The following is a 287109-nucleotide window of genomic DNA, read 5'->3' on the forward strand; positions in this document are numbered from 1 at the left end:
AAGCTCTTAATTTCTTGATTGATCTCATTGGTAACCCACTCATTGTTTAATAACATGCTATTTAGCCTCCATGTATTTGAGTGTTTTTGAGGGTTTTTTTCTGTCGTTGATTTCTAACTTCATGCCATTGTGATCCGAGAAGATGCTTAATATATCAATCTTATTGAATTTGTATAGACTTGTTTTGTGCCCTAATATGTGGTCTATCTTTTGGAATGTTCCATGTGCACTTGAGAAGAATGTATATTCTGTTGTTTGGGGTGAAATGTTCTGTAAATATCAGTTAGATCCATCTGATCTAGGGTGTAATTTTAAGGCCTCTGTTTCCTTAATTTTTTATCTATCCAGTGATGTCAGTGGAGTGTTAAAGTCCCCCACTATGACTGTATTGCTGTCAATCTCCCCCTTAAAGTCTATCAAGAGTTTTTTAATGTACTTGGGTGCTCCTATATTGGGTGCATATATGTTTACAAGTGTTATATTTTCTTGTTGAATGATTCCCTTTAGTATTATGAAGTGGCCTTCTTTGTTATGGCCTTTTTTTGAAGTCTATTTTGTTTGATATGAATATTGCTACTTCATTTTTTTCCCCTTTTCATTTCCATGTATTATATTTTTCCATTTCTTCACTCTCAGTCTATGTATATCTTTTGTTCTGAGGAATGTCTCATATATATATGTTTTCTTATCCATTCAGTCACCCTATGTCTCTGGAGCATTTAATCCATTTATGTTTAAGGTTATTATTGATAAGTATTTATTTATTGCCGTTTTTATTTTCTTTATGCCTATGATCCTTTCTCTCATTTTCTTCTTCTGAAAGCAGTCCCCTTAACATTTCTTGCATTGCTGGTTTGGTGGTAATGTACTTCTTTAACCTTTTATCTGGAAAGCTTTTTATTTCCCCTTCAATTTTAAATGATAGCTTCGCTGAATACAGTAGTCTTGGATTTAGGCTCTTGCTTTTCATTACTTTGAGTATTTCATGACACTTCCTTCTGGCCTGAAGTGTTTCTGTTTCTCTTGAGAAGTCAGTTGACATTCTAATGGGAACTCCTTTGTAGCTAATTTTCTGTCTCTGTCTTGCTGCCTTTAAAATTATTTCTTTGTCTTTAACATTTGCCATTTTAATTGTAATGTGTCTAGATGTGAGTCTCTTTGGGGTCCTCTTGATTTGGATTCTCTGTGCTTCCTGAACTTGTGTGACATTTTCCTTCACCAGGTTGGAGAAGTTTTGTGTCATTATTTCTTTTAACAGGTCCTCTGTTCCTTGTTCATCTGTTCCTTCCCCTTCTGGTATCCCTATAATGCAGATGTTGCTATGTTTCATGTTGTCCCAGAGCTCCCTTAAGCTATCTTCCTGCTTTTTAATTCTTTTTTCTATTTGTTGCTCTAATTTGGTATTTATTTCTATCTTGTCTTCCAAATCACTTGCTGGAAGCTGATTCCAGCAGGTCATAAATACAAAAAGTTCATCGAAAGGTTGATGAACCTTAAGGCTTCAACAGGGCTGAATCATATTACCTGCTGCTGAAATAGCTGAAAGCATTTCCCCAAACCTAAAAATCTGCATATATTATTGCTTGCTGCCAGACAGCTGAGGGCAGTTCCCCCAACCTGACCAAACCTTACCTTTGATATGTATATCTGCTTTGCTATAGGGAAAAATCTATACTAATAAAAGGGTAATATGCTAATTAGACCGGGAGACCAGACATCTTCCTACAGTCTGACTTCCTTCCAAACAAAGCCACAGTGTGGGGGCTGAAGCAGAGTTGGTTAGGGGTGATCAGGTCAGCAAGGGAGGGCAGTTGGGGGCCATGAGGCCAGCCAGGGAGGGCAGTTGGGGGCCACCAGGCTGGCCAGGGAGCGGTTAGGTGGCAATCAAGCCAGTAGGCAGGCAAGTGGTTAGGAGCCACTTGGGATGGGGCCTAAACCGGCAGTCAGACACCCGCCGAGGGGTCCCGGATTGAAGAGGGTGCAGGCCGGGCTGAGGGACCCCCTCCCATGCACGGATTTTGTGCACCAGGCCTCTAGTGTGTGAATAAAACGCCCTGGGTTCGGAGACTCAGAGAACTCAGCTACTAAAGCTAAGCCTTCCCTGGTCCCCCTGAAAAATGCCTTCCAAATTCATATTTCATGTCTAGTCTCTTTATTAATTTACTCGCAGCCCCTTCTCTAGATTCCTGAACCCTTCTAGATGCGGATAACACCCCGGCAATCACTGATTCAGTCCTTTGCTTCATCTAATCTACTTTTAATATCTTCCAGTTGTTCTTCATGTCAGATATATCATTCTTTATTTCTGTCTGGTTTTTCTTAATGGCCTCTACTTCCTTTTTCATGCTCTTGTAATTTGCACTAAGTTCCTTATGCATCTTTATAATCATTGCTTTGAACTCTATGTCTGATAGGTTGCTTGCCTCCATTTCATTTAGTTCTTTTTCTGGAGATTCCTTCTTTTCTCTCGTTTGTGAGTTCTTTGTCTCCCCATGTTGGCTGCCTCTTTGTGTTTGTTTCTATGTATTGGGTCAATCTGCTATGGCTCACACACTGCCTGTGGCTTGCCCTGGTCAACCTGTTTGGAGCTACCAGCGATTCAGTTTGTGGCTGCCTCTGCTGGGCCTGGATGCACTCAGGAAGGAGTAAGCTGCTCACCAAGGCCAGCTTTCAACAGCACAGGGCGCAGGAGCAGGTCAGCAATAGCACCAAAGCACCCCGAGATCTGCCTCTACCCGAGTCCGTCTGCCAGTTGCTTGTTAGGCTCAGTCACTGGAAGACCCTCTGGCTGTACTCCTCAGCTGGGCATAAGCTCCACAGGGTGAGGTGAAAAGGAGTCTAGAGGGTGGAGTTACTGCTTTCCCCAGGGTAATGCCACACAGAGGGGAGTGCTCCACCTAAGAAAGATGATGACTGCGGTTTTGGAGAATGACTCAGCAGAGGGATCCTGATGGGTGGCCCTCAAGCTCTCTCTCTTAAGAGCCACAAACCCCAGACTCTCCTCATGGGATTCTAGTCTGCTCTCCCTCCCTCCACTGGAGCCCAGGGTGAGTGACTATGATCAAAATTTTGTGCTTTGGCCTTTTAAGAGGGTGCCTGTGTCTCTAGCCATCCTTCTCTGGAGGTCAGAACCCCGCTGCTTTTCAAAGCCAGATGTTATGTGGGCAACTCTTCCCAGCTTTGGTACTCTGGACAGGGGAGCCTATCTTGGGGTTTATTTTTATTTTATTGTTTTTTTAAATAATTGCTTCAGCTTTTCTCTCTTTTTTAAAAAAATATGTTTTATTGATTTTTAGAGAGAAAGGAAAGGAGAGGGCAAGAGAGATAGAAATATCGATGAGAGAGAAACATCAAAATTGATCAGCTGCCTCCTGCAAGCCCCCTGCTGGGGATCAATCCTGCAGCCCAGGCATATGCCCTGACTGGGGATGGAACAGGTGACCTCTTGGTACATGGGTCGACGCTCAACCACTGAGCCAGGCCAACCAGGCTGCCTTGGGATTTAGACCCCACACTTCTCAGGGGGAACCTTAGCAGATATCCCTCCAGAACCTTAGCCACAGCCTTTGGGAGCAGGCTCTGCCCTTTTCAAATCTTTGCCCTTCCTACCAGTCTCAATATGGCTCGTTCAGTAAGTCCTTGGTTATAAGACTTCTCTTCAGCTAGTCTTCAGGTGGTTATTCAGGGTGGTTGTTCTATAATTCAGGTGTAATTCCAGTTTGGCTCTAGAACAGGATGAGTGTAGCTTCCACCTATCCCGTTGCCATCTTGGATCTTAGCCCATTATTCATTTGCTTTAGAAATTAACAGGATCTCCTTCTATTCTTTACAAATGCCATCTTTCCTTGAAAAATTAGTCCAAACTGTATGAATATTAAAAGTTACATACATAGAATCATCTGATCATTAATTTAAAACAATGGGAAGTAATTTGAAAAACTATTTGATAAGATTACAGCAAAAACAAAATATTTCTAATTCTACTCTATTACAAATAGTAATCATAGGATTCTGCCCAAACCCCAATACTACTGGATTTTCTTTTTCTTTTGCCCTAACTTATTCCTAGTTATAAAACTACCTCATTCTTTTAAATAGCTGCACCATTTTCCACAGCATGAAGTTTCATAACCTTTTACATGTTGAGGGACATTTAAGTTACTTACTTTTGTCTTTTTATATTATAAACAATACAACAAACATAAGGGGGTGGGATGGAATGAGGTGGAAAATGAAGTGATAACAGAAACTTGGAGAAAGTTAGGGTTAGAGAAAAAAATACAACATGATTGTAAAAATAATTCCTAATATATCAATTATAACAAATATAGACAATAAAAAATTTCCTAAAAAGAAAAGAACTTTCTGAGCACTTACTATGTGCTAGGTTTTCAGGGCACAGAAAAATAAACAAGACAAAGTCTTCTAGAGCTACATTCTTGGGGGAATATTGATAAATATTTCTGTTAATAAATTACATGATTCAGTGAAAAAAGGAGAAATATCTTACATTTTCCCCTCTTTATTTTTTAAATATAATTTTTAATTGATTTCAGAGAGGACAGTAGAGGGAGAGAGATGTAGAAACATCAATGATGAGAGAGAATCATTGCTTGGCTGCCTCCTGCACATCTCCTACTGGGGATCGAGCCTGCAACCCGAGCATGTGCCCTGACCAGGAATCGAATCATGACCTCCTGATTCATGGGTCAATGCTGAACCAATGAGCCACACCAGCTCGGCCCTCCTTCTTTAAAAGTAAGTTTATCTTCATTAGTACCTCCATAAGCAAATAATGTTCTACAATATTCCATAGCTAAAAAATGTATAAATAATGTAATTTATATAAATTAATTCTTTCAATAAATACTTATTATGAGGTCTTATTTTGTGCAAAGAAATGTACAGTAGGAGCTATTAAAATGAATTTAACAATTTCTGACAATACTATATGTTGAATTAAATAACAATTTCATTAATCATTTATTTAAATAGTTATTAAGTGCCTACTATGTTCTAGGCTCAGTTCTAACTGTGGGGGAGGGAGGGTTGGGAAATCGATGAACAAAGCATATTAAAATCCTTAACCTCGTGGTGCTTATATCTGGCAGGATTTAATACTCTGATCAAGTAGTACAGTGTTCAAAAATGTCTTAAACAAATCAGAGTAGCATGTTTCATTCCTACTCTGAAAATTTTATTCAAAAACTTACCTTTTGCGTTCTGGGTCCTCGTGGCTGTGCGCTCAGGGCTGTGACAGAGAAGGATGGCACCACTCTTTTAGGTTGGAATAGAGACAATAGTGTTGGACAGACGGCATTTGCAGTTCCGCAGCTTTCCCTGTGGCACTCAGAGCCAGGCTGGCAATGCCACTGAAAACTCTGCCTGAGAAAGATCTAAATCTCAGAAGGGACTTAAATGATAGCTCGGAACTTCTAACTTTTAAGACTCCCTAGTTTAAGGATAATAAGTACTTTGATACCCATAATACAGTACTCTAATTTTAGAACCTCTACAATAAATAATAATAGCATTTAAAAACTTACTATGGACTAATCCTGAGTAAGCACTCCACATAGATTGTAACTTCATCTGCAGAACACTGTGAAGCAGGCACTATCATTTACTCCTTTATAGATTAGGAATCAGTCACATAACCTGCCCACATAACCACAAATTAGTAGCAAAACCCAGATTTAAACCTAGAAACTATGACTCCAAAAGTGGGCTCTTAATCAACATCACTCAAGTTCCTTACAAGACAGAAGAAAAGAGAGTCTTAATACTGCATTGCTGCTATAGATGAAAACATTTAGGTAATGTTATAACCCCTATTCTAACTATAGTCTAGTAGACAATTTCCACTGTAATTTACTATAATTAAGTCCTTCATCATCTTATACTAGTATTTCCTTGAATCCTCTCCCCAGAAATAACACTATATTTGACATTAGAATTCCTTAGTTAAAAATCTGAACATACCACTAACTTGCTTATCATGGTGTGTTCTGTTTAACTTTGATGATAGTCACTCTAATTTCTCCCAGTTCTAACCACCCTATTTTCCAAACTGGTGTCACCTATAAACATAGCAAATGTACTCCCTACTTTCTCTCTCTTTTTTTAAATATATTTTTATTGATTTCTGAGAAGAAGGGAGAGGGAGAGAGAGAGAAACATCAATCATGAGAGAGAATCATTGATTGGCTGCCTCCTGCACACCCCCACTGGGGATCGAGCCCACAACCCTGCAACCCGGACATGTGCCCTGACCGGGAATCAAACTGTGAACTCCTGGTTCATTGGTGGACGCTCAATGCCTGAGCCGCACTGGCCTACTTTCTCAATTCCTAAGTCAGTGGTGAAAGCAAGCCTCCCCAAGCCGTCATGTAGGGTGACCCTGAGACTGCTCTCACTCCTAACAGCTCTGGAGCAGTGGGCATTATAAATGGCGACTGAAAGTGACTAGCGCAGGCGCTAATGCGCAGCACAGACATCTGTCTAAAGGCACCCATGTGTGCTCTTAAGGTGGATGTGTGTCACTGTGTGCATTTGACCTCAAATGTAAAAAAAAATGGTGGCGTGGAAATCACAAGTTACAGGACAACACGGACTGTGTGACAAGAAAGTCAAAAGCAATGTGTATTTTCTGTGAGGGACAGTCACTGAGACAGAGGGACAGAGAAGCCCCGCAGGGCCCTGTCACTGAAGAAGGCTCCCTTGTCAGGCCGAGGTCAGGCCTCCCTGCGTTCCCAGGTGCCCCCATGTGGATGCCACTCCCATTCCATGTTGCCCAGAGTGGGCCATTGTGACTCTTAACCTTGCCCACGCAGCGACCCCAGACCCTTGGCACGGTTGTCCCACAGCGCTGTGTGCTTTTGGTGGAGCGGACCAGGTTGGTCTGATGACCTCCTGGTTTGGTGGCTTTTGCTCTGGCTTAGGCCATTCCTTGGGGCAAGCGGGTGGCAATGTGGCTTCTTTCACAGGCCACATCTCTACCTTCACAGAAGGTGTGCCCATGAAGGGACCCAAAAGCAGGAAGAGTCACCTGATTCTACGAGAATGGAGGTTGGAGCCACTAAGACACCTTAAGGTCAGAGAATGAAAGACTTAAATTCTTTGTAGTGACCTAGAACAGAAGTAGGAAACATCAGAGCTTCAAATAAAGCAGCAAACTGCTGCTTACTGACATCAACTACAACAGAAAGACTGAGAAGTCTAGGTTCTGAAAGAGAGATGGCGCTAAAGAACAAGTTGCCGAAGCTGCACCTGGCCACTCAGTCAGGAACTCTGGGCTGGCCTTGTCCCATCACCCCCTGTATCACCTTCACTGGGTTACACTTCAACCATCAGCGTCAGCCTGCAACGGAGATGACATGAACAGGAAATAAACAGACTGTTGAATAAGTTCTAAGACTTGAGGCTGAAGTGAGCCTTTGGAGGCGTTTTGCTCAGACTCCCACAGCAAATGGCTTTGATCACAATGAAATCCACAAATTGCAGAATACCATCAAGAAACTTAGAAGTGAAACAAGGAAATTGATGGCCATCAACTTGTAAGGCAGTATTGCAGAGTGCTCATCAATAGAAACTGGCAGAAGTAACTCATAGGCATGAAGATAAAATAAATGAATATGAAGAAAGAAGTGAAGAAAAGGAAAAGCTGTTATAGCAGGGTGGCTTGGGAATTCCGAGTCACTGATGGCTCTAACATTTGTGATATGCAAAAAAAAAATCTTTTAATTTCTACAAACTGAAAAAGAAGAGTTTACCAAGAAGGTCGAAGAACTTGAGGTTACAATTAAAATGTCAACAAAAAAAAGTATCTTCTGGCCGTGGCCTGGTGGCTCAGTTGGTTGGAGTATCGTCCGGTGCATCAAAAGGCTGTGGGTTCGATTCTCAATCGGGCACATTCCTAGGTTGCTGGTTCTGTCCCCAATCAGGGCACATATGGGAGGCAAGCAGTCGATGTTTCTCTCTCACATCAATGTTTCTCCTTTTCCCTCTTTCTAAAATCAATAAAAAATGTCCTCGGGTGAGGATTAAAAAAAAATTATCTTCTGCAAAAAATGAAAGAGATGTTTCCAGGAGAGAACAAGACCAGATAAATGAGGAAAGAAAAGAAACAATTGAAGAAAGTTAATTGAAGTCTTATATTAACCCTTTGCACTCGCTGGCTTTTTTCTCGATTCCTTTATTCTACTCGGGATTTAATTTTTTAAATACCCCAGATTTTACAAAGCGCGGCAGTAGAATAAAAAACTGGAGTTTCTTTTCATACAAACTTATTTATTTGGATTTTTTAATATTTCAAATTATTGATACATTCAATAACCGTCACACTCGACATCCGAGTGCAAAAGGTTAAGAAGCAAAGGGATACTGTGACAGAAAAGGATAGTTCTTCACAGAGGACGTTGTGGGAGAGCTCAGAGTCAGCAGCGCTGTCTGATGCTGACAATGAAATGAGACGAGGAGCTTAAACAGGTGACAATCTCATTGACGACAGCCTGACACTTAAAGAAGGAGTTCAAGTTTTAGAAAACGAAAATTCATGATTAAGTCCAGAAAAGGAAGATCTTCAACTACCACTTTTAAACTGAACGACTGTGAAGGAATTTAAAAGTACAGCTACAAGAGACATGAATTCGGATTCATTTAAGATGTGACTTGAAGGCCAAAGATCAAAAACTCAACCAGGTAATAGCTGAGTTAGGAGAGCTGGCCCAACAGAAACAAGAACCTGCAAAGCACACAGTTTTCATGAAAGATCAGCTGTCAAAACACCAAAACGAAGGCGAGAGCATTATCAGAAAAGTAAAACAAGCTCTGGATGATGAAAAAAAAGCTCATCAACTTGAAGATGATAAAGTGAACATCACTGAAAAGTCAGGCCTGCAGAAAGAACAGTTAATTCAAAGTGAATTGGCTATTAGTGATTTGTATGTAACCAAGGAGAGGCTTGAGGATAAAATAGAAGATTTAGTAATCAGCTAAATCAGTCATCAAAATATAATTTAAACATCCAGAAGAACTTTAAGTAACATATGAAACAAAATGAAAAGCTTTCTAGAGTCCAAAATTTGGAGAAGAGATTAGCACAAATTCAGCTCAGCATACAGCAGCTTTGCAATGCTAAGGCTGCTCCTTTAGGTAAATTTGAGCTATTTCACCACAGCTCTCCACAGGATCAATTACTTCAGAATCCATAGACTCTCTTAAGGCAATTAAATCTGATGAACTCACCCTAGCTGGTTTGGCTCAGTGGATACAGTGTTGGCCTGTGGACTGAAAGGTCCTGGGTTTGATTCTGGTCAAGGGCACATGCCCGGGTTGTGGGCTCAATCCCCAGTAGGGGGCATGCAGGAGGCAGCCTATCAATGATTCTCTCTCATCATTGATATTTCTCTCTCTCTCTCTCTCTCTCTCTCTCTCTCTCTCTCTCTTTCTCTCTCTCTCTCTCTTTCTCTCCCTACCTCTCTGAAATCAATAAAAATACATTAAAAAAATAAATCTGATGAACTCAGTGAGTTTTCTAAGTGGCTCCAAGAAGAGGTACAAGAGCTGAGAAAAACCACACAGGAGAAAAGAAAGAATGAGAACACTTGAGAAAAATAATCAGAGATTGTCTGATTCAATTGCTGCCACCTCTAAACTAGAAAGAAAATAACATGAATAAACTTATTCAGAAATTAAGCAGCTAAAGGAGAAATAAGATGTTTTACAAAACTTAAGAACTCTTAATCAAAGCAAAAAGTGATGACTTTTCTTTAAATGAAAATTTCACTAATGAAGTGAGCAAAAATAAACTTTTGAGGCAGGAGTACCCAACCTGAAGGAGAGACTTACTGAATTTTGAAGTGCACAGGTAGAAACTTAAACAGGAAAGTGAAAAAATAGTAGAAACATCTAGGGAAAAGAAAACAGAAAAGCAAACACTATAAGAGGCAAATATGCAACTTTCTCTGCTGAGGAAAGAGAAAGAATTGGAATACGCTGCAATGAAGAAGGCTCTTGCTGTAGAGCAACTATTGAAAGAAAAAGAATAGGGCAAGATGTGGGAATTAAATCCATCAACCTCTAAATGCAGTTACATTAATGCAGGAAAAGATAGCTATGTCACAACAGGAGAGAAATGAAGTCATGTCGACACTGAAACAGAAACAATTGGAAAACTGTACCTTAGAGAAGGAGGTTCAACATTTACATGACAAAGAATCACGCTTAACCCAGGAGCTGGTGAGCTGGCTTAACCATGCTTTAGAATCAGAAGATCCTCCTTTGCCAGAGGTTGGTCTGCAGAAGATAGAGTGGCCGAACTAAGAAGGGAAGCCACAGTACTGGAGGAAAAGCTATGTTCCTCCTCTAATGCAATGGAAAAGGTAAGCCATCGAGCCAGTCATTGCAGAAACCACTGAATTTTGTCACCAAGGAGAGATGAAAGTGCACTACAGCTTTCTGTCTCTCGGGAACAAGAAAAGCAGTCTGCTCGAGCACTAGCTAACCTGGAGTTGGTACTAGCTGAATGGATGGAGAAGACAGAGGTCTAGCAGGAAAACTGGTGGTGTTACAGGGACACCTGCAGCAAGCAAATGCTGGCTTAGCTCTGAAGGAAGAACTGAAGAATTTAAAAAACATAATGAGGCCCAACAGGATGTACAAAAGAAACTGATGAACTTACTAAGTAGCACGGAAGGAAAAGTCGACAGAGAACTTATGAGAAACCGCTTTATGGGATACTTTTAAACACCAAAACGTGAGTGTCACGAAGCGTTACGATAAATGGAAAGTACTTTAGGTATCACGAGTGAAGAAACGGAGCAGCTCTTCAATGACGATCCAGATGGTGTTACCAGATGGACAGCTGGCGGCCTGGATCCGTGTTCCTCACACACTTCTGAGACCAAGGCAGTGGCCCATGCGTAAGGGTTCCTTTTCAGAATTTTATGTTAAAAATCTAGGAGCAGAATCTCATTCAGCTTCCCACCCACAAAGCACTCTGCTTGTGAAACCCTGTTCCACAGCTGTGTCTCTTATTAACCTACTCAGACCTGGTACTGGTGGGTCTGGGCATCTTCTTTTATTATTATTTTTTAGAATATATTTTTAATGATTTTTTACAGAGAGGAAGGGAGAGGGATAGAGAGTTAGAAACATCGATGAGAGAGAAACATCGACCAGCTGCCTCCTGCACACCTCCCACTGGGGATGTGCCCACAACCAAGGTACATGCCCTTGACCGGAATCGAACCTGGGACCCTTCAGTGCACAGGTCGATGCTCTATCCACTGAGCCAAACCAGTTAGAGCTGGGCATCTTCTTTTAAATGCTATTATTAATGATTTGCTCACATACACACCTTTGCCACAGTCACCTGACCAGAGAGCTCATTTCACTGAGAGACCTTCCCGAGCAAGTAGATGATTCTCAAGAGAGAAGAGCACTTGAAAGCAGTGAACTTTTGGAAAAGTCACATATTTGTTTGCAGTTTTACTTTATTTAATAAAAATATTATTAATACTTTAAAAAAGTTTTATAGTTTCTTTTCTTTTTCCTTCAACTTAAACACCAATGGACCAACACTTTCTAGAAGGAAAAGGAAAGGTAACTAAAATTAATTTTGTTGACTCTATGCAAACTGTTTCCCATATATTCTTAGTTAACTTTCATATCTGTCTCATTAGAGTGATATTATGTATCCCTATTTTAGAGATGAAGAAACTGGGACTCAGATATGTTGACAAACTCTACCCGAGATAAAAAAAATTAGGAAGTGCAGACAGAATTCTGACTCAAGTTGGTGTTCTTCCCACCACCTTGTGTTGTTTCAGAAGTCTCTCTCTATGGTGGTGCGGTGCCAGTCAAGAAAACAGAAGATGGGCTTCACCTTTCAAGGACGAAAGAAGAGGAAAACAGCTTTCTATGAGCTCTTTGGCCGCCTCCTTTCGTCCTAGAAAGTCTGGAAAGGGACTTCCAGGACACTCCTCTGCTGGCCCTGCGGCACCCTGCCTCACCACGCCAGGTCTGCTGAACCTGGACTTGGAGTAAGGGTTCATGGGACACCCTTTGGGAGTGTCCACTGTGGTCTGCTTTATACAGTTCATAATTTGCTATAAACAGCTTGTTGTTCCTAATTAAACCTGTATCATCATGCCTGAGCTTTTAGGAAAAGAGGACTTCTTTTTATGGTTCTCCCCTCAGAGGTAAACTAGAGCCCTCTTCATCTCCATGAACCTCGGTAACCTATTGGGCCTTGATTCCCAGACTCTGGACCATCGTCTAGAAACGTGTGGATCCTGGCAAAATGCCCAACAGGTGCCTGGTGAGAGGACTGCTGGCACTCATGAAGGTGTTCTGTGATTCTGTTTAGTGGGGCTCTAGGGCACCCAAACGCAGGCTCTTTGATGCTTTCATGCTAGATAGAAGGGAATACAGATGTCTCAATTAAATGATGTTGGCTAAGAGTAATTTTTAAAGAAACAGTTGCTCAAAATGACTACTGCCTCCCTTAAGGACAGGGGCTATTTAAAACCACCTTAGTTTGGCCCTAGCTAGTTTGACTCAGTGGATAGAGCGTCAGCCTTGGGACTGAAGGGTCCCGGGTTTGATTCCGGTCAAGGGCACATGCCCGGGTTGCAGGCTTGATCACCTGTAGGGGGTGTGCAGGAGGCAGCCGATCAATGATTCCCTCTCATCATTGATGTTTCTATCTCTCTCTCCCTCTCCCTTCTTCTCTGAAATCAATAAAAATATATAAAAATAAATAAAACCACCTTAGTTTGAAATTGGTGATAAAAAAGAATGGGTTTAAAGATTTTAAATTTTATTAATTAAGAAAGGAATATGTGCTTATTGAATAAAATCTGAAAAACACATGTAAATGGAAGAAGAAAAAAGTAATCATAGTTCTACCACCTGGACACAATCACTATTAGACTTTTGGCCAATTTTCTACCACTTAACAATTTTATTGTATGTCGTAAGAACACTTACATGACTGTAACTTGATATTTGTTGAACAGCAATCCCCCATTTCTGAGACTCTACAGAACCTTTTTTCTGGCAAGGGCCATTTGGATATTTATAAAATCATTCATGGGCCACACAATATTATCAACTTAAAAATTAGCCTACTATATTTGGTCAAACATTTAATTAACTCACCCCTAATGCTTTGGCAGGGCCAGACCAAATGATCCCGTGAGCCTTATACGGTCCCCACCCCTGCTCAACATGCTTAGACAGACTACTCTAGTAACAAACGCTAGAAATGATCCCAGAGAGTCCTAGTCTTCCCACCGTTTGTTTTAAATAGTGAGAACAGAAACACCAATTTAGGAGAAAGACTCAACTACTGTTTATAGGCCCAACTTGAGCAGGTCCCAATCTATACCAACACTGTCCAACAGAAATGTCTGTGACAGTGGAAATGTTCCATTTCTTCACTCTTCCAATATGGTAGCCACTAACCTCTTGTGGCTATGGAACACTTAACAGGCTGAGACTGAGAAATTTAATTTTAATTTTATTTACTTTTAACTGATTTAAAATTTATATAAGCACACATAGCAAGTAGCTAGTATATTGGACAATGAAGGTCTATACAGAGGATTTATAAGAGTCCCCTGATGGTCTCAAGGTGTATAGTGGACAGGGATTGAAAGTTGGCATTGGAAATGCCACATCTGTCATTTCAAATTATGACAGTATTCAGACTATTTCTCAACAATGAGAAGGGCCACTCCAAGAAAAAGTATAGAGATGAGTTCACAGTCTTTGAAGAGGAAGTCAGTCATTAGCTGCCTTCTGACATCCTAGCAATTAACCAGTCCTGGGAGAAGAGCAGGTAAGTCCAGAGAGGTCCAACTACAGAGGAGATAAGAGACTATAAAAGTGAAAAGCCTCTCAGGCTTTCATCACAGGATAATCCAAGGCCTGTGAATTAATGGCAAAAGACTCAATAATAGCCTTTGTGAGGAAATAGGAGTGTAGCAGGATATCCTTTTTCCGCACTAAAGCACCCAATTCTTTCAATATTATATACAGCGGAAGCAATTAATTGTACCAGAAAGAAATCCACAGCTGGCTTTTCCTGATGGCCCCATAAGCAACAAGCACTATTGTTCAGCTTCCGGGACAGATGCAAAGTCATCCCACTGCACTGCTGAGATTTTTCTGATTGTTTAGTTTCACTCTTCCAAAGATAAAAGCATGTGCAACATCTAAAATTCAGTTCTTCTTGTCATCACACATTTTCAGTATAAGCAGCTGTCAGAAAGTTAATTTTTGTTTGTAATATAATCCAAGCACAGGACTTGGTGCTAGTATTTCTTCTAAACTTTATATGACTGAATCACAAGTTATTCACTTTTGTTTGTTTTATGTGTTTATATGCTCTTAAACTGTCCTGTCTCTGCTTTTGTGGTTAACATTCATAGTATGGCTATTCAAGGATTGTGAATAACTAACAAATAAGATTATAGGTAAAAAACCTAGAAACTCAGCATTTCAAGCTATTGGCCTGTATGGCGTTGTTTTGCCTTTTAGATGCATTAAAACACACTGTATTTCATTATTTCCTAGATACACATTTTTTGACATTCTGTCATCCTGAAATTAGGATGTCTTACAACTGGTGATGTGCCCTAGTTTCATTGGCAGTGTTTTTTCTTCCTAGTTTTACATAACATAATGATGCTTCTTATAATCAATCATATCTTAGTTTTGATGAAATATAGTTATATAGCATCAAAATTGATTAGTAAAATGTATAACATGTATAACTGCAAGTATAACAACAGAATAACTTCTATTAAAAATGGCCACATATGGCATTCTAACGGACTTAATTTTGATAAATATGCATCTAGCCACTTTTATTTCCCCCAAATGACCTGAAAAGTATATGGCATTTGTAATGTAATGCAATGTAGTGTAATTTACAACTATATACATATATATATATAAAAACATGTGTGTGTGTGTATGTATGTGTGTGTGTGTGTGTGTGTGCATATATATATATATAAAATATCTAATGTGAAGCAATAAAAGCTGGTCCTTTCAGCGAGCCAGGGACTCGGCCCCGGCCTGTCTTGGGCTGGCACTTCTGTGGCACTCAGGAGGGCAGGTGCAGGTTGGTACAGCACAGCCCCAGGGAGTGCCTTTCACACAGGGCTGGACATAAATGGTGCCCCCTGGAGTCGGCCAAGGGAGCCACCCCAGTGCTCAGTGTAGTGGCTACAGCAACTGTAGTAACTCTGGGGCAGGGAGGGTAGAAAGGAGGAAAGAACAAGAGTGCCTTCTTTGTCCCTGAGGGAGAGAATAGCACAACAGATACATGGAGTTTGGACCACCCCCCACCTGCAGTTGGACTCTGAAAACAAATGGATTAGCAAGGGCAAGGATTTCTATAATTACAATGGCAGCCCCTCCTGAGGCTGCTATTTTGATAGCTTATGTATTGTGATTTCCCCTAAACTGTCCTTTCTCAGACTGGGAGGCTGGAAAAATCCTATTCACATGTAAGTGAATAAAGATTTGAAATGTTATTTGGAATCCTATATAATAAAAGGCTAATATGCAAATTGTCCCCTTGACTGGGAGTTCAACCGGGGAGTGGGGCCGGCCAACCACCTGCGGCCCCTCCACCCAGCGGCCTGGCCCAATTGGCCCTGATCGTGGTGGGCCGGCCGGACCCCACCGTGCACAAATCCGTGCACCGGGCCTCTAGTAATGATATAACAGCTGAACCACACACACACACACACACACAAAGTCAATGGTATAGACTATGGAGAGAGAAGCCTGAGTTCAGGATGGAGCTGTCTAAGACAACTTCCTGCAAGAGATGGTACTTGGGCCCTGCAAGCAGGAGAGGGGCATGAAAAGGAGAATGAATTGCTCGATTTTGCAGGAAGTGTGGAGACCAGTCTAACAGAATGCTGCCAGACACCGGCAGTTTCCAGAGTTTGAAAAGAGCAGTGTTTCATTAAGAGAAAGCTGGGAAAATTGAGTAAGATCACTTGAGAGAAGAAATGGCCAATTAGGAGGATAGCTAGTATGATGTAGGTCTACAGTGAGGAAGACAGATTTTAAGGTGAGTAGCAAACTAAATGTAAAATAATCTACATTTTAAAGAAACACTAACAGGTTTTGGTTAACTGGTTAAATATACAATTATATGTCCCTATGAAAAAATTGAGGAAGTGGTTTTAAAGAGCAAACGGAACTCCAGAACTCAAGCATTATTTGTTGAAAACGAGTTATTAGAACTTAAAATCCAGATGGTTCTGTGTTATGTATAGCATGTAAGACTCTCATTCCATCAACATTAATCTTCAAGAATACTAAAAAAAACAAAAGTAAAACAAGCAAAAACCAATTCTGCCTTGGTTGACAAAAATAAAAGAAATCAGTGAGGGCAAATTATCAGTAAAGAACAAAATGAAGCATCAACTATCCTAAGGGCAATAAATCCTGCCTCAGAAACAAACATCAAATGAAGAAGTTATGTACATCTTATTTTTACTAGATTTATAAGTTTTCAGAGGACAGGAGTCCATTATACCGCCTTGTACACTCATTCATTCATTCAATGAATTATTTACTGACTACCAGGCAGCACCCCACATCCTGAGAATCCAATGAAGTGAGAACAAGACCGTTCCTGTGCCCTGGAACTTCACATCCAGCACAGGGACCTGCAACATATGTGATGGATAAACGAGTACGCCTGGTCACACTGCTGGTACCCACCATCCCTTGGGACACATCTGACAACCATCCAGTGATGGCGAACCTATGACACGCGTGTCAGCACTGACACGCGTAGCCATTTCTGATGACACGTGGCCGCTGAGGCGGCTGCATGCTGAGGATGAAACATTTGCTGCTCCTGAGGATGAAACATTTGCTGCTCCTTGAGGATGAAATAATGTTTTTTCCTCAAAGTGACACACTACCCGAGTTATGCTCAGTTTTTTGGCGAAGTTTGGCACACCAAGCTCAAAAGGTTGCCCATCACTGAATTGTAGACCATGCACAGTAGGTATGCTCACAACTCAGTATTCCTGATCCAGGATTGCATCTTCCAGTTTTCTCAGCTTGAATCTTTATCAGGACTCCTTGTCTTCCTTTGACTAGGCAATCATACTCAGCTCCAGATGCTGGGATTTCTGGACTACTAGGCACAAAGGAATTAATGAGTTGAGTTAGTGTTTTGAAGTAGAAAGCAGAATCACGTATGAGTTGCTTACACATATACATGTGTATAAATATAATGTATGTGAATAAAAATCATATACAGGGTGTCCCCAAAACATATATACACACTTTAACAGCTGATAACTCAATTTTCATTTCTTTTCAGGTTTAACTGATTTGAAATAATGGGTGGAGCCAGACCAAACTTTGAAGAAAGAAAATTTGTCCACTAAACATTTTTATGGGGATACATAAAAGATCAAGTTTACGGTACAAAACCTGCAACAGTTGAAAATTGAGGGCGCACAAATATTGTTCGAAATGGTTCTTGGTTTCTTTTTCTTTTGATTCTTGATGTTTCTGATTCCATTGTTTCGAGTTATCAACAGTGCCTGGATCAGAATGGTCATAAGTTTGAAAACAGGCATGGACAAAAAAAATTATTCATTTCTGTATTCTTTTAAATTTTGAAAATGAACTCTATGTTAATAAATACTGACTTTATAATCATTCAAAATGTGTATACATTTTTTGGGACACCCTATATATACACACATAAATACACCTATTATACTTGGAAATTTAATTTGGTTAAGAAATAACCAAAGTGTAATAGGTCATAAAGCCTCTGCTGCCAGGACAGAGAAAGGCAGGGATGAGGGTGGTAACTGCTGCAGGATGGAGACTCACCTGAGCCGGGTGGGAAGCCTCGCTCCAGCTGCTCTGTGGGCGGAACCCCAGCCCTCCAGGCAGCGCCTGAGCCAGAGAACAGTGAGAACACAAGAGGCGGGAGTCCCCGAGCGCAGCAGGCGTCAGGTAATAGGGGAAAGGAGGCCCTGTAGATGGATAGGATTTGGATGCAGAGAAATTAGGAACCAAGAGCTGAAGGCCAGGAGGGCTGCCAGCAGCGGTTATCTAACAGCACAGCTAAGTCTGTGCTGCAAGGACGGAGCAGACTCCAGAGAGCAGAGTCAGGACGACAGGCAGCGAAAACCAAGCTCCATGCAAGTTAACGCACTGGCACGAGTCAAGGGCTGTGCGTCATCATCTTCAGCAGCAGCAAGTTTTACTTTTTCTGTGGAACCTTGCTACCACCTCCAGGGGCCGACCGCTTTCCAGACATGCTGAGGAGTGTCACCTCCTCCTCCTCCTCCTCCTCTTCCGACTCTGCATCTTCCTCCACAGCTACTGAGTGCTGTCCACTCATGTGCACAGGCCCCGAACCACACTCCAGCCTCAGACCACAGGTGGTGTTATTGCAAAGCCACCAAGGGACACCGTTGGCTGTACAGACATTTTCAAAGTTGCCAGTGTTACTTTAGTTGGACTGCCTTCGTAATTCATTGCCTCTGCTTCGACAATGCGCAGTTCATCCTTTGCTCCAGCCCCTCTAGACTGACCATTCGTAAAGATAATCGGTGCTCATTTTCTTCATTATCCACCTTAAAGTGATAATCTTTGTCGGCCTTTAGTTCACAACTGAAAAGGTAGTTCTGGGGCCTCAGAGGGCTCATGTCCACAGAATCTTCCATGGGGTGGTAGCATGCACTGAGGTGAGAGAGAAGGCAGACGGAGATGACCGGCTTCTGTGCTGCAGAACAGACGCGCAGGACGGAACTACACCAGGGCAAGGGGTTGGGTTTTATGGTACAGGGTTTATGGATAGTAGGGAGAGGAGGACTGGAGACCATGGACTAGGTAGGATCAAGTGATGGCTACTTTGCAGCGAGGGCCTCAGTAAAATGTCTTTTAACCAAAGTAAACAAGTGCTTTGAAGCAAAGAGAAATGAAAATGGAAATGGGAAAAGAAGCAAGTTATTTAGAAGTAAAAATAAAAGGGAAAGTAAAATATACAATTATAAAGAACAAATTTAGATTTTTAAAAAAATATATTTTATTGATTTTTTACAGAGAGGAAGAGAGAGGGATAGAGAGTTAGAAACATCAATGAGAAACATTGATCAGCTGCCTCTTGCACACCCCCTACTGGGGATGTGCCCGCAACCAAGGTACATGCCCTTGACCGGAATCGAACCTGGGACCCTTGAGTCCGCAGGCCGACGCTCTATCCATTGAGCCAAACCGGTTTCGGCCAAATTTAGATTTTTAAACTTTTTTCTATGTTGTGCACTGAGTTATATTTATATGCAATCTTTTTTTAAACATAATTTGTTTTGGTTTGGTCCTTCTAAACCATGACCATATTGTTAACCAATAATGTAGTTGTGTCCATGCTGAAAAATGTCCGTTTCCTCTACTCTTCATTATGCTTTTGTCCACTTAGTACTAGGCGTGGAACCAACCTCAAGTATCCCTGCCGAGAGCATCCCTCCCCTGGGCTCTAACTTTTCTCCATACCCACAAAGACTTAGCACTGCCTTTGCCTCATAAAGTCTCTACAACAGGAAAATGACTTTGGATGGATTAACTTGATTTAATCTATTGAACTACTGACTTCCCTGAAAGTAGAAGTTTCCATTTCACTGAAGAATGTATAATCCATAGCTTCCCTGACCTATCCTCACCCTTTTAAAAAATATATTTTTATTGATTTCAGAGAGGAAGAAAGAGGGTGAGAGAGATAGAAACATCAATGATGAGAGAGAATCATTGATCGACTACCTCCTGCACACCCCATACTGGGGATCGAGCCAGCAACTTGGGCATGTGGCCTGACCAGGAATCAAACTGTGACCTCCTGGTTCATAGACTCACACTCAACTACTGAGCTATGCCAGCTGGGACATCCTCATCCTTTTCAACATAGATCATGCCACCCTCTAAAACTGGGTCTCGATGACAAGGTTCAGAAATGCTTAGAGGAAACTCTATTCTTATCTCTAGAATTGTACAAGTGTGAGTATTTGTACAAGTGTGAGTATTTGTTACGTGCCAGGAACTAGGCTTTAAGGAACCAGTTGAGAACAAGTTTGACACGGTCTTTACTCTCATGGAGTTTACATTCTGGTGGGGCAGAGCAGCTCAGATCAGACCATAAATAAATAACTAAATGAGCAAGGTAATTGCACAGAATAAAAAGTGGTATAAAGAAAACAAGCCCTAGCCAGTTTGGCTCAGTGGTTTTAATTCCCAGTCAAGGGCATGTATATTGGATGGAGGCTTGATTCCTGGCTCATCAGGGCGTGTGTGGGAGGCAACCAATCAATGTGTTTCTCTCACATGGACGTTTCTCTCTCTCTCTTCCTTTCCTCTCCTTTCCATTCTCTTTCTTGAAAAAAGAAAGAAAGAAAGAAAGAAAATGAAATTGGCTGTGTTGGGGTGCTAATTTAAGACAGGTGAGCCCTGGCCAGTGTTGCTCAGTGGTAGAGCGCCAGCCCTGGAACCAAAGGGTCTCGTCAAGAGCGCATACCTGGGTTGCAGGTTCACTCCCTGGCTCATCGGGCCGATGCAGGGGACAACCAATCAATCTCTCTCTCTCCCTCTCTCTCTTCCACCACCTCCTTCCCTTCTACTCTCTCTAAAAGTCAATGGAAAAATATCGAGTGAGAATTGAAAGAAAAAGACAGGTGATCAGGGAAGGTGTCCTTGAAGATCTCAGAACTGTATGAGAAGGGTAATTTTCAATTCCAAATTAATGCTCTATGATTTGGGCATGCAACTACCACACTTGGCAACTGTACCTCAAACTAAGTGAGCACAGAAGAAAGGTCATTTCAGCCCACTGTTAATCTACTTAAAAACACACACAAAACGGCCAACCCCTTCACATTAGAGGACGCTAAATTTGGACCTTGAGATGTTTGTTGTCTTTGAGTTTGGGGGCCAGATCATTTGTCTCCTTGGTCTTCCTGGCTGCTCTCTTCATTTAGCGGGCAGGCAAACCGGAAGGACAGGCTAGCATGCAAACACATGCCAGGAACCAGAGAGAACCCCAAGCCCTGCTCAGTCCTCAGTAGGTAGGATGCCCAGTGAAATAATGACGTGAAGGATTTACGTTTGGGCACTAGGTAGGCCTTATCTAAGGAGAGCAAAAGGGTGTCAAGTAAAATTCCCAAAGATTTTAAAAGAAGATCCTTTTGTAGAGAAGAAAGACATCACTTAAAATTTGATGCCTCAGTTTTGCTCTCATTTTCAGTGGCATATAACCACCCAGGCAATACTGACTTGTACATTTCAGAAACTTGATGTACTAACGTTCCAACCTGGGACTCTTGTCTATTGTATAGACTGATTCTTGGAGTTAGGCTTTAGAGGGTATGGAACACACCTGTCATGGTTTCACCTGTCACAGCCATCACTCATCATAACCAGTGAGTTCTTTGGTCAATCAGGCTAAGTCTCCTTGAGCAAAAGGTTCAGCTTTTCCCTAAAATTAAAGTGATGTGGATGCGGAAAACCTGGAAAAGTGACACATTCTAGTTGATGGAAGGAAACTCGCGTATCATACATTCCTCCTGCAGGCAAGATACTGTAACCCTGGACTCTAGAGCCCACGACAGCTGGAGTTCAGAAAAACACACACAGAACATTAGTAGTAAATAGAATTGAAAAAGAAATTGGAATTACAGAGAGTATCTAAGGTATTAAGGACAAAGATAGGTACTAGTAAAAGGAGAAAAGAAGGGCAGATACAAGATGGACAAAAAGTCTTTAAGCAAGAATATAAGGGACTATTCTGGAATCTAAACATCTTTTTAGAAAGAATGTGGATAAAAATAAATATTAGTGCCTGGCACATTCTTTTCCTACCCCCTTTCTTTTACTCACAGTTTAAAAAGTGATTTTATAAAGGGAACTTTTTAAAAAAGTATCTTTTGTGAGGAGACCTAACAGGACACGTTCTTTGCAGTGTTTTCCGGGCAGTAAAAAGGGCCTCTCTCTGTCCTCACGCACAGGAGGGCGCGGAACACTTTCCCCGAAGATCGGGGCTGTGGAGGGAAAGACAACCATTTCCCTTTTCAAACGGGCGAGCCCGGCGGCGGGTCTGGGACGCGAGAGAGCGCCGAGGTGGCGGGAGCGGCGTCGCCGCGCCTTCAGTTCTGCGGGGCCGAGCCGCCCGCCGCGGCCGGAGCCAGGGCGCGGCCCCGCAGCCCGCGGTTCGCAGGTGCGGGCGGCGGCCGCCAGCTCCCGCCCAGCGCCCTCGGGCGGGTGCCCTCCACCCCGCCCCTACCAGCGCCTCGGCCGTCGGCCCCGGGAGGGGAGCGGGGACGCGGCGAGGGAACCATGAACAGTGCGCCCACATTTCTCCTTTCTTGGCGGCCACGCCGTGGGGTGCGGATTCGGGGCGGTCGGGCTCACGGCACCCGCCGACCGAACAGCGCTCGCGTGCGGTCTGCGGTGTCGGAGGGTCCGCGCGAAGGGCCCGTCGGAAAGGCTTCCAGAGACCAGCCGTCCCCACGGCCGCGGTGGGGCCGCCGGGGAGGAGAGGCCCCCCTCCCAACACTCCAGACGGCAGACCGGCGCCCCCTTGCCGGCCAAGGGCTCTCCTCCCCGGCAACGGGGCGCCAGGCCCCGCGGGTCCTTCGGGCACTTCCGCCGCGCGCTCGGCTCCTTTCGCGTCCGGGGCGTGGCGTGGCGGGCGGGGTGCGCCCAGTGCGCGCGCGCAGCCGGGTCCCGCGGAGGCGCCCCCGCCCCTCCCCCCGCCCCTCCCCCGCCCTGTGTCTGTGGCGGCCGCGGCCGAGATTGGAATCCGCCTGCTGGCGCTCGGCGCGGGCGCCGGAGGAGGACGAAGAGGAGGAGGAGGAGGAGGACGACGACGACGAGGGGGCAAGAAGGCAGGCCCGGCTCCGGGGCGTCCGTCCGCGCGAGACGAGGAGCGCACGCCGCGCGAGGGCCACCGGGCCGGGGCCGCCGCACGCCGAGGGGGAGGCCGAGCCGGGCCCCGCCGCGTCCCGACGGCTCGCCGCGCGCACCCCGCTTCGCGCCCGGGCTGGAGGATGAGTTCCGCGGGGTCCGGGTGAGTTGGCCTCTTGGGAGGGTGCTGCGCGCCGGTGCGACCGGCCGGGAGGCCGCCGCGGACTCCGAGAAGTTTCGGAGGGAGCCGGGCGCCCCGTGGAGTCCCCGCCGCCCGGCGTCTCAGGCCGCGGCCCGCTGGGCCCGCCGTCCCGCACCCCCACCCGGGCCCGCAGGCCGGGGGGCCGCCCGCCCCTCCTGGCCCCCTTTTGTTCCCACACCCGGGCTCCGGGCCGAGCTCGGGGAGGCGGTGGACCAAAGCCGCCTCCGCGGACGCTCCCTGAATCCTTAAATGGGAAGCGCTCCCCTCCCTCCCTCGCCCCGGAGCTGCGAGGCTGATCCTCGCGATCTGTCTGCGCTTCTGCCAAAAAGGGAGAAGCGCGTCCGCTCCGGGGGGGGGGGCGCCCGGAGCAGAGCCTCCCGACTCGCCCGCGGGAGGTGCCGGCCCCTCGGGTTCACCTGTTGTCCTCGCGGCCTCGCTGCCATGTCTGAGCGACGCTGCTCTCCGTGTCTGAAAACTTCCTGCTGGATCGAGCGAGACCGTGTTCTCTTTCCAGACTCTAGTGGAAGGGTTGGCAGGGAAAAAGTAGCTTGCGTCAGGGAAGAAAAGGAACGTGCTGTGTGTGAGGGTCTGGCGTTCTGTGACTTTATTCTCTTCTGCTCTTGGATGTTTTGATTTGGTCACGGATGGAAGGTTCTCACTTTTAAACGGTTAGCAGACTGTTGTGAGCACAGAGTGCGAACTCGGCACATGCACCTGTGCTGTGTCAGTGAAGCCTCGGGATACCTGGCGATTGCACTCCTCATGTTTTGGACGAGGAAACCGAGACGAAAAGAAGTAGAAGAGCTCGCCCAGGGGCGCTGGGACCCGGATCCAGGCCTGCTGTCGAGGAGCTGAGAAAGCGGGGCGCGGGGCGAGGCACCAGCAACCCTTCTTCTGCAACACATTTAGGAGCACTTTTCAGTTACTGATACTTGAAATGGTCGCTGTTTTGTTGCTTGAGTTGAAAACAACTCTTTTATTGTGTTCACTTGTAAGAGAAGAACGTAAGGCTGAAATACGGCGGATCTGAGCTAGAAATAGTTGTGTCTGAAAGGCTGGTGAAAATGAGAAACTCCTTTAATAGAACAGATCCGCTCCTGATCGGCGCGCCCCTCCCCCGCACTCTCCGGGAGCTCATTTCTAACGTGTTCTTCTTTCTTCACTTCTCCGACTCTTGGAGGAAAAGTTGGAGGCATCCAGTGAGCAGCTCCTCCCAGAAGTCACGAGAGCCCTTCTCTCATCGGCTTCTTTCCTTCCAGCTCAGTTGGAAAAAAATTTTTTTTTAAGTTCTTTCTATTAACATCTTTTTCATTTTTCTCTTCTTTCCTATTTCATGGAGTATGAGTTGTCCCCTCTTTTGTCTTAGGGTTCTTAAAAGTACGAATGTGCTTAAGATTCCAATAATTCACAAGTAAGAAGTACAAATTGGCAATTACAAAATAGTCACAGGCATGTAAAGTACAGCATAGGAAATATAGTCAATAACGTAATAACTGGTTGGGTACTAGAATTATCAGAAGAATCACTTTGTAAGTTATATAAATGTCTATAACTACTATGATGTACACCTGGAACTAATATAATATTGAATGTCAGTTGTAATTGAAAACTTGAAAAAAATTATTCCCTCAATTTACAAACACCTTCCCTTGAGTCTACTACTTGTTATTGCTTTTCCTTTTCAAATCATATAAAAATTAAAAAATTTGTCCTTATAAAAGTAATACATGTTCATTAAAGAGTAATTGTAACATAGAGCAAAATTGAAATAAAATTAAAATTCAGTCCTTCATAATCCCATCTTCAGAGATTGCCAAGAATAGTCCACTTTTTCTACTGTTACTTCCTGGCCATCTAATTCACTTCTTAACCCCTTGTTATCTGGATTTCACCGACAGCTTTCTGTAGCATTTTGAAAGGCCTTTTCTTGGCTTTCATTCATCTATTAATTTATTCACCAAATACTATCTTCTAGCACACCATGCAAAGTAATAGGCTGCAACAACAGGTATGGCCCTTGCCTGGCCTAATGGAGCTTAAAGTCTAGTGGGGGAGACATACATTGCAGAATGACTTCTGTAATTAAATATGATAAAGTATTAGAGTATTATAAGAGCTTAAAATGGGAAGCTGATCTGGTGCTGGTGGTGCTGGCAGAATCTGAGAAGGCCTTGAAAATGTGACCTTGGGACCCTGGACAGTTCTGAAGGGATGAGTAAGAATTAACTAGATGAGAGGAGGGCTTCTTTGACTTACTACTAACTTTGTTTCTCATTGCCATTTTTCTGCTTTCTGTTTTTCCTTCCACCTGATTAATATGGGTTCTCCAAGTTTCACCTTTCAGATCACTTTCCTAGATCTCTAGTCCTTTGATATTATTGTTTAGACCCTTCTGTCTGAATAATTCTCAAATCTCTGTTCTTTCTCTTCTGCATTTGAATCCCTGGGTAACCAACTGCCTATGCATATCTCTGTCTGGTTATTCTGGTTTAAACTGAACTCTTCTTCCTTACCAAACTCGTTTCCCAGGTGTTTCTTATTTCTGTTGATGTCATACCAAACCCATTCCATCACATCTTGTCCGTAGCCAACATCTGTGGGTTCTTCTCGTGTCCTAACTCTGGTACAGTTCTTAATACATGTTAGTCTCAAGGTTACAATAGACTTGTAAAACGAGTTGGATTCTCTTCAGGAGAGTTTAGACTGTGGTTATCTTTTACTTGAGAGTTTGGTGGACCTCACCTATAAGACATTCAGGTTTCAGTTTTTGTGTGTGTTTTTTATTTATTTTATTTTTCCTGAAGAGGACTTTGAGTCTCATTTTAATTTGTTCGTAGTTGTTCCGTGTAGGTTTTCTATTTCTTGTGTGAATTTTAGTATTTAATCCACAAATTTATTTTCCACAAATTTATTAAGTTTCTAAATCTGGTGTTATTTGGTTTTCACAGTTCTTTTTTTCTTTAAATTTGATGTATATTTGCATACCATATTATATATTGTGTATATATTTGTATATTTGATACTTTTCCCTTCTCTATTTACATGTATCTGTTTATTTCTAGCTGAATCAGGTTCTCATCCCACCTGGACAGATGTGATCTTCTTGCCTTCATTTCCACCTTTATGCAGGTTATCTTACACATTTCTGCCTAAATTAATCTTGAAGCTCAGTTCTTGTCACTTCTTTACTCAGAAGTTTCCAGGGTCTTCTATTAACTGAAGACTTCCCATGGGATTTGCCTCCTATTTACCTTATTCTTATTCCACTATATTTGCTTCCTGTACATGTCCCCTCCCCCCCTTGCTATACTGTTCCCTCTCCTTGGATTGCATATGTTTCAAGTCCTACCCATATGTCCAAGTTCCATTTCAAATTCTGTCTTTCTATGATAAAAGTGTGTTAAATCCTTATCTATCAAACCAAGAAATCAGCCCTAGTCAGTTTGGATCGGTTAGAACTTTGGACTGAAGGGTCTCAGGTTCCATTCCAGTCAAGGGCAGGCTTAATCCCTGGCCCCTGTCTGGGCATGTGTGGGAGGCAACAAATTGTTTTGTCTCTCTCACATCGATATGTCTCTCTCTCTCTCCCTCTCCCTTTCACTCTCTAAAAATCAATGGGGAAAAAAAAAAAATCCTCCCATGAGGATCAACAAACAAATAAAAATCCAAGAAGTCAATAGTTGATATCTAAATTATGTGATTCTTGAAATAGAAGTTTAGTAAACTTATTTGTAGATAATCACTAGAGGCATTAAAATAATATTGTTTAAAATTGCTATCACGATTTAGTGACACTACAGTGGAGATGGACAGGGCATGAGTTGGTCAATTTTCTTATAGGCCTTCAGAATGCTGATATTTAACCCTGTGCGTATATTACTCTGAAAAAAAATCTGCAATTCATAATATTGTAATAACTGTATACTGACAAATGGAATTAGATTTATTGTGAGGGTTATTTTATAATGTATATAAATTCTGTATCACTATGATATACACCTGAAACTAATAGGATATGTTATACTTCAAAAATGTAATAAGGTAAAAAAAATCTGCAACTCAAAGACTATGTAAGATAAAATTAGAGTGAGAAAAATAAATAAATATTTATAAGTAAACAAGTGAATAAAGTCCATCTCTCTCTGACATGGTCCCCAGTTTCTTCTGAATGGAATCCCTTTGGAAGGAAGAGAGATTTTTAAGGGATGAAGTTTTTTATCTAATATTTTTTTACTGCACTTACTCATTGGTCTTTAAAAAAAAATCAACTTTATTGAAGTATAATTTATGTACAATAATATGCACACATGTTAAGTGTGCAGCTCTGTGAGTCATTTAGTCTTTTATAACAATTTTATACAAATACTAGTTCTGCTACTAGACCACAGATAGGGTCTGTAACTGACTTTGTTGCATATTAAAACGAATAAATGGAGAGAGACCCCTGTCTAGCCTAGCAGTGGACATTAGTTACAGTAGTACTGACCTGACTTTTGCATCTTGGGAGCAGGGAATCGGAGAGAGAGGAAAATGGGTTTCCTCTCAGGCTTAATTTGGACTAGAAAATCTTTCCTTTTCTTCTTCCTTCTTCCACCTTTTATTAGTGTTTATGCTTTTAGAATGCCTTCTTAATACCTCAAGATTCATAGTGAACAAGTCAGTTCAACTCTTTTATACTTAAAATATTAACTGTTGACTTGTATTGAATTACATCAATTTAAGATGCACCATAATTTTATAGACCACTTATAAAGAAAATATGCTTCCAGTTAACTTGAAGAAGTCATTGATTGTAGATACACCCTAACTTCAGAGATGCTAAAATATAACAAATTCATGCACCTTAGGATTGATGAAAAGAGGTTCTCGCTTATTAAAACTACTAGAGGCCCGGTGTATGAAATTCGTGCACTCCGGGGGGGAGGATGTCTCTCAGCCCGGCCTGCACCCTCTCGCAGTTCAGGAGCCCTTGGGGGATGTCTGGCTGACGGCTTAGGCTGGCTCTCCGTGGGGAGTGGGCCTAAGCCAGCAGTCGGACATCCTTAGGGCTGCCGTGGAGGCAGGAGAGGCTCCCGCCACCGCCACTACGCTTGCTAGCCAGCTGTGAGCCCGGCTCAGGGCTTTGGCTGAGCAGCGCTCCCCCTGTGGGAGTGCACTGACCACCAGGGGGCAGCTCCTGCATTGAGCGTCTGTCCCCTGGTGGTCAGTGCGCATCGTAGCGATTGGTGGTTCCATCGTTTGCTCGATTTGCATATTAGCCTTTTATTATATAGGATCATTCCTTTAGGGTAGATGTTGGGAAGGAGAATTTAAATCACACATATGTGGGAGTGACATAGCTTTACTATTATAATGAGAAGTTATTTTTTAAAAGAGGATGTTTATTAAACCTCTTCAAGTAAAATGTTACAAGCAGTATAGAGAAATATTTAATTTATTTTTGGATGGGGAGCTCCCACAACAGCTTTCAGTATTTTTCTCCTTAATTTTTTGAACTCACAGATTCTTAAAGAGCTAATAGTTTTCACAAAATGGCACAAATTATGTAAAGGGGGAATTGTGGGAGAGTGGTGATAGCCAATTTTATGAGTTATTTTAAAGACAGTATTCAGTATTTATCATCATTAACAATCATATACTTTTTAAAAAAGTAAATACAAAAATAATGGTAAATGTTTGGATATTTTACTAACTCATAGTTATGTGTATCAATTTTTGTAGCCAATATTTTAAAGGCTATCAAGTCTTTAAAAATAGAAACAAAATGATGTGCTTGGAGATCCCCAGTGGTGCTTTTTGAAGAAAACATTAGGTAGTGTTTAGGGAGATCAGATGATCAGTGAGTGGAATACGACTCATGGTGGGCCCAGTGGACCCCTAAACCAAGTTCATACAGAGAACTAATAAAGACGTTGGATAAGGAAATGATTCTTGAATATCTTTTTTTAAGAACCAGTGAATCTGAGCTACTCTGATATGGTGGATGTTGTTACTCTTTTATAATTTTGTTTATACCACTAAACATCAAACATTGGAGCTATTGCTCTAGCTGTATATAATTTCGATTGACTTAAGCAGTAGGCTAGTGGTATGTCAAATGTAGGGATAAAATAATCAGATTTGCAGTTTATGGAGATTAGTTATATAGTGGAGAATCAACTTGAAGAAAGGAAGACTGGCCTGCACTAGACTGGTGGCAGATAAGTACCACCCAGAATGGATGAGACTTGGTCATTCTCGAGCTACTATTCTTTTATTAGCCTACATCACCTACATATCCTATTCTGGGTTTGGGTTCAGAATCTTTAAACCTGTTACTGTCTTCTATAGTAACCAATACCACATGTGGCTGTTGAACTTTTGAAGTGTGGCTAGTTGGCATTACCCATCAGATTTTGAAGTACAGAAAAAAAAAAAAGAATATAAAATATCTCTGTGCTTTAAAAATATTGATTACATATTGAAATGACACTGTTTTGAATGTTAGGTTAAATATATTATTAAAATTAATTTCACCTGATTGTTTTTTTAATGTAGCTGCTAAAATGTTTTAAATTAAGCGCTATATTGTTATTGGATAGTGCTGCCTCTGGACTTCCTCCCCCTATTCTTTGCTTATCAAACTGCTTCAAAATCTAGTGCAAATCCTATTTTTTCTGGAAAGCCTCCCATAATGGTCCCAGCCTAAAAGTTAGCTCTTTTGCATCTTTACTTTAGGCAATATTTTGGTGTTTCTTGTACTATATAATATATTGGATTTCTTTAGTACAAGCCTTCTCAGGATTAACTTAGTGAAACTCCAGATAGTTTCCTAACTGTATATTACTATAGAACCCGACTCTGTTTCTTCTGTTTACATAAGTTACACATATTTGTGGTTGAAATGTCAAACAATACGACATGGAGTAGAAAGTGAAAGGCTTCTGCAATCCTACCCCACCCCATAGATTACAACTGTTAAAAGTACAGAGATAAGTAGAACCTTTCTTTTCTATTATCTTAAGTTATTTCTTTCTCTTAACCTCTTCTCCTTTCCAAAAATGGGGCCGTACTATGCATCCTTTTCTTAAACAAGATTATTAAAGCATATATATATATATATATAAAACCTAAACAAGCATGCCCTTAACCCAGGCCTGTGATGACCAGGCATCGAACCAGCAACCTTCAGTACATAGGATGACACCCAACCAACTGAGCCACCTGAGCCACACTGACCAGGGCCAAGGAAATATTTTTATTGGTTTGAGAGAAAGAGAGAAAAACATTGATGTGAGAGAAACCTATCGGTTGCCTCCCTTATGTGCTCTGACCGGGATTGAACCTGAAACTTAGGTATGTGCCCTGACCAGGAATCGAAGCCCCAACCTTTTGGTGTAAGGGACAATGCTCCACCAACCCAGCCACCCCGCCAGGGCTATGCATCTTTCTCTTTAAGTTTGTTTTCACTGAATATATAGGCGAACTCTTGATGTCAGTAAGTGTTGCTTTCCTCATTTTTTGGGGGGTATTTATATATTTATTTGTTTAGTTTAGAGTTTTACATAGGTCTCCTTTTTTTACCGACTGACCCCCCTCCACTTCCACCCCCAAGGGCAAGCCCCCACTGCCCCAGTGTCTGTGTCCATTGGTTATGCTAATATGCATGCATACAAGTCCTTTGGTTGTTCTCTAACTGCCCCCCCCCCCCATTTGTCTCTGGATCTATTTTTGTTCATCAGTTTATGTTGATCATTATATCCCACATATGAGATCATGTAATATTTATCTTTCTCTGACTGGCTTATTTCGCTTAGCATAATGCTCTCCAGTTCCATCCATGCTCTTGCAAATGGTAATTGTTCCTTCTTTTTATTCCATTGTGTAGATGTACCACAGTTTTTTAATTCACTCATCTGCTGATGGGCACTTAGGCTGTTTCCAAATCTTAGCTATTGTAAATTGTGCTGCTATGAACATAGGGGTGCATATATCCTTTCTGATTGGTGTTTTTGGTTTCTTGGAATATAGTCCTAGAAGTGGGATTACTGGGTCCTTTCCTCATTTTTTTTAGTCAAGTAATATTCCGTTTTATTTACCAGTCCCCCATTGATTAATACTAAGATTGTTTCTTTCTCTTTTTTTTGTGGGGGGGGGGGGGATTACTGTGTTGCATGCACGTATCTTGTGAGAGCATTTTTATTTTATAGGGTGAATTCTTAGACATGCATTTCCTGTAAGAGGAGCCATGCAGATCTGAAGCAGTGCCAGACTGCTCTGGAGAGTCTGCAGCCGTTCACATTCCAAGCAGCAGTGCTTGCATGAATTCTCCCCCCAGCTCACTAACACAGTAACTCTTTGCCAGTCTGCCAGCTGAAAAAACAGTGCTACAGTTTTAATCTGTGTTTCTTTGATTATGAGTTGAGCAGGGTTTTATATGTTTGTTGGCTCTTTGCATTCCTCTGTCCTTTGTTCATTTTTCTAATTTAGATTTTTCTTATTTGTAGGAACTTTGTTTTGAGGTATGGATATTAACTCTTTTCTTTGGCATGTTGTGTTTCTTAAATTAGTCATTTGTTTTTTATTTTTTTTCATGGTATATAAAAATTTCCTTGCTGCTGTAAGAATATTGAAAAACAAAAAATAAAAAAGCTAAGTTATCTTATACTCTCAACTTATTTTTTTTTAAATATATTTTATTGATTTTTTACAGAGAGGAAGAGAGAGGGACAGAGAGTTAGAAACATTGATGATAGAGAAACATCGACCAGCTGCCTCCTGCACACTCCCTACTGGGGATGTGCCCGCAACCAAGGTACATGCCCTTGACCGGAATCGAACCTGGACCCTTGAGTCCGCAGGCCGACGCTCTATCCACTGAGCCAAACCGGTTTCGGCTACTCTCAACTTATTTTATAAGCTCTTTGGTGGCTGAATTTGCCCTAAAATATTTTGTTTCGTCAGCTAGTTAAGTGCTGTAAGAGTAAGTAGCTGTATGTTTTGGTGGTGAACGGGTATAGAAGATGCCACTGTAGCATAAAAATTATTTTCAACTGCAGGCATTTGAGAATAGACTTTTTCTTTCCTTTTCTTTTTCCCTTTCTTCTCTTATCTTTTCTGAACTCCCCTATCTGCCTTAAAGCAGAGCCTCTCAGAAGAAATCATTTGTCATAAATTTGTTCCCTGGAGTTTTGAGACCAGGAAATATCAACCCTCATAAATAGAGAGGAGAAAAGATGAGAAGTGGGTCGCACACCTACACTGACATTGTCATAAAGGGACCATATTTCCCATCTGTTCATCTAGGGGTCCATTTATCTTTCCTAAAAGTATAAGTCCCAAGTTCTAACTGCCTTCTTGAGTCACATTTTTCAGTTAACTCTGATAAATGAATAAAAATCAGTTTTTTCTCTTGCTAATCTGTTTTTTTTGTTAGTTTAATTTGCAGGGCCCCAGATTCAGAACCTAAGAGGGTAGAGAAGTTTTTCCTTTTTGACAATGGCCAGATTGATTGTTTCTGGCTGTTAGGGCAAGGGATAAATAAGCAAGTGGAGTTTCTCTGTCTAAAACAAAGTTAAATATATATATATATATATATATATATATACACACACACACACACACACACACACACACACACACACACACACATACACACACACATATAAAAGCCTAAGTGACCATTCGACCAGTAGCTATGATGCGTAATGACCACCAGGGGGAGACACTCCGACTGGTAGCTATGACACTCACTGACCACCAGGGGGCAGATGCTCAATGCAGGAGCTGCTGAGCTTCAGTGACTTGGCAGCTGCAGTTCTTGGGTGACGCACCCGGAACCAGAGAGGAGGGAGCCTGATTCCGGGGTGCGTCACCTGAGAACCACCCTCTTACAATCTGGGACCCCTTGGGGGATGTCTGAGAGCCGGTTTCGGCCCGATCCCTGCAGGCCAGGCCGAGGGACCCCACCAGTGCATGAATCTGCACTGGACCTCTAGTTTTAAATATAAAGGGCATAAATCAAATTTCTTTAAGCTACATTTTTTCAAAACGTGTTCTTCAAAATTAAAAATTTGTTAGTTGAAGTAGAATATACTCTTAGCGAGGCATCACTCCCCTTCCTGAATATATTCCTACAATAATAATTGCTAGTTGTTAAGTGGCATAATTACTCTAATTGTATTGACTAAGCTTTATTCTTCCTCAAGTTCTTCATTGTTTCCCTGTTTTTTCTTACTATCTTAGCAATTTGCATAGAAGATGATCTGTGACAGGTTCCAATGGTCATGTCACAGAAGGTTAAGTAAGTGAAATCTTTATACAAAGAAGGTGCTAATTTCTTAAAAGAATAAAAGAATCTTGATATGATTACAGTGGCTTTTCCTTATCTGGATTCCAAATAACTAAAAAGGTCCATTAAATGTTGAATTATTTATATTTTTAGTTATCCATTTATATATTTATTGTATTTTGAACTTTGCTGGTTCCTGTTTACTAGGTTTGTGACCTTTCACCAAAGTAATTAGTCTTTCTAAACCTTTTTCCTCATACGCTAAATGAGGATAGTAGTAGTGCTCTCTCCAGGGTTACTGTGGAAACTGAATGAATGGGTGCAGTTAAGCACTGAACACTGCTCTTGCCACATAGTAATGCTTATTAGTAAACTAGAGGCCCGGTGCATGAAATTCGTGCACTGGTGGGCAGGTCCATCAGCCCAGCCTGCACCCTCTCCAATCCAGGACCCCTCGGGGGATGTCCGACTGCCGGTTCAGGCCTGGGGATCGGGCCTAAACCGGCAGTCGGACATCCCTCTCACAATCTGGGACCGCTGGCTCCTCACTGCTCACCTGCCTGCCTTATTGCCCCTAACTGCACCCCTGCCAGCCTGATCACCCCTAACCGCCTCTGCCTGCTGGCCTGGTCACCCCTAACTGCTCCCCCTGCCGCTGGCCTGGTCGCCCCCAACTGTCCCCTCCTCCCCCCGCCAGTCTGGTCACCCCCAACTGCCCCCCCTGCCAACCTGGTCACCCCTCACTGCCCCCCTGCTGGCCTGGTTGCCCCCAACAGCTTCCCCCACCGGCCTCACAGCCCCCTCTTCTGGCCTGTTCTCCCCTCACTGCTCCCCCCTGCTGACCTGGTCACCCCATGCAGCCTGCTGTTCGGTCGTTTGGTCGCCCCTCACCACCCCCCTGCCAGCCTGGTCGCCCCACGCAGCCTGCTGTTCGGTCATTTGGTTGTCCCTCACTGCCCCCCCTGCCGGCCAGGTCGCCCGACGCAGCCTGCTGTTTGGTCGTTTGGTCATCCCTCACTAACCCCCCTGCCGGCCTGGCTGCCCCATGCACCTGCTGTGCAGTCGTCCGTCTGGTTGTTTTGGTTGTTAGGGCCCCTGGCTTTTTATATCTATGGATGTTCATAAAGGTGAATCTTTGTGTAAGAGAAGTTGAGGTCAGTGGTATCTTCAAAAGCATATTTGAATGGCTGTGGCTGCATATATAGGGTCCTTCAAATTTATATCTAATCCTGATTTTCTAATCCCTTTTGAAAGTATGTGTTATTTTTGTTTATATTGACATTTGAATTTGCAAAATACTTCTATATATCAGTAGTGCTGGCAACTTGATAGAGGAGGTTTTGCACCTTCTTTTGTATCTTAAGAATCCAAGGCTAATGAAGGTGAATTGTTCCACCAAGGTCAAACAAGTAAGAGCAGAAAGGAAGTAGAGTCAGACTCTTCTAGTTATCTAAGAATGGGGACTAGGACCTTAGAGTTAAGTATAAAGGGAAGTCAAGACCCCATATTCTAAAGAAAGCCCAAGCGCCTGGCTAGTGTTGCTCAGTGGTTGAGTATCAACCTAAGAACCAGGAGGTCAGGGTTCGATTCCCAGTCAGGGCACATGCCTGGGTTGCAGGCTCAATTCCCAGTGTGGGCGTGCAGGGGGCAGCTGATTAATGATTCTCTCTCATCATTGATGCTTTTATCTTTCTCTACCTCTCCCTTCTCTGAAATCAATAAAAAAAAAATTAAAAAAAGAAAGAAAGCCCAAGCACTTGAGTCCTCTCCAGGGCTTATTAACATGGGACAAACCCACCGGAAGGTGGAGGGGAGGGAAATGGGGTACAGTGTAACAGCAGCAGCTGGCTTGCTTTTGGGGAACACTGTGATTTTTGCCCCCTTCTTCCTCGTTTGGGGTAGCTTTCCCTTAGAAGCTTAGTGTGGGGAGGTCTAAGAAAACCAATCCTAAAGGTTAGGACTACTAGCAAAAAAGGAAGTGGAACATTTCATTACCTAGAATGATAGTCATTATGCAATTGATTGGTTTATCTGTGCATATTTGAGCAAGGGATGAAGAAAATTGGAGGGAAATCTCAATGTGAACAGAGGGGGTGGCAGTGGAACAGCCTGTATTTGTTTTGAAAATCTGTTAGTTCAGATGGGTAATACAGAAGATTTCAGCCATCTTGACAGGGCTGGCTCTGCTGGAGAAGGGAACAGAAGTAGAAGCCATTGAGCTGAAGCAGATCTTTAAGTAGGGAAATGTGCAATAAATAGGTTAGAGCCCTTCAGTCACCAAAGAGCTCCAGCTTGTCTCCAGGAAAAAAAGCCGTCATCTGGCTGCCTGTGATACAGACAGTAAAGCCAGTCGGTATTAAGGGAAGTGGTGTCAGAAGATTACACAGTGCTTAGATGTTGAGATAGTTTATTCTGTTCTCCCTCACGCTCCCTCCCCTCCCCAGATTAGACCACACCCCTTTCTTAGACCAGGCCAGCTAGAGTTTGCAGAGGAAGGAAATGATTGTGAGATTAAAGGTTAAATTTTTATACAGTAGAAAATTGGACTGTAATTTTTGATAACTGAAAACTACTGGACAGCTGTAGGAATTGTTCTAGATGTCATTCAGGGGTAGGAAAGGGAAATTGGACCAACTGTAGTGGGGAAATTAGAGAAAAATAACCTTTCTTACATTTGTATCAATTTTAGACTTTTTTAAAAAAATATATTTTATTGATTTTTTACAGAGAGGAAGGGAGAGGGATAGAGAGTTAGAAACATCGATGAGAGGAAACATCGATCAGCTGCCTCCTGCACACCCCCTACTGAGGATGTGCCCGCAACCAAGGTACATGCCCTGGACCGGAATTGAACCTGGGACCCTTCAGTCCACAGGCTGATGCTCTATCCACTGAGCTAAACCGGTTAGGGCCAATTTTAGACTTTTTATTAAAGTTACATAGAGCATAAATTCCTGCTAAAGCCTCTCTGACCCAGACGTCTCTGTATAAGGCTGTTAGCATAGTGTCAAGTTTTTACTGCATGCCACCGATAATTTTTGCAGCTTTAAACCAAACAATGTATAACAATTTTGCCAGAGGCTTAATGATACAAACAGTTTAGCTCCTATGGCATCTCATCAATGTTACAGTGACAGGACCGTGGATGAAATGACTTTATTTGAGGACCTGCTACTGTACATGGTCATTTGATTTTAATAGTTCTATTTCCAAATGTGTTATGATTCTGCTCAATATAATTTTAGCATTAAGCATATTTTATATAATTCTAACTTCAAGTTTATAAACTACGATAACCTTTTAATTGGACATTATGGAAAATATCTTATTCCTTAGTTTTTATGGAGTTGTTGGGGTTTATCAAATCTTGGAAACTTTAAAATAAAAAGCACTCAATAAAAGGTACTAGTTTAATATATTTTATTAATATAGAAGATTTTGAATTTATGAAGTTTTAATATTCAGCCATTATTCACATAAAGAACAAAATGGATGAGCAAAATAGGTCCAGAGATATAGATGCATTGAACAGAATGACCTCAGAGGGGTGGGGGAGGTAAGTTGGTTTTATTTTAAGTAATCTAGAGCAATAAAATACAAGACAGGTGGAGTGATTAGATTTTGCCTGACATATTTTCCTTAGTATGTGCCTGGCTCTATTTTAAGCACTTTATACATATTAAACCACTAGAGGCCTGATGCATGAAGATTCGTGCAAGAATGGACCTACCTTCCTCTGGCTGCCGGCACCGTCTTCGCTCCGGCTGGAGTCGCCTTTTCACTTCCGCCCGGAGCCGTCTTTCTGCCTTTTGTTTTTTAGAGAGAGTTGAAGGGAGGGAGAGAGATGCTGCCTAGAGGCCTAGAGCGGCTGGGGCGGTGCGGAACGCCTCTGGGCAGCTTGGCCCCTGTGTATGCAAATTAACCTGCCATCTTTGTTGGGTTAATTGGCAGACTCCTGATTGGCTGGTGGGCATCGTGAAGGTACGGTCAGTTTGAATCTAACTCTTTTATTAGTGTAGATTTACTCCTCATAAATATTCTGTGAGGTATTCAATAGGTATTATTATCAGTTCCCTTTTACAAACGAGGAAATGGAGGTTGCAGAGGTTGAATCACTGGTCAACACAGAGAGTCTGACTTTAGAGTCCATGGTTTTTTTTAAAATCTTTATTGTTGAGAGTATTACAGATGTTCCCCCCTGTTTCCCCCTCCACCCAGTTCCTGCCCTGCCCCAGGCCTTCACCACCCTATTGTCTGTGTCCATAGGTAATGCATATAGGCATATAAATGCTTTGATTAACCTCTTCCCACTCCCTCTCCCCACTTCCTTCTGAGATTTGTCAGTCTGTTCCATGTTTCCATGCTGCTGGTTCTATTTTATTCAACAGTTTATTTTGCTTATTAGATTCCTTGTTCATTTATTTTTATTTTTAGATTCAATTGTTGATAGATATGTATTTATTGTTCATATTTTTTATCCTTCTTCTTCCTCCTTCTTCTTAAAGAATACTCTTCAACATCTAATAATAGAGGAATATGCAAATTGTCCAGGATGTCATCACAGTAACAATAACGACCAGCAGGCTGCATGGGGCGACCAGGCTGGTAGGGGGGTTAGTGAGGGACGACCAAACGACTGAACAGCAGGCTGCGTGGGGTGACCAGGCTAATGGGGGGGCAGTTGGAAGCGACCAGGTCGGCAGGGGGCGCAGTTAGGGCTGATCAGGCTGGCAGGCAGAGGCGGTTAGGGGTGATCAGGCAGTCAGGCAGGTGAGCAGTTAGGAGCCAGCAGTCCTGGATTGTGAGAGGTATGTCCTACTGCCAGGATCGGGCCTAAACTGGCAGTCGGCCATCCCCCAAGGAGTCCCGGATTGGGGAGGGCGCAGGCTGGGCTGAGGGGCACCCCACCCCCCGCACAAATTTCTTGCACTGGACTTTGATACAATACTGGTTTAGTGGTGGTGAACTCCTTTAGCATTTTCTTGTCTCTGATGCTCATTATCTGACCTTCAATTCTAAATGATAGCTTTGCTAGGTAGAGTAATCTTGGTTGTAGGTCCTTGCTATTCATCACTTTGAATATTTCTTGCTGCTCCTGTTTGGCCTGCAAAGTTTCTGTTGAGAAATTGGCTAACAGTCATATGGGCATTCGTTCCCTTGTAGGTAACTAACTGCTTTTCTCTTGCCTTTTTTATTGTTGTTGTTAATCCTCATTGAAGAATATTTTTTCCATTTATTTTTGTTTTTGTTTTTGTTTTTTAGAGAGAGTTGAAGGGAGGGAGAGAGACGCACAGAGAGAAATATTGATGTGAGAGAGACACATTGATGGGTTGCCTTCCACACGTGCCCCGATTGAAGGCCAGGGATCAAGCCTGCAACCAGGGTATATGCCCTTGAGTGGAATTGAACCTGAGACCCTTCAGTCTGTGGACTGATGCTCTATCCAGTGAATCAAACTGGTCAGGGCTCTTGCTGCTTTTAAGATTTTTTTCTTTGTCTTTAACATTAGGCATTTTAATTGTGATGGGTCTTGGTGCGGGCCTCTTTGGGTTCCTCTTGTTTGGGAATCTCTGAGCTTCCTGGACTTACAAGTCTACTAGAGGCCCGATGCTCAAAATTTGTGCAAGGGACTCAGTCCTCGAAGCTACGGCTGCCTTGGCCCTCTCGGCCCAGGCTGCCTCGCGGCCCCGCCCACTGGTCGTTCCGGAAGGTCATTTTGCTATCTGGTCTTATTACCATAATAGAGGCCCAGTGCATGAAATTCGTGCACGGGGGTGGGGTGTCCTTCAGCCCAGCCTGCACCCTTTCATCTGGGACCCCTTGAGGGATGTCCGACTGCCCGTTTAGGCCCAATCCCGGTAGGATCGGACCTAAACGGGCAGTCAGACATCCCTCTCACAATCCAGGACTGCTGGCTCCCAACTGCTTGCCTGCCTGCCTTCCTGATTGCCCCTAACCGCTTCTGCCTGCCAGCCTGATCACCCCCTAACCACTCCCCTGTCAGCCTGATTGCTCCCTTGCCAGCCTGATTGCCCCTAACTGCCCTCCCCTGCAGGCCTGGTCACCCATAACTGCCCTCCCCTGTCAGCCTGGTCTCCCCTACTTGCCCTCCCCTGCTGGTCTGGTACCCCCAGCAACTGCCCTCCCCAACAGGCCTGGGTCCCCCCAAACTGCCTTCCCCGTCAGGCCTGGTCGCCCCCAACTGCCTTCCGCTGCAGGCCTTGTCACCCCTAACTGCCCACCCCTGCAGGCCTGGTCCCCCCCAATAGCCCTCCCCTGCAGGCCTGGTCCCCCCCAACTGCTGTCCCCTGCAGGCCTGTGTTCCCCGCCCCCAACTGCTCTCCCCTGCAGGCCTGAGTCCCCTCCAACTGCCCTTCCCTGCAGGCCCGGGCACCCCCAACTTCCCTCCTCTGCCGGCCTGGTCACCCATAACTGCCCTCCTCTGCAGGCTTGATTGCCCCCAACTGCCCTCCCTTGCAGGCCTAGTCCCTCCCAACTGCCCTCCCCTGCTGGCCATCTTGTGGCAGCCATCTTGTGTCCACATGGGGGCAGCCATCTTTGACCACATGGGGCAACCATCTTGTGTGTTGGAGTGATGGTCAATTTGCATATTAGATATGCAAAGGATTTGCATAATCCTTTCATTAGATAGGATTAGCTCTTTATTATATAGGATTTCTTTCACCAGGTATGGGAGGTTTTCTGTTACTATTTCTTCAAATAGGTTTTCAATATTTTGCTCTCTTCCCTTCTCCTTCTGGCATTCCCATGATATAAATGTTGGTACTCTTGAAATTGTCCCAGAGGCTTCTTACATTATCTTCATATTTTTGGATTCTTTTTTCTTTTTGCTCTTCTGATTGGATATTTTTTGCTTTCTCATATTCCAAATTGTTGATTTGATTCTCAGCGTCCTTTGCTCTATTGTTTCCCTGTAAATTATTCTTCATTTCAGTTAGTTTATCCTTCATTTCTGACTGGTCCTTTTTCATGTCTTTAGTCTATATCATAAAAGGCCTGTGGTTGTGATGCCGTAACAGCGGAACAACCAAACAACCGGTCACCAGGAGGTGCATGGAGCACCACTCGCGGCTCGTGCGGGACTGGCGGGGCTCGCGCGGGACTGGCGTGGTGGAGGTGAGGCACATGGCTCGCGCAGTGCGGGTCTGGGGTTGCGCCGGCCCAGCTGGTCTGTCTCATATGATTTCGCGCGCTGGGCCTCTAGTGTTCCCACTAAGATCTTTGCAATTCTCATTAAGTCCTTTGAAACTCTCATTAAAAACATTGAGCATTCTTATAACCATTGTTTTGAACTCTGTATCTAGTGGTTTGCTTGCTTCCATTTTACTTAGTTCTTTTTCTGGAGATTTCTTCTGTTCTTTCATTTTTGACATGTTTCCTTGTCTCTGCATTTTGGCCGCTTCCCTGTGTTTTTTCTATATATTAGGTAGAGCTGCTATGTCTTTTGGGATTGGTAGAGTGGCTTTGTGTAGTATGTGTCCTGTATGGTCCAGTGAGCTGGACATATTCTAGGTGCACCCTGTGTGCACTCTCTTGTAGTTGAACTTTTGGCATCACTGGGTGGGAATTGATCTCCAGGCCAATGGTCTATGAGGACCAGCTGCGACTGCAGTGGAAGAGCTGCTGTGCAAGAGAGACCCCTATGAAATAGGACTTGCTTCAGTGGGGCTTTGGTTCTCACCGAGTCTGCTCCTTGAATGTGTCGCTCATGGATGTGTAGAGTTATAATCTGGTGTGGCCTGAAGCTGTCCACAAGGTGAGCTGGCTGTGGGGCCTCCTGGGAGGTGCAAAGTCAGCCACTGCCTGAGGCCACCCGGCATAAGCTACAGAGTGATCTGCAGGTGGCTGCTACTGGTGTTGGCCTTGGAGGTTCACAGAAGAGGCCATACTGGGAACCATGGCAGGTTGTTGCTAGTGCTGGGCCTGGGGACACTTATCCAGAGGTATGTGGCATGCTGAGTCCAGCTGCTATTTGTTTGAGAGATTTTAGGAAAGTCTGAAGCCTGAGCCAGACAGGCCATATGGGAAAGCTGTTGCAAACAGCTTAGGTAGGGCTGCAAATTTGGTGGGGTGCTAGCTCAGGGAATCACCAGGGTAGGGCAAACAGTATGAGTCTGATTTGATGGAGATGCGGATATAGTGCTTGCCAGTCAGCTCTGTGGTTGGGGAGGTCTCAGCATAGGAACAGTGACCTCTGCAAGCACTTTTGTCTTGGAGAAAGCTGGCCCTGAGTTCTTGCCCTGATGTCAGACAATTTAGTTCCTCCCTGTATATCTCTATATCCTTTCAAGCTGCTACCCCAGAGCTGGAGCTCAGAGGGTGTGAGTCCAAGTAAGTCTGCAGGCCCTTTAAGAGAAACTGCCTGGGTCTCCAACTGCCTTTGTGTCACTCAGCCATAATCCCCGCTGGTTTTTACAGCCCTAAGTTGCAGGGTCTTCTCTTCCCAGCTCTGAAACTCTGGGCTTGGGGTCTGGTGTGGGGCTGGGACCCCTTGCTACTCATGGGAAGCCTCCAGATTAAAAACATGCCACACATGGGTGTCAGACCAGCCCATTCTATGCCTCCTCCCCTCCTACCAGTCTCAATGTGAGTTCTTTACTTCTCTAGTTGTAGGACTTGCATTCAGCCAGATTTCAGGTGATTCTGAATGATGGATGTTCTGTATTTTGGTTGTAATTTTGACGTGGTTGTGGGAGGCAGCAAGTACCAGCATTTACCTACACTGCCATCTTGATTCTAGGGTCCATGTTTTTAACCACAGAATTATATTCATTCTCAAATGGAATAGGGTGATTTTAAGACGAGGTTGTGTATCACACACACACGTTTTTTTATTTTTTTTCTACGTTTATTCCATGTTCTCCACATAGAGTAGATGAGTTTGCCTGTGTTTGTTATAGTGTTACCTAAGGCACCTGGAAAAAGTTATCTCCATACAAGGTCTAAGTATATATATTTGATGGGTTACATTTGATTGACTTTTCTTTTTCATTTAATATTTAAAATTTGTTAAGAAACTTTTCATGGGGAACTTTTTGATTGATACTTTATAACTTGCCTAATGTTTCCTTTGCATTGTAGAGAAAAGAATATTAAAAGGTCAGTGGCATACAGTGGCTTTTTAACTATTTATCCTGAACTCTTTCTATAAATATTTTTTAAATTAGTGTTTGAATACATATCTTATTTTTGATCTATCTATCTATCTATATAATAAAGAGGTAATATGCAAATTGGTCCTAATGGTGTCACAGTAATGATCAATTTGCATATTGACAGACCAGCGGGTGTGCGCGCAGCAGGGGGACTTGTGTGAGGCTCGCTTCCCTGCTCTCGGCGCTGGAGTCCTCTTTTTCTCCCGGGTGCACGTGCCTGACAAACACCCCCACAATACAACACCCCATCCGAGAGTACTCTGCCTGGGGACACCACCAACCCCCCCCCCCCAAGGTGGGGAGCCGAGGGGGCGACACCCGCACGGCAGAAAGCCAGTTCTTGGGGCACGGTCGGCAGATGCCAACCAGGGGGGTGAACGCGTTGGCGGTGACCCCTGGGAGGGGTCGCGCACGCAAATGGAGAGGGTGTGGACCCAACACGAAGGAAGGACCCGGGTGTGACGACAGAGAGTGGACGTCGAGGTAAGGCACTGGACCTGGACGGGCCACCGGGTAAACAACGTGGGGATCCCACCACCACAGACACACAGGGCGGCCCCAGGATGCCCGGGACTCTGGTTGATCCAAGTACACAACCCTGAAGCCTCCTCCCGCAACGTGGACCTGGCCCCACCACCGTGGAGACCAGGCGACCCTCACACCACAGGGAAGCCGCCTGGCTTTCTCCAGCCGTCCAGCCATTCATCTGCCTGGTCCGACCCGGACGGGGGCTTGCATCCTGGGCGGAATGCCCCCCGAGAACAAGCTGGGCCCCGATTGTGCCTGAGCAAGCACACCCGTCGTCTGCGAATTCTGGATGGGAGCAGACAGCTGCTCGAGGCGTGGGAGCGGGCATGCCAGGGGGCGGGAAAGGCCTCCGAGTCCCTCCCCTTTGGCACTCAGCGGGAGAAAAGCCTTGCGCGCGTACGAATGCACACGCCTGCGCACGTAATGCAGCGGTCCCCGCAATGGATGCCGGCCCTGGTGGGACCCTCCCCCGACTTGGAGGGTGGAGGCCCAGGCCACGGTAAGCAAGACACAGCTGTGTTGTCGCTCGGCCCCTCAAAGCCGGTGAGAGAGGGGCCCCAGTGCCCAAACAGAGGCAGCTACAGGTCCCAGAGAGGAAAGAAGTCAGTACTAAGGACGAGAAGCACAGAATTTTTAGCCTGTAAAAAAGAGTAAACGACTGAGGGAGGATCAGGGAGGGTGAGGAGGGAGGGAAGGAGGGAGGGAAGAACTTTATAAAGGAGTCAGTAGAGAGCAGAGTTAAAGAAGGAAAGAGGATGTATGAGTGAACTGTAGGAGTTATAATGAAAATCAAGTATAGTTGTGTACTGGGGACAGATTTTAAAAGTAGGAGTCAGAAAAGAAAAGATAAAGGATCCTATCTAATAAAAGAGTAATATGCAAATTGACTGTCACTCCAACACAAGATGGCTGCCCCATGTGGACACAAGATGGCCGCCATAAGATGGCCAGCAGGGGAGGGCAGTTGTGGCAATCAGGCCAGCAGTGGAGGGCAGTTGGGAGGGACCAGGCCTGCAAGGAAGGGCAGTTGGGGGTGATCAAGCCTGCAGGGGAGGGCAGTTAGGGGTGACCAGGCCGGCAGAGGAGGGAAGTTGGGGGTGCCCAGGCCTGCAGGGAAGGGCAGTTGGGGGGGATCCAGGCCTGCAGGGGAGAGCAGTTGGGGGGACCAGACCTGCAGGGGAGGGCAGTTGGGGGGGGGACCAGGACTGCAGGAGAGGGTAGTTAGGGGTGACCAGGCCTGCAGGGGAGAGCAGTTGGGGGGACCAGACCTGTAGGGGAGGGCAGTTGGGGGGGACCAGGACTGCAGGAGAGGGTAGTTAGGGGTGACCAGGCCTGCAGGGGAGGGCAGTTGGGGGCAATCAGGCTGGCAGGGGAGTAGTTAGGGGGTGATCAGGCTGGCAGGCAGAAGCGGTTAGGGGCAATCAGGAAGGCAGGCAGGCAAGCAGTTGGGAGCCAGCAGTCCTGGATTGTGAGAGGGATGTCTGACTGCCCATTTAGGTCCGATCCTACCGGGATTGGGCCTAAACGTGCAGTCGGACATCCCTCTAGGGTTCCCAGATGAGAGGGTGCAGGCTGGGCTGAGGGACAACCCCCACCTGCGTGCACGAATTTCATGCACCGGGCCTCTAGTAGTGAATAATTAGGCAGGTAGATAGATAGATATTAAAACAGTGGAAGTAAGTAGAGAAGAATGTATGGGAAAGGTAGGATGAGAGAGAAAGAGGGATGGAAGAAAAGTTTTAAAGGGGAGCCGGTGGAGCTTAAAAGGAGAATGGGAAAAGGAAGAAATGGGGGAGGGAGCAAAGCAGGTCCGAGGGAGGAAGTGAAGAAAAAATTAAGGTGGGAAGGAAGGAAAAGGAGAGGGAGAGTAGGAATAAAAATAAAGAAAGAAGGAATGTGGCGAGGGAGGGAAGGTAGGAGAAAGATGATGATGGGAAGAAGGATGATGAAACAGAAGTAGGAAATAAGGAGGAAAGAAAAGTTTATAAATGATGATTCAGAAGGAAAAAGTGTTACATAAAGTAGAGAAAAACTGTGTGAGAGGGAGAAGCCAATAAGGAAGTCAAATATAATTGTATGTGAAGGGGATAAGATTTTAAAAAAAGTTAATAGGGGCGACCAGGCCGGTAGGGGAGGGCATTTAGGGGTGACCAGGATGGCAGGGGAGGGCATTTAGGGGTCACCAGGCCAGCAGGGGAGGGCACTTAGGGGGATCAGGCTGGCAGGGGAGGACAGGTGGATCAGGCTGGCAGGCAGGCAGGTGAGCAGTTAGGAGCTAGAGGTCCTGGATTGCGAGAGGGATGTCCAACTGCCAGTTGGACATCCTCCGAGGGCTCCCGGAGTGGAGAGGGTGCAGGTCAGGCTGAGGGACTCCTCCCCCCCTTCCCATTGCACAAATTTCGTGCACCAGGCCTCTAGTATGTGTATAATTGTTGATGGTGATCACACACACAAGCCTTATTTTATAGCTTTACCATGGCTGTTACTCTTTCTTTTTTTTTTTTTAATTGATTTCAGAGAGGAAGGGAGAGGGAGAGAGAGGTAGAAACATCAATGATGAGAGAGAATCATTGATTGGCTGCCTCCTGCATGACCCTACTGGGGATGGAGCCCGCAACCTGGGCATGTGCCCTTGACCAGAATCAAACCCGGGACCCTTCAGTCCACAGGCTGATGCTCTATCCACTGAGCCAAACTGGCTAGGGCAATGGCTATTACTCTTAAAGTTGTTGAACTTGGGTAGATATTTGCATAACTTAGTTACATTATTTGTATTGTTTCTTAGAGTACTTTTTTTTTTTTTAAATCATCATCTGAGGATATATTTCCTTACTGATTTTTAGGGAGAGAGGGAGGGATAGAGGGAAACATTGATCAGTTACTTCCTGTATGTGCCCCAGCCAGGATTGAACTCGAAACCTAGATATGTGCCCTGACTGGGAATCAAACTTGAAACCTTTTTGTTGTATGGGAGGAAACCAACTGAGCCACCCAGCCAAAACTATTAGAATACATTTAAAATTACCCTGTGAGCCCTAACTGGTTTGGCTCAGTGGATAGAGCGTTGGCCTGCGGACTCTAGGGTCCCAGGTTCGATTCTGGTCAAGGGCATGTGCCTTGGTTGCAGGCACATACCCAGTAGGCGGTGTGCAGGAGGCAGCTGATTGATGTTTCTCTCTCATCAATGTTTCTAACTCTCTATCCCTCTCCCTTCCTCTCTGTAAAAAATCAATAAAATATATTTAAAAATAAATAAATAAAATTACCCTGTGAAAGAATAGGAAGAAAAAAGATTATAAAAATGCTAGTGGCCCTGTGCACGAAATTCATGCATGGGCGGAGGCAGTGTCCCTCAGCCTGCCCTGCACCCTCTCTAATCTGGGACATCCCTCTTGCATTCCGGGACTGCTGGATCCTAACCGCTCACCTACCTGCCTGCCTGTGCCCCTAACCACTCCGCCTGCCGTCCTGCTCTTCCCCAACTGCCCCTCTCCTGTCCGCCTGATCACCCCCAACTACCCCTCCCCCGCCAGCCTGCTCGCCCCTAACTGCCCCCCCTGCAGGCCTGCTTTCCCCCTACTGCCCCCCCGCCAGCCTGCTCGCCCCCAACTGGCTCCCCTCCCCCCGCTGACCTGATCACTCCAAACTGACCCCCACTAATGGCCTGCTCACCCCCAACTGGCCCCCCCTGCTGGCCTGATCACCCACAACTGCCCTCCCCTCTTGGCCCCTAACCGCTTCTACCTTGGCCCCACCACCATGGCTTTGTCCAGAAGAACATCCAGAAGGTCTCCTGGACGGTCTCCCAGTCTAATTAGCATATTACCCTTTCATTAGTATAGATGGAGGCCTGGTGCATGGGTAGGGGCTGGCTGGCTTGCCCTGAAGGGTGTTCCGGATCAGGGTGGGGGTTCCCTTGGGGGGCGGGGCAGCCTGGGTGAGGGGCCTGTGGTGGTTTGCAGGCTGGCCATGCCCCTATTGGTGTGGGGGTCCCCACTGGGGACGGTGCTGGCCTGGGCGAGGGGCTGGGGTAGTTTGCAGGCCAGCCACGCCCCAATGAGGTGGGGGCATGGGCAGCCTGGGTGAGGGGCTGAGGGCTGTTTTCAGGCTGGCCACTCCCCCTTCATGGTGGGGGTCCCTTCTGGGTTGCCTGGCTAGCCTGGGTAAGGGGCTGAGGGTCGTTTTCAGGTTGGCCACACCCCCTTCAGGGTGGGGGTCCCCACTGGGGTGCCTGGCCAGCCTGGGTAAGGGGCTGAGGGCTGTTTTCAGGCTGGCCACTTCCCCTTCATGGTGGGGGTCCCTGCTGGGTTGCCTGGCCAGCCTGGGTAAGGAGCTGAGGGTCATTTTCAGGCTGGCCACACCCGCTTCAGGGTGGGGGTCCCCACTGGGGTGCCTGGGTGAGGGGCTAATGGCTGTTTGCAGGCTGGTCACGACCCCCAGCAGGGACCCTCACCCCGATGGTGGTGTGGCCAGCCTGGGTGAGGGGCTGAGCGCCATTTGCAGGCCCTTCCTTGGCAGCTGGCCTGGATGCTAGCGACCCAAGCCTCCCGCGTGCTCAGGCCGGCTCCGTGGCTGCTGCCTACATGCCCCTCCTTTGGTGGCCAGCCCAGGTGGGTGGGAAGCTTGGCTTCCTCTGTTGCCAGAGGCGACCCAAGCCTCCCGCTCGCTCTGGCTGGCTCTGTTGCTGCCACCATCTTTGTCCCGCTAATTTGCATACTCCTGATTGGCTGGTGGGCGTTGTGAAGTGATGGTCAATTTACATATTTCTCTTTTATTAGTGTAGATTGCTGTATCAATTGAAAATGAAAGGAAATAAACCCATCTATGGGACAGTTTTTGGAGCCAAACATGTTAAGAAATAAAACCAATTTTACTTGTCAGTGATGCTGAGATTGTCTTTTAGAATATTATTAAATTGCTTATGTTGTCCCATAAAGTCATTCAAACATAATTCATTATGTCATGTAGATATTAAAAATAATCTCCTTATAGGTTTAGATTTCTCTTCAAAACAAAAGCCTTTTTTGCCTCCTGGTTATAAAAGTTATGCTCACTGAACAAATTTAAAACAGAAAAGCCCCAAGAAAAAATGAAAAATCCCTCATATTTGTAGTACTCAAAGATAACATATGTAAACATTTTGGTATACACAATGTAAGTTAAAAATATCTTAGTACTTAATGTTTCTACCATAACTTAAGAATTTGAGGAAATTAGGCGAGTAAAGCTGACATTCTGTTTGTACATTAAACACGGATGTGTGAACCTAAAATACCAGAAACTTGGAATTAAGGAGGCAGGAGGGGAGTTCCTTAAATGGAACTCACCGTGTAGGCAATGTGCTACATGAGGAGCAAGTTTTTTGCCAACACCACAAGGGTCTGTGGCCAAATGAGTGGAGTTTGTTAGTAATTCTTGTTATAAATGAAAAAATAAAAATAGGTGAATAGAAATTGAAAGTTGTTGGAATTTGGCTGTCTTGTTTTAATTATGTGGTCATCTTTTTTTCCTGTATAGCCTCCCTCCCATTTTCATCTTTGCATTTTTTAGGCTTTAAATAAAGCTAAGATGTATAATGGACAGAAATAGAATAAGATGTGGGGAGGGAGAACCTAAACTGAGGGAGGTCAGAAACCGAATGGAAACAGAAAAGCCAAATCCTCTAGCACCGTGGTCGGCAAACTGTGGCTCGCGAGCCACATGCCGCTCTTTGGCCCCTTGAGTGTGGCTCTTCCACAAAATACCACGGCTTGGGCGAGTCTATTTTGAAGAAGTGGGGTTAGAAGAAGTTTAAGTTTAAAAAATTTGGCTCTCAAAAGAAATTTCAATCATTGTACTGTTGATATTTGGCTCTGTTGACTAATGAGTTTGCCGACCACTGCTCTAGCAGAATGAAGCTAGAAAGAATGGAATCTAAACACTGAAACTATCCATCTGCTAGGCAGCTGTGCATCTGTCTTCACAGGGTCTGTCACAGAAATGGCAGGGGAAACTGAAAGGAAGAGAAACCCTAAGTAGACTGAGCATAAATTCTTACCACTACGATGTGTTCATTTTCAGTAATACAGTATGTGCAATTCATCTTTAAATAAGTTATTCCTTTTCTTAGGAGTTATAAAATTGTTTACTGAAAAGAACATCACTTTTGGAGGTTAAATTTAGATTTTCTATTTTTATCACTGAATCAACATTTTACTAAATTACAGATTCGGGATTTTCAGTGATACTGAAAGAGTGTGATGTTACCATTTGTTGTTGCTTTTCTTTTTGTCAGTATTCAGGGGTCTGTGGCACTTTAATCTTTGCCCTTCAAATATCAAGTCTTCTGAATTTGTTTAAACAAAATATTTAAGTTTTAAAATGACCAGGCATTTTAAAGCATTTGAAATTTAAAAGGGAAAGAGCTTAAAAGCGTTTTTATTTTATTTAGTCCTAGAATGCTTTGTAATTACTAACATTTGTACTGTACAACTCTGCTTTACAAAGCACTTTTATGTCCATTTTCCCCTGTGATTCTCATTGTCTTGCTAGCATTTTTTATCTCAAGTTGAAAATTAAGACAGAGCACTGTTCATTCAGTCAGTGATTATAGAACACTCTTTTGTTTTTCCTTACGAAAAAGGTGCTATCTAGTCGTCATTTAGAAAACGTGGGAAAGTAGAACAGCAGGAAAGACATCTCCAAATCTCATAATAACCAGTGTTAATGTTAGTATGATTCTTTCTCATCTTCTTTTTTCTTTTATTTGTGGTTTTTTCTCTTTTAGTCTTCTTTTTTATTTATATTTTTTTGCACAGTTTTCCCTAAGGATGCAATATTTGTGTTCTTTGAAAATTCACATCTTAAGCATTTCTGATAAAAAATTGCTCTTAAGCTTTTTTAAGGGGGGGCACTGTTTTAATAAAACGTTTATCTACTTGAGGTAAAATATTTTATTCTAGGATCTATATGTATATATCTATATGTATATATATCTATCCTACCTAATAAAAGAGTAATATGCAAATTGACCCTAACTCCACTACACCCACAAGCCACGCCCACAAGCCAATCAGGAGCAAATATACAAATCCAACCAAGATGGCTACAGCCACAGAGAGCGGGAGGCTTGGGTTTCCCAGGCAACAGAGGAAGCCAAGCTTGGAAGGTAAACAAATCCAAACAGAAATGGCGGCAGCTACGGAGCTGGAAAGAGCAGGAGGCAAGGGTTTCCCTGGGCAATGGAAGAAGCAAAGCTTTCCGCACACCCTGGCTGGCCCAGGCCTCTCCTTAAGGCTACAAAGTTTCAATTATAGAAGGTGAATTAACCCCAAAAGAAATGGCTGCTGGCCACGGAGCGAGCAGGAGGCTTGGCTCTGCTCCAGGCTACAAAGTTTCAATTGTAGAAGGTAAATAATTCCAGATACCAGGGCCTCCTCTTGGGTCACCAGGGGGCATGGCTGGCCTGCAAACACCACAGGCCCCTCGCTCAGGCCACCCCACACCCCAAGGGAACCCCCACCCTGATCCGGGACACCCTTCAGGGCAAACCAGCTGGCCCCCACCCATGCACCAGGCCTCTATTCTATCTTAATAAAAGAGTAATATGCAAATTGACCATCACTCCAACACACAAGATGGCTGCCCCCAAGTGGTCAAAGATCCTGCCCCCATGTGGACACAAGGTGGCCACCACAAGATGGCCAGCAGGGGAGGGCAGTTGGGAGGCACTAGGCCTGCAAGGGAGGGCAGCTGAGAGGGACCAGGCCTGCAAGGGAGAGCAGTTAGAGGCGATCAACCCAGCAGGGGAGGGAAGTTAGGGGTGACCAGGCCAGCAGAGGAGGGAAGTTGGGGGCAAACAGGCTGGCAGGGGAGCAGTTAGGCATCAATCAGGCTGGCAGCGGAGTGGTTAGGGGGTGATCAGCCTGGCAGGTGGAAGCGGTTAGGGGCAATCAGGAAGGCAGGAAGGCAATCAGGAAGGTAGGCAATCCAGCAGTCCTGGATTGTGAGAGGGATCCCAGATTGGAGAGGGTGCAGGCTGGGCTGAGGGACCCCCACACCCCATGCACGAATTTCTTGCACTGGGCCTCTAGTATATCTATATAGCTCTATCTCTATCTATATCTATCTCTATATATCTAATACATATATATATATATGTAGTGGGTAAAAGCATGGACTCTGCTTGGGTTTAAATCTCATTTCTGTTTATAATCATATCTGTTGCATAGTAAGCACTGTGTAAGTTAGTTAAAATTTTTAATCAGGGACTATAATTACACTGCAGACAAAAAATGAGTAAGGATATAGAAAATGAAACCAACAATGAAAAACTTAACCTAAAAAACCCCAACAAAAAAAATTATCCTATACAATAAAAGGGTAATATGCAAATAGACCGAATGGCAGAACAACTGAACCAATCAAAGCGTAATATGCTAATGATATGCTAAGGCTGCTCAATCACTTGCTGTGATGTGCACTGACCACCAGGGGGCAGATGCTCCAACCGGTAGGTTAGCTTGCTGCTGGGGTTGGGCCAATCGGGACTGAGTGAGATGGGCCAGACATGCCCTGGAGCCCTCCTGCAGTCTCTCCCCGGCCTGATTGTGCACTGGTGGGGTCCCTCATCCTGGCCTGCGCCCTCTTGCAATCTGGGACCCTTTGGGGGATGTCAGAGAGCCAGTTTCAGCCCGATCCTGCAGGCCACTCCCCTTGGGAGGGTGCCAGACATAGGGCTCGTGGTTGGTGAGGGCTGCTGCGGCAGCGTGAGTCTCCCTCGATCGATCGGGACTGATTGGGCACAAGCCTGTGGCAGACACAGTGGGGCCAGGATGAGAGAGAGCCGTAGGTAGGAGCTGCAGGCAGCGTTGGACTGTGGGTTTGGCCTGATCCCTGCAGGCCACCCAGAGGGACCCCACCCGTGCATGAATTGTGCACTGGGCCTCTAGTATAGAATAACATACCCAGTAAGGACAGAATATGATCCATTTGCTGGGTCATAAAGTAAGCCTCAACAAATACCAAAGGATTGAAGTCATTCACAGTATTCTCTGATCATAATGGAATTAAGTTAGAAATCAATAACAGAAGGTGAGAAAATCTTTTAAATTAACAGTGCACTCCTAAATAATCCATGGATCAAATAAGTTACAAAGCAATTAGAAATTATTTTGATTCAATAATAATGGAAATATGTCATGTTAAAATTTGAGATACAGTTCATTCTATACCTAGAGGAAATGTTACAACTTTAAGTACAGGCAGTCCTTGGGTTACGTCATTTCGTGGTTACGTTGCCATCTCCCATCCTATCTAATAATAGACAAATATGCAAATTGACCATACACCTGACACACCCACAAGCCACACCCACCATCCAATCAGAGCGAGTATGCAAATTAACCCAAACCAAGATGGCTACAGCCACAGAGAGCAAGGTTTCCTAGGTAACAGAGGAAGCCAAGCTTTCTGCCTGCCCTTGCCAGGCCTAAGCCTCCACTCAAGCTACAAAGTTTCAATTGTAGAAGGTAAACAAATTCAAACAAATGGCGGCAGAATGGAGCTTGAGAGAGCAGGCCAGGGTTGCCGGCGGCAACAGGGGAAGCAAAGCTTTCCGCACACGCTGGCCGGGCCCACCCGCTTAAGGCAACAAAGTTTCAATTATAACCCCAACAGAAATGGCTGCCGGCCTCGGAGGGAGCCCCAGGCTTGGCTCCGCTCCAGGCTACAAAGTTTCAATTGTAGAAGGAAAATAAATTCCAGATACCAGGGCCTCCCCTTGGGTTGCCAGGGGGCGTGGTCGGCCTGCAAACCACCACAGGCCCCTCGCTCAGGCCGCCCCACACCCCAAGGGAACCCCCACCCTTATCTGTGACACCCTTCAGGGCAAACCAGCTGGCCCCCACCCGTGCACCAGGCCTCTATCCTATCTAATAAAAAGAGTAATATACAGATTGATCATCACTGCAACACACAATATAGCTGCCCCCATGTGGTCAAAGATCCTGCCCCCATGTGGATACAAGATGGCCACTACAAGATGGCCAGCAGGAGAGGGCAGTTGGGAGGCACCCGGCCTGCAAGGGAGGGCAGTTGTGAGGGACCAGGCCTGCAAGGGAGGGCAGTTGAGAGGGACCAGGCTTGCAAGGGAGGGCAGTTGGAGGTGATCAACCCTGCAGGAGAGGGCAGTTAGGGGTGACCAGGCTGGCAGAGGAGGGAAGTTGGGGGCAAACAGGCTGGCAGGGGAGCAGTTAAGCATCAACCAGGCTGGCAGCAGAGTGGTTAGGGGGTGATCAGGCTGGCAAGGAGAAGCGGTTAGGGGCAATCAGGAAGGCAGGCAGGCAAGCAGTTGGGAGCCAGCAGTCCTGGATTGTGAGAGGGATGTCCGACGGCCCGTTTAGGCCCGATCCCACAAGGATCGGGCCTAAACGGGCCGTCGGACATCCTTCCAGGAGTCCCAGATTGGAGAGGGTACAGGCTGGGCTGAGGGACAACCCCCCGCTGTGCACGAATTTCGTGCACCGGGCTTGTAGTTTATCTATAAAAGGCTAAATAAACGGCTGGCCGACTGGTTGGTAGGTATGACTCGCACTGACCACCAGGGGGCAGACACTCAGCACAGGAATTGCTGAGAGACAGCAACTATGCAGAGTGCCCTCTTTCACTCCAGGACCCCTCAGGGGATGTCAGGACTGCTGGTTCGGCCCCAATCCCCACAGGCCAGGCTGAGAGACCCCACCTGCTGGAGGGACCCCGCTCACTCTGCAGATGGCCTTTGAGCCCTGGCTCTACCCCAAGTGCGGCTGGCCAGGGAGGGACCGCAGGATGTTGGCTCCAGGGTGTGTCTGGCCCGTCGCGCCCAGTCCTGCCCTGCCGGCCACCCTCTAATTAATTTACTTTCAATGTGCACGAATCCATGCACCAGGCCTCTAGTATTATATATTTTCAGGTGTACAGCGTAATTATTAGTCATTTATGTAGATTGTGAAGTGACTCCCCAATAAGTGTAGTACTAACCTGACACCATACATAGTTATTATTTTATTGACTAGAGGCCCGGTGCACGAAATTCGTGCATGGAGGGGGGGTTGTCCCTCGGCCCAGCCTGTACCCTCTCCAATGTGGAACCCCTCAAGGGATGTCCGACTGCCCCTTTAGGCCCGATCCCGGTGGGCAGTATGACATCCCTCGAGGGGTCCCAGATTGGAGAGGGTACAGGCTGGGCTGAGGGACAACCCCCCTCCGTGCACGAATTTCGTGCACTGGGCCTCTAGTTTCTTATAAATACTAGTTTGGTGGTGATGAACTCCTTTGGCTTTTTTTTTTTTTTTTTTGTCTGGCAAGCACTTTATCTGTCCTTTGATTCTAAATAACAGCTTTGCTGGGTAGAGTAATCTTGGCTGTAGGTCCTTACTTTTCATCACTTTGAATATTTCTTGCCAGTCCCTTCTGGCCTGAAAAGTTTCTGTTGAGAAACAACTGAAAGTCTTACGAGAGCTCCCTTGTTAGGCAACTAACTGCTTTTCTCCTACTGCTTTTAAGATTTTGTCTTTGTCTTTAACCTTTCGCCTTTTAATTATGATGGGTCTTGGTGTTTTTAGGTTCACCTTGTTTGGAGCTCTCTGTGCTTTTAGGACTGTATGTATGTCTATTTCCTTTACCAGGTTAGGGAAGTTTTCTATTATTATTTCGTCACATATGTTTCCAGTTCCTTAGTCTCTGGCTTCTCCTTCTGGTACCCCAATAGTGCAAATGTTGCTATGCTTGATATTGTCTCAGAGGCCCCTTAACTATTGTAATTTTTTGGATTTTTCTTTTCTTTTCGTTGTTCCAATTGGGTGTTTTCTGCTACCTGTCTTCCAAATTGCTGACTCAGTCCTCGGCTTCGTCTAATCTGCTATTGATTACTTCTAATGTATTCTTCATTTTGGTTATTGTATTATTCATTTCTGAATGGTTCTTTTATGGTTTCTATCTCTTTGTATAAGTTCTCACACCTGTTCTTCTCCCAAGTCATTAAGCATCCTTATAAACATCTGGTAAATTGCATGCCTTCATTTTATTTAGATCTTTTCTGGAGTTTTGCTTTGTTCTTTCATTTGGGGTATGTTTCTTTGTTTCCTATTTTTGGCTGCCTCTCTGTGTTTGTTTCTGTGTATTAGGTAGAGGTGCTACAGTCCTGGTAGACTGGCATAATGCAGTAGGTATCCAGTGGGACCTAGTGGTGCAGACTCCTTGGTTACCTGAGCCAGATGCTTCAGGGGTGTCCCTTGTGTGGGCTGTGTGGGCCCTTCTGGTGTAGTTAAGCTTTGATTATTGTTGGCACATCAGTAGGTGGAACTGGCCCTTAGGCTGGCTGACTGCGAATTGACGGTGACTGGAGTGGACCACCAATTGTGTTGAGGAAGATCCCATGGAGTGGGATTCACTTCAGTGGGGCTTTGGTGCCTGGTGGGTCTACCCTTTGGAGGTGTGGTTTTTGGAGCTAATTGGGTGATGCTCTGTTATGGTTTGAAGCTTGCTGTCATGGTTCTGGGGCCTCTTGGAATGGTCTCCAATGTAGGCCCATGTCAGTGCTGCCTGTGCCATCCCAGCCACCTCATTAGAGCTAAAAGTGATCTGCTGTTGGTAGCTGTCTGCACTGGATTTGGAGACGCCTGGGAGAAGCTACTGCTGCCAAAGAGGGCAGCTGCCTCTTGTGCCAGGGGTGCTTAGCAAGAGATACAGGGTACACTGAGGCCAGCTGCTGCTTATTTGGGTGTGTGGACCTTGGAGAGATTTTAGGAAAGTCCACAGTATGGGCCAAGGCTGTCAACTTGTAAGAAACAACTACTGAATGATGTTTGGGCTGGTGTGGGGGGGTGTGGTTTGGGGTCCCAAGGCATCACCAGAATAGGCTGAGCAGTGTTAGCCAAGTTGATTTTGACTCAGATATGGCACCTATCTATGCCTGCCAGCTGGGATGGTGGGGGTGGGACTCAACAAAGGAATAATGCACCTGCCTACTTTTCTGCTGTGGCCAAAGCTACCTCTCCAGCCCACACCCTGAAGCTGCTGCCCCAGTGCTGGAGCTCAGAGCTAGTGAGTCTGTCAGTAAGTCTGTGGGCAGGCCTTGTAAGAGGATGCCTAAGTCTATAGCAGTCCTCCCTCATGGGATCCCTGCTGATATTCACAGCCAGATGACGTGGGGACTCTTCTTCCCAGCACTGGTGCTCTGGGTTAAGGAGCCTGGTGTGGGACTGGGACCCCTGCTTTTCAGGGTGCCTCTCTGCTCCTCCTACCAGTCTTGACATGGCTGCTTCTTTGTATTCTTATTCATAGGAGTTTTGTTCAGCTAGTCTTCAGGTGATTCTGAAGGGTGGTTGTTGTATAAGTTAGTTGTAATAAAGTTGTGGGAAGAGCAAAGCACGATGTTCACCTATTCCGCCATCTTGACCAGAAGTCCAGTGTTGTATTCTTTTTGATACTATTGTAAATGGGCTTATTTTTCATATCCTTTTCAGACTAGTGGCCCGGTGCATGAAATGCATGCACGGGGTGGTGGGTCCCTCAGCCTGGCCTACACCCTCTCCAATCTGAGATCCCTCTCGCAATCCAGAACCACTGGCTCCTAAGTTCTCACCTGCCTGCCTGCCTGATGCCCCTAGCTGCTCCCCTGCCGGCCTGATGGCCCTAACTGCTCTCCCCTCCTGGCCTAAACTCCCTAACGGACTATGTGCTCTTCTTTCCTCTCCGCGCCTTCAGAGCCTGGCGCAGGAGTGCCGAGAGCTCTCCGCCAAGGCCCTGCCCCCGACCTAACACCCCACTCTGGGCCTGGCAGCAGCCTCATGTCCTGGTGGCGCAAGTCCCCGCCCCTGTCCCCACCCAGGAGCTCCTGCTTGTGCGTGCCTCCGTCGGGAGCGGCCTCCACCTCGAGTTAGCGCTGGCCAGGCCTGTGGGCGCCTGCGCTGGGGGTGGAAGTCCCCGCCCCTGTCTCCACCCACCAGCTCCTGCCTGTTGACCGGTCGTGACTGGGACACCATTAGGACCAATTAGCATATTACCTCTTTATATATATATATATATATAGATTGTTCATTGTTACTATATAGAAACACAACAAATTTTTACATGTAGATTTTCTATCTTGTGACTTTGCTGAATTTGTTTATAAGTCCTAACAGGTGTTTTTTATGGATTGTTTAGGATTTCCCACATATAATATCATGTCATTATGAACAGAGATAATTTTACTGATTTGAATGACTTTTCTTTTTCTTGCCTAATTGTTCTGTCTAGGGCTTCCAGTGCTGTGTTGAATAGAAGTGGTGAGAGCAGTCATCTTTGTCTTGTTCCTGATCTTAGAGTTTTCAACATTGAGTATGATGTTATGTTTTCATATATGACCTTTATTATGCTGAAGTACATTTCCTTCTGCTAGTAGTTTGTTGAGTGTTTTTACATGAAAGGTTGTTGAAATTTGTCAGAAGCTTTTTCTACACCAATTGAGATGACCATATGTTTTTGTTCTTCATTGTGTTAATGTGCTGTATTATATTTACTGATTTTCTTATGTTGAACTTCACTTGCATCCCAGGGATAAACCTAGTTGGGTCATGGTGTGTAATACCTTAAATGTGCTGTTTAATTCAGTTTGATAGTATTTTGAATATTTTTGCATCTATATTTATCAGGGATATTGGTCTATAATTTTCTTTTCCAATGATATCTTTGTCTGGCTTTGTTATCAGAGTAATGCTGAATTCATAAAATGAGTTGAGAAGTACTCTCTCCTCTTCAGTTTTTTTTTTGAAGACTTTCAGAAGGATTCACATTAATTCTTCTTTAAATGTTTAGTAAAATTCTCCACTTAAAACCATCTGGTTCTGGCCTTTTTATTGTTGGGAGATTTTTGGTTAAGTCTCCTAACTAGTTATAAGTTTTTCAGGTTTTTTTTTTTTTTTTCTTAACCATTTTTTTCCAATTTTATTTTATTTTTTTATTTTATTTTTTTAATTTTTTATTGAGGTATTATATGTGTACATATCTTACCATTACCCCCCCACCCCACACCCACACTTGCCCTCACCCCCCAGAAGTTTTGCGTCCATTGTTTATGCTTATATGCATGCATACAAGTCCTTCGTTTGATTTCTTATCTTCCCCCACCTCTCCCTAACTTTCCCCCTGTAATTTGAAAGTCTGTTTGTTGCTTTACTGTCTCTGTATCTATCTTTTTGTTCATCAGTTTATAATGTTCTTTATTATCCATAAATGAGTGAGATCATGTGGTATTTTTCTATCATTGACTGGCTTATTTCACTTAGTATAATATTCTCCAATTCCATCCAGGTTGCTGCAAATGATGAGAATTCCTTCTTTTTTATGGCAGCATAGTATTCCATTGTGTAGATGTACCACAGTTTTCTGATCCAGTCATCTGCTGACGGGCACCTAGGCTGTTTCCAAATCTTAGCTATTGTAAATTGTGCTGCTATGAACATAGGGGTGCATATATCCTTTCTGATTGGTGTTTCTAGTTTCTTCGGATATATTCCCAGGAGTGGGATTACTGGGTCAAATGGGAGTTCCATTTTCAGTTTTTTGAGGAAACTCCATACTGTTCTCCACAGTGGCTGCACCAGTCTGCATTCCCACCAGCAGTGCACGAGGGTTCCTTTTTCTCCACATCCTCGCCAACACTTGTCGTTTGTTGATTTGTTGATGATAGCCATTCTGACAGGTGTGAGATGGTACCTCATTGTTGTTTTGATTTGCATCTCTCGGATAATAAGTGACTTTGAGCATGTTTTATTATTTAATCTTGGTAGGTTTATGTTTCTAAATGGTTGACATATATATATATATACACACATACATACATACATACATGCACTAGAGGCCCAGTGCATGATTTAATCATGCACCTGGTGCACCAGCGGGCTGGCTGTCCGCCGGTGCACCAGGCCTTCCGAAAGCCTCCTGCGCGGAGGAGGCTTTCGAAAGGCCTTGTGCCGGAGCAGACAGCCAGCCAGCTCCCCCGCTTTGGCTTTTTATCGCGGGGGAGCTGGCCGGCTGTCCGCCGGTGCACCAGGCCTTCCGAAAGCCTCCGGCGCAGCCATGGCACAGACGCTGAGCTCCCGGCGCCAGTGGCACCGCGAGCTCAGCGTCCTGCTGGCCCAATCAGCTACCCTGGCCACCCTGAGTCCCGCCCCCTGCGCCTTCTGCTGGCCTAATTGTGGGCGTAGCGGAGTGATGGTAATTTACGTATTACCATTTTATTATGTAGGAGATATATATATATATATATCATATATATTCTCTTAAGTCATTTTCATTTCTGTGACATCAGTTGTAGTATCTCCTCTTTCATTTCAGATTTTAGTTCTTTGAGTGTTCTCTTAGTCTAGCTAATGGTTTGTCAGTTTTGTTGGTCTTTTCAAATAACAAATCTTAGTTTTATTCACTTTTTTCCTATTCTACTAGTGGCCCAGTGCACGGATTTGTGCACATAGACAGGAAATTAATTAGAAGTTGGCTGATGGGGCAGGACTCGACGAGATGGGCTGGACACGCCCTGGAGCCAACCTCCCGCAGTCCCTCCCTGTCCAGCTGCCCCTAGGGTGGCGCTGCAGCTGGAAGGGCATCTTCCCAGGGAGCGGGGTCCCTCCAGCAGGCAGGTGGGTTCTCTTGGCCTGGCCTGTGGGGATCAGGCCAAAACCAGCAGTCCGACATCTCCCGAAGGGTCCCGGAGTGCGAGAGGTAACTCTGCAAAGTTGCTGTTGTACAGGGTGTGGAACCCCACGGCCGAAGGTGGAATCGCACGGCCCCGTGAGGAATCTGGCACCTTCCTCTCTGGTTCTGGGGTGCGTCACCCAAGAACTGCCACTGCCATTTCACCACAGCTCGGCAGCTCCTGCATTGAGTGTCTGCCCCCTGGTGGTCATTGCGTGTCATACCTACCAAACAGTCGGACAGTCAGATGGTCGCTTAGTCTTTTATATATATAGACTAGGGGCCCGGTGTATGAAATTCGTGCACTGGGGAGGGGTCCCTCAGCCCAGCCTGCCCCCTGTCACATACTGGAAGCCATCAGGGGATGTCCTATGGATGGCTTAAGCCCACTCCCCATTGGGAGCGGACCTAAACCGCAGTCGGGCTTCCCTTTGCTTGAGGCAACTGGGCTGATCAGGGGAAGGAGCCCGCCCCATCACCCCTCTGCTGCAGCCACTGCCAGTCACCGCAGCCGCCCAGGTATTTTCATCAACACAGACCCCAGTCCCTTCACCATGAAAAAAATGACAACTTTCTTTAAGCATTTTCAAGATGTGTCTTTCATAGGATATGACATTTCTTTATTTTTCTTTTTATCCTGACCTGAGGATATGTTTCCATTGATTTTTTTCCCCCTTCCCTCTGATTCCAAGCTCAGCCCCTTCCCAAGCCAAAAGCCTCCTCCCCAGGTTTAGGCTTGGGAAGGGGTCCCCCCCCACCTCTGATCTCAGGCTCTGCCCCTTCTTAAACCTAAAGCCTCCACCCCAGGCTTTAGGCTTGGGAAGGGGTTTCCCCCCAGCACCTCCCCAAGCCTAAAGCCTCTGCCCCAGGGTTTATGCTTGGGAAGGGGTCCCCCCCCCCCTCCTCCGGCACCTCTGATCATAGGCTTGGCCCCTTCCTTAGCCTAAGCCTCCACCCCAGGTTTAGGCTTGGGAAGGGGACCCCCGCCCCTCTGATGGCAGGCTCGGCTCTTTCCCAAGCCTAAAGCCTCTGCCTGATGGCCAGCTGGGAGTGACCTGGGTGCCAAGGAGGTTCCCTGGACCCAGGTATGTATGCAAATAACTGCCATCTTGGTTGGGTTAATTTGCATAGTCACCCTGATTGGCTGGTGGGCGTGGCTTGGACGTAGCGAAGGTGCGGTCAATTTGCATTTTACTCTTTTATTAGGTAGGATTCTCTATTTTTTTTTTTTTTGCTGTCATCTCTATTAGTTTCTTCCTTATTACTTTGAATTTAGTTTAAAATTTACTTTTATTTATTGCAGAGAGGAAGGGAGGGAGAGAGAGATATAAACATCCTGCATACCCCATGCTGAGGATTGAGCCTGCAACACGGGCATGTGCCCTGACTGAGAATCGAACTGTGACCTCCTGATTCATATGTTGCTGCTCAACCACTGAGCCACTGGGCTTTCTAGTTCTTTGAATTGTAAAAGTAGATTGTTGATTTGGGGTCTCTCTCTCTCTCATCCCTCTTAAAACTGCTTTTGCCATACCCCATACATTTTGGTATATTGTGTATTTGCCTTCATTTGTCTCAAGATATTTTCTAATTTCCCTGGTGATTTTTTTCCCCTTGAACTTTAAGTTGTTCCAGAGTGTGTTATTTAATTTCCACATATTTGTGAATTTTTCAGTTTTTCTAATATTGACTTCTAGAGTCATTCTATTGTGATTAGAAAAGATACTTGGAATGATTTCTGTATTCTTAGCTTTGTCAAAACTTGTTTTGTGTGGTCTAACACATGACCTGTCCTAGAGAATGTTCCCTGTATGCTTGAGAGAATGTGTATTCTGCTGCTAGTGGGTGGAGTTTCCTGTATATGTCTGTTAGGTCCACTTGGTCCATATGTTGCTCATATCCTCTGTTGTCTTATCAGTTTCCTGTATGGTTGTTTATCCATTATTGAAAGTGGGATATTGAAATCTCCTCTGATTATTGTCTTACCGTCTATTTCTCCTTTCACTTCTGTCTATGTTTGCTTCTTGTTTGGGTTCTTTGATAATACACTTGCACCTTTGCTGGTGACAGTAGCTGGAAATTAATTTTGTTCATTGGTCTGTCTTCTAGTTAGTGACCACTAAGGTCAGATGAGCTTCTTAGTGTTGCTTAGCAATAGTTCCTAGTCCATTTAGTTTCCCAGTCTGACCTAGGTGGTGATCGTTTAGACCAAGGGGTGGGGAACGTCCAGCCTACGGGCCATATAAGGCCTGAGAAATCATTTGGTCTGGCCCTGCCAAAGCATTAGGGTGAGTTGATAAAATGTTTGAAGTAAAAGGCAATGAACAGTTAGTTTACATGGGTAGAAATATTTAATCATTGCAAGTAAAAATACTGTCTATGTTTAATCCCAATTAAAGGCATGGGGAAGTGAAATAATCCCAAGGTTACACTACACATCTCTTAAACTGGCAGAGTTATGTGACAAAGTAAATAGCACAGTATCGTAAATGGATCAATCTCAGGGGAAAAGGATTTGACTACAGATGCATTTTAGGGGAAAGGGAAGTGGTATACCATGGGCCTGAGGGTTTGATCTTGTTTTCCGTTTAGTGATGGTATACTATATCCCTAGTCTACCTAGGGTTTGTTTAAAGGATCCTAGGCATGAGTAAACTAGTGGAATCACAGCAAAATTTCCTAGTGCTTTTTTTGGTTGTTACTTTTGCACTAATGAAATAAAATTTTTCAAATTTTTCATTCCATTAATGCATACATTGAGTCAAATGTGTTTCATATAAAATGGGGAATGGAAATGAACTTTTCTATTTGGTTGAGTGGTGTGGGGTGAAAAACCTGTAGGCTTCCTCTTATCACGAGCTTCATCCTAAGCCCATCTCATTTTATTATTCAGACAATCTACCTAACAAAAGAGTAACATGCTAATTGACTGTACCTTCGTGACGCCCACCAGCCAATCAGGAGTGAGTATGCAAATTAACCCAACAAAGATGGTGGGTTAATTTGCATACACAGGCGCCGAACGGCCAGGGGTGGGGCGGGATGCTTGTGTTGTCGCCATCGCGACGACGCAGGCATTCTGTACCATCCCTGGCTGCTCGGGGCCTCTGGGCCAGAGGGGAAAGGCTGCTCCGGCCAGAGCACAGGCAGTGCCAGCAGCCAGGGGGATGAAGGCCCATTCTTGCACGAATCTTCATTCATGCATCGGGCCATTAGTTGAAATATAAAAAAGTTGTTTACAAGTGATACTCCCTCCCCCCAGAGTTTAGGTGGCAGTAGTCTAGAGCAGTGGTCACCAATCGGTGTTCCGTGAGGTCTGAAAGGTTGGCGACCGCTGGTCTAGAGCAGTATTCAAACATTATTAGTCTTGGGCCTAGAGTGGAGAGACAGACTCCTAGAGGTACACAGGTACATGGATAGTTTTAAATGAATCAATTTCTAGACCTTAAACTTCCATATGTGCTCTTTCCTAAAATTGATTTTCCTGTGAACCAGTCTTTCAAGTAGTTCTTCTTTCCCACATTCCTTTCCACTATTGTCCTTTTCCATTTTACAAAAGAATGGATGGTATAATTCTTCCCCCGTCCCTGTTCTTTCCATGATGTATTTGCCCTGTGAAAAAAGGATAAAAAAGGATAGTAAGACAATTCCAAGACACCAAGACAGTGATGCTGGGACAATTAGATATCAATTACAAAAGAATGAAGTAGGACCCTACCTCATATCATCCTATCTAATAAAAGAGTAATATGCAAATTAACCATCACTCTGCTACACCCACAAGCCACGCCCACCAGCCAATCAGGGGTGATTATGCAAATTAATCCAACCAAGATGGTTGTGGCCATGGAGAGAGCAGGAGGGAGGCTTGGGTTTCCCCGGTGATAGAGGAAGCCAAGCTTTCCGCACACCTTGGCCGGCCAGGCCTCCACTTAAGGCTACAAAGTTTCAATTATAGAAGATAAATCCTAACAAAAATGGTGGCAGCCATGGAGCTGGAGAGAGCAGGCTTGGGTTGCCCCCCCGGCGAAGGAGGAAGCCAAGCTTTCCACCTGCCCTGGCCAGCCTAGGCCTCTACTCCGGGCTACAAAGTTTCAATTATAGAACGTGAATAAACCCCAACAGAAATGGCTGCCGCCACAGAGCGAGCAGAAGGTTTGGCTCCGCTCTAGGCTACAAAGTTTAAATTGTAGAGGATAAATATATCCCAGATACCAGGGCCTCCGCTTGGGTCACAGGGGGGCATGGCTGGCCTGCAAACCACCACAGGCCCCTTGCCCAGGCCGCCCCACGCCCCAAGGGATCCCCCACCCTGATCCTGGACACCCTTCAGGGCAAACCAGCTGGTCCCCACCCATGCACCAGGCCTCTATCCTATCTAATAAAAGAGTAATATGCAGATTGACCATCACTCCAACACACAAGATGGCTGCCCCCATGTGGTCAAAGATCCTGCCCTCATGTGGACACAAGATGGCCACCACAAGATGGCCAGCAGGGGAGGGCAGTTGGGAGGGACCATACCTGCAAGGGAGGGCAGTTGGGGGCGATCAAGCCTGAAGGGGAGGGCAATTAGGGGTGACCAGGCTGGCAGAGGAGGGAAGTTGGGGGTAAACAGGCTGGCAGGGGAGCAGTTAGACATCAATCAGGCTGGCAGGGGAGTGATCAGGCTGGCAGGCAGAAGTGGTTAGGGGCAATCAGGAAGGCAGGCAGGTGAGCAGTTGGGAGCCAGCAGTCCTGGATTGTCAGAGGGATGTCCGACTGCCTAAATGGGCAGTCGGACATCCCTCGAGGGGTCCCAGATTGGATAGGGTGCAGGCTGGGCTTATGGACACCACCACCCCCCCCCCCCCGTGCATGAATTTCGTGCACCGGGCCTCTAGTATACTGTATAAAGGTTAACTCAAAACATATCAAAGAGCTAAATGTAGGAGCTAAAACTATGAAACTCTTAGAAGAAAACAGATGTAAGTTCTTGGGTTTCTTAGATATGACATCAGAAGTACAAGTAATCAAAGGAAAAAATAGATAAGCTTGACTTCATGATTAAAAACTTATGTACATCAAAAAACGCTATCAGAGAGTGAAATGATAAGCCACAAAATGAGTGAAAACATTTGCAAATCATATGCCTGGTAAGCAAAGGGAGAGTCCTTTGCTCAATAATATGATAACCAGAATACATAAAGAACACTAGCTATATAAAGAAATATGTATCCTATCTAATCCTATCTAAAATCCTATCTAATAAAAGAGTAATATGCAAATTGACTGTCACTCCAACACACAAGATGGCTGCCCTCATGTGGACACAAGATGGCTGCCACAAGATGGCCTTCAGAGGAGGGCATTTAGGGGTGACCAGGCCAGCAGAGGAGAGCAGTTGGGGGTGACCAGGCTGGCAGAGGAGGGCAGTTGGGGGATACCAGGCCAGCAAGGAAGGGCAGTTGTGGGGGACCCAGACCTGCAGGGGAGGACAGTTGTGGGCGATCAGGCAAGCAGGGAGGGCAGTTAGGGGTGACTGGGCCGGCAGAGGATATTTTTTCTGTTGATTTTTAGAGAGAGTGGAAGGGAGAAGGAGAGACACAGAAAGAGAAACATTGATGTGAGAGAGACATATTGATTGTTTCCCTCTTGCATGCACCCCGACCAGGGCTGGGAGTTAAGCCTGCAACTGAGGTACTTGCCCTCTACCAGAATTGAACCCCAGACCCTTTGGTCTGTGGGCTTATGCTCTAGCCACTGCGCCACACCAGCTAGAGCAAGGATTTCTGATTATACATTTGCTCACTGACAGGTTGTTGTTTGTTTTGTAAGACAGTTTTCAATTAATTTAAAATATAGAATAGTCAATTCTCTTAGTTCATTCAGGCTTCTATTACAAAATACCATAAACTAGGTGGCTTATAAATAACAGAAGTTTACTTCTCACAGCCTGGAATCTGAAAAGCCCACGATCAGGATGCTGACAGATAGGTGTGTGGTGAGTGCCTGCTTCCTGGTTCACAGATGGTGTCTGTTCACTGTGTTCTCACAGGGCAGAAGGAGCAAGGGCGTTCTCCTGCCTCTTTAATAAAGGCTCCAGTCCCATTCATACGGGCTCCTCCCAGAAGCTCCACCTCCAAATCATCATCTTGGGTGTCAGGATTTAACATGACTTTTGGAGAGACACAAACATTCAGTCTAGAGTAGTCAATTATATGTATGGTTGGTGTAGTAGTTTCCTATTGATGCTAAGTTTGTGGTTTGAACAGCACAAACTTTATTACCTTACACATCAGTAGGTGAGAAGTCCAACACAGGTATCATCAGGTATCAACGGAACTGCATTCCTATTCTGGAGGCTCTAGAGGAGAATTTGATTCTTTGCTTTTTCTGGATTCTAGAGGCCAACCAGAATCCTTGGCTCATCGCCTCCCTCCTCCTTATCTTCAGAGCCAACAAGGTCTCATCTTTCTGACCCTTTGTCATTTTTTTCTCTTTCTAACCACAGCTAGGAGCGGTTCTCTGCTTTTAATATGTCATGTGATTAGATTCAGCCCAACAGGATAGTCTTCCCATTGAAAGACTTGTAACCTTAATTACATCTGCAAAGTCTCTTTTTGAACTGCGTCCAGCAGGGCCAATGTTGAACCTGAGGAAGGGTGGTGAAAGATTAAAGAAAACAGACAATAGAAAATAGTTGGGGCCAGGTGGATCACTGTGCCTGGATGAGGACACAGTGACACACATCCTGTAAGCCAAAGCTTTATTTTGTAGTCAGATCACACAAAGCAAAACAAGGGAATGGTCAAGATGTTTACAATGTTCTTTCGAGTTTCAAATCTACTTCTTTCCTGTTGTTGCAATTCTCTGAACTCTAGCAAGCTTTGTTTTGGCAGCACTTGCTGTACCTCCCGCAGCCCACATCCCTCAGCTACCTATAGGACTACAAGGTCAGACTATAAGGTCAAGCTTACATACAACCATACCCTTTGGCTATAATTATGCTAGGAGGGCTTTGCCCCCGAAGCTGGAACTTGTATGTGGCTTTGCCACAAGAGGACCGTGTCCTCTCATCGATCCGAGGCTTGATCCTGTCCAAATGCTGTAGCCGCTCTCCACACCTTTTGCCAGGCAAGGTAACATAGTCCCCTGTTCCAGGGGTTAGAGCATGGGTGCCTTTGAGGTGAGCATTATTCTGCTAACCACGGTTGGCTTCAGTCTGTTACATAAACATTAAACTGTTCATTTTGTTTTGATAAAATTTTGGTAAATGTATGGACTGTTGTAGTGGTCAAGTGGCAAGACTTGGAGTTGGGCCTGTTGTGGATTAGCATAGTGACTTTAGGCAGTACGAAAATGCCATTTTGAGAGGTTAAATTGCTTTCTTACTGTTGGCATGGAGGAGAGAGAAGGAAAGTGATCAGGTTACACATTCTTTGTTGCAGAGCCTACCCTGCCCTTCAGGCTTGGAGCCTAGCTGGAGAGGCCAGAGTCTGCATTCTCCAGTGTCTTCATGCTGCCCTGCTTACGGAGCAAGAAACAGGCATTTTCCCCGAGAGGGCCCAAAGAGAACTATTTTAACTTAAGTATTTATAAAAAGTTACATTTTAATATTGCACTTAAACATAAATTTAACTCAAATTAATACCATGAATCAAATTTAGAAAGCTTTTTAAATTTTATTTTGAGAAAAAATAACTTTCTTGGCATAAAATGACATGAGTTGGACTGTTTGTATGTTTCAGAAACTTGATGATGAAAAGTCTCCATAGCAGTAAGAATATTTCTTTTGTTCTGTTTCCTTGCTGTTCTTAGATAAAAGAGGATCTTAAAAAGGTTTTTCACATAAACACTCATAAAAATCCCAGTGCCACATTCTTAGTGTTAATTTGATCATTTTATGTTATTTTTTCCCCAGTTCAGATGTAGTTCGAATATAAGCCTTTAAAAATTTTTGGTTATTAAAATTTGAATGAGGGTTTAAGAAGCTTAAGCATTATTTGTAAATTTATACCTCTTTTAAACATTATCAGTCCATTAAAAAGTATTAATGATTTCCTCATTTGTATTACTGTTCATCAATTTGTATAATATTTTCTGGAGAAAGCCACTATAATTAGTAATCAGATTATATCATAGAAATAGGGTCACATTTGTATCAATCTTTTTAGTATTTTGGGAGAAGGTGTCATATTTTCTAAACAGACTATTTGTTCCAACATACTTTTTCCAAAAAGAAAAGCTACAGCTTATAAAAATTTGTGGTTGGACATTGGGACTTGATGTTCTGTTTTGTCCTGTTCATACAGGTTTTATTCTCTTTAGCTCATGATTACATATTTTTGCTCAATAATAGAATAGTGGATTTTGGCTCAATAATATGATAGTGTTGTGGTCCTAATTCTCTAGGCTTGTCTGTGCTTCTGTTAATCCCTGCCTCCCCCCTTCTTGTCTAGATCTTCTTGGTAGGTACAATCTAAGGCTTACTTTCTCCAGGAAGCCTCTTTACTTTCATCTGGGCTCTTGGTTATTTCTTCCTTTTCTGTGCTTCTGTAGGGCTTATAATGCCACTTTGTACTATTATTTTTCTTCCCAAGTATTCTCTATTTCTGATTGGATTTAAAATATTTACATTAGCTACCGTTCGTTTATCTCTGATATGCTAAGTACTGTGCCAATATCGTGTATCTTTAAAATAACCTGGCAGGTAGGTTTTAGCCTATAACTGGGGAGAGTGGAGGTCAGTTATACTGTGCTGGAGTGCCAGTCACATCCTTTCCTCTTAGGCTGCTATCACACATGCTGCGTGCCTCAAACACAATTAGATTCTGAATAAATATGGGGTGATTAGATGACTCATACCTTGTTTGGTTTATTCTTTCTCTTAAAGGTGGTTTTGGGAAGGGGCAAGAGAAGCGGAGCCTGGGATTTGTGAATTTTTCATTTTTTAAAATAACATGTCATTGTCAGGTACCATCATAGGCTTTAGTTCTTTTAAACTTCCATGTGTCTAAATATGGACCTTGTTCCAAAAAAATTGAGGTGTGGTTCTCTATATTGTTAAAAAATCTGTGACTGCATGAAGCAGGGAAAGTTGTTTGAAAGTGACTGGGGGGAATAGAGCATGTTATTCTCCCTAGTAGGATGCTGTTATTTAAATCATTAAGTGAATAGATTTATATATTCAAAAATTACATATAGATAAACCTCAAAGAAATGGGAAAATGGAGATAAGTCTCAAGATATGTTTTTTACTGAACCTTTTGTTGATTTGAACACTATGTTTGCTATTTATTATTTTCACATGAAAATCATTAATTGCTTAGTGAGATTTGAGATACATTTTTGACACATTTTCTTAAGCATATTTTGACAATTTTGGTGTCTGTTCCTTATGGTGCCAACTTTTTACTAGAAAACTATGACCTGTTTTACTGCTTTGCTTTTGTAGTTTCCTAACCTATGTTATTTTTATGTCTTTGCAAAAACCAAGTAATTTACACATTTATCAGAGTTTCCATACTTGAAAAATCAATATATCTTTTGCATGTTATCAATAAAAGTATCATTTTAACCATTTTCTACATTATTTGATGTTATTGGCCTTGTCTGCTTTTTAAAATAAATATATAATGTGCTTTAATTATTTTAAGTGTTCATTGAGCCTTAGACTTAAGTCCTGTTAAGGGTTTTACTTTTTAAAATACTTTACTTTTTATTATTTACTAGAGTCCTGGTGCATGAAATTTGTACACGGGAGGGGGGCGTTCCCTCAGCCCAGCCTGCACCCTCTCCTATCGGGACCCCTTGGGGGATGTCTGACTGCCGGTTTAGGCCCGATCCTGGCAATCAGGCCTAAACCGGCAGTTGGACATCCCTCTCACAATCTGGTACTGCTAGCTCCTAACTGCTCGCCTGTCTGTCTGATTGCCCCTAACTGCTCCCCCCACCCCCCCCCCGCCGTCGGCCTGGTCGTCCCCAACTGCTCCTCCCCCTCCCCCCGCTGGCCTGGTAGCCCCGAACTGCCCCCCTGTCAGCCTGGTCGCCCCCAACTGCCCCCCCTACTGGCCTGGTCGCCCCACTGTTCAGCCTGCTGTTCAGTCCTTTGGTCGTCCCTCACTAACCCTCCTCCTGGCCTTGTCACCCCATGCAGCCTGCTCTTCGGTCGTTACTGTTACTGTGATGGTGTCCCGGACAATTTGCCTCTGTGGGAGGCAACCGGGCTGATCAGGGGAAGGTGCCGCCCCCATCACCCTGTTGCTGCTGCCACTGCTGGCCGCCACAGCCGCCAAGGTGTTTTCATCAACACAGAGTCTAGTCCCTTCACCACGAAAAAATGACAAGCTTTCTTTAGGCATTTTCAAGATGTCTCTTTCATAGGATATGACATTTCTTTCTTTCTTTTTTTATCCTCACCTGAGGATATTTTTCCATTCATTTTGAGAGAGCGTGGAAGAGAGAGGGAAAGACAGAGAGAAACATAAATGTGAGAGGGACACTTTGATTGGTTGCCTCTTGCATGAGCCCTGACCTGAGCCCCGGCCAGGGAGGAGCCTGCAACCTAGGTACATGCCCTTGATCAGAATCTAACTCGGACCCTGCGGTCGGCAGGCCGAAGCTCTATCCACTGAGCCAAACCCGGCTAGAGCAGGATACGACATTTCTTAGCCCCTCCAGCAGCGGACCTTAGTTTTTTCCCCCAGGTGGAAAATCCCTAGATCACCTTCTTGGATTCCTGTTACCCAAGTTACCAAGAACACTGCGAGTGGCGTGCTGAGAACTTAGCCGACGAGCGGTTAGAGAAGGTGTTTCCTCTGCAGCTCACGTGCAGAGGCGGGGCTGCTGGTGCGCCGCTGGCAGGCCCTCTTCTCTCCAGGCCTTCCTGCAGCTGCAGCGGCTGGCAGGCCCTGTTCTCTCTGGGCCTCCCCACAGCCTCGGTGGCTGCCAGGCCCTCTTCTCTCCGGGCCTGCACCATCCGTGGCTTGCCTCACCGCACATGCAGTCCCCTCCCACCCACTTGGCATGTGCAGCCTCCTCCTGAGAGGTTGTGATGTTACAGCATCCTGGACAATTTGCATATTACCTCTTTATATACATATATATGTGTGTATATAGATAGGTATATAGATACCTATATAGGTATATAGGTATAGATAGGTATATAGATATATAGATATAGATTAGAGGCCTGGTGCACGACATTTGTGCACTGGGGAGGGGGTCCCTCAGCCCGACTTGTGCCTTTGTGCAGTCCAGGAGCTCTCAGGGGATGTCCACATCCCTCTCACAGTCCGGGACCCCTTGCTCCTTACTGCTCGCTGCTCCTTATTGCTTGGCTCGCTGCTCTTTAGTGCTGCCGTGGAGGCGGGAGAGGCTCCTGCCACCTCCGCTGTGCTTGCCAGCCGTGAGCCCAGCTTTTGGCTGAGCAGTGCTCCACCTGTGGGAGTGCATTGACCACCAGGGTATACAGCTCCTGTGTTGAGTGTCTGCCCCTGGTCGTCAGCATGCGTTATCGCGACCGGTCGTCCTGCTGTTAGGTCGATTTGCATTTTAGGCTTTTATTATATAGGACAGTAATGGGCAACCTTTTGAGCTTGGTGTGTCAAACTTCGCCAAAAAACTGAGCATAACTCAGGTAGTGTGTCACTTTGAGGTAAAAACATTATTTCGCAAATGTTTCATCCTCAGGAGCAGCAAATGTTTCATCCTCGGCATGCGGCCACCTCAGCGGCCGCGTGTCATCATAAATGGCTACGCGTGTCAGTGCTGACACACGTGTCATAGGTTCGCCATCACTGATATAGGATGTGTGTGTCTTATAGGGAAATGAATAATTTTTAAAATATCAAAATTGCCCTGGCCAGTGTTGCTAAGTGGTTATAGCGTCGTCCCTTGCACCGAAGAGTCAGGTTTGATTTCCAGTCAAGGGTGCTTGTGGGAGTCAACCACTTGATGTGTCTCTCTCACTTCCATGTGCCCCCCGGCCCCGCCTCCCCCTGCTTCCCTCCCTTCCACTCTGAAAAGCAGTGGAAAAATACTCTCATGTGAGGGGGAAAAACCAACACATCAAAATTGACTTAAACAGAAACTTATGCTAGAATATATAAACTACAAATAGGATTAGGTATTTATAAGGGTTACTGTAAGCCTTCAGACTGAATATTTTTAGGGAGCCTCTTCACTGGAACACAGTTTGTTTTTCTGTCTTAGAGTATATTGAGATTTTGCACAATAATGTCTTTTTACTTAAACTTACACACCTCCATGGAGGCATTATCTATACCTCATTTAAATTTCCTTTGTAATACTTATCATGATTGTAATTAAATTACAATTTATATGAACATTTCTCTAAGATCTGCTTCCATTCTTAGAAACTGTCAGCCCTTTGTGAGGAGGGAATCTAAGTGGGCTCATTGTGTTGTTGGCTTACCCCAGCGCCTTGCATGCTAAGTAACGTGTGTGGCAGCAGCCGTGATCTATTTTTTTTTTAGTCCGCTTTATAAAAAAGGTTTGGTTTTTGTAAAACTTTTTAGAGGAAAAAACATATTAACCCAAAAGCAGAGCTGACTTCAATATTAGTTGTCTTACAAACAACTATGACTATTCCAATGTTTGGAAGATCTATGAAACTAATGAATTTAAGAGTTGAAATTAAGGTTGTAGCTATTTTTTCAACACCTTTACTTTGCATTTTTGTTACTGTGACTTAAGATGGTTATAATTATTCTTTTTTTTTTTTTTAAAGGTCTGTCATCTTTATTTTACAGACGTGGGTACAGGAGTTTAGAGAACTGAGGGTACTTGCTCAGTTGCTAAATTCATGGTGGAGCAGTGTTTGGATCCAGATCTGCAAACTTCAGATCAGGGCTCTTCCCTGTGGATCTGCAGGGTGAGGATTACCCAGTTGTACTTATTCTTGATTGATGGTACCTGTTAAAAGAAGAGGCTAGTGCCGTCTTTGTTAGCTTCCACCATGGCGTACCGTGGCCAGGGCCAGAAGGTGCAGAAGGTGATGGTGCAGCCCATCAACCTCATCTTCAGATACTTGCAAAATAGATCTCAGATTCAGGTGTGGCTTTATGAGCAAGTGAATATGCGGATAGAAGGCTGTATCATTGGTTTTGATGAGTATATGAACCTCGTATTAGATGATGCAGAAGAGATTCATTCTAAAACAAAGTCAAGAAAACAACTAGGTCGGATCATGCTGAAAGGAGATAATATTACTCTGCTCCAAAGTGTCTCCACCTAGAAATGACTTAAATGTTAAGTGAGGAATTACTGAGAAGCAATACAGTTAATGTTTTATGGTGTCCTTTGTTGGGAGAATATGTCCTACCCATTTATTCATATTGGCTTATTACAGTACCCTTAAGTTACTACCAGATGACAATAAATGATGTTGAATTGTTTTTGTTTAAAAAAAAAAGAAGAAGAGGCTAACCATTTCTGTTTGATTCCAAATGCTGAGAAACAAACACCGAGAACTTTATTAACTCTATCGCAGGTTGTCTGTGAAAGGAGTTTGTTAAACACTAGAGGCTCAGTGCATGAATTTGTGCATGGGTGTGGTCCCTCGGCCTGGCCAGCAATCAGGACTGATGGGGGCTGGCTGGCTGTGGGGAGGCACTGGGGTCGGGTGGCTGTGGGAGCACACTGACCACCAGGGGACAGCTCCTGTGTTGAGCGTCTGCTCGACAGGGGACCTCAGGCGGTGCCCCCCCGCCCCCTGTGCGGGGTCCCCTTGACGGTGGACCTCAAGGTGTGCCCCCCTGCCCCAGTGCTGGGCCGGGGGACCTCAGGCTGCTCCCCTCGCCCTGGGCCGGCGGTGCGGCCTCATGTCCCCTGGCTTGGTGTCGAGGCGGGGGGTGCGGCCTGAGGTCCCCTGTCAAGTCCCAGGGGGGCAGGGGGTGCGGCCTGAGGTCCCCTGTCAAGTCCCAGGGGGGCGGGGGGGGGCGGCGCAGCCTCAGGTCCCTGCTGATTGCTCGTTAAGACTTCTTACGGGAATTTGGCCTCCGCTGTGGGTGCTGCCCTCTTTGTGGTGGAGTGATGATCAATTTGCATATTCCCTCTTTATTATATAGTATACTTTAGGGTAAGTGAGCTTTAATGAAATACCAAAGTGTGGAAATGCTTAATGTGCCTGACACACCATGGGTGCTCTATAAATATTAATATCATACTTTTGTAGATATAAGAAAACTTCTCAAGAGCAATTCTAAATTTAAAGATGAATTTATTTTTCATCTCAAACTAGTAATCAATATGTCAACATGGTAGAAACATTTAAAAAGAGAGCTGTTTAGTGGCATTTGGTGACGGACGGTGGGAGGTCATTAACCTCCCTCTGAATCTGTGAGTTGGATATATCATAGAAGGACTTGTGATATCCCCTGCTTGGAGGGAAGAACTACCTAAAAACACAGGGAGAGAGAGAGAAGTCAGCCAGACCTGCTATGATTCTTTAACCTGGAGGTTGTTAACTGGTGGCCCCACCTATGAGCTGGATTTGGCCTGCAGGCATATTATGTTTGACTTACACTGTGTTTTTAAAAATTAGTTGCAAATAATTAAAAATTGGGGAGATTTCACAAAAAGAAAATCCAAATTTCTGGTTTGTCTTGAAAAAGTGGAAGTTAGGCAGAATAGAACATTATTTTGTTCCCAATATTCAATAATCTAACCATTACAGGAAAAGCCCATTGCCAAATCAAAAAGGAAACTTGTACTCTTTAAAATGAAGTCAGATGGGTAGACTACGATATTCTGATCTTACTGCCCTAGCCACAAATCTGAAAGTACAACATATCTGTAATGTTACAGATTGCTACATAAAACAGAAAAATTATCTTTGTTTAATAATAATTTACATTAGCCTTTTTCTTTATGATTTCTTCTACTTGTGATGTTAAACTTAGAAATTCCTTACCATTGCAGTATTATTTGAAAGCTCTTTTGTGGTTTCACGTTTTGCATCTTAACCTTTTATTTATCTGGGATTAATTTGGTTCCATGAGGTAAGAATCTAACTTAGTTTTTTATCAAATGGTTAGCAGGTTCTCTCAACACCTTTTATTGATTTAAGATGCAGCTTTTATTACATATATTGTATACTAGAAGCCTGGTGAACGAAATTTGTGCACGGGGTGGGGGGCGGGGTGTCCCTCAGCCCAGCCTACACCCTCTCCAATCTGGGACATCCCTCTCACAATCCAGGACTGCTGGCTCCCAACCACTTGCCTGCCTGCCAGCCTGCCTGCCTGCCTGCCTGCCTGATGGCTCCTAACTTCTTCTGCCTGCCTGATTGCTCCTAACCACTTCTGCCTGCCAGCCTGATCACCCCCTAACCAATCCCCTGCCAGCAACTGCTCCCCTGCTGTCCAGATTGTCCCTAACTGCCCTCCCCTGCTGGCCCGGTCACCCCTAACTGTCCTCCCTTGCCAGCCTGGTCACTCCTAACTTCCCTCCCCTGCAAGCCTGGTTGCCCCCAACTGCCCTCCCCTGCTGGCCTGGTTGGCCCTAACTGTTCTTCCCTGCTGGCCTGGTCGGCCCTAACTGCCCTCCCCTGCTGGCCTGGTCCCCCCAACTGCCCTCCCCTGCAGGCCTGGTTCCCCCTAACTGCCCTCCCTTTCAGGCCTGGTCCCTCCCAACTGCCCTCTCCTGCTGGCCTGATCGCCCACAACTGCCCTCACCTGCCAGCCATCTTTGACCACATGGGGGCAGCCATGTTGTGTTTTGGAGTGATGATCAATTTGCATATTACCTTTTTATTGTATAGCATAGGTCTACTTTTGTTCTCTTATAATCTGTTTCTTGACAATAGAATCACATGGAATATATTGATGTAGCTTTCAGTATATTTTAATACTTGGTAACACAAATTCTCCTTTGTTACTTTTTTAAAAGTTTAGGATATTCCAAAGTTTATTTTTTCCAAGCCTGTTAACATTTATTGATTGATTTTTTGAGAGAACAGACACCTTTACAGTATTTAGTTTTCTCATAAAATGGCATACCTTCTTTTATTAGTCTTTTTTGACTTTCAGTACAGTTTTATGGTATATTTTATTTTAGGTGCTATTGTGAGAGAGATTATTTTCCATTGTATTTTGTAACCTGTTCTGTTAATATACAAATAATTTATTGTTATACATTTAAACCAGTCAACATATTTAACTTTTAAAATTTTAACAATTATTCAGTTGGTTCTAATGGGGAATTTAAAAATTTGTATATGATATGATCTTTAGGTAACAATAACTTTGCTGAATCAATTTTAGTTTATTTCTTAGTTGGGATTTAGTTTACATTAAATGCACTATTGCCCTGGCTGGAGAGTTCAGTTGTTAGAGTGATGGCCTGCGCAGAAGGGTCTCAGGTTTGATTCCCAGTCGAGGATACATACCTGAGTTGCAGGTTTGATTCTCATCCCAGGACAGGGCACATCCGGGAGGCAACCAATCCATCTCTCTCTCTCTCTCTCTCTCTCTCTCTCTGTCTTGCTCGCTCACTCTCGCTCGCTCTCTCTCCTCTCATTCCACCTATCCCCTCCCTCCCTTCCACTCTCTCTAAAAAATCAATGGAAAATATATCCTTAACAAAAAATAAAAATAAATAAAGCACTTACTATAGGGATAGTGAAATGAGTTTGATTAGTTTTTATATCACATAGTTTTCTTTATACTGCAAGGTTAGTGTGGGATGATTTCTTCAGTCTATTTGATGAACAACAGTGAATAATCCAAATATTTGTGTTTTTTAAACATCTTTATTTGGTGAAAGTATCTCAGATATCTGTAAAAATTACGTATTTTAGCATATTCTGTAGGTGTCTTGTTTTTTGGGTTTTTCTAATTATTATTTTTTGTTTTCTTCTTAAAATAGTAGAAAATATGTTCTCCTAGTTCTGGAGGGTAGACATCCCGAATCAAGTTGTCAGTGAACCCTCTACCCTCGGAAGACGCTGGGAAGGGTCTATGTATCCCACGCTTCTTTCCTGACTTTTGATGGCCTCAGGCCTTCCTCGGGCTGTGGGTGCCATCTTCCTTCTTTCTTCACACGCCTGTGTCCAGAGTTCCCCTTTTCATAAGGACACCGATTATATGGGATTAGAGCCCATGCTAGTGACCTCATTTTAACTTAATTGACCTCTGTAATGACCCTCTCCCCAAGTAAGGTCAGATGCTGAGATACATATGTTGAATTTAATTCATTTATGTGTTTCTTTTTCTTTTTTAATTTGAAATGACTTCATACTTAGAAGAGATGCAGGATAGCATTTTGAACTCCCATATAGTCTATCCAGATTTATCAATTTTTCACATTTGTATCGTTTTCTGAATTTCCCTGTTCCCTTTACCTATCTACACACATACACACAATTTATTTCTTATTTTATTTTTTAAAATATATTTTTATTGATTTCAGAAAGGAAGCGAGAGGGAGAGAGAGATAGAAACATCAGTGACAAGAGAGAATCATTGATCGGCTGCCTCCTGCATGTCCCCTACTGGGGATTGAGCCTGCAACCTGGGCATGTGCCCTTGACTGGACCTGGGACCCTTCAGTCTGCAGGCTAACACTCGGTCCACTGAGCCATACTGGCTAGGGCCACACAATTTATTTTTGATGAACTCATTTAGTTTTTATTTTCCAAGAACAAAGATGATATCATACATAATCATACTTGGGCATCAAATTCAGAAAATTTAACATTGATTCCATAACTTAATCTGCAGTCTAGAATATGCTATTGTCAGTTGTTTTAGCTAAGTCCTTTTCAGATTTTTTTCACTTTAGGAGAGGATTCAGTTGTCATGCCTCTTTAATCTGGAACAGTTTCTTAGCTGATTTTGTTTTTCATGACATTAACATTTGTGAAGAATGTAGGCCAGTTATTTTATACAGTACTAGAGGCCTGATGCATGAAGTTGGTGCACTTGGGGGAGGGTCCCTCAGCCTGGCCTGCACCCTCAGTCCAGGAGCTCTCAGGAGATTCAGACTAATAGCTTAGGCCCGCACCCCGTGAGGAGCGGACCTAAGCTGTCAGTTGGACATCCTTAGCACTGCTGCAGAGGCGGGAGCCCGGCTTCTGGCTGAGTGGCATGCCCCCTGTGGGAGCACACTGACCACCAGGAGGCAGCTCCTGCATTGAGTGTCTGCCCCCTAGTGGTCAGTGTGTGTCATAGTGACTGGTCGTTGTGCCGTTTGGTTGATTTGCATATTAGCCTTTTATTATATAGGACTAGGGGCCCGGTGCACGAAATTGGTGCACTGGGGAGGGGTCCCTCAGCCCAGCCTGCCCCCTCTCACATACTGGAAGCCATCAGGGGATGTCCTACTGATGGCTTAGGTCCGCTCCTTGTTGGGAGCGGACCTAAGCCGCAGTCTGGCCTCCCTTTGCTTGAGGCGACTAGGCTGATCAGGGGAAGGTGCCAGCCCCATCACCCCGCTGCTGCAACCACTGCCAGTCACCGCAGCCACTAAGGTATTTTCATCAACACGGACTCCAGTCCCTTCACCATGAAAAAATGACAACTTTCTTTAGGCATTTTCAAGATGTGTCTTTCATAGGATATGACATTTCTTTCTTTATCTTTTTATCCTCACCTGAGGATATGTTTCCATTGATTTTTTCCCCTTCCCTCTGATCCCAGGCTCTGCCCCTGCCCAAGCCTAAAGCCTCCGCCCCAGGCTTTAGGCTTGGGAAGGGGGACACCCCCCCCTCTGCCCCTCCGATCTCAGGCTCAGCCCCTTCCCAAGTCTAAAGCCTCCGCCCCAGGCTTTAGGCTTGGGGCTTGGGAAGGGGACTCCCCTGCCTCTCCGATCACAGACTCGGCCCCTTCCCAAGCCTAAAGCCTCCACCCCAGGCTTTAGGTTTGGGAAGGGGTTCCCCCCACCCACTCTCACACCTCCGATCGCAGGCTCGGCCCCTTCCCAAGCCTAAAGCCTCTGCCTGATGGCTGGCTGGGAGTGACCTGGGTCCTGAGGAGGTTCCCAGGACCCAGGTATGTATGCAAATTAACTGCCACCTTTGTTGGGTTAATTTGCATACACACTCTGATTGGCTGTGGGTGTAGCGGAGGTACGGTCAATTTACATGTTTCTCTATTATTAGGTAAGATTCTTTGTTTTGGAGTTGTCTGACATATTTTCATTGTTAGATTTACTGGTAGTTGATGCATCTCTGGCCAGAATTCTGCATAAATGGTGGTGTCCTTTCTCAGGGTATCACATTCGGAGACATAATATGCTTGTCCTATTTGTCATTGGTAATGTTAATTTTGATCACGAGGTCAAGGTGTTAGTTTCTCCACTGTATAGTTACTATTTTCTTCTTTATGACTAATAAGCAATCTGTGGGGAGATACTTGAAGATCATGCAATTGTCTTGTTTCTCATAAAATTTCCCACTCCCCTTTGGAGTTAATTGGTACTTGCTATTTATAGTTGTAACAGTGATTTTCCACTTTCATCAGTTGCTCCACATTTATTCTGCATTGTACTGTAAGAACCCTTCTCACTTTCTTATCCACTTATTTAATCTGTTTAGCTATCATCAGTATGGACTAATGGACTTCTATTTCAATGGATTATAATCCATTACAACCCTATGTTTTTTTTGATGTTCATATTATCCCAGATTTTGACAGTGGGAGTCCCTTCATCCTGGCTCTGGCGTCCTTTGGATGTGACCCCTTCTTTTATGTGTGAGCCCTTCTTTACTTCCTGACACAGTAATGGTCCAGGCTCATATTGGACCTTCTTTGCTTTATCTGTGGGGCAAAATCAGTCATGTCTCTAAGGAGCCCAGTCTCTTTGGTGGGAGATGATATGTAGAAACCAAGATCTGAGCGTTAGGTGCTCTCATTGATACAGGGTGTCATTGCTTCAAGTCTCTTTCATGGAACATATTTAGGAAATACATTATTTTAAAAAATAATTTTAGTGCCTTCAATTCTAATCCAAACACACTGGATTTTTTTTTTTGCTTTTTCCCATTTAATATTTTAATTTGTTGTTTAAGTTTAAAGATATATATATATATATGTGTATAGATACAGTGAAATGCACAAGTCTTAGGTGTATTTCAATTCGTTTTGAAAAATGTGTACTCTGTACTCATACCCTTATCTAAATATTGACATATAAATTTAACGACTTTCTCATTGTGGGTAATATTGATTTACTAGAGGCCCGATGCACGAAGATTCGTGCAAGAATGGGCCTTCCTTCCCCTGGCTGCCGGCACCGCCTTTGCTCCAGCTGGAGCTGCCTTTCCACCTTCCCACGCTGTCCAGAGGCCCGGAGCAGCTGGGGCGGTGTGGAACGCCTGCGTCGTTGCCATGGTGATGATGCAAGCGTCCAGCCCCGCCCCTGGCCGCTCGGTGCCTGCGTATGCAAATTAACCAGCCATCTTTGTTGGGTTAATTTGCATACACACTCCTGATTGTCTGGTGGGCGTTGCAAAGGGACGGTCAATTTGCATCTTATTCTTTTATTAGTGTAGATTAACTTTTAGATACTTGATTCTTGAATGCACTCATTCACAAATTCATTTGCACTTTAGTTCAACATACATAAACAAAAGTAAGCTTACTGGTATCACAACAGTGAAGCAAACAAAAAAGGTCTTTTATATACTGTGGCTTAATGCAGTCACAATTATTTCCCACAGTTATTTGCATTTTTTAGAATTGGGGTAGGAAAATGTTCACATTTCTTTACGGATTGTATCACTACATTTTTCTAATTGCAAATTGTGATGGTAAAGAAAACAGTGTATTTTCTTATGAGTGGGCAAAGTACATTGTGGTTTCTGGAGTTAGAACAAGTGTTTCTTAGAAACCTATCAGTTGGTGGCTCTGCCCACAGAAATTTATAACTTCCAGCAACTTCCTTTTTTAACTGGTGGAATAAAAATGAATGGACAGTTTACTAATTTTCAATGAGAATTTGATTTGAAAAGGATATGTATATAGTGGAGAATCTGTGCCATTTTGAAATTAACTTTACAGCTGATTCTGTAAAGCCAGATCAGTAGAATTTTGGAGGACTGGAGAAATGACCAAAGGGAAAAATAAGAGAATGAATAATTATGGTAGAAGGAACAGTGATGAATCAAAAGCATTTATCTTATAGGATTCCAAAATGAACTATTAGTTAAATAATAATTTTAATAGCTTTACAAATATGATGAAAGGTTTTAGAATGGGTGAGTGTACAAAACACAAGAAATAAGGGCAGCTCTTAAGGCACCCCATAGTTATGCAGATGATGATTCTTGTCTCTTAGTGACAGCATCTGCGTGAAGAATTTTGTGTTTAGGAAGAAAAATGTCCAGCACAGTGAGGGATACACAATATAAAGTAATAGTGCTAAAGTTGAGGAGGATCTTAATCGACTGATGACTTAATTGGAAGTCAATCTGCTAGTCATATTTATTATATCTGATAAGGTTTGTATATGAAAACAATTGTTTGTTAGTACCAGCAATCTCATCTCTTTCTCAACTTAAACTGTATATTCTGGAATGTATTTTATCAACCCTAAGACATATATATATATATGTGTGTGTGTGTGTGTGTGTGTGTGTGTGTGTGTGTGTGTGTGTCGTGTGTAATCCACGGGTATTGATGTATTGTTATTCTATGTATCATTAAAAAAGAAAAAATAATGCCTGATAAAGAATGATATGATAATGTTTTTAAGATATTGATTTAAGATCCTGATTTCACAGTTGTTAAGTGTGAAAAGATGTGTCCTAAAATTGATTATTATATTAAGATGTAACAAAAATACACCATTAAGACACACATTTAGTGTGTTTTTTTTTATTGTCTTTTTAGTCTCTATGTCACTTATTTCTGCTCTAATCTTTATTTTTTCAAATTTCTTTATTAAATCTAGTAGTTTTTTGGTGAAGTCTTCAGGGTTTTCTATGTACAATATCATGTCATCTGCGAATAATGAGAGTTTTACTTCCTCCTTTCCAATTTGGATGCCTTTTATTTCTTCTTGTCTGAACGCTGTGGTTAGGACTTCCAGTACTATGTTGAATAAGAGTGGTGAAAGCAGACATCCCTGTCTTGTTCCTGTTCTTAGGGGAAATGGTTTTAGTTTTTGCCCATTGAGTATGATGTTGGCTGTAGGTTTGTCATATATATATTTCAGTGCTCCTATATTCGGTGCATATGTGTTTACCAGGGTTATATCCTTTTGTTGGATCGATGTCTTTAGTATTATGTAGTGACCTTTGTTGTCTCTTGTGATGGCCTTCATTATGAAGTCTTATTTTGTCAGATATGAGTATTGCTACACCCGTTTTTTGTTGTTTTCCATTTGCATGGAAAAAATTTTTCTATCTTTTCGCTCTCATCCTGTGTGTCTTTTGTTCTGAGGTGAGTCTCTTGTAGACAGCATATAGTTGTGTCATGTTTTTGTATCCATTTAGCTACCCTATGCCTTTTTATTGGAGTGTTTAACTCATTTACATTTAAGGTTATTATTATTGACTAGAGGCCTAGTGCACAAAATTCGTGCATGGGGGGTGTCCCTCAGCCTGGCCTGCACCCTCTCCAATCTGGGACCCCTTGGGGGATGACCAACTGCCAGTTTAGGCTCTATCCCTGTGGGCAGTTGGGGGGTGAGATCAGGACAGCAGGGGAGGGCAGTTGGGGTCTATTGGGCTGGAGGGGAGGGCTTCCCAATTTGTCTATCCTTTTGCCAGTGCCACCCTATCTTAATTATTATAGCTTTGTCATAATTCTTGAAGTTGAGTAGCAATGGCTTGAATCATGCCATTCTCTTCTGGCATGTAGAGTTTCTGATGAGAAATCAGCTGACAGCCTTATGGGATCTTTGTAGGTAACTAATTCCTTTTCTCTTGCTGACTTTAATTTTCTATGTCTTTAATTTTGGGCATTTTAATTATGATGTGTCTGGGTGTGGGCCTGTGTGGGTTCTTCTTGTTTGGGACTCTCTGTGCCTCCTGACCTTGTGCAACTTTTTCCTTCACCAGGTTAGGGAAATTTTCTGTCATTATTTCTTCAAACAAGTTCTCTATCCCTTGCTCACTTTTTTCTCCTTCTGGCACACCTATTATGCGAATATTGTTATGTTTCATGTTGTCCCACAGCTCCCTTAAGCTGTCCTCCCTGTTTTTTTAAATTATTTTCCTTTTTGCTCATTTTTTAATTGAATGGTTTTCTTATTGTTGGGTTTGAAGAGTTATTTTTATATTTTAGATAGCTGTCCTCAGGTATTTTTTGCAAATAATATCTCCTAGACTTGGATTGACTTCTCATGCTCTTTATTTACTTTTTTGTTTGTTCGTTTTGTTTTAATTTTTTTCTCTTTTTTCCCCTCTCATTCTTTTTATATTATCTTTTGCAGAGGAAAGTTTGAAATTTAAATGAATTCCAGCCTATCGGGTATTTTTTTTCATGGCTTGTGCCTTTGGTGTTTTATCTACAAAATCCTTGCCAAACTCAAGGTCACCTAAATTTTATCCTATGTTATTTTCTAAAAGTCTTGCATTTTACAGTTAGGTCTGTGATCCATTATGAGTCTTTTGTGAAGAATGGAAGGACTGTATTTAGAATTTTTTTTTTAATGTGGATGTCCAATTGTTGCATATACCATATGCTGAAAAGACTGTCCTTGCTCCATTGTATGGCCTTTGCTCCTTTGTTAAGGGTCAGTTGACTACATTTATGTGAGTCTATTTAAGGCCTCTCTGTTCTTTTCCATTGGTCTATTTGTCTATCCTTTTGCCAGTGCCACCCTATCTTAATTATTGTAGCTTTGTTTTAATTCTTGAAGTTGAGTAGCATCAGCCCTCCAACTTTTTGTTCTCCTTTCAGTATTGTGTTGACTGTTCGGATCTTTTACCTCTCCATATAAACTTTAAAATCACTTTATCATGATTTACAAAAAAACCTTGCTGGGCCTTTTTCTGAGGTTGTGTTGACTCTGTAGATCAAATTAGGAAGAATTGATGTCTTCACAGTGTTGATTCTTTCTATCCATGAACATAGACTATCTTTTCATTTATTTTTATTTTTAAAATCAGTTTTATAGTTTTCTTCATATAGATCTTCTACATATTTTGTTAGATTTGTACCTAAGTATTTCATTTTGGGGGGTGCTAATGTAAATGATAGGCTTTAAATTTCAGATTCTATTTTTTCATTGTTGGCACATAGGAGACCAGTTGACTTTTGTAGATTAACTTTGTATCTTGAAACCTTGCTATAATTGCTTATTAGTTCTAGGAATTTTTTATTGTTGATTGTTTTGGATTTTCTACATAGACTGTTATGTCATCTGTAAACAAAGATAGTTTTTTTCTTTTCGTTTCCACTCTACCGGTATACCGTTTTTTTCCTGTCTTATTGCATTAGCTAAGACTTCCAATATGATGTGGAAAAGAGTGGTGAGAGGGAATAGATATATTGTTGCCTTGTTCCCCATCTTAGTGGGAAAACTTTGAATGTCTCATTAAGTGTGATGTTAGCTGTAGATTTTTGATAGATGTTCTTTATGAAATTGAGGACGTTCCCCTCTTTTTCTAGTTTGCTGAGAATTTTTATCATGAATTGGTGTTGAATATTATCAAGTGCTTTTTCTGCATCTACTGATATAATCCTGTGATTTTTCTCTTTTAGTATGTTGATGTGATGTATTATTGTATTAATTGATCTTTTGAAATGTTGAATCACCTTTGCAAACCTGGGATAAATCTCACTTGGTCAAGATACATAATTCTTATGTTGTTGGATTCTAATATTATGTTCAGGAATTTTGTATCCTAGCTAATAAAGAGGGAATATGCAAATTGACCATCACAAAGATGGCAGCACCCACATTGGAGGCGGGGTTTCCCTAACACAAGATGGCTGCACCCACAGTGGAGGCCGAGTTCCCGTAACAAGCCTTAAGGAGCAATCAGCAGGGACCTGAGGCTGCCAGGCACAGGGTCGGGGCAGGGGACCTGAGCCTGCGCACCCCACCCAGTGGGGCTTGACGGGGGCCCTGAGGCTGTGCCCCCCCACCCGACGGGGCTTGATGGGGTTGGAGTTGGCCGGGTCTGCGTCTTGCGTGATTTTGAGGCGCCGCAGGTGGGTGGGGAATTGACTCTGGGTCCCGCGGCGTGCTCCAGACTCTGACAGGAGGAAGATTTTCATATACATTTTACTAATTTTCTTTCATCTCTGACACTTCTATTATAGAGAAAGGGCAAATAGCAATATTAACCCTACCAGACCTGAGGCCCTGAACCTAACTATCCCCTATACCTGGGCTCCTGAGCATTAAAGAGAAAAAACCAACATGATAGAGAAAAATGTTAGTTACATGCAAACAAGTGGTTAGAATAAGATGGAACTTGGAAGACATTGTAGAAAATAGGTCTGCCTTTCATCTAGCGCCAATATTCCACCTCTGTGTGCCAATCCACCCAGCAGGATGAGCCTTGTTTCACACAGAGGTACTTCTTGCAAAGTGAGCACCAGACGTTGCTCTTCACCTTCTTGCATGGATTGTCTTTGTAAGACACTCCAGGATTTTGCTTGTTGTACCTGGAGTGCTTTTCCCTGCACACAGCACACATATGATTAGACGATGTCCCAGGGGGAATCTCTGGAAAATGATTGCCTGGGGTCATCCGTTGAGGGCAGGGTTCCTTTTGTGGGTGGCGGTGGGCTGATGGCCTGTATCCACCAATAAGTTGCAGGCACAGTTTCTGAATATATCTGGTGAAATAAACTGGCTTTTTTGAAGCAGCTTGCTGCTTTGAAGCATACAAGATATAAGAATTATAACTGGCCCACATAAAAAATTTTATGAAAAGCTGCCGGGGCCAGTGGTAATGACGATGAGACCGGTGAAGGCGGGTCATCTGGTCATTTTGTCACAGCCACCCATATATTTATTATAGTCCTTCACCAGCTGTGGCATCTGTATTTCTTGCACACTGCCATCTTTATTTCTTCTGTTTATTACTACATTTTGGGCTGGATCGTGGTAGTTCGAAATAAATGTGATGGGCTTTCTATCCTGCCAAACTAAACATGTTACACTTTCTTGACATAGATAGCGACTGTCACCCCTAGCAAGTTTTTTTGCACTTTTCAGCGACTTAGGAAACTGCTTCCTGTTTTGCTGCAGGGTTCCCACAATTCCTGTGTGTAATTCTGACAGTGCATATTTAGCAAGGGTTACAGAGTTGTAGAACCGGTCCATGACAAGCACATGAGATTTATTTTCCATGCACATGAGGTCAGGAGACGAACGACTGTATTTCCTACGGCGCCCAAGTCTTTTATAGGCATTGGTGCAGCACCAGTGTAGATTTCTGCATTCAAACTGTAGCCAGTCTCACCTTCACAGAGAAGGAAAGACGTGATGCCCCACTTTGTGGGCTTATCCTTGATATACTGCTTGATGGCCAAGCGGTTTTTTGTCGGGATCATCCCCTCATCTAGGCTCCAATGTTGCTTTGGCAGATAGAAGTGGAGAAACTTGGGGAGCAGACTTTCCAAGAAAGGCCTAACTTTATATATTCTATCTGTCTTATCGATATCTGTGTCTTCTTCATCAATTATGTGTAAAAAACTCCAAAGGGCAAGAATCTGTCTCGAGTCATAACATTTCAAAATCCGGGAGTAAACCCAACAAAGTCAGAGCCCTCATTTGTGCAATAATCCCGATAGCTGGGCTTTATACATAAGTATTCCATATAGATCCTCAGTCCAAGAAAAGCCTTCCTTTCTTCCACTGTGGCATCCTTGACATTTTTGGCATTGTAGGAGTTGGGCTTTGTTATATGCGATTGGTGGGCCCGGAGGTTGGTTTTCTCTGTCAAATTTTGCCAGAAAGTATCATCCAAAAACAAGGATAAAAAGTCAATCGGTTCACTCTCCTCTGTGATAGATCCAGGAATGTTCACTGGGCCTTTTCCATCCTCATTGAAATTCAGATCTGTATTTGGTGATACAAAATTCCTTGTCCAACCTTCATCACCACCTAGATCTCCCCCATCAGCTGTTTGAGGGACACACACCCCCTTCTCTTACTATCGATCTAGCTCTAGATCTACAAGGGTCAAGATTCTCCTCATCACTCGAGCTCTCACTGTCTGTGTCACTTGAACTGGAAACGTATTCTTGATGAAATTCTGACTCCTCAGAGTCTGAATCAACCAAAGTATCAATCACCTGTTGGACTGTGATAAGCCTAGACCTACTTCGCTTTCCTGTTGAAGTGCTTGGTTCATCAGCCACTCGTTTCATTGTGAATTTTCAGAATTTTTTCATGTTAAACCACACAAAGTCAATTCAAACACATGGGGGCAGACATTTGCAATGGCTAACCATGAGGTTTGACCACGATTGGTTGGTTATTTTTAGTTTGTGACACATTTTTTTCACGTACTAGGCAAAGTACCGAAAATTAGGTACAGCGGTATAGCGGCTGATTCAGAAATTACCGAAAAATCGGTACAGCGGTCTGGTAGGGTTAAAATATTTCCTCTAATTAATCCCCTTTTAATGTGCACAAATTTCGTGCACCAGGCCACTAGTGTGTGTGTGTGTGTGTGTGTGTGTGTGTGTGTGTGTGTATATATTCGTGGGAGATACTGGACTGTAGTTACCTTTTTTTTGTAATGTTTTTGTCTGATTTTGGTATTAGGGTAATGCTGGCCTCAGAACGAATTAGGAAGTATTCTCTTGGCTTCTATCTTCTAAGTAAGAATTTAGAGACTTGGTATAATATCTCCTTAAATGTTTGCTAGAATTCACTGGAGAACCTAATCTGAGCCTGCTGCTTTCTATTTTGGAAGATTATTATTAGGATTCACTTTATCTAATAAATATAGGCCTATTCAAATTGTTTCTTCATGTGTGAGTTTTAACAGATTGTGCCTTTTAAGGAATTAGTTTGTTTCATCTAAGTTATCTAATTTATGGGCATGGAGTTTTTCATGATATTCTTTGATATATATTTTTTAATGATCATGGGACCTGTAGTGATATTCCTTCCCTATTTTGTTTCTGATATAGTAATTTGGGTAATTTCTCTTTTTGATCAATTTTATTGATCTTTTCAAAGAACCAGATTTTGGTTCTATTTATTTTCTACTTTCAGTTCATTTATTTTATTATTCATTTTCATCTGCTTAGCTTGAATTTAATTTGCTTTTCGTTTTGTAGTTCTTTTAGATGGCAGCTTAGGTTACAAAGTTTATATGCATTTAATGCTATCAACTTCCTCTTAGCAGTGCTTTCACTGCATCCCACAAATTTTGAAAAGTTTTATTTTCATTTAGTTCATATTACTTTTAAACTTCTCTTGAGAGTTCTTCTTTGGTACATTGCTTATTTAGGGGAGTGTATTGTTTAATCTCCAAGTATATATTATTTTTTTTAGATATTTTTCTGTTTTTTATTCTAGTTTAATTCCATTGTTGTCTAAGAGGAGACGCTGTATGATTTCTATTCTTTTACCTTTTTAAAGGTATATTTTATGGCCCAGAGTGTGGTCTGTCTTGGTGAATGTTCCAAGTGAGCTTGAGAATAATGTGTATCTTTTGCCGTTGGTTGGATGAAGTAGATGGTAGATATAAATTATAACCAGTTTATTGATGATGCTATTGAGTTCAGCTGTGTCCTCAATGATTTTCTGCCTGTTGGATCTCCCCATTTCTTAGAGAGAAAGAAATGGTGTACCTTAGAGAGGGGTGTTGAAGTCTTCAACTATACTAGTGGATTCATCTGTTTTTCCTTGCAGTTGTATCAGCTTTTGTCTCATGTACTTTGATGCTTTGGTGCTAGAAGCATGCACATTAAAAATTGGTGTGTCTTTTTACCATATCTGTTACACATTAAAGGAACTATTTCCAGTGGTTGTCCAAGAGTGTACAGTATACATTTATAACTAATCTAAGTCTACTTTCAAATACAGGCATACCTTGTAGATATTTCGGGTTTGGTTCCAGACCACCACAATAAATAGAATATCACAATAAAGCATCACATGATTCCCAGTGCATATAATTTCACTATGTATGTCTCAGTGCTGGTTATTTTGTGTCAGTGTTCTCAAGTATGTATTGTGTGTCTTAAGCATGTAGTTTAAAATTTTTTTAAGGAAAGTTTTCTTGAATTAGTTTTTAGAATTTTAGTATAGCCTTTATTATTTAGTTCCTCTGCTTAGGCTTTCTTCAGTGACTACTGTTGTGTAAAAAATTAAAACAATTTTTGTCACTTTCCCTAGAATCCTTTTATTTATTTATTTATTTTGATTTTGAGGATTAGACTCCTTTTCACTTTCTGTTTCTCTTAAGGCTTCATTACCTGTTGTGTTTATTCACTTTTGTGTTTTCTTTGTTTTTAGCATTTATTTCTGAAATTAAAAAATTTTTAAGTTCTAATTGTTATTTTAGTTATGTCCTCACATTTTGAGTTTCTCCAGTTCTGATGTTGTTTTTTCATTCTTTTATATAATTGCCCTAACGTTTTTAGCTTTCTATCAGTTTTCTGTTTCTGCTCTTCTGGCATACGTCAGTTCTGTGTAGGAATGACGTTTTGCTCTCTTCTTCTTTTTTTTTTTTTTAATAATAACTTGAGGTTTGGATCTGAAAACTTTTCTCATAGATCATCTTAAAATTAGTTTTCCTGAATTTTTAGAAGAAAATACAGTGATACAGGATGGCATTTTTAACTTGATGGGATTGTTTTCCACTATGTTAAGATGGCTGACTTCTTCCAAGATCTCCTAGTTCTAGCATTGTCCCTTATTCAACGGGGGCCTTTTCTTCATTGTCCCTGTTGTCCCTTGTTCAATTTTGTTTTCACTCCAAGCAGTTTCTCCTTCCATTCAAGGCTCTGTTCTGGGAGGGAGGCCTGGTTGGTCTTTTTATGAGCTCTGAGAGGCTTGACCCCATGTATTAACTTGAAACCTATTGCTTGTAAGCCCCTGGCCACCATGTGTAATTGAATTAATCAGTTCTCCTACCCTCCCCAGTTTTACTTGTATTTTCAAATTTGCCTACTGTTCTTTCCAGTGAATACTTATTTCCTATTTGGCTTGTAGAGATACATGCTTACAAACTAACCAGTTTTTATTGTTCTTCGAAGGCCCCATAATGACAGGAATCCATTTGACCTATTATAGGGATAAGAGTTAAAAGTCCCATATTGAGAACCAGTTGACCATGAGATCTAGGACTGAGACCTCATCCCACACTTGTCCACAGTGCCTGCCTGTGGTAAGGACTTACAGTGCTCCTTCACATCCAGCTCTTCACCAGGCCTCTGGGAACATTTAATTCCTTTGTTTCCTTGAAGTGACTTTGAAGGAAAGTGTGTGTTCTTTCTGGGTTGGTAAAGTAAAAAGCCTATGAAGATTCTCTGGTCTGTTTCTTTACCTGGGAAGTACCTAGCCTTGTGTTTCATTTGATAACAGGAATAAGATGGTCAGCCTAGGTCACCCATGTTGGACAGCTTACATGAGACAGAAGTAAACTTTAGCTGTTTTGAACTATTGAAGTTTTGGAGTTATTTGTTACCACAGCATAATTTAGACTATGCTAGCTAATAGGATAGCCACTAGCCATATGTGGCTATTGAGCACTTAAAAATGTGTAGCTGGTCCCAATTGAGATGTGGTGTAATTGTAAAGTACACACCAGGTTTGGAAGTCTAAGTATGAGAAAGAGAATGGACAATATCTTATTAAGTTTTTATACTTATGACATGGAAATAACGTCTTGGCTATATTGGACTAAATAAACTATATTAATTCAGCTCTTTCATTTTTGTTCATGAGAGTACTAGGAAATTTATATTTATCACATGTGTCATATTTGTGGCATTATATTTATCTTGGACAGTGCAGAACTCTACCTGGACTAATTCAGTAGTTCGTGCAGAAGTTGGTTGTCCAATTGTCTAGAGATACTAAGCTAGTGAAAGTCCAAATTTGGAGAGAATACAGCAGAAGATTACATTGTAAATGGGGATTAAGCAAAAGTCTACTTGCTGGATCAAGAGATGTGCCCTTAATTTCTGTCCCATGTCCCTTTTCCCACTTGTTTCCCAGAGCACTGGTGGTCTGAGATGTCTTGCCTCCATCTTGCAAGACTCTTCTAAGACACTCGCGTGTTGACTAGGGTCTCCAGATTTGCACAGGCAGGTGACTGCCTACTCACTAATTTGTAAGGCCTTCTAATTCCCACAGCATCGTCCAGGCAGGCTCCTGTGCTTCACTCTTACATAAACAGTATCCAAATATCGCCCGATATTTTTTGGAAATTTCTAACAGGAAAGAAACTCCTTAAAGGAAAGAGAATAATAACAGCAGCAGTGAGCTGTTTGTATATTAAGATAATTCAGGTAGAGAATACAAGTAAAAGGAAATATCCAGCACATAGTCTTTGTGATGAGGTGCCTCTCCAAGCCCAGCCCTACACCCTTTGCCTCCAGTGTGTTGAAGAGTGTGCTGAAGCACGAACAGTTCTTTGGCTATACAATGTAAGGGAGCAAGCAAGAAGTTCTGATTTCTTTTAGTTGGGTTATTCTTTAACTTTTTAAAATTAATTTTTAGAGAGGGAGAGAAAAGGAGGGGGGAAACAGCAATTTGTTGTTCCATTTATTGCTGTATTCATTGGTTGATTCTTTCTTGTATGTGCCCTGAGGGATTGAACCCACAACCTTGGCGTGTGGGGATGCTGCTTTAACCAACTGAGCTACCTGGCCTTGGTTATTCTTTTGTTTTAAAATTTACAAATTTGATGGAAAGAAAAGTGTGCCTGTAGTGAGGGCAACAGTATGAACAAAATGGTACAATATTTAAAATTCTCAAAGTAAGTGTGATTATTTAAAAATATAGGTAGCCCTAACCAGTTTGGCTCAGTGGATAGAGCGTTGGCCTGCGGACTGAAAGGTCCCAGGTTCGATTCCGGTCAAGGGCATGTACCTTGATTGCGGGCACATCCCCAGAAGGAGATGTGCAGGAGGCAGCTGATCGATGTTTCTCTCTCATCGATGTTTCTAACTCTCTATCCCTCTTTCTAACTCTCTATCCCTCTCCCTTCCTCTCTGTAAAGAAATCAATAAAATATATTTAAAAAAATAAAATAAAAATATAGGTAAATGTGGAAGTTATTTCCCCTCTGTTGAGCAGTGGTTTCTATATGCTGGGATCACAGTGGGGGAGTGGAAGAGCGTATTCTTGTGATCTAACATCTGAATTTGTACCCCTTCTTTGCCACATTCTAGATGTGGCTCCAAAGAGAAATTAATTAACCCCATTAAGACATAGACAGTAAAATCCTATCTAATAAAAAGGGAATATGCTAATTGACTGCCACACCCTTAAAGATGGCGGCGCCCACAGCCACAAGATGGCAGCGCCCAGTCCCCTCAGCCCCACTGGGGCAGCAGGCACGCGGCACGGCTGGGCCTGCCCCGCGCGCCTGCCTCTAGAGTCCCCCCAGTCCCCTCAGCCACCCAGGGCCGGCCCGAGATGCAGGCAAGCCTTGAATTGCGGCTGCCCAGCCGCCCAGGGCCACCCAAGGCTCAGGTAACCAGGGTCGGCCAAGGCTTGCGCTGCCGGCAGTGACAGCAGCAGAGGTGTGATGGGGGCGTCACCTTCCCCTGATCGCCGGGTCGCCTCTTGCCCCTGAGGGCTCCTGGACTGTGAGGGGGCAGGCCGGGCTGAGGGACCCCCCCCTCCAGTGCATGAATTTTCATGCACCGGGCTCTAGTCTATATAATAAAAGTCTAAGTGACCGTTACGGCGGAACATCCAGAACGACCGGTTGCTATGATGCGCACTGACCACCAGGGGGCAGATGCTCAACGCAGGAGCTGCCCCCTGGTGGTCAGTGCGCTCCCACAGGGGGAGCACTGCTCAGCCAGAAGCCGGGCTCACAGCTGGCAAGCGCAGTGGCGGTGGTGGGAGCCTCTCCTGCCTCCATGGCAGCACTAAGGAGCAGCGAGCAGACGGGAAGTAAGGAGTGAGAAATCCCGGACTGCGAATAGGATGTCGACTGCCGATCCCCATGGGGAACGGGCCTAAGCCAGCAGGTGGACATCCCCCGAGGGTTCCCGGACTGCAAGAGGGCACAGGCCCGGCTGAGGGACACCCCCCCTCCAGTGCACGAATTTTGTGCACTGGGCCTCTAGTAGAATATAATTTCCAAGAAGGTAGGGATTTTTTTTTTTTTGCGGGGGTGGGGGGTGGTGGAGGATTCTTTTTGTTCATTGCTATATACCCAGGCCTAGAACAGTTCATGGAACACATAGTTGGCACTCAACAAATATATGTTGAATGAAAATGGAGAGTCCCTACCTCTTAGATTTGAGGACTAATTGCCATAATATATGTAAAGTGCTGGGCTTATATATGTGTACTAGAGGCCCAGTACACAAAATTCATGCACTGGGGTGGTGTCCCTCAGCCCAGCCTACACCCTCTCACAATCTGGGACTGCTGGCTCCTAACTACTTGCCTGCCTGCCTGCCTGATCACTGCCTAACTGCTCCCCTGCCGGCCCAATGGCTCCCAACTGCCCTCCCCTGCTGGCCTGTTCGCCCTCAACTGCCCTCCCCTGCCAGCCATCTTGTGGCGGCCATCTTGTGACGACGTGGGGCAGCCATCTTGTGATGACGTGAGGGAACGAGGGCCACCTAGGGTTTTATTAGTATGGATAGCTAGCCACATGTTACTGAGTATGTACTTGACTTTACCTGTTGATTGCCTTGTTTGTTTCTTTCACTCCATTATGCATAAAGTGAAGAGCTTGATCAATACATATTTTTTAAAGCTGGTTTAGAAAGGTCTGTCTGAAAAATACCACACTTTATAACAATTTATCTGTCTTGGGAAAACTTCAATTATACATAGTTTCAGATCATTGCAACTTGATTTTTCCTAGAAATCTATCATCTTATTGTCAAATTAGAAACTTATGCTTAAACTCTGGTGCTTCCTTTGACTATGCATGTTATCTAAAAGTGATGTCATGCTTGGCCTGTGTGGCTTAGTGGTTGAGCGTCACCTATGAACCAGGAGGTCAAGGTTCGATTCCCAGTCAGGGCACATGCCCAGGTTGCAGGCTGGATCCCCAGTGTGGGACGTGCGGGAGGCAGCCAATCCATGATTCTTTCTCGTCATTGATGTTTCTATCTCTCCCTTCCTCTCTGAAATTAATAAAAATGTATTAAAATGAAATGAAAGTGATGTTACTTTATAACATCCACTTCATAGATTATTACAGTGGTTGTTATTCTAGAGCAGTGATGGGCAACCGTTTGAGCTTGGTGTGTCAAACTTCTCCAAAAAACTGAGCATAACTTGGGTAGTGTGTCACTTTGAGGAAAAAACATTATTTCGCAAATGTTTCATCCTCAGGAGCAGCAAATGTTTCATCCTCGGCACGCGTGTCATCAGAAATGGCTACGCGTGTCAGTGCTGACACGCGTGTCATAGGTTCGCCATCACTGTCCTAGAGAGTACTAATAGAGTAACAGTTTTAAGACATACCGTAGATTCTATTGTTTTTGCGTGGTGTACCTTAACATGCATGCTAACTGTGGAGAAGAAGGATTTTCCCAACTTCCTCTAGTACTTGCTTTTATGGTGATATGATAAAAGTGGGAATTCTTTATTGGAAGGAGAACTAAAATAAGTGTCGATGTCTGCTATGGAGGTAGGCTTCAGGGTTGCTGTGTGTTCATCATCTGGGTCAGACCATGCATTAACTGTACTTCTCCACTACTCTAGAATCCCGGCCCCAAGGGGGACAGTGGCCGCCCAGTGCACGTCTCTAGACCCCCTGCCCCCCATGGCTTGCCCACTCCCTCTTCGCATACTGTCAGATCCAGCTCTTTTTTGGAGGGCCTCTTTAAATTCAGCCCACAGTGCCCTCTCTGCTTGTGAGGCAGTCGTCTGTACTTCTCAGTTAATCATGGTGTGTGATGGTATGAACATATTTGTATTGTCATCTGGTACTATTTAAACTTCAACGTATTTATGGCTTGAGTCCTCGAGCTTATTAAATGTTCTTGCCTGCACAGAACTGTTTCCTAAATTATTTAAAATTTACTGTAGTGCCCTCAGAAGTATTATCAAATGGTCTTTTTTCTTTATCTTTCAGTGTCCTTGCCTGTTGATAATAGAGCTGTTCTCTGAAATGGAAACAAATCTAGCCTCACTAATTAGTCCCAAAAGTATGTGATACGTTTGCAAGAAGGTGAATAAATCCATAGTCAGGCTGTTGGATTATGTGCATAATATTGGGACAGCTGCTTCTAATTGTATGTCTCAGACTTCAAATCTGTTGTTGCTTCTTTTTGAAATCTTGCTTGATTGCCCTGATTGTTGTTCATCTTGCATACAAGCCCCTCCCTTAAGCATGTGACTCACTGCTGTAAAAGACAGTGCTACTCCGTACTTAACTACCAGCCTCATCACATACGGTAGAGATGTGGACTTAAATGTGGGCTTCCCAGCTGAAACGTTCCTCCCTCTTGCTTACCTCCCTGCCTTTGGAGGAAATGTCTGTAGTCCATTTCCCCTCCCGTTGGAAGTGATTTGTTTAACATGTTCCTGTTCAAGTGATGGATGTAATGTGGGTGCTGCTAATTGAAAATAATTTTATTTTCTGTAATTTATAGAATGGCATTTGTTTAGTCTCATTGATGCAGATATTTGGAATGACAGTTGGGTTTGTAGTGAAGGTAGTTTTAAGTTTTTAGTAAATAATAATTAAGCAAAATATTATGCAGCAGGTTAAATGAACTAAATTCTGACATAACCAGTACATCCCTTGCATCCTTGAAGTGGTAGGTGGCTATTATTTTGATGAAGTAGAATTATTTTTTAGGAACTACCCATGTTTTAAAGGAATTTATTCCTTCTTGACTACCTTGCCTTAGCAATCCTGAAAAATACAGGGATGCATCATTAGGAAATAGGTCTGTTTTGCGAAAGAAATTTTAAAACGTCCTATTTGCTACCTAGGATATTTAAAAATATGTTCCAATGTACTAGTATGGTTATATCTACTTCAGCAGTAGCAAATAAAATCTTGTAAGAAATTTTAAAGCCCATATGCTTTCAGATTGATGATGATACTCTTTCTGAGGCGTAGCTATAATCTTTGACCTCTTAGGCAAGATGTAATTTTTCATCCTGTTAAACAATTCATAATTTACAATTTCTAGGAAAAATATTTCAAAATTTGTTGATGGGGGAATAATCTTTGGGACTTCCTTGTAGATCTGTCGGTATTTGATTTTAATAATTGCTGCCACACTAACATTCTTTACTAAAACCTGTGTGTAAAATTATAACTCAGAATTGGTAAAGTACATATTTCCCCAAAACATTTTTACTTAAAAAACATTTAAATTGTGATAAAATATGAACAGATAGTAAATACCCATTTCAACTATGTTCGCTTGCTAACGTTTTACCTCATCTGCTTTTTCTCTCTGTGTGTTTATAAAAACACACACTTTGCCCTAGATGTTTGGCTCAGTGGATAGATTGTCAGCCTGTGGACTGAAGGGTCCTGGGTTTGATTCCAGTCAAGGGCACATACCTGGGTTGCGGGCTCGATCTCCAGTAGGGGGCATGCAGGAGGCAGCCGATCAATGATTCTCTCTCATCATTGATGTTACAACCTCTCTCTCCCTCTCCCTTCCTCTCTAAAATCAATAAAAATATTTTTTTAAAAAAGAAAGAAAATGACTCTTTTGGCCACCATATTAAAAAACAAAAACAAAACAACACACACACTTTTTCTGAGCCATTTGAAAGTAAGTTATAGACATCTTGACGCCTTACCCCTAAATATTTTAGCAAGTATATCCTAAGAACAAGGTTGTTTTCCTTAAGAACTACATTATCATACCCAAGAAATACAATATTAATAGAATATTGTTATGTAATATACTGCCCTTACTTAAATTTCCTTTATTTTTCCTCCAAAAGAGTACTTTACAGCTATTTCGATTTTTGACCCAGAAACCTATCAAGGAATATGTATTGCATTTGGTTGTCATATTGTTTTAGTTTGTTTTATTTTAGAATAAGCCACTATTTGCACCCCCCACACCTATTCCCTCACCCTCACTGTGGTCTTTTATGCAATCTCTAGTTGGGTTTTTTAAATAGGATATTCCATAATTTGCTTTTTGAATTTTTTAATTTCATGACTAGATTGAAGTTAAAATTTTTTTGAATGAATACTATATAGATTGCATTGTGTATTTCCCATTACATTATATTAGGAGGTAAAGTAAATTTTTTCATTTTATAATAGCTTAGTATTTGTTTTGACTTGGTGCTACTAAAGATTTATGATATTGTATCTTTAAATTTCAAAATATAATTTGTAGTGCTTTACTGTTAATTTTTTAAAAAGTAACTTCATGATAGATTTAAAAAATATAGGAAGTGGTGTAATAGACATCTCTGTGTCTGATGCCCAAATTTAGAAAATACTACCATTTAACCATATTACATGATTACAATAAAAGTTTATTCTAAAATCTACCCTACATACAAGGATATAATGTAGATATACATTTTACAGAGAAATAATAAACGGATATGTCTGTTTCCACCTTCTGTCTCAGGAATGTAGTGGCATCTTTGCACCCTCCAGACCTCAGGACAGTTTTTCAACTTTTATATTTTCCTTTTTAATATACAATTTTACTGATTCCTGTTTTTGAGGTTTATATGAATAAAACCATACTTCACACACGGTTCTTTTTGGGCTTGATATTTATTTATTTTTGTCCAACACTATGATCCTGAGATTTCATTTATGTTGACATACTTATCTGAGGTACATTTATTTTCACTTCTCTGTTCTAATTTCATTATATGAATATACTACAATTTACTGTTTTTGGGTGGACAATTGAGTTTCCTTTAGTTTTTGCTATTAAGAAAATGATGATGTAAATATTCTTGATTATGCTTTTTGGTAGATGTCTGCAAAAAGTTCCCTTGTTTATATACCTATAGCTAGAATTTTTGGCTCTTTGGATATATCCACTGTCAACTTTACCAGGTAATGGAAAAATTTTTCTTGCAAACAAGTTGTATATTAAGTCAAATAAAAACTCTAAGAGGTCATACTCAATGGCAAAAACGAAAACCATTTCCCCTAAGAACAGGAACAAGACAGGGATGCCCACTTTCACCACTCCTGTTTGACATAGTACTGGAAGTGCTAGCCATAGTGATCAGACAAGAAGAAATAAAAGGCATCCAAATTGGAAAAGAAGAAGTAAAATTGTCATTATTCACAGATGCCATGATATTGTACATAGAAAACCCTAAACACTCCATCAACAAACTACTAGAACTAATAAATGAATTCGGCAATGTAGCAGGATACAAAATGAACACCCAGAAATCTATGGCTTTTTTATACACCAATATTGAACTCAAAGAAAGAGAAACTAAATAAATAATCCCATTTACCATTGCACCAAAAAATTAAGATACCTAGGAATAAACTTAACCAAGGAGGTAAAGGACCTGTACTCAGAAAATTACAGGACGTTGAAAAAAGAGATAGAGGAAGACATAAACAAATGGAAGAATATACTGTGTTCATGAATTGGTAGAATCAACATCATTAAAATGTCCATACTACCCAAAGCAATCTATAGATTCAATGCAAACCCCATTAAAATACCAATGGCATACTTCAAAAACCTAGAACAAACTCCAAAAATTCATCTGGAATAATAAAAGACCCCGAATAGCTTCAGCAATCTTGAGAAAGAAGAACAAAGTTGGAGGGGTCACCATACCAGATATTAAGCTATACTACAAAGCCACTGTTCTCAAAACTGCCTGGTACTGGCACAAGAACAGACATATAGACCAATGGAACAGAACAGAGAACCCCAAAATCGACGCAAGCCATTATGCTTAACTAATATTTGACAAAGGAGGCATGAACATACAATGGAGTTAAGACAGTCTCTTCATTAAATGGTGTTGGGAAAATTAGACAGATACATGCAAAAAAATGAACCTAGACCACAAACTTACACCATACACAATAATAAACTAAAAATGGATGAAGGACTTAAAACGTAAGATGGGAAACCATAAAAATCCTAGAAGAAGCCATAGGCAGCAAAATAGCAGACATTTGTCATAGCAATACCTTTACAGATAACAGCTCCTAGGACAATGGAAACTAAGGAGAAAATAAGCAAATGGGACTACATCAAAATAAAAAGCTTCTGCACAGAGAAAGAAACCATCAACAAAAGAACAAGAAAGCCCACTCCAATGCATGGGAGAATATATTTGCCAATGTTATCTCTGATAAAGGTTTGATCTCCAACATTTACAGGGAACTCGTACAATTTCACAAAAGGAATATAATCCAATCAAAATGGGCAAAGGACCTAAATAGACACTTTTTGAAAGAAGACATACAGAAGGCCAAGAGACATATGAAAACATGCTCAGAGTCACTAATCATCTGAGAGATGCAAATCAAAACAACAGTGAGGTACCATCTCACACCTATCAGAATAGCTATCAACAAATCAACAAGTGACAAGTGCTGGAGAGGATGCGAAGAAAAAGGAACCCTTCTTCACTGCTGGTGGGAATGCAGACTGGTGCAGCCACTGTGGAGAACAGTATGGAGTTTCCTCAAAAAACTGAAAATGGAACTGCCATTTGACCCAGTAATCCCACTTCTAGGAATATATCCCAAGAATCTAGAAACACCAATCAGAAAGTATATATACACCCCTATGTTCATGGCAGCACAATTCACAATAGCTAAGATTTGGAAACAGCCTAAGTGCCCATCAGCAGACAAGTGGATTAGAAAACTGTGGTACATCTACGCAACGGAATACTATGCCACTATAAAAAAAGAAGGAATTCTTACCATTTGCAACAGCATGGATGGAACTGGAGAGCATTATGCTAAGCGAAATAAGCCAGTCAGAGAAAAAGAAATATCACATGATCTCATTCATTTGTGGAATATAATGAACAACATAAATGGATGAACAAAAATAGAACCAGAGTCATAGACAATCGAGCAGACTGTCCAACATATGAGGGAAGGTGGGGGGCAGGGGTAAGAGATCAACCACAGAACTTGTATGCATGCATATGAGCATAACCAGTGGACACAGACAGGGGGAACTGGGGGGTGGGGGCGGCTGGGGAGAGGTGGGGGGGGAGGAGACTTATGTGTAATACTTTAAAAAGTAAAGAATTTAAATAAAAAACTAACAAAAACTTCAAGAGGATCAGGTTTGTGAGAGGAAGGAAAACAATACAATGAGGGTTTTTTCAGGTATGTTGAGTTTTAGCATCTCATTAGAAATGTTGAATAGGCATTTGAGATGTGTTTATATAGTTTTTTTTACCTCCACACATTCTTCCCCCCCCCCCCCCCCCCCCGGGTTGACTCATTCAGGTGTCTCGTTTTTCCCTTCTTGAGTAGTCTTTTAAGAATTACTATTGCCCTGGCTGAGTGGGTCAGTTGGTTGGAACGTTGTCCTGTGCACTGAAAGGTTGCCGGTTCGATTTCTGGTCAGAGCTTATAGGGGATGCTTCTCTCTCTTTCCCTTTCCCTTCCTCTCTCTCTAACATTATTAAAACAAAACAAAACAAAAAACAAAAAACACATACCCTTGGGGATTAAACAAATTTTTAAAAAACGTACTATCTCATCACACCATAAAAATTACTGGGTCATAATGGAAGATGTGTTCAGTTTTTATAATTTTTTTTTGTGTGTGAATGTTTTTATTGCTTTGAGAGAGGGGGGGAAGAGTAAGGGAGAGGGAAAGAGAGGAAGAGGAGAGAGAGAGAGAGAGAGAGAGAGAGAGAGAGAGAGAGAGAGAGAGAGAGAGAGAGAGAGAGAGAAACATCCTGTATCTACCCTCACCAGGAATCGACCTCCCAACCTTTCAGTGCCCGGGACCATACTCCAACCACTGAGGCACACTGGCCAGGGCGATGTGTTCAGTTTTTATACCCTCAGTCTCAGGCTATCTATACAGCCTTTTCTTTTTTTAAAATATAGGCCCTGAACCACAGTGCTACTAGTTTTCTGGTTCTCAGGGATGGTACAAATAAAAAGTGTGAAGAGTGCTGTATTTTATTAGCAAACATGCATAAATCAATAAACACAGCACGCTTCTAGGGCCATTTTAGAACTAGAGCAAACAGCACTTCGTTATGATAGTCCCTGACGATTTCACTGTATTTGTTGTAGCATAACTCTGTGGTTGGTGTTCATATTGTTAATTCTAAATAACCTTTATATTTCTTTTGAAAAAGTGCAACAATACACATTTGAGAAAAATTGGTGAAACCTAAGCGATCTAGAATCATTTCTTGACTATTCCTGGTAATAGAAATTTTACTATTTATATGTAATAAAACTAGTCAAAGGAATTTGCTCCAAGCTGCTTTTACTTATTAACTAATGAAACAAATGATCTATTCATAATTTCTCAAAAGTCTACAGGAAAAAGAAATGAGTGATATAAATTTCTCTACTGGCTGAATTGGATTTACTTGGAAATGGAAAGGAGATGTATCAAATAATTTAAATATCTCCCTGTGATCATTACTGTATTTATTATACTGTTAATAAACTCTAGAAAAAAATGAAAACGTAGAAGTGGTTTTCATGCTTCCTTAGCAGGATAATTATTTAGGGGTTCTTTCTGCTGCAGGTGGCTGCCTGAAACTCGCTGCATTTGCTTCCGAAGATGTAGACAGCTTGGTGCTTTCTGGCCGGAGGGGAGGGAGACAGAGGGAATCGAAGGCCCAAAACTTCATCTAGGAACTACTAGTTTCTTTAGGACCTCTCTTGTGGGGACTCTTCATTCCCATAGGATACTGGAAACCACTGAAGTTTCTTAGCTGATTTGAAAAGAACGTATCTTAGTAGTCTTTGAACAGTTATTTTGCTATTCGAAATCTAATTTAAAGCAGAGGTATAAAACGTTTTTAGAAAGTAGAATTTGTAAAATTTAAAATTTTGAAATAGCTATACATTCATAGGAAATTGCAAAAATAGTAAGTAGAGATCCCTATTACCCTTCCCCTCCCCCCAGTGGTTATGTCATACTATACATGGTACAATATCAAACCAGAAATTGAAATTGACACATTTTGTGTGTGTGATTCTGTACTGTTTAAACATATATGTACACAGATTTGTGCAATCACCACAGCATTAAGAAACACATTCCATCCCCACAGAGGTCTCCCTGTGCTATCACACATCTGCCTCCTGGGGCAGCCATTAATCTCTTTTCTAGCTCTATGGTTTTGTTATTTTGAGAGTGTTTTGTAAATAGAATCCTATATTATATGATCTCTTTTTACTCAGCCTGATTCTTTGAGATTCATCTAAGTTGTGTGACTCAATAGTTCATTCCTTTTTATTGCTGAGTAGGACTTCATAATATGGACCTACCACAGCTTATTTAACCACTCAACAAAAAAGTTGCTAAAATATATTTTAATTGATTTCAGAGAGGAAGGGAGAGGGAGAGAGATAGAAACATCAATAATCAGAGAGAATCATCAATTGGCTGCCTCCTGCATGCCACTCACTGGGGATCTAGCCCATAACCCGGGCATGTGCCCTGACCAGGAATTGAATTGTAACCTCCTGGTTCACAGGTTGACACTCAACCACTGAGCCATGCTGGGCAGGCCAACCATTTACCTTTGAAGGACATTTTGTCTTTTCCAGTTTGGGGCTATCTATACTAATAAAAGGGTAATATGCTAATTAGACTGGACATCTTCCGGACGTCCTTCCAGACAAAGCCCCGGTGGTGGGGCCGAGACAGAGGCGGTTAGGGGCAATCAGGCCGGCAGGGGAGAGCAGTTAGAGGGATCAGGCTGGCAGGCAGGTGAGCAGTTAGGAGCCTGCGGTCCTGGATTGTGAGAGGGATGTCCCAGATTGGAGAGGGTGCAGGCCAGGCTGAGGGACACTGCCCCCGCCCATGCACGAATTTGCACCAGGCCACTAGTATTTTTATAATCTTTTTTCTTCCTGTTCTTTCACAGGGTAATTTTAAATATTCTAATAGCCCTGGCTGGGTGGCTCAGTTGGTTGGACCATCCTCCCATACAACAAAAAGGCACCCAGGACCCGGGCTTCCCTCCGGCTGCCAGCAGGTACCCAAGACCTGGCTTCCCTTGCAGCTCCGGCTTCGTCTGGAAGGTCATCCGGTCTAATTAGCATATTACACTTTTGTTATTATTGATAATATAATATAATGTAACATAATTCTATATAATAAAGGGCTAATATGCAAATTGACCGAATGGCGGAAAGACAGGTCGCTATGATGCGCACTGACCACCAGGGGGCAGACGCTCAATGCAGGAGCTGTCCCCTGGTGGTCATTGCGCTCCCACAGGGAAGAGCCACTCAGCCAGACGCCAGGCTCACAGCTGGGGAGTGCAGTGGTGGTGCTGGGACCCTCTCCGTGGTAGCACTAAGGACCCCTCAGGGTGATGTCTGCCCCCTTAGGCCCGCTCCCCTGGGTCCTGGACTGCGAGAGGGCGCAGGTGGGGCTGAGAGACCCCGCCCCCCGTGCATGAATGTGGAGCTTCTAGTATAATATAAAGATGTAAGTTAATAAAATGGTTCAAGGATTAATCTGAGCATAAGAACATCACTAAGGACCTGATTCTTTCCATCTCTCAGTGCTGCACCTGTGTCTGCTGGGTTGGCCTCCGAGGCTGCTTCCTTCCTCATGGTCCTAAGATAATGATCATAATTCTGCTTGACAAATTTAAACCCACGGTTGCTCGGAAAAAAATGGATGTTTTCATCTGGATGTCTTTTTTTTTTTTTTTTTTTTTTTCACCAGCCAGGAAAATCTTTCCCAGAAGCTCCCAGCAAATTTAAGTCTCTTATATTATTGGCCAGAATTGCATAAGATGTGTATTGCTAAACCACTCATTGGCAAAGGGAATGAAAATTGCCACAACTGACTTAGACCACAGTGTTATAACCTCAGTGTTAGCAATTTATTCTCATCTCTTTTTTGGAAGAAGCTCTTCCCGCTTGCTTTGCTGTTTGGTTCTCTGCTATAGTTCAGATAGGTAAGGTTTTCTAGATTACTCGGTTTCATATCATTGTGTTGCTGTTATTCAGTACCTCAAATCTGCTAGTATTGTTGAAATCCTCTGTGTCATCAACTGTGTTAGATTCTAGGATTCAGCAGTGAATAAGAAACTTACAGTATTGTTTGGAAATATGCTTAACAGAAGAGTGTTTTGATAGAATTGTGCACTAAAGTTAATTTATATTATGGGTTTAATACCATTGTTTATATCTTTGGTTTTATGAGAAAAATCTTGAGTTTCAAACTCAAGCTTATATTTAATTAATAAAAGAATCTTTTGGGATATTTCAAACACAGTCTTTCTTAAGTTGACCTTCCCTTTCTGTGTTATGTGGTCACATGCTTTATTATAGAAGTGCGTGAGAGCCCTGTCCAGTGTGACTTGGTTGGTTGAGTGTCATTGCCAGTTTAATTCCTTATCAGGGCACATGCCGGGCGTTGTGGGCTTCATCCCCATAGGGGCGTGCAGGAAGCGGTCAATCCATGTTTCTCGCTCAGACTGATGTTTTTCTCTTTCTCCCTCTCCAAAAATCAATAAAAAATCTATACAAAGAAAAAAGAAGTGCCCTAACTGAAGGGTCCCAGGTTCGATTCCAGTCAAGGGCATGTACCTTGGTTGCGAGCACATCCCCAATAGGGGGTGTGCAGGAGGCAGCTGATTGATGTTTCTCTCTCATTGATGTTTCTAACTCTCTATCCCTCTCCCTTCCTCTGTAAAAAATCAATAAAATACATTAAAAAAAAAGAAAAGAAAAAAGAAGTGCATGATAAATTAACCTAAATTAAACTATTCAAGTTACTTACATCTAAAACTGTACTATGTGTTTCTGAAGCATAATATTTTAATTTTCCAGTTAATGTACCAAAGGTTTTAACAGTAATACCTTTAGTTTAAGAGCCAACTGAAATGTTTTTTAAAATACTATTTAATACTATTTGGTAAATTGGTTCTTATTTATTTTATTGATTGCTTTTTTTTTTTAGAGAACAAGAGGAAGAGGGGGGGAAAGGAGAGAGGGAGGAGCTTGTTGTTCCACTTACTTATTTATGCATTGATTGATTGATTCTTTTTTTAAAAATCTTTATTGTTCAGATTATTACAGTTGTTCCTCTTTTTCCCCCTATAGCTCCCCTCCAACCAGTTCCCACCCGACCCCATGCCCTTACCCCCCCACTGTCCTCGTTCATAGGTGTAAGATTTTTGTCCAGTCTCTTCCCGCACCCCCTTCCCCCCGAGAATTGTTAGTCCTCTCCCTTTCTGTGCCCCTGATTCTATTATATTCACCAATTTATTCTGTTCATCAGATTTTTTATTCACTTGATTTTTAGATTCACTTGTTGATAGATATGTATTTGTTGTTCATAATTTTTATTTTGACCTTTTCTTCCTCTTCTTAGAGAATACCCTTCAGCATTTCATATAATACTGGTTTGGTGGTGATGAACTCCTTTAGCTTTTTCTTATCTTTGAAGCTCTTTATCTGACCTTCAATTCTAAATGATAGTTTTGCTAGGTAGAGTAATCTTGGTTGTAGATTCTTGCTATTCATCACTTTGTATATTTCTTGCCACTCCTTTCTGGCCTGCATAGTTTCTGTTGAGAAATGAGCTAACAGTCATATGGGTACTCCCTTGTAGGTAACTACCTGTTTTTCTCTTGCTGCTTTTAATATTCTCTCTTTGTCTTTTGCCCTTGGCATTTTAATTATGATGTGTCTTGGTATGGTCCTCTTTGGATTCCTTTTGTTTGGGGTTCTCTACGCTTCCTGGACTTGTAAGTCTATTTCTTTCACCAGGTGGGGGAAGTTTTCTGTCATTATTTCTTCAAATAGGTTTTCAATATCTTGCTCTCTCTCTTCTTCTGGCACCCCCATAATTCGGATGTTGGTATGCTTGAAGTTGTCCCAGAGGCTCCTTACACTATCTTCATATTTTTAGATTGTTTTTTCCTTTTGCTTTTCCAGTTGGGTGTTTTTTGCTTCATCGTATTTCAAATCTTTGACTTGATTCTTGGGATTCTCTAGTCTGCTGTTGGATATCTGTATATTATTCTTTATTTCAGTCAGTGCTTAATTTCTGATTGGTCCTTTTTCATATCCTTGAGTGTCTCACTAAATTTCTCAGAGGTTTCTAGAAGATTATTGAGTAACCTTATAACCATGGTTTTGAACTCTATATCCAGTATTTTGCTTTCATCCATTTCTTTCATTTGTGACTTGTTTCTTTGTCTCCGCATTTTGGCTGCATCCCTGTGTTTGTTTCTATGTACTGGGTAGCTGCTAAGTCTCCTTGAGTTGATAGAGTGGTCTTGTGTGGTTGGTGTCCTATAGGGCTCAGTGGCTCAGCCTCCCCAGACACCTGAGGTGGACGCTCTTGGTGCACCCCTTTGTGGGCTGTTTGCACAGTCTTGTTGTAGGTAACCCTTGATTGCTGTTGCTATCACTGGGAGGAATTGACCTCCAGGCTGTGTCTACACTGGAAGATCTGTTGCGCAGAAGGCACCCTTATGGGGCAGGACTTGCTTCAGTGGGGCTTTGGTGTTCACTGAGTCTGCCCTTTGAGTGGTCTCACTCTGACCACTGGGTACACTGGCTCTGGAATCTCCAAGGAGGTGCAAGGTCAGCCACTGTTTAGGGCCACCCAGCAGGAGCTACAGAGACATCCGCAGATTCCTCCTCTTTGTATGGGGTTTGGAAGTGCCCAGACGAGGCCCAGCTGTGAAGCAAGGCCGCTGCTGCTGCCAGGCCTTGGGCCTTCTTTTGGAAGCTCTGGGGCTCTCTGACCCAGCTGCAGTTTGACAGGTTTTAGACGAAAGGACAAGCCATTCATATGTAAAAGGCAATGTGCACAGCTTGGGTGGGGTTGTAAATTGGGTGGGGGGGTGGGTCTCTGGGGAATCATCAGGGTGGAGCAAACAGCAGTGGCTGCCAGTCAGCCCTGAACCGGAGAAGTCCCCGGGTCTCCGTGTCCTGTGCACCCATGCAGTAACAATGATCTCTGCGAGCACCTCTAAGAGTAAGCTGCCCTCGCATTCCTATCCCGATGCCAGACAGTCCAGTTTCTCCCGTATGTGCCTGGGTCCCCCAGAGTCTCACCTGGAACTGGAGTTCAGAGCAAGCGGGAGCTTTTATCTCCTTCCCGGTTAAAAGAGCAGCACATCCAGTTGCCAGCACTTTCCGTGCCTCCGCACCTCTTACCAGTCTCACTGCTCTTTTTTCATCTCTCTAGTTGTGGAACTTCCACTCAGCCAGCTTTCCCACGGTTCTGGGTGGTAGTTGTTCTGCCGTTTAGTTGTGGTTTTGATGGGGTTGTGAGAGGCAGCAAGTATAGGTCATTACCTATGCCGCCATCTTGGTTTTCCCCCTTCTTGATTGTTTCTTGTATGTGCCCTGATTTGGATTGAACCCACAACCTTGGCGTATCAGGACAATGCTCTAACCAATGGAGCTAGCTGGCTCGGGCCAGTTCTTTTTTTTTTTTTTTTTAATGGTTCTATGAATGCGGCTGTAGTGTTTACAGCAGTATTTGTACAGTAAGTGTGGGGTGCTTTTTATGGGTGCTAAGAGAAGGAAAATGAAGATGAGGCAGAGGGGATTTGGAGAGGTGGAAGGAAAAATGTATAGTTAATATTGCTGATTTTGTGAATACTAAGAACTCTACTTTTTGACATCTAGTACAAAATCAAAAATCACCTTAAAGTTTGTCTTAGACTTGGTCTGTTTATCAAAAGCATATTTATGCTATTCTTTTCTATAAAGTAAATCTTGTTAATAGAGAAGTTAATGGGAGATGTTGTAACAGTTCAGAGCCAAAGATAGCTATACTCTCTACAATTGATGTTTTTCACAGATGGGCTCTTTAAAGCACCCTGGTTAGTGATTTTAAAGTCACCTCAGTGGTTTAAGATTTAACAACTTTAATAATTTTGAGAACCAAAAAGGATGTGTCCATTTTGATGGCAAAAGAAGATATTTTATAAAGGCAATGCGGGTTAAAATGAACTTTCCCCATTTGTTTGGAGATGCTTACTGAGTAAAAATTATAATGTTAGCTTTGTATAACAAAATATTAGACTATATATCTAGAAAGTTTGATTTTCATGAATTTTGAATCATTAAGAAGCTCTGATGTGTTTTTAAAAGAATTACCTTTTCCTTAATGTGTTTCCTAGAACTTAGAGGCTTGAAATTTTAGACATTAAATCTTCGATAAAAATTGTATTTACTTATACTTGCTTAGTGTTCCGTCTTGACTGGATCTCTTAGGGTTGTTGAAGATAAGTTCATCATGCTGAAAGCTTGTGGTAAATTACCTTGAACATTAAGTGATTAAAGTTTTGGGGGACATTTTGCCTGTGTAAATCCCATTTCTGCACATGTGCGTGTTTACACCTTGGGTTATAGGACTGTAGCACTGTACTGCAAAGTAGGGAAAGCTTTTCTTCATTCACAGTATTTCTGATTTGCAAAAAGGGATTTGCAGATCTGTACCTTCTGTGAAGCACACTCTGTCCTTTTGATTGCCTTTATTTACCTTTTAGTAAAGAAGTCCAATGTGATTTAGCTGGTCTTAAACAGCTCTTAGGGAAGGTTTTCTGAAGTTTATGTTTTGTCATATATTTGTGCATGTAAGAGAATGGAGGGAGGATAGATGATTCAGGATCTTGGACTTTGGAGACAGTATATTTTCCTTTATTATAGACTTTTTAGCCTAAAGCTTGAAACTTTTTTTTCACACCAAGGAAATTGTGTTGTAATAAATCCTATCTAATAAAAGAGTAATATGCAAATTAACCACTCAGCTACACCCAAAAGCCACGCCCACCAGCCAATCAGTAGCGAGTATGCAAATTAACCCAACCAAGATGGCTGCGGCCACGGAGCGAGCAGGAGGCTTGGGTTTCCCCAGCAATGGAGGAAGCCAAGCTTTCTGTACACCCTGGTGGGCCCAGGCCTCCACTCAAGGCTACAAAGTTTCAATTATAGAAGATAAATAAATCCCAACAAAAATGGCGGCAGCCACGGAGCTGTAGAGAGCAGGAGGCTTGGGTTGCCCCCGGCGATGGAGAAAGCCAAGCTCCCGCAGCCCTGGCCTGCCTTGGCCTCTGCTACAAAGTTTCAATTATAGAAGATACATAAATCCCAGATACCAGGGCCTCCGCTTGGGTTGCCAGGGGGCGTGACCGGCCTGCAAACCACCACAGGCCCCTCACCCAGTCCGCCCCATGCCCTCTGGGAACCCCCACCCTGATCCAGGACACCCTTCAGGGCAAACCAGCTGGCCCCCACCCATGCACCAGGCCTCTATCCTATCTAATAAAAGAGTGATATGCAAATTCACTGTCACTCCAACACACAAGATGGCTTCCCCCATGTGGTCAAAGATGAATGCCCCCATGTGGACACAAGATTGCCACCACAAGATGGCCAGCAGGGGAGGGCAGTTGGGAGGGACCAGGCCTGCAAGGAAGGGCAGTTGTGGGGGACCCAAGCCTGCAGGGGAGAGCAGTTGGGGGGGACCAGGCCTGCAGGGGAGGGCAGTTGGGGTGACCAGGCCTGCAGGGGAGGACAGTTAGGGGCAAACAGGCTGGCAGGAGAGCAGTTAGGCATCAATCAGGCTGGCAGGGGAGTGGTTAGGGGGTGATCAGGCTGGCAGGCAGAAGCGGTTAGGGGCAATCAGGAAGGCAGGTAGGTGAGCAGTTGGGAGCCAGCAGTCCTGGATTGTGAGAGGGTTCCCAGATTGGAGAGGGTGCAGGCTGGGCTGAGGGGGACACACACACACACACACACACACACACCTGTGCACGAATTTCGTGTACCGGGCCTCTAGTAGTGCTATAATAAACAGTGATTGCTAAGTGGTTTGCATGTTGATTTTACTTATTATTTGATCCATTGGAAATATCTGTAGGAATTAGAATCAGTCCGTATACTGTTTTAACCTTTATGAGAAAAGGTTAATTTGTTCCCACACACACCCTTAGGGAAGAATGGAGTTGTTAGCAAAGAATGAGTTTGGAGGAAAATCTTTATGCCATTTCTAAACTGGAAACACAATGTATTTATTTATTTTTAGTATAAGGGAACATTTTAAGACTGACTGTCTCAGAAAAAAATAATAATTTAAAAAAACCTTAACACCAAGTCTCCATTCCTGCCCTGCATCATTTTTCTGAGTGATGATTGGAGTCTTACCCAGAAAAATGTTACGGACCTGGTTAAGTTGTAGCTAACTAGTGTATTGAGAAGACTGTAAGGCTCCTGAATGCAGGCAAAGCATTCCTGATTGCTTTCCCAGGGAGTCTGCCCATGGGAAAGATTTGCACAGCTCTGCGGCAGCCTGCCTGCTGAGGGGCAACACTTGACTGTAAGAAAGGCTGCTATCTGATATGGAGACCGGTTCAGATTGCCCATTTACTAGTACATGAATTTAGTCATTATTGTCAAGACTACTTACCAAAAGTCAGTGTGACATACATGATACTTCTAAATGGACTGGAAGACAAGGGCACTTTGACCTTGCAATGGGGCATAGGTAATGTTCATACAGCTTAAACTTTTCACTTTTTAAATATGAAACAGAATACTTGCTGTTTGAAGTTTTAGTTAAAAGACACATTTGAAGGAACCTATTTTTAAGACCTCTAAAGGAAATAGCATACCTGTCTTTAACATTTTTGTTTCCAGTGTTTACATTTGTGAATATTGTCTCTTCATGCAGGAGTGCACTAATGCAGGAGGGTAGTCACATAGTTGAAACCTATCCCATGATTTAGACCAAGCTGTGCAATTAATTCTTGACCCTCACAATTCCTAATATTCTAGGTGGAAGTTTGACCAAAATGAAAAAAAAGTGCTTACTAAAACTTTGTGATAAAGAGTGTAAATAGGGCCCTGGCTGGTCGCTCAGTGGTTAGAGCATAGGCCCATGGGATCGAAGGGCATGTGCCTTGGTTGCAGATTCCCCAGCCCCGGTAGAGGTGCGTTCAAGAGGCAACCAATCGATGTGTCTCTCTCTTTCTTGCCCTCCTCCCTTCTTTCCACCCTCTCTAGAAATCAATGGGAAAAATATCCTCGGGTGAGGATTAAAAGAAAAAAGTGAAAAAATAGGGGTACTAGCTGGGTGTTCAAATATATTTTGCCTAGGGAGGAATCTGAATGTTGTAGAATTATAAATGTTGGTGCTGCTTCTAGCTGTTTCAGTTTTTTCAATTTGAGATTATTTTTTTTCCAAAGGCCTGAGCCACTTCAGAAATTTTACATGTGAGTAATTTTTTCCATAGAACTATTACCTTTTTTGTTTTAAATACACATGGTTTTTAAAAATCCTCACTCAAGGATATATTTTTATTGATTTTAGAGGGCGGGGGGGAGAGAGAATGAGAAACATTGATGTGAGAGAAGCATTTATCAGTTGCCTCCTGTTCTCGCCCGACCAGGGATCGAACCCTAGACCTTTTGGTATACCGAACAACGCTCCAACCACCCGGCCAGGGCCTATTTAAATATAAAAATACTCAAAATGGGACACTTCTTTGGGTAGAGGTTGGGAAATGGTAAAGTGATAAGTTTCTAAAATACGGTAGAACTTTTCATTGAATTTACATTGAAAGTATATAGTTTTATACATGATGAATTTTTAGTATTGTTTCTATGTGTGTCCTTTTGACAAATAAAAATTTTTTCAGTCTGAAATAAGTTCTTTTTTCCTAAACAGATTTATGAAAATATGCATCAGTTTAATACTGTCTTGGAATTCATGAGATGGAAGCATAGGTCAAAGCTGCTTGGAGAAATTTGGAAGCACAGTTTTATCTCTAGTACATCTCTGAGGTAAGGAAAGACTTTTAAGAAAATAATTAGAATAATGTGAAACATCATTTTTTAACAATTGAAAATAGTTCTAAATCACTGCTATACCTTTAACTTATTTAGTTTCTTTAATCACCTTCCTTATGAATCATAAGTAGTTGTAATATATTCTCCTCTCCTAATAATGTTGAACCTCTTCAGGAATAAAAAATATTTATTACTAAAAACACTTTCTTTAACTGTAGAAAATAAGCATTAAATTATGTATATAATTATATATATTCCTGCTAAAGATGACTAAGCAGAGTTCAGAATAGAAGATTATGTAAAAATTAATGTTTTCTGAAACATTCACACATTTAAATTTTAGGATAAAATTATCTTAGAATAATAGATCTTTGGAGATAGAATTTATTTCATTTAAAGAAGTAGGAACTGTAATAAGATCAGGGACAGGGGAAAGAAATCATTCTAAAACAGTATGTACAGAGAAATCATATTCATTATTTTCAAATTCATTTTGAGCCTCAAATTATCAGGTAAAGGTTTGAATTCTTCAGGGATCTACATTTAAAAAAATAGATAAGACATACACTTTTTTAAAAATCCTCACCTGAGGATAATTTTCCATTGATTTTTAGAGAGCGTAGAAAGAAGAGGGGTAGCGAGGAGGGGGAGAGAGAAATAGAGAGGGTGAGAGAGAGGAAACATCAATGTGAAAAAGACACATTGATTGATTGTCTCCCACACTCACCCTGACCGGGGCCGGGGACCAAGCCTGCTACCAAGGTATGTGCCCTTGACTGGGAATTGAACCTGTGACCCTTTAGCCCGACACTCTAATCACTGAGCAAACTGGCCAGGGCTAAGGATATGCTTTTATTGATTCTGAGAGAGAGAGAGAGAGAGAGAGAGAGAGAGAGACAGAGAGAGAGAGAGACAGAGAGACAGAGAGAGCACCGATTTGTTGTTCCAACTGAGCTACCTAGCCAGGGCCTCAGAGAATATGTTTAGAGATGAATATGCAAACAGTTCATTCTAGTGCAGTTTGGAAAGTGCTGTATGAAATTAGAAAGTGTAGTGGCATCACCTAGAAAGGCTCTACCAATGTTAGAGGAGAAACTGGGGGAGGCGGCAGGGAGGCTGCAAGGAAGAAGTGTCGTTTGAGTAGAATCTTGACCACTGAGTAGAGGATTGCTGGGAGGCAAGGGAATTTCATGCACAGAGCCCAACATAAGCAGGGGAAGTTTGAGATGTGTGGAATATATAAAAAACCGAAGAAAACATTTTGTTGAATTCATTATATAAGAGATGATTTGAGGGACAAGGCTGGAAAGATGTTGATTGTGAAGAAATTTGAATGCCATGGTTAGGAGTTTAGATTTTGTTTTTTGAGTAGTTGGCCATCTTTGAAAATTTTTAACAGGTATTTTGGATTATGGATTATAATCATATTTCGTCACAATTAATCTGGCAGTGATATGAATGATAGTTTGGAAAGGGGAAGATGACGAAAGCAGAGAGATGATTATGATCCTCTTAATTGTTTTAAGCAAAAAATAATGAGGCTCTTGATTAAGATAGTGATCAACATACCCAAAATTATGAAAATCTTTAGCATTGGTTATTGAACAGATGTTTAATTTTCTTCTTGTCTACCCTTACATGTACGATGCGCTTTAGCCAATTAGTTGAAATTGTCCTATATTTTCTCTCCTTCCTATTCATGTTTTTTTTTTTTTCCTGGCATGCTTTTCCTCTTTTTCTCTCCTGTGGAAGACCTATCTATCAACTTTTAAAAATCCATCTCAGTGCCAGTTCATCCCTAACATTCCTTCTGATCTCAATTCCTTTGACTCTAAGAATATGTTTCTCATAATTTAAGGCACTTATTTTTATTCTACAAGATATTACTTTTTCTTTTTTGTCCCTGTTAAACTGTAACAGAAAGTCAGAAAGACAAAATCAGAAAAAAAAAGGAACATGGTCCCATCCTCTGTTTATAGTCATCATATCAATAAAGTGTGTGTGTGTGTGTGTGTGTGTGTATGTGTGTGTGTGTGTGTGTGTGTGTGTGTGTGTGTGTAATATGAGTAATGATAATCAATAATGCCAGATAAAAGTGATGAATGCCAAAGGAGTAAATCATTACTTTCTAGTCAGGGTTCTATAGCTCTGAGAAGTACAAGTAGAAATCGGAGGGGTTGGTTGAGCTGGGCTTTGAAAAATCAGTAGAATTTGGATAGGTAAAGAAAGAATTAAAAGATGTTTCTGGAAAAGCTGATTAATAGAAAACGAATACTTCTGTAGTCATGTGGTGGAGGTCTTGGTAAGTATAGTAAGTGTGACTTAGAGAAAATTACATTTTGGGCAACTTACTGTAGCAGTGAGGTATGAACATACATCATTCGGGATGTGGAGTGAGGAGTCGGGGAGCTCAGATAGTTGTAGCAGTAGACAGGCATGAGGTAATCCAAATTTAACCAGAGTGGTAATCTATATATATAAAAGCCCAGTAACTGCAATGGCAGAACGACCAGAAAAACCAGTGGCTATGGCGCGCACTGTGGCAGCCAACCAGCCTGATCGTCCCCCTACCCCCCCACCAGCCCCTGATCGGCCACCAACCACCCACGGCCCCTCCTCCCGGCTGGCGCAGCCCGATGGGCCCCCATCGGTATGGGCCAGCCAGACCCCACCCATCCATGAATTCATGCACTGTGCCTCTAGTAGTAGAAATAAAAAAGAAAGACTAAATGGAGTAGATATTGTGAAGGCTGAAGAAACACTGATTGTGACTCAATGTTGGGAAGAGGTGATGATGTTCATATATTTATCTTGATAGTAGGGACAGTGCTGAGCATCATTAACCTTTTGCACTCGGATGTCGAGTGTGACTCGACACGGTTAGCATCGGTAGCAGGAATCGAGAAAAAAGCAAGCGAGTGCAAAGGGTTAATAGCAAACATAAATAATTCTTACATATAACAGATGTTTTTATACATTATTTTTCAAGCCTTAGCGTATTGAAAGGGAGTAGTATGAAAAATACAAGTATTATCTCTTATAGAAGAAGAGCATGTTATAGAAAAATACTCTTCTGTTCATATTTATCTCTTTTGCTATAGTTTTAAATGCTATGTAAGAGTCAGTGAAATTAAGAATGTTTAAAGTATTTCTACAGGTATAATTCTGACCCTTAATGAAGGATGGTATTATCTTGTTTTAATAGAGTTACTGGTAAATGAATATGGCCTGTGGAGAAATTTATTAAACAAAATGTGATAGTTCCACATTAACAAGTAAGCGTAGTATGGTATTGTCCTTAGAGAAATACCTTATAGTGAGGTAATAAGTTACCTCAGATAAAACTAGCTAGTTTTGATGCTTTTGTTTTTTTCAACTCAACTCATGATTTAGGACTTTGCAATATTTAGAAAAAATCTAACACTGTATATTGAAAATAGTCACTGTTTGTTCCCTAATTGTATATTGTGTAAAACCAGAACACATTACATTGTGGAGGAAATAAAGCATTCGCGTTAAGAAAACATTGGGCTTTGAACTATTATCAAAGTTATTTCCTCTCTAAATAAATTCAGTTAAATTCTCTGCCTGGATGGAGTGGCTCAGTGGTTGAGCATCAACCTATGAACCAGGAGGTTCCAGTTCGATTCCTGCTCAGGGCACATGCCCGGTTGCAGGCTTGACGCCCAGCAGGGGGCGTGCAGGAGGCAGCCAATCAATGTTTCTCACATTGATGTTTCTATCTCTTCCTCTCCCTTCCTCTCTCTAAAAGCAATATAAACATATATTTTTTAAATCAAATTAAGCCCTAACCGGTTTCTCAGTGGTTAGAGCATCAGCCCACAGACTGAAGGGTTTTGGGTTCCATCCGGCCGAGGGCACATACCTCGGTTGCAGTTTTGATCCCGGCCTAGTCTGGGAGCGTGTGAGAAGCAACCAATACATGTGTCTCTTTCTGTCTCTCCCCTCCCTTCCACTCTCTCTAAAAATCAATGGAAAAAATATCCTCAGATGAGGATATTTTTTAAATCCTGTTACAATCTTAAATTAATATTTGTATTATATTATCGACATATGTATGTGTACTTAAAGGTTTTTGTTTTTTGGGTGTGTGTGTTTGTGTGTGTTTTTTTAATTGGTTTTAGAGAGGAAAGGAGAGGGAGAGAGAAAGATAGAAACATCAATGATGATAGAGAATCATTGATCGGCTGCCTCCTGCACGCCCCACACTGGGGATCGAGCCCACAACCTGGACATTTGCCCTTGACCAGAATCGAACCTAGGACCCTGCAGTCTGCAGGCTGACGCTCTATCCACTGAACAAAACTGGCCAGGGCCACAGATGAATTTTTTTTTTAAAGTTCATAGCTACATATTTATTTTTATAACTTCCATTGATAGTAACATTTTTTATTTAAGGTAGTGACAATATGTTCCCTTTGTTTTTTCTCTGTTTTGAACTGTGGTTTAGAAACTAGAGTTAATCAGACTTTCAGTTTATGGCAGTAAAATTACTGTCTTTGTTCTTTATAAGGTCCCTCATTTATTTATCTTATCTCTTTTATTCTTGATCTCTGCTCCCATTTTCCTCTCTTCCTGCCAGAGCAAACCTCTCTAATTTGTATGCAATGTGCCTTTGAATGAATATATCCTTGTAGGACATATAGTGTTGTTGGGGTGTATATATGTGTGTAGTTGATTTAATTAGGTTTTTGCTACAAATATTCTGCACTTTTTTCTGGTTTTCTTCAGTACTGGAAGGATAAGATCTCTCCGTGTGGCTTTGTGTACATTGTTCATTGCTTCGGACTTATGTTTAGTATTCCATATGTGCAAGCACCACATTCTGCTGCTTTAAGACGCAACACACTCTTGTCAAAAGCGTGGACACTGGAGCCACGCTGCTTACGTTTGAACCCTGACTGCATCACTTCTCAGTTGGGGATTCTTTTGAAAGTAGAGCCTGAGATAAGGACTATGGCTGAGTAGTTTATTTGGGAGGTCATCCAACGAAGCAGAAATGAGAGAATAGGAAAAATGAGTCAGAAAGCGTGAATTTACATCAAGTGTGTTAATGAATTAGTTATCATTGGGCAACTGGGATTCCATCACCCTGGGGATCCTCGAAATGCACCTCAGTATTGTCCCACCAAAGGACAGGGAGCTGAGGGTTGCTCCTTGAGCTTTAACGTGGGCACTCATGTGGTTGTGCCTCAGTGTTACAAAAAACCCTTGGGCTCACAGTGCTCCCCAGGTGCTGCCGGGCAGTACACAGAAGTGCAGCGTGGCTGTATTGAGACGGCAGCTGTGCTGAGGAGGTGTGTTCAGAGTGCCTGCATGACTGCTTGGTCCACGCCTTTTACTACTTAGATCACCGCATGTCCCATTAAGTCTGCTCTGTCAGTGACCCTTCAAAGTGGTGCTGGTTATAATTGCTAGAAGAAATCTCTAAGACAGGAGGTTAGTGGGACAAGCGGTAGTACCCATTACTGCTTCTAGTCCTGGACCATAGTTGTTTTTCTCCGTGAGACACTCTATAAACCTGGTGATAATGGAGCTGGCGATAGGAGGTGCTGTAACGGGGTGGTAGGGAGGAGACAAGCCCACATTTGCAGTAAGTGTCCGCTCTGCATCCACATGTGTCAGTTGGCCTGTGGAAAGCCTTCCTCTGTCACGGCTCCACTCATGGCCCTGTTGGTCAAGCTTTGAGATGGCTAAGGTCCACCGATCAGTTATCCCATCTGTAGCTGGGATGTCGTGAAATGCTGCCTCTGTGGTTGGTGGGCATTAGCATAAGACATAAAGATTGGCACTTTGTGCATCTAAATGGCTGTTTTCCAGCTTTCTTGTCTCTATAGTTGCTCCTTCTGTCTCCCTAATCAGTTAGCATATCCCACTGAGAGAATTTTCTCCTCGCTGTTGTCTTAGAGCCACCATGTAGGGCTGGAGAGCAGTACACTCACCTGTGACTTGAATCTGATAGCCAGGCCCCAGGTTTTTCTGTTTTGTCATTGGTACCAAGGACCTCCCATAGAGCCATTGGTGTGAGCAGAGTGAAGACAGGAGAGTGACACGGGTCAGTGACATGAGGCTCTAGCCTCTTACTGTTTCCTGTCCCCCTCTGCACCTGCCTAGGTCGTGCTACAAATACACTGTTTCCACTGTACACCTGACCTTGTGACTTGGTGGATCGTGATGGGTAGCCGTAGTCACAAAACCTTTGATGTTCCATGGTTGGGTTCTTTACTAAGGCCCAATATCATGCAAGGAGCTATACTTTTCATACAGTGTTATAGAAGGCATATCCTTCCATCAGAAAATCTAGAAGTCTGTGTTGCAATAACCTCTTTGGGACTTGTCAGAGAATCTACACAGCATCTCTGTCTGCCCCAGGTACCTCCAGTCCCTTGGAGTCGGGGAGTCAGAGCAGCAGGGCAGCTTGTACTGGAGCTCTGCATGCTGGGGGCCTCTGCTCTCCCTTCTGATCAACACCGCAGCCTTCTGATTCAGCCAGTCTCATCCTTTGAAAACATTTTAGCCCTAGCCGGTTTGGCTCAGTGGATAGAGCATCAGCCCGCAGATTGAAGGGTCCTGGGTTTGATTCTGGTCAAGGGCACGTACCTTGATTGCAGGTTCCCCAGCCCTGGTTGGGGTGCATACAGGAGGCAAGCAATCGATGTGTCTCCCTCACATGATGTTTCTGTCTCTTCCTATCCCTTCCACTCTCTGAAAATCAATGGAAAATATCCTCAGGTGAGGATTAACAACAACAAAAAAGTTTTAAATGTTTTGGCCCTGGGCAGGTAGCTCAGTTGGTTGGAACATCATCCTGGTATGCCAAGGTTGGGGGTTTGATCCCCGGTCAGGGCACATGTGAGAATCAGTGAATGAATGTGTGAATGGGTGGAACAACAAGTCTGTTTCTCTCTCTCTCTCTCTCTCTCTCTCTCTCTCTCTCTCTCTCTCTTTTTCTCTCTCAAATCAATAAAGTTTAAAACATCGTTTAGATCTTTTTAAATATATCAGTCATCTTTCATTAGGTGTTAATTCTCAGTTAGTGTACGAAAAGATTCAGCAAGGTTGAGTTCCACAAGGAAGGGTGCAGGGCCAAGAAGGTCATGGTGGGAATGCAGAGTGCACCCTTCCTGCGGGGCCCCCTTCAGGGATTCCGTGGAGCCATTTGTGTTTGAGTTCCTTGTATGAAAAGCAGTAAAGCATGTCAGCTGCCAGCACCACAGAAACCCCAGAAATGCTCCATTTCTTCACATTGACACACTGGTGGTGAGACTGGAGTAACCTGGAATGCTCAGACAGTGCCTCTGAGGTGAGATCTCACGTCAGCATCCAGTTTGGCAGCTCCTTCATTTTGACATCCATGAGTTTCTTCTCCTTCACTGGCATGACTGACGCCATCTGGGTGTCTGCTGTCACCCACTGTCGACTGTTAGTTCTGCTTAAATTGAAGCCACCTGCTCTGATGTTACCTTAGCTTATGCTGCAGTTGCTGAGTTTCCTTTAAATGAATTGTGTATTTTTTACCCCCACTCCTGGGGATTTGGGGATCCCTAAGCACTTATTTTGTTCTGTCGCAGGGGAAGGGTGCCTCTAGGTCTGAGGAAATCTGTTAGTTGCTGCATTGTAGCAAAGCAGTTAGAGCTCCAGGCTTGAGGAAAAGCTGAGCTATATCTTTCCTATTGGTCTCTCCTTGGACCCCATTATAAATTTAGTCCCACACCCCCTCTCTTCTGTAGGGAAACCTAGAACTTGGGGTCTCAGAGACACCCTGCACGCCTTGCCCTCAGCTCTTTGGTTAATAGGCTCCTCTGAAGGGAGACAGAAAGTTTATTCCCCTTTTCTTCAGTTCAGGTCGCATGGCTCTTTTCTTAATATAAATTTGGTAGATATGCTCTTGGCTTTCTTACTTGATCATTCTCCAGTTTGGATGCTTTCATGGTAGATCCAGGTGGTTTCGTTTATTGCGTTGTATCTGATACTGTGGGGAGAGCATGCCACAAGATTTATGGGAGCATCTTTTTGGTTAATATTCTATAGCGACATTTCCATTCATAGCTTCATCCTCCATCCTAATACTTCTGTTAACGTAAAAAAACATTCAAACCTGTAAAGGATTTTTGTGAGTTTATTTGAGCCAAACTGTGGACAGTTGCCAGGAAGCAGTATCTCAATGGATTGGGATAAAGCTCCGGAGAATGGTGGTTTTTCATCTATTTTTATATATTGCAATCAAAGGAGGGGGTGTAGGTGGGTTATATGAAATCCATTGGTGATAGATTAGAAGGGGAGAAAGCAAAGGGGGGGAAACCCCGGGGATTGGATAAAAAGTTAAATGATAGACACATACTTAGGTGGGTGCAGGAACAATTAACATGATAATGAAGGAATCTGTGGTATCTGTCCTGGTGCTCAGGCACATTAGGTTGTGCCCCAAGGGGTCCAGAAAAAAGGAAGTTACAAATTAACCAGACATTTCAAGGATATGTTACTACAAATGCAAAAAAACAGATAGGCTCAGTTAATGTAAAGGTTGACCTTGTCAGGGAAGATACCAGCCTAGGACGTAACTGCCCACCATAACTGCTTTTAATTAAAGTTTAATTTCATCCTTTGTGGTGACTTTAGGTCTCTGAGTTTGCAAGACCGCCATGCAGGCCTTCCCTGAGCTTGTCAGGTCAGCATGTGGCCCCTTTCGTCCACACTTCTTTTCTGCTCCACCATCTTAAATTTCCATCTGTCTATACGATAGTTTCCAGCCAGGCCTCTCAGTCAGAAATTCCAGTTCCTCTGAGCGCCATCTACTTCCCACCTTTTCTTCCTTTCCTCTCTCTCCCTTCACCCATCCTTTGTGAGTTAGTGGCGGAGGTCTGATTGTCTCTTTTCAGAACAACTTTTTAATTTTTAAAAGATTACATAGGCAAGACATGAATAAGTACTTACATAAAATTTTGAACAATACATACCTAGGCTCTCCTTCACCTCCCTCCCATCCCACTGTCCTCCTCACCACCTTCCCCTTCACCCCATTTCCATTTCCCTCGAGTTAATTAGTTATGTAATACCTCTTGATTTTCAAATTTATTCTTATAAAATGCATAATGAGTGAAGGATGAGACAGAGGACCGAAAACCAGGACTACAGGCTTCATTAGAGGAGAAGGACCCTGCGGGCTGTCTCGCAAGGGGAGAGTACCAACACATGCAGAGGTGAACACGCCTTTTGAGGGGAGGAAAGGGAAGGGATGGGGCTTAGGGTACTCAGCACGTGCTGATTGGTGGTTTCATATAAGGCACATGATTAGGCACTTAGGGACTTAGGAATCGAGGGCTTAGGGTATTTGGCAGGTGCTGATTGGTGGTTCAGTGTATAGTCCATATAAGGTGCCTGGTTAGGTGCTCAGGAATGTCCAGGCCGCAGGTGCAGGTTACGTCATACTCCCTCCATCATTTGGGGGAAGGAAGGATCTATCAATGAGAATACTTGCTTCATAAAGTTAGTGTGGGGATTAAATGAGTTAATGTATGTCAAGTATGTAGAACATATTAGATTTCTTATTTCATAATATAAAATACAGTATTTTAAGAAAAAGCTAATAAATGTAGAACTAAGGCGATTTAAAATATGGCGTAAGCCAGATATATTTTGGGAAGAGGGGTTTTGAGTATAGTAAGGTTCTCCATTTTATGACTCGGATCTAAATTTCTTTTCTCTGGCATCTAAAAATCACTAGAGGGCAGTGATCATGGGAGTAGAGTTCTTGAGCTAGTACTGAGAGATCATTGGGACCTCTTATGTTTGGGAGATGCCATTTATATGTCAGTATACTTATAAAGAGCTATTCAGAGTATACTATGTGATATTATAGTTGCTTTAACTCCCTAATTATGTTTCCCTTATGAATATAGTATTTTTTATTCCTTTCATTCATTTATTAAACATTTATTACTTTGCTTAGTGATGTGCTGGAAAATAGAGATTATAGAGATTGATGTAACATAAGTAAAAAAGATCACCTGATTTAGTAAACCTTATGAGTGGAGGAACCGTGGCTGTCTAATCAGTGTGTGGCACATACCAACTATTAATAAACTAGCGTTCCCGTTGCAGGAAAAATCCTGCAATAGGGTTTCCTGCTGCACTCTACCCCACCCTGCCTGCTCTCCTCCCTTGTCCCCCGCCCCGCCTTCTCCACCAGCCCGCCTGCTTTTCTAACTTCTCTGCCAGCCCGCTCTGCTTCCTTCTTCCCTGGCCCCGCCTCCGCTCCTCCCTTCTCCCTCGGCCCGCCTTCTCTGCCAGCCCGCCTGCTTTTCCCTTCTCCCCCGGCCCCGCCTCCGCTCCGCCCTTCTCCCCCGGCCCCGCCTCCGCTCCTCCCTTCTCCCCCGGCCCGCCTCCGCTCCTCCCTTCTCCCCCGGCCCGCCTTCTCTGCCAGCCCTCCTGTTTTTCCCTTCTCCCCCGGCCCCGCCTCCGCTCCTCCCTTCTCCCCCGGCCCGCCTTCTCTGCCAGCCCGCCTGTTTTTCCCTTCTCCCCCGGCCCCGCCTCCGCTCCTCCCTTCTCCCCTGGCCCCGCCTCTGCTCCTCCCTTCTCCCCCGGCCCCGCCCCTTCTCCCCCGGCCCCGCCTGCTCAACTTCCTTCTCCCCCGGCCCCGCCTCCGCTTCACCCCCCCACTCCCCCCACTCCCCGGCTTGCTTGCTTCTCTGCAGCTTTGCTCCCTTCTGCAGCTCTTGGCTTCTTTCTACGCTGTCGCGATATGCAAATTAGCCGCCATCTTTGTTTTGATAATTTGCATATTCGTCCTGATTGGCTGGTGGGCGTGGCTTGGCTGGTGGGCGTGGCTTGGCTGGTGGGCGTGGCTTGGGCGTAGCGAAGGTGCGGTCAATTTGCATATTTGTCAATTATTAGATTAGATAGTTTTGAATACTGTTAGTCAAGAACTGTGAAATTGCTATGGTGTGTGTTCTGGGTACACTTGAAGTACAGAGGTGGGACCCTCACTCAGACCGATAAATAGGGATCAGGGATTGCTTACAAAGTTTACTAACAGAGCAAATCTTGGAAGAATGAATTACAGTTAACCTGGTGAAAAACCAAGGGAAGAGCACAAAGGATGTGCACAGGAAGGAAGTCTCCAAGGGAATGTCTGTAGAGATGGAGAGGCCACAGTGATTTCTGCACAGTCGGGTCATTGTAAGGGAGTGGAGGAGTGGGCGGATGTACTAGTATTAGCCCAGCAAAGGCCAAATCATAACAGCTCTTTTATGTCTTGCTAATTCCACCCTGTGAACTGAGAATATTTATAGGTTTTTAAGCAGAGAGCATGACATGATCATTTGGTTTTACTAGTCTGTACTAATACATTTCAAAAAGTTATATCAACCGTATTTTCTGTCAGTAAATGCACTTAAGTTAAAAATGAATAGCAAACAGTATATACAAACACCACATTTGAAAATTTAAAAGTGTATCTTCCATAAATCCCATTGGTCAAAAATAAAATAATACAAATTAGAAAATATCTAGAGGTAAATGATAAAGACAATTGGGATATATTAAGACTTGTGTGACATAGGGAAGCCCTGTGTACTCACATTTAAAAATAGAAATTAAGACCGGTTGGCATGGCTCAATGGTTGAGTGTTGACCTATGATCCAGGAGGTTACGGTTCGATTCCTGGTCAGGGCACATGCCTGGGTTGCAGGCTCGATCCCCAGTGTAGGGCCTGCAGGAGGCAGCTGATCAATGATTCTCTCTCATCATTGATGTTTCCCTCCCTTCTCTTCCTCCCCCTCTGTTAGACTATATTTTTAAAATAAATAAATAGAAATTAAATATAAGCTAAGTATCTCATTTAAATTAGGAAAAGAACAACAGGATAAATTCAAGTGAAATGAAATAGATGATAAAGATAAAAGCTAACACTTGTAGAGCACTTTCTATGTACTAAACACTGTTCCATGTACTTTACAAGGTTTTCCTCATTTAATCTTTACAACAACCCTGTAAGGTAGATACTACTATTGTTCTTCCCATTTTACAGATGAGAAAACTAAGATACAGAGAGAAACGTATACAAACTTCTAACTAATAAGTGATAGAATTGGGGTTTGAAATTAATGGGGAAAATTTTCTTAAAGATTCAGTGGGCAGGATTAACAAAGCCAAAACTTGGTTTCTTGAAAAGACTGGTAAAATAAACAAACCATTTGAATGATGGATCAAGAAAAATGCAGAAAGCACAAATAGTATTAGAAATGTAAAAGGGGACATAACCTTAGATATAGAAGAGAATCTTTTAAAATAAGACAATACCTTGAATAACTGCCAATAAATTTTACAATTCAAACAACAGTTTTCAACCCAAGGCTTTGGATCAAGATGGCAGCATAGGTAAATGCGGTACTCACATCCTCACAACCAAATCAAAAATACAACTAAGCTATAGAACAACCATCTTTCAGAACTGCCTGGAATCTAGCTGAACAGAAGTCCTACAACTAAGGATATAAAAAAAACAAGCCATATCAAGACTGGTAGGAGAGGTGGATACAGGGAACAGGCTGGTCCCACATCCACGTGTGGTGGTTAAAAATTGGGAGGTACATCTCGGCTGCAGAGGTCTCCCTGAGGAGCAGGGGGTCCTCGGACTCACATCAGGCCTCTCAGCCTAGGGTTCCAGTTCTAGGAAGAGAACTCCCCATAACTTCTGGCTGTAAAAAACAGTGGGACAGCGGCCGAAATAGCTCAGTTGGGAGAGCGTTAGACTGAAAAACAGAGGGGATTGTGGCAGGGTATTTGGCAGGTGCTGATTGGTGGTTCAGTGTATAGTCCATATAAGGTGCCTGGTTAGGTGTGAGGCTGCTGGAGTCCCACGTGTTTCTCTTAAAGGGCCATGCACAAACGTACTCAGACTCACTCACTCTGAGCTCTAGTGCAGGTGCAGTAGTTTACACGGTTCCAGGTATATACAGGGAGAAACTGAATTATCTGGCATCAGAGCAAGAACTCCCCGACAGAAGTGCTGATAGAGGCCATTGTTCCTTTGCTGAGTTATTCCCCCACAGAGCCAGCAGGCAGGCACCATATCTGAGTCTCCATCAGCCTGGCTTACACTGTTAGCCCTGCCCTGGTGATTCCCTGAGACTCCAATCCCACCAATATGTGGGCTCACCCAAGCTATTTCCAGTGGCTTTTCCATAAAAATGGCCTGTCTTGGGTGCAGACTTCATACTTTCCTAAAATCTCTCAAACAAGCATCATCTGGCCAAGATGTGCCCCACACCTCTCACTAAGTGACCCCAGGCCAGGCTCTAGCGTCAGCCAGCCTTGCTTCACAGCTTGGCTTCTCCTGGGCTTCCACAAGTAGCAGCCACTTTGTAACTCATGCCAGGTAGCCCCAGGCAGAACACAGGCCGTGGCTGACCTTGACCTGTATGTTCTGGGAATCCCCAGAGCCAATGCACTTGGTGGATATCTTCAGACCACATCAGAGCACCACCCAACCACCTCCACAAGCAACATACTTAAGGAGAGGACTCAGTAGACACCAGAGCCCTGCTGAAGTAAGTCCTGCTTCGAGGCGTGGGCCCCTGCATAGCTGATCCTCAGCCAATCAGCCAGGGGATAAATTTCTCCCCTTGCCATGCCAACAGCAATCAAGGCTCAACTACAACAGGAGGGTGTACACAGCTCACATGGGTATGGTGAGTACACCTGGAGTGCCCAGCTTGGGTGAACAGGGAGGCTGTGCCACTAGACACTACAGAATAGCTACTATGTTAGACCACTCTACTAAGCCTGGGAGACATAGCAGCTCTACCTAATACATAGAAACAAACACAGGAGGCTGCCAAAATGAGGAGGCAAGGAAACATGGCCCAAATGAAAGAACAGAACAAAACTCCAGAAGTGAACTAAACAAAATGGAGACAAGCAGTCTACTAGGTGCAGAGTTCAAAACACTAGTTATAAGGATGCTCAATGAACTTAGGGGAAAAGTAGATGAAGTTAGAATTTTAAAATCATAAAAATGATTTTTTTATGGAAACCATAAAAAATAACCATTCAGAAATGAAGAATATACTCACTGAAATGAGGAAATCACCTGCTCAAAACAGCAAAAAGAAAATGAATCCAAAAAATGAGGATAGTGTAAGGAGCCTCTGGGACAAGTTCAAGTGTACCAACATTTGCATTGAGGTTGCTGGAAGTAGATGAGAGAGCAAATAATTGAAAACATATGTGAAAAAATAATGATGGAAAATTTACCCAACCTGGTGAAGAAAATAGACATACAAATCCAGGAAGCACAGAGATTCCCAAACAAGGTGAACCCAAAGAGGCCCACACCAAGGCACATCATAATTAAAATGCAAAAGGTTAAAGACAAAGAGAGAATCTTAAAAGCAGCAAGAGAAAAGCAGTTAGTTACCTGCAAGGGATGGGTCTGTCGGCTGATTTCTCAACAGAAACTTTGCAGACCAGAAGGGATTGGCAAGAGTGATGAAAAACAAGGACCTATAACCAAGTTTACTCAGCAAAGCTATCATTTAGAATTGAAGGTCAGATAAAGAGACCAAAAAAAAAAAAACAAACCAAAAAAAAAAAACACTAAAGGAGTTGATCACCACCAAACCAGTTATTACATGAAATGTTAAAGGGTCTTCTTTAAAAAGAAGAAGAAAAAAGATGATAAATATGAACAATAAAATGGCAATACATATCAACAATAGAATCTAAAAACAAAATAAATGAACAAGCAGAACAGATACAGCCTCATAGATAATGTTTTGACAGTTGCCACATGGGAGGGGTGCTGGGGAGTTGGGTGAAAAAGATGAAGAGATCAAAAAGTACAAATTGGTAGTCACAGAGTAGTCACAGGGATGTGAAGTACTGCATAGGGCAGTGATGGGCAACCTTTTGAGCTTGGTGTGTCAAACTTCGCCAAAAAACTGAGCATAACTCGGGTAGTGTGTCACTTTGAGGAAAAAACATTATTTCGCAAATGTTTCATCCTCAGGAGCAGCAAATGTTTCATCCTCGGCATGCGGCCACCTCAGCGGCCGCGTGTCATCAGAAATGGCTACGCGTGTCAGTGCTGACACACGTGTCATAGGTTCGCCATCACTGGCATAGGGGATCTATATATATAAAAGCTTAAGTGACCGAATGACCGGTCATCTGGTCACTATGACGCACACTGACCAGACACTCAACACAGGATCGGGCTCTCTCCTGTCTGGATCAGGCCTGCAGGGATCAGGCTGAAACAGGCTATCCAACATCCCCCGAGGGGTCCCGGATTGCAAGAGGGCACAGGCCAGGCCGAGGGACCCCACCGGTGCACATATCCTTGCACCAGGCCTCTAGTATCCTACCTAATAATAGACAAATATGCAAATTGACCATACCTCCGACAGGACCGCAAGCCACGCCCACTATCCAATCAAGCGAGTATGCAAATTAACCCAACCAAGATGGCTACAGCCACAGAGAGCAAGGTTTCCTAGGTAACAGAGGAAGCCAAGCTTTTCGCCTGCCCTTGCCAGGCCTAAGCCTCCACTCAAGCTACAAAGTTTCAATTGTAGAAAGTAAACAAATTCAAACAGAAATGGCGGCAGAATGGAGCTTGAGAGAGCAGGCCAGGGTTGCCCCCGGCAACAGGGAAGCAAAGCTTTCCGCACACCCTGGCTGGGCTCACCCGCTTAAGGCTACAAAGTTTCAATTTTAACCCCAACAGAAATGGCTGCCGGCCGGCCTCGGAGGGAGCCCCAGGCTTGGCTCCGCTCCAGGCTACAAAGTTTCAATTGTAGAAGGTAAATAAATCCCAGATACCAGGGCCTCCGTTTGGGTTGCCAGGGGGAGTCACCGGCCTGCAAACCACCACAGGCCCCTCGCTCAGGCTGCCCCACGCCCCAAGGGAACCCCACCCTGATCAGGGACACCCTTCAGGGCAAACCAGCTTGCCCCCACCCCTGTACCAGGCCTCTATCCTATCTAATAAAAGAGTAATATGCATATAGATCATCACTGCAACACACAATATAGCTGCCCCCATGTGGTCAAAGATCCTGCCCCCATGTGGACACAAGATGGCCACCACAAGATGGCCAGCAGGAGAGGGCAGTTGGGAGGGACCCGGCCTGCAAGGGAGGGCAGTTGGAGGTGATCAGCCCTGCAGGAGAGGGCAGTTAGGGGTGACCAGGCCGGCAGAGGAGGGAAGTTGGGGGCAAACAGGCTGGCAGCGGAGTGGTTAGGGAGTGATCAGGCTGGCAGGCAGAAGTGGTTAGGGGTAATCAGGAAGTCAGGCAGGCAGGCAAGCAGATGGGAGCCAGCAGTCCTGGATTGTGAGAGGGATGTCCCAGATTGGAGAGGGTACAGGCTGTGCTGAGGGACAACCCTCCTCCATGCACAAATTTCGTGCACCGGGCCTCTAGTAGTCAATAACATTCTAATAACTATGTATGGTGCCAGATGGGTGTGAGATGCATCAGAATGATCACTTAATAAGTTATGTAATGTCTAATCACTGGGGTATACACCTGAAACTAATACAATATTGTATGTCAACTGTAGTTGAATAATAAAAAATTGTTTAAATCTCTTTTAAAAAAATAAAAAGAAATTTCTTTTAAAAATGTAACAATAAAATTAACTTCAAATAAATAACTATTAGAGAAATTTAACTTTTAGTGAAAGATCCGACCCCTCCCATACATTTGCAGGTAAGCCCTTGACCAATGTGAATTTAAAAGGGAGTTCTGTTAAGACTATACTAGTGGCACATATATCCAAATTTACCAACGGTTTCAGAGAATAGGAAATTTCTTCAGCTTATTATATGTGGCTAGTATAATCTTTTTTTTTTTTTAGAATATTTTAATTGATTTCAGAGAGGAAGGGAGCGGGAGAAAGAGATATAAACATCAATGATGAGAGAGAATCATTGATTGGCTGCCTCCTGTGAACGCCCCCTACTAGGGATTGAGCCCAAAATCTGGGCATGTGCCCTGACTGGGAATAGAACCTGGTTCCTAGGGTGATGCTCAACCACTGATTTTCAGCAGCCAGATGGTATAATCTTGATACCAAAACTAGAGATGGATAATGGGAGAAAACATATATAGGCCAGTCTTATTTATGAAAATAGATAACAAAACCTAACAAAATGTTAACAAAACAAATGCATTAGTGTATTTAAACATTGTCATGTCTGTTATACTGCAATATGATTGTGATATTACCTACCCAGAGTTAGTGTCAGATTCTGCAAGTTTAAGGGCATAGTCCCCAACAAGACTGCCCTCATTTGAGATGCCAATCAAGTTTGGATGCCCCCAGGCCACTCAACACTTTTACTGGTAACAGGCTGCAAATTCCTAAAATTCCACTCAGGTTTGACAATTTGCTAAATGACTCACACAACTTAAGAAAGTGATACACTTATGATGATAGTTTATTCTAAAGGATACAGGTTGGGATTAGCCAAGTGAAAGAAATACATAGACCGAGGTCTGGGAGGGTTTCAGAGGTGGAGTTTCCATGCCCTGTTCACAGGAATCAGGATTTGTTTGTCATTGGCTAGCACATCAACATGTTCACCAACCAGGGAGCTTATCCAAACTGTGGCATATAGAGTTTCTATTGAAATTTCATTGTATAGGCTTGATTGAATTCGCCATATGATTGAACTCAGTCTTCAGTCCTGTCCTCTCCAGTGATGTTGGGCTTGCTCAAAGCCCCAGCCCTCTAATCACATGGTTGGTCTTTCTGGTGGCCAGCTGCCATTCTGAGTCACCCATTAGACAGGCATGAGTCTCCTGAAAAACAAAGATACTCCTGTTACCCAAGAAATTCCAAGGATTTAGAAGTTCCAGGAACCAGGGACAGAGACCAGGCAAATTCTTTATTTTTTAATAATGACAACTTTTAATTTATTTCAGGAATCCAAGGATAGGGTGTCAGTTGTCATTGCTGCATAACAATTAAACCCATACTTAGTGATTTAAATCAACAAAAACTTAATTTACTTTATGGTTCAGCAATTCAGGAACAGTATACTGGGTGGTTTGGGCTCAGGATATCTCATGAAAATGCAGTTAAGTAGTCAGCAGGGGCTGCAGTCATCTGAAAGCTTGACTGAGGTAGATTCCACTTCCAGGATGGCAGGCTTGTGTGGGCATTGGCAGGAGGCCTCCGTTCCCCATCCTTAGGCCTCAGCATAGACTTCTTGAATGTTCTGATACCTTGACAACTGGATCTCCCCAGAGCAATTGATCTAAGAAAGAGAGCAAAGAGGAAGCTGCATTACCTTTTAAGATCTTGTCTCAGAAGTTGTACTTTGTCACCTTCACTTTATTCTGTTTGTGAGAAGGGAGTCAGTCTAGCCCACACTCAGAAGTAATAAGGTTCTACTTCTTGAAGAGGGGAATATGAAAGAATTTGTATATTTAAAAACCACCAAGGTGGTTTATACTTTAAGAAATCTCTTAACCTTTTGCACTCGGATGTCGAGTGTGACTCGACACAGTTAGCATCGGTAGCAGCTCTTTTTATACTCTTTGAATGAATCAATAATTTGAAATATAAAAAAATCCAAATAAATAAATTTGTATGAAAAGAAACTCCAGTTTTTTATTCTACTGCCGCGCTTTGTAAAATCTGGGGTATTTAAAAAATTAAATCCTGAGTAGAATAAAGGAATTGAGAAAAAAGCCAGCGAGTGCAAAGGGTTAATATGGATTTTTTTGAAAATATGTTTTTATTGATTTCAGAGAGGGAGAGAGAGATAGAAACATCCTCTCTAATAAAAGAGTAATATGCAAATTAACCATCACTTTGCTACATAAGCCACGCCCACCAGCCAAGCCACACCTATCAGCCAATCAGGCCGAGTATGCAAATTAACCCCAACCAAGATGGCTACCAGAAGGGAGGCGTGGGTTTCCCCGGCAACAGAGGAAGCCAAGCTTTCCACACACTCTGGCGGGCCCAGGCCTCCACTCAAGGATACAAAGTTTCAATTATAGAAGGTAAACAAATCCAAACAGAAATGGCGGCAGCCACGGATTGAGCAGGAGGCTTGGCTCCGCTACAGGCTACAAAGTTTCAATTGTAGAAGGTAAATAAATTCCAGATACCAGGGCCTCTGCTTGGGTCGCCAGGGGCGTGGCTGGCCTACAAACCACCACAGGCCCCTCGCCCAGGCCTCTCCATGCCCCAAGGGAACCCCACCTTGATCCAGGACACACTTCAGGGCAAACCAGCTGGTCCCCACCCGTGCACCAGGCCTCTATCCTATCTAATAAAAGAGTAATATGCAGATTGACCATCACTCTAACACACAAGATCAAGATAGCTGCCCCTATGTGGTCAAAGATCCTGCCCCCATGTGGACACAAGATGGCCAGCAGGGGAGAGCAGTTGGGAGGGACCAGGCCTGCAAGGGAAGGCAGTTGAGAGGCACCAGGCCTGCAAGGGAGGGCAGTTGGAGGCGATCAACCCTGCAGAGGAGGGCAGTTAGGGGTGACCAGGCCGGCAGAGGAGGGAAGTTGGGGGCAAGCAGGATGGTAGGGGAGCTATTAGACATCAATCAGGCTGGCATAGGCTGGCATGGGAGTGGTTAGGGGGTGATCAGGCTGGCAGGCAGAAGCAGTTAGGGGAAATCAGGAAGACAGGCAGGCGAGCAGTTGGGAGTCAGCAGTCCTGGATTGTCAGAGGGATGTCCGGTGGGATCGAGCCTAAACGGGCAGTCAGATATCCCTCGAGGGGTCCCAGATTGGAGAGGGTGCAAGCTGGGCTGAGGGACACACACACACACACACACACACACACACACACACCCCTGTGCACGAATTTTGTGCACCGGGCCTCTAGTCAGTGATAAGAGAGAATCATCATTGAGAAAGAATCAGCTGCCTCCTGCAGGCCTGTTACTGGGCATCAAGTCTGGAACCTGGGCATGTGCGCTGACCTCCTGGTCATAGGTCGATGCTCAACTACTGATCTGCACAGGCCGGGCTGGCTTATTATTAACGTACTAAAGGCCCAGTGCACGAAATTCGTGCACAGGGGAGGGGGTGTCCCTCAGCCTGGCTTGCACCTTCTCCAATCTGGAACCCCTGGGGGATGTCCGACTTCCGGTTTAGGCCTGACCCTGTGGGATCGGGCTAAACCGGCAGTCAGACATCCCTGTCACAATCCAGGACTGCTGGCTCCTAACCGCTCGCCTGCCTGTCTGCCTGATTGCCCCTAACTGCTTCTGCCTGCCTGCCTGATCGCCCCCTAACCACTCCCCTGACGGCCTGATTGACGCCTAACTGCTCCCCTGCTGGCCTGATCGCCCCCAACTGCCCTCCCCTGCTGGCCCGGTCACCAACAACTGCCCTCCCCTGCCGGCCCGATCGCCCATACCTGTCCTCCCCTGCTGCGACCTGCCTCTTCTGCGCAAGGCAGCGCAGACGCCAGGACTGGCCTCCTATGCATGGTGCGGAGCCGCAGGACTCCCAGGCCTCAGCCTGATCGCCCACAACTACCCTCCCCTGCCGCAACCCGCCTCCTCCGTGCAAGGCGGCGGAGACTCTGGGAGTGGCCTCTTTTGTGCCTTGCGGAGCTGCGGGACCCCCCCGGGACCCTCAGGCCTCACTGCGCGGAGCGCCTCCACTATGCGCACGGCCACCTTTGTGGCGGCCATCTTGTGACGACATTGTGCGCGAGGGCGCGAGGACCACCTAGGCTTTTATTAGTATAGAAGATGAAGGAGGATCATATTTGTGGTCGAATCGTTAGATGGAAATTCAGCCCCATTTGTGATGAAAACTTAGCAAACTAAGGATAGAAGGGGGACCTTTATGTGATAAAGAGTATCATTAAATTTTTCGTTATCTTAGAATTGACATACATGATATTGAGGCTTTCTAAACATAACTTTGTGTGTGTGTGTGTGTGTACGTGTGTACACACATAGTAAATTTTATTCTTGTGTTCTTCCGGAATATTTAAAAATTGTTCTTATCTCAATGTTGTGTATTTGGAAGAGCAAAATGATATAATCCTAATGGGGCTTACCAAAATTAACTCTAGACGCAGAATCCCACTTCTGGGAATCTTCCCTATAGATTTGTTTGCCCAAACAACAACAAAAGCATCTATTCAAGTTTATTTATTGTGGCATCCTCTCTAATAAAATGGTAATATGCAAATTAACCATCACTCCGCTACATAAGCCACGCCCACCAGCCAAGCCATGCCCACCAGCCAATCAGGGCGAGTATGCAAATTAACCCCAATCCAAGATGGCTACAGCCACAGAGAGCAAGGTTTCCCAGGTAACAGAGGAAGCCAAGCTTTCCAATAGCCGTTGCAGGCCTAAGCCTCCACTCAAGCTACAAAGTTTCAATTATAGAAGGTAAACAAATTCAAACAAATGGCGGCAGAATGGAGCTTGAGAGAGCAGGCCAGGGTTGCTGGCGGCAACAGGGGAAGCAAAGCTTTCTGCACACCCTGGCCGGGCTCACCCGCTTAAGGCTACAAAGTTTCAATTGTAGAAGGTGAATTAACTGCCACAGAAATGGCTGCCGGAGCCCCAGGCTTGGCTCTGCTCCAGGCTACAAAGTTTCAATTGTAGAAGGAAAATAAATTCCAGATACCAGGGCCTCCCCTTGGGTTGCCAGGGGGCGTGGCCGGCCTGCAAACCACCACAGGCCCCTCGCTCAGGCCGCTCCACACCCCAAGGGAACCCCCACCCTTATCTGTGACACCCTTCAGGGCAAACCAGCTGGCCCCCACCCGTGCACCAGGCCTCTATCCTATCTAATAAAAGAGTAATATACAGATTGATCATCACTGCAACACACAATATAGCTGCCCCCATGTGGTCAAAGATCCTGCCCTCATGTAAACACAAGATGGCCACCACAAGATGGCCAGCAGGAGAGGGCAGTTGGGAGGCACCCGGCCTGCAAGGGAGGGCAGTTGTGAGGGACCAGGCCTGCAAGGGAGGGCAGTTGGAGGTGATCAACCCTGCAGGAGAGGGCAGTTAGGGGTGACCAGGCTGGCAGAGGAGGGAAGTTTGGGGCAAACAGGCTGGCAGGGGAGCAGTTAAGCATCAACCAGGCTGGCAGCAGAGTGGTTAGGGGGTGATCAGGCTGGTAGTCAGAAGTGGTTAGGGGCAATCAGGAAGGCAGGGAGGCAAGCAGATGGGAGCCAGCAGTCCTGAATTGTGAGAGGGATGTCCGACTGCCCGTTTAGGCCCGATCCCACCAGGATCGGGCCTAAACGGGCAGTCGGACATCCCTCCAGGAGTCCCAGATTGGAGAGGGTACAGGCTGGGCTGAGGGACAACCCCCTGCCGTGCACGAATTTCATGCACCGGGCTTCTAGTTGTTTATAACACCAATAGGAGAATGGGTAAATGCAGCCTAAAATGTTGTTAGGATGGAACATAAGGGACTATGTATCCATATGGAACTCACATACTTGATGCATCTATAGACAGTTTAACAATATAGAAAGCAATGCTGTATATTGTAAACAAATGAATGTCAAGCTCATCCCATGTCACTGAACTTCTTCATAAAAACAACTCTAAACCAGCCTGTTTTAACCTGAAGAGATGCTCTGACACAGAGTAAAGAAAATAAAATCTAGAAGTGTCATCTACAAGGGGGAAAACTCTTTGGATTTTCAAGGGCTTCATGTTAATAAGCCAGAATTTGTAATCTTCAGGGTTTTTCCTTCTTAGACCTGTAGGTTTGCAAGATTTAGTTTCCTGTAGTTTGTTGTTTATGCTTGTCAGTTAAGAATTGTTACCAATATGCCCTAGCCGGTTTGGCTCAATGGATAGAGCGTCAACCTGAGGACTGAAGGTTCCCGGGTTCGAGTCCCTTCAAGGGCAAGTACCTCATACCTCTGTTGCAGGCTTCTGGCCCTCGTCGGGGGCATGTGAGAGGCAATCAATTGATGTGTCTCTCTCACATTGGTGTTTCTCTCTGTCTCTCTCTCTCTCCCTTCCACTCTCTCTAAAAATCAATGAAAAAAATATCCTCGGGTGAGGATTAAAAAAAGGAGAATTATAAGCAATCTGATTTAACACCCTCTGGTCTTATTTAGGGCCTTTGGTGACTTACAGTTTACATAAAAATATTACCTTTGAGCCTTGTTTCTCCTTACTGGAAGACTGTAGTTGAGTTTAGATGCTACTTTGAAATGCCCTTTGTCAGACCACAGTGCTTATACCAAAGAAAGGACTGTGTTTTCTCTCTGTGGTCATTTCCACAATTATTTTGCTTGCTATAACTATGTGGTACTGTAAGAGTTTAAGCCATTGTTTGCCTTAAGCCAGTGGTCGGCAAACTCATTAGTCAACAGAGCCAAATGTCAACAGTACAACGATTGAGATTCCTTTTGAGAGCCGAAAACCGACTTCTGTGCATGGGCCACGAAGTTTTAATTGCACTGTATGTGCACACCCGTACGTGGTATTTTGTGGAAGAGCCACACTCAAGGGGCCAAAGAGCTGCATGTGGCTCGTGAGCTGCAGTTTGCCGACCACTGCCTTAAGCAATATTTTAGATCTTGGGAAGTGATACTTACCTATACAACCCTTTTGAATTTATATCTTGAACTTGAGTAAGTGCAGTGAAAACAGTGGAAAATTTTGTTTTCTGGGTCTTGACACACACCAGTGCTGGAAGCTAGCAAAAGTAAGGGGTATGGTTTTTACATCTTTTTCGTTGTGTTGAGATAAGGAAATGGAATCATTTATCCAGAGCAGTCCTTTTGGGAAAAATTCATTTGTATCTGAAAGCAAAAGGAATTGGAGTATCATTTTAATTCCTTTGGCTATCTTCAGTCATTCCCTCAGCAAATATTTACTTAGTCCCAGTTATTTGCCAAGCACCATTGTAGGTGCTAGAAACACCAAATGAAAGAGATCGACTAACATCCTTTCCCTTATGGAGCAGATGGCAGGCAAAAACAAAATAAATAGTAAATTATATATCAAACTAGAGGCCCATTGCAGGAAGATTCCTGCAAGAATAGGGCTTCCTGCAGCCTGAGTGAAGCACAGAGAAGGGAGCGAAGCCCGCAGAGGTGGGCTTCCCTCCTGCTGCCGCAGCCGCCCCGCGCTTTCCCTCCCTCTTCCTTCTACGCTGTCTTCAGTCTTTGCTCTGTGCCTGTGTATGCAAATTAACCTCCATCTTTGTTGGGTTAATTTGCATACTCGCTCTGATTGGCTGGTGGGCACAGCAAAGTGATGGCCAATTTGCATGTTTCTCTTTTATTAGTGTAGATTACAGTATGACAAGTGCTAAAGAGGAAAAAAGTATCGGGGAAGGAGGATAGGAATGGGGATGGTATTACAGTTTTAAATAGGGTAAGTGGGAACACTGAAAATAAGTAAAGGGATAGTTAATACATGAATTTGGCAATGTAACCGGATACAGTATCAACACCCAAATATCTATGGCTTTTTATACACCGATAATGAATGCTCAGGAAAAGAAACTAAGCAAACAATCCCATTTGCCATTGCAACAAAAAAATTAAAATACTTAGAAATAAGCTTAACCAAGGAGGTAAAAGACTTGTACTCGGAAAATTACAGGACATTGAAAAAAGAGTTAGAGGAAGATATAAAAAATGGAAGAATATACCGTGTTCATGGATTGATAGAATTAACATTATTAACATGTCCATACTACCCAAGGCAATCTACACATTCAGTGCAATCCCTGTTAAAATACCAAGAGCATATCAGAGATCTAGAACAGATAAACCAAAAATTTATATGGAACCAAAAAAGACTCCAAATAGCTGCAGCAATCTTGAGAAAGAAGAACAAAGTTGAGGAATCACAACACCAGATATCAAGCTATACTACAAAACCACCATAATCAAACAGCCTGGTACTGGCAGAAGAACAGGCATGTAGATCAATGGAACAGAACAGAGACCCCAGAAATCAGCCCAAGCCATTACACTCAATATTTGACAAAGGAGGCAAGAGCATACAATGGAGTCAAGACAGTCTCTTAATAAATGGTGTTGGGAAAATTTGGACAGGTACATGCAAAAAAATGAAACTAGACCAGCAACTTAAACCATACACAAGAATAACCTCAAAATGGATAAAAGACTTTTAGTTGTGAAACCATAGATATCCTAGAAGAAACCATAGGCAGCAAAATCTCAGACATCTCTTGTAGCAGTATGTTTCTAGATACATTTCTTGGGACAATGGAAACTAAAGAGAAAATAAACAAATGGGATTACATCATAATAAAAAGTTTCTGCACAGCAAAAGAAATCAACAAAATGAAAGGGCATCCCTGTATGGGAGAACATATTTGGCAATGATACATCTGATAAAGGGTTAATATCCAAAATATATAAGGAACTCATACAACTTTACAAAAGGAAGACAAAAAAATCCAATTAGAAAATGGCCAAAGGACCTAAATAGACACTTCTCCAAAGTGGACATACAGATGGTCAAGAGACATATGAAAAATGCTTAGAGTCATTGATCATCCGAGAGATGCAAATTAAAACAACAATGAGGTATTACTTCACACCTGTCAGAATGGCTACCATCAACAAAGCAACAAACAACAAGTGCTGGCGAGGATGTGGAGAAAAGGGAACCCTAGTGCACTGCTGGTGGGAATGCAGACTGGTGCAGCCACTGTGGAGAGCAGTATGGAGCTTCCCCAAAAAATTAAATATGAAACTGCCTTTGACCCAGTGATCCCACTTCTGGGAATATATCCTCCTAAGAAACCCGAAACACCAACCAGAAAGAATGTATGCACCCCTATGTTCATAGCAGCACAATTTACAACAGCTGAGATCTGGAAACAGCCCAAGTGCCCCTCAGTAGATGAGTGGATAAAAAGCTGTGGTACACTTACACCATGGAATACTACGCAGCAGTAAAGAAGAAGGATCTCTTACCCTTTGAGACAGCATGGAGGGACCAGGGGAGTATCATGCTAGGTGAAATAAGTCAGAGAAAGACAAGTACCACATGCTCTCACTCATACGTGGAATCTAATGAACAAAATACACTGATGAACAGAGAGAATCCAGAGACCTGGCAGCATGGAACAGAGTTCAGAATCTCAGAGGGAAGGCAGGGGAGGGTGGGTGGGTGGGAGGTAATCAACCAAAGAACTTGTATGCATATGTGTGTGTGTGTGTGTGTGTGTGTGTGTGTGTGTGTGTGTGTGTGTGTTTGTATATATATATATATATATAAAACCCATGGACACCGACAATAGTGTGGTGAAATTCTGGAGCAGGGGGTGGGGACAGACTAGACGGGGTCAATGTGGGCGGCATATATGTAATACTTCCAACAGTAAAGACTTTTTAAAAAGATTTTTAAAAAGACACCTTCCATTTTGTACAACTCATTAAAGCACCCTTTTATTTGCTAGATGGGATGCTGCTTGATTCATGAATTACTTAATAAAGCATATTAGATCTTTAAAAAAATAAAAAGAAAGAAAACAGTAACCACTTGGAAGATATATGATATCCAGTCATACAGATGTTGCCCTGGCTGGTGTGCCTCCTTTGGGCGTTGTCCTGTGCACCAAAAGGTTGCTAGTTTGATTCCCAGTCAGACCACATGCCCTGGTTGTGGGCTCAAGTCCCGGTAGGGGGCGTGCAGGAGGCAGCCCATGGGTGTTTCCCTCTGTCATCAATGTTTCTCTCTCTCTCTCTCTCTCTCTCTCTCTCTCTCTCTCTCTCTCTCTCCCCCCCCCCCCCCTTCCCTCTAAAAAAAAAAATCTGTCAAAAAGTCACACACATCATACAGATGTCTTGGGGAAAAGTTTTACAGGCAGGGCCATCCCTGGAATGTTTAAAGAGCAAGGCGGCTTGTGGGCCATTGTAGAACTCTGAGTGATTGGGAAGTCATTGGAGGGTTTTGAACAGAGGAGAGATGTGCTATAATATGCTTTTTATTATCGCTTTGGCAGCTATGTTGAGAATGTATTGTGGGTGGACGAAGGTAGGAGCACGGACAGGTAGGAGGCTGTTTCAGTAATCCAGGCTCAAATTGTTAGTGACTTGGGTCAGAGAAATACTATGTGGAGGTCGTGAGACGTGCACAGATTCTGGATATATTTTGAAGCTAGAACCACCAGGTTTTGCTGAAGGAAGGAATGTGGAATATCAGAAGGAAGAAGGGAGTAGTCAAGAATGATTCCAGAATTTTAGGCCTGGGAAACTAAAAGAGTAGAAATAGACTGTTAACTGAGATGGGAGAGACTGGGGGGCCTAGAGGATTTGGGAGTTGAGAAAGACCACAAGCAATAAATTTTATAGCTTCTGGACACATTAAGTCAATTGTTATACTATTTCAGCTGTCTTAAAAGGAAATCTCATACCAGTCTATTATTTTTGCATATGTGTTATCAAGTATCTTTTTAAATATATTCCAGTTTGTTCAGAGTCACTAATTCCAAACTTTGGTACTCTTCAAAGCATTTGACCTGGGTCACATTGGTTAGGATGGGAAAGGGCAGCCAATGTTGAACACATTTCTCACTTAGATAGGTTAAACTTATTTGTGGTGAGAAAAGTGAAATGTACTGCATCTAGAACTTATTCCCAAATTCAGAATATCTTAGAATACTCTTTAACATATACATTAAAGCCTTAATATTCTCTATAAGAAGTATTAGATCTGTTGTTGGCTCCTCCTTGGTGAAGTGAATGTATATAAAATAAGTGTGTTGGGGGTGGGGGGCGGGCGTCTAGTCAGTCTGTGCTCTTGGAGACCTGGTGTCTGGAAGGATTGTGTCAGCCAGGGTTCATCAGGAAAGCTGGAGCCACGCTGATTGTTTTAACGGAGAGAATTTGGTTTCAGGAATTGACTGCACAGTTATTAGGAGATTGGAAAAAACTAAAGGAACACTGGGTTTAACCAGTAGTAGTTGTGGGAAGCACCTGCCACCCCAAGACGTTGAATTTACAGAACCTGGAAGCTTGGAGAAAGGGTGCTCTGTGGACCCTCTCTGGGACTCAGAGCCCAGCGCCTGCTGGCACCCCTGGAGCTCAGGGAGGGCCCTGAGGAGCTGGCACTCGGACCCCGAGGAGTAGGTACCACTGGCTCTGAAGGCGGCGGGAGGCTGGTTCTGGGAGTGTGAAAGGACCCTGGGAACTGGCTTACTGCTGCTGCCAGGGCGAAGGGTGTTGTTCAGGTGACGCTGACTGGAACAGCAAACAAGATGAGGAGGAAGGAAGTTCCTTCTCCCTCTCCAGCTTTCTCTAGTTTCCCGCAGGCAGAGTCTCCCCGGGAGCCAGCTAGTGGAAGACAGATTGGCAGTGTCCCATTCAGCATCCCACAGTGGGTGTGTGGGTCCAAGTGTGAGTTTCTGGTTTTGTTTTGTCTTTTTGTTAAAAAGTGATAGTAATCATATTAAGGAGCATGGTACCTGGGAGACAACAAGACCTCAGTTCTTGTCCTCTTGAAGGAAAGATTTCAATCAAGAGACACAATGCAGCAAAGCAAGCAAGAATTTATTGGCTGCAGCAAAACACTCTCAGGACAGTGATACAAGGAAGGGCTTAGATTAGAAGAAGCAACAGGAGAGCCTGGGCTGGGCTGCTTTGCTCACTGAGCAGTCAGAGAAAAGGGGGCCTGACAGGCCACTGCTCACTGCTCCCCTGGTTGCAAGTCTCCTGGGGTCCCTTAGAGGTTAGGGGATGCATGCCTGTGGGGGAAGGGAACGGCACATATGTGCTTCCTGTGCCCGTGGGGAGAGCTCACACTGGATCCTTTGTATTGAGGGTATTAGGGTATTTATTTCTCTCTTGCAGGTGGAGGTAGTCTGGTGGGGGGGTGGTGTCTGAATAGAATATTCATCAGCTTTCCAGGGGTGCTCTTTTAGGGTCATGGTCTCCACTGATTGGTCAGCGCCAGGGCAGGGCATCATTATCCAGTGCAGCTGGTCCTTAGGCAGCCACAGTGTCACTTGTCTGGTTTTGCTGCTTTTCTGGGCCTGGAGCTGAAATACAGCTGAGGCCTAGATGTTATCTTTAGAGAGGAAAAGGTCAGGGGTTTCAAACCACATGACCAGCAATATGAAAAGTCCAAACCACATGACCAGTGATATGAAAGGTCAGGGAGTCCAAACCATGTGACCAGCAATAACCTAGGGGAGGAAAGGTCACCCTGGGGGCAAGATCCTTTCTAAGCACCCAGGGCTTTCTGCCCTGGTGACCTTCTGTACCTGGCCTGTGGTCCTTGCTCTACTCATGTCTGTCTAAAGGCCCACAACAGCACTTTGTGTTTTTTCTCATCACCTACCAACTCCTGACCGTAGTAATGCACACTTGTTGCTTATTGGTTGTGTGAACTTTGGCAAATTTCTTAACTTTGCTGAGCTTCACTTTTTCCTTCAGAGTTGTGAAGATGAAATACTCTGAAGTGGCTCAATACAAGTTTCCCTTTTGATGTATTTACTCCTGTACTTCCGGCACTTAAAACACTCCACTTGGCATCAGAAGGCCTGGGTTTCCGTCTGTTCTTCAAATTACCAGCTGTGAGAAATTCAGTAAGTCACCTTAGCTCCCTGAACCGTCTTTCCTCTGTAAAAGTAGGAGTAATTTTACTTACCGTGATGGTCATACAGATGGTTATAAAGATGGTGCTGTGGTAACATAAAGTTGCCATTAAATACTATACATCAGTTTTCATTTACTCTGCACAGAAGACCTAGATCCCGAGCTCTTCTGTACCACGATACACTGATCTTATCTCTCTAAAGTGCTGTGCAGAAACCATTACTCATAATAAATCAAGAGGGATGCCCACACACTGTTCCCTCCCAGCCATTTCTGCAACCACTGGTTGACTCTGTTTTGGGTCATTGTGCTTATTCCAGAGGAGATAGAAGACACACCCAGAGCCCCTCGATTAACAGCTGTTATTAAAGAGTCTCTTCTGAGCACACATGTGTCAAAAATTGCTGTGTAGCATCATATAGTTCTAATTATTTGTGAGTTGTTTTTTTGTTTAACATAATTAACAAAAAACTTTGGAGAAACTAGGTTAGGGAATTTGTAGTACAAAGTTGAATGGTATTTTGAAAATAGATTATTTCCTGTTTTTTTAAAAATACTTAATAAACCAAGCATTTATTGTATACTAATATGGAGGCCCCTAGTGAGGGATATAAAACATCTATACTAATAAAAGGGTAATATGCTAATTAGACCAGGAGACCTTCTGGATGTCCTTTCAGACAAAGCCATGGTGTTGGGGCTGAGGCAGAGGCAGTTAGGGGTGATCAGGCTATGAGGAGAGGCAGTTGGGGGTAATCAGGCTGGTGGTGGTGGCAGTTGAGAGCGAGCAGGCTGGCATGGGGGTCCAGTTGGGGGCAAGCAGCCTGGCATGGGGGGCAGTTGGGGAGAGCAGGCTGGTGGGAGGGGCAGTTGGGGAGAGCAGGCTGGTGGGAGGGGCAGTTGGGGACGAGCAGGCTGGCAGTGGGGGGGGCAGTTGGGGGCAAGCAGGTTGTTGGGGGGGCAGTTGGGGGCGAACAGGCTGGCAGGCAGAGTGGTTAGGGATGATCAGGCAGGCAGGCAGGTGAGCAGTTAGGAGCCAGTGGTCCCGGATTGCGAAAAGGATGTCCGACTGACGGTTTAAGCCCGATCCCCACGGGGATCAGGCCTAAACCGGCAGTCGGACATCCTCCAAGGGGTCCCAGATTGGAGAGGGTGCAGGCCAGGCTGAGGGACACCCCTCCATGCATGAATTTTGTGCACCGGGCCACTAGTATATAGAATAAATAGTATGATCAATACACTTTACCTAATTGACAGACAACCTAATGAATGAAAAGTATATGTTCATTTCAAATGCATATCCTATATAATAAAGAAGTAATATGCAAATTGACCCTCACACCCTCGTGCCACAAGATGGCCGCCCCCGCATTGTCACAAGATGGTCAGCAGGGGAGGGCAGTTGGGGGTGACCAGGCCTGCAGAGGATGGCAGTTGGGGGCAATCGGGCCAACAGGGGAGGGCAGTTGGGGGTGATTGGGCTGGCAGGGGAGCAGTTAGGTGTCAATCAGGCCGGCCGGGGAGCAGCTTGGGGGTGATCAGGCTGGCAGGCAGAAGTGGTTAGGGGCAATCAGGCAGGCAGGCAGGCAGGCAAATGGTTAGGAGCCAGCAGTCCTGGATTGTGAGAGGGATCCCAGATTGGAGTGGGTGCAGGCTGGGCTGAGGGATACCCGCCCCCCCCCCCCCAGTGCACGAATTTTGTGCACCGGGCCTCTAGTATAAAATATAATGCCATACCAGTTTGTCTTTCCTCTGTGATTCTGGAAGTGTAAGAAAGGTCCAAACCTATCAAGAATTTCTGAGGGTTTTTTTGTTGTTTTGTTTTTTGGTTTTGTTTTTTTATCACATATAATGGAGCAAGATCTGAAATGCTTCAGAGAATAGCTGTTTCACAGGTTCTTTTATGCATTTGAAATTAAGGAAGGAACATAAGGAAGGTTACATGGAGGTGGGAGAAAATAAGGCAGAAATTGGATTATAGGATAGTTCACAAGGTAACGTGTTCTCTTTTTTGGTTTGTTTGTTAATCCTCCCCTGAAGATACTTTTCCATTGATTATTAGAGAGAATGGAAAGGAGGGGGAGAGACACCGAGAGAGCAACGTGGATGTGAGAGAGATAATTATGTGCTCTCTTAAAGGTAGTTAAGACTTATTTCTAAGATGTGTTAACCTGAGATGCACAGAAACAGTGGACAGGGCTTGCTTAGAACCTTGCATTAAAGAAGTTAAAGGCCTGGAGCATGACTACCCACCCACCAAGGCCTGCCCAGTTAAGACCTTATGATCAGATCACCCTATGAGGTTACTTGCCATAGGACCCCTTTTTTTCATCCACAGAATTTATATTTGTGTTGAGGACAGTAGTCTTAGCACAGAAGGAAAGTGAAAGGCTTTGAATGAAGAGGAGATGGTTGAGCAGAAATACAAAGGTTAAGTGTGTTAAATTTATTTTGAATAAATAAGTGAGCATTGGGGAAAGGTAAAGTCTGCTTGAAAAATAGTTTCAGGGGTGATGGTGAAATATGTGGTCTCGAGGTGATGAAGACAGGCCTCTTTCTCTATAAAGCAGAACTTCACCATCCCTGCTGTAGGTCAGAATTTAGCTAGCTGGTTGGTCCTTTTTCAGACTTTTCAAAACCCTCATTATGAATGTCTCACTCATCACAAGTTCCCACAGCATGGATCCAAGGCAGGCTTTTTGGCGAGATTCCTGTGTATTACCACACATACACTCAGAGAACTATTTATTTAAGCATGTTATTTTGTTAAGGGCTTATGTTTAGATTTTGGTGAAATTGTTTTTTACACTGATATAAAAATAACCGTGAATAGAATTGCTCCAGTCATAAGTGTGTATGTTAGTTTAGGGATTGATGGGGTGGGGGGTAGAAATGGGAAGAGAATGGATGAGTTGCTGGTTAAGGGAAAAGACAATATTCTTATGCTAATCCAAGCTCTGGCTAAGGAGCAAAGCAGCCATACAAACAATGGCCACGGAGCCAGAAAGTCTGCAGCGAGTGAGCCTTCTCAGAAGGCTTGTCAGACCCGGCGCCTGGACCTGCCGCGGGAGGGGCCTCTAGAAGCCAGTCTTCTCCTTGTGCTTGATGGGTTTGGCAGCAGGCCAGCTGGTTGAAAATTCCCAAACCTCAGTACTAGAAAGTGAAAATCAAGGGTGGGGGCTTAACTGGAAGAGGAAAGAATGACCTTACTTTGTTTTTTCAGCTGACCTCACCCTTTTCCTGTTTTGTGGTGGGTTTTTTTTTTAATACTCTGATCGAACTATTGGTTCACACTTCTTCCAGTTTGCAAAGCTTTACATTTTTTATCTTGAAAGAAATTAATTTTACAGAGTTACTTTGCCTTAATGTTATTTTCCTGAAGAAGAAACTGCCCCAATCTATGTATGTATATAGCAAAGGAAATTTATTTAGATGCCTATTTGGACTATTTAATATAATATAATTTATATAATTAGGAAAGTCATCAGCATTTATATTAACAAATAAAATCACAAATTTCCCCAAAATTACATAGCAGATCTATTATAGATAGAGCTGATATATGAAACTGTAGGGGCAGGGGAAACTTTACCCTTACCCATTTAGTTCTGCAGGTCGAATGATTCAAAAGACATATGGACAATTACTAGGAAAAAATCAAATTTTAATACGTGTATGGGGGAAATTCATGTAAGCATGAAAATTGCAAAGACAATGAGGCAAAATGAGATATATATATGTCATTTTGGACCAAGGACTGGGAGATAGGCAATTCACCAGTAGATGGGAAGGAGCAAACATTTGGTAAACAAATTCTGGCAGGACCACCCAGAAACAGTGGGACACAGAGGGGAATCTAGCAAACAGATTTATGCTTGAATCCTCCCTGGCTGCCACACTTGATTCATATGTGCTAAGATGGATATGCTGAGGTTCCCTTCATGAAGCAAGTTTTTATAGCAGAATCTCTTTAGGTAGGTAAGAGGGAAGGGGGAAAAAAACCCTCTTCTTGAGTTTGTTGCACTTGTTTTCAGTTTGAAATAACCTACATGCCGGGTTAGCACCTTTGGGGGGCACTCACTCTGACCCCCACAAAACCAGTAGAGTGACATTAGAATTACCTCTCTTAAATTGCCAGGATAGTATATGAAAAGTGCCTTTACCTAAAATACAAAACTGATGTCGTCATTATGAAATCTATAGTTTAAAGGGGCAAATGTAAGAGTGTATAACTAGTGGCAGTTTTTCTCACACAAAAAATGAGCCTTGAGGATCCAAGATGGCGGCAGAGTGCAGGGAAGCCGCACTCACCTCCTCCCAGGACCAGACTGGAATTACAATGAAATTATTGAACAATCATCCTGAATAACCAACCGAAGACTAGTTGGAGAGAAGCATTATAACCAAGGGTTTACAGAAGAAACTGCATCAAGACCAGAAGCTTAAATGGTAGGAAGAACGGAGTTACGGAAAGGGTGGCCCTGCTCCCACAGGCGGCAGTGGAGGTTCTGGAGTGATAGCTCAGATGCAGAGGTTCCCCAACCCAGAAATAAACCCAAGTCTTTATGGTCAATTAATATTTGAGAAAGGAGACAAGAAAATACAGTGGGGTAAAGACTGTCTATTCAATAAATGGTGTTGGAAAAATTTGACAGGTACATGCAAAAAAATGAAACTTGGACCACCAATTTACACCATACACAAGAATAAACTCAAAATGGATTAAAGACTTAAATGTTAGACTCGAAACCATAAAAATCCTAGAAGAAAACAAGCAGTGAAATCTCAGACATTTCTTGTAGCAATATTTTTTCTGATATATCTCCTAGGACAGGGGAAACAAAAGAAAAACCATTGGGACTAAAACAAGTTTTATCACAGCAAAGGAAACCATCAACAAAATGAAAAGACAAACCACTGAATGGGAGAACATTCGCCAGAGATACATCTGATAAAGGGTTAATGTCCACAATTTATAAAGAACTTAAAAAATTCAACACCAAAAAGACAATTCAACTAAAAAATGGGCAAAGGACCTGAAGAGACTATTCTTCAAAGAAGACATAAAGATGGTCAAGAGACATGAAAAGATGCTCAAGGTCACTAATCAGAGACATGTAAATTAAAACCCCAATAAGATATCATCTCACACCTGTCAACAAACAAATAGCAAGTGCTGGCCAGGATGCGGAGAAAAAGGAACCTTTGTGCACTCTTGGTGGGAATGCAGACTGGTTCAGCCACTGTGGAAAGCAGTATGGAGTTACCTCAAAATAATTAAAAATAAAACTGCCCAGTGATTCCACTTCTAGAAATATATCTGAAGAAACTCAAAACACTAATTTGAAAGAATAAATGTATCTTTATGTTCATTGCAGCGTTATTTACAATACCCAAGATTTGGAAGCAGCCCAATTGCCCATCAGTAGATGAGTGGATAAAAAAGCTGTGGTACATTTATACAATGGAATACCACTTGGTCATAGTAGTAAAGAAGGAAATCTTACATTTTTGTGGCATGGACGGACCTGGCGAATATTTTTATTTTTTTTATTTTTTAAATATATTGTAGTGATTTTTTTCTTTTTTTTTTTAACAGAGAGGAAGGGAGAGGGAGAGAGTCAGAAATATCAATGAGAGAGAAACATCAATCAGCTGCCTCCTGCATACCTCCTATTGGGGATGTGCCTGCAACCAAGGTACATGCCCTTGACCGGAATCGAACCTGGGACCCTTTAGTCCACAGGCCCATGCTCTATCCACTGAGCCAAACTGGTCAGGGCAGACCTGGCGAATATTATTATAAATGAAATAAGCCAGAGAAAAAACAAATACTATATGACTTCACTTATATGTGGAAACTAATGAACAAAATAAACTCACAAACCAAATAGAAATAGACTCATAAATCCAGAGAATAGACTGGCAGCTATTAGAGGGGGGAGGGGAATAGGCTGGTGACATGGATTAAGCCCAAAAAGGGGACAGGATTAAGCCCAAAAAACCCTCATAGACAACAGTATGATGATTACCAGAGGGAAAGGGAGTAGGGGAGGAGGTAGAGGGTATCCTATCTAATAAAAGAGTAATATGCAAATTGACCATCACTCCAACACACAAGATGGCTGCCCCCATGTGGACACAAATGGCCACCACAAGATGGCCAGAGGGAAGGGCAGTTGTGGGCGATCCGGCCAGCAGGGGAGGGCAGTTGGGAGGAACCAGGCCTGCAAGGGAGGGCAGTTGGAGGTGATTAGGCCTGCAGGGGAGGGCAGTTAAGGGTGACTGGGCCGGCAGAGGAGGGCAGTTGGGGGAGACCAGGCCTGCAAGGGAGGACAGTTAGGGGCAATTGGGCCGAAAGGGGAGCAGTTAGGCGTCGATCAAGCTGGCAGGCAGGCAAGCGGTTGGGAGCAAGCAGTCCTGGATTGTGGGAGGGATGTCCGACTTCCCGTTTAGGCCCGATCCTGGTGGGACATCCTTCAAGGGGTCCCATATTGGAGAGGGTGCAGGCTGGGCTGAGAAATACACACCCCCCCTGCACAAATTTCGTGCACTGGGCCTCTAGTGAGGTGATAAGTAGTGATAAAAGGAAACTTGACTTAAGGTGGTGAATACACAATACAATATACAGATGATGTATTATAGAATTGTATACCTGAAACCTATATAATTTTATTAACCAATGTCATCCCATTAAATTCAACATAAAATTTTTTTCTTAATGAAACTTGTTTATATAATTTAAAAACAAAGCATACTTTTGGTTACTCCTTTGAAAGAAATATGTCAGTTATATTATCCATTTCTTTAACCTTTTGCACTTGGATGTCGAGTGTGACTCAACACGGTTAGCATCAGTAGCAGCTCTTTTTATACTCTTTGAATGTATCAGTAATTTGAAATATAAAAAAATCCAAATAAATAAGTTTGTATGAAAAGAAACTCCAGTTTTTTATTCTACTGCCGTGCTTTGTAAAATCTGGGGTATTTAAAAAATTAAATCCCGAGTAGAATAAAGGAATCGAGAAAAAAGCAAGCGAGTACAAAGGGTTAAGACTGTCTTATACTTTTATTGTCATACTAGTGGCCCGGTGCATGAAATTCATGCACAGGGGCGGGGGGTTCCCTCAGCCCAGCCTTCATCCTCTCCAATCGGGGACCCCTTGGGTTATGTCCGACAGGGATCAGGCCTAAACCGGCAATTGGACATACCCCTCGCAATCTGGGACCGCTGGCTCCTAACTGCTCACCTGCCTGCCTGCCTGATTGCCCCTAACTGCCTCTGCCTTCCTGCCTGATTGCCCCTAACCCCTCTGCCTGACTGCCTCTAACTGCCTCTGCCTGCCTGCCTGCCTGATCGCCCCTAACTGCCCTCCCCTGCCAGCCTGATCTTGCCCCCAACTGCTCTCCCCTACTGGCCTGATCTTACCCCCAACTGCCCTCCCCTGCTGGCCTGATCTTGCCGCCAACTGCCCTCCTGTCGTTCTTCTCTAAAGTTTTTAAGAGGCCTGACCACTTGGTATGAAGGGAGGTCTTGCTTGCCCTCTGATTATAGCACTGTACTTCAGGCAGTGGGCGATAAGATTGCCTTAATGTCTCAGCAGTTGTCTCAGGTGCTGATGTGGAGAGAACTTATAATCACATTTTAAAGATAGGGATTTCCATTGTTAGGTTACAAATGAGGTATTTGAAGCCATTTTACCTTTAGTCTATCCCTGGCTGATAGCTGTTCTCCATATAAGTTATTGCAGGTGTTTTGCCTATAAAAATGTCTTTCAGACGGGATTGTCCTGGATAGCACCTGTTACTGCCTGTGCCCTGTTGGCAAGTGTGTTATAAACATGTATGTGAGGAGGAAACTTACATTGAGCACCTACTCTGTACCACCCTCCAAAATACTTTATAATGTATAGTTTACATTACATTATGTACATAAAATATCGAGCAGGCAGTCAATATAAGGTAGCAGTTAACACCTGGACTCTGGTATCAGATCTTCTTGATTAGATTTATAGTCCTGCCACTTACCAGCTGTGTGGTCTTGGATAAATTTCTTATACTTTACTTGCCTCGATTTCCTCATATGTAATGTACCTATCTTATAAGGTAGTTGGGATGAATTGATAAGTTAATATTAATGTATTCAAAGCATTTATAATGGTGCTGGTGCATAATTACACGTGACTATGTGTTAGCTATTATCTCATTTAGTTCTCAAAATAATTGGGAGTTAATAATATAATTCCAGTTTTACAGATGAGGAAACTAACCAGAGAGGTTAGGTTACTTCTTTAAGGCAGATCCAGGATTTGAGATGCCCAGAGTAGCAGAGTCACAGAAGGTTATGTGGAAGGAACCACACATAATCCCTTTGCTTTGAAAGGTGTTTAGAGTCTGGTGGAGCACCCTGCAAGATGTCTTGGTTGTACCTTTGACGAGACAAGACCACGTGTTACGTTTCAACACATTGATGAAGAAACTGACACTGAAAGGTGGAATTAATCATAGCAATCCATTTCCTCTCTAAGACTGAGCTTTTTGAAGCAGAAACTGTCATGCTTATATTTGTTTTTCTACCACCTAATACTTATGGGTAATATATACTCAAAAAATGCTGTTGGTGAGTGAGTGAGTGTATGAATAAATAAGGAAAAGTGTCATGAGGGTGTGAGAGCTAGAGCTGGTGAGGGAGGCAGAAAGGATCCAAGGGTTTTGGTTTGGGCGACTGGACAGAGAGCTCCACCCTGCTCTGTGCCTGCAAGTGGAGGAGGAGGAGCAGGCCTAGGGGAGTGAGAAGGAAAGTTAATGAGTTTGATTTAGATAGGTGGAATATAATCCTAGCAGAGATAGTTATAGGCACATTGAAAGAAAGAGAGAGACAACAGGGTTAGAAACATACTGGAAACTTCTTTTGAATTTGGAACCTGGAACAAGTCTCCCTAGAATCATAATTTTATGTCAAATTTTCCTGAGAAATGCTGTTGTCACATTGCAGGTCTTATTCTGTAATTATTTCAGACTTTGCATCTTACTTTCTCAGCACTATATAGATGGGAAGCAGATTAATTTCCTAGTAGAGAAGTGAGAAATTGCAGAGGTTTTAGAACTAAGCTGTATATAAAACGTGCAATATAAGTGACATCTCATTGTAAACCTTATTTCCTCAGTACTGGGAGTGCCTTTGGAGAGCTAGTAAAAGTGAAAAATTCTCAGGTGGGTAAAGTAGAAACTCAGGTTATTTATAGTAGAAACTAGAGGCCCGAAGCACGAAATTCGTGCAAGAGTAGGCCTTCCTTCCCCCGGCTGCCAGCACCGGCTTCCCTCTGGCATCTGGGCCCCAGGCTTCCCTCGCAGCCCCGGCTTCATCCAGAAGGTTGTTTGGTCTAATTAGCCTATTATGCTTTTACTAGAGGCCTGGTGCACGAAATTCGTGCACGGAGGGGGGTTGTCCCTCAGCCCAGCCTGTACCCTCTCCAATATGGGACATCCCTCTCACAATCCAGGACTGCTGGCTCCCAACTGCTTGCCTGCCTGCCTTCCTGATTGCCCCTAACCGCTTCTGCCTGCCAGCCTATCATCCCCTAACCACTCTGCTGCCAGCCTGTTTGCCCCCAACTTCCCTCCTCTGCCGGCCTGGTCACCCCTAACTGCCCTCTCCTGCAGGGTTGATCACCTCCAACTGCCTTCCCTTGCAGGCTTGGTCCCTCTCAACTGCCCTCCCTTGCAGGCCGGGTGCCTCCCAACTGCCCTCTCCTGCTGGCCATCTTGTGGTGGCCATCTTGTGTCCACATGGGGGCAGAATCTTTGACCACATGGGGGCAGCTATATTGTGTGTTGCAGTGATGATCTATATGCATATTACTCTTTTATTAGATAGGATAGAGGCCTGGTGCATGGGTGGGGGCCAGCTGGTTTGCCCTGAAGGGCATCCCGGATCAGGTGGGGGTTCCCTTGGGGTGTGGAGCGGCCTGAGCGAGGGGCCTGTGGTGGTTTGCAGGCCAGCCACGCCCCCTGGCAACCCAAGCGGGGCCCTGGTATCTGGGATTTATTTTCCTTCTACAATTGAAACTTTGTAGCCTGGAGCGGAGCCAAGCTTGGGGCTCCCTCCGAGGAGGCCGGCAGCCATTTGTGTTGGGGTTATAATTGAAACTTTGTTGCCTTAAGGGGGTGGGCCCGGCCAGGGTTTAGGAAAGCTTTGCTTCCCCTGTTGCCGCCGGCAACCCTGGCCTGCTCTCTCAAGCTCCATTCTGCCGCCATTTGCTTGAATTTGTTTACCTTCTGTAATTGAAACTTTGTAGCTGGAGTGGAGGCTTAGGCCTGGCCAGGGCAGGCGGAAAGCTTGGCTTCCTCTGTTACCTAGGAAACCTTGCTCTCTGTGGCTGTAGCCATCTTGGTTTGGGTTAATTTGCATACTCGCTCTGATTGGATGGTGGGCGTGGCTTGTGGGTGTGTCGGAGGTCTGGTCAATTTGCATATTTGTCTATTATTAGATAGGAGTACTATAGATGATACCAGGGTTAATTGTGTCATCAATAAAGTTTTATCCTATATACCAAAGAGCTAATATGCAAATGGTCGTCACGCCATCATGCCATAATGGCTCAGACACTCAACACTGGGGAGAGAAGAATGGGAACCAGCCAGGCTGGTTCCTCTCTCGCAAATCAGCTTGCAAGAGAGGAACGGGGACCAGCCAGGCTGCGGTCCCAGGCACCTGAGGCTGCGGCCCGGGTAAAGCCGCCCACCCACAGTCCCCTGCAGCTGCGCCGGCCCGGGTGAAGCTGGCCTGGGTCCTGGGTGCCTGTGGCTGGCCAGAGGGAGAGAAGCCCAGGTCCCGGGTGCCTGCAACCGGCCAGAGGAGGGAATCCTAGGTCCCAGGTGCAGGGCAAGGCAGAAGCGGTTAGAGGCGATCAGGCCAGGAGGGGAGCAGTTAGGGGCGATCAGACAGTCAGAGGGGTTAGGGGCGATCAGGCAGGCAGGCGAGCAGTTAGGAGCCAGCGGTCCCGGATTGCGAGAGGCAATTGGACATCCCCTGAGGGGTCCCAGATTGGAGAGGGTGCAGGCTGGGCTGAGGGCCCCCACACACACACAAATTTTGTGCACCGGGCCTCTAGTTCATTCTATAATTCAGGCCTGAACCAATAGGATGGGAGCAAAACAGAATTAGGTTCATCTTTATACAAACTAGCCTTTTTTTCTGTTACCTGTTTAACTATTTTACAGTTGCTGAACCTTAGTTGGAGAGGTTTTATTTCACATCATCCATATTAAAAACTCAATTTTATTCTAGTAAAGTCAGATTTGCCGTATTTTAGGAAAATAATTTTATTTAAGGTATGTTTCTATTGGTTTTACTTTCATGATAGAGCACACAGCATATTTAAATGTGTGATTTTCTAGGTGGGCTTTCGCTTCTATCTATAGAATACATTATTTATTAGAAAGATTCAAGACATTTTTATCACATCTACTAGGATTTGAAAGATTATTAATGAATAGTGTAGTATTTTAAATTCAACTTTTCCTGTTTATTCCTAAATAACTTAATTACTTTAGAGTATCCAGAAAAGACTATTGAGATTATTTAGTGTGTTTATCTGTTTACATATTGTAATCTATGGTCAGAGTGGTGATTATCCATTACTAAATTATCTAAGCTTTTACATTAAAATGCCCTTTTTAAAAAGCTATGGTAACTTCAGTCTTTAAAAATATATTTCATTATTTAAAGTTATATTTGAGCTGGCCACGTGGCTCAGTGGTTGAGCGTCGACCTGTGAACCAGGGGGTTACTGATCCATTCCCAGTCAGGGCACATGCCAGGGTTGTGGGCTCGATCCCCAGTGTGGGGCATGCAGGAGGCAGCTGATGAATGATTCTCTCTTCATCGTTGATGTTTCTATCTCTTTCTCCCCTCCTTTCCTCTCTAAAATCAATAAAAACATATTTAAAAAAATAAAGTTACATTTGGGCATTTGTTTTTCTCTCTTTGTTTTTAAAAACTTTTTAGAATTCAGTCATATTTATTACCTTTTTCATATTTTTATCTTCCAGGAGTCAGAAGAAAGCAGTGGAAATTGGAGTCATTGTAAAGTCATTGAAACTATTTACAAGAAAATCTCAGTGAATAAAAGTTGTTTAAATTAGTGACATAACAGACCAGTTATTAAGGTGACAGTGTACAGGAAACGTTAAAATTGAACAATGACTCAGCTATATGTTTATGTCACATTATTGGGAGCCTATCTGTCCACCGTTTCTCCTGTTCAAGGTAAACCATTGTTCATTTAAGCAATCTTACCTCTTTTTACATAATTTATTTCTGTATAAAAAAAAGCATTTATTCCTGCAACTGTTTCAGCTCCTATTTCTTTTTGAACAGTTAGGGTCAGTATAGCAGCATAAATTTTAAGTAAAGAGGCAAAGAACACGTTTCCCAAATAACTTTTGAACTTGACTGTGATAGGAACATTTTCAGTATGTGTAAAATCTCAGCCTTTCTGAACCTGTTCTCTTATTCATAACATAGGCATTGTGATACGTAGCATCAGTTCTTGTGAGGATTAAACAAGATAAAGTATAAAATAAAGTAACTGACCTAGTGCATGAGGTACAGGGTAATAGGTACTTAAGACTTAGTTTAGCCCAGCTAGTGTGGCTCAGTGGTTGTGCTTGGACCCATGAACCAGAAAACTTCCGGTCAGGGCACATGTTTGAGTTTTGGGCTCGATCCTCAGTGCGGGGCTTGCAGGAAGCAGTCGATTGATATTTCTATCTCTGTATCCCTCTCCCTTCCGCTCTCTCTAAAAAATAAATAAAAACATTTTTTTAAGAAGACTTAGTTTAAAATACCTGTCTCCTTTAAAATACAATAAGGAATAAATTAAATAATTTAAAAAATTATTGTTGTTAAAAGGCTTCAGAAATATAAATGGCACATGTATGTGTGCTGAATACTAATAGTTCTTCATAAACTACTGTTTTATTTATGATCAATATTGTAATTTTACTCTGGTGTGTTCAGAGCTTGGCAATCTCAAACAGGAAGTTACTGTGATAACTCATAGGATCAATTGGGCTGTATTTTCATAGGAGCTCTTTTCTGTATGGTTTAATTAGAACAATAATTTAAACTGAAAAGAAAGTATTATTTTGCAAAAGGAATTTAGATAGAACTTATTCATCATCTTTATTATCTTATATTTATGACCACAGATTGCTCTTTCATGTTTTGTTCACAGTGATATGGATTAATATCTACTAACAAGGAAAAATATTAACAGCATAAATCTTTTGACATTTTTTACTTTAAAGCATGAGCATAATAATGAATTCTGTAGTTTTTTTTTGTCTTTTGTCTTAGGTATAATACCCTCATTATTACCATGCTTGGAATACAGAGCCCTCTTGCAAAAGCCACTTTGTTATTTATTTATTTATTTTTAATAATTTTTATTGATTTCAGAGAGGAAGGGAGAGGGAGAGGGAGAGAGTAAAATATCAGTGATAATAGAGAATCATTGATTGGCTGCCTCCTGCACACCCCACACTGGGGATTGAGCTTGCAACCCGGGCGTGTGCCCTTGACTGGAATCGAACCCGGGACCTTTCAATCTACAGGCCGATGCTCTATCCACTGAGCCTAACCAGCTAGAGTGCAAAAACAACTTTTTAAATGAAATACCACGTTATTTAATAAAACAACTTTATTTTAGCGTCTATTGTTATATGCCTTGTTGATCAGCATCAACCAAAGCTGTCATAGTTTTGAAGATGAATTAAATTAACACTTATATTGCTACCTTGCTTCCAGGTAATCTTTATTTGGTATTTTAAAAATGCTTAATCTATATAGATCACACAGAGGGAATATGGTATAAGATTCTCATTCCCCACCCTGACTTAGCTTGTTCTATAATAAAAATTTTTAGATGAAGTTGATAATTAGTTATAAGGCATAAGTGAAAAATCTTAGTATGAATTCTATTTTTCTGATAAAGAGCAAAATTTGTTATATTTCCTTTCAAAAAAGTATAGTTTGTAGTTGCTTTATTTTTTAATTTTAATTTTTGATTTTTTTTATTGTTGACAATATTACAAATGTCCCCCATTTCCCACTTTGGCCCTAATTTATAGTTGCTTTAAGATAACAACATTTGCTCTTAAAGAGAAGAAAGAACTAAAACTAGTGTAGGGAGGAAAACCGAATGTAGGAAAAAATGTTATTTTTTAGAGATTACTAAGAAGGATTGCAGAGTGGTATTAATGAAGATGACTTTGACATCTTTATCTTGAATTGTGTCTTCGGAAAGTGAATTTTCCTATACCTTGGTTTCCTTGTTAGAAAATAGAAATAATGACACTTATCCTAGATATAAACAGGAGTACTTTGAGCATCAAATGTTATGATACAGATTAAAGCACTTTTACATTGAGATAAAGCTGCTCAAGTTAGAATCTCATTTTAACATCTGATAGTCCTTGGTTTTTACTTGGTCATATTTTAGTTTTAAGTTAAAATTAACCAATAAACAGAGACTTAAACAAAGAGAGATTAGTTTTTTAGGAGAGAGATGGTAAATGTTTTCTGATGTTCTTTAGTGGTTGAGTGGTGTCAGGGTTGGCATTTCTGTGATTTTCTTTGCTTTTCCCTTAGGGTTACAGAATGGCTGCTGCTGTTTGCATTGAGGAAAGAAAAAATGGGGGAAGGGTCAGTCCTGGCCTCAGCTGGACTTTATATCAAGAAAGCAAAAGTGTCCCAACTGACTTTATCTTGTTTTATTAGCTAAACTGAGGCAGCTGCTAGGGCTACTGGAAACAGGATTGCCACAATGGGCTTAGGTCAGTGGTCGGCAAACTGCGGCTCGTGAGCCACATGCAGCTCTTTGGCCCCTTGAGTGTGGCTCTTCCACAACATACCACGTGCGGGTGCGCACATACAGTGCGATTGAAACTTCGTGGCCCATGCGCAGAAGTCGGTTTTTGGCTCTCAAAAGAAATTTCAATCGTACTGTTGATATTTGGCTCTGTTGACAAATGAGTTTGCTGACCACTGGCTTAGATTATAGCTAAATCCATTACCTAGGATTAGACACACCCCTACCCCAACAAAATCAGAGTTCTGTTAACTAGGAAGATGGGGAAGGGGTGTGGGAATAAATATCCATTGGGCAACTAAAACAGAGGATTTGTGGGTAGGAACTGAAGGCCAGTGTGCCTGAGCGTGATGGAGGGGAAATGCTGTGAATTGGTGTTGGAGAGGAACCCAGGGTCCAAACCCTGCTGGGCCTCAGTAGGCTGGTGACGGAGGGGTGAAGGAATAAATATCCATTGGGCAACTAAAAGGATGTGAAACAGATTTTATCTTTTTTATCTGAAAACATTTAAGATTAATAGTAACAAAAATCCAAAGTAAGGGAAATAGCTTAAACAATAAGAAAAATGTTAATATCACACATGGGGTGAACATAGGGGTAATCCAATTAGTTAATTCCTTGGCTCATCAAAGTCTCTGTTCAAACTGTGCTGTTCTGCACATAGCAGTTTAGCCATAGGCTAACTCACTTCATGACCACAGTGGCTGCTGGGGCCCAGCATCGTATGCAGATGTAGACACTTCAGTTGACAGCATTCAGTGGAAGAAGAGGGTGGATGTCTTTTTTTACTTGGTTAAGCAATCTTTCCCCAGACACCTCTCCCCAACCTCCACCCAACAAACTTCCTTCTAATTTTATTAGGCAGAATTTATTATATGTTCTTGTATAAACAGCAAGGGGAATGGAACTAAAATTGTTAGATTAGACAAACAGTTACCTCTAATGAGAGTAGGGCTGTGCTTCTCTGAGTCACATGAAGGAGGGGCAGATACTCAAACACAAAGAGGGGATGGGAGTGGGGCACGCATACCTTGTCACCAAGGTAAAGGGGCGTAGAACAATTACCAGTGTCTGTTGTAGGGCAGCCTGTAGATCTAACATCATGCATCCCCTTTCTCACATGCATATACTAGAAGTGCTAGCGTTGATATGAAATATTCAGATCCTCCCCAAAGGGATTGATAAGCCAGAGTTTCATTCACTTAGTACTCAGCTACTACCCCAGGGTTTTTGGATTCTATGTAGCCTTCCCCATCAGGTCCAGGTGTGACTCTTCATGGCCCAGCAATGTATGGCTAAAAGAGAAATTACCGATGTCTAACACACCTACTATTCAATGATGAAGAAGAAATAAGAAAAGTACTATATAAGCTTCCACTCAGAGGAAAGCTTGGAAAAAACCTTCAGTAGTCACTGCTCCATAGCACATAGGTTACAGAAAACTGCTGTTCTTGACTACCTCCATTATGCAGTGCACTGACATCCCACTGGTCTCTGCAGCTCGCCTATCTTTTGCCTTCTGATTCCTGTTGTAGATGTTTTATCTTAAGGATAAGAGAGAGGGAGTTTCTCTTCTTTATACAAAAGAATCCAATAGATTGCTGGGAAGGTAGGAAAATTTATTTAGCCAGGAATGAAAATCTAGTAAAATCAATAATGCTGGAAGTTTCTATGAAGGACAAAAGAGCATGCTATAAATGTTCCTATATATAGTCACTTGTATCTTTTAGCTATTTGTCTCTATTTACGTGTGTGTGTGTGTGTGTGTTTCTAAGCATGTAAGCTATTAAATATTTTTTACATGTGTTTGTTTTGAAATATAATCTATAGCCCCAACCCACCACAGGCCTCTTAATTTTATACTTTGTAAACAGGATTTGTGGATAGGAACTGACAGAAGGCCAGTGTGCCTGAGCGTGATGGAGGGGAAATGCTGTGAATTGGTGTTGGAGAGGTACCCAGGGTCCAAACCCTGCTGGGCCTCAGTAGGCTGGTGCATATGAGTGCATATGAAGCCATTAATTGGTTTTAAGCAGGTGAGTGACAGGATCAGAGATCACTGTGGAGATTTTCATCTTGGAAGTGGCGTGGTATCGGGCCCAGGCAATAGCAATGCAGTTAAAAAAGAAAGAGGTATATCTTGGAGGTTCAGCCAAAAGACTTAGAGGAGGATCTTTTCTCCTCAAAGGGAAAAGACAAGAGTTCCATTTTGGAGATGTTAATTTTGAGATACTTAAGCCAGCCAAGGCTGGAGGGATAAATCAAGGAACCACCAACAAAAAGATTTGGGAATGGATGTGTTCCCTAAGGAGAGAGTGCGAAGAGGCTGCTGCTAGGTATTTTTCTTGGCATCATAACATTACTTAGTGTAATTTTACAGTTTTAAGGTATGGCTCAGTGTTTGAGCAATGGACCTATGACCTGGAGGTCACAGTTCGATTCCAGGTCAGGGCACATGCCCAGGTTGCGGGTCCAATCCCCAGTAGGGGGCATGCAGGAGGCAGCCAATCAGTGATTCTCTCTTATCATTGATGTTTCTTTCTCTCTCCCACTCCCTTTATCTCTGAAATCAATAAAAATATATTTAAAAAAAAGAGATATAATTAAGATGTCATTGCTTTTGACACCTTAGGACAAGTCTGTGTCATTTGCTCCCTTCTTTGTTTATATAACACCTTTGTATTCTATCACTTTTCACATTGTGTTTGTGTATGTGCCTCCCCCCGTCTCCTTCCAAGGATCACATCAGTTTTCAGAATTCAGTGCCTTGCCTAAACACAGTATGCCTCTAATTAGTGCTTTGTTAAATAAATATTTGAGATGATACAAATCCCAGATGCAAATTATTTTAATTGGTATTTATCTCTTAAATTCAGATAGTTTTCTAGGAAGTTATGTGTATTAATGATCATATAATTGAATTTTCAAGTATCAGTGATCTTTTAGTATAATCTTTATTATTAGTAATATTTTCATTTTCATATTATTTTATATTTAATTACTTTATGATATATTCATTTGATCTGTATATAACCTGGTTTGAATGGGCAGGTATTGTTACCATTTTTTTATAGATAAAGAACTAGGCTCAGAGAGGAACTTATCCATGAACATAATTGGGACTTGGACCTTTGACATTTTACTATTTCAGCACTATTTCGGCCACACTATACTATTTTTTCTATGTCATTAGATATTTGAAAAATTAATAGCGTGATATATTATTTACCATTTGTTCTCTGTAGTTAACTTTATGCTTCCTTCTGTGGCTGTAAGAGGGTTTTAAAGCTAGTTAAGAGACCTCATAGGTCCTCTAGTCCTAAGGACTTATTGAGGAAAGTGACGTGGCTTCTCCAGGAGCACCCATGGCTGATTGTGGTAGAACCATTGTAGACCAGAATCTGGGTCTCCTTTATTTCCAGCTTTGAGGATTTCTTCCCTTTCTTTCTCCTTTGCCCCCCGGCTTAATTTTATGCTTGATGTTCTTAACAAAAATGAAGTCTTTAAGTTTTGTAGTAATTTAGAGGAGTAAGTGAAGATTATTAAAACTCAAGGTATGGAATCACCGTAATGTATTTAATAGCACATTCTTTTCCTGTTATCAGAGTGAATATATGTGAGTGTGTTTTCCTTTTAATAGTTCATTTCACCAGTATGGTGAAATTTAAAGTCAGGTCTAATTATTAAGCCTTGAACCACTTATTTAACATTTATAATTAAATGCATACCCAAGTATCTTAATATTTCCTACCTGTTTGGCTCTACATTTTATTCCCTTGAGATCAACCTGAGTGGATGTCAGCTGATTCATGGGGAGGAAGGAATTACTAAAACATTGTTTTAGTTCTGTTCTGCTTTCAGCCTGAAAGATTCAGTACCAAATATGACGGTATCTGTCATTTGAAGCTACTAGACTAATGCGGGAATGACCTGCAGTTTCTGGCAGCGGAGTCAAATTTGAACCAGTGACCTTGAAGATAAAAGGCACTAGATACTATGATCAGTCCCCGTGCTCTCACAGTGCCCTTACTTAAGCAATTAAAGTCAAAGCAAGATGCTTAGTAACTCCACTTACACGTAAAGGCACGAATGAAAGGCTTATATTTTTTCTTAACCACTCACAGGTTTTGAACCAAAGAGTTTAAGAAAAAAAACCCACACACAATTTATTTGTTTTATAATGATTGGAAACAAGCTCCGCCTTCCCTGAAGTTGCTTCCATGTACCTTTCTTAAAACTTATGACCATGTTCTACCTGTGCCACTCTTGTTTGTCCTTCGCTAGTGCAAACATTGTGGCATGTCATCTCTGTACATCCCAGTCTCTGGAATAGTAATTCTGAGCATGATAAATAGGTTAGTAATAAATGACTATGACTTGTGTTTATGAAATTTAATTTTAATGAAAGACACATTAGCTACAATTACTATGATTAAAAAAAAAAGCTTATAAACGTTTCCTCATTGAAAACTAAAAGCAAAGAATTAGCTTTTCAGAAATGGTTTAAATTTCATGTATGATTACAGGGCAGAATCTAGACAGTATGCTCCATGGCACTGGGATGAAATCAGACTCTGACCAGAAAAAGTCAGAAAGTGGAGTCACCTTAGCCCCGGAAGACACCCTGCCTTTTCTGAAGTGCTACTGCTCGGGCCACTGCCCCGACGATGCTGTCAACAATACGTGCATGTGAGTATTTCTCCTCACAGTTAGGGTGGCGTGGCTCTCAATGCTATTTTAACAATTATTTACTCATCTACGGCTTTTTCTTCTTTAACTTTATATCATGTCTTCCTAAGAGCCAAAAGCTTTTTGCTCTTTATATGGGAATATTTATTTCTGTTGATTGATGCTTACTTTATTCTTTTTTAATCTTTATTGTTGAAAGTATTAAATGTGTCCCCCATTTTACCCCATTAAAACCCTCCAGCCCGCCACCACCCCAGGCTTTCACCACCTAATTGTCCATGTCCATGGGTTATGATATATGCATACAAGGTCTTTGGTTGATTATGTCCTACCCACCCATCCTCCCCCACCTTCCCTCTGAGATTCCACATTCTGTTCCATGCTTCCATGTCTCTGGATTCTCTCTGTTCATCAGTTTGTTTTGTTCATTAGATTTTACATATGAGTGAGACCATGTGATACTTGTCTTTCTCTGACTGGCTTATTTCACTTAGCATAATACTCCCCAGGTCCCTCCATGCTGTCTCAAAGGGTAAGAGATCCTTCTTCTTTACTGCTGCGTAGTACTACATGGTGTAAGTGTACCACAGCTTTTTATCCACTCATCTACTGAGGGGCACTTGGGCTGTTTCCAGATCTCAGCTGTTGTAAATTGTGCTGCTATGAACATAGGGGTGCATACATTCTTTCTGGTTGGTGTTTCGGGTTTCTTAGGAGGATATATTCCTAGAAGTTGGATGACTGGGTCAAAGGCAGTTCCATATTTAATTTTTTGAAGAAACTCCATACTGTTTTCCATAATGGCTGCACCGGTCTGCATTCCCACCAGCAGTGTACTAGGGTTCCCTTTTCTCCACAGCCTTGCCAGCACTTGTCATTTGTTGCTTTGTTGATGGTAGCCATTCTGACAGTGATACCTCATTGTTGTTTTAATTTGCATCTCTCTGATGATCAGTGACTTTGAGCATTTTTCATGTCTTTTGGGGTCTGTATGTCCACTTTGGAGAAGTGTCTATTGAGGTCCTTTTTAATTGGATTGGAGAAGAGTCTATTGAAGTCCTTTTTAATTGGATTGTTTGTCTTCCTTTTGTTAAGTTGTATGAGTTCCTTAGATATTTTGGATATTAACCCTTTATCAGATGTATCATTGCCAAATAAGTTCTCCTATAAGGTGGGCTCCCTTTTCGTTTTGTTCATGGTTTCTTTTACTGTGCAGAAGCCTTTTATTTTGATGTAGTCCCATGTTTTCTCCTTAGATTCCTTTGCCATAGGAGATGTATCTGTAAACATTGGTACAGAGATGTCTGATATTTTGCTGTCTATGGTTTCTTCTAGGACATTTATGGTTTCCCAACTTACATTTAAGTATTTTATCCACTTTGAGTTTATTTTTGTGTATGGTGTAAGTTGGTGGTCTAGTTTCATTTTTTTGCATGTATCTGACCAGTTTTCCCAGCACCATTTATTGAAGACTGTCTTGACTCCACTGTATGCTCTTGCCTCCTTTGCCAAATATTAATTGAGCATAATGGCTTGGGTCAATTTCTGGGGTCTCTGTTCTGCCCCATTGATCTATATGTCCATTCTTGTGCTAGTACCAGGCTGTTTTGATTATAGTGGCTTTGTAGTATAACTTGATATCTGGCATTCTGATTACTCCTACTTTGTTCTTCTTTTTCAAGATTGCTGCAGCTGTTCAGGACCTTTTTTGGTTCCATATAAATTTTTGGAGTATTTGTTCTAGATCTGTGAAATATGCCGTTGGTATTTTAATAGGAATTGCATTGAATGTGTAGAATGTCTTGGGTAGTGTGGACATTTTAATGATACTGATTTTACCAATCCATGAACATGGTATATTCTTGCACTTGTTTATATCTTACATCTCTTTTTTCAACGCCCTGTAGTTTTCCAAGCACAAGTCTTTTACCTCCTTGGTTAAGTTTATTCCTAAGTATCTTAATGTTTTTGTTGCAATGGTAAATGGGATTGTTTGTTTAATTTATCTTTCTGAGCATTCATTATTGGTATATAAAAAAGCCATCAATTTTTAGGTGTTGATATTTTATCCTGCTACATTGCCAAATTCATTTATTAAATCTAGTTGTTTTTTGGTGGAGTCTTTCGGGTTTTCTATGTACAATATCATGTCATCTGGGAATAATGAGAGTTTTATTTCCTCCTTTCCAATTTGGATGCCTTTTATTTCTTCTTCTTGTCCTGCCTTGGTCTGGCATCCCCGCTTACCTGCTCCACCATCCCACCGCAGCCGACACCTGCCATGTTCCGTGCTCTGCTGCCAACGCCCGCCATGTTCCACGTGCACCCCCCTGGTGGTCAGTGCACGTCATAGCAACCGTTTGTTCGGTTGTTCCACCATTCGGTCTATTTGCATATTAGGGTTTTATGTATATAGATTGGCCTGTAATTCTCTTTCTTCGTAGTGTCTTTATTTGGTTTTGGAATTAAGATAATGCTAGCCTCATAAAAAGAACTTAGTAGTGTTTCTTCCTCTTGCATTTTTGGAGTAGTTTAAGGAGTATAGGTGTTAGTGCTTCTTTGAATGTTTGGTAAAACTCCCCTGTGAAGCCATGCGGACCTGGGCTTTTGTTTGCTGGGAGTTTTTTGGGTATTTTTTTAGTCTCTATGTCATTTATTTTTGCCCTGATGTTTATTATTTCCTTCCTTCTGCTTACTCTGGGCTTTTATTGTTGCTCTCTTTATAGTTCTTTAAGTTGTAGAGTTAAATAGTTTATTATTAATTTTTCCTTTTTTTTTCTTCCCTCCCTCCCTCCCTCCCTCCCTCCCTTCCTTCCTTCCTTCCTTCCTTCCTTCCTTCCTTCCTTCCTTCCTTCCTTCCTTCCTTCCTTCCTTCCTTCCTTCCTTTTTTTTGAGGTAGGCCTGTAGTGCTATGAACTTCCCTCTCAGGACTGCTTTTGCTGTGTCCCAGAGATTTGGGGTTATTGTGTGTTCATTTTCATTTGTTTCCAGGAAGTTTTTTATTTCTTTCTTGATCTCATTAGTAAGCCATTCATTATTTAATAACATGCTGTTTAGCCTCCATGTGTTTGAACGTTTTTTGGTGTTTTTACTATAGTTGATTTCTAATTTTATTCCACTGTGATCTGAGAAAGATATTAGATATGATTTCAAGCTTCTTGAACTTGTAGAGACTTGTTTTGCATCCTAACATGTGGTCCAGCTTTGTGAATGACCCATGTGTATTTGAGAAGACTATATTCTGCAGCTTTTGGGGTAAAATATTCTATAAATGTCAGTCAGATCCATCTGATCCAGTGTGTCCTTTAGGGTCACTGTTTCCTTGTTCATTTTTTGTCTGGAAGATCTATCCAGTGAAGTCAGTGGGGTGTTAAAGTCCCCTACAATGACTGTATTTTTGGTAATCTCTCCCTTAAAGTCCTCTAGAAGTTTTTTTATATATTTAGGTGCTCCTATATTGGGTGCATATATGTTTACCAGGGTTACATCCTCTTGTTGCATCCATTCCTTTAGTATTATGTAGTGACCTTTGTTGTCTCTTGTGATGGCCTTCATTTTGAAGTCTATTTTGTCAGATATGAGTATTACTACCCCAACTTTTTTTTCTTTTCCATTTGCATGGAAAAAACTTTTCCATCCTTTCACTCTCATCCTGTGTGAGTCTTTTGTTCTGAGGTAGGTCTCTTGTACATTGCATATAGTTGGGTCATGTTTTCATATTCATTTAGCTACCCTATGCATTTTGATTGGAGCATTTAATCCATTTACACTTAAGGTTATTATTGACAGGTAGTTATTTATTGCCATTTTAATTCTGTATGCCTAGCTTTCTCTTTTTTCTCATTACAGTAGTCCCTTTAGCATTTCTTATAATGTTGGCTTGGTGGTTATGAACTCCTTTTTAGCCTTTTGTTGTCTGGGAACCTCTTTATTTCACCGTCTATTTTGAATGATAGCCTTGCTGGATATAGTAATCTTGGTTTCATATTCTTGCTTTCCATTACCTTGATACTTCGTGCCATTCCCTCGTGGCCTGTAGAGTTTCTGATGAGAAATCAGGTGACAGCCTTATGGGAACTCCTTTGTAGTTAACAGTTTGCGTTTCTCTTGCTGCCTTTAAGATTCTCTGTCTTTAATTTTTGGCAACATAATTATGATGTGTCTGTGCGTGGGCCTGTTTGGGTTCTTCTTGCTTATGGACTCCATATGCCTCCTGAATTTGTGTGCCTTTTTCTTTCACCAGGTCAGGGAAGTTTTCTGCTATTATTTCTTCAAACACATTCTCTGTACCTTTCTCCTTTTCTACCTCTTCTGGCATACCTGCTATGTGAATATTGTTAATGTTTTTTGTTGTACCACAGCTCCCTTAAGCTGTCCTCCTGTTTTTTAAATTGTTTTTTTCTTTTTTATTCTCTGATTGAGTGATTTTTTTCAACCCTGTCTTCTAATTCACCGATCCAATCCTCAGCTTCCCCTAATCTGCTGTGTATTCCTTCCAGTGTGTTCTTTATTTGTACTCTGTCATTCTTTATTTCTGTTTTCATAGTTAAACTAGAGGCCTGGTGCATGAAAATTCATGCACTGGAGGTGGCGTCCCTCAGCCTGGCTTGCCCCCTCTCACAGTCCGGGAGCCCTCAGGGGCAGATTGCGACCCAGCGATCAGGGGAAGGCAATGCCCCCATCACACCTCTGCTGCTGCCACTGCCGGCAGCGCAAGCCTTGGGCAGCCCTGGTTACCTAAGCCTTGGGTGGCCCTGGGCAGCTGGGCAGCCGCCATCCAAGACTTGCCTGCACCTTGGGTTGGCCCTGGGCAGCTGGGGGACTGAGGGGACTGGGGGAATCCAGAGACAGGCACGTGGCAAAGTTGGGCCTGCCTGGGGGCATGCCCGGCCTTGCTGCACGCCTGCCGCCCTGGTGGAGCTGAGGAGACTGGGCACCACCATCTTGTGGCTGTGGGTGCCACCATCTTTGAGGGCGTGGCAGTCAATTAGCATATTCCTTCCTTATTGGCTGTGGGCACTGCCATCTTTGCAATGGCGTGAGGGTCAATTAGCATATTCCCTCTTTATTAGATAGGATCTTTTCTCATGCTGTTGAGCATCTTTACCATCATTATTCTGAACTCTGTATCAGATTAATTTCTTACCTTCATTTGATTTATCTCTTCTTCTGGAGAATTCTCTTATTGTTTCATGTGGGGGTTGTTTCTTTGTCTCCTCATTTTGGGTGCCAGCCTCTATGCAGTCTCCACTTTCTGTCGTCAGTTATCAGGGTTCTATCTTGTTTTTTTAATTGATTTTCAGGTTCCAGATAATGTGTCCTCCTTTTGCAAGTCTCTTTCCTGGTGCCTCCTCAGAGCTGCTATATTGATATATTTGTTGAGTAAGAATGAACCTATAGAGAATTTGTATAAGAGCGTATTTGAGCCCAACAAATGACATGTTGGGAAACAAGATCTCAAATGCTTCATGATAGTTACTTTCTTAGAGTAACATTGTAATATAGCTTTTTAAAGGAGATAAGAAGAATGTGATATTTATTTAACATTTTGAGTTTATTTAATGATCTTTTTATCATAAAATTATTGATACTCATAGAAAACATTGAGATTACAAAAAAACAACAACAAACAAACAGAAAACAAAACACATGAAAATGTCACCAAAACCTTGTAATTCTAAATTGGCGGAATATTTTACAGATATGTAAAAATGATATTGTGCGTGTTAAGCCAACTCCCCAAACCAATCTGATTTATGTAGGCATTTTAGTTTTCCTGCTTAGTTTTATGTTAGCTATTCAGCACACTATACATGACCACATAATTCTATTCTACATTCGAAGAATTGGGTCACTAGCCAAAAAAGAATTCCCTGAACAACTCAATCTAGCCAATTAATTGTCTCCTTTTTATGTCTTATTTTGTACTTTTCTGATAATTGGCTGCTCTTTGAACATGACCAGATATAAAGCATAAATGTTTACCATGAAATCTTGAAATTATATGATGGTTCTTCACATCATAAATTTGTTGTTTGTCCTCTGGTGGTGGTTGACTTTATTGTGACAGGCTGGGTGATCTGTGTCATAGGGAACTACTCCCCACTATGTCACCAAGTGGCTTCTTGCCAGACTTCTTGTCCATAGTGCCTGCCTAATGTGGGAGGGTATTTGTTAGTGGCTGAATAACCCAGAGTGAAACCAAGTCATCGGTTTTATCAGAATTTTATCCCTCACTTCACATTTTCTCCTTACAGAAAATGAAAATTCTGCAAGATTCTTTTATATGTTACTAGAGGCCCGATGCACAAAAATTCATGCAAGAGTAGGCCTTCCTTCCCCCGGCTGCCGGCACCGGCTTCCCTCCGGGACCCAGGCTGCTTCCCTCTGGCCGCCAGCCAGCACCCGGGACCCGGCTGCTTCCCTCTGGCCCCAGCTTCATCCAGAAGGACGAAGGACATCTGGTCTAATTAGCATATTACTCTTTTATTATTATAGATTGTTAATCCTCAACCAGAGATATTTTTTCCATTGATTTGTAGAGAGAATGGAAGCAAAGAGGAGAGACAGAGAGAAACATCGATGTGAGAGACACATAGGTTGGTTGCTTCCCGCACACACCCCAATGGGCCAGGGATTGAGCCTGCAACCGGGTTAGGAGAATGAATCCCGTGACCCTTTAGTCTGAAGTCCAACACTCTAACCAGTGAGCCAAACCAGCTAGGACTCTGCAAGATTATTTTATTTATTTTTTAAAATATATTTTATTGATTTCAGAGAGGAAAGGAGAGGGAGAGCGATAGAAACATCAATGAAGAGAGAGAATAATTGATTGGCTGCCTCCTGCACACCCTCCCCCCTAGTGGGGATTGAGCCTACAATCTGGGCATGTGCCCTCATCGGAAATCACCGTGACCTCCTGGTTCATAGGTCAACGCTCAACCACTGAGCCATGCCAGCCAGGCGTCTGCAAGATTCTTTTAAGTAGAAGCAATACACTTCCTGATAGGGACAGTAAATATAGGAGCACACAAAAAGCTTTTAGTTTTTTTTCTATCCATTAAAGTGTAAATGAACATACTGGGGGAAACTCCAGCATATATTATTAAAATGATAAATTTTATTAAAGACAAATACATTTATGTAAATTTCTTAAAAACTCAGCTATTCAAAAGTTCTCCCTTTTTTAAAAAAAAAATCCTCACTAGACGATATTTTTTTCATTGCTTTTCAGAGAGTGGAAGGGAGGGAAGGAGGAAGGGAGGGAAAGTGAGAGAGACAGATAGAGACATCGATGTGGGAGAGACACATTGAAGAGAAGTTCCATAATGATTCCTATGTGGAGGACTTGTTTAATAGGAATCCTTTTCTACTTGACATAGGGCTCTTATTGGACCTTTAGGTTTTAGTTCAGATGCGATAACTTGTATTTGCCTTAAAGCCCTTGTGGTTTGCCAATAAATCCCAACAAGGTACTCAAGGCTGTCAGTATCTGGTCACATTCAAGCACATATTCATTAGTACTTGCTGATACTAAGTTATGTTTTGGAGGTGTTTTCCGTTTCTTAGAGATTTATTTTGTTTGTTTTTTCTTTTAGAACTAATGGACATTGCTTTGCCATCATAGAAGAAGATGACCAGGGAGAAACCACATTAGCTTCAGGATGTATGAAATATGAAGGATCTGATTTTCAGTGCAAGGTAAGACTTCATTGGGGCCCGTTAAATAAAGAAGGGAGGGGCCCGTAGAAAGGACCAGCTCCCTCAGAGAGGTGCCGTCTGCACAGTGCGTTATGTTCTTCAAGCAGATATATTTGGGAAGCTTAGCTCTTGCTGCAAGTGACATGATTGTGGTAATTGAAGTTCCCAAGAACTTAAAAAAAGTTTTAAATCATCCTCTTTCTAAATGGTTGTGGCTGTAAAAAACGACACTGTCACATTTATTTGTAGATTAAAAAATTGAAAAGACTGTAAGGTGATGGGCACTAACCTTTGTATCTCTCTGAGACAACTTAGAAAGCTAAGTCCTAGTGAGGAAATGTCAGTGGAGTATTTTAACAGCAGCAGCGAGGGGGCCAGAGGGCTGGTAGTAGGTTATGAACAGTCTGTGGGCTCTGGGTTAAAACCTAATCTCTTCAGAAGTCTGTGTAGTAATTTTGCTCCAGAGGAACCTGTGAATGTTTTTGAAAAGCAGCTCCAGATAGAATTGTTTGTACACAAATTTAAGCCTTGGCTATTTTAGAAAATTATTTGATTTAGAAATTCTCAGGATTGATAGAAACCTTAAAAGTTACATGTTTCAACTTCTCAGCTAATGTTTGTGAACCTCCTTTCTCCCCCGCCCCCCCCTCCCCCCACACACACACCCACACACACACAGCACATCCCATCCATTTTCTGTCCTTCATCTCCAGGGATAGGTCTCGGCACCTCCCAGATCACCTATTTCATCTGTAAGATGATGGCTTAATCCTGAGAAAGCTTCTCCTCCCAGTGACTACAAATCTCTCTTCCTTCCTCTTTGGGCCATAGAGAACAAATAGAAGCCCTCTTTAATATGGTGGGCTTTTATTGATGAAGAAAGGGTTTTTTGTCCTGCTTTCCTTTCCATATGTTCTAGTCTTTGCCCATGAAAAAAATAGTTCCAGTGACTTCAGCTGTTCTTATATGACCAGCTTTAGTTATTCATGCTACAGTTTTCAGTGTAATAGATAGAATTGATTGTGGTCTGACCAGGAGAAGGGAAAGTAACTCCTTTCCCTTTTTCTAATACAGCCAACTCTCATGGTAGGTGTGTGTCCCCCCGTGTTCTTGAAACATGGAGCTTTCTGTCTGCTGAAGTGCCGCATCTGTCACTACTGCTGACCCTCACCTCTTCCATTCGTTATTGATGCAGGTGGTTGCCTGACACAAATAAGTAGATGGAAAGGGAAGGAGTTTTGTTATGCAGTTGTCACTTATCTATGTTAAATTTCATCTTAATAGAATTAGTCCTTTGCTCTAATTTGTCAAAATTTGGGAGCATGCTGATTTGTTTTTTCTTCAGTCAATTTTTATGCCATTTGCATATTTATCAACCACACAAGATGCGTTTTTTAATCCCTTGAGAAGTACTGAAGAAAGCTGTGGTTCGAGCACTGAGCTCAGCAGCAGCACCCGTGTGTCTTGCAGGCCCCACAACTAGGCATGTCCCAAACTGAATTCGCTAATAAGTTAGTTGCTAAACTTGACAGTCTGTGCAAGTCCATACCCTGCCTCATACTAGTAGTGAACTTCGGGCAAGGGGTTTCACTCTTGTTTTCTCATTCATCACGTAGTTGCTTTAAGGGTCTGATGAGATACCATTTATGTAAAGAGTTTAGCACAATTGGCATGTAGTAAGGGCTTAATAAATGTTGCTCTCCCATATTGATGATGTAACTGAGCTGTCCTTAAGCCAGGCTACACATATTCCTGGATACACACAGACTACATTACACGAGGATCACACAGACACATGGATGCTTTTAAGGGAATTAGTTTACAGATCCTAAACTTCCATAGGTCCAGTTGCTTAATACTGATCTGCCTCAGAACAGCCTGTCAAGCAGTTTCTCTTCTTCCTCTCTTTCACAGTCACCCTTTCACAGTCTGCAGATCAAAGGGCCTGGAAGATAAAACTTCAGGTTACTGAGCAGGGCTGCAGTGTGAAAAAATCTCAGTATCACTGTGAGATATCAATTATGTTTGCCTATCAGGTGGTTTTCAGTTTTTGCTTTCAAACAAATTGCTTTGATTATTGATTTGGGCCCGGCCGGCATGGCTCAGTGGTTGAGTATCAACTTATGAACCAGGAGGTCACAGTTCAATTCCTGGTCAGGGTACATGCCAGGGTTGCTGGCTCGATCCCCAGTAGGGGTTGTGCAGGAGGCAGCCTATCAATGAGTCTCTCTCATCATTGATGTTTCTATCTCTCTCTCCCTCTCTCTTCTTCTGTGAAATAAATAAAAATATATTTCAGAAAGTAATTTTTGGTAATAGTATCATTTTGGGAGTTCAGCATATGATTAGAATGTCTTTAAAGAATTATTATACAGCTCGGCTGGTGTGGTTCAGTGGTGGAGGGTTGACCGTGTACCAGGATGTCAGAGCCCAAGCAGGGTTGTGGGCTCGATCCCAGCAGGGGGTGGACAGGAAGCAGCCAATCCATGTTGATTTTTTTTTTTTCCCTCACGGATGTTTCTATCTCTCTCCCTCTCCCTTCCTCTCTCTCTAAAATCAATAAAAACATATCTTTAAAAAAGAATTGTTTTACAATGTTATAACAAACTCCTCCATTATCATCTTTTTGTTTATGTGAGCAAAGTATCTTACTACTGACCCCCAAAAACGGAAATAGGAAAACATGGGTAAAATTAATGCTGAACCTTCTCATTCTAACAATAAGTAATATTTATCCATGAATTTAAGAACTAATTTCATCCATCACATACCTTTCCAAATACTATATTACTAGGGCATAATTATTATGGGAGATGTGTCAGCCTAAAACTATGTGAAGGATACATTGTTTTTCAGAACTCTTGTAGGGGTTGTACAAGCAAGACATTTTCCCTTCGCTTATCTAACTTTCTGTGTGTCTCACCAAATATCACGAGCCCTTTCCCCAGCACTTAGTCTGAGGAGAACAGCTCTTTTCATCTCACCTGAGCCTTTCCCCAGAGTGTCACACATTGCCAGGCCGGGATCAGAGCAGCTTCAAGTGAGAGCCGCTCGCTTTGCCCAGGTTTTCCCTGTAGGATGGACTTCTTCTCAGAAACTGCTCTGCTATTCCTTTTCATTTGGCTTTGGTTCCTTTTTCAGCCCCACTTCTCTCCCCTCCCCTCCACGCTCACTACATACCCCATTCCATGAATGCCAAGCGAGTTCTCCCCACCAGGATTTGTTGCCCACATAAATCTGGAGATGCAAATGGACTTGGCTGGAAAAAGGGAATGGGGAGGGTGGGAATGGGAAAGGTTGTGTCATCCAACTTCATGCTCTGGCACACCTGACTTTGCCTGCCCGGTTACCTGTATAGGAAAGATGTGAGGTAGGGCTGATGTTACTTGTTCTTGTTGAAACCACATTCAGTCTTGCAGGGGTTTGCAAGCATTTTTAACTTTTTCTAGAATCTTGACTGGGATCCATCCCAAGATTACTAGAAGCAGAATTCATTTTTTGAATATTTACTGTTTTCATTGAACACTTGGTCTGTTGTAACTCATTTTCTCCCCTGGTCCTGGAAGACAGACATTTTTTATCCTCCATTTTTAAGCAAAGGAAAATAAAGCCCAGCAAGAAGTAAGTTTATTGCTCATGGTCACAAAGTTAAATAAGTGGCAAAGCAAGGATATAAGCTATTTTATTCCAAAGCCCTTGCCTTTTTCATAATACCATGCTGCCTCTAATCTGTTATTGGCAAGGTGTACTTTCTTTCCCTTTTAAAGAAAGGCAATACAACATTTAGCTATCTAGTTTCCAACAGTCCTTGTCTTTAAATCATACCTGTCTTTCTGCCATCTCACAAGTGTGCTCATCTTCTGATATAACACACCTAGGTTGGAAGATAGGGATTCACACAACTGGGATGTCAGCTCCCACTTCCTGGTGTTTGCTCTTCCTTCTCCATGCTTATCATCATTTTTGATAGAGAAGACTGGAACAAAACTGAAGTTGAAGAATTGTGCTTTTTTTTCTTACCTACTGATTTGTCAGCAGTACACCATTGCCGGTCTGTCTTCCAGCCCTGGTATTTCTTTCCATTTTCTCTCCTTAAGGCTAAGCTCATTCCGGACTGCAGCCGTCATGGGCCTCTTCTTGGATGCTTGGCGCTTCTTTTGCTCACTGTTAGTTGTGCACTCTGCATTCCATCCTTCAGGGAGGTGGTTGTCTTCAGATCTGGGGTTATTCCAGAGTCACAGGTGTAACTCCTAACATTTTTCTCTTTCTCTTCCTAATCAATTGTGAAAAGTAAAAAATTTAGTAAAAAGGTACAGCTTGTCCTTTTGGAGGTTTCCAGTGTTCTTGACCCATCTTCTCCGACAGAATCTCAAGTCATGGACTTAATATATCCACACTTTTAAAGTGATACCTGATTATACTGAGATTTTACCTTCTGACCACCTGATATTAAAAATCGCATGGTCCATTCCTGCTTCTGTTCTGGCTACTTTTATAATGACAAAAAAATTCCTTAGGTCCAGAATGGTAGTTCTCCCAGGTAGTACCGAAATGTCCGCATCAAGTGAAGGACTGGTCTAATAATATATTATTAGTTAAATAAAACTTCACACACAGTTTTTGATATCTGTTCCCATGACTGCAGCCTTTTCTCTGGGCTTATGTTCTGATCTGTTAAGGATACATGGCATCTCATATCTGCTTGGTGGTCTCTTAGAAGCTCTCAGGAATATTGTTTTGTATTTTGCCCTTTCTTTCGTCACCACATAGGCGTCCACGTGCTTCCACGTCAGGGCATTACTGCAGCATGGCTGTTCTGTGCGGCATCTGCAGCCTTCTCCCTCTCCCACTCCCCTCACGGTGCTGTCTGTGGCCTGGGACGCTCCACGGTTTAGTTTGATCTTGTTTGATCCATCGACGTCTCAGCACCTCTAAGCGCCCATGCTTCCCTTCTGGTTTATCACTGTAGTAAATGTTTTACCCATGCTTTTTAGAAAAATAGCTCAGGACAAGACTTTTTTTTTTTTTCCTAAATTAAGAATGCCAAAGTTTGATGGAAAATACTTAAAGCTTTTGTTTGTCTATAATTAAGTTATGGTTTAGTTCTAACACACCATCCACATATATAGGCTCTCCTTAGGAGAAACCATTTTAGCCCAGCTGGCAGGCTCAGTGGTTGAGTGTTGACCTATGAGCCAGGTTTGATTCCCAGTCAGAGCACATCCCAGTATGGGGCGTGCAGGAGGCAGCCAATTAATGATTCTCTCTCATCACTGATGTTTCTCTCTCTCTCCCTCTTCCTTCCTCTCCGAAATCAATAAAAATATATTTAAAAAATAAAAATAAAAACCATTTTACAGTCTTCACTACTATAAACTATTTCAGCACAAATTATAATTGTTAATGATCTTTTTTTGCACATAAAATGTTCAGGTGCTTTTCACCCACTGAATTAGAAATTGTATTTTAATGAATATTTAATATTTTTCATTATCAACTTAATATATCAAATTATTTCTAATTTTATCATTCTTCTTCTAGGATTCACCAAAAGCCCAGCTTCGCCGGACAATAGAATGTTGTCGGACCAATTTATGTAACCAGTATTTACAACCTACACTGCCCCCTGTTGTTATAGGTAAGTTAGCAAAGAAAAGCAGGATTTCAATTTTTAGTAAAATATTTTCTCTGCTTTTAACAATATACAAATTTTCTAGAATTTAACACTACAAGTGATTTTTTTCTTTTAATAAGATGTGAGAAAAAGACAATGTGTTTATTCATTGTTTGCTTTCACTGGCAGGTCCGTTTCTGGATGGCAGCATTCGATGGCTGGTGGTGCTCATTTCTATGGCTATCTGCATAATTGCTATGATCATCTTCTCCAGCTGCTTTTGTTACAAGTAAGAAGATAATTATTTTGATGCAAAATATTTTGTTGAATAGTAGGTATAAATAGTTGTTCTTAAAGCCAATGGGCAGAAATTGTCGATTGCTAACTGTAATTTAGAAGCCGTTCCTTGTCTTCTCTGTTTGTCTCCTTAAATTAACTGTATTATACTTTTCTTACTTGTTGTTGTTAATCCTTACCAGAGGATATTGCTTTCCAGAAAGACTGGGAGAGAGGAGAGGCAGAGAGAAACATCAATGTGAGAGAGTCACATCGATTGGTTGCCTCCAGCACACACTTCGAATGAGGCCAGGGATCAAGCCCACAACCAAGGTAGGTGCCCTTGACCTGAATTAAACCCAAGACCCTCAGTCCGTGGGCCAATGCTGTATCCACTCACCCAATCCAGCCAGGGCACTTTTTTTAAGGTAAAGGAGGATCTCACTATCAATCAATTAATTAGACATAACTTTATACTTGTTATGTCATGGGTAGTTATGACTTTCTTATTTATGGAATATTCAACTTTCTTATATCTGAATGTTTAAACCAGTGATGGGCAACCTTTTGAGCTTGGTATGTCAAACTTCGCCAAAAAACTGAGCATAACTCGGATAGTGTGTCACTTTGAGGAAAAAACTAACTCCAAGACTCTAGTCACAAATGTTTCATCCTCAGGAGCAGCAAATGTTTCATCCTCGGCATGCGGCCGCGTGTCATCAGAAATGGCTACGTGTGTCAGTGCTGACACGCGTGTCATAGGTTCGCCATCACTGGTTTAAACCCAGTTCCAAAAAACCAGTGATATTTTTTATTGATTTCGGAGAGGAAGGAAGAGGGAGTCTCTCTGATAGAAACATCAGTGATGAGAGAGAATCATTAATTGGCTGCCTCCTGCACGCCCCATACTGGGATGTGCTCTGACTGGGAATCAAACCGTGACCTCCTAGTTCATAGGTCAACACTCAACCACTGAGCCCTGCCAGCTGGGCTAAAATGGTTTCTCCTAAGGAGAGCCTATATATGTGGATGGTGTGTTAGAACTAAACCATAACTTAATTATAGACAAACAAAAGCTTTAAGTATTTTCCATCAAACTTTGGCATTCTTAATTTAGGGGGGGGGAAAAAGTCAAGTCCTGAGCTATTTTTCTAAAAAGCATGGGTAAAACATTTACTACAATGATAAACCAGAAGGGAAGCATGGGCGCTTAGAGGTGCTGAGACGTCGATGGATCAAACAAGATCAAACTAAACCGTTTCTTTACTTATTTGGGGCTTAAGAATTGTTTTATTCAGTCATGATTTCAGAAGAAGTTGCTAAAAGAGAAGAGTAATAAGAGGAAGACATGAATTTCAAAAATAAAACATTATCTTACTGACATAGATTCAGAGAGATTAGTGGAACAGGTTATTAAACCCATAAATAGATACAACTATATAAGGAAATTTAGTATAAAGACAACATTTCAGATCGTTGAGGAAAAGATGGATTAATAAGTAGATTTGGGAGTCGGTAGCTATATTGGGGGGAAAGTGAAGTTGAATCAATTCCCTACATGGGAATAAATTTTAATTAGATTGGAGCTAAATATATACAAATGAAATGATTAAAGTAAGAGGAAAACCATAGCGGAATTTAAAAAAATAATCTCAGAGGGTGAAGACCTTTGTGAGTCTGACACAAAATGTAGAAACAAACAATAAAATCCGTAGGCCATGGCAGGGAGCTCAGTTGGTTAGAGCATCGTCCAGTCTCCATGCACCAAGGTTGGGCACATAAAAAAATCAACCAATGAATGCATAAATAAGTGGAACAACAAATCGATGTCTCTCTCTCCCTCTCTCCCCCTCCCTTCCCTTTCTTCTCTCTCTAATATCAGTAAATTAAAAAAAAACTTTTAAGCCCTTAAAATTAAAAAAGAAAATATTGATGTCAATTACCCAAAAATAAAATTTTATTATGTGGCAGAAATCACCATAAACGATTAGAAGACAACTATCAGTGAAAAAACATTGGCAGCTCATATTTCAAAGAATGGATTTCTCAAATATAAAGAACTTATATAAGTCAGAAAGAAAAAACATCTATCAAGTCCCTGGGAAAATAGGCCACAAAAATGAACATATGATTTATTCAAAAAGAAATATATGTGGCTCTTAAAAATTAAAAGATAACTGAAGAATGCCCATAATATGAAAAATACAAATTAAAATCATACTGAGATTGTTTTTCATCTATTATACTGGCAAGGATTTAAACGTTTGCTAGTCGGTCTTTGAGATAAGAGGCAACTTGGGCCTACTGCTTATTTACTTTTGCTCCCCCGACTCAACAGCAATAGTTTTTAACTTCTTTGTCCAACTAGGACAAGGAGCACGGAAAGTAACAGCAAAATCTTTGGGACCTATGAAACATGTAAGTGACTGCAGACCTAAAATATTGGAATCCCAGGCTAGAAATTGAAAGCCAGGAAGCAGCCAGTTGATACTATAGAATTCCCCAAGAAGTTCAGGAATTGGTAGTCCCAGTTATCTGGAAGTGAAACAGAGAGTGGCAGTAAAACCAAGAAAATTACTTAAAAGTCTGATTTTAGAAAGTCAGAAGCTGTATTGACGGTTATCTAATACTGCATTAAGAAATCACTCCTAGCCCTAGCTAATTTGGCTCAGGAGATAGAGCATCGAACCATGTACTGAAGAGTCCTGGGTTCGATTCTGTTTAAGGACATATACCTCCATTGCAGACTCAATCCCCAGCCCTGGTTGGGGTGTGTGCAGGAGGCAACCAGTGGATGTTTCTCTTGATGTTTTTCTGTCTGTCTCTCCCCCTCCCTTCCACTCTCTAAGAATCAATAGAAAAATATCCTCCCGTGAGGATCAACAACAAAACCAATCACTCCTAAACTTGTGGCTCAAAACAACAGTTATTATCCCTCACCGTTTCTGTGGGTCAGGAATTGAGTGACTTGTCTGGTTGGTTCAGCATCCCACCTGACGGCTGGGCTGGAGTTGGTAGAGCACCTCCCACGGTAGCTCACCTCCGAGGCTCAGAAGTTGGCAGGCGATCTTGTTCCTGTCTGGGAGCCTCTGCACAGAACTGCAGAGTTCTCACAGCTGCCGCAGAGGCCTGGCTCCCTGCAGAGGGAGTGACCTGAGACCAAGGAGGAAGGCAGTGCTGTTCAGGACACAGACCAGCGATTTTCCGCTGGGCGCTGCGAGAATGTTTCAAACACGCAGTACCTGACCATTTAGTCGGGTACGGACCTCTTTTCTCTTAAGTTGTCAAATTGGAAATTGACAGCAGCCAACACAACAGTAGCCATTTGGTGTGAATGAGTCAGACTTATATCAATATTTTTTTCAGATCAGCAAAAAATGGAACATTTTTTTGGTGTGCCACAGAATTTTAGTGATTAGTTTATGCACCATGAGATGGAAAAGGTTGGAAATCGCTGGTCTCAACTCAGAAGTCCATCCTCACTTCTGCCATGACCTGTTGGTCCCTGGGCCAGGCCTGTGCACTGTGGAGGGAAGTCAGCATGGCGTGCGTCCCGGGAGGATCTTCACAGGCCTCAGACATCGAGCTCCCTGCTCCTATTCTGAGTAACTTGTGACTTCCCTACCATCTCCCCAACAGAAGGCTAGAAGTATGTTCTGTGGAAAGAACAAAAGTAAGGTTCTCAACTGTGGAACCCTGCTATGGAGGGTGAGGTATTATAGTGAAAGCACTGAGGTCATGTGAACATTTTGTACTGATTGGTGGGTCCTCAACCCTCCCAGAACCCCGCCACCAGGCTTGTTCCCTCAAGACAACAGATGGGAAGATTCTTCTCAGGGAAATCCAGGTAGCCCAGGAGAAAACCTAGCTATGCTGACATGAGCGTCCCATGAAGTGGCCCGGGCAGATGGCCATCCAGGAGGCCTGTGGGCAGTAAGGCCTCGCACTAAGAGCTGCGAAGGGCAGTGAAGGACTTTGGTCCCTGAGAAATAGGGAACAAGCGAGGTGAGTGATGGCTGCCTGGAGTCCGGCATGAGAGCTCTGGCTGTGGGACACAGAAGCCCTAGTAGCCCTGCCGTCTGGATGGAGGGACAGCGGAGAGGGGGGAGCACAGCTTGGAGCTCACAAGACAGAGCTGGACAGGAGAGCCTTGCAGAGAGGCTGGAGCCCCGCAGAAGGTTCCTGTCACGTATCCAGCAGATCAGCGAGTACGGGTGAGGAAACGATGCAAGGCTGGGAAGCGGGTCTGTCCCACCAGCTGTGAGGCTTGAAAACCCGTAGCTCCCCAGGCACTGGTTCGAGTACTGAGAGGGTCTGGCCTCAGTATTGGCGAGTAAGGAGACCTACACTAAACATGGCTCTGGTCCTACCTCAGAAACAAGACCCAAAAGGATCGGGCCTTTTTCAGATAGCTACGTTCTCAAATGAAGCCCAAGAGCATGTGTGCAGTTACAGAAATGGCCAGCACCCAACAAGTAAAACTCAGTGTCTGCTATTCAATTAAACATGGCCAGGCATGCAAAAAGGGGGGGATACAACCTAGAATGAGAGGATAGTAAGCATTCAGTACCACTGACCCAAGTTTAGGATTAGCAGACAAGGGCATTAAAACAGTTATTATAACTGCATTTTTTATATTCAAAAGTTAGAGACATAAAAGTTATTTTAAAAGATCCAACTCAAACTTCAGGAAATGAACTCTATTGTAGTACCTGAGATGAATTGTGTCTGTGTCTGTCCCCCTCCCTTCCACTCTCTCTAAAAATCAATGGAAACATATTATTGGGTGAGGATTAAGAACAACAACAAAAAAAAACTTAAAAAACTAAGTACTATTGAGCTGTGGCACTTCAAACAGGAGGGTGTGTGTGTGTACACACACACACACACACACACACACACTGTTCCTTTAGGTTCCCATTATAGTTTTAAACTAAGTATTACAGAGAATCTCATGACTGCTCTGTGTGTTTAGCTTTTGAATTTTATGTACTAGTTTTATTTACTTGAAGACCAATTATTGAGTAGAGATTAGTAATTTAATGAATCATTTACATTTAGCTCAGCTTTAACAAGACACAAATTTCTATCTATAGCAAGCCATAAAAGATTAAAGTTAAAGAGGGGTATATATTTCTACATGTTGAGATTACTCTCTTACGTATTTCATTAACATTTTCTTTTTTTTCTGATAACTCTTGTTCTAATCCAGAAAAATTTGCAAATTTATTCTTCTTGAATCTGACTTACATTCATGATAACATAGTCCTCAAAATTAGTGCCTTTTCCAAAACCTCCTCTCTAGCTGTCACCTCCTTTCATTCTGGAGTAGTTGCCATTTCTGCTCCATCTGGCAGCTCTTTGTACTTCCCTCTGACATGGAATTTCTATCATTTTTTGTAAGTGATTTCTTTGACCCTTAAAAAACTGGGTAGAGCCCATGATCCACACCTAAAGCATTTACTACTTTCACCTAACATTTTTTTATTTGTTTACTTGTTTATAATCATTTGCCTAAAGTCTGCCTTTCCCATTGGACAGGAACCTCAGTGATAGCAGAGGTTAACTTGTTCATTGACATTGATGATGGCTAACTGATAAATTACCACTTTTCTGTTTAAGTATTAAGAATGAACGTAGTGGCCCTGGCCTGTGTGGCTCATTTGAAGTGCAAATAAATACTTGAAGAGGTTGAGTGTCGACCCATGCACCCAGATGTTGCCGGTTCAATTCCCAATCATGGCACAAGCCCAGGTTGCAGGCTTTATTTCCAATGTGGAGTGTGCAGGAAGCAGCTGGTCAGTGATTCTCTCTCATCGTTGATGTTTCTATCTCTCTGCCTCTCCCTTCCTTTCTGAAATAAAAATATATTTAAATAAAAATATATTTAAAAAATAATAATGAACATGGTGAATTGGTGTGTCCTCCATCCTTGGCACACAGTAGATACTCATTAAGTTTTGTTGAGAGAGAAAACCAAGATGGCGGCATAGGTAAATACCTGAACTGCTGCCTCGCACAACAATTTCAAAACTACAATTAAAAGACAAAACAGACATCATCCAGAACCTCAGGGAGGCTGGCTGAGTGGAAATTCTACAACTAGAAGGAAAGAGAAAAGCACACTGAGACTTAGAGGAGCTGCGGAAGGCAGAGGTATGGAGGCGTGCGCGTGGAGAGGGCTCAGCAACTGAGTACACGGCTGGCTTTCTCAATCGGGAGGGAGACAAAAGCTCCCGACTGCTCTGAACTCCAGTTCCGGGCGAGACTCTGGGGACCCAGACTCATACGGAGAGAAACTGGACTGTCTGACATCAGGCCGGAACACAAGGGCGGCTTTTTCTCAGAGGTGCTTGCAGCGATTACCGCGGGACACTGAGACCCAGGGGCCTCTTAGGGCAGGGCTGATGGGAAGCCATTGCTATTTGCTCCGCCCTGAGACTCCAGCCCTGCCAATCTGAGCACAGAAGCTTTTGCATATGAATGGCCTGGTCCTTTGAATTCTAAACTTACCTAACAAACTGCAGCTGAGTCAGTGAGACCCAGAACATCCAAAAGAAGTCCCAAGGTCCTGCAGCAGCTTGCATTGCTTCACAGCTGCACCTCATCTGGGCACCTCCAAACCCCAAACAAAGAGGAGGAATCTGCAGATCTCTCCGTAGCTCCTGCTGGGTGGCCTCAGGCAGAGACTAAATTAGCACCTCCTTGGAGATCTAAGAGCCACTGTACCCAGGGGTCAGAGTGGGACCATCCAGATTACAACTCCTCAGATCCATAAGAGACACACTCAGGGGGCAGACTCAGTGAGCACCAAAGCCCCACTGAAGCAAGTCTTATAAGGCTGTCTCCAGCACAGAAGTTCTCCCATCGTAGACACAGCTGATCCTCACAGCGAATTGGCCTGGAGGTCAATTTTTCCCAGTGATACCAACAACAATCAAGACATAACTACCACAAGACTGTGCACACAGCCCACAAAAGGGTGCACCAAGAGTGTCCACCTCAGGTGACTGGGGAGGCTGAGCCACTGGGCCCTATAGGATACCTATCACACAAAGCCACTCTATCAACTCAGGGAAGCAGCCAAAATGCTGAGACAAAGAAACAGGTCACAAATGAAAGAAATGGAGGAAAGCAAACTACTGGATATAGAGTTCAAAACCATGGTTATAAGGTTTTTCAAGAATTTTCTAGAAAAGGCTGATAAATTTAGTGAGACCCTTGATATGAACAAGGACCAACTAGAAATGAAGTATACACTGACTGAAATAAAAAATAATATACAGAGATCCAACAGCAGACTAGAGGATTGCAAGAATCAAGTCAAAAATTTGAAAAAAAAGCAAAAATCACCCAACCGGAAAAGCAAAAAGAAAAAAGAATCCAAAAATATGAAGATAGTGTAAGGAGCCTCTGGGACAACCTCAAGCGTACCAACATCCGAATTATGGGGGTGCCAGAAGAAGAGAGAGAGCAAGATACTGAAAACCTATTTGAAGAAATAATGACCGAAAACTTCCCCCACCTGGTGAAAGAAATAGACTTACAAGTCCAGGAAGCGCACAGAACCCCAAACAAAAGGAATCCAAAGAGGACCACACCAAGACCATCATAATTAAAATGCCAAGGGCAAAAGACACAGAATATTAAAAGCAGCAAGAGAAAAACAGTTACCTACAAGGGAGCACCCATACAACTGTCAGCTGATTTCTCAACAGAAACTATGGAGGCCAGACGGGAGTGGCAAGAAATATTTAAAGTGATGAATAGCAAGAACCTACAACCAATATTACTCTACCCAGCAAAGCTATCATTCAGAATTGAAGGTCAGACAAAGAGCTTCACAGATAAGAAAAAGCTAAAGGAGTTCATCACCGCCTAACCAGTATTATATGAAATGCTGAAGGGTATTCTTTAAGAAGAGGAAGAAGAAGAAAAAAGTAAAGATAAAAATTATGAACAACAAATACATATCTATCAACAAGTGAACCTAAAAATCAAGTGAATAAAAAATCTGATGAACAGAATAAACTGGTGAATATAATAGAATCAGGGCATAGAAAGGGAGTGGACTGACAATTCTCGGGGGGAAAGGTGTGGGGGGTGCGGGAAGAGACTGGACAAAAATCATACACCTATGGACGAGGACAGTGGCGGGGGGGTAAGGGCAGAGGGTGGGGTGGGAACCCGGTGGAGGGGAGTATGGGGGGGAAAAAAGAGGAACAATTGTAATAATCTGAACAATAAAGATTATTTTTTTTAAGTTTTGTTGATTACCATCAACCTCCCCTTGACCTGGAATGTGTGCTTAGAAGCAGTATCACAGATTAATTTATCAGATACAAAGCCCACTTCCAGCTTTATAATAGGCACAACATGCTCACTGGTATTAAAGGATATCTCAGTCCCACTCAATTCAGTATGAAAAATGCATGATTTTGAAACTAAAGTAATTGCAAAAAATATTGCCAAGTAATGTTCCATATAATAAAAATGATAAACATTTTTTGTGTACCTAAAAAAGAAGCTGCCAATCAGCTTTAAAGTGATAAAAAGAAGAAAAAAGACCTTTATATTCGTGTTTGTTTTTATCATTTTCAGCACCCTCCATTTATTTGTTTAGTTCCAAGTTTTAGGTCCAAGTTTTCATTTGGTGTATTCCTTCTGTCTGAAGAACTTCCTCTTAATTTCTTGCATGTAGGTCTACTGGCCACTGGAATTCCTTGTCTTCTGGTTTACATGGTTTCTTTCATAATTCTTTGGTCCACTGTGTGTAATTTTTTTCATGGTTTCTTCTAAGGCTTTTTCCTTCTCTTTGGTTTTAAACAATTTGAGTACAGTATATTAAGGATATGCGTGTTTCTTTTTTGGTATTTACTCTCATTTGAGATCACTGAGGTTATTGAAATGTATGGCTTGATGTCTTTCATTATTTTGCAAAATTGCCGTCTATTATCACTTCAAATACTTTGTTCCTTTAGCTCTTTCTTCTTTTGAGATTCTGGTTGCACATATTTTAGATTACTTGATATTATCCCACAGCTCTTTTATTCTGTATTGAGTTTTTCTCATTCTTATTCCTCTTCGGTTTTTTTTATTTCAGGTAATTTCTATTCTGTTTTCAAGTTAGCTAGTTTTTATTTTCCTCAACTGTGTCCATTCTCTGATGAGTCTGTCACAGGAATTCTTCATCTTTGACATTGTTTTATTTCTAGCCATTCCATTTGACTCGATCCATTTCTCTGCTGAAAATTTCCATCTTTTTAGAAGGCTGGTCCCCTTTTTCTGCTAGGTGCTTTGCCATTTTAGTTGTGGTTATTTTAAGGAACCTGTTCAACGTGAGTCATCTCAGACTGGTCCTATTGATTGATGGCCTTAACTCCTGACAGTGGTCTGCTTTTCCTTGCTTCATAACTTTTGGTTGAATGTTGTACATCATGTTTAGAATAATAGACTGAGATTTAAAATACACACACACACACCTAAAAACGGGCATGCCTCTTCTCTTGACATGAGTGTTTTGGGTTGTGAGTCAGCTGATTAAGAGGTGAATAGGGCTTGGACTTTGTCTAATGTTTGGGCCTGTGCCCTCAGTGCAGCACAGGTTTCACACGCCCTTGGGGCAGAGGGTCTGACGTTACGTTCTGCTTGGGGCCAGGGTTTGGGTGCAGGGGTTTTTCTCTATTTCTGCTAACCCTCTCTGCCTTCGCTGCACGCCTGCCCACAGCAAGGCTCTCTCATCCTTTAGCTCTCGCCCAGAGTCGCCTGCTGAGCATGTTCCTTCTGGTGTGGGGCACGGGGGAAAGGGGCGGAGGGAATTCTGGTCCTCAGGGCAGGCTTCTGTGTTGTAGACCTTCAGGAGGAGATGTTCTTAGAGTCCTGACCCTTCCTCAGCATCAGTGGCTCTTTGTCTGGTGGGAGCAGGGAAGTGTGGCCTCCACATTCCTGGAGGGAGAGGGGTTTGTTCTCCTCTTTCCCAGAAATAATGGGTCTTGGCCTGTGTCCTAAAGGTGGAGTGGGGGGAGGGTTAGCAGGAAAGCAAAAAATAACCATGGAATACAGTGAGATCCATGTGTGGACAGCGTTTACCTAGTCCTCGGTGTGGAGACATTGAATGCTGACCTGAACAAGTACTGTGCTTATGACTATTGGGAGGATCTAAGGATGAAAGTATTTCTGTTTGTGGAAGGGCTGGGGCTATTAAATGTTGAGTTAAATCCTCATCTTCCACAGTTTGAAGTCAGTAGTTAAAGCCTAAGACTGAAAAACTGAAAAAGTTAGCATAAGCATGTTATTTAGAAATAAAGAGGTAAATGTGAAGCAAATCAGCTTAGAAAAGTTGAAAATGTTTGATTTCCAGAAGTGCAAAATGGATGGGAAAAGATGAGATGAGATGGGTAGGAACTGTTGTTTGGTTACTCGGCCACGGAGAACTGCAGTGAGTCCTCACGTAATGTCCATAGGTTCTGTGACTTGTACGTGAAACAAAGTATAATTAAGTCATTTTACCAAACACTAATTGATATAAACAAGAGTTAAGTTCCTGTGGCATCTCATCAATGCTACAACGAAACGTTATTTGAGGACCTGCTATATATAACTTAATAGACAAATACAGAAAGAACTTGGATAAAATTAAAAACAATGTTCTGAAAGTTTTATAACAAGGGTGTGGATGAGAGTATGGGGAAATGGGCACTTTCATACAGTGGTGGAGAGAGAATAACCTTCAAGATCAGTAGAGCATTCCATCAAAATTCCAAATTCAGTTCTAACTTGTACTGCAGATGTGCCGGAAATGTCTTTCATTTCAGCCGTGGGGAGTAAGACTGTTAGGATGGGAAAAGGCCTTTCTTTGTCTTTTCTGTGGCCTTCCGCAGTTTATGAGACGCACCTGGCAATTAAACCCCAAGATTGTTAGCTCCTCTAATTCAAACAGCCCCTCCGTTCAAACTGAGGGACAAGATAAGCTATAAACAATCTAAATGTTACCAGTAAGGGAATGGTTAACAGGCATATGATGAAATACTGTTTAGCCATTAAAGAAAACAGAGGCCATTTATGCATTGCTATGGAATGATCCCTCAGAGAGAAAGCTAAGTGAAAAAGCAGGAGGTGGTATACTACCATTTCTGGAAGAAAAAAGAACAAGGGACATGAGCCCCAGTGTGTGTGTTTTTGTTTGAATATCATGTCTCCAGAAGGTCACCTAAGACACTGGAACTAGTTCTAGCTCTAGGTCCTTCTCGGAGATGAAGCCGGGGGCCTGGGGATGGCGGGAGGAAGCTTTCTCACTGTGCACCCTTTTGTGCCTTTTGAATTTTAAACCATTTGAGTCAGTTACCCATATTAAGTTGTAAATATAAAATTATAAAAATGGTCAAATATGTTCATATGGTAAGTAATTTATTCTCGGATTTTTGTTCTGTACTGTAAGTTCCAAATGGATTAAAGGGCTAAGTGAGAATCTCAATTTTTAAACCTTGAAAATGTATTTATGACATTAGGCGTTGGGAAGGTTGTCTTAAATAGGACACAAAAGCATATATCAAAAAAAGAGGAAAGTTTGATGAATTTAATTTGACAACATTAAAATTTAAAACTGACATAAAACACCATAAAGGGAATGATATGACAATGTCAACCGAGAGAAGACTGTTGTAACACATAATTATCAAAGATTTAGTATCCAGATTATGTAAAGAACTACGAATTAATCAGAAAAAAATGGGTAAATCACCCCAATTGAATAATGTGCATAAACAATGAATAGGCAGTTCGAAACTGAGCTGTGAAAAACAAAATTCCAGCCTCCCTCATAATCAAACAAAAACAAGTTACTGTTTCATCGCCCTCAGGTTGACGAAAGTCAGAACTGTGGCAGTTCCGGTTTAGGGTGGAATGTGGGGTGTTGGGCTTTGGGAGATTGCATTTTTGGTGGAAGTATAAAGGAGAGCAGTTTAGTGGATGTCAATAAAATTGAAAGTATGTGTACCTTCAAGAAATTTTATGCATCTGCACAAGAGACAGGCACAGGAATGGCTTTTACGGCCCTGTTTATATTAACAAACTTTTTGGAAATAACTAAAATATGGCAGCACAGTAAGTTGTAGCAAATTCCTAAGAGGATTACGAGGTGCCCGTTAAATTATTTCCCTGACAGAATAGTAATGACTAAGACCATGGATTTCTGATTTGGCCTCTGGGTTTGGATCCCAGCTTCTCCTCTTGGCCAGCTGTGCAACTGGGCAGATGAGCCTGGGGGCCACTGGTCACTCATTGTAAAATGGGAACGTAGTGCTTACCTCTTAGGAGTTTTGTGAAGATGAAGTGAGTCACAGAACAATGCCTGTCACACACGGCTTCAAAAAAATTAGCTGTTATTTTTTATAAGTATCAACATGAATAAATATGTAGAACATGAGGGTTATTTTGTTTTTTCACTCAGAAGCAAGGTGTAAATTATTACTACAACATGCCATTTATGTAAATTTGTATCCAGAGAAACAATGTTGTTTATGAATACCTACAGTTATGGTAAAAGTATAGCTACATTATTGGAAAGATAAATCACTTCTAGGATAGAACTTGTTAGGAGTACAGGAAGGCAGTGGAGTTACCAGGCTGGAGCTTCAGATATTGCTAATGTTTATTTCTTTTCAATATATCTAAAATAATGTTAATATTTATTAAATTTAAATGGTATACACAAGTGTCAAATAAATCTCTACCTTCCTATATGTTTAAAATATTTCATAATTTGGAATTTTAAAAAGAGAAGCCTTCGAAAATACAAGAGTGAATGAAGAGGACTTGTTTGATTTCTTTTCCATACACTTCTTTTTCCTTTTTTAAAAAGTGGAAATATATTTATTGTTCATTTTGATACTGAATGAACTAGGTGTACCAGTTAATAATGCGGATTTTTTTTCAATAGGTGGAGTTACATATATGTTGATATATATGTGATTTGATATGTATGCTACTTTGTTTTATTGACAGAAGCTTGAAAACTTCATGTCAGATTTTCTGAAGGTGTTAACATCATAGATATTTTTACGCTTAAAAATATCGAATTTCGTGCCAAAAAAAGGGAGCATTTGCGGGAAGTTTTAATTCATTACTTTATTTTGAAGAAAAAGTTATCATGTACTTCGGGGAGTTTATGGTGAACATGCTCCATCTCAAGATACTTGTGAACGCTGGTTTAAACGCTTTAAAAGTGATGATTTTAATGTGAAAGACAAAGAACATCCAGGTCAACCGAAAAAGTTTGAAGACCAACCATTACAAGCATTATTGGATGAAGATGCATGTCACACTCAAAAACAACTTGCAGAAGGATTAAACGTTGCTCAGCAAAAAATTTCCAATTGTTTACAAGCAAAAGGAAAGATATTTTTTAAATTTCTTTATTGATTAAGGTATTATATATGTGTCCTCATCCCCCCATTACCTTTCCAACCCCTCTCTCCCCACCCCCCCAGGAAAGATTTTAAAGGAAGAAAAATGGGTGCCACATCAACTAACTGAACGAAAGACAAATGGAAAACCGAAAAGTCATCAGTAAAATGTTGCTTCAACTGTACCAAAGAAAGTCTTTTTGCATCAAATTGTGACTGGCGATGAAAAGTGGATTTATTTTGAGAATCCCAAATGCACAAAATCATGGGTTGATCCAGGTCAACCATCAACATCGACTGCAAGGCCAAATCTCTTTGGAAAGAAGACAATGCTCTGCGTTTGGTGGGATCAGGAAGGTGTGGTGTATTATGAGCTTCTAAAACCAGGTGAAACCGTTAAGACTGATCGCTGCCGACAACAAATAATCAATTTGAACCACGCTTTGATCGTAAAACAACCAGAATGGGCCAGAAGACACCGAAAAGTAATTTTGCTTCATGATGACGCACCATCACACACTCAAAACCAGTTAAAGACATGTTAAAAGATCTTGCCTGGGAAGTATTAACCCACCCGCTGTATTCACCAGACCTTGCTCCTTCAGATGACCACTTGTTCCGATCGATGGCACACGCACTTTCTGAGCAGCACTTCAAAACATACGAAGAAGTGGAAAATTTGGTCTCTGAATGGTTTGCCTCAAAACAAGAAAAGTTCTATTCGGACGGTATCCACAAATTACCTGAAAGATGGGGGAAATGTATAGCTAGTGATGGACATTACTTTGAGTAAAAGCACTTTTGATGTTTCTCTTGAAATTATCCGTGTTTTCTTTTATTACAAAATCCACCATTATTAACCGGTACACTTAGTATTCTTACAAATTCAAATAAAAATACTTGTGTAAAGTAGAAAGTTTATATTCCTACATCCCCAGAAAAACTTAGTTACAACTTGCTATATATCCTCTCTGAACTTTGTAGACATATATGTGTGTGTGTGTGTGTGTGTGTGTGTGTGTGTGTGTATCTGTAATTTAAAACATTGTAGAGTCACATCAACATGCTGTTCTTTTTATTTGTCTTTCCCACTTGTCCAAGCAGCACTCAGGTTAGAATGGCAGAGCCCCTTCTGGAGGTTCTGTTGGCAGAGGCATGTTGTCTGGGCTAAAGCTAATTTTGATATGATCCTATCTGAAGGAAGAATAATGCTGTTGACAACCTTTAAATTTTATAGTTTTAGGATTTTAATGTAGATTATTTTCTGCTTTTTGAAAAGACATTATTGCAAGAGCATCTCAAGCAGACGTCGTTACAATCGTGACTTGGAACAGGATGAAGCGTTTATCCCCGCGGGAGAGTCCCTGAAAGACCTCATTGACCAGTCGCAGAGCTCTGGCAGCGGTTCCGGACTGCCTCTGCTGGTAAGATGGGCATCTGTGGAAGCAGAGAGTCACAGCAGGGTGATGGGGCGTGGTCATGACAGGGTGATGGGCGTGGTTACGATCGGTGCCTGATCAGGACAGGCTATGGGTGCATGGTTAGGACAGCCTCGGGAGCATGACCGCAAGTGTATTTTCCTTCTTAGTTAGAAAGATGACTGCAGTAATGCAAGATGAAATTAGTCAAAAATAAGAAATATGAAACAAGGAAAATGGGCAAGTAAGGTTAGGAAAGGAAGTGTGGTCATGGATTGTTACATAAGTGCTGGAGTCAGCTCACAAGCTTTGCTCTAACAGCCATTCTGAAGGTGAATCAGGTGTGTGACTCCTGGACTATTCCGATTCTTAACTCAAAAGGAAGTTTCTCCCACAGACCTTCACAGAGAAGACACTTCTCACAATGCAATACCATATATGAGTAATTACAAGAGGGTTATATGTAAGGAAATACTCAAGGTTAGGGGTTGAGAGGACCCTTATGATAAACACCAGATATTCAGGTAGATATTTATTTGTTTAATTACACTTGTTTAAATACATTCATCTCTCATTTAACTGAACTAAATATTTTCTGTAATTGAATTGGAAAGGTGTAAAGTAAAATGGTCTTTACATACAGACAACATAATTGTGTAAAAAACCTCAAGGATGATACCATAAAGCTAAGACAACCAATAAGTGAGTTCATCAGAAAACAAGGTCATTGTACAAAAATTACTGAAATCATGTACACTGGCAAAAAAACAATTAGGAATTAAAATTATAAGAGCTGTATTCACTAGAAGTAGCATTAAAAATTAAATATTTTGCAAGAAGCTTACCAAAATTATTTAAGACCTGTACACTGAAAATTAGAAAACATTGCCAAAACAAATCAACACAGCCCTAAATAAGTCGAGATGTATATCCTGTCTGTGAATCAGTATTAAGATGTCCGTTTTCCTAAAATTGATGTGCTGACTCTGACATTTAATATTCTAATGTAGAAAAACCCAGAGTCTGTAATGTCCAAAACGACTGAAGTCTCAACTGACTGGAAGTCAGTCCTGCAGTCAGTGCTGGGTTGCCATGGCGACCCAGCACTGACTGCCGCTGGTTCGGGCATGGCGACCCAGCACTGACTGCTGAGGGGTTCGGGCGTGGCGACCCAGCACTGACTGGATCAGGCCCGGAGAGAGCCCCGAAGAGAGAGGCAGGGTCTGATCCGCAGCCTCTGTGGCAGCTGTTGATCAGCTTTTGCCTCTCTCTTTCTCTCCAGGCTTCACCGTCAGCTGCGCTTCTATTTCCCGGCCTCCACGGAGGCTGCTGATCAACCCCGCCTCTCTGATCAGGCCCAGAGATGCTGACTAGCATAGAAACTGACCAATCAGAACCAAATCTGGGTGAATTGTGAGGAGCCAATGGCTGTCTAGGAGGTAGAGCTTTTGATGCTGACTGGCATAGAAACCGACCAATCAGACCCAAATTGGCTGGCAGGGGAGGGCAGTTGGGGGTGAGATCAGGCCAGCAGGGGAGAGCAGTTGGGGGCGATCAGGCATGCAGAGGCAGTTAAGGGTGATCAGGCCGGCGGGGGAGGGCCGTTGGGGGCAAGATCAGGCCAGCAGGGGAGGGCAGTTGGGGGCAACCAGGCCGGCAAGGGGAGGCAGTTGGGGGTGAGATCAGGTCGGCAGGGGAGGGCAGTTGGGGGTGAGATCAGGCCAGCGGGAGAGGGCAATTAGGGGCGATTATGCAGGCAGGCAGAGGCAGTTAGGGGTGATCAGGCAGGCAGGCAGGTGAGCGGTTAGGAGCCAGTGGTCCCAGATTGTGAGAGGATGTCTGACTGCTGGTTTAGGCCCGACATCCCCCAAGGGGTCCCCGATTGGAGAGGGTGCAGGCTAGGCTGAGGGAACACCCCCCCCCCCCATGCACAAATTTTGTGCACTGTGCCACTAGTGGAAATATAAAGGACCAAAAGAGCCAAAACAACTTTGACAAAGAAGAACAAAGAGGATTCACAGCCCGATTTCTGGACTTAATGTAAAGCCATGTAACCACCATGGTGCTGCATAAAGATAAGGCGGGAAGGGGAGTTTCAGTGAAAGGCATGGAGAGCCTGGCAGTGGACATGCATATATGTAACCAACTGATTTGGGAGCCAGAGTAATTCAGTGGGAGAAAGACCGTCTGTACAACATGGTACAGGAAAAATTGGGCATCTGTTAGCTGAAAAGTAAATCTCAACCCTTACCTTACTCCATACACAAAATTACCTTGAAATGGATCATAGACCTAAATGCAAAAGTTGAAGTATAAAACCTTTACAAGAAAATGTTTTAGAAAATTATTGTGACCCTTGAGTTGAGCACAGATTTCTTAGGAAATCAAAAGGCATAAAGCAGTTTTTAAGATGATAAATTGGGCTTTCTCAAAATGTAAAACTTGTCTTATTTAGAAGACACTGTTAAGAACATTAAAAACCAAATCACAAATTTGTGTTGCAGAATATATAAAGTACTTTTACAACTCAGTAGTAAGACAATTCATTTTTTTTAATGGACAAAAGAGTTGAATAGACACTTTCCCAGAGAAGATGTGAGAATGGCAAATAAGCATATGAAAATATAGCATCATTGGGGAAACACAAACTAGCACAATAAGATGTTACTGCACATCCACAAATATGGCCAAGACTGTGGATGTCAGCTGGCAGTCTCACATTGATGATTAAAATACAAAACGGAGATATCTACAGGGATTAAAAATGGTAGCAGAATAGAAGGATTCTACACAGACATGCTCCCAGGAACAAGCTGGAATTACAACTGAAATACAGAAAGGCTTCCTGAATAATCAACAGAAAAGTCACAGGAGAGAACCCTGATTGATACCCAAGGACCGAAGGTGGAGAACGCATAGAGACTGGTAGGAGGGGCAGAGGAGCAGAGGGCTGGCTGGGCACCCATAGTCAGCAACTGAAGTCCTGGAGAGATAGCTCAGCTGTGGGGAATTGCCACTGAAAACTCCGGGATCTAACCCCCAAGCTAGGCTCCCCAGCAGAGAGCCCCAAACCATTGAGGGTACCCACATAACATCTAGCTGTAAAAAGCAGTGGGGAGCTGTCTGCCATGGAAGTCAGTCCTGCAGTCAGTGCTGGGTTGCTGTGGCTCCGCCTCCTAGGCAGCCATTGATTCATCACAGCACCTACATTTGGTTCTGATTGGTCAGTTCCTATGCCAGTCAGCATCTCTGGGCCTATCAATGGTGCCTGATCAGAAAGATGGGGCTGATCAGCAGCCCCAGTGGAGGCCTGGAGAGAAATGGAGGCGCAGCTGCTGGCCAGACTGGGAGAGAAAGAGAGAGGCAAGTGCTGATCAAATGCTTCCACAGAGGCAATGGATCAGTCCCTGCTTTTCTCTTCAGGCCTCTCTCTGGCCCTGATTCGCAGCCCCTCAGCAGTCAGTGCTGGGGCACACACCTGCAGTCAGCAGCAGCACTGACTGCAGGACTAACTTCCGGTTGGTTGACCCTTGGTTGTTACTGGTCATTACGACCCAGAGTTTTTATATATTAGGATGGTTATGTTTGAAGAGAACTGTTTTGTGTACATTGTGGCCAGCACGCTGGAATAATAAACCATAACTGTGTACCTTTTATTTCTTAAAAAAAAAAAGCAAAATGGTGCCACCACTTTGGGAAAACGTTTGACAGTTGACTGAAAACTTAAGCACTCACTTTCTATACAAGTGAAGCAGTCCTTCTGCTCAATATTTGCCGAAGAGCTATACAGACATGCCCAGACCTGAATGGGAATGTTCATAGCAGCTCTGTTCATAGTAGACAGACATTTTAAACAACCCAAAAGTTCATCAGTTGGTAAGTGGATAATAAGTGGTGATACATTCAGAGGAGACTGCCTCATCAGTGAGAAGGAACAAGCCACTGGCCCAGGCGGCAGCAGCATAGATGGGTTCAAGAGCAGCATGTTCTGAGGGGATGATGGAGGCACAGAGGCATACATGTCACAGGTTTCTATTTGTGCAGTTTTCAAGAAGGCAGGGCTGTGGGGATGGGAAGCCAATCAGCAATGTCGAGGGCGGGAGGAGGAGGGAGATTGACTTTAAAGAGAAAAGATGGAACTTTTTTGGGTGACGGATATGTTCTCTTTCTTAATTGTGGTGTTGGTGGTTACATGACTATGCATTTGTAAAACTCAGTTCTCAAAAAGATTGAATTTTATTGTGTGTAAGTTTTATGTCAGTAATCCTGACTTCTGAAAAAATTATAAAAGGATTCTGTAATAAAATGATACATAGAGTAAGTTAGTTTAGGTGTTCACAAAATTTGGCCCATTTTAAGTACAATCTACACTGGACCTTAGTGTTCTGTTTAACTTAGTATGACCACTAATGGTAGCAATTAATGTATTACTTACTTTCAAGAAATATTAATGAAAGCACTTAATGTATTCCAGGTATTGTCCTCAGAAACTACCTAAGTCCTGTGAGCAGGGTGGTATGGAACTCAAATATATATGATAACAATAAAGAACTATAATTGTGATAAGTGCAGCAACTGAGAAGTGTATGTGTGCTATGTAGATGTTGAACAAAAGAGCAGCCCTTACCAGGGAAGGAAGCTGCTCTTGCACAAGGCTCTGAGGTGGGAATGAGGTTGAGTAATTCTAAAAGTTGAAATGGATAAACTGCCAGTGGAGACAGACTCAGGGATACAGAGAACAGACTGGCCGTCTCAGGGGAAGGGGTTGGAGGGTGGGTGAGAAGGGTGAAGGTATTACGCAAAGAAAAACAAGACTCGTGGACACAGACAACAGTATGGTGATTACCAGAGAGAAAGGAGGGGTAGAAAAGGGTAAAGGGGGGTAAGTGGTTATGGAAGGAAACTTTACTTAGGGTGGTGAACACAAAATACAGTATACAGATGATGTATTGTAGAATTGTACACCTGAAACCTGTATGATTTTATTAACCAATATCACCCCCATAAATTCAGTAAGAAAAAAAGAACGGTAGCAGTTAAAGGGAAAAATAAATATAATAGTTGAAATGGAAGGGGTGAGTATGATGTGATTACAGGGAATGATGAGACAGACCATGTCTATTTGAGAGACTGAGCTGAAGACTTTTAACTGTCATTTAGATTTCACTGCATAAAAAACCACCCCAGCGAGCATCGGCCTGCGGGCTGAAGGGTCCCGGGTTCGATTCTGGTCAAGGGCATGTACCTTGGTTGTGGGCACATCCCCAGTGGGGGGTGTGCAGGAGGCAGCTGATCGATGTTTCTCTCTCATCGATGTTTCTAAGTCTATCCCTCTCCCTTCCTCTCTGTAAAAACAAACAAACAAACAAACAAACAAAAAACCCCAAAGCGTAACAGCTTGAAGCAGCAAACATGTCTTCTTTCTCCCGATCCAGTGGGCCTGCTGGCAGTTTTCTCCTGGCTGCGCTCAGCTAGAGTGAGGCAGTGTGGTGTGCGCGCTTGCTGTGTCAGCACGGCACTGCTCACTCTCCAGAGCTCCTAGAACAGCAGGAAGTTCACGGCTGCCCGCAGGGCACAGTTTCTCTGGTTCTGTTTCCCAGGGCCAGTCATGCGGCCGGCCCAGAGTCTGAAGGAGACCACCCAGAGGCATATGTGCATAGGGAAGGGAATTATTTTGAACTTTTTTATAAACAGTGTGTGATATCAGAATATATTGCTTATTGTGTCATCTCCTTTTAAATAGATTTTAATGTTTAATACTGGAGTTGGTTATATACCATCTTTTTTGATGGGATGAACTAACAGACACTTTCTCCGTCTTAATAGGTTCTTTTCATCAAGAACTCAAAACATTTTTTTTTTTTTAATGAAGGTTCAGCGAACTATTGCCAAACAGATTCAGATGGTTCGGCAAGTTGGTAAAGGTCGATATGGAGAAGTGTGGATGGGTAAATGGCGTGGTGAGAAGGTGGCAGTCAAAGTGTTCTTTACCACTGAAGAAGCTAGCTGGTTTCGCGAGACAGAGATCTACCAGACAGTGCTGATGCGCCATGAAAACATACTCGGTGGGTACACATTCTGTCAGCCAATTCCATGTTCTGACAGGTTAGTGGGGTGTGGGCTCTGAGAGCATATTGAATTCAGTTATGTGCGTTGGGCTAAAGGAAATGCAGGCTAATAAACAGTTAAATACAACACAGTTCTAAATGTTAACTAGCCACTGTATTTACTACCCTGCTGAGGAAACAACAAAGAATTTCAAAGGAATGCCAGCTTATTGGACTTACTCATATCTAACAAAAACCAAGTGTTTCATAGCTAAATTTAAGCAATTTTCTAGGGTAACTATATATGCCTTTTGTAAGCTAAGCTACCACCACCATATGATGTAGCTTAGTAGGTTTCTCCCTCACCCCATTTACACAACAGCAGAGTCATTCAGGCATGATCTGATCCGTAGGGTCCATCAAGTCGTTTAGCTTTCCCAGTCTTTCTTTTCAGCTACTATTTCCTTTCCCTTCAGTGTAGACGGGGCATAGTACATTGCCAAGAGTATAGTAGGCACTTATAGTAGTTTCCTAAGGTTATCATAACAAATTACCACTAACGGAGGCTTAAAACAACAAGCACTCATTCCCTCTGAGCTTTGGAGGCCTGAGGTTTAAAGCCCAGGCGTCGGAGGGGCCAGGCTTCCTGAAGGCTCTGCACAAACGACCCTTCCTTGCTTCTCTCCGGATCTGGTGATGCCAGCGGTCCCTGATGTTCTCGGCTGAGAGACAGCACTCCTGCTCCCTGTGTGTCTGTCCACATTTCCCTCTCACAAGGACACTAGTCATTGAATTACCACCCTAACCTAGTAGGACCTCATCTGGATTTGATTACATCTCAAATAAGGTCGCATTTACAGGCACCAGGTAGACATGAATTTGGGGGCAGGGCACTACTCCGCACTTTTGCTGACCTTTTTCTGAAGGGAGAGAGGAAAGGAAAGGGGCCAGCATTATGGACCTGCTCGTCAGCGAGCTGGCAGGTGTGAGGAGGCATTGATGGGCACATGGAATTGGCTCGTTGATCATTTTTAACTTTATTTAAGTGTGTCCACTTTTCATTTTGAAATTGAGAGTCCTTTCCGTGTGTCGTCTTTATAGGTTTCAAGCTCAGAGAGTCATGTAGATGATAACATTCCCCCAGGTTACTATATGATATGTGATTTTCTTAGTCATACTATTATCATTTTAAGGATGATCATTAATATTATTGTAAATGTATTGCAGAAGTGTAGAGTTATATGTGTCATGACCCTGGGAGCCTTCATTACTCTCCATGCCACCTCTGATAACTAACCTTGAAACTCGCCCACAACCAGGTTTTATAGCCGCAGACATTAAAGGCACCGGCTCCTGGACCCAGTTGTATCTGATCACCGATTATCATGAGCACGGGTCTCTCTATGACTTCCTGAAGTGTACGACGCTGGACACCAGGGCCCTACTCAAGCTGGCATATTCAGCTGCCTGTGGTCTGTGCCACCTGCACACGGAGATTTACGGCACCCAAGGAAAGCCCGCAATTGCTCATCGAGACCTAAAGAGCAAAAACATTCTCATTAAGAAAAATGGAAGTTGTTGTATTGCTGACCTGGGCCTTGCAGTTAAGTTCAATAGGTAAGTGGTCTTGGCCTGTTCTTTGGAATTCTATTAATCTCCAGAAGTTTTTGCATGTTGGTATTTAGGACAGTGAAATTTCAAGAATGTGTTTGTGCTTACATCCTATATAATAAAGAGGTAATATGCAAATTGACCATCACACCCTTGCATAAGATGGCCGCCCCCAAGTGGTCACAAGATGGCCAGCAGGGGAGGGTAGTTGGGGGCGACCAGGCCTTCAGGGGAGGGCAGTTGGAGGCGACCAGTCCTGCAGGGGAGGGCAGTTGGAGGGGACCAGGCCTGCAGGGGAGGGCAGTTGGGGGTGACCAGGCCAGCAGGGGCGTGGTTATGGGTGATCAGGCTGGCAGGCAGAAGCGGTTAGGGGCAATCAGGCAGGCGGGCAGGCTAGCGGTTTGGAGCCAGCCGTCCTGGATTGTGAGATTGTGAGAGGGATGTCCGACTGCCAGTTTAAACCGGCAGTTGGACATCCCCCGAGGGGTCCCAGATTGGAGAGGGTGCAGGCTGGGTTGAGGGACACACTCACACACACACACACCTTGCATGAATTTCATACACTGGGCCTCTAATAAGTATATGATTGGGGTTTTGTCCTGGTGCGTTTTGTTTTGTTTTGTTTACAAAAATTACATTCTCCTCTACATAATTTTTTATTTCCTGTTTTTTATTGTCTTAGACCTGTGGTCGGCAAACTGTGGCTTGCAAGCCACATGCGGCTCTTTGGCCCCTTGTTTGTGTCTCTTCCACAAAATACTATGGCCTGGGCGAGTCTATTTTGAAGAAGTGGCATTAGAAGAAGTTTAAGTTTAAAAAATTTGGCTCTCCAAAGAAATTTCAGTCGTTGTACTGTTGATATTTGGCTCTGTTGACTAATGAGTTTGCCGACCACTGTCTTAGACATTCTTCTATTTTAGTTTATGTAGATCTACTTCATTCTTTTTTATAGTGTTGATGCCATTTTTTCAAAATATAACTTCTTTCATGACCAGACTCACAGGCATTAAAGTTGCCTATGGTTTGTCTCTATTTAAAAATACTTTAATGAACATTGTATTTTATCGGTATATATTAATCCTTGCACACTTATACAAGTACTTCATCATGATGGGTTCCTTAGAAGGGCTAGACAAAGGGCATGTGTGTATTAAATTGAGGCATATTGCACATTATCCCTTCAGAGAGCCCGCATCAATTTACACTCCCCCACCTGGAGTAGACATGCCATTTCTCATCACCACTTGCTACATCGTTAATAGTTTTAAATAACTACAATTAGAACACCTTTAGGATGTTATACACTATTGAAGTCATTTTAATGTTATAGCTCTAGAATACAGCAGCCATTTCACATTTCAGAATTAATTTCAGGTCATAATATTAAAATACTAGAGGCCCAGTGCATGAAAATTCAAGCACTGGAGGGGGGGTCCCTCAGCCTGGCCTGCCCCTTCTCGCATTCCAGGAGCCCTCGGGTGGGAGGTGACCTGGTGATCAGGGGAAAGCAACGCCCCATCAGACCTCTGCTGCTGCCAATTTTGGCAGAGCAAGCCTCGGCCGGCCCTGGTTACCTGAGCCTTGGGCGGCCCCCATCCAAGGCTTGCCTGTGCCTCGGGCGTTGGCTAGGCAGCCACCATCTGAGGCTTGCCTGTGCCTTGGGCCGGCCCTGGGAGGCTGGGGGGCTGAGAGGATTGGGGGACTCCAGAGGCAGGCGTGCAGAGTGGCCATGCACCTGCTGCCCGGGCGGGGCTGAGGGAACTGGGCGCCGCCATCTTGTGGCTGTGGGCGCCGCCATCTTTGAGGGCACGGTAGTCAATTAGCATATTCCCTCCTTATTGTCTGTGGGCGCCGCCATCTTTGGGACGGCGTGAGGGTCAATTAGTATCTTCCCTCTTTATTAGATAGGTCTAGTCCAGCCCAGCCGACATGGCTCAGTGGTTGACCAGGAGATCACAGTTCGATTCCCAGTCAGGTCACATGCCCAGGTTGAGGGCTCAATCCCCAGTGTGGGGCATGAAGGCAGCAGCCAATCAATGATTTTCTCTCATCAATGTTACTATCTCTCTCCCTCTCCCTTCCTCTCTGAAATCAATAAAAATATTTTTTAAATTTTTTTAAAAAACACAAAAATACTCGTCCATAATAAAACAAATATTAAAAAATTAAATCATCTTTCCTGGCTGTTCCAGTGTTCTGATCTTATTTGTTTGTTTTTAATCAGTGTAGTGTTAATTGGCTCAAATATTCATCCGATGCTATATAAGGAAATATAGAATACATTAATCTCTGTTTCATAGTAGTTTCCAGAACTGAGGACCTAACAAAAAGCATTCATGTCTTCTAGCTCTAAAATGTACCTCACAAGTTAAAAACCCAGTGAGCGTCACTTATTACATCAGTGTGACTATGTAGGCACTGCTGCACCAGCCCGCGTTGGTGGGACCTACAAGGAAGGAAATGGAGCCCTGTGTCACATGAGAATGGACAGGCAAATAACGCTTCTCAGTTTCCCTTCACATCCGCCTGCTCTGGGACACAGTCACCTACCACGTTAGCTTACATTTGGTATTGTCCTTTTTCTTTGAGAGACACCACACTTGTTTGGGGACAAAACTACCTGAACTCATGCAAAGTATCTTGTCTTTATCCAGCTTGATAGCAGTATTCATGCTTAGCTTTCAGTGCACACGTGGTAGCAAGCTTGTGAAGAGTCCTGCTCTAGACTGCTGGGGAAGTTCTAGAATTGGTACTATATATTTAAAGGGTATATTACTTTTATAAAATCTGAAAGATGTTAAATTTAAAAATACATCTCCCCTCAATGGTTTCTGATAAAAGAATGTGGAGTTTTAGAAAGATAGATTTTTATTATGTATTTGGGGGGAGAGTCTGACTTTTATAAAATACAACAAAAATGGAAGAAAAACTATTTTGTTCTTAACCATCCACCTGGACATCATCTGCCTCCTGTCTCAGTGATACAAATGAAGTGGACGTGCCCTTGAACGCCAGAGTGGGCACCCGGCGGTACATGGCCCCGGAAGTGCTGGACGAAAGCCTCAACAAGAACCACTTCCAGCCCTACATCATGGCGGACATCTACAGCTTCGGCCTGATCATCTGGGAGATGGCTCGGCGCTGCATCACAGGGGGTAGGAGTGGAGGGGGTGTTTCCCGTTACGTTTGCCTCCTCCTCATTCAGAAAGTAACCACTCCTGTTACATAGTTGAGATGTCAGGGATCCCCTGGGCCTCTCACAGGGGCTGGAACATCACTGAAGGGCACGAAGTTGTCTTCACAGCTAACATCTATTCTAGTGAAAGGATACAGAGCAAAAGTAGCAAAGGGAAAGGGTGCCAGGGGCAGAGTTCAGAGGAAATCGGCCAGTAGCCTCCAAAGGCTTCTCCCAGGGAAGCCACACAGGACGCACTGAATTCCTCCAGCGTGTGAAGTGAGAAATGCTGCTGTCCAGGAAGTAGTTTGAGACTTAGTTCTCAGCGGTTTTATTGGCGGTTGGTCATGTAGGCGCCCTCTGCCTAGCATCTTCCAAAATTCCAAATGCAGAGAGTGAGCAGGTGCTCAGCACCAACCCTGCTGTCTGAACAAATGGTCCAGGCCCCATGCACCGCTGTCAGCATTTGGGGAGATGCCTGCCAGCACGTTCCCAGACACCAGCACAGCAGCCTTGCAGGCCGACCTTTCCCTGGATGGCCGTCTCAGGCCCACGGGGTTTTCTCTTTGCTACATATCAGGCTGTCTTTCTGCTGCATTTATTAGTAGGAACAGTGTCGAGAAACAAATAATTAGATTAACATTTAGGGTGAGTGTTTCCCTTGCTGTTTTTTGTTTTTTTTTAATACTGTTATGTCCGTAGCTATGATGGGGTCCTGATAGGCATAGGGGAAATAATCCTATATAATAAAAGGCCAGCCACCATAAGCAGAAGGACCAGAGACTAGAACTACCACAGCCCCTCACCGGGCTGGCCCCACCCCCAAGCAAGTGGTTAGGGGCAATCAGGCAGGCAGGCAGAGTAGTTGGGGGCGATCAGGTAGGCAGACTAGCAGTTAGGGGTGATCAGGTAGGCAGGCAGAGTAGTTAGGGGCGATCAGGTAGGCAGGCCAGCAGTTAGGGGCGATGAGGTGGGCAGACAGCCCCTCACCGGGCTGGCCCCACCCCCAAGCAAAGAAAGAGGGGGGCCCAGGCCACTGGCGGCAGCAACTCTGTGGCACGTGTGTGGCCGGCCAGTGATCACCCCGCAGAGGGAGGTCCCGGCCAGCTGCCTGCAGCCGGGGAAGGAAAGCCCCAATAGGCCCTGATCTCAGGCCACGCCTAAAGACCGCCCCCCTGAGTCCACAGATTTTTGTGCACTGGGCCTCTAGTTAGACATAAAAAGAGAGAACAACATACATTTACTATTAAAAGTGAATCACCCACTCTATATTTTTCTTCTGTATGTAGGAGTCAGTTTTAGTTCCATAGTTTAATAAGAGGTGCTGAGTAGATTGGTATATTTTGTCCGGCCACCATTGTTGTGCCCACTGTTTCCTCCCTGCAGGAATAGTAGAGGAGTACCAACTGCCATATTACAACATGGTGCCCAGTGACCCATCGTACGAAGATATGCGTGAGGTTGTGTGTGTCAAACGTTTGCGGCCAATTGTGTCTAATAGATGGAACAGTGATGAGGTACGTGGAACCCAGTCCCTTGAGGGAGGGATGATGAGTGTGGCCAAAGATGTTTACCTGCTCCCTGCACTCTGTTTGCTTTTCAGTGTCTTCGAGCAGTGCTGAAGCTGATGTCAGAATGCTGGGCCCACAATCCGGCCTCCAGACTCACGGCTCTGCGGATCAAGAAGACGCTCGCAAAGATGGTTGAATCCCAAGATGTAAAGATTTGACAGTGAAGCAATCCTGAGGAGAAACTCCAGACTGCGCTCGACCGATTTTGCCAGGGCGCAGTGGGAGTAGAGTGGGATTAGGAGCTTGCGCAGTTCACAGGCTGCCCTGGGCACCTTCCCGTGCTCTGCAGAGTATGAGCTGGGGACTCCAGGACTTCACTCTTTACCTACGGACAGCTTTACTCTAAGTGTGGTTTCTGATGCCTTTTTAAATCGGGTTTTTATGAACTACATCGAGACTTCAGTCCTGATTCCTGAGTCTCCAGTCAAACTCTGGGTGCTGAATTACCTGCTCATAAAATGGTGCTTTCTGTGAAAGCCTAAGGAGATCAGTGAATTCAGCGGAGTCGGAGGAATGTGTCCTCGCCTCCTACCTGAGAAAACGCCATGGATTTGTACTCGACCTTTGTAAACAGCCTATGGATTATCATCTGTTTAGGATGCTGCGTAGTTTATGAGAAATAGTTTGTCAGGCCTTGATAATGGTGTGTGTACACACACATGCTTGCCAGGATTTCTCTGCTGCCATCGAATTAGAAGAAAATATGACTTAATGAACACCCAGGAAGATATTAGAGGCTGTTGGTTTTGTGCTTTAAAAATGCATGACCTGACCAAGATTCGCCAATCACATAAAAGCCATTTACCTTGAAAGTGAGCTAGCTTCTCCACCAACTTTATTTTTTAACATAAAAGTTGATATAAAGGCCAAAAAAGTTTAAAGTGCCTGAAAATTTCAACTGTTTTTCTCCTACCACCACCTTTTCTTTTTTTTTTTTTTTTTTTTGGTAATTATTATTTTGCCATAAAAAGCATCCTGTCCAAAGTTGGACCTTGTGAAGAAAACACTTCTTATTGAAGTGAGTTCCTAATGACTGCGTTTGATAGCAATGTTAAGTGCCTATAACCATGTTCTGTATTCTTTATTCTCAGTAACTTTTAAAAGGGAAGTTATTTATATTTTGTGTGTAATATGCTTTATTTGCAAAATACATGCTCCTTTTACAACCATATTTTTTATATGTACATGCATCTATACTGTTGTAGAAACCAGCTCACATGTACCTCACACCTCATCCTTAAGGGAAAAAATAAAAGATCAGAAGAAAACGTTATAAAGTAGAACCACATATGAATTTTTAGAACTAATACATTCTAACTAGTATATTAAACCCAAGAGTTTGTTCACTTCAGGCACAGACTTTCATTAAGATACTATCCTCTCGACTTTCCATTGTGAAAGGGTCCTCTCGTTAGAAATTTCTGTTTCAGAGATGACACACGTCATTAACAGCTGTTTTAGACATGGGCATCATTTGAGATTTCCGGTTCTGTCTGTGATTTCTGTTCTGTAACGTGTGAAGACAGTGAAGAGTCCGGCACAGAGTTCACTGTCTGGTCAGTGGCAATGTCTGTACCGTGCAGCTGCTACTCCAGAAAACGCTGCGTGTGCGATGGATGCCTTGTTATTCCAAGGAGTACTTCTCATTCACTGAAACGTTTTATACTTCTGTAATGCCTTTTAAATGTTAATGCCTTAGTCTGATAAAACAACTCCTAGGTGCAGAAAGTAAGACAGTTTTCTTTGAATAGAGCATAAAATAAATGTGATTATATTACAACATGGTCAAAACACTTTGGAGAGGGACAGCAGAGCATGATTCTATTCATTACCAAAAATTTGACTGGCCATTAAGGGTAAAACTTTAATAAATACTGACATCAAATTTCACAAATTTAAAATTTGCTTTAATAGTTTTGACTGAATTTAATAATTTTCATCTAAGATAATTTAAGTTTGAAATGTTCATCAAGGTGAGTGAGTTTACGTGTTGGTAGGTAGTACCAAATAACTTGCTCCTTCAGAATGTTTCCCATCTCTTAACAGTGAGATTCATAGTTATTTTTATCTAAATTGTCATGCATTTTAGAACACTTACTAGCTCTGATCTACTTAAGGTTAGCCTTGATTTATTTTTATTTGACAAACTACAAATCTTCAAAATCATTTGTCATCTTAATAGTAAAGAAAATACATAAGAGAAGGCAAGCACTATTCTTAGAAATGTTAAAATAGTATGTGGATGCAAAACATTACAGATAGTGTGTAAGTACAAGCCTATCATAATTAACTTTTTAAATTAAATTGATCTATTAAAAGTGATAGCAAGAATGAATGTTAGAGACTTGTTCAATATAAATATTTTCTAGTGTAACATGTTTTTTAAAAAGCAGATGATGACTTACTTGAAATTTTAGAAGTTAAAAAATGTTGTATGAAACTTCTTTCCTTCTTTTACTCTTAAATTTCTTAGTTCATTCATTAAGTGAAATATTTAAAGAGGAAGGAAATATGATATAGTACCATAGTTAATAACTTGAAAAACCCTAGAAACCATCATTTGGTCTCATAATTGAGCATTTTAAAAACATGTGGCTCCTGTCTGTCATCCCTTAAATAACTAAAATAAAAACAAAACTCCAAAGGTACCAGAATATAACAGAAGTTAATCTTCAGTTATCTAGAGATAACTGTGTAAACATCTCTGGAATTAAAGGCACATTAGGACTGATTTCAATATCTTTATTCTAAGCTTTCTCTGTGCTTTTTTGTTGAACAAGTTTCTGAAGTATAAAATTTGAATCTAATTTTCTGGAAATAGTTTCACAAAAAATATTTCAATCAACAATTCATGTTGTCTTTTTCAATGTCCAGATGTATTTCTAAACTTAGAAAGTAACATCATTTTTGAAAATTATTTTCCTAGAATGTGCCAAATTATTTGCTAAAAAAAATAGCACCTTTTACCCCAGATTTTTTGCTTATGTTTAAAACAAAAATGCAATACAATTTTTAAAGAATTATGCATCTCTAAGTTAGCACAAAATCAACTTTTATATTGAATAACTTATTCCAGGGAATATTTTATAAATTCAAGTCATATTTCTCTTCATACATGTTGTTTTAAAATGTTTCTAAGTATCTAAAACAATTTCAACAGCAGAAATACGCATTGATTTTTTTTTTTAAGTATTGTTGCAGCACTTGTACTGTTTAAAAGTAGTGATATTTATTATTTGCTTGGGTCAGATGTTAAAATACCAGTTCTTGCCTCAGAGCTGTTAAGAGAATCACAGTGAAAAATGCAGACAACCAGCGCTCATAGAAACAGTAAATCTGGCAGCATTGGTGCGGCCACTTGAGATGGTCCCAGAGGGAGAGTCTGTAAACGCTGCTTCTGCAAAGGATTGACTTGGGGGTGATTGTAGATTGTGCTCTGTAACTGTGCTTTCAGTAGAATTATTTAAGCCCTGGTAGTGACTGTTGTCCCTGCCCGTTTAAAAATTAAAATGCAGTATATATTATATAAAATGAAAATGCCATTATAGCTTAATTAGGGAAGTTGTACATAGACATTGAAAGAAGGGTTAAGCAGTTTTATCATGCAATTGTAAAACACCAAAAATATAGATTCATCTTTGGTATGTAACATACTACATTTATTTTGTCAACATCTGCTTTAAAAGGCGCCTTATTAAGTTTACTATTAATTGCTGTGTTCTATATAGAGATTACATCCAGTGTATCATTTTTAAGTAAATAACCTTATTTTAGTATACTTCAGTGATGTGTTTTGTGATGCTCTGCTCAGTTTGTATTGTATATCAGAATGCATGTCTGGTGAGATTTCATAAAAAGTAAGTTAGTGAACATACACATGTCCCTTGAGGTGTGCACTTCAGCAACCAGGAAGCCGGGTCGGAGCAGGGGCAGGTAAGTGCCCAGCTAGCCATACCCTCCGTCCTTCGTGTAGATAGAAGGGCCATAAACCTATTAAAATAAAGGTGGTTTTTCTTTTAAAAATATTTTTCTAGTTATAAAAATATGTACTTATTGCAGAAATTTTGGAAAACAGGAAAGAATAAAAAAGCAAATAAAATCATTCAAAATTCTATTGCCAGATGTTACCACTATTTACATTTAAATGTTTCCAATGTTTTTCTGCTGCATACTTTTCTCCAATATTAAGATCATAGTGTGTCACTATGTAGCCATTGAAAGCATAACTTTTAAAAAAAAATTGACCATGTAATATTCCATCAAATAGATGGAACATTTTTTTAATTCCCCATTCAATATTTGGGTTACTTTCCATTGTTTTAGAAAATATAACCAACGCATTGAACATCATTAAACATGAATCTTTGTATGTTTATTTTTGTAGATTACCTTTCGAAAAGTGGGCCTAGTAGATAAGAACTTTTAAAAGATGGTTTAAGTTGAAAGAAAAATCTAAAGTTTTTAACATTGTGCCGGAGGGTTTCCCATGGACACTCCTGTTGGCGCTGGTGAGCACCATCTGGCGCAGGGTCAGGTCCTTTCTCCACCTGCCTCCCTCCAGCTGAGCATGGCTGGTCCTAGGCCTGTGACTGCCTCCTGGCACTTGGAGAGGAGTGGAGTCTCTCCACGTGGCTCTGGGAGCACAGCCTAGAGACCGCCCAATGGCCCGGGCACTGTTCTGATCATGAGGACTTCATTCCCAGGAGCTCGGGTTGTGAGCAGAAACGGGCAGGTTGCCCTGAGGCTGGGTGTCGGGGCGAGGAAACTTAGTTCAAGTGCACAGGGCTGTGCGCACAGTGTTTCAGTGGAAGCAAAGAACAGGGCAGAAAGGTGGATCCTTTCAGGTAGGAACTGTCTGTCTCAGGTTTAGATGGAATATGTGTGACCTACCTACCCCCCTTTGAACCTTCTCTTCCTGGTCTTTGTCCAGTCACTTCACCAAGTGGCCCATGCACCCTTGAAGTGGCATTCAGGGCCGCCAGATGCCCCAGGGCTCCCGGCAGCCACCTCACCACCCAGATCCCACTGCATACAGGCAACCTGACATGTTAGCAATATTTCAAAGTCAAGCCCTAATTGGTGTGGCTCAGTGGATAGAGCGTTAGTCTGCAGACTGAAGGGTCCTGGGTTCGATCCCGGTCAAGGGCACATGCCCAGGTGGCAGGCTCAATCCCCAGTGGAGGGCGTGCAGGAGGCAGCCAAATAGTGATTCTCATCATTGATGTTTCTATCCCTCTCCCTCTCTGAAATCAATAAAAATGTATTTTCTTAAAAAGTCAATATAAAATGCTGATATTGAAAATATTTTCAAACTAGGTCTTTTGTTTTTTTAGGGGGGAACCATTTTATAAAGCAAATTTTGAATCAGTTGAAGCAATCTGATCTCTTCTCTGTTCACTACACTGAAATCCAAGTAAGTGTTGAAAAACGTTAAGAGAGAACTGAAAGGCGGAGGTACACTTGTGGGAGGCACTTCAGACCCTTAAAAAGCAGTTTTCATTCTTCGACGTGGTCCTCCGTGGCTGGAGCTAGACTCCAACGCGTAGGCGCTGCCCCGCCGTCTCCCAGCACCCGCGGCCAGTGGGGACGGGCGTGTCCGGTGCGGTGCTTGGTGGTGGAACTTGGTTTCTCGTTCACGAAGCAGAATTTTCCATTTTGAAGTTTAAACTTGCATGTCTACATATTTCCATTCTGTTTTTTCACCTTTTCTTGGATCTGGAAACTTTTCTTCCATTGTTTCTTTCCTCCCTCCTTTTACTTTCGTCGTTCTAGAACTACCATTAGACAAATACTAGGTCTCCTGGATGTTTCTCCCAAATTTCCTAGCATGTCCCTCTTGTGTTATATCCCACTTCCTGCTTTTCACCCACCTACTGAGGTGTGTTTCTTTTTTTACTTAATCAAATTTCATTTTAACTGTATTTTGAAATAATTTCAAACTTCCAGAAAAATTGAAAAGTAGTTTAAAAAATGCCATTTACCCTTCACCCAGATTCATAAACTTACATTTTGCGACAACTCTCATTTTGTGTGTGTATCACAGGAAGTACAAAGGCGCTCGGAGTTTGTGTTCTCACGTGCTTTTTTCTGAACTCCCTGGAGTACACAGCAGAGCTCAGGCCTCTACCCCTAAGTACTTCAGAGGTGTTCTGTTATGCAACCAATTATCAAAATCAGGGACGTTCACATCGATAGCATGACACTTACCTGCAATACCGTTTGCCAGGTGTTTTCATAAAAGCATGAGAGCACATTCCCTGGCCCCAGAACCTGGCTAGGATCCTGCATTTAGTTGTCACGTCTCCTTATTCCCCTTCAGCCTCAACAGCTGTCCGGCTCTTGCTTTTGTGATTCTGACATTCTCTGGAGCAAAGGCCAGGGAGTGGGTGGACATGATGTTTGTGTTTCTCAGGGCGTCCCACCAGCATGGGACTCGGGTTTTTATTCTGTTCATGGGTTATATAGGCTTACTAGGTCATTATTGGCTTCGATGTTCAAATTGACCCAGACTTGGCTACTGGGAGTTCCTCACACTGGCTCCTGAGCTTTTGACATGTGACCATTATTTTTTGTTTTTACTGATTTCAAAGAGGAAGTGAGAGGAATAGAGTTAGAAACATTGATGAGAGAGAAACATCGATGGTCTCCTCCTGCACACCCCACACGGGATAGAGCCCAAAACTTGGGCATGTGCCCTGACCGGGAGTTTAACCGTGACCTCCTGGCTCATGGATGACGCTCAACCGCGGAGCCACGCCGGCCGGGCCCATTATCTTTTAAGCACATCCTTTTGGCACATGATGTTCCAGGCTCAGCTGCCATTTTTCTTGCACCAGTCAGCCCTCTCAAAGGCACTCGGGTTCCCTTTAAGGGAGATATTTGGAGACCAGGATCTGGGTGGCATATAAGACTTATCTTTACAATTTTCTCTCTTGTTTCTAAAGATGTAATTATTCCAAAAACGTCAGTTTGGTGAGTTTTGGGTCTTGTTCCTGATCCTAATTTTCCACTAGCGTTTGGCACTCTGGGGCTATTGCTCAGTTAGTGGGTCCCTGTTCACCTCGGTCCACATTCCTCGGACTCATTTTTTCAGGGAGGAGTAGGATAATCACTGTTTGTTGGAGCAAACATCAGCAACCCTTTCCTCTCTTCTTCTACTCCAGGGCACCAACCAGGCTTCCCACTCCCTTCCTTTACTTCCTCACTCCCCCCTCCCACAAGAGGTTTGTCTTTGTCAAGCCAGGTTTGGGGGAGCTTCTTGATAGAAGAGGGTGGGGGATGGTGCTCAGGAGTGTTTTGTTTTCAAGATAAACATGGACTACAGAGGAGCGTAAGGAAGGGGAGGAGAGCTTAAGAAACATTGTTTCTAGACCATTCTATCCCCTGCGTGGTGTTTGTGAAATAATTTGGACATGTGGTTGCGTCCATGGAGAGGTCTCTGATGGACTCCCTAAGGTTACAGGTCATCAGGGCTGGGGCTTCCTGCCTTCGCAGGGTCAGTAGCCGCCCTTACTTGGGGCTCAGGACTGACCTCGCGGAGGCCACTGCTGCCCTGCTCAGCGCAGGGGGATGGAGCGACTGCCCTCCCCTGACCCCCACGTGGGGGGCGGCTGAGTCTGAGTTGTAACTCTGCCGAAATCACTCCCATTTCTCCAACAGTCTCACATGCTTGGGGTTATGATTGCTTATTGCTATTTCATTGCATACTTGATCCTTTCTACTTCCTGTTTTTTTTAGGAATTACTACAATGTCCTGGTCTGTTTACAGTATCCTTCCTTGCTTCTCAGTGGTACTTTTGAATTGTTTCCATCAGGTTGGGGAGGTCTGATACCACTGGGCACTCAGCTCAGGGAGCTGTTGCTGCGAGGGAGGCTGTTTGAATGCTGACCTGGGTAGCAGGTCTAGCCGAAGGCACTGAGAGTCTGCACCCAGAGACTTCGATGCCCTAGTGCAGATGAGCGGTCATCAAGTAAAGGGGGGTCCGTGCTGAGCTGGAGTCCTACCTGCACGGTGCTGACAGAAGCCTGCACTTCGGCTCACGGGAGGCTCCGCTTCTCTCGGTGCCCCAGCAGCTTGCCGGTGACTCATCCCGGCAGCACTTCTACTTATAACCTTGCTCTGGACGACATGTGCCCTTTACGGAGGATATCAACTCCCTCCCTCCGTTACCAATGCAATACATTTCCACTTAGTCGTTGGCACAGCCTGAGCGAGGGCAGCAACAGCGACCGGCGAGAAGGCCCGGCTGGTCGTCCAGCGGCGAGGTGCCTGGCACTGCCTCCTGTCTGTCAGGTGGGCCCACACCAGCCTGGTCGGGAGTGGTCTTGGCAACTAAGACTGCACTGGGTGCGAGGCCCTGGCCAGAGGGAGGAGCAGGCAGGCGAGGGCTGAGCCAGATCCAGCAGGCTGACCAGCTCATGCTACGGATGGGAAAGTTCAAGAAAGATGGTGCTTTAGCCCAACATCAAACCATCAGGGGCAGGGTGGCCTGCACACCGCTCCCTCAGCACTGATGGCTTACACGTGGGCTCGCCCACCTCAGTGTAAACACTCTGAGGGAGTCCGGAGTGACGGCCCTAGAAAGCACGGGCGGGAACTAGGTCACCTTGACACCAGCTCCCGCCGTCCTCATTCCCAGCCCGGTCTGATTTCCTTACCGAGAAGAACATAGTCAACAAATATTGAACACCTACCACCAAGATGAAGCATTCCCCACAACCAGACGACTGCTTTCTCAAGCCTGTTTGCTCTAGAATATGCGATTTTTTAAACCACATGTTATTGCAAGAATAACTAACTGCGCGGGACTGTCTGATCCAATAATGCCAGTGCTCACTGGGAGGCTTCTGCGAGTTTGAGGCGGAATTAAGGGGACGTGAAGTAAGGCGTGTCCTAGAGTAATGGAGTCACACTTACCGCAGACAGTTTTATTTGGCCCACGTTTCCACCTCGCCACATCCTTCCGCCACCAGTTCACCGGCAGAACTTGGAAGGGTGCTGCTTGATCCCAAAAATGATGAAATGGAGGGAGGTTTTTAGTCGTCCTCCCCCCTCCCTCAGCTCCCTTCCTGGTGGAGATGCTAATAAGAATGAGGGTGAAAGCGGGAAAGCTGCACACGTTAGCTCTCTGTTGGCACGTGCCTTTGCCGGTGTGCGGCAAGGGGAAAAGGGGGTGAAGTCAAAGTTACAGGTACATTCGAGGAAGGACTGAGACTGCGGGGAAGATACTAATGGTGTTTCCTTCGCCTAATACTCGACCAGTTTTCATTTCTGACTGACAGACCTAACCGGCTGTGACTGGAGCCTGGTTGCCCGGATTGTCCAAAATGCCACCTCTCTTCTGGTTCCCAAATCCTCTGGGAAAGAATGCTTTTCTAGCAGGGACTAGGGACACGGGAAGCCAGAGAAAGGGTTAGTGTACACAAGTTTTCAACCACAAGGAGCACAACAGCAGACGCTGGAGAAGACGAGTCCGGCCACGCTGCCTTGGACGGCAGGCCCACCAGGTCCAGCCCCGGGCCGGCCCGGGAGAAGCATCCAGCCCTCATCGTATCAAACCCCGCGCATCAGAGGGAGGCCGTTGTCTTTGCGGATTTCCAGGGAAGAGCTAGATGGTCCAGGCCAACCTGGTGGAGCCCAGGGCAAGGAGAGCTGGCAAGTCCGGGCGCCCGGTGGCTGTGCCCAAGGCTCAGGTCTTGAACAGCAGGAACCCCCCGAACGCGGTGCCGGGCGGGCTTCTCTCCCGCACCGACCCCTGGGTTAACTCGACCCACACTCTCTCACCCTTCCGCAGCTCGGCCACAGTGAAGGCAGTGGCCGCGCCCCCTCCGCTCTGCTCCTCAGCGGCACCGATGGGGACCCGACGGTGACCTCCAAGTACCAGCTGCCCAGCGCCTGGCCCTGGGCCAAAGTCCATGCTCACTGCCAAGAGGTAGACCCCGCGCTCAGGGGCTCGGAAGTAGCCATCTTCAGGGAAGTAGCTGCTGCCAACGTTGATGTGAGCAGCGTCGAACCTCACGGTCTGCGGGGCGGCCATCCCTCCTGAGAAGCCGGCATAGAAGGCCACGGGGGAGCCTGGGGGCAGGAGGACAGTGCTCAGTGACTCCCTCCCTCGGAGGGAAAGTGAACCTCCGAGACCTGCCTTCCTCAGCTCCCGCCACAGCGCCTAACGTCCGCGTGTATCTCAGAGGGGGGGTACCTGGCCGACTCCTAGGATTTCACTGAAAGAAATACAAGACTGTTGTCCCTACTGGCGTAACGTTGTACAAAGCACTTTCCTGTCCATCCCTTCCCCCTCCCCACATCCTGAGTCGTTGTCCCTCTGACTGAGAAAGCTGAGTCCGGAGTGCTTCAGGCTCCGACTCCCACCGGCGCCACCTGCCAGGGGCCGGGTGGCCCCCGGGAAAGAGACCCTGTCCTCAGGGTAACAGACCCACGGGTGTGCTGGCTAGGAACAGTGAATGCTTCCTATGGACGACGTGTGGGGCAGGACCTTAGGGAGAGCAGGCGCGAGCAGGCGGCCTGAGAGAGGGCTTCCCTGTAGGAACAAACTCAAGCCCGATGGCCTTCCTGCAACTCAAATAAGAGAATTTTTCTTTTTAATTGTAAGGGAGTTTTTAAACAAAATATTGTAGTGGTAAACTCAGACTCCTAAGCCATCAGCAGCTGAGGCCAGCACCACTCACGCGTGGACTAAAGATGGAAGTTAGTGCAGGTGGACACAGCTCGGCCCTGAACACGCTGGGAGCGGGAAAGGCCTGGCTTTATAAACGGTGAGCCTGTGCTCTTTGGGGAGGTGGCTGTCTGTCTTCACAAGAGCCCTGGATAAGATTCTCCCGTTTTACAGATGAAGAAACTGAGGCAAATGGTGCTGGGGCCTGTGCCCTGTCGCCGCCACCGGGGACACAGGTCTCGGGCCGCAATGGAGGGAGCTGGGGTGGGTGGGACCTTGAGCCCGGCCTCAGGAACCCATATGCCAGGCTCCCGCAGGGTTCGGAGCGCCCCGGGGTGGCTGTCATCCAGCCCCAGGTCTGGGCGAGCGGGTGGCCAGAGCCCCAGCTGCGGGGTGACTGCATGTGACAGGCCCAGGGGCGCCGCCCACCGCGGGCCGAGCTGTTGGCGGAACGAGCTCTCCGGGCCAGGCCTTCCCCGCGGTGCGCCGTGGCCAGCGACACCAGCCCGCCCGCACCCTGGGTGGAGGCCCGCGGTGGGTGCGGGTGGGGCGCTGGGCGGAGGGTCTGAGGTGTGGCCTGCCGCAAAGGGGGCACCCTCCCGGCAGCCAGGCGTGCGCCCCGCAAACGGAGGGCCCTGCGCCCGCCCACCGAGGGCTGGCTCTGGTGGCCCCTCCCTCCCGCCCACCGAGGGCTGGCTCTGGTGGCCCCTCCCTCCCAGGCCTCCGGCAGCTGAAGGCGGCCCCCTGGCCGGAAGGCGGGCAGCCACGCCCCCACCCCCACCCCGTGTCTCCCCGGAGCCCCAACCCCGGCCCGGGGACTCACCTGCCTCCTGCGGCTCGGCGCCCAGGGCTCGTGGCACCGGCCCGTTGACCCCGTTGACGTGGGCATCGGCCAGAGGGCCCGCTTGCTTCTTGTCCCTCCTCCGGGCAGCGTCCAGGGCCTTCTGCTCCTTCTTCTCCTTCCGGCCCAGCAGGGCCTGCAGCTTCCCCAGGTCTAGGCTGACGTTGGCGGCCACAAGCCCCTGGAAGTTGGCGAAGAGGCTGTGGAAGAGCTGCCGGTGCCGCTGCAGGCCGAGCTGGGCGCTGGAGACGGCCCCGTGCAGGCCCTGCAGCGAGCTGTTGAGGGCGGCGGCGCCCGCGGCCCCGGCCTCGCAGCACCGGCCCAGCCGCTGCACGTCGGCGCCCAGCCGCTGCAGCTCCCGCGCCCGCCCCGCCGCCTCGCCCCCGCCCGCCGCCGCCGCCTGCTCCAGGGCCGCCACCCTGGCGGCCAGCGCCGCCCAGCCGCGCGCCTGCTCGTGCAGCCCCAGGGCCGCGTCCTGCAGGCCGACGCGGATCTGCTCGTAGCTCAGGGCCAGCGGGCCCGGCGCCTCCTCGGCCACCGCGTCCTCCCCGAAGAGCGCGGCCAGCAGGGCCTCGTGCCGCAGCGCGTCCGCCAGCAGCGCCGCGAAGGAGGCGCGCAGCTCGCCCGCCGCCCGGCGCAGCTCGCCCTCCGCGGCCTGCAGCGCCGCCGTCTGGCCGCTCAGCGCCCGCAGCTGCGTCCGGAGCCGCGCCCGGTCGGCGCCCGCCTGCTGGGCCTCCGCCCGCTGTTCCTCCAGCGCCCGCGACACGGCCGCCACCGCGTGCTCCAGGGCCCGCAGAGAGGAGCCGTCCCCTGGGCGCCGCAGGTCCAGGCTCCCGCGGGCGCCCTCCGGGGCGCGCGTGGTGTTCCCCGGGCCCTCGGGGGTACCGTCCGGGCCCGCGGGGGGCTTCTGGCAGTTGCAGTCGGTGACGTACTTGATGAGGTCGGCGAGGCCGCCCTGCAGGTGCTGGAGGGTGAGGTTGAGCTCCAGGAGCTGCCGGTCCGTGTCCACCTTGTTCTCCTCCACGATGAGCGACTTCTCCATCAGGGCCACGCGCAGCTCCCGCAGCTCCTGCTGGGTTCCCTGCAGCTTCTCCACCTGCTGCTCCACCGCGCTGATCTGATCGAAGGTCTCGTCCGATTCGGAATACAACTCCTTGATCTCTTCCACGTGCCGGTCGAGGGTCGCCTGCATGTCCGCCAGGGTGCCCTGCAGCGCCTCCTCCCTGTGGCTGGTGGCCAGGTGCAGCGCCGAGACGTTCCTCTGCAGCTGGCTCAGCCGGGCCTGCAGGCTCTCGGGCTCCGGCCGGGCCCCTGCTCCTGCCGCGGCCGCCGCCAGGCTGGCATTGGACAGGTGCTCCTGGGCCTTCAGGAGCCTCTTCAGCTTGGCGTCCACGTCCGCCTGCACCTCGGACAGGGAGCGCTGCAGGGAGAGGTGCTGGGCGTGCAGGCGCTCCTCCACGTCCCGCTGCAGCTGGCCGGCTCTTCGGCTGTTCTCCTGGACCTTGGTCTCAAACTTGGCCCCAAGCTCCTGGAAGTCAGCCCTGGGCACGGCGCTGTCCCGGACCATGCTGATGGCCTGTCGGTTGGCCTCCACATCAAGAGAGAGGTTTCTGACGGCCTCAAAGAGGCTGTGCAGGCTCTGGTTAAAGCCACTCCAAACGGGGCTGAAAGGCAGCACCTGCTCCAAGGACTTGCCGGGAAACTCTGCAACAAATGCGCATGTTCACACCAACCTGTTGCGCAGACACCCAGGTAGGGGCTGGAGGGAGGTCCTCTCTTCCCTCCCACTCATCCCCGTGGATGTAACCAGGCTCTTCCTCAGCCCCTGGAGCTGCCGCTTACCCAGCTCCCCCTCGTTTGCCTCGGTCCCTGCAGCTGTGAGGTTGCTTGCCGGGGCCTTCCCGGCGCCTGGGAGGCTGTCGGCCGTGTGGTGGATGTCATTCTGGAGACCTCTCAGCAGGCGCTCCTGCAGCACCCTGATGTGACTGGTCTCTGCAGCTGGTGGTTGGAGGACACGTGAGAAAGACGTAGTGAGGGCTAACTCCCCAGGCCTGGGCGGGCCATAGGGCACCGAGACTTCGGGGTTGAGAACAGAGAGGAGTATGCTGATGGCCTCTGAGCAGCAGCTTAGAAGCCTTTCGTCCCAGAAGGGCAAACACTTGGTAAGAGAACCTTCACCCTGCCATCCACACCCACAGCAGACATGACTAATCAATCTTGGCACATTTTCCTCCTCGGCCACGTGGGCATGGCTCTCGACACTATTCTTGAAGCCCTTGTCACTAGATAGGCGTTCACCACGCGATGAAATGCAGTCGCCACCCAACCTTGGTCCAGCCTTGAAAGGCCCAACCGTGGGGTCTCTGGGTGATTCTCCAAGAGCGTGGGAGGCCGGCTGCACATAGTTAGTGCAGGTGGACACCGCGCAGCCCTGAAAACGCTGGGAGACTCGAGAACAGGGACAGTGTGACTTCTGGTCCCTGGCTGAGGGCAGGGGTGTTGGGAGGTGTCTTCCAGGCCCTGGGGACCTGTGCAGTGCAGGGGCAAGGGAGGTGCCGGGCGAAGCTGACCGTCCTAGAAAGGGTGCCAAGGACGGGGGTGATGTGCATGGCGGCAGGCCGGCACCTGGCCTCCGCGGTAGGGAGTAGGGCCTCAGAGGGGCCCTGCTGGTTCTGGGGCCCGAGTTCTCCTGAGATGGCACTGCCTTATCCGGGGAGAAGAGCCTGGCACACAGCCCTGTCTGCCTGCCCCTCCTGCACCCCCCAGGGAAGCAGCATACCAGGTTCCACGGCGGCCGGCCCGGCCCAGTGCTCCTGGAGGTCGACACCCGGACCTGCAGGCTCAGGGATCGCAGTGGGATCTGCAGGGAGGAGGCATCGGATATTGACCCCAAGTGGTCAGAGGAGCTCATGACCTCCGGGGTCAGAGGTTGAGGTGGGGGGACCACGCGGAGCCCTACCGTGGTGTTGGCAGTCAGAGCCAGCAAAGCCCGGGCAGCACCTCCAGGCCACGGCGGCCAGCACCTTCTGTTTGACCCGGTACACCGGCCTGTGGGCTACGCGGTACCTGGAGGAAGACACCGGCTCAGCCACCCAGGGGGCCGCGGCAGGAACTGGGCCAGTGGCTACCTCGGCCCGCCCACTCACATGACGTTGGCTCTCTGGCAGTCCGAAGCTCCCTGCAGGCACGGCTGCTGTGAGTGAATGAGGAATTTCTCCGTTTTGCAAGCAGCTACGAAGGTGACCAGCCTGGACTTCTGGTAGGGGCACCAGTTACTGGAAAAACCAAGCGAGAGGAGAGGGCTGCTGCCATGCCCGGGCACCCGCCGGCCTTCCTAGAGGTCAACAGGAAGCGCCGGCGCCGAGTGCCGCCCCAGGGCCATGACTGTGGGCCCCATGAGCCGAGCAGGGAGTGCTCCCACTGCTCAGCCCTCGGCCCCCGAGCGAGAGCTCCGCAAACCACCCCCCCCCCCCCGCCCCCCGGCACCGGCCCGCCGCCTTAGGGAGCCTCCCCGGGGGCGGCACCCCCCCCCCCGCCCCCCGGCACCGGCCCGCCGCCTTAGGGAGCCTCCCCGGGGGCGGCACCCCCCCCCCCCGCCCCCCGGCACCGGCCCGCCGCCTTAGGGAGCCTCCCCGGGGGCGGCACCCCCCCGCCCCCCGGCACCGGCCCGCCGCCTTAGGGAGCCTCCCCGGGGCCGGCACAGAGGCTGAGGACCCTCTAAAACCACGCAGCGGAATGGCCCACAGAGGCAGGAGGAGCCCACTCCCTCCGGTGCCTGGGCGCAGAGGCCCACGGGACCTGAGGAGTCCTGGGTTTGAACTCACTGCCTGGTGTGGCCTTGCACAGGCACTTGGAGAGCTGCCTTTCCCTTGCCCCTGGAGACTGTAACCCTCCTCCGAGGGCAGGCGAGGGTCGGTGCCTGGCACGTGCTCAGCAGACGCTGCAGACTGAGCCTCCCCATCACCACTCACAGCGCCCCTCGCCAGGGACCCGGCCGCAGGGAGGCACTGGCCCCTAGCAGGCCCCATTATGGCGCTCAAACAGGTAGAGGGAAGGCGGCCCCCACTGAGGTCCTACAGGGTGGGGTGGGGTCTCCGCATCCTGAATACCAGGAGGCAGCCTTCCCACGCGCCTTGCCGTTCCAAGAGCGGCGGCGCTGTCTGCTGACGGAGCCGGAGCTCGCTGGCCTGGTGGCAACCGTGACGGGCTCAGCAGGCCCTTCCCCGGCAGTCAGCTCCCAGGGCCAGGCTCAAGCACAGGGCACCCAGGGCACCCAGAGCACCCAGGGCACCCAGAGGAGCCAGGGCACCCAGAGGAGCCAGAGCACCCAGGGCACCCAGAGCACCCAGAGGACCCAGGGCACCCAGAGCACCCAGGGCACCCAGAGCACCCAGAGCACCCAGAACACCCAGAGGAGCCAGGGCACCCAGAGCACCCAGAACACCCAAAGGAGCCAGGGCACCCAGGGCACCCAGAGCACCCAGAGGAGCCAGGGCACCCAGGGCACCCAGAACACCCAGGGCACCCAGAGCACCCAGAGGAGCCAGGGCACCCAGAGCACCCAGGGCACCCAGAGCACCCAGAGCACCCAGAGGAGCCAGGGCACCCAGAGCACCCAGAGCACCCAGGGCACCCAGAACACCCAGAGGAGCCAGGGCACCCAGAGCACCCAGAACACCCAGAGGAGCCAGGGCACCCAGAGCACCCAAACACCCAAAGGAGCCAGGGCACCCAGGGCACCCAGAGCACCCAGAGGAGCCAGGGCACCCAGAGCACCCAGGGCACCCAGAGCACCCAGGGCACCCAGAACACCCAGAGGAGCCAGGGCACCCAGAGCACCCAGAGCACCCAGAGGAGCCAGGGCACCCAGAACACCCAGAGGAGCCAGAGCACCCAGAACACCCAGGGCACCCAGATGACCCAGAGCACCCAGAGCACCCAGAACACCCAGAGGAGCCAGGGCACCCAGAGCACCCAGAGGACCCAGAGCACCCAGGGCACCCAGAGGACCCAGGGCACCCAGGGCACCCAGAGCACCCAGAGGACCCAGAGGAGCCAGGGCACCCAGAGCACCCAGGGCACCCAGAACACCCAGAGGAGCCAGGGCACCCAGAACACCCAGGGCACCCAGAGCACCCAGAACACCCAGGGCACTCAGAACACCCAGAGGAGCCAGGGCACCCAGAACACCCAGAGCACCCAGGGCACCCAGAACACCCAGAACACCCAGGGCACCCAGAACACCCAGAGGAGCCAGGACACCCAGAACACCCAGAGCACCCAGAGGACCCAGAGGAGCCAGGGCACCCAGAACACCCAGAGCACCCAGGGCACCCAGAGCACCCAGAGGACCCAGGGCACCCAGTGCACCCAGAGCACCCAGAGGAGCCAGGGCACCCAGAACACCCAGAGCACCCAGGGCACCCAGAGCACCCAGAGGACCCAGGGCACCCAGTGCACCCAGAGCACCCAGAGGAGCCAGAGCACCCAGAACACCCAGAGGAGCCAGGGCACCCAGAACACCCAGAACACCCAGGGCACCCAGAACACCCAGAACACCCAGGGCACCCAGAACACCCAGAGGAGCCAGGGCACCCAGAGCACCCAGACCACCCAGGGCACCCAGAGCACCCAGACCACCCAGGGCACCCAGTGCACCCAGAGCACCCAGAGGACCCAGAGGAGCCAGGGCACCCAGAACACCCAGAGGAGCCAGGGCACCCAGAACACCCAGAACACCCAGGGCACCCAGGGCACCCAGAGCACCCAGAACACCCAGGGCACCCAGAACACCCAGACCACCCAGGGCACCCAGAGCACCCAGAACACCCAGAACACCCAGGGCACCCAGAACACCCAGAGGAGCCAGGGCACCCAGAACACCCAGACCACCCAGGGCACCCAGAGCACCCAGAGGACCCAGAGCACCCAGAGGACCCAGGGCACCCAGGGCACCCAGAGGAGCCAGGGCACCCAGAGCACCCAGAACACCCAGGGCACCCAGAACACCCAGAGGAGCCAGGGCACCCAGAACACCCAGGGCACCCAGGGCACCCAGAGCACCCAGAGGACCCAGGGCACCCAGAGGACCCAGAGGAGCCAGGGCACCCAGAACACCCAGGGCACCCAGAGCACCCAGGGCACCCAGAGGAGCCAGGGCACCCAGAGCACCCAGAACACCCAGGGCACCCAGAACACCCAGAGGAGCCAGGGCACCCAGAGCACCCAGGGCACCCAGAGCACCCAGAACACCCAGAGGAGCCAGGGCACCCAGAACACCCAGAGCACCCAGGGCACCCAGAGCACCCAGAACACCCAGAGGAGCCAGGGCACCCAGAACACCCAGAGCACCCAGGGCACCAAGAGCACCCAGAACACCCAGGGCACCCAGAACACCCAGAGGAGCCAGGGCACCCAGAACACCCAGAGCACCCAGAACACCCAGAACACCCAGGGCACCCAGAACACCCAGGGCACCCAGAACACCCAGAGGAGCCAGGGCACCCAGAGCACCCAGGGCACCCAGGGCACCAAGAGCACCCAGAACACCCAGGGCACCCAGAACACCCAGAGGAGCCAGGGCACCCAGGGCACCCAGAGCACCCAGAACACCCAGGGCACCCAGAACACCCAGAGGAGCCAGGGCACCCAGAACACCCAGGGCACCCAGAGCACCCAGAGCACCCAGAGGACCCAGAGGAGCCAGGGCACCCAGAGCACCCAGGGCACCCAGGGCACCCAGGGCACCCAGAGCACCCAGGGCACCCAGAACACCCAGGGCACCCAGAGCACCCAGAGGACCCAGAGGAGCCAGGGCACCCAGAGCACCCAGAACACCCAGGGTACCCAGAGCACCCAGGGTACCCAGAGCACCCAGAGGACCCAGAGGAGCCAGGGCACCCAGAGCACCAGGGCACCCAGAGGACCCAGAGGAGCCAGGGCACCCAGAGCACCAGGGCACCCAGAGCACCCAGAGGAGCCAGGGCACCCAGAGCACCCAGGGCACCCAGAGCACCCAGAGCACCCAGGGCACCCAGGGCCCACATGCCAGTGCAGACCTCACTTAGGTCCCAAGGAAGAGCGGCCCTCTCAGATGGTGTGACAGGTGCCAGGACCTGGAAGGACTCGCGGGGGGAGGAGGTGATTTGGGCTGCGTCTTGCACAGAGAGGCGGGGTGAGGCACCAGGAGCTGTGGCCGCGGTGTGTGGCCCCACAGAGGTGCGGGGGGGGGGGGCACTACTTAGGAGAGGCTTCAGAGGTAAGGAGGGACATGAAAGAGCTGCCTCACTCCTTGTGGGGACAGAGGGACAGGAGGGGACAAGGGGTACGTGGTGGTGCCGGGATTCCAGGTCAGCGGTGATGGCTACGGAGGCCTCTCCTCTCCGGGGCTGATCTCTGTCCTGGGACCCCCCGGCACGGTCACACAGGGGCTGCTGGGGGGGGGGGGGTCGAGGCGGACTGAGGAACCTTACCCATTTTGAGTGCAGACCCTCCCAGCCACTTTCTCCTCGGCTCCCGGGCCCTGCCCGCGCCTTTCCCTCAGCAGGAGGCTGAGTACCCATCAGGGAACCACCTGCTCAGGAGGAAAGACCCAGAGGCACTGCCACCCTGGGCTCCAGGCACTGGCCCAGCAGAGCAGCTACAAGACAGACAGAAAGCCCACCGCACTCCCAGCTCCAATCGGCTTCTCAACCTCGCTGCTCTCAGGCGGTGGACACCCAAGGCTGACCCCTGAGAAAGTCTTTATTACAAAAGAGGGACGTCAAAACCAGCAAAAGGAAAAAAAATCAGCTTATCCTATATAATAAAAGCCTAATATGCTAAGTGTCCACAACCAATCAAAGCATAATATGCTAATGATATGCTAAGGCCACTCAACCCCTCGCTATGATGTGCACTGGCCACCAGGGGGCAGATGCTCCAACCGGTAGGTTAGCTTGCTGCTGGGGGACTGAGTGAGACAGGCTGGACATGTCCTGGAGCCCTCCTACGGTTCCTCCCAGTTGGCCAACCTCCCGTGTCCCTCCTCGGCCCCAATTGTGCACCGGTGGGGTCCCTTGGCCTGGCCTGCACCCTCTCGCAATCCAGGCTGAGGGACCCTCTCTCCCCCGAGTTCATGAATTTTGTGCACCGAGCCTGTAGTAGAAATATAAGACTGCGGAGAGAAGACAACTTCCCCCAACTGTGCATTAATGTTAATAGATTGATGAGTGCTTATTGGATCCAGAAGTAAGAAAAAGAAGCTATTAAAAAAGGGGTACAACAAAACAACCGTTGGGCCCTGGCCCATGTTGCTAAGTGGTTAGAGCATCAGTCCATGGACCCAAGGGTTGAGGGTTCAATTCCCTATCAAGGGCAAGTACCTGGGTTGCAGGTTCATCCTCAGCCCCAGTTGGGGCATGTGGGAGGCAGCCAATCAATGTGTCTCTTTCACATTGATGTTTCTCTCACCCTCCCTCCCTCCCTTCCTTCCACTCTCTCTAAAAAGCAATGGAAAAAATATCCTCAGGTGAGGATTTACAAAAACAATAACAACAAAGAACACTTGGGAATCAAACATAACAGTAGAAATGCAGAAAAATAACTAATAAAAATGTTAGAGGGTAGCCAGGTAGCTCAGCTGATTCAAGCATTGTCCTGTACACCAAAAAAGGTTGTAGGCTTGATTCCCTGTCGGGGCACATACCTAGGTTGAGGGTTCAATCCCTGGTTGGGGCATGTATGTGAGGCAACCAATCAATGTTTCTCTCTCTCTCTCCCTTCCTCTTCCTCTAAAAATCAATAAAAACATGTCCTCAGGATAAAATATATGTGTGTGTGTGTTGGAGGATAAAGTTAAAGAAATTTCCCTAAAAGAAGAGCAAAGAGAGAGATGAAAAGTAGAAGAAAAAGATTAAAAAAAAAAAGAGGAGCAGTATTTGGAAATCCAACATCCAACCTGAAATATATATGTATTTCAGAAGTGAAGGACTTGAATCTTCAGATGTAAAGAGCCCCACCAACCCAAAATACAATGAAAATTAACTCACATCAAAGCAAAGCACATCATCATGATATTTTAGAACACTTTCCAGAGAGAAAACCAAGACACACACACACACACACACACACACACACACACACACACACACACACGCCGTTAATTAGAATGGCCTTTACCCTCTCGACAGCAATACTGGAAACTAAAGCCTTCAAAATACTGAAGGAAAACGATTTCCCATTTAGAATCCAATATCCAGCCCAACTCTTCCTTTTTCATCCTCACCTGAAGACATGCTTAGAGAGAGGTGGGGGGTGGGGAACATTGATCGGTTGCCTCCCACAGTGGGGATCAAATCTGCAATCCAGGTATGTGCCCTGACCCGGAATCCAACCGGCAACCTTTCAGTGCCAAGGACATGCTCAACCAACTGCGCCACTCTTGCAGCCGGGCACTATCAGTGCGCCAGGCTTCCAAACCCTTTCCTCCCAGCCCTCATCAGGGAGCTGCTAGAGCAGTGGTTCTGTCTCCATCAGACCACCAGGTGGCGCTTTAAAAATTAGAGCGTCAGGCCCTGCTGCAGGCCAGTCTAGTGAGATTCTCTGGGGCTGGGCCCCAGTGTGTTAAAGCTCTCTGGGCCCTTCGCAGGCCCTGCCCCAGCCTAAGGGCCTCTGTGCCAGAAAATGCCACCAAATAAGAGAAAGGGAAGGTGGAAGCTGCCGGCGGACTAGGGAGAAGCTACAGTCACCCTCCCAGGACCAGACCAGAACTACAAATCAATCCCAGAACCACAGACCAAGCACTGGGATAACCAAGCATTTACAAAGAGGATGGTAGGAAGCGCGGAGATGTGAACAGGCCCGCCCCACCCCACGTGCGGCAGCTGGGAACGTGAGGGACGTCTGAGCTGCAGAGGTTCCCCCTGAGGACGAGGGCCAGGAACAGAGAACAGCTGGCTGTGAACATCAGCGGGGCTCCACCCACCAGGGAGAGACTGGAGTCAGGTGCCCTCTTAAAGGGCCAGTGCACAAAATCTCCCTGGCGGCCACTTACCCTGGGCTCTGGCTGAGGAAAGGTGGCGAGGAGCTGACGGGCATCCCACAGGGACAGACTGGGTGGTGTGGCTGTGGGGGCGGGGAGGGACCGCCACCAGGACCCTGTGCTGAGTCCCTCTCCCACAGACACCATCTTTCTGGGTCAGCATCCCCCCTCCAGGGCAGGCCTGGGGGGAGGCACTGCCCGGCTCTGACTCCCCGTGGCCCTGCCCTGGGAGCCTGCCCTGTGGAGGAGCCAGCCGGGCCCATGTGCAGACTTTCTCAGAGGCTCTGAGGCGGGCCGGGCAGACTTGGGGTGTGGCTCTGGGGTGAGGGCCGTTTTCCTCACGCGCCTGCCGGCACCCTGTTCCTTGCAGAGCCCTCCCTCCACGCGGTCAGATCTCAGTCGGTGTCAGCTGAGGAGCGCTGCTGGCCTCACCCTGCGGCTCCCTGAGCCCCGCCCACCGCAAACTGTGGGTCATTTTGTGGCTCCAACAGGTACCCCAGAACTGGTCACAGGCAGCCGCTGCCCTTGACCGGCACTGGAGTCCCTCTCGAGAGGCCCAGAACCAACACACCGCTCAGTGGTGGGCTTCCACCCACATCAGATCGCCGGCCCCGGCCCACCCGACTCGCTCCGCACGCGGCACACCCGAAGGCAAATCTCGGCGGCACCAGGCCCACGGGGGGGGGGGGGGGGGGGGCGGGGGGGATGCTCTTCACAGGTCAGCCCCACACAGCGGCTCCTACCCGCGAGGGGTCGGTCCTCAGAGTCAGCCAGCCTGAGGGTCACCCTGCCCGCGGATGGCCAGCTGCAGTGAAGACAGCTGCACAGGAGGGTTCACACAGCCCACACAGGGCTTTCTGGGAACACCCAGCTCAGGATGATGGGAAAATGAGGCATTTTCGGGGGGCTAGCCATCTGAATCTAGTCACTGCCCCTTTAATTATCTGGTCCTGCAAGACCTGTTTACCCAAAATACTACTCCCATTTCAGAGGCCATAAACCATCCCCAGACGGAGTTATCTGTGCTGGCCCCAGGCCAGGCCGTGAGATGTGGCCCCACGGCCCCATCCCAGCACACGGGGCTTTTTGCAGAGCCCGCGGAAGGTCCGGACGTCTGATCCATATTTGGGGCACAAAGAGACCAAAGGGGTATACAGGGAAAGCTTCCTCCGAATGGGGAGGGCCCAGGATTGGGAGAGAAACGGCCTTCCCTGAGTCACTGCCGGTCCATGTGGAATGTCTGGAAATGAATGGGTTTCTCCTGGGCCTCCGGTGCTCCTGCGTATTTTTCGGTCGCCTGGTGAATTCTGTAACAAGGCGACCTGGGAGACTGCGCCACTGAGCCCCACAGGACACCTACTGCTAAGGCCGCCGTACAAGACTGCATGGTTGGACCTCGTGGGTAGCTACTAAGTGAAAGAAGTCAGTCAGAGAAAGACAAATGCCATATGATTTCACTTACCTGTGGAATACAAAGAACAAAATAAATAACAACCAAAATAGAAACAGACTCACAGACTCAGAGAACAGACTCCTGGTGGCCAGAGGGGAGGGGGGGGACTGGGCGAAAACGGTGAGGGGAGTAAGAAGTTCAGATGGGGAGTTACACAACAGTCCGGGATGTCAGTACAGCACAGGGAACAGTCAATAGTATTGTAATAACTGTGAATGGTGCCAGGCGGGCACTTGAAATATCGGGGTAACACTTTGTAAAGGATATGATTGTCTAACTGCTACGCTGTACACCTGAAACTAATACAAAATCACATTGAATGTGAACTATAATTTTAAAATAAAATTTAAAAAAATGTTTATTCTCACTCAAAGATATGTTTATTGACTTGAGAGAGAGGAAGGGAGAGAGAGAGAAACATTGATTGATTGCCTCCCATATGCACCCTGCCTGGGGATCGAACCCTAACTGAGAATTGGACCCATAACCTTTTGGTGTACTGGACAACGCTCGAACCAATTGAACCACTGAGCCAGGGCAAAACTTCAAAAAAATTTTTAATTGAATTTTAGGACTCCTTGATTTTTCAAAATATTATTTGTTTAAAACACTGGATTGTGGCCCTAACTGGTTTGGCTCAGTGGATTGAGCGTTGGCCCTCAGATTGAAGGGTCCTTGGTTTGATTCCAGTCAAGGGCATGTACCTTGGTTGCAGGCTCGAGAGGCGTGCAGAAGGCAGCTGATCAATGTTTCTCTCTCATCGATGTTTCTAACTCTCTATCCCTCTTCCTTCCTCTCTGTAAAAATCAATTAAATATATTTTTAAAAATAAAAATAAAATAAAATGTTTTTTAAGTGTTTTTCCCTAAGGCAGTGGTCGGCAAACTCATTAGTCAACAGAGCGGCAAACCGCGACTCGTGAGCCGCATGTGGCTCGCGAGCCGCAGTTTGCCAACCACTGCTCTAGGGAAAACCAAAAATACATGGGGGTGGGGGTACACAGCTTTTTTCAAGTACCAACTCTAAGTAGCATATGCAGTCACCTGAATGTGAACACTCGAAGGGACAATATGGGAAAGGGCTAGGCAGGAAGTGTGTGCCCGTGCGTGTGCGCCCTTGCACGTTGGGGCTGGGGGTGGAGTAGAAACGAGAGCCAAATCACAGATAATACTCTGTCCCAAGAAGTGGCCACGTGAACATGCTAGAGGTCCAGAGGCAAACGCCAAAGAGCCACCTCAAGGGCCGGAAGCCATTGTCTGTGAGGACCAGAGGGGCCTGGGGCCTCTGACTGTCCCAGCCAGTGTAGAGGGTTTGACTCTATCCCAGCAGGTCAGCCAAGTGTTTCTCAAAGGGCAGTCGGTACACACTAGCATTTACACAGAGGGCGACACGCTGTGCAGGGCACGGTGCAAAATGAACATGCAGGCCAACAACAGGGATGCGCCCGGTGCGGGCTCCCCTGCGTGCCCGGGCCGTGCGGGCTGCTGGGTCCCGGGCCCAGGAGGCCGGCCCTGGCTGTAAGCAGAGAACGTCCGTGCAGCCCTGAAACGGCCTGGGAAGGGCTGGCAGGCGGCTGGCACAGGCTGTCCCAAGGACCAGAAACGCGGCCCGCCCTGGGCCCACGGACATTCCTGGAACGCGGGCTCAGCCCTAGAGAAAGTATTTCTCGGAACCAGTGGTTTTCAGAAGGGAGAGGCCCCGCCCCCACCCCCGCCGTGCATTTGGCAACCTCTGGAGACATTTCTGGTTGTCACAGCTGGGAGGGTGGGGGTGCTAATGGCATCTGGTGGGTGGAGGCCCAGCCTGCGCCACAGACAGAGAATCAGTCCCGATGCACCAGCCCAAGGTGGGGAGCAGCGTTCACTCCTCGCACCCCTCTGGGCAGGTCCAGGCCTGCGTCCCGGGCGCCGGTGCGGTCCAGCCGCCGGGCGTGACCAGGACTTTCCACCCAGAGCTCCGGAACTGGCAGGGGTGGCGCCACCCTTCCGCTGGGACTTTCTCTCCGACCTGCCGCTATTCTGCCCCCCCCCCCCGCCCCCGCACAGCGCAGGCTGCTGGCCCCGAGGCCTGGGAACATTCCTGACCTTTGCTTTGGTTTCCTCCAGCTCTTGGCAGCTTCTCGCTGGCCCTCCGAGCACCCCAAGCCCAGCTCGTTGAGGTGCCCATTGTTCTCGCTGCCTCTTGGTCTCGGGCCTGCGCCCTCTTTGCACCCTCCTCTCCAAGGGTCCACGGAGAGGCAGGCCCCGCCTAGAGAGGAGTGCGGGGTTCCTCCCGCCTGGTTGGGGCTGCCCCGCCCTGATGCCCAGTCCCAGGCAGGAGAGCGGTGGCTGAGCCCTTAGAGCTTCTAATGGGAGCTGGGTGGCCTGGGCCCCCCCTCCCTGTTCTTAGGGTGACATTTGAACAAGCCCCGTCCCCCTCACACACACACTGGTTCTGGAAAGATGGAGAACATTCGCACTGCTGGCCCCTGGGGGCAGAGGGCAGGGCTGTGGGGAAGGCAGAGAGCCTCTCCCGGGAGGGGGCCTGGCCTCCTGAATATGGATGTGCTGCGGCCGCCCCGGGAGTAAGTGCCTCTTAACCAGCCAGGAAAGGCGGCCCGCGCCCTGGAGCCTTCCTGGGAAGAAGGCGTGCTCTGGGAGGCCCTGGGTCAACTAGGAAGGTGACCCCCAGGGGTGAGTCTGCAAGGCTTTGTCTCTGAGCTAGAAGGGGCCTTGGCTGAGGAGCCCGAGCCCATGGCATCCGCCCGGAGCCAGGCTTCTCTGCCCAGGACTCTGCCCACCGGGCTCTGCCTTGTCTGTGTCCAGGGTGCAGGGGGTACAGTCGCAGGCCTGGGCTCCATCCTGATCCTGGGTGACCCCCAGTGAAATGCATGACTGCTCAGCCGCAAAAATCACAGACGCCCCGTGAGCGGGGCAGGCTGTGCCGGGGCTGGGCCAGACCGAAGGCTGGGAGTGGCAGGTCTCCACTCCCCGCTCGGGGAGAGAGGTGGAGGAGGCCTGGGGTTTGCAGCCCAGCAGACGTGGGCCCAGCTCTGACCTGTCTCTTAGGGGCAGGATGGCCCTGGATCCCCCCGCCTCCACCCCACGCCTCACCACATGGAACGTGGAGAGCACCGTGGCGACTGCAGGGCTGTCACAACCACGTGGACATGGGGCTCCTCCTCTGGGGCTCAGCTGGCCCCTTGCAGGCTCAGTCCTTCCTCTGAGGAGCTCACATCCGAACCCGCGGCTCTCCCCACCCCCACCAAAGCCCAGGAGCAGGAGCCTCTTTTCTCACGGAGCCAACACCCAGTGGCTGGCTCACCCGGCCCACTCCTTGGGGTCCCCAGGGAGCTGGGAAGCACCCAGCACATCCCTCCTCCTCCCCAGGACCTGCACTGGGTACCAAGCTGATCTGTGTGGACACAGATGGGACCACACACTAAACCCGACGAGCTCGGGGGCGGCCGGCGGGTGGGCCTACAGACTCAGAGACTGAAAGTGGCCACAGGAGGGTCTGACATAAAACTTCATGGCGGGCACCCCCACCCCAGGCCTCCAGCCCCGACGGGTCAGTCTTTACCCAAGGCCTGTCTGCCGTCTCTGCTCTAAGACAACATTCCTTCGGAATGTCAGGGCCCCCTCCTTTTCCTGACCCCCAGGGCACCCACACCAGAGCAGAGACCACAGAAGGCCTCATTGTTATCTTGCTCCCCCAAAAGCCATCTCCAGGTGCTGTGGGTGTGAATTTTCAAGTCCTTGTCCACCAATGTAAGAGAAGCTGTCTCTGCTGTACCTTTACCCAGCCCCAGGGGTTTCCCGTGCTTTCTCCCACCCCTAAATCTCCCAGCAGTGGGCTTCGGACAACCTCTGACACCTGCTTCCATTCTACGGTATAAAATAGGCTGCAAACTGGCCTTCTCCAGAGCATTTTCTCAATTGGTTAGGATTTTCCTTCCTGGCTGTCAGGTTGGCTCAAACTCATAACAATTCTCTACAAGTTTGGAGATTTCTCATGTTGACATGTTCAACCTTCTTGCAAAGGGTATTTTCTGGGTCTGGCCCAGGGCCTGGCCCCGGGGCTTGGACCCCAGTGTGAGTGGCAAACGTGGTTGCAGCCCTGGCCTGGGCGCCTGCCTGAGCGCAGGAGGCCCGCCCGTCCCGCCCTTTCCCGCCCGTTCCGTTCCTGCCGAGGAGGGAGGCGGCGCGCGGCCCTGTCTTCCCAGGAGCAGGGAAGCTTTGGGCCGAGGAAGCTGTGCAGCGTTTCCTTCCTTTCTCACCAGCCCCTGCGAGGCCTTGACGAGCTGGGCTTGGCTTGGCGGTGGGAACCGCAGCTTCGGGGTGTGGGAAGGGACCCAGCGGGCCTGCAGGGACCCCCAGGAGCCCCTTAGGACTAGGGCTGGGACCCTGCTTGGGAATTCCCCGCCAAGGTGCCCTTGTGCTCACCCACACGCTCTCTGCACACACCTGGGCCACCCCGGCAATGGCTGAGCGAGCCCAGAGGCCCACCCGCCCTGGGGCTAAGGGAGTGCCGACCGCCCACAGCCCAGGGCAGGGGAGGAAGAGAAGCGGCTCCTACTTCCTCCCATCCCCTCGGCTCCTCTTCCTCCTTTTCATCAAAGGGAGCAGGGGGCCTGGAGACAGGAGCTGATGGTTTTGGGGCTTGGGTTCCCCACCAAGAGTCCCCTGTGCCTCCCAGACCTGAGCAGACCTGGGGGCAGGACAGGAACGGGGCCTCCCGGGTCCGTCTTGGGGCCGCCGTTCCTCCCTGAGGGTCAGTGTGCACTCGCTTACTCTCACCCTCCTGCCTCTTCCTAATCAGATTTGCGTTTGGGAAAGTGCCCAGTAAGCACTCTGACCTTGAAGAGTCAGCTGCGCAGGCCGTCCCAGGCAGCCCGTTCTGTAAGTCAGCACAGTGGTGACTCTCAGACGGCCGCACGGCAGACTGGGGAGGTGTGAGTTGGGCCTTCTCACTCTCCAAATCCATGTAGACCCTTCAGTCAAGTTGGGGGGCTGTCAGTGGGGGAGTAGGCACATCTGAGGGCCAGGGCTGCCTGTGAGCACTCCAGGGACCAGAGCATGAACTTGAGAATCAGACTCAGGTCCTGGTTCAGGCTCTCCTTGGCTGTGTGACCTTGGGCCAGCTGCTCAGCCTCTCTGAGCCTCAGGCGCCTCCTCTATAGCTGGTGCTGTTGGGAGGATGAGCTGAGATAGCACTTGGCAGGGGCCCGGCCGTCAGCAGCACCTGGTGCGGACGTGGGGCGCCCTGTGGAAGGACCCACGGACCTGGTACCTCACCCAGCGGGAGGGTCCCGGCCCTGGACAAATACAATGCTGGCAAACAGTGTTCTGGTCAATGGCGAGACCACGGGGCCCCTCCCCAGGGGCCACGCCTTCCGCTCTGCAGATGCAGCGGGCACACTCTCGGATCGCTCGCTCTCAGAGCCAGGCCCACACCCTGCCATCCCTGGCGCTCAGATAAAAATCCGGTCCCCAGGAGCGTCTGTCCTTCATGGCTGACGGCCAGCCTCACCTCAGCTCAGCTTTTGGAACTGACTGACTTCCAAGAACAGGAGCCACTGCCAGGCCTGCTGGGAAATTCGGACCTGCAGCCCCTCAGCACCCCGTGCTGGCTGGTGGGTGGCAAGGAGTGCTCCAGACTTGCCCAACCCTCAGGTCAGACGGAATTTCCTGGGGGGCCCAGTCCAGGCGCGGCGGATCCTGGAACCTCATTCAGCCTCACAACTGCCCCGCCTATCGATAACATTAGCCCATTTCACAGGTGAGTCACTGAGGTCCAGAGAGCCCCCCGCCCCCCGCTCTGGCTGAGCTGGGCCCACGGCCTCCCCCAAGCCCAGGCTCCTCCTTACCGTCGGTCACTGCCGATGTCCTCAGCCTCTGACCTCCAGACCCCAGGCAGCCCGGGGCTGTGTGGGTCAGAGACCTTGGGACCAGGGGCCTGAGCCGAGGCCCCCAGCAGCCCCCAGCCCAGGGCCCCCCCGAGGCTAAGCAGCAGTGTCAGGATCATCTTGGCAGTGGGCAGGCTCAGCCGCTGCCGGTGATTCCAGAAACTGCTTCAAGTGAAGGCTCAGAAGGAAGAGGAGGCTGGGACAACAAAGAGAGGAAGTGGCCTAGGCCGGCCCACCGGTGCATCTGGTCCAGCCACACACACACACACACACACACACACACACAGAGACACACACAGACACACACACACACACAGACACACACACACACACACAGAGACACACACACACACACACACAGACACACACAGACACACACACACAGACACACACAGACACACACACACAGACACACAGACACACACACACACAGACACACACAGACACACACACACAGACACACACACACACACACAGACACACACAGACACACACAGACACACACACACACACAGACACACACACACAGACACACACACACACACACACAGCCACACAGACACACACACACACACACACACACACAGACACACAGACACACACACACACACACACAGACACACACACACACACACACACAGACACACACACACACAGACACACACACACAGACACACACACACACACACACACACAGACACACACACACACACAGACACACACAGACACACACACACACACACACAGACACACACACACAGACACACACACACAGACACACACACACACACACAGACACACACACACACACACACACACACACACACACAGTCCCCACCCCCCACAGAGGCAGTCAACAGCCCAGCTGGTTCCCGGGCCTGAGAGGACGTGTGTCAGGGACCCTGGAAGTTTGGGAGGCCCACGCGCGGTAGACAGTTACACAGACACGAGCAGAGCAAGGACGGTGCGCCAGGTGCAGGTCACCGGGGCGGAACCCTGGGTGCCTAGCAAAGGACAAATGTAGGGCGGGACCTCGCCCCAGGGTGGCCTGTCCTCCCCTAGCAGGCGGGTGACCTTTCCTCGCTGGAGGTAACATCTAGGTCTCAGTTGTGTATCAGCTCCGGGCCCAGAGAGGCAGCACAACCAGACAAGTGACACCAAGGCGGCCTCGGACCAGCTGGGTAATGACCAGTCCGCGGAGACCTAGGCCCTGAGAGGACACACCTGGAGAGCTGCTGAATATCCTTCCTCCGGGACCTTTCCTACAATCTCCACCCTTAAAGCCCTCAGGGTGGAGGGCCCAGCGCCTCTCCCGCCCTCCCGGGAGCAGGGAGAGCCTTCCCCCTCTTCTTCCTCCCCCGCCCCCAGGCTGTGCACCTCTGCCTTCCTCACTCCCAGCTCCAGGGGCCCTCCTTTACCTCTGTAACTCATTTCCTCTACAAATCACTTCTTCCACCTCTGTGATTTCATAAATAAAGCAGAGGACCCATGCACAGAGTGGGGTGTCCCTCAGCCCAGCCTGCATCCTCTCCATCTGGGACCCCTTGGGGGATGTCCGACTGCCGGTTTAGGACTATCCCCTGTGGATCCAGCCTAAACGGGCAGTCGGGCATCCCTCTCACAATCCGGGACTGCTAGCTCCTAACTGCTCGCCTGCCTGCCTGCCTGATTGCCCCTGACTGCTCCCCTGCCAGCCTGATCGCCCCCAACTGCCCTCCCCTTCCGGCCTGATGGCCCCCCAACTCCCTCCTCTACTGGCCTGATCGCCCACAACTGCCCTCCCCTGCCGCAACCTGCCTCCTCCACCGGGACCTGCCTCCTCAGTGCCACGCAGAGCCACGGGACCCCCAGGCCTCACTGCGTGGAGCAGCCGCCGGCCCGCCTACACTGTGCGTGCAGCCATCTTGTGACGACATGAGGGCGTGACGCCACCTAGGCTATTATTAGTATAGATGTTCTCTTATAGTTTGGGTCTTGGCTCTGAATTCTTTCCTAGCCCGAACTCAAGTACCGAGGTTGCCAAACCCAGGTCCCATCAGATCCCACCTGGTGCCATGCCTGCTGCACAAGGAGGTGTCCCCCCTCGCCATGTCCCATGGCGTCAGGAGAAGAGCACAGGGCTGAGGGGGCTATAAAAGGCCGTGGGGGGTCTCAGGGAACCTGCTGCATTCATGCTGGTGGCCAGCACGTGGGGAGCACTTCACCCCTGCTCAGCGCCTGTCACCCCGGGAGCCAGCAGGTGGGGAGAGGCTCAGAGGGGAAGGGGCTGTCTGAGGGCCACAGTGCTTCACCAGAGGCCAGGGCATGGGGAGGCCTTCGTGGGCCCCATCCCAGCTCCTCCGGGTAACCTTGCCACAGCAGGACGGGGCTCCGTCGTGAGTGGCTGGGCAGCCCCGACTGGTCTGGAAGGTTGGCCACTCTTGCCTGACAGGCCTGGGTGGCCCTGACCCCTACCCTACCTGGGTGCTGGGAGCAAAGGCTCCTCCCCTCATGGCCCATGTGTCACAGACACAACAGCCCCAGGCCTGAGAGTGCCTGGCCAGGGGGGCCCTGCGGGAGTTAGGGCAGCAGTGAATGAAAGCCAGTGCTGGCTAAGGATGCGTCCAGACCTCTGCAGCCCCTCTGGGGCAGGCAGGGCAGGAGGGAGGTGAAGCCAGCCGGGGCTCAGGGGACCTGGACCCTGCTGCCAGCCTCTATTCCCCTCCTCCCTCCCTCCCTCTCTCCCCCCTCCCCTCTCTCTCCCTCCCTCCTTTCTCCTTCTCTCCCTCCCCCTGTCCCACCCCCAGACTGGCTGGGCTTCCATAGGCCAGCGGCTGCATCATCAATATTTCATCGGCGTCAATAAGAGGCGGCGGCAGTGGGGACAGGGCTGCGCAGCACCGTCAGCTCCGGCACAGCCTGTGGCAGAGCCGCTCTGTTCCTGCTCACCATGGACGTCTTCAAGAAGGGCTTCTCCATCGCCAAGGAGGGCGTGGTGGGTGCCGTGGAGAAGACCAAGCAGGGGGTGACGGAAGCGGCGGAGAAGACCAAGGAGGGAGTCATGTATGTGGGTGAGTTTGGGCGGAGCCGCTCGGGGGCTGGAGCCTGGGATGCCCGGTACTGAGAGGATGAGGACCTGGCTGTAGCATCAGGTCTCTGGGCCCTGAAGCACCCCCACTCTCCTGCCACCCCAGTGTCCATCTGGACTTCCTCCGGCCCCAGGAATCTCTGGGGCAGGACAGCAAGAGGGGTGCGCAGCTCTGACACACCTGTTTGTGCGCCCGTGCCCGGACACAGCCCTGCTCCTGCGTCACCACGGCCCTGGGGCTCGGGAGAAGCCGCCCTGAGCCGGGCGCCACAGGTCTCCACCTCCGAAGAGGAAGAGGGGGCTGAGGAGTAAGACCCCGCCCCACCCCCTCGCTCCCGCCCTCCCGCGGAAGAGGAGGCAGAGCTGATGACTCAGCTCCGGTCACAGCCGGTCCTGCTGCAGCTTCCCAGGCCAGGCCACACTCAGGCGGGGCCCAGACCCCCTCAGGCCTGGTCTCTCACATCCGCCATCCTGTCCTGTCCACTCCCATGTGCCCCCTCCCCCAGACACAGCAGGAAGCAGCCTTTGAAGGGACTGCCAGTCTCCAGACACCGTCCTCACCCACTACGGACCCCACAGCTTGTCCGGCTGTTCTGTTGCCCTGACACCTGCACCCCCAACACTAGGGGGAGTGGGTCTGGGCTGATGCCTCCATTTCCTCCCCAGGAGCCAAGACCAAGGAGGGTGTCGTGCAGAGCGTGACCTCAGGTGAGGAGCCCCAGGACTAGGGGATGAAGGGCCTGGGACCTCCAGGGACTTCTGCACCCCGGTACTAAAGGCCCAAGCTCAGGGTCCTCCTTATTCCCAACTGGGGTCCCGAGCTGTGCACAGACCCAGACCTCTCCGGCCAACCCACACCCAGGGTTGGCCTCCCCGTCATCAGAGCCCCCTGGGCCGGGAAGGCGCAGCCTCGGCTCTTGGGTAGAGAACCAGAGGCTTGAGTGCCCTGGCAGGGGGGGGGTCAGGGCCAAGGCCAGCCAGAGTCCTCCCACAGTGGCTGAGAAGACCAAGGAGCAGGCCAATGCAGTGAGTGAAGCGGTGGTCAGCAGCGTCAACACCGTGGCCACCAAGACGGTGGAGGAGGCGGAGAACATCGCGGTCACCTCGGGAGTGGTGCGCAAGGTGAGGCCTGCCCAGCCCGGGCTCAGAGCTCCATCCTTTCCTCTGGGCCGCAGAGAGGCCAGCGGGGAGGCATGGTCACCCATGGACACACAGGCCCAGAGGCCCAGGGCGCCTGGTGTCTGCACAGATTCAGGGGGAGTCCTCACACCGCCCCTGTGAGCGGGCAGTGTGCGGCCCAAGGGAAAGCCACGCCCTCTGAGTGGTGCCGGCCCCCCTCCTCCTCCAGAGCTGGGAAGCAGCACCCCCTGGTGGTGGAGACTGAGTTTGGGCCCGCCCTCCTCCTCCGCCTTTGTGTGCTGTTGAGTGTGCGCAGGAGTGTGAATGTGTGTGTCTGTGCAAGTGTGTGTCTGTGCACGTGTGTGTCTGTGTGCTGGCCCGGCAGGGCGCACAGAACGACGGGCACTCCCCGGGGGCGGGCTGGCGGGGAGACATCCCACCCGCCCAGGGCAGGGTCCGCTGGAAGCCTTGGACCGGCATTAGCTCACTCAGCTCACAGAGCGCCACGCAGGGTGTGCAACTGAGGCCCAGAGCGGTGGTGTGGAGCCCACGCCCCAAGGCTCGTCTGGGTGAGCCTGCAGGGCCCAGGGCCGCGGCTCCAAGCCTGTGCTCTGGCCGAGAGCGGAAGGAGCAGGATCCATTGGGGGCGGAAGGTGCTCCCTGCAGAGCGGTCTCAGCCCGGTCCGAAGCCATCCCCCGCACAGCTCCGTCCCCCGCACAGCTTCCCCCCCCCCCCCCCGCACAGCTCCGTCCCCCGCACAGCTCCGTCCCCCCCCCCCCCCGCACAGCTCCGTCCCCCGCACAGCTCCCCCCCCCCCGCACAGCTCCGTCCCCCCCCCCCCCGCACAGCTCCCTCCCCCGCACAGCTCCCCCCCCCCCCGCACAGCTCCGTCCCCCGCACAGCTTCCCCCCCCCCGCACAGCTTCCCCCCCCCCGCACAGCTCCCCCCCCCCCCGCACAGCTCCCACCCCCGCACAGCTCCCCCCCCGCACAGCTCCCCCCCCCCGCACAGCTCCCTCCCCCCCCCCGCACAGCTCCCCCCCGCACAGCTCCCTCCCCCGCACAGCTCCCTCCCCCCCGCACAGCTCCCTCCCCCGCACAGCTCCCTCCCCCCGCACAGCTCCCCCCCCCCCCCGCACAGCTCCCTCCCCCGCACAGCTCCCTCCCCCCCGCACAGCTCCCCCCCCCCCCGCACAGCTCCCTCCCCCCCGCACAGCTCCCCCCCCCCGCACAGCTCCCTCCCCCCCGCACAGCTCCCCCCCCCCGCACAGCTCCCTCCCCCACAGCTCCGTCCCCCGCACAGCTCCCTCCCCCGCACAGCTCCCTCCCTCCCCCACAGCTCCCCCCCCCCCCCGCACAGCTCCCCCCCCCCCCGCACAGCTCCCTCCCCCCCCGCACAGCTCCCTCCCCCCCGCACAGCTCCCTCCCCCGCACAGCTCCCTACCCCCCGCACAGCTTCCCCCCCCCCCCCCCCCCCCGCACAGCTCCCCCCCGCCCCACGCACAGCTCCCTCACGGGGCGGCTGCAGGGCCGGCTCCAGCCCTGCTCCCGGAGGGGCGCGGCGGGTCTGCGCCCAGGGCTGGGCAGGGGCTCGGGCCCTGCAGAGACAGCTCCCTCTCCGGGTCCCGCTCCGCCCCGTCCTAGCTCCACGACGTGGGAGCTCCTCAACCTCCTTGAACCTCCATGTCCTCATCTTTTCTTTTAATCTTCACCTGAGGTTGTGCTTTACTGGTTTTTTGTTTTGTTTTGTTTTGTTTTGAGAGGAGAGAGGGGTAGGGAGAGAGAAAGACATCAACCAGCTGCCTCCCATACATGCCCCACCGGGGGATGGAACCTGAAACCCGGGCATGTGCCCTGACTGGGATGCGAACCCGTGACCTTCTGGTGCACAGGATGACGCCCAACCAACTGAGCCACACTGGCCGGGGCATCCATTTCCTCCTCTTTGAAACGGGAGGGGCGAGAGCATGTCTCACTGGCTGTGTGACGATGCAGGGGATGGCCCCCAGGAAGCCACGAGGACAGGCTCATGGTGAGCACCCAACAAAGGCGGGTGACCGCTGGGCAGCACCCCTATGTGCTGCAGGACACACCAGGCCTCCCCCCTGCTCCCAACACAAGGCGCTCTGGGTGGGCAGCTCCTGGGCACTCCTTCCACACCTTGGAGGGCTAATGACCCTGGGAGCCACCCAGGCCCTGGTGGAGAGGTGGCCGCCCAGGCCAGTCACGACTCACCCTCCAGTGAACCGCGAAGGATGCAGCTCGGCCGGTCTGGCCACTCCTGCCGCCGACCATGCCCCTGCTCTGGGCAGCAGGACTAAGCAGGTGGCCACCCACCTCCACCAGGAGAGCCTGCGCCCACTCCGCTGACATTGGTGCTGGTTTACGCCCGTCCACGAAGGGGCAGGGTGGGGCACAGAGGTGACACCCTTCAGAGGTACAGGCCCTGTCCACCAGCGGTCACACAGCACCCCTAGGCCAGCCTCCACCTCAGGCGAGTATCCAGCTGGGTGTGGGGCGGAGACAGGAGAGGACAGTGTGAATCCGACAGCCGGCGCCCAGGGGGAGGGAGAAGGCAAGAGGAGGCACTCCTGCTCCTGGGGACGGGGAGGGCCTGGAGCAAGCCCCACCTGATGCCTGCAGCCCCACTGCTTTGAGCTGTCAGGCCTCAAGCTGGATGCCTGGCTCCCTGGCTCGGTACCGTGTGAGCAGTGACCGATGCTATGTCCCTTCTCCTCGTGCTTTCTGGGAACTCCGGAGGATAAGGGTGTGTGATCATGTGATTCAGGGACACTGAGGTGGGGTGAGGCCTGGGGCTTCAGGGGCCATTGCCCACCACCAGGCTCCTCAGGGAGGCCCAGCCAGGGGCTGCACAGGGACTCGGCATCAAGCAGAGGCTCCAAGGTGTTTGGGACCCTGAAGGCCGTGGCACCATCAGACAGAGCCCTCCCTGTTGCCCTTCCATGATCATCACTCCCAGTCGGTCTGGCCCTCGCACACCCTCACCTTGGACCATCGTGTGCAGCAGGTGCTGAGGGCCTCTGCTCACCTTTGAGGCCAGGGAGGCTGGGGCCTGGAGGCAGGCAGCCAGGCTCTGTGGCTCCACCAGGTCCCACGCCCCCTCTCTCCCCACAGGAGGAGCTGAAGCCACCTGCCCCACCCCAGGAGGATGAGGCAGCCAAAGAGGAAGCAGCCGAGGAGGTAGGAGCTGGGCCACCGAGCTACACCTGGGACCCTGGGCAGGGACCCCACCCCTCACAGACTCGCTGCTTCCCTCTGGGGTACCAGCGCCCTCAGGGCAGAGGGGCAGAGATGACTCCTGCCCCTGCCCTCAGGGCTGTGTGAAGGTCACTCTCTCTCCTAGGCCAAGAGTTGGGGAGACTAGAGGGCTACAAGGCAGCTGCAGATGCCCAGAGCAACCCCTCTGCGTGGAGCCCGCCCGCTCCGGCCACTGCATGCTAGTCAGTCCTGGAGCGTGACCTTCGGGCGGCCCTTGCTTCCTGGCACCGCAGGCCTGTCTTCCCGTGCTATGTCACCTTCATCTCTCTCCCTCGTCCTCCAGCCTCTGGTCCTTCTAACCCCACAGATGCTGCTGTGAATCCTTCTTTTTAATGATTTCAAATAAAACTCAAGTCCCCACACCTGGCCTCCTTGCCCATGCTTCCTGTGTGCTGCCTGAGCCGTGAAGCCCAGGCCCTCCCGGGAGATGACGCTAGGCCAACCTGTTGACCTGGGACCAGGTGCCTTACCGGGACACCCTGGGCATTTCTGAAGCCTGCTGACAGCAGGTCCTGCCTTTGGGGAATTCCTCTGGCCCCAACCCATCCATCATCGCCTTCACCTGGAGGAGGTGGCCCTGCTTTGGGCCTCTAGGTCTGAGCTGTAGCTCAGCCTCCGGGGACGGCCCCGCCAGCAGAAGGTGACTCTGGGCCTCCGGGCCATCCTGCCATGTGCTGGGCTCCAGTGTCCTTCTGAGAAAGGGACACCTAACACCCCTGCCTGGCGTAGGTGGTAACTTTCAAAAGGTGAAGCCTAAACCCTTAGCCAGGAGTCTTCCATCCTCCTCCTCACCGAGGACACGGCCCGGGCTCTCCAGCAGCCCCACAGCACCAGCTCCCACCTCCGGCAACAAGGAGCGTGTCAGGATCATTAGGAGACACAACAGCTGAGAGGCGCAGGCATGAGCCCCGCCTGGAGAGAAACCCGTAGAGTTCTGAGAGCTTTACCTCATTTAATCCTCGGAGCACATCCCTGGTCTGGTCCCAGTTTCACGGAGAATGAACTGAAGAACAGAGAGGTTAACTAACTTGCCCAGGGGCACACAGCTAGGAGGTGTCGGACTGAGCGGGGAGCCCAGGTGGCCTCCCTCCAGAACCACTTCGTTAACTGTAAAGATCAAAATTCAACCAAGATCTAATTGGCTTTATCAGGCGATTCATTCCAGATTGGTTGATTAACTCTGGGAGAGGTTGAAACTGCAATTAGATCAGGTTTGGTGTCATGGATTTTCAGCACAAGTGACACCATTTGGGGTCTGTGGTTTTCTCTTTAACGACTCCCATTCTCTGCTGAGGCCACGGACTGCGTGGGCTCCAGTGAGCTTATGGCAGATGCCCCCACTCCCCAGCACAGGCTGGTCGCTGTCCTATTTGAAGTGCTGTGGGCATCACACCCTGGAGGCTTGCTCAGAGGTGGCTGAGCAGAGACTAGGGGTTCCCTCCCTTTTGACACCAGACAGTTTGGGCTCAGAGCATGCAAGTGACCTGCCCCAGGCCTCCAGCCCTGGGTGCTGGAGTCAGAGAATGAGTCCACACCACCTTCCCATCCTGCCTCCTGGTGGCCATCCTGCCTCCTGGTGGCCATCCTGCCTCCTGGTGGGGAGCAGGGACAGGGCACCCCGGGGGCTGGAAACCCAGCAAGCAGAGCTGAGCCGGGCCGCCTCCCGCCTGCTGGGCATGGACATCCACTGCTGAGGAGGCAGATGGGAGCAGGGGCCTGCTAGTCCCCATGGGCAGAGGGAAGGGTCTCGAAGGGTCCTGCTCCCAGGCCGGCCGGACACATGCGCTCAGCAGGTCTGCACAGGCCCAGGAGGAGGCAGCAGGGCCTGGGGGGCCGTGGGCGGTGCTTGTTGGGCTGTAGAGCAGGGGAGGAGCTGACCGCGCAGGTGCCTGGGGCAGGGGACGCTAGACCTGGCCTCGGGGGACAGCGTTCCCCATGTGCCGCTGCCTCGCTGAGGAGGTGGCCCTGCTTTGGCCCCTGCTGCCTGCTCCACCTACACACACTCAGGGCCTGTTCCTGCCGCGCCTGCAGTGCGCTGTGAGCCCCGCGGCTTCCTCAGGGGACCAACTGCCCTCTCCCTGAGCCCCCTCTTGGTAGAGAGCTCCGGGGTCCCTGCCCCCTCTGCAAGGGCCCTCGCTGAGTCTGGGGCACCCTTCAGCCTATTTCATCTCCACTGTCACACTGTGCCCCAGGAGAGAGGAAAGGACCTGCCCTGGGCGTGGTTGAACGGAGCCGCTGACGCCGGTGCTGCTGCTTCAGGAGGCTGGCGGCCGGGCAGTCCCCAGGATGGGTGCCAGGGTCCCCCAATCTGCCTCAGGCGGTTCCTGCAGAGCCTGTGCCCCGGCCAGGCTCAGCCCTGCCTGATGTGCCTTCCCCACCTGCCTCAGCGCATGCCCCTTCCTCTTGCCCAGGGTTGACCTCATCTCCATCAACCCCTTCCGCGGAGTGCAGGTGTGTCCTGCTTCCATATACCTCACCCCAGGACTGGCCCTCCCTGCCCCTTCCTGTCCCGCCCCATGGGCTCTCGGTGGACCTCGGTAGGTGGGGCCTCGGGAGCTTCAGGATGGGGAGGCTCCCACGGAGGAGCAGGGGGCCTGGAGGGGAGAAGCAGCAGCCCTGGGGAGGGTCGGATGCCCCGCAGACTCTCGGTGGGGTGGGCAGCGGTGGCCTCTAGGCTCCTAGTGAGCGAGCTGAGGCGGGGTAGGGGCCTGCCCTTTGCCCTTTGCCCTTCGCCCTTCAATGCAGGGAGGATGGGCCTCGAGAGCTGTTTTGCAGTCCCTGGGATCCTGGACCCTCACGCAGTAAGTCTCTGACCCCTCCCCACGCGCTGACCGTCCCCAGGGGCACGGGTCGGTGACTCACTCTCGGGGGGACTCTCCACCTCTCAGCACCTCCACTTCTTCCTGTAAACCGGTAACACCCGGTTCATGGGGTTGTAGATTACAAAGCGGTCCCTACGCCTGGCACAGGGAAAATGCTCATCAAAAGCAGCTGCTGTGGTTAATTTCTTGAGACCCTGACCTGGCGCTGGCCCTGCTCACGGGTCCAGGGAGCCTCTGGGCCAGTGAGGGAGGGAGCAGGCCGTTGGGTGTGGAGGTGTGTGCGCCCCCTTCCGGCCCTCAGACCCTCTCTGGCCCCCGGCCGGCCCTCTGCAGTTCCTAACTCCTCTTACCACCCGGTTGGGACCAGGCTGCGCTCCCGGGCGGTGGAGCCTGGAGCAGGGCCAGGTCACTCCTCCAGCCCGTGCGCTGGGAACCGCCCTGGGCCCCCCCCCCCCCCCCCCCCCCCCCCGCCTTCCCCAATGCGGGCGGGCCCGCCCTGCGGCTCCTTTTAAAAACCACAGTCGCAGCTGCAAGCTAGATCAAACGTCGCTCACACCACCCCCTGAGGACCTCGCAGACCCGCAACCATGGCCGGCAAGGGCTGGCAAGACCTGAAGCAGCAAGTGGAGGGGACTGCCCAGGAGGCAGGTGAGGAGGCGCTGGGCCTGGGCATTCAGGGGCACGGCTGGGTGCTCGGAGCAGGGTCCAGCCCAGGAGGGAAAGCTGGCAGGAGGCTCAGGCTCGAAGCCTGCCCTCCCCTAAGAAGCGGGGACTGGCAGGACGCCCACCATGACCAGCAGGGAGACGGAGGCGATCCTGGGTGGGGTTGGGAGTGGGGGACAGCGGTGCGGAGCAGGGCTGCACTTTGGGGATTGCTAGAGCCAATCGGGAGGCCCCATGGGCTCCTTCGGGGCGGGTGAGCGTGCACCCTGCCACCCTGAGCCTGGCCTCTGCCCCCCCCCCCCCCCCCCCGGGCTCAGCACACAAGCCCGGGGGGGATGGGGGCACCAGACCTCCACTGGGCTTTGCTGAGTTTTCCTCCCCCTGAAAAACAGTTGTTTCCTTTCTTTTTAATATTCAGCTGGAGGGCCTTCCCACCTCACCCCAGCAGAGGTCCCAGCCCTGGTTGCTCTGCCTCAGCTATTTACTCCTCTGACTGAGGTCACACAGCCAGGGAGGGGGAGGGGAGGAGGCATGTGAAGGGACCGGGCCACCAGTGTCAACTCATCTTCCCTGGGGATACGGCTCTGCTCCAGCTCCGGCTCCTGCACATCCCAGTCACAGACACACCGCACCCACCCCTCCCACCCTGCACCGGCTGCCACCAGGAAGCCTCTTTCTGCGGGGCCCTCCTCTGGACCCCGCTTTATCTGCAAGCGGGGTGCAGAGCTCTTTCTTTGGGTCCTGGCTATGTCAGACAAGACCCCAGGGTGTGGGGAAGGCAAGCCCTTTCCAGTTCAGAGCAAGGATGAGTCAGATCCCTGGAGCCGGAGCCAGCAGCCTGCCCACCAAAGGCCCTGGGAGCGCAGGCCCCACAGGCGCAAACTCTGGTCCAGAGAAGGGGGCCTGGCCCGGAAGTCCTACCTCCGTCTGCACTTTGCCTTAAGCTGCCGGCCACGGGCGGCACTGGCGCGGTCACGGGGGCCCTCTCGGTGGAGGCACGGGAAAGGAGGTGCGGAGGGGGCCCTGAGGAAGGAGAGGCCCCGATGCACTAAGGGTGCACTAACGGTGGGAACCCAGGCATCTGGGGGGCTCTTAAAGGGGGCAGGGTTCTTCCTGGACCAGGCCCAGCAGCAGCCATAGCCCAGAGCCATCTCCAGCCCTGCCCTGCCCTGCCCTGCCCTGCCCTGCCCTGCCCTGCCCTGCCCTGCCCTGCCTGGCCCCGCCCACCGTCCTGTGAGCCACCCTGGCCATTGGTGGGAAGCAGGCCAGAGGGGAGGAGCCCAGAGCTATAAATAAACAAGAACACCCCAGAGGCATGAAACCCTCGTGCCCCGCTGGCTGGGTGGCCTTGGCCAAGGGGCTTTATTACCTCGATGGCATCTGTCCCTCGGGCCTGGAGGCCAGGCTACTCCAGAGAGCAGATGGGGGGGTGGCAATGTGGGTCTCTGTGGTCCATGGGGCCTCAACAGGGGCTAAAGGCAAATCTCTTCCTTTCAGTGTCTGTGACGGGAGCAGCAGCCCAGCAAGTGGTGGACCAGGCAGCAGAGGCTGGGCAGAAAGGTCTGAGGCTGGGGGCAGGAGGCGGGCTGGGCAGTGGGCAGGAGGGTGCGCAGAAAGGGCTGGGCAGAGGGCAGGAGGGTGGGCAGAAAGGGCTGGGCAGAGGGCAGGAGGGTGGGCAGAAAGGGCTGGGGCAGAGGGCAGGAGGGTGGGCAGAAAGGGCTGGGGCTGGGGGCTGGAGGGTGGGCAGAAAGGGCTGGGGCTGGGGGCTGGAGGGTGGGCAGAAAGGGCTGGGGCTGGGGGCTGGAGGGTGGGCAGAAAGGGCTGGGGCTGGGGGCAGGAGGGTGGGCAGAAAGGGCTGGGCAGAGGGCAGGAAGGTGGGCAGAAAGGGCTGGGCAGTGGGCAGGAGGGTGGGCAGAAAGGTCTGAGGCTGGGGGCTGGAGGCGGGCTGGGCAGAGGGCAGGAGGGTGGGCAGAAAGGGCTGGGGCAGAGGGCAGGAGGGTGGGCAGAAAGGGCTGGGCAGAGGGCAGGAGGGTGGGCAGAAAGGGCTGGGGCAGAGGGCAGGAGGGTGGGCAGAAAGGGCTGGGCAGAGGGCAGGAGGGTGGGCAGAAAGGGCTGGGGCAGAGGGCAGGAGGGTGGGCAGAAAGGGCTGGGCAGAGGGCAGGAGGGTGGGCAGAAAGGGCTGGGGCTGGGGGCTGGAGGGTGGGCAGAAAGGGCTGGGGCTGGGGGCAGGAGGGTGGGCAGAAAGGGCTGGGGCTGGGGGCAGGAGGGTGGGCAGAAAGGGCTGGGGCTGGGGGCAGGAGGGTGGGCAGAAAGGGCTGGGCAGAGGGCAGGAGGGTGGGCAGAAAGGGCTGGGCAGTGGGCAGGAGGGTGGGCAGAAAGGTCTGAGGCTGGGGGCTGGAGGCGGGCTGGGCAGAGGGCAGGAGGGTGGGCAGAAAGGGCTGGGCAGAGGGCAGGAGGGTAGGCAGAAAGGGCTGGGGCTGGAGGCAGGATGGTGGGCAGAAAGGGCTGGGCAGAGGGCAGGAGGGTGCGCAGACCCAGCACACTCTTTCCTCTGAAGTCCCGCTGCCCACCCTGCCTCCTGGAAGGAGACCCTGCCTGGCCGGTTCGCCACCGCCCTCACCTGCCCTCTCCTTTCCTCCCCAGCCATGGACCAGGTGGCTAAAGCCACCCAGGAGACCGCGGACAAGACTGCTAACCAAGCCTCGGAGGCCTTCTCCGGTTTTGGGAAAAAGTTGGGTCTCATGAAGTGACCAAAGGGAGCCCTGGGCACCCCTCCCGCCCGAGCTCTGCTCCTCGGCGGCCCCTCGGCATGAGGCCTCATTAAAGCACGTGCCCCCAGCCTGTGTCCGCCTCCTGCCTCCGCCAGGCCGCCCCTCCGGGAGAGCCCACACCCAGGTCCCAGTGCCACCTGCGCACACGGGGCTGCCTCACCCTGGCATCCGGATGCTCCCTCACAGCCCAGTTCAACCCGGCCAGGCACGTGCCCTCCCCGCTCAGTTCAGCAGCCGCCCGGCCCCCTCCAGGAATCCCGTCCCCTGAGGAGGGGACACTCGGCCCCAGGTCCTGGCGTGGTGGGGGGGCGGGGGGAGAGCTCAGCTCTGGGCTGCAGGCGGAGCTCCCAGGGCCCAGGCCTCGGAACTGCCCTTCCATAGCGCCTGGCACGGGGCACCCCTGGGCATGGGCATCCTGGGCACGGGGCATCCCTGGGCACGGGGCACCCCTGGGCACGGGGCACCCCTGGGCCCGGCGCCCCGTGGAGACCTGGGACCACGCCGAGTCCCTGGGCCGGGCTTCTGGGCCTCCCCACCCACGCCCGTCCCGCCCCGCGGGGTGTTTGTGTGCCCGCTTCCCGGTGAGTCACCCCCGCAGGGCGAGGACCCCGCCCCTGGACTTGTTTTCGGCGGCGGCCGGGAGGAGCCCGCCCCGGGACCTCGGTGCTTCCGCGGGGCGCGGCCCCCCAGCGCCCTCCCGGCCTGCGCCTCGGTCCTGGCGCATCCCCCCCCCCCCCCCCCCGCACGTGTCCGCGTGCGTGACAGCAGCCCGGCAGCCGCCCGGTGACTCACTGGGCTCCTGCCGCCGCTCTCACCCAGCCCTCCGCCGCGCCAGGCCTTCCCCGCGGCCCCTCTCGGGGAGCCGCCGGCTGGGGGAGCCGCCGCTGGGGGAGCCGCCGCTGGGGGAGCCGCCGCTGGGGGAGCCGCCGCTGGGGGAGCGCGGACGGGTCATTGCCCGGCCCCCAGTGCTGGGCCGGGCGGAAACGCCTTTCCTTGGGAGGCTGGCCGAGGGGGAGGGGCCTTCCTGGCCGCCAGCGGGGAGCTCCCGTCGGGGAGCCTCTCCCCTCCGCCGGCCTGAGGCGATGCCCTGCTGGGGCCTTCCCTCCTCCTCAGGCTGGGCACCCCAGCCTCACCCCGGCCGAGCCCCCTCAGCGCTGGGCTCCGTGTTGCTGCCCCCCCCCCCCCCCCAAGCTTCCTCCTGTCTGCAAAACGGCCCGGCTGGCCGCTCCACCAGGAGACACCTGGCCGCCAGCGGCCGCTCCCAGCGTCCCCAGGAGGGATGCCAGGGCGGGAGGGACCAGCTGGGGGATGGGGGGGGGGGCTGAACTGGTGGGGCCCCACATCTTTTCTGGTGACTCCTGGAGAAGTGCCAATTGGCTGAACGATCTGTCTTCACCGGCTTTTTAGGGGGCCAGGGGGCTTCTGGGAAAGGGTTTCATACTGAAAAAGGAAACAAAACCGGAAGAAGCAGTCCAGCCTGCAACTTTGGTTTGTGCCCTGACCGGGAATCAAACCGTGACCCTTCCGTGCGGGGACGAGGCGCAAATCAACTGAGTCACACTGGCCGGGCGCCACTGTGCATTTCCGAGGCTGGAGATGATGCTTAAAGCTGTGGCGGCCGCTTGTAACCGCAGGAGGAATAAGCCCAAGGGAACCCAACTTGCTGGTTCGGACAGAGCAGAAACACCGAAGAACCTGGGTCCGGGCTTCCGTTGTTCAGTCCCTGAACCCATCTGGCAGCTGCCACGTGCCGGGGAGAGGACCGGTTCCTCCCCGGAGCCCCTGTGTGTCAGGCTTTCTGTTGCAACAAAAAGCTCCTCACCACTTCCCGTTCCCTGGGCCTCAGACACGGACCTTTTTTCATTTCCCTTGACACTCTGGCTCCTGCTCGCCTCAGGGTCTGCACGTGCTGGTTTGTTTTTCTGTCTGGAATTCTCCATTCTCTCTCAAAAATTACCCTTCTCTAGACGCCTCCTCCTCTCTCATCCTTCAGGTCTCTGTCTGCCCTCCAACACACGCACACACGCACACTCAGAATGGGTCCCCACACACACTCACAGCCCATGCTTCTTTCCAGCTACACTAACCAGTCACTTTCTTGTGTGCATCTCTGTGACGATTGTCCATGGGGCTGCAACCAAGCCTCTTCTACTGACTGGAGCACGCCCTGCCTAGACTGGTGTCCCGGTAACATCCGCTAAACTAATGCAGGCGTGGTCCTCTGGCCCTCTTACTGAATAGCCCCGAGCTCACCTATTGTCCGTTCACAGTGTGCCCTCTCCAGTGCAGCCCCTTCCTCTCTACCCCCACCCTGCGCAGCCGGCCCTCCCATGGCACCACGCACATGCCTCTTTCTGGTCCCCCAACGCCGAGTCCTGAGGAGGAGGGCCAGGTTCCACTTGTCTTTTGTCCCATGTCCGGACACAGTGGGCACGGCGCACCAGGGGAGCCATGAGAGCCTGTAGGAGCCCAGGCCTGCCTCCATGAGGCTGAGGAAGCTGGTTGAGCCCAGATCAGCTGAGAAAGAGAACCCTGTGGCCACTATACCTGTTGGGTCTCAGTCAAGTCTCCAAAGATGAATTCTTTCATTACCAATTCCCCCAAATAATTCTTAATTTTCCAAAGGCCAGTTCCCCAATTGGCAAAACACAATCACTAGCATTTCATTTTGGTTCCACTTGACATCCCAGCTCTGATTCCCATTGGATTATAGACGAGAAGAGAAACCAGCTGCAAACAGGATGAGCTTCACAGGAACCCAACCCAATAAACGTAGCCAACCACAAAGAAGAAATCAATGTATAGCAGACCAAATAGTGTAATACTACAGGCCCGGTGCACGGATTCGTGCACTGGTGGGGCTGTGTGGCCTGTGGGTGTCCAGAGGAGGAAGCAGGGAGTGAGGAGAAGGAGGAGGAGGAGGAGGAGGAGGAGCCGGGTTTCCTGCCCATTGGCCCCGGGCTCACAGTGGGAGCAGCCGCTCATCCCGGTCAGCCAGCCGAGCAGCACTGACCACCAGGGGCAGCTCCTGTGTTGAGCGTCCACCTCCTGGTAGTCAGTGCACATCATAGCGACTGGTCAATCGGTCTTTCTGGTCGTTCCACCATTCGGTCGCTGGGTTGACTGAGCCTCCCTTCTGGGAGATGGAGCTTTGGCTATAGATCCCCTGTCTCCTTTACTTGCTGCAAGTAAAAACAAACAAACAAAAAAACTACCTTGGGACAACCACTTCTTGTTCTTGAATAAAACACCCAAGCAGTGAAACCCTTAAGTTCTGTAACAAGCTAAGAAGAAATCTGGGGTTGAATCAATAATTGTTATTCATGAGTGTCCATTGTTATCTATTTTTGTACATGGCATTTTCTATTTTTAAAAAGGGCTTGTGTGAACCATAATCTGAGTTCTTAAGTGTGTGGTCTCACTGGTCTGTAGCCTTTATACTTTATCCTCGGCTGGGTTTGACATGTACAATCCACACTATTTTCCTGGAGTGTCTGGTAGGTGTTGTTGCCCTGCCCTCTGGCACAGAGGTTGAGCAGTCCCTAGCATTTCGATCTTTCGGGCTGGCCATCTTGCTTTAGTTTTTAAAGTACAATGTTTATTTGTGTCGGTGATGATTGTTCTGGTTTAGTTTTCCATAGTATGCAATATGCCCTTTCAATATAGATTCTACGTTTCTTTTATTTCAGGAACATTCCTGGGGGGGGAGAGGGGGCGTAACAAAAAAAATCTGTTTTTATATTGGGATGTGGGGAGTAGAAAAGAGAGCCCCTATACTGGGCCTTACTCAGTGGCAGCTTCTTGTTCCATAGGCTTAAAGAAATAAAAGTTGTTTAGAAATACAGGTGTATGTTGTGACGGGAAGAAGGAATGAAGTGAAGTGTGAAGGCCCCTCACATCCTCGGTCTTGCCTCAGACTATGTCCTGAAACCCTGAGGTCTTTCAATCCTGCTTCTTGGGGTTGTTGATGGCCACATAGTGATACAGAACGACCAGCAGGAAGAGCCACATCCCCAGCATGTAGCGAAGACAGCGAGCTTCACATCTGTGATCAGCCTGATGAGGTGGGCGTGGCTCTGACACAGCTGCGCAGTAGCTCAAGGTAGCAGCTCATGAGCACTTCTTAATTGTACCTTAAACTATTTGCTCTATTCCATTGCTCGCCTTTCTTCTTTGGGAGTTCCAGTTACAGGCATGAAGTCTCTTCTCCCTGGTTTCCATGTCTGCCACGTTTACCAAACACTGTGTATCTCTTTAATATGATTCCTTTTTCTTTTCTTTTCTTTCCTTTTTTTCTTTTCTATTCATAGGCACTTACTGTGGTTCCTTGTAGTTTAGCCTTCATTTCTAAAATGGCTTATTTTACCTTTATTCTTCTATTTTACTCCTGAGATATGTAAGTTCCTGTTCTGCCCAGTCGGATGTCCGCCATCATATCCCAGAACTCTGGTGTTTCTGTTTTACAGTCTTCCTAATGCTTTATTAAGTGTCTTTAAGAAAAAAAATTTGAGGAACCAAGATGGCAGCTTAGGTAAACACTGCCCTCCCATAACCACATCAAAATTACAACTAAAATACAGAACAATCATCATTAAGAACCACCTGAAATCTGGCTGAATGGAAGTCCACCAACTAGAGAAGTAAAGAAGAAAGCACATTGAGACTGGTAGGAGGCAAGGAGACATGGAGGCTAGTCCAACACCCACATGTGGCCACATATCCTGGGAGGGATATCTCCAAGGCCTCCCATGAGAAGCAAGGGGTCCTAGCCCCACACCAGACCCCCAGCCCAAGGTTCCAGAGCTGGGAAGAGAAGTCCTTGTAACTTTGGGCTGTAAAAACCAGTGGGGATTGTGGCTGAGTGACACGGACGCTGCTGGAGTCCCAGGTGTTCCTCTTAAAGGGCCCACACACAAACTTACATGGTCTGTTTCTTCTGAGCTCCAGCACTGGGTGGCGGCTTCGGTGGAATCCAGGGACATATGGAGAGGAACTGAGCTGTTTGGCATCATGGCAGGAACTTGGAGTAATTGTGAGGTCATTGTTTCTGTGCTAAGACATCCCCTATTGCAGAGCTGACTGGCAGCCATATCTGAGTTTCCATCAGCATGGCCCATACTGTTCACTCCATCCTGGTGATTCCCTGAGACCCTGCCCCATTCAATTTTCAGTCCCACCCAAGATGTTTGCAGCAGCTTTTCCATATGAATGGCCTGTCCTGGCTCAGGCTTTAGACTTTGTTAAAATGTCTCAAACAGGCAGCAGCTGGCATCAGTGTGCCCCATACCTATCAATAAAAGGCCCAAGACCTAGCACTAACACCAGCCTGCCTTGATTCACAGCTGGGCCTCACCTGGGCACTTCCTAGCCCAATACAAGTAGCAGCCACCTGCAGATCTCTCTGTAGCTCCACCGGGCTGACTCTCTACCTCCTGGGAAGCCCCAGAGCCAGTACACCCAGTGGACAGCTTCAGATTATATCAGATTACAACTCTACACATCCACAAGTGACACACTCACGGGGCAGAATCAGTGAGCATTAAAGCCCCAATGAAGCAAGTCCTGCTCAATAGGGGTGTCTCCTACATAGCAGTTCTTCCATTGTAGATGCAGCTGGTCCTCACAGCCAATTGGCCTGGAGGTCAATTCCCCCCAGTACTGCCAACGGCAATAAGGCTCAACTACAAGACTGTGCACACAGCTCACACAGGGGCGCACCTAGAATGCCCAGCTCAGGTGATGGGGGATGCTGAGCCACTGGGCCCTACTGGACACCTAATACACAAGGCCACTCTACCAATTCCAAGAGACATAGCAGCTCTACATAATACATAGAAACAAGCAAATGGCCCTAACCGGTTTGGCTCAGTGGATAGAGCGTCGGCCTGTGGACTCAAGGGTCCCGGGTTCGATTCCAGTCAAGGGCATGTACCTTGGTTGCGGGCACATCCCCAGTAGGGGGCGTGCAGGAGGCAGCTGATTGATGTTTCTGTCTCATCAATGTTTCTAGCTCTCTATCCCTCTCCCTTCCTCTCTGTAAAAAATCAATAAAATATATTTTTAAAAAAAGAGAAAGAAACAAGCAAATGGAAGCAGCCATAATGCAGAGACAAAGAAACAGGTCACAAATGAAAGAAATGGGAGCAAGCAAACTACCAGGTACAGAGTTCAAAACAATGTTTATAATGTTACTCAAGGATCTTAATGAGAACTTCAAGGGACTTAATGAGAGCTTTAAGGGACTTAGTGAGACTTTCAAGGATCTTAGTGAGATTGTCAATGACATAAAAAAGGACCAGTCAGAAATTAAGCATACACTAACTGAAATATAGAATAATTTACAGGGATTCAACTGTAGAGTAGAGGATTCCGAAAATCAAATCAATGATTTTGAATATGAGGAAGCAAAAAACACGCAATCAGGAGAAAAAAGAATCCAAAAATATGAAGATAGTGTATGGAGCCTCTGGACAACTTCAAGCGTACCAACATTCACATTATGGGGGTATCAGAAGGCGAAGAGAAACAGCAAGATATTGAAAACCTATTTGAAGAAATAGTGCCAGAAAACTTCCCCTACCTGGTGAAAGAAATAAACTTACAAATCCAGGAAGTGCAGAGTGTCCTAAACTAGAGGAACCCAAAGAGGCCTACACCAAGACACATCACAATAAAATGCCAAGGGTTAAAGACAAGGAGAGAATCTTAAAAGCAGCAAGAGAAAAGCAGTTAGTTATCTACAATGAAGCAGCGTCAGCTGATTTCTCAACAAAAACTTTGCAGGCCAGAAGGGAGTAGCAAGAAATAGTCAAAGTGATGAAAAGCAAGAACCTACAACCAAGATTACTCTACCTAGCAAAGCTATCATTCAGAATTGAAGGTCAGATAAAGAGCTTCACAGATAAGAAAAAGCTAAAGGTGTTCATCACCACCAAACCAGTATTATATGAAATGCTGAAGGGTATTCTTTAAGAAGAGGAAGAGGAAGTGGAAGAAGAAGAAGAAGGAGAAGAAGAAGAAAAATACAAACAATAAAATGGCAATATACCTATCAACAATTGAATCTAAAAATCAAAATAAATGAACAAGAAATCTAATGAGCAAAATAAACTGCTGAATAAAATAAAACCAGAGGCATGGAAACATGGAACAGATGGAGGAATCTCAGAGGGAAGAGGTGAGGGGGGTATGGGAAGAGATTAAATAAAGATTAAAAAATAAATTAAAAAAAACTAGATACTAATTGCTTAGTAACTGGTCTTTTTTTTTTAATTTCTTTATTGATTAAGGTGTCACATATTTGTCCTCATCCCCCCATTCCCATCCCACACCCCTCCCCATGGATGCCCCCACCCCCCTGTTGTCCTTAACCATTGGTTAGGCTCGTATGCATGCACACAAGTCCTTTGGTTGATCTCTCCCCCCTACCCCCACCTTCCCCTACCCGCCCTCTGAGGCCCGACAGTCCGATCGATGCCTCCTTGTTTCTGGGTCTGTTCTTGTTCATCAGTCTATGTTGTTCATCATTTCCCCTAGATGAGTGAGATCATGTGTCACTAGAAATATACTTATAAGAACTGAATGTGAGACGAGCAATAATAGTTATGCTGACAGGCAAATGAATCAGTTTGTAGTGAGTTTCTTTCTGGACCAACAGTTCTTTTGAGACCCAATTTCAATGTCCACCAGTTCCTTATGTGTACATGTCAGCACTGACTTTTCAGCTCTGAATGGTGGACAAATGGTGGTAATGCAGGTCCGACTCCCTCTGGTTTGGTCTCGCCCGGACCCAGGGGCACGGCTTCACCCTGACCCAGGGGCGCGTGGCCTTACCCGGATCCAGGGGCACATGGCCTCACCCGGACCCGGGATCCAGCTTCACCCGGACCCAGGGGCGTGTGGCCTCTCCCGGACCCAGGGGCGCGTGGCCTCACCCGGGCCCGGGACCCAGCCTCATCCGGACCCAGGGGCACGTGGCCTCTCCCAGACCCAGGGGCGCGGCCTCACCTGGACCAGGGACCCAGCCTCACCCGGATCCAGGGGCACACGGCCTCACCCGGACCCGGGATCCAACTACACCCGGACCCAGGGGCACATGGCCTCACCCGGACCCAGGGGTGCGTGGCCTCTCCCGGACCCAGGGGTGTGCGGCCTCACCCGGGCCCGGGACCCAGCCTCACCCGGACCCAGGGGCGCATGGCCTCTCCTGGACCCAGGGACGCGACCTCACCCGGGCCCGGGAGGTAACTGGTCTTTTTTAGAACTGAAATTCCCATCACAAGAAAAAATCCTGTGTTCCCGCTCTGCCCGCCCCCTCCCCCCAGAATAAAGTGACTGAGGAATGTTAGCAAATAAAAAAGAAAAAAATGTTATGTTAGAATTCAATTCATATTAAGTAATCATTTTCATGGGATTCTTTTTTTTCCAACCAGAGGGATTCTGCTTCATTTAGAACATCAAAAATAACATTTTACAGAATGGGAACCATAATAGTACACAACAAAGTACAGCTATAAAATCTCAAACAAGTCTGACAATGCTTTTTTTAGATCACCAAAAATAAGGTTCTACGAAAAGGAACTACAACAAGGAAATGTATAGCTGCAAATTTTCGTTTGCCATCAATATCAATTCCCTCTAAAATATTTTGCAGTTTCCAAGCCCAACTAAGATTTGTTGGACAGAGTTGCTTATTCTCATCAGGTCCATGACCTCCCACCCGGAGCATAGCCGCAGGTGAGGTGTCCAGGGGCGACGGTCAGATGTTGGAGGCGGTGCAGGCACCAAGGAAGCACTCCTTAACAGAGGTAACTCGAGTGTAACAACTCAGGCAGCTGGGCCTGCCCTGCCAGAGGCGCCTGGGGTGTGCATCGCCTCTCCATCATCTCCCCGGTTCTGCACTGGGGACCGGGAGCGCCAAGCCAGGCAGCGGGCTGTTCTTCGGAGCCACCCAAACTTGACTCAGTGGCCCGGGGTCCTGGTGCTGGCACGTGCCCCCAGGCAGCCACCACAGGCGGCCCTGGGCAGAAGACATCGGTGCTCGCTGAAAACCTGGGAGTCCACCTGCGCAGCGAAGCCTCCAGATTCTTCTCAGAAAGGCCATCTCCCCAGGGGCTTCTGGAAGACGCACCGCCAGCTGCAGCAAGTGCTGTGCCCCGTAATGTAAGGGGTGCGGGCGCTGGTCACCGGGAGGGCAGCGGTCAGGCTCGCGCTCCCAGGAGAGGACCTCAGGGACTGCATCCGTCCCCCTTCAGAGCTGGCACCCACCACGCTCCTTCCGGGCTGGGAGGAAGGGACCGGGAGGAGGCCGGCCAGAGGCTGCCAGGGCCTCCAGCTCTGTGGTCGCGGGCTCTCGGTGGCTGCGGGGGTGGGGGTGGGGGTGGATGGGAGGTGGGGGTGGGGGTGGGGGTGGGGGGTGAGGGGGTGGGGGGTGGAGGGGTGGGGGGGGGGGGGACGGATTCAACAAAGGTGGGCTTGGGGAGAGCGCCCCCTGGTTCCTATTAGTGCTTGGTTACTTGCCTTAATCAGAAGAAAAAAATTGGACCAAGTCCCCTTTTTATACTTAACTTGTTCATGTGGATACAGCAAAACCAATGGGAGAGTGTAATCAAAGATTATTTCTTTTTAAAAATATATTTTAATTGATTTCAGAGAGGAAGGGAGAGGGAGAGAGAGAAACATCAATGCTGAGAGAGGAACTGATGGGCTGCCTCCTGCACGCCCCCTACTGGGGACTGAGCCTGCAACCGGGCCTGTGCCCTGACCGGAAGTGAACCCGGGACCCTTCAGTCCGCAGCCCGGGCTCCATCCACTGCCCGAACCGGCCGGGGCTCAGATTATCCTTGATCCCCCCCCCCCCCCCCCCTTCACCGCCCGCCGGCCACGCCCGTCCCGCGGGGCCCTGGCACGCAGGAGCCGGACGCGGTGGCGATGCGGCGCTCGCTGCTGGAAAGGCTGCTTAGCTAGCAGGTCGGTCCCCAAAGCCAGGCCGTCGGTCCGGCAGGAAGTCCCACGGCGTGTGGGCTCTGCAGGACCCGGTTCTGGTTGTGGCTCGTTTCCGCCGCCTCCTTCCCGGGAGCAGTCGCTTCCTCACCCACGGCCGCACCCCCTCTCCCGCCTCCACCGGAGGAGGCGCCGGCTGAGCCTGACCGTCTGCACCTTCGTCCCCCGGAGGCTTGGGCCGCCGAGCCCGGCTTCCCGCCCCGCAGCCGTCGCCGCGGGTTCCGGGGCGCCGCGGGGCGTGGCCGTGTGCCGCCCGCCGCAGTTCCCGTGGCGGCCGCCGAGCGGCAGAGGCTGGGCCTCCCCGCCTGCCTTCCCGCGACGACCCGACCGCTGGGTCCCGGCGGCGCGCGCGGAGATGGGCTCTGGCCGCGGCCCCGCGGGCGCGCGTTTCACGCGCCTTCCTTGCGGGAAACTGGTGGGGCTCCTTCACAGGCCATGCAGTGTTTCATACTTAAACAGCATGTTTTACTGTTGGAGGAAACGTGGGGTGCAAAGAGCACACCTCTGGGCTGTCTTTCCTGTAGAGAGGGGCGGACTGCGGGCACGCGCCTGCGGCACTCCGGGGGCAGAGACCGGTCACCTCCGGGCGGCGGCGGGAGGGGGCGGCACAGGGCGGGAGCGGAGGGACGGCGGTCTGGGTCCGTGTGTGGTTCAGACTTGAAGATCCTTCGTTCTATCCGCCCCCCCCCGCCCCCCATAAAACCAGGACCACCAGCACCTGCGATGGAGCAGAGGGGAATCCGAAACGGACTGCGAGCACGGACGAAAGATCCCAACTCTCCTGGAAATGAAGACAATGGGCGGCCCGGCGGGCGGGGAGGGCGGCGGGGAGGGGGGCCGGGCAGGGCGGGCGGCCGGGCGGGGAGGGAGGGCGGCGGGGAGGGCGGCCGGGCGGGGAGGGAGGGCGGCCCGCCGGGCGGGGAGGGAGGGCGGCGGCGGGGCGGGCATCAGAGATTCAATCAAGCGCCAGAGCCGCGGGCACAAGCAGAAAGCGCCTTCCGAACTGGGGATGGAGGGACAGCCTCGCGAGTACCGAACCGTCAGCCATTTATTGCCGTGCTCAGGCGCTGTGCACGCACATGCTTGACTGCAATGTGTTTTTGTTTTTTTTTTCCTTTAGACTGCTTTTAGTCTTCAAGCCCCACTTGACTGGAGTCCCCCTAGACATGGTTGTCTGTTTGCCTAAGCCGGCGAAGCGGTGCTGCTGCCTCCCCCTTTCTTTGTTTAAACTGCTGCGCTTTGGGGCCTGGCGGCGCAGGAGGCTTGTTAGCCCGCCTCACCCCAACACGTGAGGAATGCACGGCACTGGGAGTTCCGTGGCTGTGAGGTCACCGGCAGCAGGAATCTGTCAGCTCCATTACCGTCTCAGGGGCCATCATCACATCCGTGGCCCTTCGTTAACTGAAATGTCATGTGTGGCATATGACCACTGACGGGATTCTCTAAGGCTAAAGGCAGAAATAACTACATGAACCCTGTAATCTAGACAGTAAATGTGTTTCTCACAGGATTGTGGGTTAGCAGCTCTGAACCAATGTTTATACTACCCCTTACCCATGGAGAGTATGTTCCAAGACAAACCCCCCCCCCCCATGCCTGAAACCGCAGGGAGTATTAAACTATGTATGCGACATCTTTCCGATACACACACCTTTCACTTAAAAGGCACTTTATGGCTTCTCTCTGGCACATTCTAATTGCCAGGATCAGTACTCTTCATGGACATGCTGGGCAGCATGGTGCCACATCTCACCATGCTACGCAGAACAGCATATAATTTTTTAAATATATGTTATTGATTTTTTTATAGAGAGGAAGGGAGAGAAATAGTTAGAAACATCGATGAGAGAGAAACATCGATCAGCTGCCTCCTGCACATCTCCTACTGGGGATGTGCTCGCAACCAAGGTACATGCCCTTGACCGGAATCGAACCTGGGACCCTTGAGTCCACAGGCCAACGCTCTATCCACTGAGCCAAACCAGTTAGGGCGAACAGCATACAATTTAAAACTTATAAACTGTTTTGTTTTGTTTTTTTTTCTGGAATTTTCCATTTAATATTTAGGACCAAGGTTGACCATGGGTAACTGAAACCATAGAAAGCTAAACTGTGAATAAGGTAGCGTACTCCTATATATATTAGAATTAAATGCATAAGTAGATATAATGTATATTATAATTATTGGAGAAAGAAATTACAAATAAAGAATGGGGTACACTAAAATGAATCCAGTGGTGTTGGACTGGAATCTGAGGTATCAATACACACTCATGGTTTTTAATTATAAATACTGATAGATACAAATATATATATATATATATATATATATATATATATATATATATATATATATATATATATATACACACACACATACTGTTAGGAGGCACCAAAGAAGTATTGTATAATATATATATGTATTAAAGGGTTAGTATACAGTATATATATAATTTCCCAGATCTATCTGCTGGAAGTTCCTAGGAGCAATGATATCAATGAGCATACCTATCACCCAAATCTTGATCTCTAATACCATTCTCTAATACAAGGAACCAGACTCCAAGGAGAAGTAGTTGACTCTGGGGCTGGAGTGGGGAAAATACAGGATTAGCCTGGAACATCCTTGTAGTGCCAGAAAGTAAGGCAATGCTAAAACAGATTAGATAGATAGATAGATAGATAGATAGATAGATAGATAGATGATAGATAGATAGATAGATAGATAGATGAGATAGATAGATAGATAGATAGATGATAGATAGATAGATAGAGACATACAGCAAAAATTAGGGGGTGGAGGGGTTATTGAAAGAACACCAGAGCCAAACTGAAGGAGTTTCTAATGGCTCAAGCTGGAATGATTTGCGCCACAAAATAAATAATGATAGTATTGGGTTTTAACCTATAGAATAAGATAAATATTCTATTCATGAATCCAAACTGATATGAGTAACTAATGGATTAAATGTGGGGAAGGGGCAACTTTTACTGCAGAATTGTAATTAATTAATTAATGTAGAAGAAATGGGAAATAGCGAATCACCACTAGGCAAACACCACAGAAATAGTCATTGCACATAAGACCCACTGATGGCCCGGCAGCGTGGCTCAGTGGTTGAGCCCTGGGAACCTTCCCTCCTGAAGTGCATTACCCAGGCTCCCTCAGCCTCGGCCTCCGCTGGCTCAGCGAACGGGGAAATAGCAGTAGGAGGCTGGAGCGGGGAGGAGAGGGGTGCCCAGCCCTGCTCCCTCCTTGCTGGACAGGGTGTGGTGGCAGCCGTGCTCTCTGCCGGTGGCTGCAGTTCTGTGCTGTGACCCTGTCCTACAGGCCCGGCTCCCCTCAGGGTCTGTGCTGTGACCCTGTCCTACAGGCCCGGCTCCCCTCAGGGTCTGTGCTGTGACCCTGTCCTACAGGCCCGGCTCCCCTCAGGGTCTGTGCTGTGACCCTGTCCTACAGGCCCGGCTCCCCTCAGGGTCTGTGCTGTGACCCTGTCCTACAGGCACGGCTCCCCTCAGGGTCTGTGCTGTGACCCTGTCCTACAGGCACGGCTCCCCTCAGGGTCTGTGCTGTGACCCTGTCCTACAGGCACGGCTCCCCTCAGGGTCTGTGCTGTGACCCTGTCCTACAGGCACGGCTCCCCTCAGGGTCTGTGCTGTGACCCTGTCCTACAGGCCCGGCTCTCCTCAGGGTCTGTGCTGTGACCCTGTCCTACAGGCACGGCTCCCCTCAGGGTCTGTGCTGTGACCCTGTCCTACAGGCCCGGCTCTCCTCAGGGTCTGTGCTGTGACCCTGTCCTACAGGCACGGCTCCCCTCAGGGTCTGTGCTGTGACCCTGTCCTACAGGCACGGCTCCCCTCAGGGTCTGTGCTGTGACCCTGTCCTACAGACACGGCTCCCCTCAGGGTCTGTGCTGTGACCCTGTCCTACAGGCACGGCTCCCCTCAGGGTCTGTGCTGTGACCCTGTCCTACAGGCACGGCTCCCCTCAGGGTCTGTGCTGTGACCCCGTCCTACAGGCCCGGCTCCCCTCAGGGTCTGTGCTGTGACCCTGTCCTACAGACACGGCTCTCCTCAGGGTCTGTGCTGTGACCCTGTCCTACAGGCCCAGCTCTCCTGAGGGTCTGTGCTGTGACCCTGTCCTACAGGCACGGCTCCCCTCAGGGTCTGTGCTGTGACCCTGTCCTACAGGCACGGCTCCCCTCATGGTCTGTGCTGTGACCCTGTCCTACAGGCACGGCTCCCCTTAGGGTCTGTGCTGTGACCCTGTCCTACAGGCCCGGCTCCCCTCAGGGTCTGTGCTGTGACCCTGTCCTACAGGCACGTCTCCCCTCAGGGTCTGTGCTGTGACCCTGTCCTACAGGCACGGCTCTCCTCAGGGTCTGTGCTGTGACCCTGTCCTACAGGCACGGCTCCCCTCAGGGTCTGTGCTGTGACCCTGTCCTACAGGCACGGCTCCCCTCAGGGTCTGTGCTGTGACCCTGTCCTACAGGCACGTCTCCCCTCAGGGTCTGTGCTGTGACCCTGTCCTACAGGCACGGCTCCCCTCAGGGTCTGTGCTGTGACCCTGTCCTACAGACAGGCTCCCCTCAGGGTCTGTGCTGTGACCCTGTCCTACAGGCCCGGCTCCCCTCAGGGTCTGTGCTGTGACCCTGTCCTACAGACACGTCTCCCCTCAGGGTCTGTGCTGTGACCCTGTCCTACAGGCACGGCTCTCCTCAGGGTCTGTGCTGTGACCCGGTCCTACAGGCACGGCTCCCCTCAGGGTCTGTGCTGTGACCCTGTCCTACAGGCCCGGCTCTCCTCAGGGTCTGTGCTGTGACCCTGTCCTACAGGCACGGCTCCCCTCAGGGTCTGTGCTGTGACCCTGTCCTACAGGCCCGGCTCTCCTCAGGGTCTGTGCTGTGACCCTGTCCTACAGGCACGGCTCCCCTCAGGGTCTGTGCTGTGACCCTGTCCTACAGGCACGGCTCCCCTCAGGGTCTGTGCTGTGACCCTGTCCTACAGACACGGCTCCCCTCAGGGTCTGTGTTGTGACCCTGTCCTACAGACACGGCTCCCCTCAGGGTCTGTGTTGTGACCCTGTCCTACAGGCACGGCTCCCCTCAGGGTCTGTGCAGTGACCCTGTCCTACAGGCACGGCTCCCCTCAGGGTCTGTGCTGTGACCCTGTCCTACAGGCACGGCTCCCCTCAGGGTCTGTGCAGTGACCCTGTCCTACAGGCACGGCTCCCCTCAGGGTCTGTACTGTGACCCTGTCCTACAGGCACAGCTCTCCTGAGGGTCTGTGCTGTGACCCTGTCCTACAGGCACAGCTCCCCTCAGGGTCTGTGCTGTGACCCTGTCCTACAGACACGGCTCCCCTCATGGTCTGTGCTGTGACCCTGTCCTACAGGCACGGCTCCCCTTAGGGTCTGTGCTGTGACCCTGTCCTACAGGCCCGGCTCCCCTCAGGGTCTGTGCTGTGACCCTGTCCTACAGGCACGGCTCCCCTCAGGGTCTGTACTGTGACCCTGTCCTACAGGCACGGCTCCCCTCAGGGTCTGTGCTGTGACCCTGTCCTACAGGCACGGCTCCCCTCAGGGTCTGTGCTGTGACCCTGTCCTACAGGCACGGCTCCCCTCAGGGTCTGTGCTGTGACCCTGTCCTACAGGCACGGCTCCCCTCAGGGTCTGTGCTGTGACCCGGTCCTACAGGCACGGCTCTCCTCAGGGTCTGTACTGTGACCCGGTCCTACAGGCACGGCTCCCCTCAGGGTCTGTGCTGTGACCCTGTCCTACAGGCACGGCTCCCCTCAGGGTCTGTGCTGTGATCCTGTCCTACAGGCACGGCTCTCCTGAGGGTCTGTGCTGTGACCCGGTCCTACAGGCACGGCTCCCCTCAGGGTCTGTGCTGTGACCCTGTCCTACAGGCACGGCTCTCCTCAGGGTCTGTGCTGTGACCCTGTCCTACAGGCACGGCTCCCCTCAGGGTCTGTGCAGTGACCCTGTCCTACAGGCACGGCTCCCCTCAGGGTCTGTGCAGTGACCCTGTCCTACAGGCACGGCTCCCCTCAGGGTCTGTGCTGTGACCCTGTCCTACAGGCACGGCTCCCCTCAGGGTCTGTGCAGTGACCCTGTCCTACAGGCACGGCTCCCCTCAGGGTCTGTGCAGTGACCCTGTCCTACAGGCACGGCTCCCCTCAGGGTCTGTGCAGTGACCCTGTCCTACAGGCACGGCTCCCCTCAGGGTCTGTGCTGTGACCCTGTCCTACAGGCACGGCTCCCCTCAGGGTCTGTGCAGTGACCCTGTCCTACAGGCACGGCTCCCCTCAGGGTCTGTGCTGTGACCCTGTCCTACAGGCCCGGCTCCCCTCAGGGTCTGTGCTGTGACTCTGTCCTACAGGCCCGGCTCCCCTCAGGGTCTGTGCTGTGACCCTGTCCTACAGGCACGGCTCCCCTCAGGGTCTGTGCTGTGACCCTGTCCTACAGGCACGGCTCCCCTCAGGGTCTGTGCTGTGACCCCGTCCTACAGGCACGGCTCCCTTCATGGTCTGTGCTGTGACCCCGTCCTACAGGCACGGCTCCCCTCAGGGTCTGTGCTGTGACCCTGTCCTACAGGCACGGCTCCCCTCAGGGTCTGTGCAGCCCCTCCCCTGCCCTCCATGTCCAGGGAGGTAAGGACTCCACTGCTGCTGGTCTCTGGCACCTCGCCCTCCCACATCCCTTCCCTTAAGTCTGTGCACACCCGTGTGAACAGTCCCTCTCCTCAGGGGCGCCTTTGATGTGCCCTCTGATTCTCACCAGGAACCTGACTCACAGGTGGGTATTGACATGCTGGGGAAGTCCTTTGGTGACGGACATACCAAGTCTCCGGGCCCGGGCTTGGCTCCCCAGTGACTGGGAGGGGTCAGTGTGTGCAGGAGATGTGGGCTCGTAATATACTGTGAGCTCAAATCCATGAAGCAGAAGTCGGAGCAGCGTAGGCAGGATGGACAATTATGAAACAGGACATCCATGACATCTCCAGTTCGAATCACACAAGAAATCATCATGCTTTGGGCATAAGATGGCCCTAAGTATTTAAGTACTGAAAACAATCCCCCCCTGAATTGGTAATTGCTATTTGAAAAATTGGCCCTCCTTGACTGGATGTAGGCAACTGGTCCTTTGCCAAAGGGTTGTTGAGCAAATTCCACACGGAGAATTAGTTAGCTCCTGCCAATGCCTGGTTCTCCCTGCCCCAGGGCTGAACTTGACCTTCTGACTCAGGACTGTGTTCAAGGGTTTCTCCACGGCCCAGCAGGCCAGGCCCCTTCCAGGGTAGGGCGGTTCCCTCCTGAGCCATCCTCAACCTCATCCAGGCAGGTCATGCTTCTTTTTAATTTTATTTTTCAATTACTTTACATTCAGTTTTACTTGGTGATAATTTTAGGTGTCTGGGAGGGTAATGTTATTCCTTGTGGGAGTTGCCAGGAATCCAGCCCTGGGCAGGAGGGTCTAGGCCTGCTCCCCGCTCTCCAGCTGGAAAAAGTCTGCCCTCAGGGAGCCATGGGCTGGGCTCACAGGACAGGTCGGTGGTCTCAGCTGGCGCTGAGGCCAAGTGGGCTTGCACCTGGGCCAGAGCACCGAGGCCTGGACTCGGGTCTGGCCCTAGGCAGCTTGCCTCGAGGATTCTTGCTTTCTCCCTGTTGGCATTTGGGATTTTTTGGACCCAGCCTTCCCCGGAGATCTAGGGCCATGGTGTGTTGGAACTGGAGTGGGGTGCTCACACCAGGACGGTGCGTTAGGGAGGAGCAGGCTCCCCGGGGAGAGGACGTGGTGGGGCAGCAGCGGCTGCAGGCTGTAGTGGGCGGGCTCTGGCTGGCATGGGCTCAGTTCCGCTGAGTGGCCGAGTCCTGACAAGGGCCGGTGGAGGAGCCGGTGAGCCCCGAGGAGAGGGGGACTGTTAGGGGTGTCTCAGGGTGGGGCCTGGAGGGAAAGGGCACAAAGAGCCTGTGGGGTGGGGGACACAGACAACCTCCGAGCGAAGAGGAAAGGGGCTCTGATGGGCCCAGGGAACGTCCCTCTGGGTCTCGGCCCAGTTCCCACCAGTCATGACCCAGAAGTCCCCCACCCGTGGCGGCATCGCCTGGATGCCCTGCGCAGAGCATTCTGGTATTTGGCTGTAACGAGGAGAGAACAGAGTCATCGGACCTGCTTGTGCTCCAGGGCCCTCGCGCCCCCGGCCCCGCCGAGTCCACAGGGTCATCAGACACAGTGGGCAGAAGTCGGGTTACAGTTGTGAGTACGAGGGTCTATTCTTGTATTATTATTTATTCTTGTATTCTTTTCCGTATGAATAACTGGAGCCCGACTTTTGCCCCAGCCTGTATATTTGTGAAACTTGTAAGAGTAGCAGTGTTATGTTCTTCTTCTTAAGAAGACGCCTCCCGGTGGTTGAAGACCAGGCACTCCTGCCACGGGAGACGGCACCTGTGGCCCAGAGTCCCTGCCGCTCCGAGTCCCACTGCTGCCAGGGCTGGCCACGGCCTAGGGGGCCACCAGGGACCACGCAGGAAGGTGGGAGGGCAGCGCTGGGGACCCCGGCTGGGAAGGCCTGGGCCAGGGCAGCTCCGAGGGACGAGGGAACACCGCGGAGGTGCAGCCTCAGAATCCCGCCCAGGCCTGACTGAAGGACCTTCCCTCCGTGACTCCGGCCCCGGTGAAGACCCCAGCCGGGCTGGCAGGCGGCCTCACACCACCACCCTTTGGCCCGCCCGCTGCTGAGTCAGGCTCCCTGCCAAGCAGCCCTCCCTGGCACAGCCGCCGGGGGAGGAACAGGATTTACCAGGAGCTTGCACACATCATCTCAACAGCTATTGGTGACATGGCCAGGGAGGCACGCTGTCCCCCTTTTATGGTTGAGGAAACTGAGGCTCGGGTTGGGCTATTGACTAAGAGAAGGAGCATGTGGCACGGGCTTGAGGCATCTCTCCCGTCCTGAGTAACTGGGGAGGCAGCCTGGCCCCTAAGCCCGTGGCTGACTCACCAGGGGCCGGTGGAGCGGCTTCCTGGGGATCCTGCCAGGGCCTGAAGCCCCTCGAGCGGGTGTGGAGCCCCATTTACTCCTCTGGGACCTCCTGGGGGCACTGCTGCCCTCACAGGGCCTTCCCGAGAGACCAGGCCCCGAGGTGCAGGAGGGCTGCTTCCCGCAGCTGCTGGCTGCTCGGGACGGCCTGGATGTGCCTCCTCTGCTGGAAGGCACCCGGAGCCCCGGAGCCCCCTGTGGCATGGAGGCTGGGGAGTGGGGAAGGCAGCGGCCTCCACTCCGCTGTGTTCTTGGCCTGAGGGGTCACGCAGGTCCCCAGGCCCACGGAATCCCGACCCTGGCAGGCCCCACGGAGACCCTGAGCAGCAGGCTGGAGCTGCGGCCTGTGGCTGCCCCGAGCGGGCTGCGGGGCGCTGGAGGCGGGGAGGGCAGCTGCTGCCTCTTCCTGCTCGGCCTCCGCCGGAGGAGCGCGCCCCGACTGACCTTCTTGTCTGGCCTTGGTCCTGCTGCGTCCCTGACCCTCACAGGGTCCCAGAAGGCAGGGTGCGGGGTCATGCTGCCAGAGGGCAGGGCCACAGCCAGAGCATTAGGGTGCCCCACCCAGCCTGTCCTCCTGCGCTGACTCACCCTGACCTCGCCGGGAGGGCTGGTGCCCCAGAGGCGGCTATAAAAGCGCGCTGGCCCGGGCCCGGCATCCTCCTTGGTCCTCACGGTCCTGCGCCATGCTGGGAGGCCTGGGCAAGCTTGCTGCCGAGGGCTTGGCCCACCGCACTGAGAAGGCCACGGAGGAAGCCGGTAAGGACCTGGGCTCAGGCTGGGGGCTGGGGACCCACTTGCCTGGGCCTTTTCGAAGCTGATCCCCGCAGTTTGGGGGCAGGCCTTGACCCCATGGGGAGCCCTGGGCAATCAGACCCATCAGGATGGGATGGGGAGAGGGTGCAGAAGCTGAGGAGGGCTGTTTGGGGTAGAGCCAGGAGGGTCCCTGTGGCTGAGGGCAGGAGGGAGGCCATCTCAGAGGAAGCCCGGGTAGGGGTGGGGTGGGATGGAGGGGAGCCCGGCCCTGCCCGGAGATCTAGGGCCATGGTGTGCTGGAACTGGAGTGCGGTGCTCCCACCAGGGGAGCAGCTCGTGGCTTGGACACTTCCTTCTGGAAACCTGGGAGCCTTGCCATCCCCGCAGCCTAACTGAATATCCTGTCCAGGCAAAGGGAGGGGGAAGCCCTTTGTGTATGCAGACGCCAGCAGCCCTGCTGGGGAGGGGATCCAGGCCCCGCAGCTGACATTTAAGTTTGCTCTTCTCTCTCCAAATGGCGGCATATGTCCGTATTTCCTCGGTTACCTCTGTGCCGGCGTTGAGCGGCCTCTTTCCTCCTTCACTGGCCTCTGCGTGCCTAGGACTCCCATTCACAGATGAGGAACTAGGCAGTGGAGGGGCGTTTAAGATCAGGCCAGTTCCCCTGACTCCAATTCCTCAGGTCCTAGCGGGCTGGCACTCACACTCCGAGGGGGGCAGACAGTCCCTGCTGCTGGAGGGACGGCTTTGGGGAACTGGTTTTGCTAGAGGAGGCTCTGGACTCGGCATTCCCTGCAGTCTCCATCTGGCTTGAGGCAGGATGGCGGCACGCCTGCGAGGTGTGATAACATGGGAAACAGGCTCAGCCTTGGCACCAGTTCCTAGCTGGCAGGAGGGCCTGCTCGTTGGCATTCCAGGCTGCACCAGGCTGAGGGCCATGGAGGGCTCTGTGCTCCTGTTTGCCTAACTCAGCCTCTCTCCCAGCAGCCAGGCCCTCCCCACAGCATCCTCCTCAAGAAGCAAGCTGAGGGTCCTTCCCTTGAGCCAGCCGGTCCTGGCTGGGCAGCACCCAGAGCTGCATTCAGGGCACCCAGCGCTGCCTGAGCCCTGCAGGGAGGAGCTGCCCGCGGGCTCTCACTCTGGGCTTGTCTCACCTTTTCAGTTCATGCCGTGGAGGGGGTGGTGAAGGAGGTGGTGGAGCACGCCAAGGAGGCTGGAGAGAAAGGTATGGTGGGGGCCGGGAAGGAGGGAGGAGGGAAGCGAGGGGCTGGGAGCAGCCTGCTCTCTGACTCACCCTGACCCAGATGCTGCACCCTTTCGGATGGCACGCAATTATCACACCATCTGAGGCCCCAGAGCCAGCCTTACTAAGGCAGGCCCCAGCCCGACAGGCCTCTGTGGGACGTTGAGACTGTGTCACAAAAGGCAGTGCGGCAGCTCGCTGGGACAAAGCATTCAAGACATAAAATTATACACTTATATAAACGCATATTTACATAAATGTTTGTATGTGTATGTGTACTGTGAGTACAACTATGTAAAAAGTATAAGTGCACCTCATTCCTTACAACAAAATAAATTCCAAGTGAATCAAGGACTTAAATATAAATACATGAAATTATTAAATTGTTAGAGGAGTGCATAGGAGATTTTAGCATAATCTCAGAGTGGGGTCTTTTTTTTTAACTATGACAGAAAACCCAACAACCATAGAGGAAATGTTAGATAAATCTGACAATAATACTTCAAATTTTCCATAATAAAAAAAAATTATACTCTAAGCCAAAGAAAAACCACAAGCTGAGGGGAAATATTTGTAGTGGAAATGATAACCCAACATAGAAATGGTCAGGAGATATAGCGGTAGTTCATAGGAAAAGGCATGTGAGCAGGCGCTCAGTCTCACAACTGAAGTCAGAAATGCAAGCTGTTTGGGGAAATAAAACAAAATTTGCACACATTCCTCAGGAGCTCTGTTGCCCTCCACCCCACTGGGAGTCCTCCAGGGCATGGCCCAGGAAGACAGTCACATCCCGCAGGCCACTGCAGGGGACACAGCCCGGCAAGTGGCTCGAATGTTCACTTTGCTCACCCAGACATTATTCCTCTTTCTTGCTGACAGCCATTGCCGAAGCCTTCAAGAAGGCCCAGGAGACAGGGGACAAAGTGGTAAAGGAAGTCACTGAGACTGTGACCCACACAGTCACAAATGCTGTCACCCACGCAGCGGAAGGCCTGGGTAAACTGGGGCAGTGACCACGCCCGCAGACCCTTCCTGAAGCTCAATAAAAAGCTGTGAAATGTGTACACTGTGCCCTGGGTTTATTCCGTGCAGAGGAAGCACTGTCCGTGTCCCGTCACCTGCTGTAAAACACTGACACCCGTGGGGGTCAGATAGTCCCGTTACTCAGAGGTGGCGCTTTCACACTAAGCGTTACCCATCTCGGCAAGGACCTCTTTAAGAATTGCTCGTGTCTTTCTTTCTTTCTTTTCTTTCTTTCTTTCTTTCTTTCTTTCTTTCTTTCTTTCTTTCTTTCTTTCTTTCTTTCTTTCTTTCTTTCTTTCTTTCTTTCTTTCTTTCTTTCTTTCTTTCTTTCTTTCTTTCTTTCTTTCTTTCTTTCTTCTTTCTTCCTTCCTTCCTTCCTTCCTTCCTTCCTTCCTTCCTTCCTTCCTTCCTTCCTTCCTAATCCTCACCTGAGGGTATTTTTTCCATTGATTTTCAGAGTGGAAGGGAGAGGGAGAGACAGAGAGAAACACCGATGTGAAAGAAACACATCAGTTGGTTGCCACCCCCACGCCCCCAAACAGGTCTGGGAGCCTGTAACTGAGGTAACATGCCCTTGACCAGAATCAAACCTGGGACCCTTCAGCCCACAGGCCGACACCCTATTCACTGAGCCAAACCAGCTAGGGCTGTGCGACATTTCTTAGAAGATTCTTTTCCCAGAAACTATATGTAGCTTTCAGACACCTCAGTGCTTCGGGATGTCCCACGGGAGGACCATAATTCAGCCATTGCCGAAGCCTTCAAGAAGGCCCAGGAGACAGGGGACAAAGTGGTAAAGGAAGTCACTGAGACTGTGGCTTACATATTCTTTGGGTTTTCCTTGAAATGTTCGTACAGGATTCAGGAAGATCACAGACCAACCTGATTGACAGGCCAGCAGGACAGGTTCAGACAGTTTGAGATGCTTCACATTCTGAAAGAGGCTTTGGAGAAGCTTGTCTGCTGGTCAGTCACAAAATCAGGCCAAGGAAGAATGAGGCTACTGCTTATTGGCTGTTGAAGCCACTGTTGAATCTTACTTCTGACACTTGTGTTAGGCCTAATTGGTGGGCAAGAATACTTGGCTTTCTCTCCTTCCTGCCACAAGTAGGTCATTACCATTAAGGTTAAACATATGTTTAAGTAGCATTTAGTTTAACATTGGATTTTAAAAAAGTAAATGAGGATGCTACACAGACATGCTCCCTGGACCAAACTGTAATTACAACTAAAATAAATAAAAAAAATACCATCCTGAACAATCAAATGAAGACTAGCTGGAGAGAACCCTGATAACCCAGGACAGAAAGTGGACACTGCATAGAGACTGGTAGGAAGGTCAGAGGCACGAAAGAGCTGGCCAGGCTCCCATAGATAGCCTGGAGACATGCCTCAGGTGTGGGGGTTGCCACTGAGAACTCTGAGGTCTAATTCTCAAGCTGAGAAGAGACCACCAGAACTGAGAAATTCCAGGAAGAGACCACCAGAACTGAAAAAGGTGCCCACATATTTTTCACATGGCTGTGAAAAATAGCAGGGTTGCTGTCTGCCTGACTGCTGAAAATGCAGTCACCCTCTTAAAGGGCCAACACACACAATTCTGTGTGCAGCCACTCAGCTTGTGCTCCAGTAGAGGGAGGGCAGAGTCGACTAGAGCTTTGTGAACAGAAGCCAGGGTTGGAGGCTTTGGGGTTAGACCTCAGAAGGCAGACACCCTGGTTTCCTGTGCTGAGTCATTCCCTCATGCTTCAGAGGGCAACTTTCTTAGGTAGATCTTTGCTATCCAGGCAGTTTTTGCTTGTGGGGAAGACAGTGGCCCCACCCTATTAGAAAACCTCTTGCCCCACCCTGTTGAGTTTCTGAGGCCCATTAAGAGATTGAGAATAACAATTAGCCTCCAGGAAGAAGCAATTGCCCCACCCTATTGGAAAACTTCTCACTCCACCTGTGGACTATTGCCTGAGGCTAGTCATGACTGAATCCAATCAGTCTGCAAGCAGAGGTGGGTCTCTGGAGGCTTTGAGTCTTTGCCTGATCTAATTAGTCAGAAACATCATTTGACACTGTCCTGCACTAGAGATTGGAGGCATGGCAGATCCACCTAATACAGGGAGCCAAAATGGAGAGACAAAAACAACAACAACAACAACAAAAAATGAAAGAACAAGAAAATTCTTCAGAAGAAGAGCTAAATGAAATAGAGATAAGAACTTTATCAGACATCGAGCTCAGAATAATGATGACAAAGATGCTCAACAGCATGAGAAAAGATATAGTAACTATGAAGGATAACATAGCACTAATAAAGAACATAGTGGAAGGAATACACAGCAGATTAGGGCAAGCCAAGTGAATTAGAAGACAGGGTAGAAAAGTTCACTCAATTAGAGAAACAAACAAAAAAACAATTTTAAAAAAGGAGGACAGCTTAAGGGAACTTTGGGACAACATGACACTTAACAATATTCACATAATAGGTGTGCTAGAAGGAGAATAAAGTTTGCAAAGGATAGAGAATGTGTTTGAAGAAATAATGGCAGAAAACTTCTCCAATATGGTGAAAGAAAAGTCACACTGGTTAAGGAGGCACAGAGAATCCCAAGTAAGAAGAACACAAACAGGCCCACGTACAGACACATCATAATTAAAATGCCAAAAATTAAAGACAAAGAGAGAATCTTTAAAGGCACCAAGAGAAAAGCAAACTTTTACCTACAAAGGAGCTCGAATAAGGCTGTCAGCTGTTTCTCATCAGACACTCTATAGGGAATGGCATGAAGTACTCAAGGTAATGAAAAGTAAGGATCTTAAACCGAGATTACTATATCCAGCAAGGCTATCATTCAAAATAGATGGTGAAATAAAGAGCTTCCCAGACAAACAAAAAACAGCACTACAAGAAATGCTAAAGGGACTAATGTAATGAGAAGAAGAAAAAGAGAGAAAGAGGGAGAGAGAGAGGGGGGGGAGAGAGAGAGAGAGAGAGAGAGAGAGAGAGAGAGAGAAGAGAGAGAGAGAATCTAGGCATACAGCATTAAAAATGGCAATAAGTACTTACCTATATAATAAAAGACTAATATGCAAATTGATTGAATGGCAGAATGACCAGTCGCTATGATGCATACTGACCACCAGGGGGCAGACACTCAATACAGGAGCTCTCTCCTGGTGGCCAGTGCACTTCCACAGGGGGAGCACTGCTCAGCCAGAAGCCAGGCTCATAACTGGTGAGCGCAGCAGCAGTAGCGGGAGTTTCTCCTGCCTCCACAGCAGCACTAAGGATGTCTGACTGATGGCTTAGGCCTGGAGGGAGTGGGCCTAAGCCATCAGTCAGACATTCCCTGAGCACTCCTGGACTGTGAGAGGGTGCACCCGGGCTGAGGGGATCCCCCTCAGTGCACACATTTCATGCTGGGCCTCTAGTCAATAATAATCTTAAATGTAAATAGATTAAATGCTCCAATCAAAAGGCATAGGGTAGCTGCATGAATACAAAAACATGACCCAACTATATGCTGTGTACAAGAGACCCACTTCAGAACAAAAGAGTCACACTGGATGAGAGTGAAGGGATGGAAAAACACTTTCCATGCAAAAGAAAAAAGGAAAAAGATGGGTAGCAATACTCATATCTGACAAAATAGATTTCAAAATGAAGGCCATCACAAGCGACAACAAAGGTCCCTACATAGCCGAAACCGGTTTGGCTCAATGGATAGAGCGTCGGCCTGCGGACTGAAGGGTCCCGGGTTCGATTCCGGTTAAGGGCATGTGCATTGGTTGCGGGCACATCCCCGGTAGGGGGTGTGCAGGAGGCAGCTGGTCGATGTTTCTCTCTCATCGATGTTTCTAGCTCTCTATCCCTCTCCCTTCCTCTCTGTAAAAAATCAATAAAAAAATATATTTAAAGGTCCCTACATAATACTAAAGAGATCAATCCAACAGGAGGATATAACGCTGGTAAACACATATATAACCACTATAGGAGCACCTAAATATATTAAAAAAAACTTCTAGAGGAAGTTAAGAGAGAGATCAACAACAATACAGTCATGGTAGGGGACTTTAACACCCTGCTGACTTCATTGGATAGATCTGACAGACAAAAACTTAACAAGGAAACAGTGACTCTAAATGACACACTGGATCAGATGGATTTAATGGACATTTATAGAACATTTCACCCCAAAGCTGCAGAATATACATTCTTCTCAAGTGCACATGAGTCATTCACAAAGATAGACCACATGTTAGGACACAAAACAAGTCTCTACAAGTTCAAGAAGACTGAAATCATATCAAGCATCTTCTCAGATCACAGTGGAATAAAATTAGAAATCAATTACAGTAAAAGCACTCAAAAACATTCAAACACATGAAGGCTAAATAGCATGTTATTAAACAACTAGGGTCCCGGTGCACAAATTTGGGCATGGGTGGGGTCCCTTGGCTTGGCCAGCAATCAAGGCCTATGAGGGGGCAGGGTGGCTAGCCAGGGGGAAGGGCCACGGGAGGTTGGCCGGCCCACCCCCCAGTTGGGGCCAATGGGGGAGCCAGCTGGTTGGGAGAAGGCGTTCCAGGAGGTTGGCCAGCCGGGGGAGGGGCCATGAGACAATGGCCAGCCAGTGGGAGGGGCTGCAGGAGGCAGGCCAGCCATCTGGGGGGAGTGGCTGTGGTGGGAGGTTGGCTGTGGGATCACACTGACCACCAGGGGGCAGCTCCTGCATTGAGTGTCTGCCCCCTGGTGGTCAATGTGCATCATAGCAACTGGTCGACCAGTTGTTCTGGTTGTTCCGGTCATTTGGTCATAACAATTGCTTAGGCTTTTATATATATAAATGAATGGGTTACCAATGAGATCAAGAAAGAAATAAAAAATCTCTTGGAAACAAATGAACATGAACACACAACAACCCAAAATCTCTGGGACACAGCTAAAGCAGTCCTAAGAGGGAAGTTCATAGCACTAGAGGCCTACCTAAAAAAACAACCAAGAAAAATTAATAATAAACTATTTATCCTTACAACTTAAAGAATTAGAAAGAGAACAACAAGAAAATCTCAGAGTAAGCAGAAGGAAGGAAATAATAAAGATTAGAGCAGAAATAGATGGCATAGAGACTAAAAAAAAAACACCAATATATAAAATCAATGAAACCAAGAGCTGGTTCTTTGAAAAGATAAACATGATTGATGAACCATTAGCTAGACTCATCAAGAAACAAAGAGAGAAGACCCAAATAAATAAAATCGGTAATGAAAGCGTTGAAGTAACAACTGACACTGCAGAAATACAAAGGATTGTAAGAAAATACTATGAATGACTATATGCCAACAACCTGGACAATGTGGATGAAATGGACAAATTCCTAGAAAAATACAATCTCCCAAAAGTGAATCAACAGGAATCAGAAATCCTGAATAGGCCAATAACAACCAATGAAATAAAAGCAGTAATAATAAAAAAAAAACTCCCAGCAAACTAACGCCCTGGTCTGGGTGGCTTCTCAGGGGAGTTTTACCAAATATTTAAAGAAGAACTAACACCTATACTCCTCAAAATATTCCAAAAAATCCAAGAGGAAGAAACACTTCCAAGCTCTTTTAAAAAAATACATCTTATTGTTTTCAGAGAATAAGGAAGACAGAGAGATAAAAACATCAATGATGAGAGAGAATCATTGGTTGGCTGCCTCCTGCACACCCCACACTGGGGACTGAGCCTTAAACCAAGGCATGTGCCCTGACTGGGAATTAAACCATGACCTTCTGGTTCATAGGTCCATGCTCAACTACTGAGCCACGACAGCGGGGCCCAAGCTTTTTTTCTTTTCTTTTTTTTTTTTTTTTAATGAGGCCAGCATTATCCTAAAATCAGACGAAAAAGCGACAAAGAAAGAGAATTACAGGCAAATATCCCTGATGCGCATAGATGCTAAATCCTCAACAAAATATTAGCAAATCGTATCCAGCAATATATATATAATATTTTCTGGCGTATAAGATGACTTTTTAACCCAGGAAAATCTTCTCAAAAGTTGGGGGTCGTCTTATACGCCGGGTGTCTTTTTTTTTTCTTTTATTGTTTAAAGTATTACAAATAGTAGTACATATGTCTCCTTTTTTTTCCCCCCCTTGATCTACCCCCAGTCTCCCCTACCCCCCAGCACATGCCTTCATTTTTATTTGGTGTGTGTTGGAAGAGGGGTAGTCTTATACGGCGAGTATATCCCAAACTCTATATTTTAACTGGAAAAGTTGGGGTTCGTCTTATATGCCCAGTCGTCTTATACGCTGGAAAATACAGTATACACACACACACACACACACACACACACACACACACACACACACTAGTGGCCCAGTGCATGAATTTGTGCACATTGAAGGGAAATTAATTAGAAGAAATATTTTAATATCACTATTCACCCTTTCTCTATAATAGAAGTGTCAACCAAATTCACAATTGACAATGACAGATCAAAACACATATGTGCACTTGGCACTAGTGAGAGCTTTATAGATATAGAATAAACTTGCTTAATTAGACCTGCTTTCTGATTTAGCTAAATTTTTTCCAGCCCAGTGAAGCACCCAACTTCTCTTTCAGGTAATTGTCAACAACACAGCAGTAAATATCAATACGAAGCAAATTATTATTGTAGATCATTCATGGAGAACAAAAGGTAAAATATTTAACTGCAGCAGTGTTTGACTATGTTCTGCACAGTGAGAAAACCTGAAGTCATTTTTTTAAAAAATATATTTTATTGATTTTTTACAGAGAGAAAGAGAGAGGGATAGAGAGTTAGAAACATCGGTGAGAGAGAAACATCGATCAGCTGCCTCTTGCACACCCCCTACTGGGGATGTGCCCGCAACCAAGGTACATGCCCTTGACCGGAATCGAACCTGGGACCCTTGAGTCCGCAGGCCGACGCTCTATCCACTGAGCCAAACCGGTTTCGGCCCTGAAGTCATTTTCAAGTTGCACCATTTCCTTCTTCTTTTCATTTGGATCAAGTTTCTAAGCTTTCTAAATCTCCATTTTCCAGCTAATGAAAAGAAAATAGGATTCCACCGAGTCTCCTATCTACCTACTCCAGGACTGCTGTGAGGATCAAATGAGATGAGGCATGGGAAAACACTTCACAGACATTTGGTTAAAGCGTAAAATGTTTGCACCTGGCTGTAAAGCAAGTCAAGGTCCTGGGCTGAAGAAATTCCAAGGAGGTTAGTCGCTAGGGAGAGGAAGCCGGGCATTGCTACGTGACGTCATTACCCAGCGCCCACAGTTTCCAGGCTGGGCTGGGCTGTGGGCTGCATTTTGCGCCATGGGGTCTCAGCAGCATTGGATGCGATTTGGTGGGCTGTCCCTCCGGGGTGCTGGCGGGGCCTGTGTCCCACTTGGGGAAAGCCGGGTGTTGCTTTCTGGGCATCAGATCTGCGGTGCCATTTCTCTGCAAATGGCTAGTGCACGTCAGGGCAGTTCCTGTGTTGAGTGTCTGCCCCCTGGTGATCAGTGTGCGTCATAGCGACTGGTTGAATGGTTTGACACTTAGTATATTAGCCTTTTATATATATCTATCTATATCTATATCTATATCTATATCTATATCTATATCTATATCTATATCTATATATTTAATATATTTTTGTTGATTTCAGAGAGGAAGGGTGAGGGAGAGAGAGATAGAAACATCAATGATGAGAGAAAACCATTCATTGGCTACCTCCTGCTTGCCCCCTACTGAGGATGGAGCCTGCAACTGGGGCATGTGCCCTTGACCAGAATCAAACCTGGGACCTTTCAGCCCGAAGGTGGAGGCTCTATCCACTGAGCCAAACCGGCTAGGACTGGATCCAACAATATATTAAAAAGATCACACAGACTGGCTGCTTTGCACTGTTCCTGTGGCTGCATCTCCACTCGCAGCAACCACTTCTGCCACGCGCCTCTTCCGCTGCCCAGCTTCTTCACCAGAGTCCTCCAATTCTCGCTTTTTAGAAAAAATCCGCTGCATGGGATCATCAGCGTGCCCCACCATGTCAGACCGGCCGTGGACACCAGCTCCATCACCACCACCAAAGACTTAAAGAGAAGAAGGAGGTTGTGGAGGAGGCAGAAAACCGAAGAGATGCACTTGTGAATGGGAATGCTAATGAGAAAAATGGGGAGCAGGAGTCTGACAATGAGGTAGATGAAGAAGAGAAAGAAGGAGGGGAGAAGGAGGAGTAGGAAGAGGAAGGTGAGAAAGAGGATGGAGATGAAGATGAGGAAGCTGAGGCAGCTACGGGCAAATGGGCAGCTGAACCAAGAAACAGAAGACTCATGAGGATGACTGGACAGCAAAACAGGAAAAGTTAAACTAAAAAAAAAAGGCCTCCATGACCTATTCACCCTTCATTTCCCATCTTAGAACATAAACTTGGGCACCTTTGAGTAGAGACTCCGGGCCACCGGCCCGCCCACCCACCTTGGGCAGCGTCCCTGCAGATGGCACGCACTCTCCACTACTCAACCAAAACCACACCGGGAATGTGCAACAGGGGAGGAAAAAGAACCAAAGCTTCCAAAGCCCTGCTTTCTTTCTTTCTTTTTTTTTTTTATTTCTTTATTGATTAAGGTGTCACATATTTGTCCTCATCCCCCCATTCCCATCCCACACCCCTCCCCATGGATGCCCCAACCCTCTGTTGAACTTAAGCATTGGTTAGGCTCATATGCATGCACACAAGACCTTTGGTTGATCTCTCCCCCCTCCCCCTACCCTCCCCTATCCTCCCTCTGAGGCCCGATAGTCCGATCGATGCCTCCTTGTTTCTGGTTCTGTTCTTGTTCATCAGTCTATGTTGTTCATCATTTCCCCTAGATGAGCGAAATCATGTGTCACTAGAGATATACTTATAAGAATTGAATGTGCGACGAGCAATAATAGTTATGCTGACAGGCAAATGAATCAGTCTGTAGTGAGTTTCTTTCTGGTCCAACAGTTCTTTTGAGACCCAATATCAATGTCCACCAGTTCCTTATGAGTACATGTCGGCACTGACCCCTCAGCTCTGGATGGTGGACAAATGGTGGTAATGCAGGTCCGACTCCCTCTGGTTTGGTCTCGGCCGGGTCCAGGGGCACGGCTTCACCCGGATCCAGGGGCCCACGGCCTCACCCAGACCCGGGACCCAGCCTCACCCGGATCTAGGGGCACACGGCCTCGCCCAGACCCAGGATTCAGCTTCATCCGGACCCAGGGGCGCATGGCCTCATCCGGACCCAGGGGCGCGTGGCCTCTCCCAGACCCAGGGTCGCGTGGCCTCACCCGGATCCAGGGGCCCACGGCCTCACCCGGACCCGGGACCCAGGCTCACCCGGATCCAGGGGCCCACGGCCTCACCCGGACCCGGGGCCAGACTCATCCAGATCCAGGGACCCACGGCCTCACCCGGACCCGGGACCCAGGCTCACCCGGATCCAGGGGCCCACGGCCTCACCCGGACCCGGGACCCAGGCTCACCCGGATCCAGGGGCCCACGGCCTCACCCGGACCCCTGCTTTCTTTCCTAAAAGTACTTTAAAAAAGGAAAATTTGTTTGTATTTTTTATTTTCATTTTATATTTTTGTACATATTGTTAAGAGTCAGCCATTTTTAATGATCTTGGGATGACCAAACCAGCCTTTGGAGGGTTCTCTGTCCTACTCCTGACTTTATTTGTGGTGTGACCATGTTCATTATAATCTCAAAGGAGAAAGAAAACCTTGTTAAAAAAAAAAAAAGCAAAAACAACATCTATTCCAAGCATTCAAGTAACTTTTTGTGTATGTACTTAGCTGTATTATAAGCAGTTGGTTTGTATGAGATGGTTAAAAAGGCCGAAGATAAAAAGGTTTCCTTTTTTCTGTTTTGGTCTATGAAGTTGCTGTTTATTTATTTATTTAAGCCTTTTTGATGTATGTGTGAAACAATGTTGTCCAACAATAAGCAGGAATTTTATTTTGCTGAGTTGTTCTAAAAACAAGAAAATCATACACCATGACCAAGTGGGATTTATTTCAGAGATGCAAGGCTGGTACAATATTCACAAACCAATAAACATGATAAATCACATAAACAAATTGAAAGACAAAAATCACATGATAATATCAATAAATGCAGAAAAAGCATTTGACAAAATCCAACACCCACTTTTTATAAAAACTCTCAATAAAGTGGGAATAGAAGGACCTTATATCAACAATATATATAACAGCCCTGACTGGTGTGGCTCAGTGGATAGAGCGTCGGCCTGCGAACTGAAAGGTTCCAGGTTCGATTCCCGAGAAGGGCATGTACCTCGGTTGCAGGCACATCCCCAGTAGGGGGTGTGCAGGAGGCAGCTGATCGATGTTTCTCTCTCATCCATGTTTCTAACTTTCTATCCCTCTTCCTTTCTCTCTGTAAAAAATCAATAAAATATATTTAAAAAAACAAAAAACAAACAAACAGAAAAACAATATATATGACAAACCTACAGCAAACATCACACTCAATGGGCAAAAACTAAAACCATTTCCCCTAAGAACAGAAACAAGACAGGGATGTCTGCCTTCACCACTCTTATTCAACATAATACTAGAAGTCCTAGCCACATTAAGTAGACAAGAAGAAGAAATAAAGGCATCCATATTGGAAAGGAGGAAGTAAAACTCTCATTATTCGCAGATGACATGATATTGTACATAGAAAACCCTAAAGACTCCACTAAAAAACTACTAGATTTAATAAGTTAATTTGGCAATATAGCAGAATACAAAATCAACATCCAAAAATCGATGGAATATATATTCCTCACCCAAGGACATTTGTCCATTGAAATTTAGAGAGAGGTAAAGACAGATAGAAATATCTATGTGTTGCCTCCTGTACACACCTTGACCAGGTCCTGAGCCAAGGGGGAGCATGCAAGAAAGTATGTGCCCTTATACAGAAACATACCCAGGACCCTTCGGTCCTCAGGCAGATGCTCCAACCACTGAGAAAAACTGGCTAGGGCTTGATGGCTTTTTTATACACCAATAATGAATTCTCAGAAAGAGAAACTAAACAAACAATCCCATTTACCATTGCAACAAAAAATTAAGATACTTAGGAATAAACTTAACCAAGGAAGTAAAAGACCTGTACTTGGAAAACTACAGGACATTGAAAAAAAAAAAAAAAGAGATAGAGGAAGATATAAACAAGTGGAAGGATATACCATGTTCATGGATTGGTAGAATTAACATCAATAAAATGTCCATACTGCCCTAACCGGTTTGGCTCAGTGGCTAGACCGTCAGCCTTCGGACTGAAAGGTCCCAGGTTCTATTCCAGTCAAGGGCAAGTACCTTGGTTGCGGGCACATCCCCCATAGGAGGTGTGCAGGAGGCAGCTGATTGATGTTTTTAATTCTCTATCCTTCTCCCTTCCTCTCTGTAAAAAAATCAATAAAATATATATTTTTAAAAATGTCCATACTACCCAAAGCAACCTATAGATTCAATGCAATCCCTATTAAAATACCAACAGCATATTTCACAGATCTAAAACAAATACTTGAAAATTTTACGTGGAACCAAAAAAGACCCTGAATAGCAACAGCAATATTGAGGACAAAGAACAAAGTTGGAGGGGTCACAATACCAGATATCAAGTTATACTACAAATCCACTGTACTCAAAACTGCCTCGTACTGGCACAAGAACAGACATATACACCAATGGAACAGAACAGAGACCACAGAAATCTACCCAAGCCATTACACTCAATTAATATTTAACAAAGGAGGCAAGAACATACAATAGAGTCAAGGCAGTCTTTTCAATAAATGGTGTTGGAAAAATTTCAATAAATGGTGTTGGATAGGTATATGCAAAAAAATGAAACTAGACCAGCAACTTACACCATGCACAAAAATAAACTTAAAATGGATAAAACACTTAAATGTAAGTCATGAAATCATAAAAATCCTAGAAGAAACCATAGGCACCAAAATCTCAGACATCTCTCGTAGCAATATGTTTACAAGTACATCTCCAAAGGCAAAGGAAACTAAGGAGAACATAAGCAAATGGGACTACATAAATAAATAAATAAATAAATAAATAAATAAATAAATAAATAAAAATAAAGGCTTCTGCACAGGAAAAGAAACCATCAACAAAATGAAAAGGGCAGGCATTGCCGAAACCGGTTTGGCTCAGTGGATAGAGCATCGGCCTGCGGACTGAAAGGTCCCGGGTTCGATTCCGGTCAAGGGCATGTACCTTGGTTGCAGGCACATCCCCAGTAGGGGGTGTGCAAGAGGCAGCTGATGGATGTTTCTCTCTCATCCATGTTTCTAACTCTCTATCCCTCTCACTTCCTCTCTGTAAAAAATCAATAAAATATATTTTTTTAAAAAATGAAAAGGGCAGGGAGGAACCAAGATGGTGGCATAGGTAAATACCTGAACTTGCTGTCTCACACAACCATATCAAAACTACAACTAAAAGAAAAAACGGATATCATCCAGAACCACGGGAAGGCTGGCTGAGTGGAAGTTCTACAACAAGAAGGAAAGAGAAAAGTGCATCTAGACTGGTAGGAGGTGCAGAGGTGAGGAAGAGGGAAGGTATGGAGGCTCGCGTGGAAACGGGCTGGCAATTGGGTACGCTGTGGTCTTTATCAATCAGGAGGGAGATACAAACTCCCGACTGCTCTTAATTTCAGTACCGGGCGAGACTCTGGGGACCCAGACTCACACAGAGAGAAACTGGACTATCTCGCATCAGGCTGGAACACGAGGGTGGCTTTCTCTCAGAGGTGGTCGCAGCATTCATTGTTCCTGCATGGGACCATGGGACACAGAAAACCAGGGACCTATCTGGGGCAGGGCCAACGAGCAACCATTGCTGTTTGTACTGCCTTGTGATTCCCTGAGACCACGCCCCACCCAATTTACAACCCCACCCAAGCTGTGCGCAGAGGCATTTGCATATGAATGGCCTAGCCTTTTGCAAGCTAACCTAACAAACTGCAGCTGGGTCAAGAACCACAGAGTTTCCAAAAGAAGGCCTAAGGCTCATCAGCAGCCTGCATTGCTTCACAGCTGCACCTCATCTGGGCACCTCCAAACCCCAAACAAAGAAGAGGAGGAATCTGCAGATCTCTCTGTAGCTCCTGCTGGGTGGCCTCAGGCAGGGGTTGACTTTGCACCTCCTTGGAGATCCAAGAGCCAGGGCACCCAGTGGTCAGAGTGGGACCATCCAGATTACAACTCCTCAGATCCATAAGGGATACTCTCAGGGGGCAGACTCAGTGAGCACCAAAGCCCCACGGAAGCAAGTCCTGCTTCATAAGGGTGTCTCCAGCACAGAAGTTCTCCCAGCGTAGACATAGCTGATCCTCACAGACAATTGGTCTGTAGGTCAATTCCGCCCAGTGATACCAACAGCAATCAAGGCTTAACTACACCAAGACTGTACACACAGTCCACAAAGGGGTGCACCAAGAGCGTCCACCTCAGGTGACTGGGGAGGCTGAGCCACTGGGCCCTATAGGATACCTATCACACAAAGTCACTCTATCAACACAGGGAAGCAGCCAAAATGCAGAGACAAAGACACATGTCACAAATGAAAGAAATGGAGGAAAGCAAACTACTGGATATAGAGTTCAAAACCACGGTTATAAGGTTACTCAAGAATCTTCTAGAAACCTCTGAGAAATTTAGTGAGACCCTCAAGGATATGAAAAAGGACCAATTAGAAATTAAGCATACACTGACTGAAATAAAAAATAATATACAGAGATCCAACAGCAGACTAGAGGATCGAAAGAATCAAGTCAAAGATTTGAAATACGAAGAAGCAAAAAACACCCAACCGGAAAAGCAAAAAGAAAAAAGAATCCAAAAATATGAAGATAGTGTAAGGAGCCTCTGGGACAACTTCAAGCATACCAATATCCGAATTATGGGGGTGCCAGAAGAAGAGAGAGAGCAAGATATTGAAAACCTAGTTCAAGAAATAGTGACAGAAAACTTCCCCTACTTGGTGAAAGAAATAGACTTACAAGTCCAGGAAGCACAGAGAACCCCAAACAACAGGAATCCAAAGAGGACCACACCAAGACACATCATAATTAAAATGCCAAGAGCAAAAGACAAAGAGAGAATATTCAAAGCAGCAAGAGAAAAACAGTTAGTTACCTACAAGGGAGTACCCATACGAATGTCAGCTGATTTTTCAACAGAAACTATGCAGGCCAGAAAGGAGTGGCAAGAAATATTCAAAGTGATGAATGGCAAAAATCTACAACCAAGATTATTCTACCCAGCAAAGCTCTCATTTAGAATTGAAGGTCAGATAAAGAGCTTTACAGATAAGAAAAAGCTAAAAGAATTCATCACTGCCAAACCAGTATTATATGAAATGCCAAAGGGTATTCTTTAAGAAGAGAAAGAAGAAGAAAAAGGTAAAGATAAAAATTATGAACAACAAAGTGACAACAAATACCTATCTATCATCTAGTGAATCTAAAAATCAAGCGAATAAAAAATATGATGAACAGAATAAACTGGTGAATATAATAGAATCAGGGGCATAGAAAGGGAGTGGACTGAAAATTCTCGTGAGGAAGGTGTGTGGGGGGTGCGGGAAGAGACTGTACAAAAATCGAACACCTATGGATGAGGAAAATGGGGGGTGGTAAGGGCAGAGGATGGGGTGGGAACCGGGTGGAGGGGAGCGATGGGGGTAAAAAAGAGGAACAACTGTAATAATCTGAACAATAAAGACTTACTTAAAAAAAAATGAAAAGGCACCCACTGGGTGGAAGAACATTTTTGGCAATGATACATCTGATAAAGGGTTAATATCCAAAATATATAAGGAACTCATAAAACTTAACAAAATAGAGACAAACAATCCAATTAAAAGATGAGCAAAGAAACTAAATAGACACTTCTCCAAAGTGGACATACAGATGGCCAAGAAACATGAAAAATGCTCTAAGTCAGTAATCATCAGAGAGATTAAAACAACAAGGAGGGCCGAAACCGGTTTGGCTCAGTGGATAGAGCGTCGGTCTGCGGACTGAAGGGTCCCAGGTTCGATTCCGGTCAAGGGCATGTACATTGGTTGCGGGCACATCCCCGGTGGGGGGTGTGCAGGAGGCAGCTGGTCGATGTTTCTCTCTCATTGATGTTTCTAGCTCTCTATCCCTCTCCCTTCCTCTCTGTAAAAAATCAATAAAATATATTAAAAAAACACACAAAAAAAAACAACAACAAGGAGGTATCACCTCACACCTGTTAGAATGGCTACCATCAGCAAATCAACAAATGACAAGTGCTGGCGAGGATGTGGAGAAAAGGGAACCCTAGTGCACTGCTGGTGGGAATGCAGACTGGTGCAGCCATTATGGAAAACGGTATGGCATTTCCTCAAAAAATTAAATATGGAACTGACATTTGACCCAGTGATCCCACTTTTAGGATTATATCCTGAGAAATCAGAAACACCAATCAGAATGAATGTATGCACCCTTATGTTCATAGCGGCATTATTTACAATAGCTAAGATCTGGAAACAGCCCAAGTGCCCATCTGTAGATGAGTGGATAAAAGGCTGTGGTACATTTACACCATGGAAAATTATGCAGCAGTAAAAAAGAAGAATCTCTTACCCTTTGAGACAGCATGGAGGGACCTGGAGAGTATTATGCTAAGTGAAATAAGTCAGTCAGAGAAAGGCAAGTACCACATGATCTCACTCACATGTGGAATCTAATGAACAAAATAAACTGAGGAACAAAATAGATCCAGAGACATAGAAGCATGGAACAGACTGTTGACTCTCAGAGGGAAGGCGGGGGAGGGTTGGTGTGTGGAATCAACCAAGAACTTGTATGCATATATGCTTGTCGTATGGGCACATGTAAAATAATAAGATGCAAAATATATATGTAGAATAAGTTCTTTTTTTACGAAGCAGAGCCAACACATCCTATATAATAATACCCTAATATGCAAATCAACCAAACGGCTGAATGACCAGTACTTATGACGTGCACTGACCACCAGGGGGCAGATGCTCAACACAGGAGCTGCCCCCTGGTGGTCAGTGTACTCCCACAGGGGAGCACTGCTCAGCCAGAAGCCGGGCTCACGGTTGGTGAGTGCAGCAGCTCCCGCCTCTGCGGCAGTGCTAAGGACCCCGCGGGGAGTGGGCCTAAGCCATCAGTCGGACATCCCCCAAGGGTTTCAGGACTGCGAGAGGGCCCAGGCTCGGCTGAGGGACCCCCCGCCCTCCTCCCCTAGTGCATGAATGTTGTGCACCGGGCCTCTAGTAATTGTATAAAAATAGAAAAAGGCAAGTAGCATATATATAGAAAACATAATTACAGTGCCCATTTCTGGGTGTCTGTGAGAATATGAGTCTTCATTTTCTTCATTACATGTTTCCATGATGCTTGAATGTAAGAGAAAACCAATACCGATACATTATAAATCATGGTCATGGAGGGGACCTACTAGTCTGTTCAAGGTTGTTTCCTACTTAAGTGCTACTCTTTGCTGGTTGCAAACTTTGTTACCACTGGCAACTACAAGGTAAGTAAATCAACTACAAGGTAAGTAAAAAAACAGAACCAACTGAAGAGGGTATAGACCTGCTCAGGTTGTTCAATTTGCAAGGCAAGTTGTACATGAATTAGTCCCACGAAGTAGGACCACATACCATGATGAATTAGATTAAGAAACAAACGCACAAACCGAAAAGGGGTCCTTCCCCACAGAGTTGGAAGCACTGTGCTGCCCAGTTCCCCTGCAGTGTGCTGTTCTGGAATAACCACTTCCTGCTCTCCTTTCCCTGTGTGGGCTGTGCAATGAGGGACGTACATCCAACTGAGACAAACGCTAGATGTGCCCTAAAAAGCAATAGAAAGTGATATCAGAGAACATGGTGGAGCAAGGACCTCCCAACACGCTCTCCTCCATAAAAATAATGAGAAAACTGGTAAAAATAGTCAGAATGAACTTTTTTTCAGAACTCTGGAAATTAACCAAAGTCTTATGGCAATCAATGGAGCATTTATGTGAAACAAATTAAAAACAAACAAACAAAATCGTGTCAAGAACAGCAAGGTTTGGGATGTTTTTAACTTGCTGATTCTGTTCTCATCTGCCCCTGAACCCCCTTCCCCAGCTCCACTGTAGCCTTGAAAACCAACAGCCTGGCAGGTACTGGAAAGAGAACTTGGGAGTTCCTTCAAAGCCTCTTTCTCCGAGAACTGCCTTGTTGAACTTGACTGGTGGTTCCTAGGAAGGCCCCACTGCCGGGCTGCCTAAATAAAGTCTTGACCGGGAGCTCACCGAGTGCAGAAAACCTTTTCCCTGGGCTCTTTCATGAAACACCTAGAGGCAATTTTTAAGTCGGTGACTGCATGAGGTGGTGGATAACAGTTTGCACAAAAATAGGCTAATCAAAAGCTTAAAAGGAAAAGCTGGTGAATAACATACCCATAGAGTCTTTGAAAATTCCAGCCTATTCCTGGGAATCTAGAAGACCATGCATATGTGTAGACTGCACGTGTTCAGTGAAGACCTGAGAAGGCTCAAAGCACTCACCTCTAAATAACCTTGAGGCTCTATGCAAGCAGGAAGTGAAAACAGGAAAAAATGGTACATGCCTGGCTGAGTGTGGAAAGGGAGGCCTAACGTGCACAGAGTCCCTTGGCACAGATGGGAGTCTTACTGGGTCTGGATAGAGTGGAATCTTGGTTCTTGAACTTAATTCATTCTGGGAGGCTGTTGGAGAAGAGACTTGTTTGAAAACCGAATCATTTTTTCTCCCATTAGAGACAATGTAAATTGAATTAACCCTTCCCAGACCCTGTATGATCCCGGTTTCAACCTTTCCTATACACAGTGCACGTCTCATGTGCTGTTTAACCTGTAAACAAACACTTCTTTGCTTAAGTTTGTCAAACCGCCGCCTCCCAGCCGTAAAGGGTGCACTGCCAGCACTGAGTCCAAGGTGTCTCTGCAGGTCAGTTCGCAGCATCTTCGCTTTTTCACGTTTCGTTCCTCCAAAAGGCTGTCACCGCTAACTGCTTTTCCTGAGTCCAAATCAACAACAGTTTCTACCTCTTCAGTTGCCTGTGATCATAGTTTTGTGAGCACTGTTACACCGTTAGCAATGTCAGCACACTTGATGGTCTTTTAGGTTTTCACATTGTGCTAATCATCCATTTCACCAGCAACAACAGCAGACAAACAAACAACAACATCATGGAAATATTCACAACACAATTTCCTGAAATGTTAACAACACGAGGTTTAAATGACGCACATTCCTTTGTTTGTGGCCTGAGAGATACTTTTTGCCATGCTGATATATCAGCATGAAAGGATTGTCAGGTCAGAACTGAAGTTTTATTCAAAAACAGAGACTTTTTTTCTGTGAACAATTTGGTCGAGAACCGAATTGTTCAAGATGGGAGATGTTTGAGGACTGAGATTTGACTGTATTTAAATATCTGTCCAATCATTAGCTGATGACTAAGCAAACTGTGTAGAACTTCAGTGGCCGTACACACAAAAAAACAGACTATAGAGTTAGTTCAGAAAGGTCACTAAACAAACAGCAGCAACAATAAATCTGGAGGGATGGCATGGAATCTGATTTTCAGAGTTGCCACATTATATTATTTAACACTAGAGGCCCGGTGCACGAAATTCGTGCACTGGGGGGGAGGTGTGTCCCTCAGCCCAACCTGCACCCTCTCCAATCTGGGACCCTTTGGGAGATGTCCGACTGCCTGTTGGGATTGGGCCTAAACAGGCAGTCGGACATCCCTTTTATAATTTGGGACTGCTAGCTCCCAACTGCTTGCCTGACTGCCTGATTGCCCCTAACCACTCCCCTGCCAGCCTGATTGACGCCTAACTGTTCCCCTGCCGGCCCGATCATCCCTAACTGCCCTCCTCTGACAGCCTTGTCACCCCCAAATGCCCTCCCTGCATATTCCCTCTTTATTAGATAGTGTTTTTTCTTTAACATATTGGACAGTGTACCTGCTTGCAGTCTTGACAAACCAGTAAAAATGTAAACCCAAACTAAAGGTGTCATAAAATAAACTCCTTAAACAGGCATTTCATGAGACCTTGGAAAGGTGATATCATGTGGTTGTTGGGCTTATATTTGAATAAGTAGAAGGTTTATAGGTGATTTCACACTTTTTCATATTTTCTAAAAGTTTCCTTTTCTTTTATAAACAATAGACATGTAATCAACTGTCCATCTTTCCCTCCAAAAATTATTTTGAAAGGGCAAAGTCAATTGGAACCAAGTCTGTTAAGTAATGTAGGTATCAAGATGGAAGGTTTTTTCACATAGAGGTCTACTAACACTGTACTTAACCATTTTCCCACAAACTTTTGGCCCATTTTTTCCCTTCTGCTAGAAATACTCCTTCCAAGATGCCTTTTTCCTCTTAATAATCTCAATCCTCTCTACCTATGAAAGTTCTACTGGGCCCTTTGAGGGTTGGCCAAGTCTCTGTGGCCCTCTCCCCATCCTTGTAGCCAGATCTGCTTGCTCCTTCCTCAGTGTTCCCACAGTGCCGAGGACACAGCTCCAGCACAGTCCACACATGCAACCTGTTGTCACCGTTTCCTGGGAACGTCCTGTCCTGTTCTCTTCCTTTTATAGGGGAATCAAGCTGGAGTTTTGCAGGTTGGGAAGAAGCTGGCAGCGGCTGAAAGCGGAATGTGCCTAGAGGGGCGCAGATGCCTCCCAGCCAACAGTCCTACGGCCCGGGTCATGGCTGGGAGCGGATCGCACTGGGGAGGCGCGCCCACAGCCCTGGCCACAGCTGGAAGCGGAACACGCTGAGAGCGGTGCAGGCACCTCCCAGCCGACAGGCCTATGGCCAGGGCCACAGCTGGGAGCGGATTGCGGGAGCGGATCACGCTGAGAGGGGCACAGGCGCCTCCCAGCCGACAGGCCTCGGCCCTGAACACGGCTGGGAGTGGATCCTGCCAGGAGGCGCGGCTGCCTCCCAGGCCCACAGCCATGGCCGTGGCTGAAAGCAGAATGCGCTGAGAGGGGCATGGGCGTCTCCCAGCTTACAGGCCTACAGCCCTGGCCTGAGAGGGGTGCAGGTGCCTCCCAGCTGACAGGCCAACGATCTGGGTCCCTGCTGGGAGCAGATCACGCTGGAGGGCGTGGCCGCCTCACAGGCCCACGGCCTGGGCCAAGGTTGGAAGCAGATCTAAGCGTGGGCCTACAGTTTTGGATTGGCCTGGGTCCGGAGGATGTTTTTGACAGCCGCACGCCCCGGCCGGTGCCCCGCGGGCGGCGGCAGCGGCGGCGGCGGCGGCGGCAGCGGTGGCGGCGGCGGCAGACCGGCCGGGGCGTGCGGCTTGATCATTTGCGTAGGAGCGCGAGTGCCTCCCAGCCGGACTGTGGGACTCTGGAGGGGCTGGACTGGGGTACTCTGGCGGGGTTGGACTGGGGGATTCTGGCGGGGCCGAGAACACTGGGCGCCGCCATTTTGTGGCTATGGGCGCCGCCATTTTTGTAGCGGAGTGGCGTCTAATTTGCATATTACCCTTTTATTAGATAGA

The 287109-nt window shown here is 46.5% G+C and overlaps 6 protein-coding genes and 2 pseudogenes across 11 annotated transcripts; 6 read left to right on the forward strand and 2 right to left on the reverse strand.

The window, feature by feature from the left end:
• Positions 1-18176: 18176 nt before the first annotated feature.
• Positions 18177-23605, reverse strand: LOC307112502 (nucleophosmin-like; annotated as a pseudogene). Its single transcript has 2 exons — positions 23578-23605; positions 18177-18796 (listed from the first exon to the last, which is right to left on the reverse strand). The product of its transcript is annotated as a nucleophosmin-like (transcript).
• On the forward strand, positions 22795-205591 carry BMPR1A (bone morphogenetic protein receptor type 1A). Of its 2 annotated transcripts, XM_079794314.1 has the most exons (13): positions 22795-23122; positions 111718-111833; positions 153487-153703; positions 160835-160997; positions 168596-168698; positions 174240-174336; positions 174502-174601; positions 189271-189415; positions 195282-195474; positions 196776-197073; positions 200047-200222; positions 201629-201759; positions 201846-205591. In XM_079794314.1, exons 3-13 carry the CDS (start codon positions 153637-153639, stop codon positions 201969-201971), a joined length of 1599 nt encoding a protein of 532 aa, XP_079650440.1. In that variant the 5' UTR covers positions 22795-23122; positions 111718-111833; positions 153487-153636; the 3' UTR covers positions 201972-205591. The 2 variants fall into 2 exon arrangements, with proteins under 2 accessions (XP_079650440.1, XP_079650441.1); XM_079794315.1 differs by lacking the exon at positions 111718-111833.
• On the forward strand, positions 72319-74480 carry LOC307112843 (small nuclear ribonucleoprotein E-like). The gene is made up of 2 exons (XM_079793915.1): positions 72319-73698; positions 73741-74480. The coding sequence occupies exon 1, from the start codon at positions 72792-72794 to the stop codon at positions 73068-73070; it is 279 nt and encodes a 92-aa protein (XP_079650041.1). The 5' UTR covers positions 72319-72791; the 3' UTR covers positions 73071-73698; positions 73741-74480.
• On the reverse strand, positions 202733-231099 carry MMRN2 (multimerin 2). Its single transcript, XM_079794313.1, has 7 exons — positions 230650-231099; positions 216474-216602; positions 216287-216393; positions 216107-216187; positions 215170-215325; positions 213310-215031; positions 202733-211888 (listed from the first exon to the last, which is right to left on the reverse strand). Exons 1-7 carry the CDS (start codon positions 230805-230807, stop codon positions 211503-211505), a joined length of 2739 nt encoding a protein of 912 aa, XP_079650439.1. The 5' UTR covers positions 230808-231099; the 3' UTR covers positions 202733-211502.
• A 1006-nt stretch (positions 231100-232105) lies between these two features.
• SNCG (synuclein gamma) lies at positions 232106-238515 on the forward strand. Of its 3 annotated transcripts, XR_013814797.1 has the most exons (6): positions 232106-233738; positions 234422-234463; positions 234750-234877; positions 237717-237902; positions 238010-238075; positions 238239-238515. XR_013814797.1 is itself a non-coding variant. In XM_079794317.1 (5 exons), the coding sequence occupies exons 1-5, from the start codon at positions 233618-233620 to the stop codon at positions 238257-238259; spliced, it is 378 nt and encodes a 125-aa protein (XP_079650443.1). In that variant the 5' UTR covers positions 232175-233617; the 3' UTR covers positions 238260-238515. The 3 variants fall into 3 exon arrangements, 2 of the variants coding, with proteins under 2 accessions (XP_079650442.1, XP_079650443.1); XM_079794317.1 differs by lacking the exon at positions 237717-237902 and having other exon boundaries at positions 232175-233738; XM_079794316.1 differs by lacking the exons at positions 237717-237902; positions 238010-238075; positions 238239-238515 and having other exon boundaries at positions 232108-233738; positions 234750-235665.
• Positions 238516-241496: 2981 nt separating this feature from the next.
• Positions 241497-244476, forward strand: ADIRF (adipogenesis regulatory factor). The gene is made up of 3 exons (XM_079794318.1): positions 241497-241623; positions 243136-243198; positions 244282-244476. The coding sequence occupies exons 1-3, from the start codon at positions 241563-241565 to the stop codon at positions 244386-244388; spliced, it is 231 nt and encodes a 76-aa protein (XP_079650444.1). The 5' UTR covers positions 241497-241562; the 3' UTR covers positions 244389-244476.
• A 19614-nt stretch (positions 244477-264090) lies between these two features.
• FAM25A (family with sequence similarity 25 member A) lies at positions 264091-266510 on the forward strand. Its single transcript, XM_079794255.1, has 3 exons — positions 264091-264214; positions 265374-265436; positions 266334-266510. The coding sequence occupies exons 1-3, from the start codon at positions 264142-264144 to the stop codon at positions 266465-266467; spliced, it is 270 nt and encodes an 89-aa protein (XP_079650381.1). The 5' UTR covers positions 264091-264141; the 3' UTR covers positions 266468-266510.
• Positions 266511-269251: 2741 nt separating this feature from the next.
• On the forward strand, positions 269252-274813 carry LOC307112503 (annotated as a pseudogene). The gene is made up of 2 exons: positions 269252-269265; positions 274486-274813. The product of its transcript is annotated as an uncharacterized misc_RNA (transcript).
• The last annotated feature ends 12296 nt before the right edge of the window (positions 274814-287109 follow it).

This window comes from Cnephaeus nilssonii, assembly GCF_951640355.1.
Source record: "Cnephaeus nilssonii genome assembly, chromosome: 16".
Lineage (NCBI taxonomy): Eukaryota > Metazoa > Chordata > Mammalia > Chiroptera > Vespertilionidae > Cnephaeus > Cnephaeus nilssonii.

What these genes read in the sequence shown, in the direction of transcription:
- MMRN2 (XM_079794313.1), bottom strand. Translation starts at nt 230,807, where the DNA reads ATGATCCTGACACTGCTGCTTAGCCTCGGGGGGGCCCTGGGCTGGGGG. An exon ending in GCCGGCCGCCGTGGAACCTG is followed by an intron (nt 215,326 to 216,106) that starts GTATGCTGCTTC and finishes TCCAACCACCAG; the next exon opens with CTGCAGAGACCAGTCACATC. An exon ending in CGCCGAGCCGCAGGAGGCAG is followed by an intron (nt 211,889 to 213,309) that starts GTGAGTCCCCGG and finishes TCCTGCCCCCAG; the next exon opens with GCTCCCCCGTGGCCTTCTAT.
- ADIRF (XM_079794318.1), top strand. Translation starts at nt 241,563, where the DNA reads ATGGCCGGCAAGGGCTGGCAAGACCTGAAGCAGCAAGTGGAGGGGACT. An exon ending in GGGGACTGCCCAGGAGGCAG is followed by an intron (nt 241,624 to 243,135) that starts GTGAGGAGGCGC and finishes TCTTCCTTTCAG; the next exon opens with TGTCTGTGACGGGAGCAGCA. An exon ending in AGCAGAGGCTGGGCAGAAAG is followed by an intron (nt 243,199 to 244,281) that starts GTCTGAGGCTGG and finishes TTTCCTCCCCAG; the next exon opens with CCATGGACCAGGTGGCTAAA.
- BMPR1A (XM_079794314.1), top strand. Translation starts at nt 153,637, where the DNA reads ATGACTCAGCTATATGTTTATGTCACATTATTGGGAGCCTATCTGTCC. An exon ending in GTTCCGGACTGCCTCTGCTG is followed by an intron (nt 189,416 to 195,281) that starts GTAAGATGGGCA and finishes TTTTTAATGAAG; the next exon opens with GTTCAGCGAACTATTGCCAA. An exon ending in CTTGCAGTTAAGTTCAATAG is followed by an intron (nt 197,074 to 200,046) that starts GTAAGTGGTCTT and finishes CTCCTGTCTCAG; the next exon opens with TGATACAAATGAAGTGGACG.
- LOC307112843 (XM_079793915.1), top strand. Translation starts at nt 72,792, where the DNA reads ATGGCGTACCGTGGCCAGGGCCAGAAGGTGCAGAAGGTGATGGTGCAG.
- SNCG (XM_079794316.1), top strand. Translation starts at nt 233,618, where the DNA reads ATGGACGTCTTCAAGAAGGGCTTCTCCATCGCCAAGGAGGGCGTGGTG. An exon ending in GGAGGGAGTCATGTATGTGG is followed by an intron (nt 233,739 to 234,421) that starts GTGAGTTTGGGC and finishes TTTCCTCCCCAG; the next exon opens with GAGCCAAGACCAAGGAGGGT. An exon ending in CGTGCAGAGCGTGACCTCAG is followed by an intron (nt 234,464 to 234,749) that starts GTGAGGAGCCCC and finishes GTCCTCCCACAG; the next exon opens with TGGCTGAGAAGACCAAGGAG.
- FAM25A (XM_079794255.1), top strand. Translation starts at nt 264,142, where the DNA reads ATGCTGGGAGGCCTGGGCAAGCTTGCTGCCGAGGGCTTGGCCCACCGC. An exon ending in GAAGGCCACGGAGGAAGCCG is followed by an intron (nt 264,215 to 265,373) that starts GTAAGGACCTGG and finishes TCACCTTTTCAG; the next exon opens with TTCATGCCGTGGAGGGGGTG. An exon ending in CAAGGAGGCTGGAGAGAAAG is followed by an intron (nt 265,437 to 266,333) that starts GTATGGTGGGGG and finishes TCTTGCTGACAG; the next exon opens with CCATTGCCGAAGCCTTCAAG.